Raw genomic sequence first — 288,358 nt, forward strand, 5'->3', positions numbered from 1 at the left:
GTAGATAATGTCACAGTGCCCTCTGTAGATAATGCCACACACTTCCCTCTGTAGATAATGCCACACACTGTCCTCTGTAGATAATGCCACACACTGCTCCCTGTAGATATTGCCACACACTGCTCTCTGTAGATATTACCACACAGTGCTCCCTGTAGATATTACCACACAATGCTCCCTGTAGATATTACCACACACTGTCCTCTGTAGATAATGCCACACACTTCCCTCTGTAGATAATGCCACACACTGCCCTCTGTAGATAATGCCACACACTGTCCTCTGTAGATAATGCCACACACTGCCCTCTGTAGATAATGCCACACACTTCCCTCTGTAGATAATGCCACACACTGCCCTCCGTAGATAATGCCACACACTGTCCTCTGTAGATAATGCCACACACTGCTCCCTGTAGATATTACCACACACTGCTCCATGTAGATATTACCACACACTGCTCCCTGTAGATAATGCCACACACTGCCCTCTGTAGATAATGCCACACACTGCTCCCTGTAGATAATACCACACACACTGCTCCCTGTAGACATTACCACACACACTTCTCCCTGTATATATTACCACAAACACTGCTCCCTGTAGATATTACCACACACACTGCTCCCTGTAGATATTACCACACACACTGCTCCCTGTAGATATTACCACACACTGCTCCCTGTAGATATTGCCACACACTGCTCCCTGTATATATTACCACACACTGCCCTCTGTAGATAATACCACACACTGCTCCCTGTATATATTACCACACACTACCCTCTGTAGATATTACCACACACTGCTCCCTGTAGATATTACCACACACTCCTCCCTGTAGATATTACCACACACACTGCTCCCTGTAGATAATGCCACACACTGCTCCCTGTAGATATTACCACACACACTGCTCCCTGTAGATAATGCCACACACTGCTCCCTGTAGATATTACCACACACACTGCTCCCTGTAGATATTACCACACACTGCTCCCTGTAGCTAATGCCACACACTGCTCCCTGTAGATATTACCACACACACTGCTCCCTGTAGATAATACCACACACTGCTCCCTGTAGATAATACCACATACTGCCCCTAGTAGATATTACCACACACTGCCCCCTGTATATATTACCACACACTGCCCTCTGTAGATATTACCACACACTGCTCCCTGTAGATATTACCACACACTGCTCCCTGTATATATTACTACACACTGCCCTCTGTAGATAATGCCACACACTGCTCCCTGTAGATATTACCACACACACTGCTCCCTGTAGATAATACCACACACTGCTCCCTGTAGATAATACCACACACTGCCCCTAGTAGATATTACCACACACTGCCCCCTGTATATATTACCACACACTGCCCTCTGTAGATAATGCCACACACTGCTCCCTGTAGATATTACCACACACTGCTCCCTGTAGATATTACCACACACTGCTCCCTATAGATAATACCACACGCTGCTCCCTGTAGATAATGCCACACACTGCTCCATGTAGATATCACCACACACACTGCTCCCTGTAGATATTACCACACTGCTCCCTGTAGATATTACCACACACTGCCCCCAGTAGATATTACCACACACTGCTCCCTGTAGATATTACCACACGCTGCTCCCTGTAGATAATGCCACACACTGTTCCCTGTAGATATTACCACACACACTGCTCCCTGTAGATATTACCACACTGCTCCCTGTAGATATTACCACACACTGCCCCCAGTAGATATTACCACACACTGCTCCCTGTAGATAATACCACACACCCTGCTTCCTGTATATATTACCACACACTGCTCCCTGTAGATAATACCACACACTGCTCCCTGTAGATAATACCACACACTGCCCCTAGTAGATATTACCACACACTGCTCCCTGTAGATATTACCACACACTGCTCCCTGTATATATTACTACACACTGCCCTCTGTAGATAATGCCACACACAGCTCCCTGTAGATATTACCACACACTTCTCCCTGTAGATATTACCACACACTGCTCCCTGTAGATAATGCCACACACTGTCCCCTCTATATATTACCACACACTGCTCCCTGTAGATAATGCCACACACTGCTCCCTGTAGATATTACCACACACTGCTCCCTGTAGATAATACCACACAATGCTCCCTGTAGATATTACCACACACTGCTCCCTGTATATATTACCACACACTGCTCCCTGTAGATAATGCCACACACTGCTCCCTGTAGATATTACCACACACTGCTCCCTGTAGATATTACCACACACTGCTCCCTGTAGATATTACCACACACTGCTCCCTGTAGATATTACCACACACTGCTCCCTGTAGATATTACCACACACACTGCTCCCTGTAGATATTACCACACTGCTCCCTGTAGATATTACCACACACTGCCCCCAGTAGATATTACCACACACTGCTCCCTGTAGATATTACCACACGCTGCTCCCTGTAGATATTACCACACACTGCTCCCTGTAGATATTACCACACACTGCTCCCTGTAGATATTACCACACTGCTCCCTGTAGATATTACCACACGCTGCTCCCTGTAGATAATGCCACACACTGTTCCCTGTAGATAATGCCACACACTGCTCCCTGTAGATAATGCCACACACTGCTCCCTGTAGATAATGCCACACACTGCTCCCTGTAGATAATGCCACACACTGTTCCCTGTAGATAATGCCACACACTGCTCCCTGTAGATATTACCACACACTGCTCCCTGTAGATAATACCACACACTGCTCCCTGTAGATAATACCACACACTGCTCCCTGTAGATATTACCACACACACTGCTCCCTGTAGATATTACCACACTGCTCCCTGTAGATATTACCACACACTGCCCTCAGTAGATATTACCACACACTGCTCCCTGTAGATAATACCACACACCCTGCTTCCTGTATATATTCCCACACACTGCTCCCTGTAGGTAATACCACACACTGCTCTCTGTAGATAATACCACACACTGCCCCTAGTAGATATTACCACACACTGCTCCCTGTAGATATTACCACACACTGCTCCCTGTATATATTACTACACACTGCCCTCTGTAGATAATGCCACACACTGCTCCCTGTAGATATTACCACACACTGCCCTCTGTAGATGTTGCCACAGTGCCCTCTGTAGATAATACCACACACTTCCCTCTGTAAATAATACCACACACAGCTCCCTGTAGATAATACCACACACTGCTCCCTGTAGATAATACCACACACTGCTCCCTGTAGATATTACCTCACACTGCTCCCTGTAGATATTACCACACACTGCTCCCTGTAGATATTGCCACACACTGCTCCCTGTAGATAATGCCACACACTGTCCTCTGTAGATGATGCCACACACTTCCCTCTGTAGATAATACCACACACTGCCCTCTGTAGATAATACCACACACACTGCTCCCTGTAGATAATACCACACACTGCTCCCTGTAGATATTACCACACACTGCTCCCTGTAGATAATACCACACACTGCTCCCTGTAGATATTACCACACACTGCACCCTGTAGATAATACCACACACTGCTCCCTGTAGATATTACCACACACTGCTCCCTGTAGATATTACCACACACTGCTCCCTGTAGATATTACCACACACTGCTCCCTGTAGATATTACCACACACTGCTCCCTGTAGATAATACCACACACTGCTCCCTGTAGATATTACCACACACACTGCTCCCTGTATATATTATCACACACTGCTCCCTGTAGATATTACCACACACTGCTCCCTGTAGATAATACCACACACACTGCTCCCTGTAGATAATGCCACACACTGCCCTCTGTAGATAATGCCACACACTGCTCCCTGTAGATAATACCACAAACACTGCTCCCTGTAGATAATACCACACACTGCTCCCTGTAGACATTACCACACACACTGCTCCCTGTATATATTACCACACACACTGCTCCCTGTAGATATTACCACACACACTGCTCCCTGTAGATATTACCACACACACTGCTCCCTGTAGATATTACCACACACTGCTCCCTGTAGATATTACCACACACTGCTCCCTGTAGATATTGCCACACACTGCTCCCTGTAGATATTACCACACACTGCTCCCTGTAGATATTACCACACACTGCTCCCTGTATATATTACCACACACTGCCCTCTGTAGATAATACCACACACTGCTCCCTGTATATATTACCACACTACCCTCTGTAGATATTACCACACACTGCTCCCTGTAGATATTACCACACACTCCTCCCTGTAGATATTACCACACACACTGCTCCCTGTAGATAATGCCACACACTGCTCCCTGTAGATATTACCACACACACTGCTCCCTGTAGATAATGCCACACACTGCTCCCTGTAGATATTACCAGACACACTGCTCCCTGTAGATATTACCACACACTGCTCCCTGTAGATAATGCCCCACACTGCTCCCTGTAGATATTACCACACACTGCTCCCTGTAGATATTACCACACACTGCTCCCTGTAGATAATACCACACGCTGCTCCCTGTAGATAATGCCACACACTGCTCCCTGTAGATATTACCACACACACTGCTCCCTGTAGATATTACCACACTGCTCCCTGTAGATATTACCACACACTGCCCCCAGTAGATATTACCACACGCTGCTCCCTGTAGATATTACCACACGCTGCTCCCTGTAGATATTACCACACACTACTCCCTGTAGATATTACCACACACTGCTCCCTGTAGATATTACCACACTGCTCCCTGTAGATATTACCACACGCTGCTCCCTGTAGATAATGCCACACACTGTTCCCTGTAGATAATGCCAAACACTGCTCCCTGTAGATAATGCCACACACTGCTCCCTGTAGATAATGCCACACACTGCTCCCTGTAGATAATGCCACACACTGTTCCCTGTAGATAATGCCACACACTGCTCCCTGTAGATATTACCACACACTGCTCCCTGTAGATAGTACCACACACTGCTCCCTGTAGATATTACCACACACACAGCTCCCTGTAGATATTACCACACTGCTCCCTGTAGATATTACCACACACTGCCCCCAGTAGATATTACCACACACTGCTCCCTGTAGATAATACCACACACCCTGCTTCCTGTATATATTACCACACACTGCTCCCTGTAGGTAATACCACACACTGCTCCCTGTAGATAATACCACACACTGCCCCTAGTAGATATTACCACACACTGCTCCCTGTAGATATTACCACACACTGCTCCCTGTATATATTACTACACACTGCCCTCTGTAGATAATGCCACACACTGCACCCTGTAGATATTACCACACACTGCCCTCTGTAGATGTTGCCACAGTGCCCTCTGTAGATAATACCACACACTGCCCTCTGTAGATAATACCACACACAGCTCCCTGTAGATAATACCACACACTGCTCCCTGTAGATAATACCACACACTGCTCCCTGTAGATATTACCTCACACTGCTCCCTGTAGATATTACCACACACTGCTCCCTGTAGATATTACCACACACTGCTCCCTGTAGATAATGCCACACACTGTCCTCTGTAGATGATGCCACACACTGCCCTCTGTAGATAATACCACACACTGCCCTCTGTAGATATTACCACACACACTGCTCCCTGTAGATAATACCACACACTGCTCCCTGTAGATATTACCACACACTGCTCCCTGTAGATAATACCACACACTGCTCCCTGTAGATATTACCACACACTGCACCCTGTAGATAATACCACACACTGCTCCCTGTAGATATTACCACACACTGCTCCCTGTAGATATTACCACACACTGCTCCCTGTAGATATTACCACACACTGCTCCCTGTAGATATTACCACACACTGCTCCCTGTAGATAATACCACACACTGCTCCCTGTAGATATTACCACACACACTGCTCCCTGTATATATTACCACACACTGCTCCCTGTAGATATTACCACACACTGCTCCCTGTAGATAATACCACACACACTGCTCCCTGTAGATAATGCCACACGCTGCCCTCTGTAGATAATGCCACACACTGCTCCCTGTAGATAATACCACACACACTGCTCCCTGTAGATAATACCACACACTGCTCCCTGTAGACATTACCACACACACTGCTCCCTGTATATATTACCACACACACTGCTCCCTGTAGATATTACCACACACACTGCTCCAAGTAGATATTACCACACACACTGCTCCCTGTAGATATTACCACACACTGCTCCCTGTAGATATTGCCACACACTGCTCCCTGTAGATATTACCACACACTGCTCCCTGTAGATATTACCACACACTGCTCCCTGTATATATTACCACACACTGCCCTCTGTAGATAATACCACACACTGCTCCCTGTATATATTACCACACTACCCTCTGTAGATATTACCACACACTGCTCCCTGTAGATATTACCACACACTCCTCCCTGTAGATATTACCACACACTGCTCCCTGTAGATATTGCCACACACTGCTCCCTATAGATATTACCACACACTGCTCCCTGTAGATATTACCACACACTGCTCCCTGTAGATATTACCACAGACACTGCTCCCTGTAGATATTACCACACACTGCTCTCTGTAGATATTACCACACACTGCTCCCTGTAGATATTACCACACACTGCTCCCTGTAGATATTACCACAGACACTGCCCCATGTAGATAATACCACACACTGCTCCCTGTAGATATTACCACACACTGCTCCCTGTAGATATTACCACACACTGCTCTCTGTAGATATTACCACACACTGCTCCCTGTAGATATTACCACACACTGCTCCCTGTAGATATTACCACACACTGCTCCCTGTAGATATTACCACACACTGCTCCCTGTAGATATTACCACACACACTGCTCCCTGTAGATATTACCACACACTGCTCCCTGTAGATATTACCCCACACACTGCTCCCTGTAGATAATACCACACACTGCTCCCTGTAGATATTACCACACACACTGCTCCCTGTAGATATTACCACACACACTGCTCCCTGTAGATATTACCACACACTGCTCCCTGTAGATAATACCACACACTGCTCCCTGTAGATATTACCACACACACTGCTCCCTGTAGATATTACCACACACTGCCCCCTGTAGATATTACCACACACTGCTCCCTGTAGATATTACCACACACTGCTCCCTGTAGATATTACCACACTGCTCCCTGTAGATATTACCACACACTGCTCCCTGTATATAATGCCACACACTGCTCCCTGTAGATATCACCACACACACTGCTCCCTGTAGATAGTGCCACATACTGCTCCCTGTAGATATTACCACACACTTCTCCCAGTAGATAGTGCCACACACTGCTCCCTGTAGATATTGCCACACACTGCTCCCTGTAGATATTACCACACACTGCTCCCTGTAGATATTACCACACACTGCTCCCTGTAGATATTACCACACACTGCTCCCTGTAGACATTACCACACACTGCTCTCTGTAGATATTACCACACACTGCTCCCTGTAGATATTACCACACACTGCTCCCTGTAGATATTACCACACACTGCTCTCTGTAGATATTACCACACACACTGCTCCCTGTAGATATTACCACACACTGCTCCCTGTATGTATTACCACACACACTGCTCCCTGTAGATATTACCACACACACTGCTCCCTGTATATATTACCACACACTGCTCCCTGTAGATATTACCACACACACTGCTCCCTGTAGATATTACCACACACTGCTCCCTGTAGATATTACCACACACACTGCTCCCTGTAGATATTACCACACACTGCTCCCTGTAGATATTACCACACACTGCTCCCTGTAGATATTACCACACACTGCTCTCTGTAGATATTACCACTCACTGCTCCCTGTAGATATTACCACACACACACTGCTCTCTGTAGATATTACCACACACTGCTCCCTGTAGATATTACCACACACTGCTCCCTGTAGATATTACCACAGACACTGCCCCATGTAGATAATACCACACACTGCTCCCTGTAGATATTACCACACACTGCTCCCTGTAGATATTACCACACACTGCTCCCTGTAGATATTACCACACACTGCTCCCTGTAGATATTACCACACACTGCTCCCTGTAGATATTACCACACACACTGCTCCCTGTAGATATTACCACACACTGCTCCCTGTAGATATTACCACACACACTGCTCCCTGTAGATATTACCACACACTGCTCCCTGTAGATATTACCACACACTGCCTTCAGTAGATATTACCACACACTGCTCCCTGTAGATATTACCACACACTGCTCCCTGTAGATAATACCACACACCCTGCTTCCTGTATATATTACCACACACTGCTCCCTGTAGATATTACCACACACTGCTCCCTGTAGATATTACCACACACTGCTCCCTGTAGATATTACCACACACTGCTCCCTGTAGATATTACCACACAGTGCTCCCTGTAGATATTACCACACACTGCTTCCTGTAGATATTACCACACACTGCTCCCTGTAGATATTACCACACACTGCTCCCTGTAGATATTACCACACACACTGCTCCCTGTAGATATTACCACACACTGCTCCCTGTAGATATTACCACACACACTGCTCCCTGTAGATATTACCACACACTGCTCCCTGTAGATATTACCACACACTGCTCCCTGTAGATATTACCACACACTGCTCCCTGTAGATATTACCACACACTGCTCCCTGTAGATATTACCACACACACTGCTCCCTGTAGATATTACCACACACTGCTCCCTGTAGATATTACCACACACTGCTCCCTGTAAATATTACCACACACTGCTCCCTGTATATATTACCACACACTGCTCCCTGTAGATATTACCACACTCTGCTCCCTGTAGATAATGCCACACACTGCCCTCTGTAGATATTACCACACACTGCTCCCTGTAGATATTACCACACACTGCTCTCTGTAGATATTACCACACACTGCTCCCTGTAGATATTACCACACACTGCTCCCTGTAGATATTACCACACACTGCTCCCTGTAGATATTACCACACACTGCTCCCTGTAGATATTACCACACACACTGCTCCCTGTAGATATTACCACACACTGCTCCCTGTAGATATTACCCCACACACTGCTCCCTGTAGATAATACCACACACTGCTCCCTGTAGATATTACCACACACACTGCTCCCTGTAGATATTACCACACACACTGCTCCCTGTAGATATTATCACACACTGCTCCCTGTAGATATTACCACACACTGCTCCCTGTAGATATTACCACACACTGCTCCCTGTAGACATTACCACACACTGCTCTCTGTAGATATTACCACACACTGCTCCCTGTAGATATTACCACACACACTGCTCCCTGTAGATATTACCACACACTGCTCCCTGTAGATATTACCACACACTGCTCCCTGTATATATTACCACACACACTGCTCCCTGTAGATATTACCACACACACTGCTCCCTGTAGATATTACCACACACTGCGCCCTGTAGATATTACCACACACTGCTCCCTGTAGATATTACCACACACTGCTCCCTGTAGATATTACCACAGACACTGCCCCATGTAGATAATACCACACACTGCTCCCTGTAGATATTACCACACACTGCTCCCTGTAGATATTACCACACACTGCTCTCTGTAGATATTACCACACACTGCTCCCTGTAGATATTACCACACACTGCTCCCTGTAGATATTACCACACAGTGCTCCCTGTAGATATTACCACACACTGCTCCCTGTAGATATTACCACACACTGCTCCCTGTAGATATTACCACACACTGCTCTCTGTAGATATTACCACACACTGCTCCCTGTAGATATTACCACACACTGCTCCCTGTAGATATTACCACACAGTGCTCCCTGTAGATATTACCACACACTGCTCCCTGTAGATATTACCACACACACTGCTCCCTGTAGATATTACCACACAGTGCTCCCTGTAGATATTACCACACTCTGCTCCCTGTAGATAATGCCACATACTGCCCTCTGTAGATATTACCACACACTGCTCCCTGTAGATATTACCACACACTGCTCCCTGTAGATATTACCACACACTGCTCCCTGTATATATTACCACACACACTGCTCCCTGTAGATATTACCACACACTGCTCTCTGTAGATATTACCACACACTGCTCCCTGTAGATATTACCACACACTGCTCCCTGTAGATATTACCACACACTGCTCCCTGTAGATATTACCACACACTGCTCTCTGTAGATATTACCACACACTGCTCCCTGTAGATATTACCACACACTGCTCTCTGTAGATATTACCACACGCTGCTCCCTGTAGATATTACCACAGACACTGCTCCCTGTAGATATTACCACACACTGCTCTCTGTAGATATTACCACACACTTCTCCCTGTAGATATTACCACACACTGCTCCCTGTAGATATTACCACAGACACTGCCCCATGTAGATAATACCACACACTGCTCCCTGTAGATATTACCACACACTGCTCCCTGTAGATATTACCACACACTGCTCTCTGTAGATATTACCACACACTGCTCCCTGTAGATATTACCACACACTGCTCCCTGTAGATATTACCACACAGTGCTCCCTGTAGATATTACCACACACTGCTCCCTGTAGATATTACCACACACACTGCTCCCTGTAGATATTACCACACACTGCTCCCTGTAGATATTACCACACACACTGCTCCCTGTAGATATTACCACACACTGCTCCCTGTAGATATTACCACACACTGCTCCCTGTAGATATTACCACACTAGGCTCCCTGTAGATAATGCCACATACTGCCCTCTGTAGATATTACCACACACTGCTCCCTGTAGATATTACCACACACTGCTCCCTGTAGATATTACCACACACTGCTCCCTGTATATATTACCACACACACTGCTCTCCGTAGATATTACCACACACACTGCTCCCTGTAGATATTACCACACACTGCTCCCTGTAGATATTACCACACACTGCTCCCTGTATATATTACCACACACACTGCTCTCCGTAGATATTACCACACACACTGCTCCCTGTAGATATTACCACACACACTGCTCCCTGTAGATATTACCACACACTGCTCCCTGTAGATATTACCACACACTGCTCCCTGTAGATATTACCACACACTGCTCCCTGTAGATATTACCACAGACACTGCCCCATGTAGATAATACCACACACTGCTCCCTGTAGATATTACCACACACTGCTCCCTGTAGATATTACCACACACTGCTCTCTGTAGATATTACCACACACTGCTCCCTGTAGATATTACCACACACTGCTCCCTGTAGATATTACCACACAGTGCTCCCTGTAGATATTACCACACACTGCTCCCTGTAGATATTACCACACACACTGCTCCCTGTAGATATTACCACACACTGCTCCCTGTAGGTATTACCACACACACTGCTCCCTGTAGATATTACCACACACTGCTCCCTGTAGATATTACCACACACTGCTCCCTGTAGATATTACCACACTCTGCTCCCTGTAGATAATGCCACATACTGCCCTCTGTAGATATTACCACACACTGCTCCCTGTAGATATTACCACACACTGCTCCCTGTAGATATTACCACACACTGCTCCCTGTATATATTACCACACACACTGCTCTCCGTAGATATTACCACACACACTGCTCCCTGTAGATATTACCACACACTGCTCCCTGTAGATATTACCACACACTGCTCCCTGTATATATTACCACACACACTGCTCTCCGTAGATATTACCACACACACTGCTCCCTGTAGATATTACCACACACACTGCTCCCTGTAGATATTACCACACACTGCTCCCTGTAGATATTACCACACACTGCTCCCTGTAGATATTACCACACACTGCTCTCTGTAGATATTACCACACACTGCTCCCTGTAGATATTACCACACACACACTGCTCCCTGTAGATATTACCACACACTGCTCTCTGTAGATATTACCACACACTGCTCCCTGTAGATATTACCACACACTGCTCCCTGTAGATATTACCACAGACACTGCCCCATGTAGATAATACCACACACTGCTCCCTGTAGATATTACCACACACTGCTCCCTGTAGATATTACCACACACTGCTCCCTGTAGATATTACCACACACTGCTCCCTGTAGATATTACCACACACTGCTCCCTGTAGATATTACCACACACACTGCTCCCTGTAGATATTACCACACACTGCTCCCTGTAGATATTACCACACACTGCTCCCTGTAGATATTACCACACACATTGCTGCCTGTAGATATTACCACACACTGCTCCCTGTAGATATTACCACACACTGCTCCCTGTAGATATTACCACACACTGCTCCCTGTAGATATTACCACACAGTGCTCCCTGTAGATATTACCACACACTGCTCACTGTAGATGTTACCACACACTGCTCCCTGTAGATATTACCACACACTGCTCCCTGTAGATATTACCACACACACTGCTCCCTGTAGATATTACCACACACTGCTCCCTGTAGATATTACCACACACACTGCTCCCTGTAGATATTACCACACACTGCTCCCTGTAGATATTACCACACACTGCTCCCTGTAGATATTACCACACACACTGCTCCCTGTAGATATTACCACACACTGCTCCCTGTAGATATTACCACACTCTGCTCCCTGTAGATAATGCCACACACTGCCCTCTGTAGATATTACCACACACTTCTCCCTGTAGATATTACCACACACTTCTCCCTGTAGATATTACCACACACTGCTCCCTGTAGATATTACCACACACTGCTCCCTGTAGATATTACCACACACTGCTCCCTGTAGATATTACCACACACACTGTTCCCTGTATATATTACCACACACTGCTCCCTGTATATATTACCACACACACTGCTCCCTGTAGATATTACCACACACTGCTCCCTGTATATATTACCACACACTGCTCCCTGTAGATATTACCACACACTGCTCCCTGTATATATTACCACACACTGCTCCCTGTAGATATTACCACACACACTGCTCTCCGTAGATATTACCACACACACTGCTCCCTGTAGATATTACCACACACTGCTCCCTGTAGATATTACCACACACTGCTCTCCGTAGATAGTGGCACATCCTAGAAGATCCCCTCTGGCTCTTTTCTAAATGTATTTCACATGTTTTGTTATTTTCCACATTATGTGCTGTTCACCATGCAAATAGGATGTGACGGTTCTAGTTGGGAGCCACTAGAGGGAGAATTGTGCATCTTTGATGTGTTTGGAAGAAAGTGTAGCCTGCTATAACCATAGAGCTCCCACAGAAAACAGTTGGTGAGTTGGATCCTGCCTGCTCTAAGCAGAGGACGTGTTTCTAGAATGTCTGTTATATCTTCTAGAAGGCGCTAGGCCTCAGCCCTGTTCGCGGAGCCTACCACAGCCTCAATGCAGACAAGAGACTGAGAATTATCCCCCTGCACCCCGGCTCTCACCACAACTCCACAGTAATATTCTTTCATCTCCTCAGAAGCCGCGTGTCCTCCCTCTGAGAAGTGTAACCGTTACCGGGCGCCAGAGCATGGCCGGCGTCGTCTGGGGTTCTACCCCGCGCCGCAAAACAATCTAAGTGTCTATCAAGTCACTCCCTATAACCAAAATCACTGCAAAAGTGAATTCATGTAACTATACGACTGCGGCTGGAAATTGTGGCATCTCTGCCCGGGTATTGCTGGATAAGAGAAACCGTAACCAACTAGTCACCGTCATTTCCCTATTGGCTGCAGTGGACCGCGAGAACTGGGCCTCCATCTTGGATGTATTGTACATATTCAGATTCTTCCGTAAACGTGAGTTGTACCATTCGTGTCCTCTGGTCCCTGCACTACAACATCGCGGGCACCCACAGCACCGGCCAGAGACACTATATAGCATCGGGTGCTGCCCTGGGGGAAAAACCACTACCCCTATCATCATCATCAGTGCAGCCCACCTAACACTGTACCAGCCCAAGGGGAGTGGGGGAGGAGAAGGTAGAGTCCCTAGGAACCACCGGCTACACCGTAGACTACAGCCAGCCGTGTACTACGACTCCCATCCTCTCAACTCACGCTCCCCTGGGTTGCTGCAATAGTGCCACAGTGCCCCTTGTAGATAGTGCTGCAGTGCCCCTTGTAGATAGTGCTGCAGTGCCCTCTGTAGATAGTGCAACACCCCCTCCTTGTAGATAGTGCCACACACCTCCTTGTAGATAGTGCCACAAAACCCAACTATAGCTAGTGCCACAAAACCCCCCCAATCGATAGTGCCACACACCCCCTATAGATAGTGCCACACCCCCTATAGATAGAGCCACCACACACACACCCTATAGATAGCACCACACAGACATCCTACAGATAGCTCTATTGGGGCTCCCTCTAGGAGTGGAATCCCACTCCTAGGTGACACTCTGGCCAGGGATTCCTCTCCTGGAGGAGCCCCTGATGTCACTGTCTATATATGGACCTCTAGGACAGGAATCCCTGGCCAGAGCGTTAGCTGGCTGTGGATTCCACTCCAAGAGGGAGCCCCAATGGAGCTATCTACAGGGAGGGGGTGTATCGTTGTCGTCAGGATGGGGTGACGGGGGCGCTATTTACAGGGGGGGTGGCACTATCTACAAGGGGGTGTGTGCACTTTTTAAAGGGGGTGTGTGGGGTACTTTCTACAGCGGGGTGTATGTGGCACTATGTACAGGGGGTGTTTGGGGCACTACCCACACAAGATTCAGGGTTCAGGAAGAGCCCCTGACCTCACTGTCTATATACGGACTGTGACGTTAGGGGCTACCTCTAGGAACAATCCCCAGTCACAGCGTTGGCAACTCTCTGGATGGGGATTCCGCTCCTGGAGGAGTGAAGGGCAGAGCAGGGAGTGGATAGTTTCCTGGTCTACCATAATATTCAATTGTATCTGTGTCCTGAGGATGCAAATATAATTGAATGTGGCAGCTGTCTGGACACGTCCGGGGCGGTAATTTGCCGGGACTGTCTCTATAAATTCGGGATTGTTGGCAACTATGCTTCCAAAGGTAGCTTCCATGTTGAGTTATATTTACCTCATCCCTACTGTAATTTAACTTTGTATACTCGATGCTGATAGTTCATCTTTCAAAGCATAATGCTTTGCGTTTCATTCTACTTGCAGTTTTGTCAATAAAGTTGAACTGATTAGAACGTTATTTGGTCTGGGATTTTGTTCTTTTAAGAGGAACTACTCCAGCAATCCCCACGTTACAAGTCACTGCTATAACTGTTAACCATAAAATTGATTAGCTCACTTCCGGGGGCGGGGCATCATGGATGGCCGCTTTTAGACGGAGCTCCCTCGCGGCCTGCTAGGATCCAAGGCGCATCGCCGCTATCACGCCCCAAAGATCACTCCCCAGTGCCTCTCCTGGACTCACAGGGACTGACCACCTTGGCAGAGCTCCTCAGTTTAATCTCCCCGGAGTCCTGGGCGGTGTAACGCCGGACCGCCGCCATCTTAGGAGATACTCGTCGGCTGCTGATAACGCCGGGGCCCGCACACCGGAGGAGAAACCCGGCCTGTAGGTGAGAGAAAACTCCCGTCCTGCCCCCTAGGCCAGACATTCATACAGGCCGGTGGTAGTCACTTCCCCTGCACAGACGCCACGCGGGCCAGCAATGGTGCACATCGGCTTCCAGGTGAGCATGACACTCCACTCCATCCCCCGGACTGTATACCGCAATGGGCCTACAGGCAGTAGGCCGTTAGACTCCCGCCGCTACCGCCATCTGGAGTTCCCACTCAGGGACAACACATGCGGTCGGGCTGACTGAGCGCCTCCAGCATCTTCTACCAGAGGATAGACACCAGCCCTGACACATCATGAGTAACAGATCAGGGGGTCCCTGACACACGGACTAAATCTGACTTTGTGGCCTGCCATTTTCCCCTGTACCAGCCTGCATTGCAGGTACTGCATATCTGTATAACCGTCAAGGTCCAAAGTACTTCTCTGAGGATACCAATGCTGAGACACTCTAAGATTTTGCTTTGAAACACCTCATACAGAGGCTGGATAGTCTTTTGACTCCTATATACAGGATTTTCTGGAGGAGTGGGAAGTTGTTGAATGTATATGTTTATTTCTCTTACTACAACTCATTGGTGGATCTGCGCGGCTCTCCTGTATTCACCATGATCTCACATGCTTAGTACTGAAGCATTACGTCGCACTCCCAAAAGATAGTTGACCTGGAAACGAGATTTGTAACATTAGACACTTCGTTGACCGCGTTGGAGGAAGCTGTACGTCAAACACAAGCCTCTAATCAAGATTTGAGAGACAAGCTACACGACCTGGAGTACAGGGATAGACGTAACCACCTACATTTTGTGGTGGCCGGCGAACAACTGCTGGACTATCTTTGCAAAGACCTCCCTAATGCTCTGAATGTCGAGCTTGGCGGTGACCCGCTCATGATAGAAAGGGCGCACAGATTGGGCCCACCAAGAACTGGGCGAAATGCGGGAGATAACAGACCTCGTCCGGTGATTACCAAATAGCTCCACTGGGCGGTAAAGGAGAAAGTCCTCAGAGCTTACAGACAACAGTGGGACCTAATCATCAATGACTCTAAAATCCTAATCTTCCAGGATTACTCGGGGGTGGTTGCTCAAAAACGCAAAGCCTTTGCCCCAATCTGCCGTTTGCTATATGAAAGGAACACTCGGTTCCAACTCCTGTTCCCAGCCAAATTGAAGGTGCAGGATAGGGACCACACGCTCATGTTTGAGGACCCTGTGCAGGCCAGGAGGAGACTACGCCTGGAAGAGAATGGTGCAATGTGAATCACACCTTTGGAAGGGGAATGTTCACCTATTCGGCATATGGACAATGTGCTTACTATTTATATAGTTTAAAATTGGTACTTACAGTTTTTCTACCTCTGTGGTGACGAATACGTTGTTACCCAAGTCTGGGTTCGTCATTAATGCTGTTTACATGTTTATTTTGTATTTACTATGCTCGCTTGTGCTAAATTCCTTTTTCTTGCAGTTGACTAAAGGTGTGGTTCTCGCCATTACACACACCACTGGGACTAGGCTGTGCACGCGGCTTGCTGGGACCGCGGGGTGCAGCTGGGTATTTCGTAATCTGAACTGGATCTCACTTCAAGACACGGGATGAGTGCCCCACATTCACACCTTCTTGAAACATATCACACCTCTCCCCATATTCGATTCCTCTCCTGGAATGTGAATGGCTTAAACACACCCTTGAAGAGGAAAAAGGTGTTCAACCACCTTAAAAGGCTCTCATCCGACATTCTCTTTTTACAGGAGACTTCTTGGAGATCGGGCAACCAGAGCAGATTAATGGGGAGGTGCTTGATCTTAGATGTTCTCATGAGGTGGCAAGAACTACGACTAATTAATATCTATGGTCCCCAGACTGAGTGGGACAGAAAAAGCCTCTTCATGAGAATTAAACCTTTCCTTTTTACGAGCCAACAAGTCATCTTTGGAGGAGATTTTTAATACTGTCATTAGACTCCAAGACAGAGGAGGTTCCAGAGATAGATTGGCTTATGATAGTGTGACATTAAATAGCATAGTTAGCGATGCTCGTCTGGTGGATATCCACATCAGGCATACCCCAGGCCACTCGGGTTCACCTATCATAGAGGTAATTGTAGGTCTAGGATAGACTGTTTTTTTTTTTTAAGGAGGAAGCCATCTCTTCACCAGTGTCCATTGTTGAGGTAGAGTTCTCCGACCACTGTATGATTATTTTCTCTTTGAACATTGCAGAGTCCCTCCAGATGGGAAGAGGTATATGGAGGCTGAATTCTACTCTCTTGGAAGAAACGGAGATAAGACAGGCCTTTGAGGATTTTCTTCAGAGCCAGGTACCTTTGTTGCATCTTAGTGGTATTAAGTCAGAGTGGTGGGAGATGTTCAAAAAACAGGTAGCAGAGTTTTTCCGCCAGCTCTCGTGCCTCAGGTCCCTGAATAGGTACCGCCTATATCAGTAACTGAGGAGGAAACTCGAGCATCTAATCTCCACCGGAGGTAGCCATGAGGAAATCTCCGGGGTGAAAGCTTTTCTTAAGAGGTGTCAGTATGATAGGCACGCAACTTTGGTTCTTGAGAGGGATTACGGGAGGTACCGCTCGCCCGACCCCGACAGGATCTGTAAAATGTCAGTGATCATTACAGGACTGGCTGATAGTACAGGCTCCCTGAAGAGATCCAAGTCAGGGATCCTGGAAGTGGTCAGATCCTTCTACTCGCACCTTTTGAGAAAGCAGGATCTAAGAAGAGATGAGATGTCGGCTTTCCTGGCCGAAACCATTCCTGAATCAGGCGGAGACCCCGCTCTTGGTGTTTTGATAGAATCGATCAAGGAAGAGGGACTGGCGATTGACGGGCTTGCCGTAAAATAATCGCCAGGTCCGGATGGCTTAACATCCGAGTTTTATAAGACCTTTAAAGAGACTCTGTCACCACATTATACTATCAGCCAGTCCTGTACAGTCATTTACAGCGTGATCTCGCGAGATTACACTTGCTCTGCTGTAAGTCACACAGAAACATTAACGAAGTGCCGGGATTATGAATAGACATCCCATCCTGGATGGAAGAAATGTCTAGTCACTGTCTAAACACTTCAGTAACGTTAATATGTCAGTAGAAAACAGCACATAGTGAACAACGCAGTGTCACTATGCGCTGACTAAATGAATGGAGAGAAGTGCATGACGCTGATTGGTCAGCGTCATACACTCCTCTGTACAACGCCCACTTGGTCTAAAGTAAAAACACGCCCACTTGGGCATTAAGAAACTAATTAGCATAAATCTAAAATTGCTCCTAACGTGGTGAAAATAGATAGTTTTTCTAAATAAAAAGCACTGCTGTCACCTACATTACAGCGCCCATCTCCTTATGTAAAAGACAGGGCACTTATAATGTGGTGACAGAGTCTCTTTAAAGGAACCCTTGTTCCCCTCTTGACCGCGGTTTTTAATGAGTGTTTTCCTCAGGTACTTTGCCAAAGTCAATGAGGAGGTCAGCCTTGATCATTTTATCGAAGGGTAAAGACTAGACCCGTATTGAAAATTGGCATCCCATAGCCCTTCTCAATATGGACAGAAAGGTTCTCGCAAAGGTGCTGTTTAATCGGCTGGTGAAATTTGCACCCTGGCTCCTTTCGCCAGTCCTGCACTGCTCTCTTCCAGGCCACAGCAAGTTTAGTGCTGTTCTCAGTGTCAGAGAGGCAGTGGAACAGGGAAATGATGGTCGATGGAAGGGGTACATCCTGTCCTTGGACCAGGCCAAGGCTTTTGACTGGGTGGACCACGAGTACCTCTGGTCGCTCCTTCTGAGGTATGGCCTACCATGGGGGTTTGTCAATTGGCTTCAGACCTTATACACTGGGGCTGAGACTTTTGCGATTGTGAACGGTTGGGTTCGAACCCCTTTGAAGTTGGGTTTGGTGTCCGCCAGAGTTGTCCCTTGAGCCCTTTGCTATATGTGTTTGCGATTGATTCTTTTCTTAAAAGGATTGATCGTGGGCCATTGGCGGGGGTCGGGCCGGCCTGGAGGGGCCGGAAGCCACTCAGAGTGTGGATGCATACGCAGACGACGTCACTATTTTTGACTCCTCGAAAGGGGGGACAGAGTGGGTGATGTCGGAAGTGGAACATTATTCGTTGGCATCTGGGTCCAAGATCAACCGGGTTAAGTGCGAGAGTCTCTGGCTGGGAGGAGGAAATCCTGGTTTTGATCTCCCGGACACCCTTCCAGAGCCTCAGGGGTCTGCTAATACCTTAGGAGTCGAATTTGGTCCAGGTGATTACCCCAAGAAAAACTGGGAGTGTAGGCTGAATCTAATTGCCCAGAAGGTCGGCCAATGGAAGATTTGGTCCTTAACCCTTAGGGAAAGAGTTCACCTGGCCAAGGCCTACCTGTTGCACATTTTGCTTTACCTGGGCAGTGTGTGCATTTTGACAGAACCTCTCTGGACTCGGGTCTGTTGCCTGTTCTTCCAGCTGTTATGGGGGAGCAGGCTTAACCTAATCAAGTGGGAGGTTACTTACCTACCAAGGACACTAGGCGGGTTAGGTATGGTTAACTCGGTGGTGTTTCTAGTAAACACCTTTGTTAAGATCAACCTGGCAAACCTCTGGCAAGAGAGGGCTCCTTGGTGGATATCCTGACCACTTCTCTGCACTTCTCTGTGATTTACAGCACAGCACAGCGAGATCTCGCGAGACTACGCCTGCTATGCTGTAAATCACAGAGAAGTGGTCAGGATTCTGAATACACATCACGTCCTGGCAGGAGGTAATGTATATTCATTGTCAGGACACTGCAGTAACGTTATAGTGTGTTTATGTGGCTGCACATAGTGATATAGCTATATCGCTATCTGCAGTGTAAATGAATGGAGAGAAGTGTATGACGCTGATTGGTCACTGATTGGCCAGCGTCATACACTTCTCTCCACAACGCCCACTTGGTCAAAAAGTAAAACACGCCCAGTTGTCCATTGAGAAACTCATTAGCATAAATCTAAAATAGGTTATAACTCCGTCAAAAATGATCGTTTTTCTAAATAAAAAACACTGCTGTAATCTACATTACAGCGCCGATCACATCATGTACAAGATAGGCCACTTATAATGTGGTGACAGAGCCTCTTTAATAAAGTAATTGTATTTTTTCAATCTTTCCCATGTCAGACTTTGGTTGTCACATGACTATGCATTTACTGCCTAGGGCAAGGAAATTAGCATAAGGGTAGGGGGCCTGACACAAGGGTTATACAGATTACAGCTACAAGCTGCTACAAAGTTGAAACCATACTGTAACAATGGACACAATCTGCAGGTAAGGAACACTGGCTTAGAAATTGCATTATATTCAAAGGCTATAATGTCTCCTTCACCCCCCCCTGCCGCTGCAGCGGACATGGTTCTTCTCAGACACTGCATCCGGTTGGGTGATATCTGAGGGGGGATGCAGCTGCAGGATTAATCATTAGAGAGAACTGTCTGTGTGTTGGGTTAGAAGAGAAATATTATGGCTCTCTTAATGTAGAGACACAAAAATGACGTTTCCATAAGGCGTGACTTTTATTGCTCAAGAGTACTATAAAAATACAAATTTGCTATCCCCATATTCGTACCAATCCATAGAAAACAAAATTAACATGTTATTTTTACTGCACAGTAAGCATCGAGAAAAAGACGCAAAAACTATTGTGAAAATTACCTTTTTGTTTTATTGCATTCCCGTAAATCAATTGTACAATCGAATATAAGAAACTTTATAATATATCTCATTGGAGAAATTGCCTCTTCCTCCACTTATCATCTCCTTCCCCCACCCTGCACTCACCACTCAGGCCATGTTCACACAACTTATTTTCAGGCATATATTATAGTGCAAAATAATCATATTACACACCGAAATACACTTGAAATGCATCTGCAAACAGATTCCCATTGATTAAAATAAAAAATACACTGTGTAGTCCATACGAGGCGTATTTGTATGCTGCTGAATTAAGTGACATCACTTGAAGCGTTTTACACGCTGATATTTTCCATTTCCCATTGGCACTTCCAGAAACGCTTTGAAAATATGCCTCAAAATATGCTTGCACTAGAAAATCCGGTGCAAAAACGCCTGGATTTTAGATTCTGTCTTGTCTTGAAATCAGCTTTGTATATTTTTCAGCCATTACATATGACATGTAAACATGGCTCCCCTCTGAATAAAATCCGTATTCAGTAAGGTAGAGATGAAGACAGATCACTGAAGGATAAGGTCACAGTTGCACATAGAAGTCTATGGAGAGGGGAGAGGAGCAGGAGGAGGAGGTAGTAGAGAAAGAGAGACACAGATGCTGCTGCCCATAGAAGTCTATGGAGGGGGGAGCAGAAGTTGAGCAGGAGCAGAGGGAGACAGACACAGATAGACGCTGCTGCTGTGTCTAGTAGCTGTTTTACTAGTATGCAGCACTGTGGTGAGATATAAGACTTACTAGAAGCTGCAGCAGCATGGAGGACATTACACAGCAGTAAAGAGCAGTGTAGCTGTGAGTCCAGCCCAGGGATGAGATAAAACACTAGAAGCAGCTTCTCGCTGTGTGTTGCTCTCTCCCTCCTCACCCTCCCCTTTTTATAGACTTCTATGGGCAGCTGTAACCTGATCCTTTAGTGACCTGTCATCATCTCTACCTCACTGAATACGGATTTTAGAAGTGAATTGAGAGTAAATGATCAGTGGAAGATGGAGTGGGAGAAATGCCTGATAACTGGAGAAACAGTCATTTTTCTGTAATAAAATATATTGAAAGTTTCTTATATTCGCTTGAGCTATTGATTTATAGGAAAACTTAAAACGGCGGTTACACTTTAACCCCTTCCCGCTCCTTGACGTACTATTACGTCATGGCAGCTGTATCGTTCGCGCTCCATGCCGTAATAGTACGTCTCGGGAGTAACGGCCGTTTCGGCCGTCCTCCCGACACATACAGGAGCTGTGACGCTGCTGTCTTGTTCAGCAGCTGTCACAGCTCCTACAGCGGGGACCGATCGCTGTGTCCCCGCTGATTAACCCCTTAAAAGCCGCGTTCTATAGAGATCGCGGCTTTTTAGGGGTTAAGCTGCCATCGCCGGCCTGCTACGCGATAGCGGCCGGCGATGGTGACTATGGCAACCGGACACCAAACAATGGCGTCCGGCTATGCCATAGACGGAAGCCTAGTGGGTCCTGACAACGTCAGGACCCACTATGCTTGCTGTCAGTGAGTAGCTGACAGTTCTAATACACTGCACTACGCATGTAGTGCAGTGTATTAGAATAGCGATCAGGGCCTCCTGCCCTCATGTCCCCTAGTGGGACAAAGTAATAAAGTAAAAAAAAAGTTAAAAAAAGATGTGTAAAAATAAGAAAATAAAAGTTTTAAAAGTAATAAAAGTAAAAGTCCCACTTTTTCCCTTATCAGGCCTTTATTATTAATAAAAATATATAAATAAACTATACATAATTGGTATCGCCGCGGCCGTAACGGCCTGAACTACAAAATTATTTTGTTATTTATCCCGCACGGTGAACGCCGTAAAAAAAAATATTAATAAACCGTACCACAATCACAATTGTTTGGTCACTTCACCTCCCAAAAAATGGAATAAAAAGAGATCAAAAAGTCGCATGTACCTAAAAATGGTACTGATGGAAAATACAGTTCGTTACGCAAAAAATAAGTCCTCGCACGGCTTTATTGATTGAAAAATAAAAACGTTATGGCTCTTAGAATAAGGTAACACAAAAAGTGAATGATTGTTTACAAAACGTATTTTATTGTGCAAACGCCATAAGACATAAAAAAAAACTATAAACATCTGGTATCGCCGTGATCGTATCGCCCCGCCGAATAAAGTTAATATATCATTTATAGCGCACGGTGAACGCTGTAAAAAAAAAAGTATACAAAAACAATAGTAGAATTGCTGTTTATTAGTCACCACGCCACCTAAAAATGGAATAAAAACTGATCAAAAAGCCGCATGCACCCCATGAAAACTACAATGGATTCCTCAAGGGGTCTAGTTTCCAAATTGGGGTCACTTTTGGGGGGTTTCCAATGTTTTGGCACCACAAGACCTCTTCAAACCGGACATGGTGCCTAATAAAAAGGAGGGCTCAAAATCCGCTAGGTGCTCCTTTGCTTCGGAGGCCGGTGCTTCAGTCCATTACCGCCCGAGGGCCACATGTGGGATATTTCTCTAAACTGCAGAATCTGGGCAATAAGTATTGAGTTGCGTTTCTCTGATAAATCCTTTTGTGTTATAAAAAAAATGGTATAAAAAGAGTAAATGTCACCTCTACTTTGCTCTAAATTTCTGTGAAACACCTAAAGGGTTCATAAACTTTCTAAATGCTGTTGTGAATACTTTGAGGGGTCTAGTTTCTAAAATGGGGTGTTTGATAGGGGTTTCTAATATATGGGCCCCTCAACGCAACTTCAGAAATGAACTGGAACCTAAAAAAATAAATAAATGAGGCAATACTTCGCTTCTTACATTATACTGATAATGAGCCGTGCCCACTCCGAGATGACCCCAGTTTTGACCGTTTGTATAAACGGAGACCCCTATTAGACCGTTCCAGTGCCCGGTTTTCCCAAGCATACACCCCCGAGAAGTGTTTTTCTATTGATGAGTCCCTGGTACATTTTAAAGGGAGGGTTCAATTCCGCCAGTACCTGCCAGGTAAGAGGGCAAGGTATGGCGTGAAGATGTATAAGCTGCGAGAGTGCATCAGGGTATACCTACAGATTTAGGATATATGAAGGAAAGGCCACCCCCAAACCAGACTGCATCCTGGACTACAATAGGTACATGGGAGGGATGGACTTGTCAAATCAAGTCCTGAAGCCCTACAGCGCCATGCGGTGAGGTATAAGAAGCTGGCCGGGCACATCATACAGATGGCTTTGTACAATGCGTATGTGCTACGTCGATGTGCAGGCCAGAGGGGAACTTTCCTGGAATTTCAAGATCTAATCTTTAGGGACCAGGAAGGGGGGGGCGCATCGTACCAGGGCAACACTTTCCAGGAGAAGGTCCCCAAACCGGTGGAAAGGGAAAGAGTCAAAAGAGGTGCAGAGTCTGCTATAAGAGGGGGATAAGGAAGAACACAATATACCAATGTGACACGTGTCCCGAAAAACCAGGGCTCTGTATAAAAGATTGTTTTAAAATGTATCATACATCCCTTGATTTTCAATTTACCCTGATGCACTCCGCACAGCTTACCCCCCTCATCTTTCCCTTCTGAGCCCTGCCGTATGCCCAGGCAGCTGATAACAGCCACATGTAGGGTATTGTCGTACCCAGGAGAACCCACATTACAATTTAAGGGGTGTATATCTCCGGTGGCGCATGCTGGGCACACTATATTGGACACTGAAATGGCATATACATATATAAAATTGCAAATCTCACACTGCACCATCTGCTGCGCATTATCTTTTACACAGTACCTGTGGGGTCAAAATGCTCACTACACCTCTAGATGAATGTCTTAAGGGGTGTAGTTTTTAAAATGGGGTCACTTCTCGGGGGTTTCAACTGTACTGGTACCTCAGGGGCTTCTGCACACATGACTTAGCACCAGAAAAGCTCCAGTAGGCCAAATGGTGGTCCTTTCCTTCTGAGCCCTCCCATGGGCCCAAAGGGCAGTTTATCACCACAAATGGGGTATTGCCGCACTAAGGACAAATTGGGCAACAAAATGGGGTATGTTGTTCCCTGTGAAAATAAGAAATTTTGATCAAAAATGACATCTTATTGGAAAAAATATAATTTTTTTCATTTCACAGCCCAATTCAAATAGGTGCTGTGAAAAACCTGTGCGGTCAAAATGATAACAAAAACCATAAATGAATTCCTTGAGGGGTGTAGTTTCCAAAATGGGGTCACTTCTGGTGGGTTTCCATTGCTTTGATACCTCTGGGGCTCTGCAAATGCGACATGGCACCCGAAAACCAATCCAGCAAAATCTGGACTCCAACAAACACATAGCGCTCCTTTCCTTCTGAGCCCTCCCATGGGCCCAAACGGCAGTTTATCACCACAAATGGGGTATTGCCGCACTAAGGACAAATTGGGCAACAAAATGGGGTATGTTGTTCCCTGTGAAAATAAGAAAATTTGATCAAAAATGACATTTTATTGGAAAAAATATCATTTTTTTCATTTCACAGCCCAATTCAAATAGGTGCTGTGAAAAAACTGTGCGGTCAAAATGATAACAAAAACCATAAATGAATTCCTTGAGGGGTGTAATTTCCAAAATGGGGTCACTTCTGGTGGGTTTCCATTGTTTTGATACCTCAACGCCTCTTCAAACCTGGCATGCTGCCTAAAATATATTCTAATAAAAAAGAGGCCTCAAAATGCACTAGGTGCTTCTTTGCTTCTAGGGCTTGTGTTTTAGTCCACGAGCGCAGTAGGGCCACATGTGGGACATTTCTAAAAACTGCAGAATCTGGACAATACATATTTAGTAGTGTTTCTCTGGTAAAACCTTCTCTGTTACTAAAAAAAAATTGAATAAAATTGAAATTCAGCAGAAAAAATGAAATTTGCAAATTTAATTTCCACTTTGCTTTAATTCCTGTGAAATGCCTGAAGGGTTAAAAAACTTTCTATATGCTGTTTTGAATACTTTGAGGGGTCTAGTTTTTAAAATGGGGTGTTTTATGGGGGTTTCTAACACATAGTCCCCTCAAATCTACTTCAGAACTGAACTGGCACCTTCAAAAAAAGGCTTTTGAAATTTTCTTAAGAATATGAGAAATTGCTGTTTATGTTCTAAGCCTTGTAACGTCCAAGAAAAATAAAAGAATGTTCAAAAAACGATGCCAATCAAAAGTAGACTTATGGGAAATGTGAACTAGTAACTATTTTGGGTGGTATAACCGTCTGTTTTTCAAGCAGATGCATTTAAATTCTGAAAAATGCTATTTTTTGTAAATTTTCTCTAAATTTTGCAATTTTTCACAAATAAAGACTGAATATATCGACCAAATTTTACCACGAACATGAAGCCCAAAGTGTCACAAGAAAACAATCTCAGAATCGCTTGGATAGGTTTAAGCATTCCGACGTTATTACCACATAAAGTGAAATATGTCAGATTTGAAAAATGGGCTCTGAGCCTTAAGGCCCAAACTAGGCTGCGTCCTTAAGGGGTTAAGGGGTTTAAGGGAATCTGTGAGGCCTCAAAACTGCTGACCGAGCAATACAGGAGAGGGAATGGGCATTGTAAACTTACCTTTCGTCTCGGTTATGCAAGTTGCATAATTGAGAAACCGACGTTTCATTCCCGCGGCGCAAGTTCAACTCTGATCTGACTGATGGATCCAGTGGCCAATCAGGAGACTGTTACAGCCGTCACTCAGAGCAGAGGGGTGGGGCTAGCAGCGTGCACGGCAGGAACACTTGCACATCAATTGTCGCCTTACTGACACTAAGGGTAGGTGCACACACACTAATTACGGACGTAATTGACGGACGTATTTCGGCCGCAAGAACCGGACCGAACACAGTGCAGGGAGCCGGGCTCCTAGCATCATACTTATGTACGATGCTAGGAGTCCCTGCCTCGCTGCAGGACAACTGTCCCGTACTGTAATCATGTTTTCAGTACGGGACAGTTGTCCTGCAGCGAGGCAGGGACTCCTAGCGTCGTACATCACTATGATGCTAGGAGCCCGGCTCCCTGCACTGTGTTCGGTCCGGGACTTGCGGCCGAATTACGTCCGTCAATTACGGACGTAATTAGTGTGTGTGCACATACCCTTACTGGAGAATGAAACATCTTTTACTCAGTCATGTAACGTTCATCACCGGGACAAAAGGTTTACACTGCCCCTCCCCCTATATCGCTCTGTCAGTATCTGTGAGGCCCTAAAACTGCAGACAAATTCCCTTTAAACAGTGTAAATGTGGACTACAACCCCCAGCAGTTTATATATATATTGCACCTCCCATCTTACCCCTATATATGATAATGAAGAAAACACCAGCATTGATTTATAGATTATAGGTCATATTATATTATCCTGTCCATCCATTAGATGGCGCTCTCTGTAGTGTCACTAGTCTCTGGCCCCGGATTTCTTAGGTTATGATGGTTTCTCCCAGTTGCTGCCCCCCCCCCCCCTGATATCTTTATAGAGCCTTCTACTACACATAATGCAGCATGAAGGGGCTCGGTGAAGGTGGCGGTGACTTTGTGTAAGTGTCTGATGGGGTCACACAGCTCATAAAAGGACAGCTGCCCGGCCCCATAATCCAGACATATCCTGAATCTATCACTGGAGATCTTGTAAGGTAACCGGATATCTTTACTGTCATGTCTCACTGAATACTTATTATTCCACCTCCTCAATATCCAGGACTTGTTATTATCTCCAATGTATGACTGACCCCCCCTCCTGTCTATAATGGGGTAACACATCCCCACCATCCAATACCCTGATCTACTGATCTCCACATCCCAGTAATGTCGCCCTGAGGAAAATCTCCTGCCGCTTATCACCTGACGATCCTGGAATCTCTCCGCTGTTTCTGGACGATTCTGCTTCTCATGTGTCCAGAATGCAGTTTTCAGGTTGTCTAATATATGGAGATAATTACCAGCTGTGTTTACATCCAGTAATATGTCTGCAGGACCCTCCACATAGATCCCGCTCCTTATACCTGTTATTATGTCACATAATGTGTGTAATGTGTCTGAGATCAGAGCCACATCCAGATCATCTACATCACGGAGCTGTTTATCACGTATCCCCGTGTCCTCATCCCCTCCCCCCTCCTCAGGATCACACAAGACACCTGTGTCTGGTCCCTGTAGGACAGTCAGTGGATCTGTCATGTTACACAGCCCCTCAATGTCCCTCATCTTCCCGGACAGCTTGTCCTTCTTTATTTCCAGCTGCTGGATCAGAGCGGAGAGTGAGAGTGACTCTTCCTCCTCCTGCCTGGAGATCTCGCTCAGGACCCTCTTCTCCAGGTCGTCCAGCCGTCTCGTGAGGTCTGTAAACAGGACAGTGACTCTCTCGGCTTCTCCAGCTGCTTTTTCTGGAGCTTTTCTCCAGCGCTCCTCCAGACTCTGGACTCTTTCCTCAGTCTCCTCTCTCTTTGTGGTCAGTTTCTGCAGAACATTTCTCAGTTTCTTCTTCTTCTTCTCAGAGGCCTCATCCAGTGACTCCATTGTATGTCCTTTATGTTCCCCAATCAGACTGCAGGACACACAGATACAGATATCATGCTTAGTACAATAGTACTTTAAAACTTCCTTATGGACAGAACATTTTCTGTTCTCCAGGGAAGTGCTGGGTTCAGATAAGACGTGTTCTGCTGCCTTGCTGTGAACTCTCAGGTGTTTATCACACAGAGAAGCTTCACACAGCAGACAGGATTTAACAGCAGGTACAGCAGAGTCCACACAGTAAGTGCAGCAGATCCCGGTCTGTTCTTTATCTGGTTGAGTAAACAGGAAATTCTGCACTATATTACATAGAGTTATGTTCCTCAGCAGTGCAGGCCGATCCCGAAACTTTTCTCTGCATTCAGGACAGGAATAAAGTCCAGACTCGTCCTGTGTATCCAGCGCACGATCAATACAGACCCGGCAGAAGTTGTGTCCACATCTCAGCATTACAGGATCAGTAAAAGTGGTCAGACAGATGGAGCAGTCCAGCTCGTCTCTCAGATCAGCAGACGCCATGACCGACAGGAAGAGAGAAACGAAACTGCAATTCTCTGACACTCAGAAACCAGAGGGCGGGTTTAACTCTTCCTACTCCGGGTGCGGCTAAACTAACAACTATTCACTCCTCTCTGCACACGTCTTGTGTAACTGGATGTGATGTCTGTAAGAAGTTTGGTCTCTATGTGTGTTTATATTTATAGGGCTGTGAAAAATATTTGCTCCCTTTCTGATGTTTTCTATTTTTTTCATATTTGTCACAATATATTTTTTTAGATATTCAAAGTGTAATATACGACAAAGTAAACGCAAAATTTTAAACGCTTCTGATTACAAAATCACTAGAACTGAAGAGATCAAAAATCTGATTTTAAAATGCAAATATATAAAAAGTAACACAGCACAGTGTAAGGGCTCATTCAGACGAGCGTATAAGTAGTCCTTGTGATGGCCGTTAAACCAATGGTCGTCAAACCGACGCTTTTATTTCAATGCACCCTTCACACGACCGTTGTTTCACCAGAGCGTGTGACTGGTGTGCGAAAAAATAGTACATGTTCTATTTTACTGCGTGTCACACATCCCTTCATTGACTCTAGTGTGTGGGGGATCCGTGACAAGGGGTCCCGCACGTGTGCGGTATTATCTACAGGGGGTGTGTGGCATCATCTTCAGGGGGTGTGACATCATCTACAGGTTGTCTGTGGCATCATATACAGGGGGTGTGTATGGCATCTTCTACGGGGATGTGTGTGGCATCTCCTACAGGGGGTGTGTGGCATCATCTACAGGGGTCTCTGGCATCATCAACAGGGGATCTGTGTAGCATATACATGGGGACTGTGTGGCACTATCTACCGAGGGAATTGTGCTATTATCTACAGAGGGCACTGTGGCATCATCTACAGGGAGCAGTGTGTGGTAAAATCTACAGGGAGCAGTGTGTGTGGTAATATCTACAGGGAGCAGTGTGTGGTATTATCTACAGGGAGCAGTGTGTGGCAATATCTACAAGGAACAGTGTGTGGTAATATATACAGTGAGCAGTGTGTGGTAATATCTACAGGGAGCAGTGTGTGGCAATATCTACAAGGAGCAGTGTGTGGCAATATCTACAAAGAGCAGGGTGTGGCACTATATACTGTGTGGAGTAGCAGTGTGGAGCACCATCTACAAGGGGCACTGAATGTGGCACTATCTACGCTAGATTTTACGCTATCAGTAGTGGTCAGCACATATCATCTAGCCCTAGATAAAACTTCAGATATTACCTGCCTGTAAACAACAAGATAACCAGAGAGGAATACCGGCCCCCAGAGTAGTTGTCAGCCCCTTGTAGATAGTGGCACAGTGCCCTCTGTAGATAGTGCCACTCCCTCTAGATAGATCCACGCATCCCCCTGAAGATGATGCCACACAGCTCCCTGCAGATGCCGCCACACAGCCCCCTGTAGATGCCGCCACACAGCCCCCCTGTGGATGCCGCCACATGCAATCCCATGTAGATAGTGCAAGAGTGCACTCTGTAGATAGCGCCACCTCCCCACCCCGTAGTTAGAGCCACACAGCCCCCTGTAGATGACGCCACACAGCCCTCTGTAGATGATGCCACACAGCTCCCCTGTAGATAGAGCCACACAGCCCCCGTTAGACAGTACCACACACCCGCCCTGTAGATGGTGCCACACAGGCCCCTGGAGATGCCACCACACACCCCTCCCTGTAGATTGCACTACACCCATCCCTCCCTGTAGAAAGAGCCATTATGGCTCCTTCTAGGAGGGAAATCCACAGCCAGAGCAGTGCCAACGCTCCGGCCAGGGATTCCGCAGCAAGAGGAGCCCCTGACATCACAGTCTTTATATGGACAGTGATGTCAGGGGCTCCCTCTATGAGCGGAAGCGTGAATGGCAGAGCAGGAAGCAGATAGTCTGCCATAGTCCTGAGAACGCAGATACAAATGAATGTGGCAGTTGATGGGACACGTCCCGGGAAAGTAATTAGCTGGAACTGTCTCTGTAAATTCGGGACAGGCCTGGCAAATTCGGAACTGTTGGCAACTATGGTATTCTTGGGTCCTTATGTCATTTTGAAATGAATCAATCCCGTCTATTGCAAACTCTGTTTCCCTCAATACTTTTCATGTTTCTCTCCTCAAGCCGCTGGTCCTGAATCGATTTTCCAGGAAGACTCCTCTTTCTCCTGCAACTACTTGTCCAGGGGGAGGGTATGTGGCACTGTATACTGGAGAAGTATGTGGCACTATCTACAGGGGGATTATGTGGCACTATTTACAAGGGAGCTGTGTGTGGTATCATCTACAGGGGGGTGTGACATCATCTACAGAGAGTCTGTGTCATCATCTACAGGGGGTCTGTGTGTCATCATCTACAGGGGGGCTGTGTGGCATCATATATGTAACGTTCATGGTCGCTGACCACGAACTCCTCCTATCCTGCCGACGCCTTTCTCTCCAGAGATTTCAGCACATATGGCCGTCCTGTTCCGCAGTGACCACTAGGGTGCACTCGCGAGCTCAGTCCAGTTAAGGAGCCAGAGTGCACACATGTGTAAGATTGAGCTGATTGCTTCCAGATCACCCTGGACTATAAGTAGGGCTCTGCCTCTTCCTGCATTGCCTGAGCGTTGTTCGTATCTACCTGTGTCTGTCTTTGCAAATGGTCCCTTGAGTGTATTCCAGTTCCAGTGTTCCCGTTCCTGCTACCTGTATCCTGTTTCCCCTGCTACCGTGTTCCTGTGCTGTAAAGTGTTGGTGTCGTTTTGTGTCGCCTACTACACCCGCTGTGTTTCACCGCACCTGTTGTCTGCCTGCTGCCAGAGTTCCATCCGAGCCGAAACCATCGCTACTGTCTGAATTGTCACAGTTACCGTATCTGAACTATAGACATTGATTTTGTACACTATTTGGCCAGCTGCTATACCACTATGGCAGTACGGCCAAGTGGGTCCACACCCCTGTCGTGACAATATACAGGGGGTGTGTATGGCATCTTCTACAGGGGTCTGTGTGGCATCATCTGCAGTGGGTGTGTGGCATCATCTACAAGGGATCTGGTAGCATCTACAGGGGGACTGAATGACACTATCTACAGAGGGCATTGTGGTATTATCTACAGAGGGCACTGTGGCATCCGCTACAGGGAGCAGTGTGGCAATATCTACAGGGAGCAGTGTGTGGTAATATATACAGGGAGCAGTGTGTGGCAATATCTACAGGGAGCAGTGTGTGGCATTATCTACAGGGAGCAGTGTGTGGTATTATCTACAGGGAGCAGTGTGTGGTATTATCTCCAGGGAGCAGTGTGTGGTAATATCTTCAGGGATCAGTGTGTGGTAATATCTACAGGGAGCATTGTGTGGTAATATATACAGGGAGTAGTGTGTGGTAATATCTACAGGGAGCAGTGTGTGTGGTAATATCTACAGGGATAACCAGAGAGAGATTCCGGCCACCATAGTAGTTGTCAACCCCTTGTAGATAGTGCCACAGTGCACTCTGTAGATAGTGTCACACCCCCCTGTAGTTAGAGCCACACATCCCCCCTGTAGATGATGCCACACAGCCCCCTGTAGATGATGCCACACAGCTCCTCCATAGATAGAGCCACACAACCCCCTTTAGATAGTGCCACACACCCGCCTTGTAGTTGGTGCCACACAGCCCCCTGTAGATAGTCACACAGCCCCCCAGTAGATGATGCCACAGCCACCTGTAGATGATGCCACACAGCCCCCTGTAGATGATGCCAGACAGCCCCCTATAGATGATGCCACACAGCCCCTGTGTAGATGCCACCATACAGCCCCCGTGTAGATGCCGCCACACAGCCCCCTGCAGATGTCGTCACACAGCCCCCCTGTGGATGCCACCACACACCCACCTCCCTGTAGATTGCACTACACCCCTCCACCGCTCCCTGTAGATAGAGCCATTGTGGCTCCTTCTAGGCGGGAAATCCACAGCCAGAGCATTGCCAACGCTCTGTTCAGGGATTCCGCTGCACAGTACTTATATAGACAGTGATGTTAGGGGCCCCCTCTATGAGCGGAATCCCCGACCAGAGCATCAGCAACACCCTGGCCAGGGATTCCACAGCAGGAAGGGCTCCTGAGATCATTGTCCTTATGTCGACAGTGGACAGTGACATCAGGGACTTCCTCTATGAGCGAAATCCCCGCTAATGGAGGAGCCCTTGGCATCACTGTCCACATATGGACAGTCACATCAGGGGCAACTCCAGGAGAGGAATCCCCGATCAGAGTGTCGGCAACGCTCTGACCAGGGATTCCACTCCAAGAAGAGTGAATGGCAGAGCAGGAAGCAGATAGTCTGCCATAGTCCTGAGGTCGCAGATAGAAATTAATGTGGCAGTTGCCGGAACACGTCCCGGGAAAGTAATTAGCTGGGACTGTCTCTATAAATTCGGGACAGTCCCGGCAAATTCGGATCTGTTGGCAACTATGGTATTCTTGGGTCCTTATGTCATTTTGAAACAAATCAATCCTGTCTATTACAAACTCTGTTTCCCTCAGTCTTTAACCCCTTAATGACCGCCGATAAGCCTTTTCACGGCGGTCATTAATGGGCTTTATTCTACAGCGCCGCCATTCTACGGCGCTGCTGTAGAATAAAGTAAACAGAGCAGGGAGCCGTCAAATCTCGCTGCTCTCAGCTGCCAGAGGCAGCTGAGGGCTGGGGGCGTCCCTGCTCTGCCGGGTGAGATCGATATTAGTATCGATCTCACCCGTTTAACCCTTCAGATGCGGTGCACAATAGCGTGCACCGCATCTGAATGGTTTTGGAGAGAGGGAGCGAGCTCCCTCTCTCTCCCACCGACACCCGGCGATAAAATCGCCGAGTGTCTGTGTCTCCAATGGCAGCCGGGGGTCTAATAAAGACCCCCAGGTCTGCCTGGAGCGAATGCCTGCTAGATCATGCCGCAGGCATGACCTAGCAGATGCCTGTCCGTTTTAAACGGACAGGCAGTAATACACTGCAATACAAAAGTATTGTAGTGTATTATAATAGCGATCGGAGGATAGTGAAGTCCCCTAGTGGGACTAGTAAAAAAGTAAAAAAGGTTTAATAAAGTTAATTTAAAAAAAAAGTGAAAAAAAAAAGGAAAAACCCACTTTTTCCCCTTACAAATTGCTTTACTATTAAAAAAAACTACAATAAAGCAAAAAAGTTACACATATTTGGTATCGCCGCGTCCGTAACGACCACGACTATAAAGCTGTTACATTATTTAACCCGCACTGTGAACGCTGTAAAAAATAAAATAAAAAACAAAAATTGCTGTTTTCTGTTAATCCTGACTTAAAAAAAATGTGATAAAAAGTGATCAAAAAGTCGCATCTACTCTCAAATGGTACCAATAAAAACTGCAAGTCGTCCCGCAAAAAACAAGACCTTATACAGCTATGCCGACGCAAAAATAAAAAAGTAACAGCTCTTCGAATGTGACAATGGAAAAATGTAAAAAATGGCTTGGACATTAGGGCCCAGAATGCAAGCAGGGGGAAGGGGTTAAAGAACCTCAATACTTTTCATGTTTCTCTCTTCAAGCCGCTGGTCCTGAATCGATTTTCCAGGAAGACTCCTCTTTCTCCTGCAACTTCTTGTCCAGATACTGAATACAAGAATAGTAACATTTCGGATGCAAAGAGAGTAAGATGGAAGCTCTTGTACCTTTAAGTAGTAATGTATAAATTACAGAAATTCAAGATTTATAGACTGGTAAGGAGAAAAGGATATCTGTGCTGACTCCTTTAGCATGGGGTGAGAGTTCATCTGGTGCACTGAGGAAAAATGAGCTCTCATGTGTGGTGTAGTATAGAGGATCTGTCAGCTCTCCTGTGTAGTGAAGTATAAAGGGTCTGTCAGCTCTCCTGTGTCGTGTAGTATAGAGGATCTGTCAGCTCTCCTGTGTGGTGTAGTATAGAGGATCTGTCAGCTCTCCTGTGTGGTGTAGTATAGAGGATCTGTCAGCTCTCCTGTGTGGTGTAATATATAGGATCTGTCAGCTCTCCTGTGTGGTGTAGTATAGAGGAGCTGTCAGCTCTGCTGTGTGGTGTAGTATAGAGGATCTGTCAGTTCTCCCGTGTGGTGTAGTATAGAGGATCTGTCAGCTCTCCTGTGTAGTGAAGTATAAAGGGTCTGTCAGCTCTCCTGTGTCGTGTAGTATAGAGGATCTGTCAGCTCTCCTGTGTGGTGTAGTATAGAGGATCTGTCAGCTCTCCTGTGTGGTGTAGTATAGAGGATCTGTCAGCTCTCCTGTGTGGTGTAATATATAGGATCTGTCAGCTCTCCTGTGTGGTGTAGTATAGAGGATCTGTCAGCTCTCCTGTGTGGTGTAGTATAGAGGATCTGTTAGCTCTCCAGTGTGGTGTAGTATAGAGGATCTGTCAGCTCTCCTGTGTGGTGTAGTATAGAGGAGCTGTCAGCTCTCCTGTGTGGTGTAGTATAGAGGAGCTGTCACTTCTCCCGTGTGGTGTAGTATAGAGGAGCTGTCAGCTCTCCTGTGTGGTGTAGTATAGAGGAGCTGTCTGCTCTCCTGTGTGGTGTAGTATAGAGGATCTGTCAGCTCTCCTGTGTGGTGTAGTATAGAGGAGCTGTCAGCTCTCCTGTGTGGTGTAGTATAGAGGATCTGTCAGCTCTCCTGTGTGGTGTAGTATAGAGGATCTGTCAGCTCTCCTGTGTGGTGTAGTATAGAGGAGCTGTCAGCTCTCCTGTGTGGTGTAGTATAGAGGAGCTGTCAGCTCTCCTGTGTGGTGTAGTATAGAGGAGCTGTCAGCTCTCCTGTGTGGTGTAGTATAGAGGAGCTGTCAGCTGTCCTGTGTGGTGTAGTATAGAGGAGCTGTCAGCTCTCCTGTGTGGTGTAGTATAGAGGAGCTGTCAGCTCTCCTGTGTGGTGTAGTATAGAGGATCTGTCAGTTCTCCTGTGTGGTGTAGTATAGAGGAGCTGTCAGCTCTCCTGTGTGGTGTAGTATAGAGGAGCTGTCAGCTGTCCTGTGTGATGTAGTATAGAGGATCTGTCAGTTCTCCTGTGTGGTGTAGTATAGAGGATCTGTCAGCTCTCCTGTGTGGTGTAGTATAGAGGAGTGGTCAGTTCTCCTGTGTGGTGTAGTATAGAGGAGCTGTCAGCTCTGCTGTGTGGTGTAGTATAGAGGATCTGTCAGCTCTCCTGTGTGGTGTAGTATAGAGTGGTCAGTTCTCCTGTGTGGTGTAGTATAGAGGAGCTGTCAGCTCTCCTGTGTGGTGTAGTATAGAGGATCTGTCAGCTCTCCTGTGTGGTGTAGTATAGAGGAGCGGTCGGCTCTCCTGTGTGGTGTAGTATAGAGGAGTGGTCAGTTCTCCTGTGTGGTGTAGTATAGAGGAGCTGTCAGCTCTCCTGTGTGGTGTAGTATAGAGGATCTGTCAGCTCTCCTGTGTGGTGTAGTATAGAGGAGCGGTCGGCTCTCCTGTGTGGTGTAGTATAGAGGAGTGGTCAGTTCTCCTGTGTGGTGTAGTATAGAGGATGTGAAGTCCTGCCTAAATAAACGTTTAAAATGTCTTTATTAATTAGTATTTAAAATGGGGCACTCATGCCAATTTATACTGTGAATAGGCGTTTGGCAAAACAGAGACACAGTTCCCTGATCAGGTGTAAAAATAAGATGATGATTGGTACACCTTAGTGTCGATACAACACCCGACAGGAGTAGTGATACACACCACTCGTCCGTTTGCCGCAACGATACAAAGTAGCTCAGTCCAATATGAATGTTCCACAGGCACCGGTGCCGGGTGCACCAATTGAAACATGAACAGAGAACTTAGCAAAAATAAATGTGGTCTGTTTGCCACAAGTTAGCAATTTTGAGCAATCTCCCAACGCGTTTCTGAAACCCTCTGAACCAGAGGGGAACGTCCTCAGGGGTATTTGTAAATTGCGTATATTAGTTTGAGCAGCTACCATACAGCACATATTATGCTGCTGAATTCGTGTATTCTCAGGAGCGCAATGAGACACTAATGCCTGGTCTGACTCGCGCCAGAGACTCTCACAAGATTTATACAACTAGCCCCGCCTAGCAGATGGGCGGAATGGAACAGACATAGCCAATCGGTGTATCACAGCGTATAAGTAACGCCCACCGATCGGGCCTGCCCATGGTAACATAGACGCCAATCAGGTAGATGCATAAAGCATCAGTAGTTACTAGGGGAATACAGGCGGTTTATGCGTACGTTTGATAAATAAACGGGTAGGTGTGAATATGTGCCAAGCATAGAGCAGACTGACTATGTAAATGTGGCGGTAGTCACCTACAATTTGAAGCTGATGACCATTTGTTATATACACAATAAAGGAAGGGTGCACGTGGGATGGGTAAATGGAAAAAAAAAATATTTTGGAAAAAATACAAATTTAAAAAAAAAAAAAATGTAAAAATTTTTTTTTCATATTTTTCTTTTTTTTATATTTTTTATTATTATTATTATTATTATTATTGGGAGTATACATCGCTCGCAAAAGACCAAGCTGTATTTAATACATTGTTGTAGATGAGCGACTAACGATGTTATTGTTGGCATAGACGAGTAAGAGAACTAAAGGAAGGAAAGAAAGGACAGATATTCATTAAGTCCAGATGGGCGAACTGTTTTCATTCTGAATATCCATTGGGCTTCCTTCTGGAGGATTTTTTTATCCCAATCACCTCCTCTGGTTGGTGGCACAATGTGTTCCATCCCCTGGAATTTCAGGACAGTGGAATCACCAGAATGATGCTCCCATACATGTCTAGAGACAGAGGTATCTTCCTTCCTATTTATGTCACAAATGTGATGTCTGACCCTCCGTCTGAATTCTCGTCTAGTCTTTCCAACATACTGGATACCACAGACACAGGTGATAAGATACACTACTCCCTCAGTCAAGCAATTGATAAAGGATCTCGTGTAAAAGTTTTCGCCTGTGGTTGTACTTGCAAATTTACGGGTACTGAGAATGGAGCCGCAGGCTTTGCATCTGCCACATTTAAACGTCCCTTTCGTATTCGATGACAGCCAGGTAGTATTTTTTACTTCAAGATGGCTATGAACTAGCCTATCTTTAATATTCCGACCTCTTTTGAAGGTAATCAGCGGTCTGTCACCTACCAGGTTGCCTACATCAGGGTCCGATTTGAGGATATCCCAGTAGAGGGTAAGTATTCTCCTGACCTCATGATGTGCAGCATCATAGGTACCTATCACTCTAATTGTCTCCTCCTGTATTGGACGTGTTTTGGGGTTTAACAAGCTGTCTCTGTTAGCACCCATAGCGTGTTGATATGCAGTTTTCAGTACATGATTCGGATACCCTCTCCGCACAAATCTGTCTCTCAGACCATTAGCTGAGGATTTGAAATCCGAAATTGTGGTACAGTTACGTCTTGCCCTAATGTATTGCCCCTTAGGTATGCCTTTCTTAAGTGGGAAAGGATGCCAGCTATCCCATCTAAGCAGATTATTAGTTGCGGTGTCTTTTCTCTACATATTCGTTAACAGATAACCCATCTCTGTTTTTTCAATTTTAACATCCAGGAAAGTAATGTGTTGCTCCTGTATTTCTGACGTGAAGAAGAGACCTATGTCATTGATGTTTAACACAGACACAAACTCCTTAAATTCAGCAGCAGTTTCTGACCAAAGAATCAACACATCATCAATGAATCTTAGCCATAGTTCAATATGCGATGTGTATTTCTCCATCCCATCACTGAATACAAATTCCTTTTCCCACCAGCCCAGATATAGGTTAGCATAGGTAGGAGCACATGGGCTTCCCATTGCTACTCCTCTGAGCTGGTGGAAGATCCTATGCTCAAAAAGGAAAAAATTATGCTCCAGGGCATACCACAGTAATTTTATAACAAATTGATTGTGGGCATGGAATTGGGTTCCTCTGTCCTGAAGGAAGTACTCCACTGCTCGGCAGCCCATAGCATGAGGGATGGAGCTGTAAAGAGCCTCCACATCCAGACTTGCCAGGAAAACATTGGGTTCCACTTTAATGCCTTCAAGTTTTTAAAATTTGTATACTGCTTTTTTTTTGGTAGGTTCCGCTGGAGCGTTTGGACTACGTCGTAGATTCATTGGACTACTTTGATGATCTAGTTTTAAAAAATATATAAAATGGTGAAAGAGGGTTGCATGGGGGAGTTTAGATTTCAACAAAAAAGTTTTTCTTATGTCTGTTATTTTTAATACTTTATTATGGCCTTAGTAATGGCAGCTGTCTGATTGAGAGCGTCCATTACTAAGGGGCTTAGTGTTAGCCAGTAAAAAGGCCATCACTAACCCCTATTATTACCCCAGTTCTCACTGCCGCGAGAGGAGTACGATCCAGTACCCGACCATCTGAAGCGACGGTAAGGCAGCAGGGCGGTCACAGGCTGGTTTTACAAGGCTGGAAAGGGATAAAAAAAAACGTGGCCCTTCCCACGCTGGTGATGCTGGGCTGCTGCTGCTGCTTCATTGTATCTGGCTGGTTATGAAAAATAGCGGGAACGTGGGGTCTTTTAAAAAAAAAAAATAATAGAAAAAAAATTACGTGAGATCCCCTCCATTTTTCATAACCAGCCAGATACACTAAAGCAGCAGCCTAGCATTACCAGGGTGGGAAGGGCCATGGTTTTTGGCCATTCCCAGCCTGATATTACCAGCCTGCGGCCACCCCAGTGCCCTGCACTTCAGATGGTCGGGTACTGGATCGTACCCAGCTCTTCCCGGTACTCCTGGTGGCGGTGGGTACCGGGGTAATAATAGGGGTTAGTGCTAGCCTTATTACTGGCTAACACTAAGCCCCTTCTTAGTAATGGACGCTCTCAGACAGCTGCCATTACTAAGGCGGTAATGAAGTATTAAAAAACAGAGACATAAAGACATTTATTTTATTGAAATGACAACTCTTCCACACAATCCACTTTAACCATTTTATTTAAAAAAAAGAAAAAAAGCTTAAATCAGCGAAGTAGTCCAACGAATCTACGACGTAGTCTAAATGGTCCAGCGGAACCTGCAAAACAAAAATGAGCTGTATGAAAAATAAAAATAAAGCTGGCTGCCCCCACAGAAGTACAAACATATGAATAAATAGCTACCTTCGGGAACATATTAAAATAATAAGAAAAATTAGGCCCATAAAATAAAACATATCAAATAAAAAAATAATAATTAGAACACCTTTCTTTTAAAGAGAACCTTTCACCTCCCCATACATGTACAGCTGAGTGCAGCATGTAATGGGGGGGGGGGGGGGGGGGCTGCACAAACTCTGGGGCACTTTACATTTTTTTCCTAGCCTCCTTCATTATTTAGATATCGGTGCTGTAATATTTGGCGCCCGATATTTAAATAACCCCCTGAACTGTCAATGGGGAGGTAATTGGCAAGGGGGCGTGTAACATCGCTGTGACACTGTCCAATCAGCTACGGTCAGCGTTACAGCAAAAGCTGGAGAGAGAGCGCGTGCGCGCAGCTCCGCCACCACTAAGGAACAGAAGAAGAGTATGAATTCTTCTTCTGTTCCATGGCATCGGAGCTGTGCGCGCACGCACGCTCTCACTCTTTAGCTCTCGGCAGACAAGGACGACAAGACTGATCTCTCACCTGAGATCACAGTCTTGTACTTGCCTCCCGAGAGCTGAAGAGTGAGCGCGTGTGCACATGATCTCCTCTCTCCAGCTCTTGCTGTTGACATTGTCCGCAGCGGATTGGGCAGTGTCACAGCGATGTTACACGTCCCCTTGCCAATTACCGCCCCATTGGCAGTTCATGGGGTTATTTAAATATCGGGCGCCAAATATTACAGCACCGATATCTAAGTAAGGAAAGAGGGTAGAAAAAAAAATGTAAAGTGCCCCAGAGTTTGTGCAGCCCTGACCATTACACGCTGCACTCAAATGCAAATCTGTGGGCAGGTGAAAGATTCTCTTTAAAGTGTAACAACTTTTTAAAAAACTTTTGACATGTCAGAAGTTTTGATCAGTGGGGGCCGAGCACTGAGACACCTCCACTAGTCGCTAAAACGAAGCAGCAGAAGTGCTCGGGTGAGCGTGTGCCGCTTCAATTCTGTTTGGCTTTCCTTGGAGCAGTGTACGGGCTCAATAGAAAGTCTAGGAGTCCGTACACCGCTCACTCAGCTAAAAGTCGATCATAAATGAAGCGGCACAGCGCTCACACGAGCACTTCTGCTGCTTCATTTTAGCGATCGGTGGGGGCCTCAGTGCTCAGTCCCCCACCGATGTAAACTTCGGACATGTCACTATGATATATAAAGATATCTATTACTGCGATTGGTGCAAGTTTTAATTACTTTTTATTGAAAATGATTTGCACTTTTTGAGATACAGCTGCTTTGTATCCTGTATACAGAGCAGCTGTATATTGCGCTGAGACCTGAATCCATTAGGTCGCCCATTACCGATCACATCTAAGTTATGAACTTAGATGTGATCGGTAACAGCTCGATCCTGCAGGACTCGCTGATACTGAATCAGTCAGTCCCGCTGACCTGACGAATACGGGATACAGCGCTATATACATTATATAATATATTTATTTTAATTAGCGGGGGCAGGTTTATGGGGAAGGATTAGGGCCTGTTCACATCAGCGTTGGCTTTCCATTCCGGGGTTCCGTGGGAGGTTTCCGTCGGGTGAACCCCCTGCAACGGAAAGTCAAACTGAAACCACAGCTTCCGTTTCAGTCACCATTGAAATCAATGGTGACGGAAACATTGCTAATGGTTTCCGTTCATCACCATTCCGGCAGGTTTCAGTTTTTGTGACGGAATCAAGAGCGCAGTCGACTGCGCTAATGGTGACGGAAACGGAAGCTGTGGTTTCAGTTTGACTTTCCGTTGCGGGGTTACCTCCGACGGAACCCCAGAACGGAAAGCCAACGCTGATGTGAACAGGCCCTAAGGCTTCTTTCACACTAGCATTAATATACGTTTACCTCTTTTCCGTCAGAGGAAGAGAGGATCAATACGTTAAACGGAAAGCAACGGCTCCATTAGAATTACCATCGCTTTCAATGGTAATTCTTTTGTATCAGTTGCTTTCCGTTTGCCTCCGTTTCGCTAAGTTTCCGTTTTTTTAAAGGAAACAAAAGTGAAGTCTGCAGAACTTTTATTTCCGTTCAAAAGAACGGAAACCTAGCGAATGGAGATAAACGGAAAGCAACTGATACAAAAGAATTACCATTGAAAGCAATGGTAATTCTAATGGAGCCGTTGCTTTCCGTTTAACGTATCGATCCTCTCTTCCTCTGACGGAAGAGAGGTAAATGTATATTAATGCTAGTGTGAACAAAGCCCAATACAAGTAAGATATTAATAAATAAATAAATTTAAAAAAGAAACCCAACCGGGATTTGAACCAGCAACCTTCATGTGTAAGGCTGACAAGCTAACCACTACACTATAGAAAGCTTCAGTCAATGCAAGTGAAACTGTAGTACTTGAGGGTTTATTGAATGACAGGCACTATTAGTGTCTCCTGTCTCTGCTGCGTGTGGGTGGTGACTGGTCAGAGACTCACAGTCAGACTGGCTGCCGCAGCTGCTGCATGCAGTGTTCACTGTGAGTGACTGTGAGACTCACCAGTCACTGCCCTGATTGTAGCTTTCCCACGCTAATTAAGCACAGGAAAGCTACAAAGCCAGGAGTATACTGCAGGGGGGGGGGGTTGTTTTACTGACAGCAGAGGGCTCTATAGGGGGAATCATCCCCCCACCATAGAGCCCTGACTAGTTACTATACTGGAAGGTTAGGGGGGTCTGAGAATCTGACTGACTGCTCTAAAGTGGGGGCAGAATCCCCCCTATAGAGCTCTCTGCAGTAAGTCAGACAGACGCTCAGACCCTCCCCCACCCACACTAATCGTTCCATTATAGTGATGTGAGGGCTCTATGGGGTAGATTATTCCAGCCCCATAGAGCCCTCTGCTGTCGGTAAAATGCCCCCCCTTGCAGTATACTCACGTCCCGGTCCCAGCAAGGCAGGCACTTACCTCGTGGTGCTGGTGCTGCTCGTCGCTCCTCCTGCAGACTTGCTCCTCTCTGGCTGCATGTACTGTGTACAGCGTCAGAGAGGAGGAGGAGTATTACAGACGTTCGGCGCGTCTGCATGGCCCCTCCCCCCGGTCCAGTCCAGGGCTGAAAATGCCACCCTCCCCCGTTTGGGTAGGTGGTGCCGCCTGAGGCCGTCGGCTCACATGGCCTCATGGCAGGTTCGGCACTGATCTTATCACCTGTGTCTGTGGTATCCAGTATGTTGGAAAGACTATACGCGAATTTAGACGGAGGATTAGAGATCACATTTGTGACATAAATAGGAAGGAAGATACCTCTGTCTCTAGACATGTATGGGAGCATCATTCTGGTGATTCCACTGTCCTGAAATTCCAGGGGATGGAACACATTGTGCCACCAACCAGAGGAGGTGATTGGGATAAAAAAAATCCTCCAGAAGGAAGCCCAATGGATATTCAGAATGAAAACAGTTAGTCCATCTGGACTTAATGAATATCTGTCCTTTCTTTCCTTCCTTTAGTTCTCTTACTCGTCTATGCCAACAATAACATCGTTAGTCGCTCATCTACAACAATGTATTAAATACAGCTTGGTCTTTTGCGAGCGATGTATACTCCCAATAATAATAATAATAATAATAATAATAAAAAATATAAAAAAAAAGAAAAAGATGAAAAAAAAATTTTTACATTTTTTTTTTTTTAAAATTTGTATTTTTTCCAAAATATATATTTTTTTCCATTTACCCATCCCACGTGCACCCTTCCTTTATTGTGTATATAAGAAATGGTCATCAGCTTCAAATTGTAGGTGACTACCGCCACATTTACATAGTCAGTCTGCTCTATGCTTGGCACATATTCACACCTACCCGTTTATTTATCAAACGTACGCATAAACCGCCTGTATTCCCCTAGTAACTACTGATGCTTTATGCATCTACCTGATTGGCGTCTATGTTACCATGGGCAGGCCCGATCGGTGGGCGTTACTTATACGCTGTGATACACCGATTGGCTATGTCCGTTCCATTCCGCCCATCTGCTAGGCGGGGCTAGTTGTATAAATCTTGTGAGAGTCTCTGGCGCGAGTCAGACCAGGCATTAGTGTCTCATTGCGCTCCTGAGAATACACGAATTCAGCAGCATAATATGTGCTGTATGGTAGCTGCTCAAACTAATATACGCAATTTACAAATACCCCTGAGGACGTTCCCCTCTGGTTCAGAGGGTTTCAGAAACGCGTTGGGAGATTGCTCAAAATTGCTAACTTGTGGCAAACAGACCACATTTATTTTTGCTAAGTTCTCTGTTCATGTTTCAATTGGTGCACCTAGCACCGGTGCCTGTGGAACATTCATATTGGACTGAGCTACTTTGTATCGTTGCGGCAAACGGACGAGTGGTGTGTATCACTACTCCTGTCGGGTGTTGTATCGACACTAAGGTGTACCAATCATCATCTTATTTTTACACCTGATCAGGGAACTGTGTCTCTGTTTTGCCAAACGCCTATTCACAGTATAAATTGGCATTAGTGCCCTATTTAAAATACTAATTAATAAAGACATTTTAAACGTTTATTTAGGCAGGACTTCATATTTTTCAATATTAAACATATACTAATTATCCTGTTACCATTGGAATTTAGTAGTATAGAGGATCTGTCATCACTCCTATGTGATGTAGTATAGAGGATCTGTCAGCTCTCCTGTGTAGTGAAGTATAAAGGGTCTGTCAGCTCTCCTGTGTCGTGTAGTATAGAGGATCTGTCAGCTCTCCTGTGTGGTGTAGTATAGAGGATCTGTCACATCTCCTGTGTGGCATAGTATAGAGGATCTGCCAGCTCTCCTGTGTGGTGTAGTATAGAGGATCTGTCAGTTCTCCTGTGTGGTGTAGTATAGAGGATCTGTCAGTTCTCCTGTGTGGTGTAGTATAGAGGATCTGTCATCACTCCTATGTGATGTAGTATAGAGGATCTGTCAGCTCTCCTGTGTAGTGAAGTATAAAGGGTCTGTCAGCTCTCCTGTGTCGTGTAGTATAGAGGATCTGTCAGCTCTCCTGTGTGGTGTAGTATAGAGGATCTGTCACATCTCCTGTGTGGCATAGTATAGAGGATCTGCCAGCTCTCCTGTGTGGTGTAGTATAGAGGATCTGTCAGTTCTCCTGTGTGGTGTAGTATAGAGGATCTGTCAGTTCTCCTGTGTGGTGTAGTATAGAGGATCTGTCAGCTCTCCTGTGTGGTGTACTATAGAAGATCTGTCAACTCGCCTGTGTGGTGTAGTATAGAGGACATGTCAGCTTTCCTGTGTGGTGTAGTATAGAGGAGCTGTCAGCTCTCCTGTGTGGTGTAGTAAAGAGGATCTGTTAGCTCTCCTGGGTGGTGTAGTATAGAGGAGCTCCTGTGTGGTGTAGTATAGAGGAGCTGTCAGTTCTCTCTGTGGTGGTGTATAGAGGAGCTGTCAGCTCTCCCGTATGGTGTAGTATAGAGGATCTGTCAGCTCTCCAGTATGGTGTAGTATAGAGGATCTGTCAGCTCTCCTGTGTGGTGTAGTATAGAGGATCTGTCAGCTCTCCCCTGTGGTGTAGTATAGAGGAGCTGTCAATTCTCCTGTGTGGTGTAGTATAGAGGTTCGGTGTAGTATAGAGGATCTGTAAGTTCTCCTATGTGGTGTAGTATATGTAAGGGTATGTGCGCACACACTAATTACGTCCGTAATTGACGGACGTATTGCGGCCGCAAGTACCGGACCGAACACAGTGCAGGGAGCCGGGCTCCTAGCATCATACTTATGTACGATGCTAGGAGTCCCTGCCTCTCCGTGGAACTACTGTCTCGTACTGTAATCATGTTTTCAGTACGGGACAGTTGTCCTGAAGCGAGGCAGGGACTCCTAGCATCGGACATAAATATGATGCTAGGAGCCCGGCTCCCTGCACTGTGTTCGGTCCGGTACTTGCGGCCGAAATACATCCGTCAATTACGGACGTAATTAGTGTGTGTGCACATACCCTAAAGGATCTGCCAGACACAGCTTCTGTGTCGACGCCCGTGGTTAATGAGTCTGCATCTGCTCCTAGGTCTGATAGAGTGACTCGATCTGCTACCACTCAGGCTGGTAGGCTTAGGAGTGGGCAGGGGCGTAGCTAAAGGCTCATGGCCCCCGATGCAAAAGTTCTTATTGGGCCCCCCCCCCCCCCCGCAAACTTCTCATGGCCGACGCTCCGCAGCTTTCAGCTGCATCGCTGGGTGCAGCACTAGCAGCCAGGGGCGTCACCAAGGACTTAAAATGTCAGGGGAAATAGCCCCAATACATATGTGTCTGCCGCAAAAAAAATGTATGTGTGTATATGAGACAGCATAGCATATCTATAGCACTACGACCCTACCAACTATAGATAGGATTAGATACAGTGGCTCAGTAGACAGTATCACACATGATAGGATTAGATACAATGGCTCAGCAGACAGTATCACACATGATAGGATTAGATATAGGGCCCAGCAGATAGTATCACACATGATAGGATTAGATACAGTGGCTCAGCAGACAGTATCACACATGATAGGATTAGATACAGTGGCTCAGCAGACAGTATCACACATGATAGGATTAGATACAGTGGCTCAGAAGGCAGTATCACACATGATAGGATTAGATACAGTGGCTCAGCAGACAGTATCACACATGATTGGATTAGATATAGGGCCCAGCAGACAGTATCACACATGATCAGATTAGATACAGGACTCAGCTCGCTGACATTGCGGCTCCAGCGCTGGACCCAGGAAAGGTAAGAATAATAATTTTCTTCTTTATGTGTTACTAATTATTTTTGTGTGTTTTTGTTTTTTTTACAGGTTCGGTTGTTGGACTTCGGATACGAGGACTTCAATGACAGTGTTTTTTTATTTCAATAAAATATTTTTTCTATTTTTTCATCTGTAGTGACGAGCAGGCACCGGGGCGGCCGCAGGCTGGTAGTATTAGGCTGGGGAAGGCAAAAAACAGTGGCACCTACCACCCTGGTAATGCTGCCTGCTGCTGCTGTGTTGTATCGGGCTGGTTATGAAAATTGGGGGGGGACCCCACATCGTTCTTTCCAATTATTTTTATTTTTTTATTTTTTAAATGACGTGGGTTCCCCCCCATTTTTCATAACCAGCCAGATAAAATAAAGCAGCAGCAGCCTAGCATCACCAGGGTGTGAGGCTTAGATACAGGGCCCATGTGTGATACTGTCTGTGGGACCCTGTATCTAAGCCTACCACACGGTAGGCTTAGATACAGGGTCCAGCAGACAGTAATCTTATACAGTATAAGATTACTGTGTGCTGTGGCCCTGTATCTAAACCTACAGTGTGGTAGGCTTATATACAGGGCCCATCAGACAGGATCACACATGGGCCATGTATCTAAGCCTACCATGTGATTGGCTTAGATACAGGGCCCAGCAGACAGGATCACACAATCTGTGATCCTGTCTAATGGGCCCTCTAAGCCTGCTACATCGTAGGCTTAAAAGGGTTGTGCAGTCCCTAAACATTGATGGCCTATCCTCAGGATAGGCCATCAATAGCTGATGTGTCGGGGTCCGTCTCCCGGGACCCGCCAATCAGCTGTTTTGAAGGGGCCGCAGCACTCGTACGAGAGCTGCTTCCTCTTCATTTCACTACTCGCTCACACTGTAAATCGCCGACACCGATTCACAGTGTGACCGGAATGAAGGGGAAGCAGCTCTCGTACGAGTGCTGCGGCCCCTTCAAAACAGCTGATTGGCGGGTCCCAGGAGTTGGACCCCGCCAGTCAGGGCTACTAATCTTATCTTCCTCTTCAGCCGCGGCGGAAGTTCTGTCCTCTCGATGTTATGCGCGGCGCATAGCGCTGTGACGTCATGCGCTGCGCACCACGCTTGACGTCAGGACTTCCGCTGCGATCCGGAACCAGGAAGGTAAGTACAGTCTGTTACTATAGTAACAGGGGCCTGCGGCCCAAGTTACTATAGTAACTTTTTATTGATGTGGTGCGGGGGGCTGTGGGCCCTCCTAGCTTCGGGGACCGGTCGCAATTGCGACCGCTGCGACCCCTATAGCTACGCCAGTGGGAGTGGGAGAACCTATCACAGCCTAGCCAGACGGGTCTAGCTCCCGCCCTCGGTCTATGTATACCTTCATTTGCTTCTGGTCTTTGCCTGTGATTCTGTCTTGTTTCCTGGCTCTGTAGTTCCTGCTTGTACTATTGACCTCTGCTTCAAATTGACCCTGGCTTTACTGACTACGCTCCTGCTCTGCATTTGGTACCTCGTACACTCCTGGTTTGACTCGGCTCGTTCACTACTCTTGTTGCTCACGGTGTTGCCGTGGGCAACTGCCCCTTTTCCCTTAGCTTCTGTGTACCCTTGTCTGTTTTTCTGTCGTACACTTATTGAGCGTAGGGACCATCGCGCAGTTGTACGCCGTCGCCTAGGACAGACCGTGCAAGTAGGCAGGGACTGAGTGGCGGGTAGATTAGGGCTCACCTGTCTGTCTCCCTACCCCGTCATTACATAATCATAGGCCCATATACCTTTTCTACCCTGGTTCCTACTACTATGGATCCCCTTGAGACCCTGGCTCAGCAAATGCAGGGCCTCTCCCTACAGGTCCAAGCCCTGGCTCAGAGGTGCGACCAGCGTGATGCTAACCAGCTAGTGCCCTCCACCTCACCTCTTGAACCCCATCTCAAGTTGCCTGACCGGTTCTCAGGGGAACGGAAGACTTTTTTCTCCTTTCGGGAGAGTTGTAGACTCTAATTCCGTCTAAAGTCCCACTCCTCAGGTTCTGAGAGCCAGCGAGTGGGTATAATTGTCTCCCGACTCCATGACGGCCCCCAAGAATGGGCCTTCTCCTTGGCTCCTGACGCCCCTGAACTCTCCTCTGTTGACCTTTTTTTTCCGGATCTCGGGCTCATCTATGACGAGACTGACAAGACTGCCTTTGCCGAGAGTCAGCTGGTGACCTTACGTCAGGGTAAGAGACCCGTTGAAGAGTACTGTTCTGACTTTAGGAAGTGGTGTGTAGCTTCTCGCTGGAATGACCCAGCCTTGAGGTGCCATTTTAGATTGGGTCTGTCAAACGCCCTGAAAGACTTGTTCGTTAGCTATCCCTCTTCTGACTCTCTAGATCAGGTTATGGCTTTAGCGGTACGTCTTGACCAACGTCTCAGGGAACGACGACTTGAACGTTTTTGTACCTTCTCCTCTGGCTCCCCCATGTTGGCTCCCGAGGTTCCGTTGCTTCGTTCTTCCACGGAAAACTCGGATGAACCAATGCAACTCGGGGCCTCCGTGTCTCCCCAACAAGACAGCTCCGCTGGAAGAATGGTCTCTGCTTCTACTGTGGGGATGACAAGCATCAAGTGAACAACTGTCCTAGGCGTAAGAATAAGCAGCCGGAAAACTTCCGCGCCTAAGTAACCATCAGGGAGGTCGCTTGGGCGTAAAGGTATTTCCCGTAAATATGAAACCTAATAAGATCTTGCTTCCCTTTCAGGTCTCTTTTGAGGGTAGGTCTGCCACCGGCAGTGCCTTCGTGGATTCAGGGTCTTCTGCTAATATTATGTCTGTGGAATTTGCTATGTCTCTAGCTATGCCATTGATTGATTTGCCTAAACCTGTCCCGGTAGTGGGTATCGACTCCACTCCTCTTGCTAATGGTTATTTTACGCAGCATACCCCTGTTTTTGAACTCATTGTTGGCTCCATTTATTTGGAGCAGTGTTCTGTACTGGTGATGCAGGGATTATCGTCCGATTTGGTTTTAGGCCTTCCCTGGTTGCAGATGCATAATCCCACGTTTAACTGGTGTACTGGGGATCTTACTAAATGTGATAATGAATGCATGACGTCCTGTTTTTCTGTGAATTTTATTTCTCTCCTTGAGGAGGTGAACACTCTACCTGAGTTTATTCAGGACTTCGCTGACGTTTTTTTAAAAAAGGCGTCCGAAGTGTTACCTCCTCATAGAAAATACGATTGCGCAATCGATTTGGTACCAGGAGCTAAGCTCCCTAAGGGTAGGGTATTTAATCTCTCTTTTCCCGAACGTGAGGCCATGAGAGACTATATCCAGGAAAGCCTGGCCAAGGGTTACATTCGCCCCTCTACTTCTCCGGTAGGTGCTGGCTTCTTCTTCGTAGGGAAGAAGGATGGTGGTCTTAGGCCGTGCATCGCTTACCGAAACTTGAATAAGGTCACTGTAAGGAACCAGTATCCCCTTCCTTTGAGTCCTGATCTCTTCAATCAGGTTCAGGGGGCCCAATGGTTCTCTAAGTTTGATCTTCGGGGGGCTTATAACCTTATCCGAGTCAGAGAAGGGGATGAGTGGAAGACTGCGTTTAACACGCCCGAAGGTCATTTCGAATACCTCGTCATGCCCTTTGGGTTGCGTAATGCTCCAGCGGTCTTCCAGAATTTCATAAATGAGATTTTAAAAGACTACCTGGGGGTATTTCTTGTAGTGTACCTTGATGACATACTTGTGTTTTCCAAGGACTGGTCCTCCCACATTGAGGATGTCAGGACGGTGCTCCAGGCCCTTCGGGAAAACAAACTCTTTGCTAAATCCGAAAAATGTGTGTTTGGGGTGCAGGAGATACCATTTTTGGGTCAAATCCTCACTCCTAATGAATTCCGCATGGACCCTGCCAAGGTTCAGGCTGTGGCTGAATGGGTCCAACCTGCCTCCCTGAAGGCGTTACAGTGCTTCCTGGGGTTTGCTAATTATTACAGGAGATTTATTGCCAACTTCTCGTTCATCGCTAAGCCTCTTACGGATCTTACTCGCAAAGGTACTGATCCCCTCCACTGGCCTCAGGAGGCGGTCCAGGGTTTTGAGATCCTTCCTGCCCCAGTGCTGATTCAGCCTAACCAAATGGAGTCATTCATCGTGGAGGTTGATGCCTCCGAGGTGGGAGTGGGTGCTGTCTTGTCCCAGGGTACAAGGTCCCTCATCCGTCCCTGTGCCTACTTCTCCAGGAAGTTCTCGCCCACTGAGAGTAACAATGACGTGGGCAACCGCAAACTCTTAGCCATTAAATGGGCATTTGAAGAGTGGAGCCACTTCTTGGAGGGGGCTAGGCACCAGGTAACGGTCCTTACCGACCACAAGAATCTGGTCTTCCTAGAATCTGCCCGGAGGCTAAAGACAAGCTCGATGGGCCTTGTTTTTTACTAGATTCAACTTTGTGGTCACCTATAGGGCTGGGTCTAAAAATATTAAAGCTGATTCACTGTCGCGTAGCTTCATGGCCAGCCCTCCTTCGGAGGAAGATCCTGCTTGTGTTTTGCCCCCAGGCATAATAATATCCTCTGTTGATTCTGACTTAGTCTCCGAAATTGCGGCCGATCAAGGTTCAGCTCCCGGGAACCTTCCTGAGAACAAGCTGTTTGTTCCCCTGCAATTCCGGCTAAGGGTACTCAGGGAAAATCATGACTCTGCACTATCTGGCCATCCAGGCATCCTGGGTAACAAGCACCTCCATTGCTAGAAACTATTGGTGGCCTGAGTTGCCTAAAAATGTTAAGGCCTACGTCTCCGCTTGTGAAATTTGTGCTAGGTCCAAGACTCCCAGGTACCGACCAGCGGGCTTACTATGTTCTTTGCCCATTCCCCAGAGACCTTGGACCCATATCTCCATGGATTTTATCACCGATCGGTGGTGTGGGTTGTAGTAGACCGCTTTAGTAAGATGTGCCACTTTGTGCCCCTCAAGAAACTACCGAATGCCAAGACGTTAGCTACCTTGTTTGTCAAACACATCCTGCGTCTCCATGGGGTTCCTGTCAATATTGTTTCTGAGAGAGGGGTACAATTTGTTTCATTGTTTTGGAGAGCTTTCTGTAAAAAGTTGGAGATTGATCTGTCCTTCTCCTCTGCCTTCCATCCTGAAACTAATGGCCAAACTGAGAGGACTAATGAGTCTCTAGAACAATATTTAAGGTGTTTTATCTCTGACTGTCAACATGATTGGGTCTCCTTCATTCCCCTCGCCGAATTTTCCCTTAATAACCGGGTCAGTAACTCGTCAGGGGTCTCCCCCTTTTTCTGTAATTTTGGGTTTAATCCATGGTTCTCCTCCGTTTTACCTAGTGGTTCCAACAATCCCGAGGTAGATGTCGTTCATCGGGAACTGTGCACAGTCTGGGCCCAGGTTCAGAAGAACCTAGAGGCGTCCCAGAGCATACAAAAGACTCAGGCAGCTAGAAGACGTCCTGCTAACCCCTTGTTTGTGGTCGGGGATCTGGTGTGGCTGTCTTCAAAAAATTTGCGCCTTAAGGTTTCGTCCAAAAAATTTGCTCCCTGCTTTATAGGGCCGTACAAGGTCATTGAGGTCCTTAACCCTGTCTCCTTCCGGCTGGAGTTACCCCCGTCTTTTCAAATACACGACGTGTTTCATGCCTCCCTCCTGAAACGCTGCTCCCCGCCCTTGGCTACCACGAGGAAACCTCCGGTCCCTGTTCTCACCCCTATAGGGGTAGAATTTGAGGTGGCCAAGATTGTGGACAGCAGGATGGTCCAGGGCTCCCTCCAGTACATGGTCAATTGGAGCGGATACGGGCCTGAGGAGAGGACGTGGGTACCCGCCCGGGATGTTCACGCTGAGGTATTGCTTAGGAGGTTCCATCTTCGGTTTCCCAATAAGCCAGGTCCACCTAGGAAGGGTCCAGTGGCCCCTCATAAAAGGAGGGTACTGTAAAGGATCTGCCAGACACAGCTTCTGTGTTGACGCCCGTGGTTAATCAGTCTGCATCTGCTCCTAGGTCTGATAGAGTGACTCGATCTGCTACCACTCAGGCTGGTAGGCTTAGGAGTGGGAGAACCTATCACAGCCTGTCCAGATGGTTCTAGCTCCCGCCCTCGGTCTATGTATACCTTCATTTGCTTCTTGTCTTTGCCTGTGATTCTGTCTTGTTTCCTGGCTCTTCTGTTCCTGCTTGTACTATTGACCTCTGCTTCAAATTGACCCTGGCTTTACTGACTACGCTCCTGCTCTGCGTTTGGCACCTCGTACACTCCTGGTTTAACTCGGCTCGTTCACTACTCTTGTTGCTCACGGTGTTGCCGTGGGCAATTGCCCCTTTTCCCTTAGCTTCTGTGTACCCTTCTCTGTTTGTCTGTCGTACACATATTGAGCGAAGGGACCATCGCCCAGTTGTACGCCGTCGCCTAGGACGGGCCGTGCAAGTAGGCAGGGACTGAGTGGCGGGTAGATTAGGGCTCACCTGTCTGTCTCCCTACCCCGTCATTACAGTATAGATGACATGTCAACTCGCCTGTGTGGTGTAGTGTAGAGGACATGTCAGCTTTCCTGTGTGGTGTAGTATAGAGGTGCTGTCAGCTCTCCTGTGTGGTTATAGTATAGAGGATCTGTCAGCTCTCCTGGGTGGTGTAGTATAGAGGAGCTCCTGTGTGGTGTAGTATAGAGGAGCTGTCCGTTCTCCTTTGTTGTGTAGTATTGAGGATCTGTCAGCTCTCCTGTGTGGTGTAGTATAGAGGAGCTGTCAGTTCTCCTGTGTGGTGTAGTATAGAGGATCTGCCAGCTCTCCTGTGTGGTATACTATAGAGGATCTGTCAGTTCTTTCTGTGGTGGTGTATAGAGCTGTCAGCTCTCCCGAGTGGTGTAGTATAGAGGATCTGTCCGCTCTCATGTGTGGTGTAGTAAAGAGGATCTGTCAGCTCTCCTGTGTGGTGTAGTATAGAGGATCTGTCAGCTCTCCCGTGTGGTGTAGTATAGAGGATCTGTCAGTTCGGTGTAGTATAAAGGATCTGTCATTTCTCCTATGTGGTGTAGTATAGAGGACATGTCAACTCGCCTGTGTGGTGTAGTATAGAGGACATGTCAGCTTTCCTGTGTGGTGTAGTATAGAGGACATGTCAGCTTTCCTGTGTGGTGTAGTATAGAAGAGCTGTCAGCTCTCCTGTGTGGTGTAGTATAGAGGAGTTGTCAGTTCTCCTGTGTGGTGCAGTATAGAGGAGCTGTCAGCTCTCCTGTGTAGTGTAGTGTAGTAGAGGATTTGTCAGCTCTCCTGTGTGGTGTAGTATAGAGGAGCTGTCAGCTCTCCTGAGTGGTGTAGTAAATAGGATATGTCAGCTCTCCTGAGTGGTGTAATATTAGTATAGAGGAGCTCCTTTGTGGTGTAGTATAGAGGAGCTGTCAGTTCTCTAAGTGGTGGTGTATAGAGGAGCTGTCAGCTCTCCCGTTTGGTGTAGTATAGAGGATCTGTCAGCTCTCCTGTGTGATGTAGTATAGAGGATCTGGCAGCTCTCCTGTGTGGTGTAGTATAGAGGATCTGTCAGGTCTCCTATCTGGTGTAGTATAGAGGAGCTGTCAGCTCTCCTGTGTGGTGTAGTGTAGAGGATCTGTCAGCTCTCCTGTGTGGTGTAGTATAGAGGATCTGTCAGCTCTCCTGTGTGGTGTAGTTTAGAGGAGCTGTCAGCTCTCCTGTGTGGTGTAGTATAGAGGATCTGTCAGCTCTCCTGTGTAGTTGTAACGTCCATGGGTTTACTCACCCCCGACGCCCGCAGCCATGGATCCGTGAGCGCTGGTCCCTGTCTCCTTCCTAGGAGACGCCAGCGCTCACTTCCGCTCCGTCCTGTGTCCCGTAGGGTGCGCGCGCACAAATTATCGTCATCATCAACTGCCCTGATTTCCTGGTCTATAAGAAGGCCCCAGGCCTTCTGATCCTTGCCTGAGTGTTGTTAGTCTATCCCAGTCTGTCTCGCAAATGGTCCCTTAGTGTTTCCCGTTCCAGCTGTTACCCGTGCCCTGTTACCCGTTCCTATATTCCGTATTGTTCTAGTTCCTGTGCCTACCAGCGTTGGAGTAGTGTCTTCTGCCACGTCCAGTGTCGTCTGCCACGTCCAGTGTCGTCTGCCACGTCCAGTGTCGTCTGCCACGTCCAGTGTCTTCTGCCACGTCCAGTGTCTTCTGCTTCATCGGATACTGCCCGCCACGTCTGGCGCCACCTGCCGCATCAGCCTCCATCTGTGCTGAAGCCACAGCCACCGTCCGGACTATTTCAGGTACCCAAGCGTTACTGTCTGCCATTGACTTTCACATAGACTGTGACCTGGTCAGCTGCCTCCCCGCTACGGCGGAGCGGCCTAGTGGGACCACATACCCTGTGTCCATGACAGTACGCTCAGGCCATGGAACCCGCTGGCCAGCCCAAGACCGCAGTCCAGAAGATACAGACAGAGATGCATGACCTACGCACACGTCAGGATCAACTCCTTGAGGCGGTGAATTCTATCCTGGTCCGCCTGGATCTACTCGCTGTTCCACCTCCGGTTCTTCCTCCGGAAGCTGTTGCTGTGCCACTGCCTGTTGCTCCCCGTTTGTTCCGGATCCACAGTTCCTCTGCCTATTCCTCCTCACTACGACGGTGACCCCAGAGCATGTAGAGGATTTCTCAATCAATGCACGGTGCATTTTAGGCTGCGGCCTCATCTCTTCCCCTCCGAGGAGGCCAAAGTGGCGTTTATTATCTCCCTCCTCACTGGCAAGGCCCACGCATGGGCGAACCCAATCTTGGAGCAACAAGGACCTGTATCCGCGGACCTAGCCTTGTTCCTGCAGTCCTTTCGTGCCGTGTTCGAGGAGCCGGGTCGAACATCCTCTGCCGCAGCCACTCTGTTGACCCTCAAGCAAGAAGGCTCCACAGTAGGGGAGTATGCTATCTCCTTCCGTACCCTAGCAGCCGAGTTGGCATAGAACAATGAGGCACTGGTGGCGACCTTCTGGCAGGGACTGTCCTCTCACATCAAGGACGAACTGGCAGCCCGCGACCTCCCTTCTACCTTGGATGCCCTCATCCTGTTAGCAACAAAATAGTAGACCCTAGTAGTTGGCAGGGATATAATTATATAAACAAACAGCTAGTGTGCATAAGCACTCAATTCCCAATTTCCCAACTACTGATTAAATGAGTTGATTAGTGCATTTAAAATGTAACTTTTATTATTGAAGTCTAAGATAAAGTGAACAGACGTACAACAAGTAATTAATTAAAAACTAGCACAAGGTCGGTCAGCTTGTCAATTGATATGAGGTATATGCTGAGCACCTCATGTGTTCAGTGTGACTAACACGATCAGCAGCTGCAGACTGCTGTGAAACCCCTATGTCACACGGAGGTTAAGTGTAATTGCTGGAGCCGATTGTGATGGTTAAAATGGCGCTAGCCCCCCCCCAACATGTTTCACTGCTGGACGCAGCGTCCTCAGGGGATAATATAGGGCTAATACACGCGCGTGCGGTTTCCGCTTCCTTTTATGGTGTTAGACAAACCTCCAAAGGAGATCGTCTACCCATATGATAGCCAATCAGGGCTTGCAAAGAGGGTCGAGCCCTCATGCAATACGACTGGCGTGCAGAGTGTCCAATGTAGTAAGTCGGCCGTGTGCCCAATCACATTGCGATCTGGGCGCATGCGCCTTGTAACCGAACCGGGTGATAGAGTGGATGTCACTGCTGTCCCCGTCGAATGGTGAAGACCGAGTGATGCGTGCAATGCGCATGCGCATCACCTGAAGTGCAGATGACGGCCGTACTTATGGGTATCTACAGAACAGTAAGTTGTTTTGATTAAAAAGGCGCTTGGTCCATATGTGGGATGGAGTGATCCTGCTACTTGTTAGATGTCAAAGTTAGTCCGACATCACAGGGCACTACATTAGTCTGGGTAGTTAAATCTATATACGTTCATACTCTTATTATCAGTGTTGGAGTCTGTATGAATATCGTTACTGGATTCTCAAATTTAGGTATATCTATAAGTAGGATGGATAACATAGAGTTAAATAAAAGAAAGAGAAAAAAACTATTATTTAATGCTGTACTTAGCAGAATATATAGGTGTTGTTTTTTTATTTATAGATAAGGTATAAATTGTGATGTATGTACCAAATGATGATGATATTATATATATAAATACAGGTGATGATGATAAAAATAGTTGTCAAAAGACAACAAATATTGATATAGTTCTAATTATAAAATTTATGAAGGAATCTATAGAAAAGCGGCAAAGGTAAAGCCCTCATTAAGTCCGTTGGGACTAAGAGAGCTGAGCCTATGTATCCAACGTGCTTCTTCCTGCAACAACTTTTTATCTAGGTTGCCCGCTCTAGGGCCCAATTTGACTTGGGTGATACCCCAGAACTGAAGGGCATTGGCATTCCCATGGTGATGGGATCTGACGTGTCGAGAAAGAGGTGTATCCTCTTTAGTATTGATAGTGCTAATATGCTTTGAAATCCTTCTCCTAAGTTGTTGAATAGTCTTACCAATATAGAGCTTGGGGCATGGACATTTAGCGGCATATATGATGCCACTACTTTGGCAATTAATAAATTGCCTAATGGTATATTGTTTATCATCTGGGGGATTGCAAAAGATCTTCGTTTTAAGCATATATGAGCAGAATGTGCATCTACCACAAGGGAAGGAACCGCTAGTGGGCGGCGGGAGCCAAGTGTTCCGAGGAATGGAAGGTTTGGAATAGTGACTATGTGTTTAGTATTCACGAAGATTATTACCTCGTCGATAAGTGATAGTCGGATTATCGGAGATAACTTCAGCTAACTTATCTCCCTCCTCGCTGGCAAGGCCCTCGCATGGGCGAACCCAATCTTGGAGCAACAAGGACCTGTATCCGCGGACCTAGCCTTGTTCCTGCAGTCCTTTTGTGCCGTGTTCGAGGAGCCGGGTTGAACATCCTCTGCCGCAGCCACTCTGTTGACCCTCAAGCAAGAAGGCTCCACAGTAGGGGAGTATGCTATCTCCTTCCGTACCCTAGCAGCCGAGCTGGCATGGAACAATTAGGCACTGGTGGCGACCTTCTGGCAGGGACTGTCCTCTCACATCAAGGACGAACTGGCAGCCGGCGACCTTCCTTCTACCTTGGATGCCCTCATCCTGTTAGCCACCCGGGTTGATATGAGAATCCGGGAGCGCTCTCAAGAGGTTCGTCAGGAGAGCCGGGTCCACAGACCAGCACCCTCAGTCCAGAGACCCCTATTGTCCACTCCTAGTGCGCTACCTGAAGAACCCATGCAGGTAGACAGAGTCCGGTTATCTGAACAGGAGAAGCAGCGCAGACGCTCCTCTGGACTTTGTATGTATTGTGGCCTCAAGGGTCATTTTGTGCGCCAATGCCCACAGAAACCGGGAAACTCCAGTACCTAGGGTTGATTGGAGAGGCAACTCTAGGTGGAATGTCTCCAAACGTTAAAACCTCTTCCAGATTATCGATTCCTGTGGTCATCGTCACCGGAGAGACATCACATCCTTCCTCCGCCTATCTTGACTCTGGAGCGGCTGCTAATTTCATCCAGCAGGATCTAGTGGATCATTTTAGTCTACCCACAGTCCGTCTGGAGAGACCCCTGGCTGTTGCCTCTGTGAATGGTCTACCATTGCCTGATCCGATCATGCTCATCACAGAGCTGTTGACACTACGGGTCGGAGCTCTTCACTCAGAACAGATCACCTTCCTGGTACTACCCAAGGCTATCAATCCTATCCTGCTGGGTCTGCCATGGCTCTGTCTACATGCCCCGACACTTGACTGGAATTCTGGAGAGGTTCTTCAATGGGGTTCCAGATGCCATATCCATTGCCTGTCACAAGTCCGTCCTGTTGTGCCCCCTCTGCCTCAGTCACTTTCCAGCCTACCATATCAGTATGCCAGTTTTGCGGATGTCTTTTGCAAACGAGAGGCTGAGACGTTGCCTCCACATCGGAATTATGACTGTCCCATTGAACTGGTTCCCAATGCTTCTCTTCCCCGTGGACGAGTATATCCTCTCTCCTTGCCAGAGACTTTATCGATATCAGCCTATATCAAGGAGAACTTGGAGAGTGGTTTTATTCGAAAATCTTCCTCCCCGGGAGGGGCAGGCTTCTTCTTCGTTAAAAAGAGAGATGGATCTCTTCGACCCTGCATTGACTACCGTGGTCTCAATCAGATCACGGTCAAGAACAAATACCCGTTGCCACTTATTTCCGAGCTCTTCGATCGCATACAAGAAGGCAAAACATTTTCTAAGCTAGATCTGCGGGGGGCTTATAATCTAATCCGGATTCGCCGGGGTGACGAATGGAAGACGGCATTTAACACCCGCGATGGGCACTACGAATAACTAGTGATGCCCTTCGGACTGTGTAACGCTCCCGCAGTATTTCAGGAGTTCGTTAATTATATCTTCCGAGATCTCCTCTATATGTGTGTTGTAGTTTATCTCGATGATATTTTAATTTTCTCCCCAGATCTGATGACCCATCGGAGGCATGTTTGTCAAGTTCTTCTGCGACTAAGAGAGAATCGCTTGTATGCCAAGTTGGAAAAGTGCACCTTTGAAAAAAGGTCTTTGCCCTTCCTGGGCTACGTCATCACGGATCAAGGCCTTAAGATGGACCCTGAGAAACTAAAGTCTGTCCTGGAATGGCCACGTCCTCAAGGCCTAAGGGCCATACAACGGTTCCTGGTATTCGCCAATTTCTACCGGCAGTTTATTCCGAACTTTTCTTCTCTGACGGCTCCCATCTCTACCCTTACCAAGAAGGGTGTGAACGCCAAGGTGTGGACTCCAGAGGCAGAGTCCGCATTCATTAGGCTCAAGAAAGCCTTCACTTCAGCTTAAATCCTCCATCACCCTGACGTATCTCGGCAGTTCTCACTAGAAGTGGACGCTTCCTCTGTTGGTGCAGGTGCACTTTTGTTCCAGAGGAGCTCCAAAGGAAAGGCAGTAGTATGTGGCTACTACTCAAGACTGTTTTCTTCTGCTGAGCGCAATTACTCCATTGGAGATCGGGAGCTACTGGCTATCAAATTGGCCCTGGAGGAGTGGAGACATCTTCTAGAAGGCGCAGCTCACCCCATCCTGATCTTCACCGACCACAAGAACCTCACCTAGCTTCAGTCCGCTCAAAGACTGAATCCTCGTCAAGCCAGGTGGTCGCTGTTCTTCACCCGTTTCCAATTTCTGCTCCACTACCGTCCCGCTGACAAGAATGTGAGGGCCGATGCCCTGTCCAGATCATTTGAGATGGAAGACACGGTGGAGTCCCTTCAGACTATCATAGACCCATCCTGCGTTGTCACCGCCAATCCTCTGCAGCTTAGAAATATCCCTCCGGGGAGAACTTTTGTTCGGTTGGCAGACAGAAAAAGAATTCTCCGCTGGGGACACAGTTCTAAACTAGCTGGGCACGCTGGTGTCTGTAAAACCCAAGACCTGATTGCTCGTCACTTTTGGTGGCCCACGCTACCTAAAGATGTTCTGCAAATTAGCGGAGAAAAAGGACCACACGGCGCTGCTCAGAAAGGATGTCAGATAGGATGAATAAGGTAAATAAATAAATTTAATGAGAATAAATTTATTTATTTACCTTATTCATCCTATCGGACATCCTTTCTGAGCAGCGCCGTGTGGTCCTTTTTCTCGGCTAATTTGCAGTACCTCTTGACAACAAACTTGCTTTGTTTGTGCACGGATCTGGCAGCAGCTCTCATACGCTTGTGACATCTTAACCGGTGTCCGTAACCCTAGGTGAGCAAATTTCATTCTATTTGCCCCTTGATTTTATCGTCCTTATTTTGCACTATTTTGGCGCCGTGTCTGTTTTATCTGCTTCTAGTTTAAAGATGTTCTGGACTTTGTCTCTGCTTGCACGGTGTGTGCCTCTAACAAAGTGACTCACTCCAAGCCTGCCGGCCTGCTTCAACCTCTGCCTGTACTCAGTGCCCCCTGGCAGCACATTGCAATGGACTTCGTCACAGACCTTCCTCTCTCAGCAGGATGCAACACCATCTGGGTGGTGGTGGACCGGTTCTCTAAGATGGCACATTTTATCCCGCTGACCGGCCTACCCGCCTGGCGAGTCTCTTCATTCAGCACATCTTTCGCTTGCATGGCTTGCCTCTTCACATTGTGTCCGACCGGGGGGTTCAGTTTACCTCTAAGTTCTGGAGAGCCCTCTGTAAACTCCTGGATGTGAGTTTGGACTTTTCCTCTGCCTATCACCCCCAATCCAATGGGCAAGTTAAGAGGATCAACCAGATCATGGAAAATTATCTCCGCCACTTCATCTCTTCACAGTACGATAACTGGGTACAGCTTCTTCCATGGGCCGAGTTTTCATGCAACAACCACACAAGTGGGTCCACCACTTCCACTCCGTTTCACATCATGTACAGTCAACATCCCAGAGTCCCTCTTCCTGTGTCGACTTCATCTCAGGTTCCCGCTGCTGACTCTGCATATGGGGACTTCCTGCAAATCTGGCAACAGACCCGGTCCTCTATTTTGCTGGCAGTAGATCGCATGAAGCGAAAGGCAGATACTAAGAGAAGAGAGCCGCCTCAGTTTCTTCCGGGGACTAAAGTCTGGCTGTCCTCTCGGAACGTTCGCTTGAAGGTACCCTCATACAAGTTCGCTCCCAGGTTCCTTGGTCCTTTCGAGATTCTGCTACAGATCAACCCTGTCTCCTATAAACTGCGGCTGCCTCCTACCCTCAGAATCCCTAACTCCTTCCATGTGTCCCTCCTGAAACCAGTGGTCCTGAACCGCTACAGCAAGACTTCTAGTTCCACAGTTGCTCCCAGCGGCCCTTCTGATGTATTCGAGGTAAAGGAGATCCTGGACTGCAAGAGGGTAGGAGGAAGGACTTTCTATTTTTTGGACTGGAACGGGTTTGGTCCTGAGGAGAGGTCCTGGGAGCCAGAAACGAACCTCAGTGCTCCTGCTCTCATTAAAAAGTTTCTCTCCTGCTCTGGTCCCAAGAAGAGGGGGCGTAAGAGGAGGGATACTGTAACGTCCATGGCCGCGGGCCGTCGGGTTTACTCACCCCCCGAAGCCCGCACCCATGGATCCGTGAGCGCTGGTCCCGGTCTCCTTTCTAGGAGATGCCAGCGCTCACTTCCGCTCCGTTCTGCTGTGTCCCGTAGGGAGCGCTCGCGCACGGCCTTAAAGGGCCAGCGCGCGCACAAATTATCGTCATCATCATCAACTGCCCTGATTTCCTGGTCTATAAGAAGGCCCCAGGCCTTCTGATCCTTGCCTGAGCGTTGTTAGTCTATCCCAGTCTGTCTCGCAAATGGTCCCTTAGTGTTTCCCGTTCCAGCTGTTACTCGTGCCGTTACCCATTCCTGTATTCCGTATTGTTCTAGTTCCTGTGCCTACCAGCGTTGTAGTGTCGTTTGCCACGTCCAGTGTCGTCTGCCACGTCCAGTGTCGACTGCCACGTCCAGTGTCGACTGCCACGTCCAGTGTCGACTGCCACGTCCAGTGTCGACTGCCACGTCCAGTGTCGACTGCCACGTCCAGTGTCTTCTGCTTCATCGGATACTGCCCGCCACGTCTGGCGCCACCAGCCGCACCAGCCTCCATCCGTGCTGAAGCCACTGCCACCGTCCGGACTATTTCAGGTACCCAAGCGTTACTGTCTGCCATTGACTTTCGCATAGACTGTGACCTGGCCAGCTGCCTCCCCGCTACGGCGGAGCGGCCTAGTGGGTCCACATACCCTGTGTCCGTGACCGTAGTGTAGTATATTGGAGCTGTCAGTTCTCTGTGTGGTGGTGTATAGAGCATATGTCAGTTCTCCTGTGTTGTGTAGTATAGAGGATCTGTCAGCTCCCCTGTGTGGTGTAGTATAGTGGAGCTGTCAGCTCTCCTGTGTAGTGTAGTGTAGTATAGAGGAGCTGTCAGCTCTCCTGTGTGGTGTAGTATAGAGGAGCTGTCAGCTCTCCTGTGTGGTGTAGTACAGAGGAGCTGTCAGCTCTCCTGTGTGGTGTAGTATAGAGGATCTGTCAGCTCTCCTGTGTGGTGTAGTATGGAGGATCTGTCAGCTCTCCTGTGTGGTGTAGTATAGAGGATCTGTCAGCTCTCATGTGTGGTGTAGTATAGAGGATCTATCAGCTCTCCTGTGTGGTGTAGTATGGAGGATCTGTCAGTTCTCCTGTGTGGTGTAGTATAGAGGATCTGTCAGCTCTCCTGTGTGGTGTAGTATAGAAGATCTGTCAGCTCTCCTGTTTGGTGTAGCATAGAGGATCTGTCAGCTCTCTTGTGTGGTGTAGTATAGAGGAGCTGTCAGTTCTCTGTGTGGTGGTGTATAGAGGAGCTGTCAGCTCTCCTGTGTGGTGTAGTGTAGAGGAGCTGTCAGTTCTCCTGTGTGGTGTAGTATAGGGGGATCTTTCAGCTCTCCTGTGTGGTGTAGAATAGAGGATGTAACGTCTATGGCCGGGGTTCATTGTTCAGACTTACCCCTTGACGGCCCCGGCCATGGACATCTCTCTTCACGGCGTTAGCTCCCTCCAGGGAGATGTCGGCACTGGCTTCCGGGTCCTCGGACTGATTCCCGCAGGGCGCTTCATACAAAAGTCTTCTTTCCCGGCCGGAGCCGGGTTTTTCTTTGTCAAAAAGAAGGATGGATCCCTTCGACCCTGCATTGCCTACCGAGGCCTCAAACAGATCACGCTGAAGAACAGCTACCCTTTGCCGTTGATTTAGAAACTCTTTGATCGTGTACGGGGGGCGAAAACATTTTCCAAGCTTGACCTGCGGGGGGCTTAAAATCGAATCCGGATCCGTCAGGGTGACGAGTGGAAGACTGCATTTAACACACGTGATGGACACTGCGAATATTTGGTCATGCCCTTCGGCCTGTGTAACGCACCCGCAGTATTTCAAGAATTTGTGAATGACATTTTTCGTGATCTCCTCTATGTCTGAGTTGTGGTGTATCTCGATGATATCTTGATTTTTCCCCAGATCTTGTGACTCATCAGGGCCATGTCCGCCAGGTGTTGCTTTGATTAAGGGAGAATCATCTTTACGCCAAGTTGTGGAAGTGCGTGTTCCAAGAGAAGTCTCTACCCTTGCTGGGCTATATCATCTCTGACCAAGGTCTCAAGATGGACCCTGAAAAGGTCAAGGCTGTCCTGGGGTGGCTACGTCCCCAAGGCTTAAGGGCCATACAACGCTTCCAGGGATTCGCTAACTTCTACAGACTGTTCATTCCCAACTTCTCTTCTTTGACAGCCCTGATCTCCACCCTCATTAAAAAGGGTATGAATGCCAAGGTATGGACTCCAGAGGCGGAAGTCTCATTTAAAACCTTAAAAAAGGCCTTCACGTTAGCCTCTATTCTTCATCACCCTGATGTGTCTTTACAGTTTTCATTAGAGGTGGACACCTCCTCTGTTGGTGCTGGTGCACTATTGTTCCAGAGAGGTTTGAGAGGCAAGACGGTGGTATGCGGTTACTACTCCAAGCTGTTTTCTTCCGCAGAGCGCAACTACTCGATTGGAGATCTGCAGGGCCAGCTTGATGGCCAGTAACTCCCGGAGTGGAGACTCTTACTGGAAGGCGCAGCTCATCCAATCCTGGTCTTCACAGACCACAAGAACTTGACCTATCTACAGACGGCTCGACGGCTGAATCCTCGTCAAGCCAGGTGGTCATTGTTTTTTTGCACGGTTCCTGTTCGAACTCCACTACCAACCTGCCGACAAGAATGTGAGGGCCGATGCCTTGTCTAGGTAATTTGAGACAGAGGACACTGTGGAGTTCCCACAGAATATTATCGATCCTTCCTGCATCTACTCTGTTAACCCTCTGCAGGTTAGAGACATTCCTCCGGGAAAAACTTTTGTACGTCTGGCAGACAGAGGAAGAATCCTTCGCTGGGGTCATAGTTCCAAGCTGGGTGGTCACGCGGGTGCCCGTAAGAGCCGAGACCTAATTGCCCGTCAGTTCTGGTGGCCCACATTGCCCAAAGACGTCATGGATTTTGTCTCCTCCTGTACGGTGTGTGCAGCAAACAAAGTTGCCCACTCCAGACCAGCCGGTCTGCTCCAACCACTGCCTGTGCCCGATTCCCCCTATCGGCATATTGCTATGGACTTTGTCACAGATCTGCCTCTCTCTGCAGGATGCAGTGTGATCTGTGTGGTGGTGGTGGATCGTTTTTCTAAAATGGCTCATTTTGTTTCTCTTACTGGCCTGCATTCTGCTGCTCGGCTGGCTGATCTCTTCATGCAACACATCTTCCGTCTGCACGGATTACCCCTGCATATTGTCTCGGATCAAGGGGTCCAGTTCACCTCAAAGTTCTGGAGAGCACTCTGCGGCCTACTCGGTGTAAAGTTGGACTTCTCAGCTTACCATCCTCAGTCCAATGGACAAGTTGAAAGGGTTAACCAAATTATGGAGAACTATCTGCGGCACTTTGTCTCCAGACGACATGATGACTGGGTGCAGCTGCTCCCGTGGGCGGAGTTCTCTTATAATAACCATACTAGTGAGTCCACCACCTCCAGTTCGTTCTTCATAGTCTACGGCCAACATCCTCGAATACTCCTGCCTGGCTCTACTATGTCCCAGGTGCCTGCAGCCGACTCTACCTTCAGGAACTTTCTGCAGATATGGCAGCAGACAGGATCTTCTATTCTGCTGGTGGTGGACCGCATGAAGAGAAAGGCAGACACTAGAAGATGAGAACCTCCCCAGTTTCTTCCAGGTACAAAGGTCTGGCTGTCTTCCAGGAATATCCGGCTGAGGGTGCCGTCCTGCAAGTTTGCTCCCATGTTCCTTGGACCCTTCGAGATTCTACTACAGATCAATCCTGTGTCGTAAAAGCTTTGACTGCCTCCTACCCTCAAGATCCCCAACTCCTTCCACGTCTCCTTGCTGAAACCCGTGGTGCCTGAACCGCTACTCCAGGACTCCTAGTTCCGCAGTGGCTCCTGGCGGTTCATCCGGAACTTTCGAAGTGAGGGGATCCTGGCCACCAAGAAAGTAGGAGAGAAGGACGTTTTATTTGGTGGATTGGAGGGATTTGGTCCAGAGGAGAGGTCTTAGGAGCCAGAGGAGAACATTGATGCCCCTGTCCTCGTGAAGAAATTTATTTCCCGCTCTGGCCCCAAGAGGAGGGAGCGTTAAGTGGGTGGATACTGTAACATCTATGGCCGGGGGTCGTCGTTCAGACTTACCCCTTGACGGTCCCGGCCATGACATCTCTCTTCACGGCGTCAGCTCCCTCCAGAGAGACGCCGGCACTCACTTTCGGGTTCTCGGACTGATTCCCGCAGGGCGCGCAAGGCCGCGTGTGCACGGCCTTAAAGGGCCAGTACGCGTCCAGCTGTCACCCATCAATTATTAGCCCAAATGGCTGATGGACTATAAAAAGGGGCTCTGCCCACTGGTTCCTTGCCTGAGCATTGTTGTAAACCTAAGTTTGTCTTGCAAATGGTCTCCCAGTGTTTTCCCAGTTCCCAGTGTTACCCGTTCCTGCTGCCTGTACCCTGTATCCCGTGCTATCGTATCTACTGTGAAAGTCAAGTCGTGTCTTCCGCTGCATCCATGGTGCCACCTGCTGTGGAAGTTAAGTCGTGGTTCCGCTACTGTCTACATTGCCTCAGGTACCCGTTCTGAACTATAGACATTGTTTTGTACCTTGTTGGCCAGCTGCTACCCCGCTACGCGGTACGGCCCAGTGGGTCCACACCCCGCGCCGTGACAGAGGATATGTCAGTTCTCCTGTGTGGTCTAGTATAGAGGAGCTGTCAGCTCTCCTGTGTGTAGTATAGAGGACCTGTCAGCTCTCCTGTGTGGTGTAGTATAGAGATGTCAGATCTCCTGTGTGCTGTAGTATAGATTATCTGTCAGCTCTCCTGTGTGGGGTAGTATAGAGGATCTGTCAGCTCTCCCGTGTGGTGTAGTATAGAGGATCTGTCAGTTCTCCCGTGTGGTGTAGTATAGAGGAGCTGTCAGCTCTCTCGTGTGGTGTAGTATAGAGAAGCTGTCAGCTCTCCTGTGTGGTGTAGTATAGAGGAGCTGTCAGCTCTCCTGTGTGGTGTAGTATAGAGGAGCTGTCAGCTCTCCTGTGTGGTGTAGTATAGAGGATCTGTCAGCTCTACTGTGTGATGTAGTATAGAGGATCTGTCAGTTCTCCTGTGTGGTGTAGTATAGAGGTTCTGTCAGCTCTCCTGTGTGGTGTAGTATAGAGGATCTGTCAGTTCTCCTGTGTGGTGTTGTATAGAGGAGCGGTCAGCTCTCCTGTGTGGTGTAGTATAGAGGAGCTGTCAGCTCTCCTGTGTGGTGTAGTATAGAGGATCTGTGAGCTCTCCTGTGTGGTGTAGTATAGAGGATCTGTCAGCTCTCCTGTGTAGTGTAGTATAGAGGATCTGTCAGCTCTCCTTTGTGGTGTAGTATAAAGTAGCTGTCAGCTCTCCTGTGTGGTGCAGTATAGAGGAGCTGTCAGCTCTCCTGTGTGGTGTAGTATAGAGGATCTGTCACCTCTCCTGTGTGGTGTAGTATAGAGTAGCTGTCAGCTCTCCTGTGTGGTGTAGTATAGAGGAGCTGTCAGTTCTCCTGTGTGGTGTAGTATAGAGGATCTGTCAGCTCTCCTGTGTGGTGTAGTATAGAGGAGCTGTCAGCTCTCCTGTGTGGTGTAGTATAGAGGATCGGTCAGCTCTCCTGTGTGTGGTGCAGTATAGAGGATCTGTCACCTCTCCTGTGTGGTGTAGTATAGAGTAGCTGTCAGCTCTCCTGTGTGGTGTAGTATAGAGGAGCTGTCAGTTCTCCTGTGTGGTGTAGTATAGAGGATCTGTCAGCTCTCCTGTGTGGTGTAGTATAGAGGATCTGTCAGCTCTCCTGTGTGGTGTAGTATAGAGGACCTGTCAGCTCTCCTGTGTGGTGCAGTATAGAGATGTCAGCTCTCCTGTGTGCTGTAGTATAGATTATCTGTCAGCTCTCCTGTGTGGGGTAGTATAGAGGATCTGTCAGCTCTCCTGTGTGGTGTAATAGAGGAGCTGTCAGCTCTCCTGTGTGGAGTAGTATAGAGGATCTGTCAGCTCTCCCGTGTGGTGTAGTATAGAGGATCTGTCAGCTCTCCTGTGTGGTGTAGTATAGATGAGCTGTCAGCTCTCCTGTGTGGTGTAGTATAGAGGAGCTGTCAGCTCTCCTGTGTGGTGTAGTATAGAGGAGCTGTCAGCTCTCCTGTGTGGTGTAGTATAGAGGAGCTGTCAGCTCTCCTGTGTGGTGTAGTATAGAGGAGCTGTCAGCTCTCCTGTGTGGTGTAGTATAGAGGAGCTGTCAGCTCTCCTGTGTGGTGTAGTATAGAGGATCTGTCAGCTCTACTGTGTGATGTAGTATAGAGGATCTGTCAGTTCTCCTGTGTGGTGTAGTATAGAGGTTCTGTCAGCTCCCCTGTGTGGTGTAGTATAGAGGATCTGTCAGTTCTCCTGTGTGGTGTAGTATAGAGGAGCTGTCAGCTCTCCTGTGTGGTGTAGTATAGAGGAGCTGTCAGCTCTCCTGTGTGGTGTAGTATAGAGGATCTGTCAGCTCTCCTGTGTGTTGTAATATAGAGGAGCTGTGAAATCTCCTGACAGGTCTGTTTTAGTGGATACTTTTATTTCCCATAATATAACAATTCTGGAGCATCTTTGCATTGTGCCATTCCTCTATTATTCCTCCTAGAAATGCATTAATAAATTTACAACTGGTTGTTACTACTTGGGGGCGTGTGCCTACACTGGGTGATACTGTCCAATCAGTGCTTACAGTTTCAGACTGTGTAGGGACACGCCCCTTTATAACTAAATTTTTACTATTATTATATACTACTATTGTACTCTTACAAATATTTTTACAGTTCAAATTAAAAAATATTGAAAAGATTTAAATATTAAAAAATTATCTATTGTAAAGAAGTACAAATAAGAAGGTTAACTGTAAAATACATGTACATAGAATCATGAAGAGATAATCGTTTTCATTTGTCTCTACTCTCATGACATACTTTTTGTATCATGAGCCTTTGTATTTTGTCCTGATTTACAATAATTGCAAGAATATATGACCATAGACCATAACATTCCCGATCCTTCAGTTACGGTGAAGATGAGGGGCCCGAAATCAAAGATATACAGGCGCTTGCCCCTCAGGGGTCTCGTCTGAGCCCCCTACCTCCAGGCATCATGAATCATGATGTCACCGGTGAAACATAATGACTTGGGAGTAGAGATCATATCTAAGGCACTGTGTATACAAAAGAGGCAGGAAGGGGTCATGTTTGGTGGCCAAGGGTGGACGACAGATCTTAGGAATGATACAGGAGGCTGCACCTTGCTCGTCTATGTAGAAATGAGTGACATGACTGGTCAGCAGGTGCCTGGAGCAAGTCTGTCCCATATAATTGCTAATGATGTCTAGCCTTTCTAGTCCTCATCTGAGCCGTGTTCTGATGTGGGGACCTGCCAGGGCTGACTCTCAAATAGGGACATAGCTGAAAAATAAGAAACAGAGGGAAACAGGGATTAGTCGTTATTAATATGTTCATCAATTACTATGCTGGCCACCAAAAGTACATTCTAGACCAGCGTTCCTTTACAGGGGCTACCTGCACCATGAGGGGTGCTCACCATGAATCCGGTGTGTAGCAGTACTACGGGGAATAATCTGTTAGGCTCTATTATTTGGGTATTATGTAGCTGGTACTATTACATGGGGACTAGTATGGCTGGCACTATCACATGGGGACTAGTATGGCTGGCACTATTACATGTTTGTCATTTCTTGACAATTTTTTCACATAATTTCAGCCCACATAATATCGCCATATAGTGCCAAGATAATACTGCCATATACAGACCACATAATAAGGCCATATAATGCCCAAATAAAATGTAGTTTCCAAATAATATTCCCTTAAAGAATATTCCCTCAAATAATACTGCCATTTAGTTCCTACATAATACTACCATATAGTTCAAACATAATACTGCCATATCTTTCCAGCATAATAATCCTGCATAGTTCCCACACACTACTGCTATATAATTCACACAATACTGTCATATAGTTCCCACATAATACTGCCATATAGTCTACACATAATACTGCCATATAGCTCCCACATAATACTGCCATATAGTCTACACATAATACTGCCATATAGCTCCCACAAAATACTGCCATATAGTCTCCACATAATACTGCCATATAGCTCCCACATAATACTGCCATATAGTTCCCACATAATACTGCCATATAGCTCCCACATAATACTGCCATATAGTCTCCACATAATACTGCCATATAGCTCCCACATAATACTGCCATATAGCTCCCACATAATACTGCCATATAGTCTCCACATAATACTGCCATATAGCTCCCACATAATACTGCCATATAGCTCCCACATAATACTGCCATATAGCTCCCACATAATACTGCCATATAGTCTCCACATAATACTGCCATATAGCTCCCACATAATACTGCCATATAGCTCCCACATAATACTGCCATATAGCTCCCACATAATACTGCCATATAGTCTCCACATAATACTGCCATATAGTTCCCACATAGTACTGCCATGTAGCTCCCACATAATACTACCATATAGTTCCCACATAATACTGCTATATAGCTCCCACATAATACTACCATATAGTTCCCACATAATACTGCCATATTGCTCCCACATAATACTGCCATATAGTATCCACATAATACTGCCATATAGCTCCCACATAATACTGCCATATAGCTCCCAAATAATACTGCCATATAGGTCCCACATAATCATGCCATATTGCTCCCACATAATACTGTCATATTGCTCCCACATAATACTGCCATATAGTATCCACATAATACTGCCATATAGTCTCCACATATTGCTGCAATATAGTTCCCACATATTACTGCCATATAGCTCCCACATAATACTGCCATATAGCTGACACATAATACTGCCATATAGTTCCCACATAATACTGCTATATAGTTCCCACATAATACTGCTATTCTATTCCCACCATAATACCACCATACTTTGCTCAATAATACTATGTGGTTTAAGTTTGCTCCTGGAGTTCCCACTTTTGGGGGACCCTAGTAATTATGGTACATGGGTAATTGCCCAGTTTGCCATCCCCTAAAGCCATCCCTGGAATTCAGGGGTTTAGGCTAGCTGGGTGACAAGCCCTGATCAAGCTTTACTGGTGCCATATGAAGGACTTGACATGTGACTATGAGACAGTCCGTACTTGGGGAGCTCCTGGATGTCCGGGTACAGGCTTTCCTTCCCTTCTCAGACAGTTTGGGGATGTCGGCTCGTACGGGCGCCGGTCGTATTCCAGCGTTCCACTCCGTACTCAGCGCCAGGTTCTTTGCCGTTGTCTTGTTCACTGGATATTCTCCGGACTGGTGAGCGGCCCAGCTCGGTCTCGATGGGGGCTTCACAAGGTTTCCAAATTCGGCCGAAAGCGACATCTATGGAAACACGGCACAATGGTTCAACCTACACATCTGTTTTTGGCAACTTTTCACCACGCTAAGGGTAAGGCCACACGGAGCGGCCCTGACACGGTGGCAACGCGGCCAACAACTACGCTGGCACTATGTAGGCGCGGCTGTCAAATACCTTGTTAAGGGGTATTCTGGTTACATACTCACGCGCACTGCCGCTCCATTCATTCTCTATGGGAGCGCCAGAGATAGCCGAGTGCAGTGTTCGGTTTTTTTCCGGCGCTGCCATTGAGAATGAATAGGGGGTAACTTGTTGTAACCTGCAAAATCGTGCGGACATAAAGGGTGTATTAATTCATGGCCGCACGATTTTGCAGATAAAGGGACGGTTTACCCGCATTAACGTGCGGCCACTAGCAGGCTATTTGACAGCCGCACAGAACATGGTGCCGGCGCGGTTGTTAGCCGCTTTGCAACCGTGTCAGGGCTGCTCCGTGTGGCCTTACCCTTAGGCTACCTGTACATGTTGCGTAGTTTGATGGGGGGAGGGGCTTGTTTAAACAAAAAAGCAATTCTGCAAATATTTTCTTTAGGGGTTTTCGTTTACGTCGTTTTCCATGCGGTGTAAATAACGTGTTCATTTTACTCTATTTTTTGTTGCATTTTGGATAAATATTTAATATTTTTAATATATATTTTTTTTTCAGTATAAAACAATTTCAAAGAGAAAAAAAGGGGATTTAGAATTTTTGGAATGATTTTTTTGTTTCAATAAACTTTATTTAAATTGTATTTTTTTAATCCCAAATTAACGCAGTTTATCGCAATTTTTATGCATACACCTCGTAAGACACTTTTTAAAAGGGTTCTGAAAAGGGGGTGTGGCTTAGCGGTAAAAGGGGTGTGGTTTGCCTAAAAAGCTTAGCTTAAAATGCACCAATGTGCGCCTAAAATGCACTAAAATCTGGCGGCTAAGAGGTCATGCTAGATGCACCACTGAGATAAATTTGGCGCACTTTGTGACTGTTTGGTCTAAGTTTTGCTGTCTAACTATTAATCAGCATTAGTAAATCTGGGCCTTTGTGTTTCAATTTCTAAGTATTTTCCAATCTCTTCTTGCTGTCAGTGAATGGATTTCTTTGTACATTTGAAGGCTGATAACTCATCCTGATCCTGTGCTGCTCACATGGCTGCACGGCTCATTACACTGTGCGGCCTTGTTTTCCAATGCCATTATTAGCCGTGTGGTTTTTACAGGGGAAACACTTGTTTTTAACGTGTGACACCTCTAGAAAATGCTCGGCCCCAAAGCCACACGCGATATACTGCGAATTGCTGCTGTTTTTGCCATGTGGTTTTTACTCCTGTGTCAGATGGACATGAACAGGACAGGATTTCAGGTTCTGTATGAAAATAAGAATTCTCCCATTCACTGACAGCAAGCAGAAATCCTGAAAATGATGACAAATTGAAACACAAGGTATATTAGAAAGTTGCACAACCGTTCATTATACAGTGCTTACGCACTATTTACATAAATGCGGATGACCCCTAAACGCTATAGGCCGGGTCAGGATAAATTGTCAAACAGCTCGTACATGCGTGCAAGTTGTCATGTAGCCCAGATTCAAGATTCACTAATCCTGAGGGTAAAGCTAAGCTGCTCTTGTCTACTTTACCCTTGTTGCCGCCCCGCCCCCAGCTTCCAGCCCCCGGGGCATTTACCCCAGCAGTGTCTGTAAGTGTTGTAATTAGCTGGAAGCTGTGTTCATACAAATGTAACATGAATCCCCACACACAGTAGATGCCCCTCACATGAGTTATATCTGTAGGTAAAGAATAAGAACGGCTTCTCCTATAGAGGCTTTGATGTGAAGGTGCTCACTGAATCCCGGTAATAGAGGTGCCTAACTGTGACCGCCCCAATATCCCTCACACATGACAGACCATGAATGAAGAGGCCCAGGTGTGAGATCTCCCCCACAATGACAGCCCATCCCGAGAGGAGAAGGAGATTGTGTGACAGAGGTGAGGAATGTGAACGGGGATGTAAACTCTGCAACACCTGCACATGACCGTATATGCTACACGGCACAGGATTACATTACAGGGAAACAGGAAAAACATAAATATGTCTACTGCAGGCTGACACCCACCATATCAACCTATAGTCTTATACATAGGGGCAGCATTATAGTAGTTATATTCTTGTATATAGGAGCAGTATTATAGTAGTTATATTCTTGTATATAGAGGCAGTATTATAGTAGTTATATTCTTGTATATAGAGGCAGTATTATAGTAGTTATATTCTTGTATATAGGGGCAGTATTATAGTATTTATATTCTTGCATATAGGAGCAGTATTATAGTAGTTATATTCTTGTATATAGAGGCAGTATTATAGTAGTTATATTCTTGTATATAGGAGCAGTATTATAGTAGTTATATTATTGTATATAGAGGCAGTATTATAGTAGTTATATTCTTGTATATAGGGGCAGTATTATAGTAGCTATATTCTTGTATATAGGGGCAGTATTATAGTAGTTATATTCCTGTATATAGGAGCAGTATTATAGTAGTTATATTCTTGTATATGGGGCAGTATTATAGTAGTTATATTCTTGTATATAGGAGCAGTATTATAGTAGTTATATTCTTGTATATAGGAGGCAGTATTATAGTATATTCTTGTATATAGGGGGCAGTATTATAGTAGTTATATTCTTGTATATAGGAGCAGTATTATAGTAGTTATATTCTTGTATATAGGGGCAGTATTATAGTAGTTATATTCCTGTATATAGGAGCAGTATTATAGTAGTTATATTCTTGTATATGGGGCAGTATTATAGTAGTTATATTCTTGTATATAGGAGCAGTATTATAGTAGTTATATTCCTGTATATAGGGGCAGTATTATAGTAGTTATATTCTTGTATATAGGGGGCAGTATTATAGCAGTTATATTCTTGTATATAGGGGGCAGTATTATAGTAGTTATATTCTTGTACATAGGGGGCAGTATTATAGTAGTTATATTCTTGTATATAGGGGGCAGTATTATAGTAGTTATATTCTTGTACATAGGGGGCAGCATTATAGTAGTTATATTCTTGTATATAGGAGCAGTATTATAGTAGTTATATTCTTGTATATAGGGGGCAGTATTATAGTAGTTATATTCTTGTATATAGGGGGCAGTATTATAGTAGTTATATTCTTGTACATAGGGGGCAGTATTATAGTAGTTATATTCTTGTATATAGGGGGCAGTATTATAGTAGATGTATTCTTGTATATAGGGGGCAATATTATAGTAGTTGTATTCTTGAATATACGGGGCAGTATTATAGTAGTTATATTCTTGTATATAGGGGGCAGTATTATAGTAGTTATATTCTTGTATATAGGGGGCAGTATTATAGTAGTTATATTCTTGTATATAGGGGGCAGTATTATAGATGTATTCTTGTATATAGGGGGCAGTATTATAGTAGTTATATTCTTGTATATAGGGGCAGTATTATAGTAGCTATATTCTTGTATATAGGGGGCAGTATTATAGTAGTTATATTCTTGTACATAGGGGGCAGTATTAGAGTAGTTATATTCTTGTATATAGGGGGCAGTATTAGAGTAGATGTATTCTTGCATATAGGGGGCAGTATTATAGTAGTTATATTCTTGTACATAGGTGGCAGCATTATAGTAGTTATATTCTTGTATATAGGAGCAGTATTATAGTAGTTATATTCTTGTATATAGGAGCAGTATTATAGTAGTTATATTCTTGTATATAGGGGGCAGTATTATAGTAGTTATATTCTTGTATATAGGGGGCAGTATTATAGTAGTTATATTCTTGTACATAGGGGGCAGTATTATAGTAGTTATATTCTTGTATATAGGGGGCAGTATTATAGTAGTTATATTCTTGTACATAGGGGGCAGCATTATAGTAGTTATATTCTTGTATATAGGAGCAGTATTATAGTAGTTATATTCTTGTATATAGAGGCAGTATTATAGTAGTTATATTCTTGTATATAGGGGCAGTATTATAGTATTTATATTCTTGCATATAGGAGCAGTATTATAGTAGTTATATTCTTGTATATAGGAGCAGTATTATAGTAGTTATATTCTTGTATATAGAGGCAGTATTATAGTAGTTATATTCTTGTATATAGGGGCAGTATTATAGTAGTTATATTCTTGTATATAGGGGGCAGTATTATAGTAGTTATATTCTTGTATATAGGGGGCAGTATTATAGTAGTTATATTCTTGTACATAGGGGGCAGTATTATAGTAGTTATATTCTTGTACATAGGGGCAGTATTATAGTAGTTATATTCTTGTATATAGGGGGCAGTATTATAGTAGATGTATTCTTGTATATAGGGGGCAATATTATAGTAGTTATATTCTTGAATATAGGGGGCAGTATTATAGTAGTTATATTCTTGTATATAGGGGGCAGTATTATAGTAGTTATATTCTTGTACATAGGGGGCAGTATTATAGTAGTTATATTCTTGTATATAGGGGGCAGTATTATAGTAGTTATATTCTTGTATATAGGGGGCAGTATTATAGTAGATGTATTCTTGTATATAGGGGGCAGTATTATAGTAGTTGTATTCTTGTATATAGGGGGCAGTATTATAGTAGTTGTATTCTTGTATATAGGGGCAGTATTATAGTAGCTATATTCTTGTATATAGGAGGCAGTATTATAGTAGTTATATTCTTGTACATAGGGGGCAGTATTATAGTAGTTATATTCTTGTATATAGGGGGCAGTATTATAGTAGATGTATTCTTGTATATAGGGGGCAGTATTATAGTAGTTATATTCTTGTACATAGGGGGCAGTATTATAGTAGTTATATTCTTGTACATAGGGGGCAGCATTATAGTAGTTATATTCTTGTATATAGGAGCAGTATTATAGTAGTTATATTCTTGTATATAGGGGGCAGTATTATAGTAGTTATATTCTTGTATATAGGGGGCAGTATTATAGTAGTTATATTCTTGTACATAGGGGGCAGTATTATAGTAGTTATATTCTTGTATATAGGGGGCAGTATTATAGTAGTTATATTCTTGTACATAGGGGGCAGCATTATAGTAGTTATATTCTTGTATATAGGAGCAGTATTATAGTAGTTATATTCTTGTATATACTGGGCAGTATTATAGTAGTTATATTCTTGTATATAGGGGGCAGTATTAGGGTATGTTCACACGGCCTATTTACGGACGTAAATCGGGCGTTTTTGCCCCGAATTACGCCCGAAAATAGCGCCTCAATAGCGCTGACAAACATCTGCCCATTGAAAGCAATGGGCAGACGTTTGTCTGTTCACACGAGGCGTATATTTACGCGCCGCTGTCAAATGACGGCGCGTAAATAGACGCCCGCGTAGAAGAAGTGACCTGTCACTTCTTTGGCCGTAATTGGAGCCGCTATTCATTGACTCCAATGAATAGCAGCGCTAATTACGGCCGTAATTGACGCGGCGTTCAAGCGCCTGCACATGCCGGTACGGCTGAAATTACGGGGATGTTTTCAGGCTGAAACATCCCCGTAATTTCAGCCGTTACGGACCCCCGCCGTGTGAACATACCCTTATAGTATTTATATTCTTGCATATAGGAGCAGTATTATAGTGGTTATATTCATGTATATAAAGGCAGCATTATAGTAGTTATATTCTTGTATATAGGGGCAGTATTATAGTAGTTATATTCTTGTATATAGGGGGCAGTATTATAGTAGTTATATTCTTGTACATAGGGGGCAGTATTATAGTAGTTATATTCTTGTATATAGGGGGGCAGTATTATAGTAGTTATATTCTTGTACATAGGGGGAAGCATTATAGTAGTTATATTCTTGTATATAGGAGCAGTATTATAGTAGTTATATTCTTGTATATAGGGGCAGTATTATAGTATTTATATTCTTGCATATAGGAGCAGTATTATAGTAGTTATATTCTTGTATATAGAGGCAGTATTATAGTAGTTATATTCTTGTATATAGGGGCAGTATTATAGTCGTTATATTCTTGTATATAGGGGGCAGTATTATAGTAGTTATATTCTTGTATATAGGGGGCAGTATTATAGTAGTTATATTCTTGTACATAGGGGGCAGTATTATAGTAGTTATATTCTTGTATATAGGGGCAGTATTATAGTAGTTATATTCTTGTACATAGGGGGCAGCATTATAGTAGTTATATTCTTGTATATAGGGGGCAGTATTATAGTAGTTATATTCTTGTATATAGGGGGCAGTATTATAGTAGTTATATTCTTGTACATAGGGGGTAGTATTATAGTAGTTATATTCTTGTATATAGGGGGCAATATTATAGTAGATGTATTCTTGTATATAGGGGGCAGTATTATAGTAGTTATATTCTTGTATATAGGGGGCAGTATTATAGTAGTTATATTCTTGTATATAGGGGGCAGTATTATAGTAGTTATATTCTTGTATATAGGGGGCAGTATTATAGTAGTTATATTCTTGTATATAGGGGGCAGTATTATAGTAGATGTATTCTTGTATATAGGGGGCAGTATTATAGTAGTTATATTCTTGTATATAGGAGCAGTATTATAGTAGTTATATTCTTGTATATAGAGGCAGTATTATAGTAGTTATATTCTTGTATATAGGGGGCAGTATTATAGTAGTTATATTCTTGTATATAGGGGGCAGTATTATAGTAGCTATATTCTTGTATATAGGGGCAGTATTAGGCCTCATTTACACGAGCGTATTATACGCGCGTGCTTTTCACGCGTGTCGTACGCACCTATAATAGTCTATGGGGCTGTTTAGACGATGCGTGAATTTTGCGCAGCGTGAGTGCGTTGCGTAAAACTCACGACATGTTCTATATTCTTGCGTTTTTCACGCAACACGCACCCATTGACTTCAATGGGTGCGTGAAAACAACGCATGCCACACTGACGGTCCTGCGTTGCATGCGCGAAAATCACGCAAGAGCTGTCAAACTCCTGAATGTAAACAGAAAAGCACCACGTGCTTTTCTGGTTACAAACATCCAAACGGAGTGTCTAATTAGAGATGAGCGCACCGAACTTCACCGGGTTCGGCCGAACTCGTTTTAACCGAACCCGGCAAAAAATGTTCGGGTACGCGACGTCAGGAGACAGTCACTGCCCACGGTGCTGAAAGACTTAAACTGTTTCAGCACCATGGACAGTGACTTTCGATCACAATATACATATACGTGTAAAAAAAAAACAGAAGTTCTGACTTACCGATAACTCCCGGCTTCTTCCTCCAGTCCGACCTCCCGGGATGACAATTCAGGCCAAGTGACAGCTGCAGCCAATCACAGGCCAAGCACAGGCTGCAGCCAATCACAGGCTGCAGCGGTCTCATGGCCTGCCGCGTCATCCTGGGAGGTGGGGCCGGATGACAAGAGAGGGACGCGTCACCAAGGCAACGGCCGGGAGACCGGACTGGAGGAAGCAGGCAGTTCATGGTAAGTGTGAACGTCTTTTTTTATTCACAGGTTGGTGTAGATTGTGATCGGCATTCACTGTCGAGGGTGCTGAAAGAGTTACTGCCGATCAGTTAGCTCTTTCAGCACCTTGGACAGTGACGGGCGTCGACTACCTCATCTCTATGATGGCGGCTGCGCGAAAATCACGCAGCCGCGCATCATACACGGATGACACACGGAGCTGTCAATTGCCTTTTGCGCACGCAAAACGCAGCGTTTTTTTGCGTGCGCAAAACGCACACGCTCGTGTAAATGAGGCCTTATAGTAGTTATATTCTTGTATATAGGAGCAGTATTATAGTAGTTATATTCCTGTATATAGGGGCAGTATTATAGTAGTTATATTCTTGTATATAGGGGGCAGTATTATAGCAGTTAAATTCTTGTATATAGGGAGCAGTATTATAGTAGATATATTCTTGTATATAGGAGGCAGTATTATAGTAGTTATATTCTTGTATATAGGGGCAGTATTATAGTAGTTATATTCTTGTATATAGGGGGCAGTATTATAGTAGTTATATTCTTGTATATAGGGGGCAGTATTATAGTAGTTATATTCTTGTACATAGGGGGCAGTATTATAGTAGTTATATTCTTGTATATAGGGGCAGTATTATAGTAGCTATATTCTTGTATATAGGGGGCAGTATTATAGTAGTTATAATCTTGTACATAGGGGGCAGTATTATAGTAGTTATATTCTTGTATATAGGGGGCAGTATTATAGTAGATGTATTCTTGTATATAGGGGGCAGTATTATAGTAGTTATATTCTTGTATATAGGGGGCAGTATTATAGTAGTTATATTCTTGTACATAGGGGGCAGCATTATAGTAGTTATATTCTTGTATATAGGAGCAGTATTATAGTAGTTATATTCTTGTATATAGGGGGCAGTATTATAGTAGTTATATTCTTGTATATAGGGGCAGTATTATAGTAGTTATATTCTTGTACATAGGGGGCAGTATTATAGTAGTTATATTCTTGTATATAGGGGGCAGTATTATAGTAGTTATATTCTTGTACATAGGGGGCAGCATTATAGTAGTTATATTCTTGTATATAGGAGCAGTATTATAGTAGTTATATTCTTGTATATAGAGGCAGTATTATAGTAGTTATATTCTTGTATATAGGGGCAGTATTATAGTAGTTATATTCTTGTACATAGGGGGCAGCATTATAGTATTTATATTCTTGCATATAGGAGCAGTATTATAGTAGTTATATTCTTGTATATAGAGGCAGTATTATAGTAGTTATATTCTTGTATATAGGGGCAGTATTATAGTAGTTATATTCTTGTATATAGGGGGCAGTATTATAGTAGTTATATTCTTGTATATAGGGGGCAGTATTATAGTAGTTATATTCTTGTACATAGGGGGCAGTATTATAGTAGTTATATTCTTGTACATAGGGGGCAGTATTATAGTAGTTATATTCTTGTATATAGGGGGCAGTATTATAGTAGATGTATTCTTGTATATAGGGGGCAATATTATAGTAGTTATATTCTTGAATATAGGGGGCAGTATTATAGTAGTTATATTCTTGTATATAGGGGGCAGTATTATAGTAGTTATATTCTTGTATATAGGGGGCAGTATTATAGTAGTTATATTCTTGTATATAGGGGGCAGTATTATAGTAGTTATATTCTTGTATATAGGGGGCAGTATTATAGTAGTTATATTCTTGTATATAGGGGGCAGTATTATAGTAGTTATATTCTTGTATATAGGGACAGTATTATAGTAGTTATATTCTTGTACATAGGGGGCAGTATTATAGTAGTTATATTCTTGTATATAGAGGCAGTATTATAGTAGTTATATTCTTGTATATAGGGGCAGTATTATAGTATTTATATTCTTGCATATAGGAGCAGTATTATAGTAGTTATATTCTTGTATATAGAGGCAGTATTATAGTAGTTATATTCTTGTATATAGGGGCAGTATTATAGTAGTTATATTCTTGTATATAGGGGGCAGTATTATAGTAGTTATATTCTTGTATATAGGGGGCAGTATTATAGTAGTTATATTCTTGTACATAGGGGGCAGTATTATAGTAGTTATATTCTTGCATATAGGGGGCAGTATTATAGTAGTTATATTCTTGTACATAGGGGGCAGCATTATAGTAGTTATATTCTTGTATATAGGAGCAGTATTATAGTAGTTATATTCTTGTATATAGGGGGCAGTATTATAGTAGTTATATTCTTGTATATAGGGGGCAGTATTATAGTAGTTATATTCTTGTACATAGGGGGCAGTATTATAGTAGTTATATTCTTGTATATAGGGGGCAGTATTATAGTAGTTATATTCTTGTATATAGGGGGCAGTATTATAGTAGATGTATTCTTGTATATAGGGGGCAATATTATAGTAGTTATATTCTTGAATATAGGGGGCAGTATTATAGTAGTTATATTCTTGTATATAGGGGGCAGTATTATAGTAGTTATATTCTTGTATATAGGGGGCAGTATTATAGTAGTTATATTCTTCTATATAGGGGGCAGTATTATAGTAGATGTATTCTTGTATATAGGGGGCAGTATTATAGTAGTTATATTCTTGTATATAGGGGCAGTATTATAGTAGCTATATTCTTGTATATAGGGGGCAGTATTATAGTAGTTATATTCTTGTACATAGGGGGCAGTATTATAGTAGTTATATTCTTGTATATAGGGGGCAGTATTATAGTATTTATATTCTTGTATATAGGGGGCAGCATTATAGTAGTTATATTCTTGTATATAGGAGCAGTATTATAGTAGTTATATTCTTGTATATAGGGGGCAGTATTATAGTAGTTATATTCTTGTATATAGGGGGCAGTATTATAGTAGTTATATTCTTGTACATAGGGGGCAGTATTATAGTAGTTATATTCTTGTATATAGGGGCAGTATTATAGTAGTTATATTCTTGTATATAGGGGGCAGTATTATAGTAGTTATATTCTTGTACATAGGGGGCAGTATTATAGTAGTTATATTCTTGTATATAGGGGGGCAGTATTATAGTAGTTATATTCTTGTACATAGGGGGCAGCATTATAGTAGTTATATTCTTGTATATAGGAGCAGTATTATAGTAGTTATATTCTTGTATATAGGGGCAGTATTATAGTATTTATATTCTTGCATATAGGAGCAGTATTATAGTAGTTATATTCTTGTATATAGAGGCAGTATTATAGTAGTTATATTCTTGTATATAGGGGCAGTATTATAGTCGTTATATTCTTGTATATAGGGGGCAGTATTATAGTAGTTATATTCTTGTATATAGGGGGCAGTATTATAGTAGTTATATTCTTGTACATAGGGGGCAGCATTATAGTAGTTATATTCTTGTATATAGGAGCAGTATTATAGTAGTTATATTCTTGTATATAGAGGCAGTATTATAGTAGTTATATTCTTGTATATAGGGGGCAGTATTATAGTAGTTATATTCTTGTATATAGGGGGCAGTATTATAGTAGATGTATTCTTGTATATAGGGGGCAATATTATAGTAGTTATATTCTTGAATATAGGGGGCAGTATTATAGTAGTTATATTCTTGTATATAGGGGGCAGTATTATAGTAGTTATATTCTTGTATATAGGGGGCAGTATTATAGTAGTTATATTCTTCTATATAGGGGGCAGTATTATAGTAGATGTATTCTTGTATATAGGGGGCAGTATTATAGTAGTTATATTCTTGTATATAGGGGCAGTATTATAGTAGCTATATTCTTGTACATAGGGGGCAGTATTATAGTATTTATATTCTTGTATATAGGGGGCAGCATTATAGTAGTTATATTCTTGTATATAGGAGCAGTATTATAGTAGTTATATTCTTGTATATAGGGGGCAGTATTATAGTAGTTATATTCTTGTACATAGGGGGCAGTATTATAGTAGTTATATTCTTGTATATAGGGGCAGTATTATAGTAGTTATATTCTTGTATATAGGGGGCAGTATTATAGTAGTTATATTCTTGTACATAGGGGGCAGTATTATAGTAGTTATATTCTTGTATATAGGGGGGCAGTATTATAGTAGTTATATTCTTGTACATAGGGGGCAGCATTATAGTAGTTATATTCTTGTATATAGGAGCAGTATTATAGTAGTTATATTCTTCTATATAGGGGCAGTATTATAGTATTTATATTCTTGTATATAGGGGCAGTATTATAGTAGTTATATTCTTGTATATAGGGGGCAGTAGTATAGTAGTTATATTCTTGTATATAGGGGGCAGTATTATAGTAGTTATATTCTTGTATATAGGGGGCAGTATTATAGTAGTTATATTCTTGTATATAGGGGGCAGTATTATAGTAGATGTATTCTTGTATATAGGGGGCAGTATTATAGTAGTTATATTCTTGTATATAGGAGCAGTATTATAGTAGTTATATTCTTGTACATAGGGGGCAGCATTATAGTAGTTATATTCTTGTATATAGGAGCAGTATTATAGTAGTTATATTCTTGTATATAGGGGGCAGTATTATAGTAGTTATATTCTTGTATATAGGGGGCAGTATTATAGTATTTATATTCTTGCATATAGGAGCAGTATTATAGTAGTTATATTCTTGTATATAGAGGCAGTATTATAGTAGTTATATTCTTGTATATAGGGGCAGTATTATAGTCGTTATATTCTTGTATATAGGGGGCAGTATTATAGTAGTTATATTCTTGTATATAGGGGGCAGTATTATAGTAGTTATATTCTTGTACATAGGGGGCAGTATTATAGTAGTTATATTCTTGTATATAGGGGCAGTATTATAGTAGTTATATTCTTGTACATAGGGGGCAGCATTATAGTAGTTATATTCTTGTATATAGGGGGCAGTATTATAGTAGTTATATTCTTGTATATAGGGGGCAGTATTATAGTAGTTATATTCTTGTACTTAGGGGGTAGTAGTATAGTAGTTATATTCTTGTATATAGGGGGCAGTATTATAGTAGATGTATTATTGTATATAGGGGGCAGTATTATAGTAGTTATATTCTTGTATATAGGGGGCAGTATTATAGTAGTTATATTCTTGTATATAGGGGGCAGTATTATAGTAGTTATATTCTTGTATATAGGGGGCAGTATTATAGTAGTTATATTCTTGTATATAGGGGCAGTATTATAGTAGATGTATTCTTGTATATAGGGGGCAGTATTATAGTAGTTATATTCTTGTATATAGGGGGCAGTATTATAGTAGCTATAGTCTTGTACATAGGGGGCAGTATTATAGTAGTTATATTCTTGTATATAGGGGGCAGTATTATAGTAGATGTATTCTTGTATATAGGGGGCAGTATTATAGTAGTTATATTCTTGTATATAGGGGGCAGTATTATAGTAGTTATATTCTTGTACATAGGGGGCAGCATTATAGTAGTTATATTCTTGTATATAGGAGCAGTATTATAGTAGTTATATTCTTGTATATAGGGGGCAGTATTATAGTAGCTATATTCTTGTATATAGGGGGCAGTATTATAGTAGTTATATTCTTGTACATAGGGGGCAGTATTATAGTAGTTATATTCTTGTATATAGGGGGCAGTATTATAGTAGTTATATTCTTGTACATAGGGGGTAGCATTATAGTAGTTATATTCTTGTATATAGGAGCAGCATTATAGTAGTTATATTCTTGTATATAGGGGGCAGTATTATAGTAGTTATATTCTTGTACATAGGGGGCAGCATTATAGTAGTTATATTCTTGTATATAGGAGCAGTATTATAGTAGTTATATTCTTGTACATAGGGGGCAGTATTATAGTAGTTATATTCTTGTACATAGGGGGCAGTATTAAAGTAGTTATATTCTTGTATATAGGGGGCAGTATTATAGTAGATGTATTCTTGTATATAGGGGGCAGTATTATAGTAGTTATAATCTTGTATATAGGGGGCAGTATTATAGTAGTTATATTCTTGTATATAGGGGGCAGTATTATAGTAGTTATATTCTTGTATATAGGGGGCAGTATTATAGTAGTTATATTCTTGTATATAGGGGCAGTATTATAGTAGTTATATTCTTCTATATAGGGGGCAGTATTATAGTAGTTATATTCTTGTATATAGGGGAAAGTATTATAGTAGATGTATTCTTGTATATAGGGGGCAGTATTATAGTAGTTATATTCTTGTATATAGGGGCAGTATTATAGTAGCTATATTCTTGTATATAGGGGGCAGTATTATAGTAGTTATATTCTTCTATATAGTGACAGTATTATAGTAGTTATATTCTTGTATATAGGGGGCAGTATTATAGTAGTTATATTCTTGTATATAGGGGGCAGTATTATAGTAGTTATATTCTTCTATATAGGGGGCAGTATTATAGTAGATGTATTCTTGTATATAGGGGGCAGTATTATAGTAGTTATATTCTTGTATATAGGGGCAGTATTATAGTAGCTATATTCTTGTACATAGGGGGCAGTATTATAGTAGTTATATTCTTGTACATAGGGGGCAGCATTATAGTAGTTATATTCTTGTATATAGGAGCAGCATTATAGTAGTTATATTCTTGTATATAGGGGGCAGTATTATAGTAGTTATATTCTTGTACATAGGGGGCAGCATTATAGTAGTTATATTCTTGTATATAGGAGCAGTATTATAGTAGTTATATTCTTGTACATAGGGGGCAGTATTATAGTAGTTATATTCTTGTACATAGGGGGCAGTATTAAAGTAGTTATATTCTTGTATATAGGGGGCAGTATTATAGTAGATGTATTCTTGTATATAGGGGGCAGTATTATAGTAGTTATAATCTTGTATATAGGGGGCAGTATTATAGTAGTTATATTCTTGTATATAGGGGGCAGTATTATAGTAGTTATATTCTTGTATATAGGGGGCAGTATTATAGTAGTTATATTCTTGTATATAGGGGGCAGTATTATAGTAGTTATATTCTTGTATATAGGGGAAAGTATTATAGTAGATGTATTCTTGTATATAGGGGGCAGTATTATAGTAGTTATATTCTTGTATATAGGGGCAGTATTATAGTAGCTATATTCTTGTATATAGGGGGCAGTATTATAGTAGTTATATTCTTCTATATAGTGACAGTATTATAGTAGTTATATTCTTGTATATAGGGGGCAGTATTATAGTAGTTATATTCTTGTATATAGGGGGCAGTATTATAGTAGTTATATTCTTCTATATAGGGGGCAGTATTATAGTAGATGTATTCTTGTATATAGGGGGCAGTATTATAGTAGTTATATTCTTGTATATAGGGGCAGTATTATAGTAGCTATATTCTTGTACATAGGGGGCAGTATTATAGTAGTTATATTCTTGTACATAGGGGGCAGTATTATAGTAGTTATACTCTTGTATATAGGGGGCAGTATTATAGTATTTATATTCTTGTATATAGGGGGCAGCATTATAGTAGTTATATTCTTGTATATAGGAGCAGTATTATAGTAGTTATATTCTTGTATATAGGGGGCAGTATTATAGTAGTTATATTCTTGTACATAGGGGGCAGTATTATAGTAGTTATATTCTTGTATATAGGGGCAGTATTATAGTAGTTATATTCTTGTACATAGGGGGCAGTATTATAGTAGTTATATTCTTGTATATAGGGGCAGTATTATAGTAGTTATATTCTTGTATATAGGGGGCAGTATTATAGTAGTTATATTCTTGTACATAGGGGGCAGTATTATAGTAGTTATATTCTTGTATATAGGGGGGCAGTATTATAGTAGTTATATTCTTGTACATAGGGGGCAGCATTATAGTAGTTATATTCTTGTATATAGGAGCAGTATTATAGTAGTTATATTCTTGTACATAGGGGGCAGTATTATAGTAGTTATATTCTTGTACATAGGGGGCAGTATTAAAGTAGTTATATTCTTGTATATAGGGGGCAGTATTATAGTAGATGTATTCTTGTATATAGGGGGCAGTATTATAGTAGTTATAATCTTGTATATAGGGGGCAGTATTATAGTAGTTATATTCTTGTATATAGGGGGCAGTATTATAGTAGTTATATTCTTGTATATAGGGGGCAGTATTATAGTAGTTATATTCTTGTATATAGGGGGCAGTATTATAGTAGTTATATTCTTGTATATAGGGGAAAGTATTATAGTAGATGTATTCTTGTATATAGGGGGCAGTATTATAGTAGTTATATTCTTGTATATAGGGGCAGTATTATAGTAGCTATATTCTTGTATATAGGGGGCAGTATTATAGTAGTTATATTCTTCTATATAGTGACAGTATTATAGTAGTTATATTCTTGTATATAGGGGGCAGTATTATAGTAGTTATATTCTTGTATATAGGGGGCAGTATTATAGTAGTTATATTCTTCTATATAGGGGGCAGTATTATAGTAGATGTATTCTTGTATATAGGGGGCAGTATTATAGTAGTTATATTCTTGTATATAGGGGCAGTATTATAGTAGCTATATTCTTGTACATAGGGGGCAGTATTATAGTAGTTATATTCTTGTACATAGGGGGCAGTATTATAGTAGTTATACTCTTGTATATAGGGGGCAGTATTATAGTATTTATATTCTTGCATATAGGAGCAGTATTATAGTAGTTATATTCTTGTATATAGAGGCAGTATTATAGTAGTTATATTCTTGTATATAGGGGCAGTATTATAGTCGTTATATTCTTGTATATAGGGGGCAGTATTATAGTAGTTATATTCTTGTATATAGGGGGCAGTATTATAGTAGTTATATTCTTGTACATAGGGGGCAGTATTATAGTAGTTATATTCTTGTATATAGAGGCAGTATTATAGTAGTTATATTCTTGTACATAGGGGGCAGCATTATAGTAGTTATATTCTTGTATATAGGGGGCAGTATTATAGTAGTTATATTCTTGTATATAGGGGGCAGTATTATAGTAGTTATATTCTTGTATATAGGGGCAGTATTATAGTAGATGTATTCTTGTATATAGGGGGCAGTATTATAGTAGTTATATTCTTGTATATAGGGGGCAGTATTATAGTAGCTATAGTCTTGTACATAGGGGGCAGTATTATAGTAGTTATATTCTTGTATATAGGGGGCAGTATTATAGTAGATGTATTCTTGTATATAGGGGGCAGTATTATAGTAGTTATATTCTTGTACATAGGGGGCAGCATTATAGTAGTTATATTCTTGTATATAGGAGCAGTATTATAGTAGTTATATTCTTGTATATAGGGGGCAGTATTATAGTAGCTATATTCTTGTATATAGGGGGCAGTATTATAGTAGTTATATTCTTGTACATAGGGGGCAGTATTATAGTAGTTATATTCTTGTATATAGGGGGCAGTATTATAGTAGTTATATTCTTGTACATAGGGGGCAGCATTATAGTAGTTATATTCTTGTATATAGGAGCAGCATTATAGTAGTTATATTCTTGTATATAGGGGGCAGTATTATAGTAGTTATATTCTTGTACATAGGGGGCAGCATTATAGTAGTTATATTCTTGTATATAGGAGCAGTATTATAGTAGTTATATTCTTGTACATAGGGGGCAGTATTATAGTAGTTATATTCTTGTACATAGGGGGCAGTATTAAAGTAGTTATATTCTTGTATATAGGGGGCAGTATTATAGTAGATGTATTCTTGTATATAGGGGGCAGTATTATAGTAGTTATAATCTTGTATATAGGGGGCAGTATTATAGTAGTTATATTCTTGTATATAGGGGGCAGTATTATAGTAGTTATATTCTTGTATATAGGGGGCAGTATTATAGTAGTTATATTCTTGTATATAGGGGGCAGTATTATAGTAGTTATATTCTTGTATATAGGGGAAAGTATTATAGTAGATGTATTCTTGTATATAGGGGGCAGTATTATAGTAGTTATATTCTTGTATATAGGGGCAGTATTATAGTAGCTATATTCTTGTATATAGGGGGCAGTATTATAGTAGTTATATTCTTCTATATAGTGACAGTATTATAGTAGTTATATTCTTGTATATAGGGGGCAGTATTATAGTAGTTATATTCTTGTATATAGGGGGCAGTATTATAGTAGTTATATTCTTCTATATAGGGGGCAGTATTATAGTAGATGTATTCTTGTATATAGGGGGCAGTATTATAGTAGTTATATTCTTGTATATAGGGGCAGTATTATAGTAGCTATATTCTTGTACATAGGGGGCAGTATTATAGTAGTTATATTCTTGTACATAGGGGGCAGCATTATAGTAGTTATATTCTTGTATATAGGAGCAGCATTATAGTAGTTATATTCTTGTATATAGGGGGCAGTATTATAGTAGTTATATTCTTGTACATAGGGGGCAGCATTATAGTAGTTATATTCTTGTATATAGGAGCAGTATTATAGTAGTTATATTCTTGTACATAGGGGGCAGTATTATAGTAGTTATATTCTTGTACATAGGGGGCAGTATTAAAGTAGTTATATTCTTGTATATAGGGGGCAGTATTATAGTAGATGTATTCTTGTATATAGGGGGCAGTATTATAGTAGTTATAATCTTGTATATAGGGGGCAGTATTATAGTAGTTATATTCTTGTATATAGGGGGCAGTATTATAGTAGTTATATTCTTGTATATAGGGGGCAGTATTATAGTAGTTATATTCTTGTATATAGGGGGCAGTATTATAGTAGTTATATTCTTGTATATAGGGGAAAGTATTATAGTAGATGTATTCTTGTATATAGGGGGCAGTATTATAGTAGTTATATTCTTGTATATAGGGGCAGTATTATAGTAGCTATATTCTTGTATATAGGGGGCAGTATTATAGTAGTTATATTCTTGTATATAGGGGGCAGTATTATAGTAGTTATATTCTTCTATATAGGGGGCAGTATTATAGTAGATGTATTCTTGTATATAGGGGGCAGTATTATAGTAGTTATATTCTTGTATATAGGGGCAGTATTATAGTAGCTATATTCTTGTACATAGGGGGCAGTATTATAGTAGTTATATTCTTGTACATAGGGGGCAGTATTATAGTAGTTATACTCTTGTATATAGGGGGCAGTATTATAGTATTTATATTCTTGTATATAGGGGGCAGCATTATAGTAGTTATATTCTTGTATATAGGAGCAGTATTATAGTAGTTATATTCTTGTATATAGGGGGCAGTATTATAGTAGTTATATTCTTGTACATAGGGGGCAGTATTATAGTAGTTATATTCTTGTATATAGGGGCAGTATTATAGTAGTTATATTCTTGTATATAGGGGGCAGTATTATAGTAGTTATATTCTTGTACATAGGGGGCAGTATTATAGTAGTTATATTCTTGTATATAGGGGGGCAGTATTATAGTAGTTATATTCTTGTACATAGGGGGCAGCATTATAGTAGTTATATTCTTGTATATAGGAGCAGTATTATAGTAGTTATATTCTTGTACATAGGGGGCAGTATTATAGTAGTTATATTCTTGTACATAGGGGGCAGTATTAAAGTAGTTATATTCTTGTATATAGGGGGCAGTATTATAGTAGATGTATTCTTGTATATAGGGGGCAGTATTATAGTAGTTATAATCTTGTATATAGGGGGCAGTATTATAGTAGTTATATTCTTGTATATAGGGGGCAGTATTATAGTAGTTATATTCTTGTATATAGGGGGCAGTATTATAGTAGTTATATTCTTGTATATAGGGGGCAGTATTATAGTAGTTATATTCTTGTATATAGGGGAAAGTATTATAGTAGATGTATTCTTGTATATAGGGGGCAGTATTATAGTAGTTATATTCTTGTATATAGGGGCAGTATTATAGTAGCTATATTCTTGTATATAGGGGGCAGTATTATAGTAGTTATATTCTTCTATATAGTGACAGTATTATAGTAGTTATATTCTTGTATATAGGGGGCAGTATTATAGTAGTTATATTCTTGTATATAGGGGGCAGTATTATAGTAGTTATATTCTTCTATATAGGGGGCAGTATTATAGTAGATGTATTCTTGTATATAGGGGGCAGTATTATAGTAGTTATATTCTTGTATATAGGGGCAGTATTATAGTAGCTATATTCTTGTACATAGGGGGCAGTATTATAGTAGTTATATTCTTGTACATAGGGGGCAGTATTATAGTAGTTATACTCTTGTATATAGGGGGCAGTATTATAGTATTTATATTCTTGCATATAGGAGCAGTATTATAGTAGTTATATTCTTGTATATAGAGGCAGTATTATAGTAGTTATATTCTTGTATATAGGGGCAGTATTATAGTCGTTATATTCTTGTATATAGGGGGCAGTATTATAGTAGTTATATTCTTGTATATAGGGGGCAGTATTATAGTAGTTATATTCTTGTACATAGGGGGCAGTATTATAGTAGTTATATTCTTGTATATAGAGGCAGTATTATAGTAGTTATATTCTTGTACATAGGGGGCAGCATTATAGTAGTTATATTCTTGTATATAGGGGGCAGTATTATAGTAGTTATATTCTTGTATATAGGGGGCAGTATTATAGTAGTTATATTCTTGTACATAGGGGGTAGTATTATAGTAGTTATATTCTTGTATATAGGGGGCAGTATTATAGTAGTTATATTCTTGTATATAGGGGGCAGTATTATAGTAGTTATATTCTTGTATATAGGGGGCAGTAGTATAGTAGTTATATTCTTGTATATAGGGGGCAGTATTATAGTAGTTATATTCTTGTATATAGGGGGCAGTATTATAGTAGTTATATTCTTGTATATAGGGGGCAGTATTATAGTAGTTATATTCTTGTATATAGGAGCAGTATTATAGTAGTTATATTCTTGTATATAGGAGCAGTATTATAGTAGTTATATTCTTGTATATAGGGGGCAATATTATAGTAGTTATATTCTTGTATATAGGAGCAGTAATAGGGTATGCCCACACGTGGCGGATTTCCTCCGCAACTGTCCGCATCAATGCCGCAAAGAATCTGCGTTGCAGATTCTGCGGCGGATCTGCCCGAAATGTGCAGTAAATTGATGCGGACTAGCTGCTGCGGACTGCGGTAAAAGTGCTTCCCTTCTCTCTATCAGTGCAGGATAGAGAGAAGGGACAGCACTTTCCCTCGTGAAAGTAAACGAATTTCATACTTATCGGCCGTTGTCTTGGTGACGCGTCCCTCTTTCGGCATCCAGCCCGACCTCCCTGGATGAAGTGACAGTCCATGTGACCGCTGCAGCCTGTGATTGGCCTGTGATTGGCTGCAGCCGTCACTTAGACTGAAACGTCATCCTGGGAAGCCGGACTGGAGACAGAAGCAGGGAGTTCTCGGTAAGTATGAACTTCTATTTTTTTTACAGGTTGCTGTATATTGGGATCGGTAGTCACTGTCCAGGGTGCAGAAACAGTTACTGCCGATCGCTTAACTCTTTCAGCACCCTGGACAGTGACTATTTACTGACGTCGCCTAGCAACGCTCCCGTAATTCCGGGAGCCCCATTGACTTCCTCAGTCTGGCTGTAGACCTAGAAATACATAGGTCCAGCCAGAATGAAGAAATGTCATGTCAAAAAAGCAAGACGCATCCGCAGCACACATAACATGTGCATGCCAGCTGCGGACTTCATTGCGGAATTTAGAATCTCCATTGAAGTCAATGGAGAAATTCCGCCATGAGTCCGCAACCAGTCCGCCACAACTCTGCAACAGCCATTGCATGCTGCGGACACCAAATTCCGCACCGCAGCCTATGCTCCGCAGCGGAATTTTCTGCCTCGTCTAAACGAAGCCTACTAAAAAGAAGTGGAAGGCAATGGAGAAACGGCTCCGCTGCGGATTAACGCTGCGGAGTGTCCGCAGCGGAATTCAAGAGCAATTCCGCCACGTGTGGCTTTGCCCTTATAGTAGTTATATTCTTGTATATAGGAGCAGTATTATAGTAGTTATATTCTTGTATATAGGAGGCAGTATTATAGTACTTATATTCTTGTATATAGGAGCAGTATTATAGTAGTTATATTCTTGTATATAGGGGCAGTATTATAGTAGTTATATTCTTGTATATAGGGGGCAGTATTATAGTAGTTATATTCTTGCATATAGGAGCAGTATTATAGTAGTTATATTCTTGTATATAGGAGGCAGTATTATAGTAGTTATATTCTTGTATATAGGGGTCAGTATTATAGTAGTTATATTCTTATATATAGGGGCAGTATTATAGTAGTTATATTCCTGTATATAGGGGCAGTATTATAGTAGTTATATTCTTGTATATAGGGGGCAGTATTATAGTAGTTATATCCTTGCATATAGGAGCAGTATTATAGTAGTTATATTCTTATATATAGGGGCAGTATTATAGTAGTTATATTCCTGTATATAGGGGCAGTATTATAGTAGTTATATTCTTGTATATAGGGGGCAGTATTATAGTAGTTATATTCTTGTATATAGGAGCAGTATTATAGTAGTTATATTCTTGTATATAGGAGGCAGTATTATAGTAGTTATATTCTTGTATATAGGGGTCAGTATTATAGTAGTTATATTCTTATATATAGGGGCAGTATTATAGTAGTTATATTCCTGTATATAGGGGCAGTATTATAGTAGTTATATTCTTGTATATAGGGGCAGTATTATAGTAGTTATATTCTTGTATATAGGGGCAGTATTATAGTAGTTATATTCTTGTATATAGGGGGCAGTATTATAGTAGTTATATTCTTGTATATAGGGGGCAGTATTATAGTAGTTATATTCTTGTATATAGGAGGCAGTATTATAGTAGTTATATTCTTGTATATAAGGGGCAGTATTATAGTAGTTATATTCTTATACAAAGGGAGCAGTATTATAGTAGTTATATTCTTGTATATAGGGGCAGTATTATAGTAGTTATATTCTTGTATATAGGGGGCAGTATTATAGTAGTTATATTCCTGTCCTGTATATAGGGAGCAGTATTATAGTAGTTATATTCTTGTATATAGGAGGCAGTATTATAGTAGTTATATTCTTATACAAAGGGAGCAGTATTATAGTAGTTATATTCTTGTATATAGGGGCAGTATTATAGTAGTTATATTCCTGTATATAGGACAGTATTATAGTAGTTATATTCTTGTATATGGGAACAGTATTATAGTAGTTATATTCTTGTATATAAGGGGCAGTATTATAGTAGTTATATTCTTGTATATAGGGGCAGTATTATAGTAGTTATATTCTTGTATATAAGAGCAGTATTATAGTAGTTATATTCTTGTATATAGGGGTAGTATTATAGTAGTTATATTCTTGTATATAGGACAGTATTATAGTAGTTATATTCTTGTATATAAGGGGCAGTATTATAGTAGTTATATTCTTGTATATAGGAGGCAGTATTATAGTAGTTATATTCTTGTATATAAGAGCAGTATTATAGTAGTTATATTCTTGTATATAGGGGTAGTATTATAGTAGTTATATTCTTGTATATAGAGGCAGTATTATAGTAGTTATATTCTTGTATATAGGGGGCAGTATTATAGTAGTTATATTCTTGTATATAGGGGCAGTATTATAGTAGTTATATTCTTGTATATAGGAGGCAGTATTATAGTAGTTATATTCTTATACAAAGGGAGCAGTATTATAGTAGTTATATTCTTATACAAAGGGAGCAGTATTATAGTAGTTATATTCTTGTATATAGGGGCAGTATTATAGTAGTTATATTCCTGTATATAGGACAGTATTATAGTAGTTATATTCTTGTATATAGGGGTAGTATTATAGTAGTTATATTCTTGTATATAGAGGGCAGTATTATAGTAGTTATATTCTTGTATATAGGAGGCAGTATTATAGTAGTTATATTCTTGTATATAGGGGGCAGTATTATAGTAGGTATATTATTGTATATAGGAGCAGTATTATAGTAGTTATATTCTTGTATATAGGGGGCATTATTATAGTAGTTATATTCTTGAACATAGAGGCAGTATTATAGTAGTTATATTCTTGTATATAGGGGCAGTATTATAGTAGTTATATTCTTGTATATAGGAGCAGTATTATAGTAGTTATATTCTTGTATATAGAGGCAGTATTATAGTAGATATATTCTTGTATATAGGGGGCAGTATTATAGTAGTTATATTCTTGTATATAGGGGGCAGTATTATAGTAGTTATATTCTTGTATATAGGAGGCAGTATTATAGTAGTTATATTCTTATACAAAGGGAGCAGTATTATAGTAGTTATATTCTTATACAAAGGGAGCAGTATTATAGTAGTTATATTCTTGTATATAGGAGGCAGCATTATAGTAGTTATATTCTTATACAAAGGGAGCAGTATTATAGTAGTTATATTCTTGTATATAGGGGCAGTATTATAGTAGTTATATTCTTGTATATAGGAGCAGTATTATAGTAGGTATATTCTTGTATATAGGAGCCGTATTATAGTAGTTATATTCTTGTATATAGGGGCAGTATTATAGTAGTTATATTCTTGTATATAGGGGCAGTATTATAGTAGTTATATTCTTGTATATAGGAGGCAGTATTATAGTAGTTATATTCTTGTATATAGAGGCAGTATTATAGTAGTTATATTCTTGTATATAGGAGGCAGTATTATAGTAGTTATATTCTTGTACATAGGGGACAGTATTATAGTAGTTATACACTTGTACATAGGCGGGGTATTATCTACCCTATCTTTGTATATCTAGACCACACATGTCAAACATAAAGCTTATGTGGCCCTCGGTGAAAATGCGTTTGACACCCCTGAATTCTAGACTATTAGGGTTACTAAGAAGTTGATGGGTCCATAGTGCTGTACAACCAGACAACGTACCAGTGATTTCGCCTTGCGTAGCCTGTAAGATGCAGATGATGGTCTCTTCTTTTTCTCAGAGTTCTGTTTGTTAAGGATTGAGGTCCCAGCACCGGCCTTTCGCCTGTGAAATATACAAGAATGAATATCACAGTGAGGAAACGTAAACATATTATGGGTATGAGACCAATCCAGAGCTGCATTAAAGGTAGATTTCCCTACTTGCTTGATTGTATTGCCTAGAACTATCTTTTTTTTTTTTATATATAATTTGCCGAAAAATGGAATGTAATGCATCTATTCATAGATCTGATTCATTGCTATGAGACTCATATGACGGTAAAATATAACAGTTCCATCAGGATTTCTGTTTTCACAAGACGCTAAACATATGGCCTCCTGCACCTGTAATAAAAACTGATCCGTCATGAGTCTTTTTATCATTATATGGATTGTCCAGTGAGGAAACCACCATTCCAAATGCAGCCCTCAGCGATCAGCTGATCTATGGGGGTCTGGCTGCAGTAACCCCTGGTGATTAGCCGTTAGTGCCAGAGGAAGTGGGCAACTATGCAATAAATTGTTGTTCTAAGTCTTCCAGAGCGAGATCCTTTAGTAGTCTCTTACTGCCCCGGCTTTTAGGGGTTCTAAACAGAGGACCCCCTCTAAGATCTATATCACAATAGGGGCTATCTGATCCTTTAAGGGGGTTCCCTGCTTTGAACAATTCTCATTGTATACTGATTGACAGTGATGAGCTTTTCACATGTAAGCCGCATCAGTATAAATACTCAGCATTATCTGTATATAGATACCCTGTACATTAAACAAAGCAGCATGTTCACTATATACATTGTACAGATGATTTTTATTAGAAGAGTCACCTGATCATAAAATCATCACGGGATGTCCCGCTGCTGAGACCTCCAGTGATCAGCTGTAATCTGGGGAGGAATCTGGCAGTAAGTGTTCAGTTTCCCCACAGTGCCACCACAGGGGATAAGAAGTATTACAATCCTTATTGAAATCAATGAGCTTTGTAATAAACAGATGTGTTGGGGCCATCCGAACGAGGGACACTCTTTAGCCGCTCTCAGCTTTGGTTAATAGATGACGGTCCTGAGCGGCGGACATTCCCCAACTCCACCTTTATCTATTCAGAATCACCTAATAGAGTCTTTGAAAATGAGTTTTTTTTTTTTTTTACACTAAACAACCCTTTTAAATGGGTTGTCCAGATAAACATGGCTGCTTTCCCACAAAAACAGCACCACACCTGTCCACAGGTTGTGCGTGGTATTATAGCTAAACCTTATCCACTTCAATGGAGCAGAACCGCAATACCAGACACAGTACTGGGGGCGCTTTTTCTGGAAGAAAGCAGTTATGTTTTTCTAATCCTGTCCAGCTCTTTTAGGAGCAATGGGGGATGAATTAGTCAAAGACATCAGGATTTAAAGTTCTTCTCAGTCACCTAATAGTGACTTTAAACGGAAGGGGGATTGAAAATACATTGTTTTGCTTGATTTTTATTTTCTACAATTCGCAAATCAGTTTTCTATTCTGCGGCCGAAAAAACAAGAATTGGATAAATCGATTTGATAAGTTTGAGATTTGCATTTTGGGGAAATGCAAATGAAAAAAAATAGGCAAATTGATTCTCCTATTGTATTGTATAGACTGGTGAATCTGCGGGCCAGGATTCACGTATATAAGTATTTTTGAGGGGAGGGGTGGAGGGTTTTGAAGAACTGATGCGAAAGGTGCGCTTAAATAAAAAATGGCTAGTGCAGTAATACAGGAGCGTATGCAAAACTAGGCTGGGCAAGCTGGGTGACAACCGCTGTGACAACTGCAATGGCGGCCATATTGGTTGTCAGCCAGCTTTCCTTAACAGAAGAGGGCGACTCTTTAAATGTGCTGAAAAAACACAACCCTTAGATCGCCCATATGGCGTTTCTTTCATCGAGTAGTCGCAGGCGTTCACAGTGTCTTTGAGGAGGACGAGCGGTTTCCTCGTAGAATATTTATGTTGCAGGATTTGTCAAAGCAAACAACTAAAATAAGACATTCCTGACCACAATCTGATCCTGTCACAACTGATCTGCAGAACTGGATTGTTAACCCGTGAGCAGCTCAACCGGTCGTCTCAGATGGAGCGCAGGACAGATCTCTATAAATAAGCGAATCTAGTGCTGCACCCACTAAATACCCACCCACTGTGCCCCTCCAATCTAGTGTACTGGGGGCAAATGTGACATAGACCCTCGTTGCTGCTCATCGCATAATTATACACATTGAATTCAAAATACATTTTAAGTCTCTGCACAGACACCCCTTTTAATGTAAATGAGCCCCTTTTGTGGTACGGTTTTCAAGAAAGCCCCATGAAAATTGGGAATATTGGCACATCTGTCACTGGTGTCTCCACCTATGCCCATCTGTATGTTTTACCGGAATCTGCTATATTATGTATTTATTAAATACAGAAAATCTCCGACCACCTAAGATTCAACAGGACAGTCATGGCTGATGCTAATAATGCACACTGCTATGGGCACACACTATGGGCACTAATGAAGTTGGTACTAATAATGGGCACTTGGTAATATTAGTAGGTACTACCAAAGGTGACCCTATTATTGCCCAGAACTAATCAGTGTGAACAGAGCCTAAATGGGCCGTTAGACTGTAAGCTCTTAAAGAGGTTGTCCAGGACTTTAAAGGGGTTGTCTATTTTTAAAAAAAAAACATTTTCCTATATCCTATTAGGGAATTGTGAGTTAATAGCTGGGGGTCCTCTGTTCAGGATCCTCATCTCTTGACCGGAGTGGAGAGCGGTTACATAGAGCGTCTCTGGAGGACCTGTCCTGTCCTGTATTACACAGACCACACATTGATATGAATGGATACTGTGTAATACCCAATATCTCCTGTGGTGGCACTGCAGGGAAATTGAACACTTACTGCCACAGATTACAGCTGATTGCTAAGCGTCCCAGCAGGGGGATAGTTTGTGATCAGCTTTCTGTTATGCAACCCTTCTATAAAGTAGGGATAGTTCATAGCGGAGAACCCCTTTAAATTGGTGACTTATCTATTAGGAAAACACTCAACGCATGATCGGTAAAGTTCCCACATCCAGGACACCCTCAGATCAGCAGGCACGGCGCCGTACATATAGGTGGCTGTACCTGATCGGACTCTGGAAATCGACACGGGTTGGGAGGAAAAATAATCTGTAACTTAACTGCCGTGACTCTTTGTGCCAGGTAGGTGGACTAAGGGCTCATTCAGACAAGCGTGATTCTCATCCACGTTGAAACCGCACAGCACACGGACCCGTTGATGTCAATACGGCTATTCACACATGCGTGAGTTTTCACACAGCGAGTGTCCGTTGCGTGAAACTCACTGCAAGTCCTATATTGTTGCATTTTCACACACCTAGTCGCCCATTGATGTCAATGAGTGTGTGAAAACTACGGACAGCACCTGGATGCACATACGTGTGCTGTCCGTGTTTTACACATCAATTACATTGAACAAAAAAAAAAAAGAAGTGCTTGCGAGTGCGTGAAAAACACACGCCACACGCAAACACACCGACGCAAAACGCAACGTACGCGGACATATTTTATGCGTGTTTTTTTTACACTAGTAAATCTGTCACGCTCGTGTGAATGTAGCCTAAAGGTGCACTGTACATCTGAAACTGAGAGATAAACAGAGCAGTTCAGGTCCAAAGACAATGAAAAATACATTGTATTCGTCACACATGACTGCTGAACTCTCCAGTCAGGGACTAGCGCCTCCAATCCATCAGTCTTATCTCACAACATAGTGAGACGTGTTCCACGCAGGTTATCACAGCACAGTGATCCATCACACACCGCTCCTCACCTGTCCTGCCAAGTACCTGGCTGTTACACATAAACCCATGTCAGTGGTGGGATCAGCAACACCAGAGGGGCTGTCCACTTCAGTGGGAGCTGCCACATTCATTATAACGAGGCCGAGCAATCCTACAAGAACCAATCAACATTTTTGGCATTCGATCCAGAGAACCAGGACAAGGAAGTTACGTGACTGTGTGGGTATGACAGGCTTCATTTCTTTCTCACACTATTCTTTCTATGGGGGGCACCTGTATCTGTAAATTATTATACAACCCTCCATGGCAGCTGCTTTGTGGCTGTATTGAGACATATTTATTATACAAGCCATAATGCTGGTACCAGATAAGTAACGTAATGTATATACACAGTGACTCCACCAGCAGAATAGTGAGTGCAGCTCTGGAGTATAATACAGGATGTAACTCAGGATCAGTACAGGATAAGGAATGTAATGTATGTACACAGTGACTCCACCAGCAGAATAGTGAGTGCAGCTCTGGAGTATAATACAGGATGTAACTCAGGATCAGTACAGGATAAGTAATGTAATGTATGTACACAGTGACTCCACCGACAGAATAGTGAGTGCCGCTCTGGAGTATAATACAGGATGTAACTCAGGATCAGTACAGGATAAGTAATGTAATGTATGTACACAGTTACTCCACCAGCAGAATAGTGAGTGCAGCTCTGGGGTATAATACAGGATATAACTCAGGACCAGTACAGGATAAGTAATGTAATGTATGTACACAGTGACTCTACCAGCAGAATAGTGAGTGCAGCTCTGGAGTATAATACAGGATATAACTCAGGATCAGTACAGGATAAGTAATGTAATGTATGTACACAGTGACTCCACCAGCAGAATAGTGAGTGCAGCTCTGGAGTATAATACAGGATATAACTCAGGATCAGTACAGGATAAGTAATGTAATGTATGTACACAGTGACTCTACCAGCAGAATAGTGAGTGCAGCTCTGGAGTATAATACAGGATATAACTCAGGATAAGTAATGTATGTATACAGTGACTCCACCAGGAGAATAGTGAGTGTAGCTCTGGAGTATAATACAGGATGTAACTGTAATGAAGGGGTAGGGAGACAGACAGATGAGCCCTAATCTACCCGCCACTCAGTCCCTGCCTACTTGCAACGACCCGTTCTAGGCGACGGCGTACAACTGGGCGACGGTCCCTACTCTCACTATGTGCACGACAGACAAGGGTACAAAGAAGCAAAGGTAAAAGGGGCAGATGCCCACGGCAACACCGTGAGCTACAAGAGTAGTGAATGAGCCGAGTCAAACCAAGAGTGTACGAGGTACCAAACGCAGAGCAAGAGAGTAGTCAGTAAAGCCAGGGTCAATATGAAGCAGAGGACAAATAGTACAAGCAGCAGCAGCAGCAGAGCCAGGAAACAAGTGGAATCACAGGCAAAGGAGAAGCAGGAAATTAAGGTATAAATAGACAGAGGGCGGGAGCTAGCTCCGTCTGGCCAGGCTGTGATGGGCTCTCCCACTCCTCAGCCTCCCAGCCTGAGTGGTAGAAGAAGGAGTCACTCTATCAGACTTAGAAGCAGGTGCAGACTGAGTAACCAGGGGCATCGACACAGAAGCTGTGTCTGGCAGATCCTTTACAGTAACTCAGAATCCGTACGGGATAAGTAATGTAATGTATGTACACAGTGACTCCACCAGCAGAATAGTGAGTGCAGCTCTGGAGTATAATACAGGACGTAACTCAGGATCAGTACAGGATAAGTAATGTAATGTATGTACACAGTGACTCCACCAGCAGAATAGTGACTGCAGCTCTGGAGTATAATACAGGATGTAACTCAGGATCAGTACAGGATAAGTAATGTAATGTATGTACACAGTGACTCCACTAGCAGAATAGTGAGTGCAGCTCTGGAGTATAATACAGGATGTAACTCAGGATCAGTGCAGGATAAGTAATGTAATGTATGCACACAGTGACTCCACCAGCAGAATAGTGAGTGCAGCTCTGGAGTATAATGCAGGATGTAACTCAGGATCAGTACAGGATAAGTAATGTAATGTATGTACACAGTGACTCCACCAGCAGAATAGTGAGTGCAGCTCTGGAGTATAATACAGGATGTAACTCAGAATCAGTACAGGATAAGTAATGTAATGTATGTACAACTGTTTATGTAGACTAATTCTATATGTAAACTATAAAATGGAGTTGCACATTCACTTTAATTGTAAGAATCGACTACAGAAGTCACTTGACTTACGCCTGCCGCGCTTGCTCGATGGGATCAAAGTTATCTAGATAGTTGAATCTTATGGTATCGGTGGGGTGTTTGTCAGATGACCGCCATGGTGGGAATTCCTTTTTTCCTTTGTCATGTGACTTGATAGACACAGATTGGTTATAGAATGAAGTCCATTTTGAATCCAAAACTTCTTTAGTAATTGGCTGAACATCGATAACCACGAAATCGTCCCTTGGAGGAGTCTGCAATGGAAGAAAATCTGATATGTTATATGATCTACACAGACTGCAGTCCTGCTGCTTCCACCATCCGTCTGTGACCTCCCACTGGTCTTCATTCTCCTCCTGACATTATGACACTGCCCCATCACATGCCGCCCTGTCCTCACTAACATTATCACGAGTGGACAGGTCCCTGCCTCCAAGATCAGCACACTCCTCTCCTGAAATACTCTGTGCACTCCTCTCTTGCTGCTGTCATCATTGCCTTGATTTCATGGGCTACTGGTCGTCTATCACCAATCATACTCACCGACAACCCAAAGAGGAAGGGTAGTTATAAAATCCTGCCCAGAAACAACAAGTCAGCTGTACGCACCTTGGGCCTCGTCACATGAAGCACTTCCACCATCTCTATGTATTGTCTCTTCCAAACACCCTGCTCGAAAGGGGTTGGGGAAAAATTGATGCACCAACCAAAGCGTAGACACTTTGGCATCCAGAGTTGGTCCAGTTCGGTTAGGGTCTTCCAGTGCCAGCTCACCTACACGTTATCCCCAAAAAATAGGTTAATCAGTTTGATATTGAGATTTTTTTTCAAATCAATGGCAAATCTGCAAAGAAATCCGCATGAAATCTGCATGAAATCCGCATGAAATGTAAAGGGTGCAACCCGTGTAGAAAATCCACTATGATTCTGCAACATAATGGGCATGCCCTGAAATCCCGGTAGATTATTTCCGCTACGTGTGGACAGGGTTTTGAAAACCACAAGCAGAAGAATTGTACTGTAAATTAGTGTGGAATCCACATAGAAAATCTGCAACGTCGGCACATTCCCTAATAGAGGGGGTTCATATAAGGGGCACCTCCAATATTGCCCCCATATGTTAAATTAAAGCAGACTACGCTCTATACGCTGCGGGTGTCAGCGGTGTACCACACCTCGCTGTAACGTCCTAGATCGGAGAGAAGTCCAATCCCGGCTGATTTAACCACTTTGATGCCAAGATCAATAACGACCTCGGCATTTAAGCCGTTAGAACGAGGAGGAGGGCCCCCTCTGTCACTCCATCCGCACCCTGTGAAGCGATCGAGGGGTGCCAATGGTTGTCATCGCAGCCTGGCGTCCTGATGAAGGCCTCCAGGTCTGCCATCTTTCTGCCTATAACCGGTAAAAATCACATACTATTGTTTTGTACCAGTTCAAGCCTCCTAGAGGGACTAAAAAATATGTTAAAGATAGTTTTTAGTAATGTACAAAAAACTATCGCGTCTTTAAAAAACGCGTAGTATAAAAAAAGAAGCGTCAGGTCAATTCTTAGCGCTTAAAAGGCGCCTAATCCCCATAGTCAATGGGATTCCTAATTATGCGCCCAAAAAACACAACAAAAACGCCTGTACTTTAAAAAGCACCTTGCAAAAATGCTACCGTTTTTTACGCGTTTACACATTGTTTTTTCATCTGAATAAGCCCTGACTCATGTGAATGGGGATTTCAAAACCCCATGCACATGCAGCAGAAAAAAATCTGCATGGAATTTAGGACGTGGTGCTGACTATTAAATCAGCTGCATGCCTATTATGTTGCAGAATTGTAACGTATTTCACCCTTTACAGTGCACAAGGTTAATTTGCTGCAAATCCCTAGCAAAATCTGTAAGGCTACACGCACACGTTGAGGCAGGGGCGGACATACCGCATGTGCAGCCGGTGCAGCTGCACAAGGGCCCCGCGTGGGAAGGGGGCCCGTTCCTCTGCTGGCCGACTCAGTTCTCAGCTGCGCGATGCTGAGGACTGAGACAGAGGCCCGTGGACCACTGGCGTAGCTATAGGGGTCGCAGCGGTCGCAATTGCGACCGGGCCCCGAAGCCAGGGGGGCCCACGGCCCCCCGCACCACATCAATAAAAAGTTACTATAGTAACTCGGGCCGCGGGCCCCTGTTACTATAGTAACATACTTTACTTACCTTCCTGGTTCCGGATCGCAGCGGAGGTCCTGACGTCAGGCGCTGTGCGCAGCGCATGACGTCACAGCGCTATGCCGCCGCGCACAGCATCGAGACTACAGAACTCCCGCCGCGGCCGAAGAGGAAGGTAAGATAGCCCTGACTGGCGGGGTCCGACTCCTGGGACCCGCCAATCAGCTGTTTTGAAGGGGCCGCAGCACTCGTACGAGAGCTGCTCCCCTTCATTCCTGTCACTTCATTCCGGTCACACTGTGAATCGGTGTCGGCGATTCACAGTGTGGGCGAGTAGTGAAATGAAGGGGAAGCAGCTCTCGTACGAGTGCTGCGGCCCCTTCAAAACAGCTGATTTGCGGGTCCCGGGCGACACATCAGCTATTGATGGCCTATCCTGAGGATAGGCCATCAATGTTTAGGGACTGCACAACCCCTAAGCCTACGATGTAGCAGGCTTAGGGGGCCCATGAGACAGGATCACAGATTGTGTGATGCTGTCTGCTGGGCCCTGTATCTAAGCCAATCACATGGTAGGCTTAGATACATGGCCCATGCGTGATCCTGTCTGCTGGGCCCTGTATCTAAGCCTACCACACTGTAGGTTTAGATACAGGGCCCCAGCACACAGTAATCTTATACTGTATAAGATTACTGTCTGCTGGACCCTGTATCTAAGCCTACCTTGTGGTAGGCTTAGATACAGGGTCCCACAGACAGTATCACACATGGGCCCTGTATCTAAGCCTTAGGGTATGTGCACAGACACTAATTACGTCCGTAAGTGACGGATGTATTTCGGCCGCAAGTACCGGACCGAACACACTGCAGGGAGCCGGGCTCCTAGCGTCGTACTTATGTACGACGCTAGGAGTCCCTGCCTCGCTGTGGGACAACTGTCCTGTACTGTAATCATGTTTTCAGTACCGGACAGTTGTCCGGCAGCGAGGCAGGGACTCCTAGCGTCGTACATAACTATGATGCTAGGAGCCCGGCTCCCTGCAGTGTGTTCGGTCCGGTACTTGCGGCCGAAATACGTCCGTCAATTCCGGACGTAATTAGTGTGTGTGCACATACCCTAACACATGTGTTACTAATCATTTTTTGTGTGTTTTCTTACAGGTTCGGTCGTTGGACTACGGCGGATTCCAGGACTACTTCGATGACAGCTTTTTTTTTTATTAATAAAATGGTTAATGAGGGTTGTGTTTTTTTTTTTTATTTCAATAAAATATTTTTTCTATGTCTTTGTGGTTTTTTTTAAACTATATTACTACCGCCTTAGTAATGGCCGCCGGCTGATTGACAGCATCCATTGCTAAGGCAGGGCTTAGTGTTAGCCGGTGCAGAGGCTAACACTAACCCCCTTTATTACCCCGGTACCCACCGCCACCAGGGGTGCTGGGAAGAGCCGGGTACGATCCAGTACCTGACCATCTGTAGTGATGGTCGGCCACTGGGGTGGCCGCAGGCTGGTATTATCAGGAGGGGAAAGGCCAGATACAGTGGCCCTTCCTACCCTGGTGATGCTAGGCTGCTGCTGCTTTATTGTATCTGGCTGGTTATGAAAATGGGGGGGACGCCACGTCATTTAAAAAATAATTGGAAAGAACGATGTCGGGTCCCCCCCAATTTTCATAACCAGCCAGATACAACACAGCAGCAGCAGGCAGCATTACAAGGGTGGGAAGGGCCACTGTTTTTGGCCTTCCCCAGCCTAATACTACCAGCCTGCGGCCACCCCGGTGCCTGCCCGTCACTACAGCTGGTCGGGTACTGGTTTGTACCCGGCTCTTCCCAGTACCCCTGGTGGCGGTGGGTACCGGGGTAATAATGGGGGTTAGTGTAGACTCTGCACCGGCTAACATTAAGCCTCGCCTTAGTAATGGAGGTTGTCAATCAGCCAGCGGCCATTACTAAGGCGGTGATAATAAAGTTTAAAAAGATACAAGCACATAGAAATTTTTTTTATTGAAATAAAAACACAACCCTCATTAACCATTTTATTGAGAATAAAAAAAACGCCGTCATTGAAGTCCTCGTATCCGAAGTCCAACAACCGAACCTGTAAAAAAAACACAAACACACAAAAATAATCAGTAACACATAAAGAAGCAAAATTATTATTCTTACCTTTCCTGGGTCCAGCGCTGGAGCCGCAATGTCAGCGAGCTGGGCCCTGTATCTAATCCTATCATGTGTGATACAGTCTGCTGAGCTGTGTATCTAATCCAATCATGTATGATACTGTGCTGGGCCCTATATCTAATCCGATCATGTGTGATACTGTCTGCTGAGCCACTGTATCTAATCCTATCATGTGTGATACTGTCTGCTGAGCCACTGTATCTAATCCTATAATGTGTGGTACTGTCTGCTGAGCCACTGTATCTAATCCTATCATGTGTGATACTGTCTGCTGAGCCACTGTATCTAATCCTATCATGTGTGGTACTGTCTGCTGAGCCACTGTATCTAATCCTATCATGTGTGGTACTGTCTGCTGAGCCACTGTATCTAATCCTATCATGTGTGATACTGTCTGCTGGGCCACTGTATCTAATCCTATCATGTGTGATACTGTCTGCTGAGCTGTGTATCTAATCCTATCATGTGTGATACTGCCTTCTGAGCCACTGTATCTAATCCTATCATGTGTGATACTGTCTGCTCAGCCACTGTATCTAATCCTATCCATAGTTTATAGGGTCGTAGTGCTATAGATATGCTATGCTGTCTCCTATACACACACTTTTTTTTGGGGCGGACACATATGTATTGGGGCTATTTCCCGGACATTTTAAGCCCTGAGGGTATGTTCACACGGCAGCGTCTGTTACGGCTGAAATTACTGTGCTGTTTTCAGGAGAAAACAGCACCGTAATTTCAGCCGTAATGGCATGTGCAGGCGTCTTTTGCTGCGTCCACTACGGAAGTAATTGAAGCTGGTTTTCCATGGAGTCCATGGAAAACGGCTCCATTTACATCTGAAGAAGTGACAGGCAGTTTTTTACGCGCCGCCTTTCGACAGCGGCGCGTAAAAAAAAATGACCATCGGCACAGAACATCGTAAGACCCATTCAAATGAATGGGCAGATGTTTTCCGACGCTTTTGAGCCGCATTTTCGGATGTAATTCAATGCTAAAACGCCCAAATTACGTCCGTAAATAGTGTGTGTGTGAACCCAGCCTTAGTGACGCCCCGGCTGCTAGTGCTGCATTGTTGGGTCACTTAGGAGACCCAGCGATGCAGCTGAAAGCGGACCGTCGGCCATGAGAAGTTTGCGGGGTGGGTGGGGGGGGGCCCTGGCACATTATCTGCACAGGGGCCTTTTGCAGTCTGTGTCCGCCACTGCGTTGAGGAATTTGGTGCAGAAAATCTGCATCAAAACCGCAGGTAAAGCAGCAGGTCAAATCCGCACCTAAGGACATGTCCATAGAGAACAGAATTGCTGCAGAAAATTTGTGCAGCAATTCCGTTGAAAGTAGCAGACGTTCCGCTGCAGAAAAAACACACCATTTCCTGCATTTTTGACTACAGAAAATGCTGCGTATTTTGCAGCGTTCTCAATGCTGGGATATGGCGACATCTCCCCTGAAAAACGCAGCAATTCAGTCCACTTTCCGCAGCAAGAATTGACATGCGGAGGTTCGAAAAATACGCACCGCAGGTCAGTTTCTGGTCGGAATTTTTACGCAGCGCGTGGATGAGATTTGTTAAATCCCACCCACTTTGCTGCTACTGTGTTCTGCTGCGTTTTTTCTGTCCGCAATTCAGGACGGAAAAAACACAGCAATTCCGCAACATGTGGACGCGCCCTAATAGTGCATTTTTAGGTGCGGTTTTTACATTTTGATGTGAAAATACAGTGCAGGTTTTATGCTGCGGATTTGTTATTTTTGTAAAACTTGGCAGATACAATTTGCAAGCGGAAACGCTAAATAAATTGACATGCTGCAGATTATAAAACACGCACCGCATGTCAATTTATATGCAGAAAAAATCTGCGGCGTGCAGATCTCATTTACTTTGCTGGTCCTGTATTACGCTGCGGATTTGCCGCACTAAAACACATGCGGCAAATCCACATATAATACGCATCGTGTGCATGTGGCATAAGAGGTTTTTTTTAATTCACCCTAAGGCCCCGTTCACACATGTTGAATTTGATACGGATTTCGATGACAATCTGCATCCCATGCATGTGAGGTTTCCGCAACCCAGTTCAAATGCTATGAAAAATTTTGTACTTATATTACACGGAAAAGCCGAGGACAAGCAACTTGGAATGACCATGACCAAAAAGGTTGGGGACCGCTGCTTTAATTAACATCGGGTGAATTGATTTGCCGGGTCTGTGGTTCGCTTTTGGCAAGATAAAGCAAAAATGTTGCAAATTAATATTCCCATCGTATTCAACGTGAACCGGGGAGGATGACGGATGACTGAGAATCTGTTCTGGTATATCACAATGTGCGGCAATACATAAATATCCATTCTGTGCCCCATTGTTCCTGCACAGGTCCCACCAGCACCCACCTGGGCACAGCGGCAGAGGCTGCGAGGGTCCAGGAAGGAGAAAATGTAGAGGCTGATCACCCTGGGGAGCAGAGTGCTGAAATCCACGCAGTCTCTGGGGGCTTTTCCTTGCATATGGCCGCTGCAGAATCTGAGCTGGGACACGTTGCATCTCTCAAACAGGTCACACAGGATGCGGCGCCGCTGAGCGTCCGACCACTTGTCAAACTGAGAGCAAGAAAACAAATACCGGATTATTACATGTGCAGCGCGGCCGGGTACAGAGCTGCAAATCTCTATAGGAAGATTACAGTCCGGAACAGAGTTATTTGGACAGTGACACAATCTTCATGGTTTGGGATCTGCTGCCACCACATTGAATATAAAATGAAACAACTGAGATACAATTGAAGTTTAGAATTTCAGGTTTAATTCAAGGGGTTGAACCAAAATATCCTGTGAAACGTTTATGAATTGTAACTAGTTTTCTGCACGGCCGCCTCATTTCAGGAGCTCAAAAGTAATTGGACAAATTAACATTACTATAAATAAAAAACTTTTTTTTAATACTTTGTAGAGAATCCTTTGCAGGCAATGACGGCCTGAAGTCTGGAACGCATGGACATCACCACACGCTGGGTTTCCTCCTTTGTGAGGCTTTGCCCGGCCTTTACTGCAGCGTCTTCAGTTGTTGCTTGTGTGTGGCTCTTTCTGCCTTAAGTTTTGTCTTAAGCAAGTGAAATGCTCGATCGGGTTGAGATCTGGTGATTGAATTGGCCATTGGAATATTCCACTTTGCCTTATAAAACTCCTGGGTTGCTTTCACAGTATGTTTTGTGTCATTGTCCATCTGTCCTGTGAAGCGACGTCCATTCAATCTGCTGCATTTGGTTGAATCTGAGCAGAAAGTAAATCCCTGAACACTTCGGAATTCATCCGGCTGCTTCTGTCTTCAGTCACATCATCAATAAACACCAGTGACCCAGTGCCAGGCAGCCATGCATGCCCATGCTATCACACTGCCTCCCCCATGCCATCACACTGCCTCCCCCATGCCATCACACTGCCACCACCACGCCATCACACTGCCTCCACCACGCCATCACACTGCCCCCAACACGCCATCACACAGCCCCCACCATGCCAGCACACTGCCCCCACCACGCCATCACAATGCCTCCACCACGCCATCATACTGCCCCCACCACGCCATCACACTGCCCCCACCACGCCATCACACTGCCCCCACCACGCCATCACACAGCCCCCACCACGCCATCACACAGCCCCCACCACGCCATCACACTGCTCCCACCATGCCATCACACTGCCCCCACCATGCCATCACACAGCCCCTACCACGCCATCACTGCCCCCCCCCACGCCATCACACTGCTCCCACCACGCCATCACACTGCCCCCACCATGCCATCACTGCCCCCACCATGCCATCACTGCCCCCACCATGCCATCACACTGCTCCCACCATGCCATCACACTGCCCCCACCATGCCATCACACTGCCCCCACCATGCCATCACACTGCTCCCACCATGCCATCACACTGCCCCCACCATGCCATCACACAGCCCCCACCATGCCATCACACTGCCCCCACCATGCCATCACACAGAATCTACCATGCCATCACACTGCCCCCACCATGCCATCACGCTGCCTATACCATGCAATCACGCTGCCTCCACCATGCCATCACGCTGCCCCCACCATGCCATCACGCTGCCCCCACCATGCCATCACGCTGCCTCCACCATGCCATCACGCTACCTCCACCATGCCATCACACTGCCTCCACCACGCCATCACACTGCCCCTACCACGCCATCACACTGCCCCCACCACGCCATCACACTGCCCCCACCACGCCATCACTGCCCCCACCACGCCATCACACTGCCCCCACCACGCCATCACACTGCCCCCACCATGCCATCACACTGCCCCCACCATGCCATCACACTGCCCCCACCATGCCATCACACTGCCCCCACCATGTTTTACAGAGGATGTGGTGTGCTTTGGATCATGAGCCGTTCCAAGCCTTCTCCATACTTTCTTCTTCCCGTCATTCTGGTACAGGTTGATCTTAGTTTCATGCGGTTTCAGAACTGGGCGGCTTCTTTACATGTTGTTTGGCAAAGTCTAATCTGGCATTTCTATTTTTGAGGCCGATTCTATTTTCAGCCTAACGATGGTCTGTTTCACTTGCATTGGGAGCTCCTTTGACCTCATGTTGTGGGTTCACAGCAACAGCTTCCAAATACAAATGCCGCACCTGGAATCAACTCCAGACCTTTTACCTGCTTAATTGATAATGGATTAACGAGGGAATAGCCCAAGCAGCCCATTAAATAGCTTTTGAGATAATTGTCCAATTACCTTTGGTCCCTTGAAAAAAGAGGCACCTACATATTAAAGAGCCGTAATTCCTAAAACCTACCTCAAATTAGGATGTGAATACCCTCAAATGAAAGCGGATAGTCTGCACTTTATGCTCATATTGATTATATAACTGTATATTCAATATGTTTTGGTAAACATCTAAAATGTCAAAACTTGTGTCACTGTCCAAATAATTCTGGACCTAACTGCATATACTCAACCATTGGCTATAAAGGGACGATCATGCCGCCTTTGGAGAAAGCTGAGTATACACGAAGTGGCACGGTGCTCTCCTAGCGCCATTTTATTCTAGTGATCGGCGGGGGTCACAGTGGCTGGAACTCTGCCGATGGACATTGGTAACATATACTAGCAATATGTCAATCCCTTTAATCGTTGTGTAGTGAAACATTCTACCATTGTCTTATGTGCTTTCGATTTCAAATCCTCACCATTTTTAAGATCTCTGCTTCCTGTCAGTGAATGGGAACATTCTTGTTAACATCCAGAGGTTGAAAACCTGTCCTGATCACAACCAACTTACACATATGCAGGGCTTGTTACAGTGTATCAGATGAGCCCAGTACCTGTGTCAGCTGGATATGATCAGTTTGAGTATTAGGGACCTCTGGCACTCCATGTGCTGCCTTATGGTGCACCTCATTCTGCTCTAGAAGTAATGCGTTAAGGGGAGAAAACGTATAATATGGCATATAAAATCAGAGGTATCCTATGGGCCAGATGTGTAGAAATACGGCTGTATGCATGAAAACTGAAGCTGGTCATACACTTTCAATAATTTTCCGCCGAACACTCATTCATCTGACAGCTGTTCCTCTCGACCTCCCTATACACAGGTATACTTGGTTCGGCCGAGCGTGCATGAGCCCTCAATGGGGAGACACTGCCAGACTACTCTTCCTTGAGAGCCAAAGATCAGGTATGTTAATTTTCAACATGTCCGATCCTTTTTTTTCACGATATCTGCCGAACTAATGTCAATCTAACATCTAATACACGATAGATGGTCCGCCGATCCAACTGAAATTGGTGGATTCGGCCAAAATTAGTCTAATGCAGGGCTCTCAAGCACGCGGCCCCTGGGGCTGTCATCTGCGGCCCGCGGGACACAGAGTCGCTTGTATAGGTTTTACTCCGTGACTCTGTGGAATCCCCTGACATCGGTGTCCATGTTTGGACACACGATGTCTGGGGATGCCCCAGAGCCGGAGTCCCGGGCAGAGCGCTAGTATAGGCTCTGCTCTGGGACTCTGGGGAAGCCTCTGACACCGCTGTCCATACATCGACAATGATGTTAGCGGCTTCCCCAGAGCAGGAGTCCCAGTGATGTCAGGAGCACAGCTGGAGTCCCAGGAAGAGCCTATTAGCGCTCTGCCCGGGACTCCAGCTCTGGGGTTGCCCCTGACATCTCTGTCCATATATGGACAGTGATGTCAGGAGCAGAGCTGGAATCCCAGGCAGAGTGCTAGAAGTGGCTCTGCTCCGGGACCCCAGCTCTGGGCAAGCCCCTGACATCACTGTGGCAGCATCTGCGGAGGGCACTGTGGCAGCATCTGCGGAGGGCACTGTGGCAGCATCATCTACAGAGGGCACTGTGGCAGCATCATCTACAGAGGGCACTGTGGCAGCATCATCTACAGAGGGCACTGTGGCAGCATCATCTACAGAGGGCACTGTGGCAGCATCATCTACAGAGGGCACTGTGGCAGCATCATCTACAGAGGGCACTGTGGCAGCATCATCTACAGAGGGCACTGTGGCAGCATCATCTACAGAGGGCACTGTGGCGGCATCATCTACAGAGGGCACTGTGGCGGCATCATCTACAGAGGGCACTGTGGCGGCATCATCTACAGAGGGCACTGTGGCAGCATCTAGGGGTGTTTTGCATTATCTACAGAGGGCACTGCGGCAGCATCCACCGAGGGCACTGCGGCAGCATCCACCGAGGGCACTGCGGCACTATCTAAAAAGGGGCTGCCCAATCTTGACATGTGTGTCTGCCAAACGCTGCTTTGAATCCGACCAAGGAAAATATGTGCATGGCGTGTGTACATGCTCTACAAAACTAATAGGTCAATTGAAATTGTCCTGACCCCCATTGGGGACAGTGACTGATAACAATCGTTGTACAGCGCTGCAGAGTATGTTGGCGCTATGTAAGCAACTGCAAATAAATAAATGCATTTACAACCATCTGATTGGCCGATCGTACCAGAAACTTCTAAAAGGTGCCAATTATCTGCCACGATAGATAAAAATTATGACATGATGGATATCAGAAGGAACGTGGTGAATGAATGGCCGACGATGTGGAGAAACCGTCAAAATAAAGTGTGTCAGCCAATATTATGTCATGTCTCTGATTTACCAATATGGGGGGGGGGGGGGGGGGTCCTCAGCCCAGAAACTAAGAGTGCGAGCTTTGGATAATAATCTACAATCATGTGCCCCATAAAGCAATAAACACGACACGTAATGGTCTTATTACAGGTTAGGACGGTTCTTTAAAAGCCCCTAATTACGGTTTCTTGAGAATAGAGGTCAATTAAGGTCGTGGCTTGTCTGACTGGACGGGGGTCTCGGTTACTACATCAAAGCCTCTGTGTGTACCACCTAATAGGAGACCATTGTGCAGGTGTCCCGGGTATAGCCTGGAAACACCAATCATGAGATCTACGTTCACTTCCTCGGCAGTTGTGTAATGAGGCATCAATCAACCACGCGCCTCCTGACTGATCTGCTCTCAGAGCCCTGCAGAACCTCTTTTTTTTGCTCTATTCTGGATTATTTTAGGAATTACATTAGGATCCGAGTTCTTCAAAGCTTAGCCCGGGTCTTGCATTGTTATTCTCTCCTATGGGCTACGTACATTATAATATGTAGTGAGAAACGGCTGTGCGGATCTCTGATGTTTTGAACCCCCCTACAATTTAGCCCGGGGTGTTCAGTTACAGTTGCCCACATCATCAGTACTGGTGACATGGCGTTATAGGTCCTAACAAGCCTCCCCCTGCCCAGCATTCCGGGCACCCTATTAAAGAGACCCTCCGGTCTTAGGACAAAATGATAAATGTGATGGGGTACATGGAGTATTATTACCTGGTGACCTCTAGCTGTGCCCCTCTACCGTGGATCCGCTGTTTTAGGGTCCCCTTTGTGTTGTCTCAAAATGGCCGAAGCGCTTCTCAGACCGAGTCTAAGACACTCCCTCTGCTCACGGATTGGACAGAGCTACTCATGTGAGCAACTCTGGCCAATCCGAGAACAGAGGGAGTGTCTCAGACTCTGAGTCCTAGAAGCGCTGCCGCCATTGTGGGACAGCTCAAAGGGTACCCTAAAACGGCGGATCCACGGCAGAAGGGCACAGCTAGAGGGCATCAGATATTATGACTCTATATACACCGATCATATATAAAATGTTGTCCCGGGACTGGAAGGTCGCTTTAAATAGCTCCTTCTAAATGATGGACCACGAAAGAAAGTGCACTGTCTGGTAACTGGCTCAATGGCACTTTTACAAAAAAAAAAAAAAGTGTGAGGGAACCGGCCATATGATCGGCCAATCAGCAGAGAGATATGCCCAGATTTACATTCTGCACTCCTCTATGGCTTTCTGATCAGGATGGATGGAGGGGGGTAAAATATGTTTAAGAAAATGATGTAAAAATCTGATTAATAGAGCAGGCTGAACTTCACTTCTTCACTTGGATTGTATTTCCATGCCTTTTATTGATACTACGTATATAAAGTATTGGATTGTGGAGGGCCCTCCCCTGCTCTGCTGTCAGTACAGGGACAATCCAGCTCTCAGGTTATGTCCATCCTTAAAAACCATTCATTTTTTTTATCTATATAGATTCAAAATTCTGGGCTTATTCATTTTTTAATATTTGTTTTTTTAATACAGAGCTTCAAATCCCATGCAATAGGTATCAAATTAAAGCATATAACTCTGCCTGCAGCCACCACTAGGGGGAGCTCAGGAGCTTACTGCATACTATTCATACATTGAACTCCATAATAACACTGTATTCAGTAGGCACTGTTCACACATTGCAGATTTCCTCTTGGATTCTGTGCCAAAATCCGCCTCCCAATGAATTAAATGGGAAATCTGTGTCCGTACAGATGTTGCGGAAATTCTAGACGTGGATTCCCTGCGGAGAAGCCTAGGAGTGTCCAGATCCATCCCGCATCGGATTTTTTTCATTCAAACCACGACCCATGTGAACATACTCCCTCTAGTGGTGGCTGCGGGTAGCTAGAATGGAATATTATAAATCTAGATCTATTACAAACAAAGCTCTGACTGCTATAAGGACATATTAAAAAAATTATCAGCACAGAATTTGTGACGTAAAACATGACGATTAAAGCCGGACTAAAGAGCGGAGTCATGTGAGGCAGACTGGTTGCTATGGATACAATGTAACAGCTACAACCTTCTATATAGGGTTGTCAGCCAGTGTGTCCCTAGCAACCAGTCTGTCTCAGATTGATCAGGTCTTGAGCACAAGGTTAAAATGTCACTGGACTGGGGGCAGAGAAGGGGTAATGAGGTTTGGTACAATGTGTTGTCCTATCTCTCAATGCCAAACAACGGGTCCTGACACCCTGGAAACAGCACCTCCATTCTGAGCAGGGTTCCCCGCCTATACTATCATAAAGGGGTTCTCTAGTCTTATGTTAATAAAGCCTAATCATTGTATGATAGAAAGTTCTGCAACATTCTCATATACTTTGTCTATCAATATCTCACAATTTTCCAGATCTCTGCTTGCTGTCAGTGGATGGAAGCATTCCCATTCATATTCAGGAGGCTGAAAACTCATCCTCAGCTAGTTCAGCACACACAATTAAAAGTAGCAGAGTGGACAATCAACTGTCAGCTACTACATTGTAACAAATCCACAGCTCTGCTCATGCACACGACCGTTGTTTTCTTCAGTGTCCTATCCATTTATTTTTATTTGCGGATAACACACTGGACCATTCATTTCTATGGGGCCATGCACAAATCCGTTATCCGTTTTTTACGATCAGTGTGTCCGTTCTGTAAATTATAGAACATGTCCTATTCATGCCCATATTAGTGGTCCGTCTCCCCCATTCTAGTGTATGGGTTCGATAAAACGGAAACGGTCGTGTGCATGATGCCTCAGGTGAGTACATGTTTTCAGCCTCTGGATTTAAACAAGAATGTTTCTGTTCTGTGACAGCAAGCAGTGATCTAGAAATTGAAAAGGGATTAAAATGCAATGTATATTAGAAAATTGCAGACTTTTTATAAGACTGGGAAGTCCCTTTAATAACTTGTCACAAGCAGTGGAGTAGCTATGAGGGTCGCAATTGCAACCAGGCCCCGAAACCAGGCAGGTCTGTTACTGTAGTAACTGGGGTCTATGTAATAAACTACACGGGCCCTTGTAACTACAGTAACGGTAAACTTACCCTCCTCGCGCCTGAGTCGGGACACAACGTCATGATGCTGAATGGCGTCAGGACCCACGCGGAGCACGGAGCCGAAGAGAACCAGGATCAGGAGCGAGGAGGGTATATCAATACTGTCTGAGGGCCCTGTATCTAAGCCGACCATGTGTGATACTGTGTGCTGTGCCCTGTATCTAAGCCGACCATGTGCGATACTGTCTGAGGGCCCTGTATCTAAGCCTACCATGTGTGATACTGTGTGCTGTGCCCTGTATCTAAGCCGACCATGTGTGATACTGTCTGCTGGGCTCTGTATCTAAGCCTATGATGTGTGAAACGGTCTGCTGAGCTGCTGTGTCTAAGCTTACCATGTGTGATACTGTTCGTTGGGCTCTATATCTAAGTCTATGATGTGTGATACTGCCTGCTGAGGCGCTGTATCTAAGCCCACCATGTAGATACTGCCTACTGGGCCCTGTATCTAAGCCGATCATGTGCAATAATGTTCGTTGGGCTCTGTATCTAAGCCTATGATGTGTGAAACTGTCTGCTGAGCTGCTGTATCTAAGCCTATGATGTGTGATACTGTCTGCTGAGCTTCTGTATGTAATCCTAAGTTATAGGGGTCATAGTTCTATAGATATGCTGTCTTTGATAGATATATATAGACTCATTTGGGGGGGAGGGGACATATGTATTGGGGCTATTGCCGCTCACGTTTTAAGACCTTATCTACGCCCCTGGCTGTTGGGGCTGCATTGATGGGTCACTTAGGAGACCCAGCGATGCAGTTGAATGCTGCGGGCCGTCGGCCATGAAGAGGTTGGGGGGCCCAAGAAGAACTTTTGTACCGGGGCCCATGAGCCTTTAGCTACGCCCCAGGTCACAAGGTAGTTGCAGGTGAACATCCCCTTTAAGTCTTTATCCTGCTGCATGGCTGTCGTCCCCGTATACAACCGCCTTCCGAGCTCATCCGAGGTCCCACCTGTGTCTATGTGAGATCTCCCCCATCATCCTCTTATCTCCCTAATCTGTGTATTTAACGTCAAGCCGTTCTGCACGTGTAAGCGAAGGAGACGCACTCGGGGGTTAATTAACAAATATTGAAGCTCGGGTAATGACAGCGACTCCCATCATTTACAGGCTCATTTACTAAGCACACAGCCCTCCTATACAATGACACCTGTGTCCCTCCACATAATACAAATGTTTGCCCGGCTCTAGAACAAGTAGGCGGAAAGAAATGAATGAGAAGTTTCATTATGAAAAGGAATGTTCTCAGGACGATGGGTAACCGAGCGTAGGACGGGCGCTACGTGGAGCGTGCAGCAAAACTCGGGCAGTCCGGCACTGGATCTCCAGATTATTGAGCGTCCAAGAACAGGGGTCTATAAATTTGCATATAATAATTTAAAAAATATTTTTCTTTACTGATATCGTACTGACCTTGATTTACATGTTTTATACTCCAGTCACATCCAGAGCTGCATTTACTATTATGCTTGTCTTTAGTTAGCTCTAAGGCTGCTGGACTTTGCATGTTATTGCTTCCTTCTGCTAATTCTATGTCTGTAAAGTGCATGCTCTACTGCAATGAATTGTGGGAGATGTAGTGTTTTCAGCAGGCACTGTATAGTTGCCTGGTATAAGGAAGAAGCGACATTGCCCACAATGGCATGAAGCAGAATGCAGTCCATGTTGGGATCTCAGCTAGACTGTCAGCAAGTATCTGTCAGAACGTGCGGACTTAGGCTGGGTTCATACGAGCATGTTACATCCGTAATGTACGGAACGTATTTCGGCCGCAAGTCCCGGACCGAACACACTGCAGCGAGCATAGTTATGTACGACGCTAGGAGTCCCTGCCTCGCTGCAGGACAACTGTCCCATACTAGTACGGGACAGTAGTTCCACAGAGAGGCAGGGACACCTAGCGTCGTACATAACTATGATGCTAGGAGCCCGGCTCCCTGCAGAGTGTTCGGTCCGGGACCGAACATGCGCGTGTGAATCCAGCCTAATAAGAAGTGCAAGCCAGTTATGGATGCAGCTTTCAATGTGACTAAGTATCTGACATCAGATTACTGTACAGTGCCTGGTGCAAAGACTACACAGCCAATAAGACAAATAACCAGAGCAAGCAAAGACACTGAAGTGCTAGGAGATTTCAGCTCTGAAGCTTGCACAAATGTGAATGCAGCTCTGGAGTATATTACCGGCTGTAACTCAGGATTGGTACAGGATAAGTAATGTAATGTACACAGTGACTCCACCAGCAGAATAGTCAGTGCAGCTCTGGAGTATAATACAGGATGTAACTCAGGATCAGTACAGGATAAGTAATGTAATGTATGTACACAGTGACTCCACCAGCAGAATAGTGAGTGCAGCTCTGGAGTATAATACAGGATATAACTCAGGATCAGTACAGGATAAGTAATGTAATGTATGTACACAGTGACTCCACCAGCAGAATAGTGAGTGCAGCTCTGGAGTATAATACAGGATGTAACTCAGGATCAGTACAGGATAAATAATGTAATGTATGTACACAGTGACTCTACCAGCAGAATAGTGAGTGCAGCTCTGGAGTATAATATAGGATGTAACTCAGGATCAGTACAGGATAAGTAATGTAATGTATGTACACAGTGACTCCACCAGCAGAATAGTGAGTGCAGCTCTGGAGTATAATACAGGATGCAACTCAGGATTAGTACAGGATAAGTAATGTAATGTGTGTACACAGTGACTCCTCCAGCAGAATAGTGAGTACAGCTCTGGAGTATAATACAGGATGTAACTCAGGATCAGTACAGGATAAGTAATGTAATGTATGTACACAGTGACTCCACCAGCAGAATAGTGAGTGCAGCTCTGGGGTATAATACAGGATGTAACTCAGGATCAGTACAGGATAAGTAATGTAATGTATGTACACAGTGACTCCACCAGCAGAATAGTGAGTGCAGTTCTGGAGTATAATACAGGATATAACTCGGGATCAGTACAGGATAAGTAATGTAATGTATGTACACAGTGACTCCACCAGCAGAATAGTGAGGACAGCTCTGGAGTATAATACAGGATGTAACTCAGGATCAGTAGAGGATAAGTAATGTAATGCATATACACAGTGACTCCACCAGCAGAATAGTGAGTGCAGCTCTGGAGTATAATACAGGATGTAACTCAGGATCAGTACAGGATAAGTAATATAATGTATGTACACAGTGACTCCCCCAGCAGAATAATGAGTGCAGCTCTGAAGTATAATACAGGATATAACTCCGGATCAGCACAGGATAAGTAATGTAATGTATGTACACAGTGACTCCACCAGCAGAATAGTGAGTGCAGCTCTGGAGTATAATACATGATGTAACTCAGGATCAGTACAGGATAAGTAATGTAATGTATGTACACAGTGACTCCACCAGCAGAATAGTGAGTGCAGCTCTGGGGTATAATACAGGATGTAACTCAGGATCAGTACAGGATAAGTGATGTAATGTATGTACACAGTGACTTCACAAGCAGAATAGTGAGTGCAGCTCTGGAGTATAATACAGGCTGTAACTCAGGATCAGTACAGGATAAGTAATGTAATGTATGTACACAGTGACTTCACAAGCAGAATAGGGAGTGCAGCTCTGGAGTATAATACAGGATGTAACTCAGGATCAGTACAGGATAAGTAATGTAATGTATGTACACAGTGACTCCACCAGCAGAATAGTGAGTGCAGCTCTGGGGTATAATACAGGATGTAACTCAGGATCAGTACAGGATAAGTGATGTAATGTATGTACACAGTGACTTCACAAGCAGAATAGTGAGTGCAGCTCTGGAGTATAATACAGGCTGTAACTCAGGATCAGTACAGGATAAGTAATGTAATGTATGTACACAGTGACTTCACAAGCAGAATAGGGAGTGCAGCTCTGGAGTATAATACAGGATGTAACTCAGGATCAGTACAGGATAAGTAATGTAATGTATGTACACAGTGACCACCAGCAGAATAGTGAGTGCAGCTCTGGAGTATAATACAGGATGTAACTCAGGATCAGTACAGGATAAGTAATATATGTACACAGTGACTCCACCAGCAGAATAGTGAGTGCAGCTCTGGAGTATAATACAGGATGTAACTCAGGATCAGTACAGGATAAGTAATGTATGTACACAGTGACTCCACCAGCAGAATAGTGAGTGCAGCTCTGGAGTATAATACAGGATGTAACTCAGGATCAGTACAGGATAAGTAATGTAATGTATGTACACAGTGACTCTGCTGTTTATGTAGATGAATTCTATATGTGAATTACTAGTAGATCAGTATGGGTGTGAAGGCCATGAAGCTCCATCTATAGAGCTGTATAGAATATTATTCTTTTTCTAGCAAACATTAGAGGAATAACATAAAAATGACGATGTCACAGAATATTTATGGACACAATAAAACCCTATTGATCATGGGGGACAGGAGTAGAACAGTCATCATGACTTATACATCACGTGAATGAATGGACGGAGGATCGCCTCGTACCCACTTTCCGAGTAAAGCTCCTCTTTCTTCAAACACCTATATAAACACAGAGGTCCACAGCAGTAAGTCACATGTATACAGTGCACATAGGATACAATGTGATAGAGCGGGACAGAACTCAATATCTGAACAGTTTAAAGGGGCATTCCCACCTTACACAGGAATGGATATGCCATAAATGCGTGATAGCTGCAACTTCTACCTGCGACCGATTCTCCTGATAGGTGGCAGTCCACAGGTTGGACCCGCACGTATAACATATTTATAGTATATCCAGTGGACGTGCCATAAATGTGTAACATGGGAATACTGCTTTAAGACTGGGGCTCCATGACCCCTTTTTGTCGTACTTTTCCCGCTTTAGTGAGAAACACGATAGTTGCAGTAACCCACAATTTTACGGCGACTGTTGCACAATCAAAAGTCGCCATTGAACCGTAGACTAAATCTAAAGTGAAGTAACTGTACTGATATATAAGATGATTTCTCTGCTTGCTGTCAGTGAATGTGGAATTTATTTATACATTCTGAAATTGAAAACCTGTCCTGATCATGTTCAATTGCCCCATCTGAGCCGCTCATTACGGTAAGTTCACACAGGGCGGATACTCTGCGTAAAGGTACTTACTACATTGCCCCCTTGTAGGTAGTGCCACACAGCACCTTATAGGTAGTGCCACACAGCCCCATTGTAGATAGCGCCCCCCCACCTCTGTAGATGGCACCCCCCCCCCCCTTCCTATACATAGCGCACTGTAACTCCCGGAAGGAGAGGAATCCCCATGTTGCCGGGGATTCCGCTCCTGAAGGGAGCGCATGATGTCTCTGTCCATATATGGACAGAGACATCAGGGGCAAACCCTGAAGCGGAATGCCCATCCACAGCATTGCCGGTGACCGGGGATTCCACTCCATATATGGACAGAGACATCAAGCGCTTCATTCAGGAGCGGAATTCCCGGCCACAGGGTGCCATCTACAGATGTGGGGGGTGCTAAATACAAGTTGGCTGCAAAAAATCTCCTCCTCCTGACAAGCACTTTGCGCCGTGAGGAGAAAAAGCACGGCCACAGTGGTTCAGAGGAGTGCCACGGCACCCCTGTTGGGAACCACTGGTCTAGAGTAATCAACCCTCTATGAGCTGAAGGCAGCATCTCTTATCCTAGACTCCAGGCTGATACGCTTTACCCCCACTGATACATTGTAACAAGCCTTCAGGACAGATTTGTGCTGCTGCTGCTGTACTGGACAGATACTTCTAAAAACATTCAGCTGTGTGAGCAGGACTAGATCAAGACTAGGTTTTCAGCCTCTGAATTGATGTTTACATTCCCTAAGGCCCCCTGCACACGGCCGTGCTTGTAATCACAAGCCGCAATTACGGGCACGGTGGGCTGCATTTTCGGCCTGTGCAAGGTACATGTGTGGCAGTACAATACAAAGTATGGGAGCACGGCTTGTAAAAAGCAAAAGAACGGACATGTTCCATAATTTTCTGAACATTTCTACGGCCCGGACACCTTCCCGCAAATATACGGGAAGTTGTCCGTGGTCAATAGAAGTGAATGGGTCCGTAATTGCGGACCATAGTTACGGTCCGCAATTACGGATGATTTTTAGGGTCGTGTGCATGGGGCCTGCCAGTAAGCAGAGATTTTTACCGTCTATTCACACAGTGCGGTCAAATTGCGTTTTTTTGCCGAGACTACCGCAAAATTGCCCCAAAATGCTGTTGTCTTGCAGCGATTTCGCAAAAACCATGGCGTGTTTGCGGTAATAAGCAGATGCACCATGTGAACAGAAACGATCTGTCACTAGTTTAATAACGCCCAATCTCCTGGCTAATCTAATAGGCGCGGTCACACTGATAATAATAGTGGAAATTGGGTCCCAAAATGTTTATTATTTTAGAAGTTATGAGTTTTTTTCTAAATATGTAAATAAGGCTGTACTAGACAAGTGGGAGGTAACAGCAGCGATTCTCCGGAGGTGGAGCCTCCTCCCAGCCTCTGACACTGTCCAATCAGAATGAAGCTGCTTCACACAGCGCAAGAGACTGAGGCTGGAGGGAAGGGGGATCACTTCAAATAGCCATATTTCTGGCTGCGGACCACCTAGAACAGCGGTTCTGGTGTCATATAAAAGAGGAGATTCCAATCTTTCATAAGACACCAGGATCGCAGTTCTGAAACAACCGGAGATATCACCTGTTGAATACATAGTCTGGAATGGAAGCTGTATACTCTGTGTTGCAGGGCAGGGAAGTGGGAGGAGCTGTATGCTGATTGGACAGCGTCATACAGAAAACATTACACCGCCCAGAGTGAAAAGAAAGAGTCCCCTCCCATTTGGCTATTAGAGCCATATTAATATATTTAGAAAAATGCACAAAACTGCAAATAATAACCGTTATTGAAAAACAAAATACATTGTAATTATCAGCATCATAGCCCATTAGATTAGTTAGGAGATAGAGAATGAATAAACTGGTGACAGATCCTCTTTAAGAAGTTTCTAAGTGTATAAGAAAGTTACAGAACATTTCACAAAACTTTATTTCAATAAAACCACTTCAGAGCAGCGCTCCATGGCGACACAGAGTTGGACGTGATGTGACATGCAATTGCGGCATTACCGTGAGTCGCTGGCAACTTCAAGTTTCCCTATGAGAAAGAAAGTTGTGACCATAGGATCTAAATCTGACCTGGTCATGTGATGATCACACAGGTGCATGACTCGTTACAGTTATCCGAGCTGAGTCTTCTAACGTGTCCTGCACCGGTGTGTCCATCACATGACCAAGACAGACTTTCATCTGCTAGGGTATGTTCACACGCACGGTTTTCAGACGTAATTCAGGCGTTTTACGCCTCGAATTACGCCTGAGAAAACGCCCCTAATACACCTACAAACATCTGCCCATTGTGTCAATGGGTTTTACGATATTCTGTTCCCACGAGGCTTAATTTTACGCGTCGCTGTCAAAATACGGCGCGTAAAGAGACGCCCGCGAAAAATAAGTACATGTCACTTCTTGGGACATTTTTGGAGGCGTTTTTCATTGACTCCATTGAAAAACAGCTCCGATAACGGCCGTAAAATACGCGAGTGGTTACAAAAAACGTCTGAAAATCAGGAGCTGTTGTCGCTTGAAAACAGCTCCGTATTTTCAGACGTTTTTAGTCACTGCGTGTGAACATAGCCTTAGACAGAAACAAGTTCCAATTCAATGACCGCAAGAAGAGATCTTGAAAACCGTGTGGAATTAATACAAACGTACATTAGACTATGGCGCAACATTTTCCCCTACAGGTAAACATTGAGGTTGCGTGCGTTGCTGTACCGGTACATTTACATGAGACTTTTTTGGTTTGCGTAATAACAAAAGCATCAAAAATAGCGGCAAAACCGTACGCCATCAGCGGCCTGCCGCCCCACCTTGTCGTTCATCAGCGGGTGGTTCAGGGGCGTCCATGTGCTCATTTTCGTTTGCAGCTTCGCTCCCTCCATGTTCTTAGGTGGAGCAAACGCCATTTCTTCTACATTCCAGGAAAGAGAAAAGAGATGAGAGGTGATGGCGGATCAGCGCCCCCTCCCCCACTGCGTGCTTCTCCGTATTTACCCAGTCTACTCACCCGCGCAGCCGCCACATTTACACAAAGCTGCGCTGATTTTACGATCGCTCGTACAAAAATGTCATTCTGCCGGTCACTGGGGATTAGCGCTCAGGCCTGTTTGACTTGTGGAGCGGTTGCGGTCATTTGTCACAGCTGACATGTTTGGACAGATGATGACACGCAGGGTTTACGGAGTTAATTCCTTTTACATTTAGTGAAATTTAAAACTAGAGCTGCGCGATCCGAATACACGCGAGGCTCCGAGCGCGGCCATACCTGCCGGAAAATATCAGAGTCGTCCATTCAACGCTTTCTTAGGCAAATCCCATTCTGGGAAAGCTGGGTGGCAATTATTATGGCCGCCATTACAGCGCCCATAGTCCCATTTAGATTGACAAATCCACCGAGTGATGCGGTATTACATTTCCTGCATCCAACCAGGCTGTATGGCCCACATACAAATAAAACAGGCGCAATTTCCGGAGCAGGCGACCACAAATACGGTGTTCTAGCTGTCCTGGGAGGCAAATCTTCTGCCGCAGCATATCCCCCACTCCCAAATTACTCTATACTAAAGCAGACTGGTCATTCAGGAGCATGGGAAAGCTGGGTGACAACACTGAAGGGAGTGTTATTAGCCACCACTGTGGCTGTCACCCAGCTTTCCCAGAGACGGATATAAGTTTACGTGTATGTTCACACAGGGCGTATACGCTGCACAGAACACGACCCAGAACATGCAGTATTAGCAGCACATGGTGGGCGTATATGTGGCAGAATTTTCCGCTGCGAAAAACGGCCGCTGCAAAAATCAAATAAAATGTGATTGGCTGCAAGTTACATGTGATGAAATGTCATCATAGGGGGCAGCGTGGACACAGAGCGGCCGGAAGAGCAGGGACGTGGTAAGTATAGGCTTTTTTTTTATCCTGCATATTCGCAGCAAATTCCGCAAAAGATGTCATTTGCTGTAGAATTTGACTTCCCCACTAAACCTAATCGGGAAATTTAGCAACAATTGCGCAGCAAATTCGCTGCATAAATGTATAATCTGCACCGGGAACATTTCCTGTGCGTCATTTTCCGCCTGCAGATCCGGACGGAAAATTTGCAGCAATTACACCACGTGATAATATGCCCTAAAACAGCTGTATGCTGCACTGTGTCTATCCTGCTTAAAGGGGGTTTCCAGTCCCAAAAAATGAATGGCCCTTTAAGCTGATTGGCTGACAGAAATCACTTGACTAGCTCCAAAACTTCTTAGAGGGGTTGTCCAGCCCCAGTCCATATTTCCTATTATATCCAGGGCCGGCGTTAGGGGGGGGCAAACTGGGCAATTTCCTGGGGCCCCCATCATCTTAGGGCCCCCTGCCCGCGCTGCTATGGGGCCCGCACCACCTGGCCCATAACATTTATGGGCCAGGCGGCACGGGCCCCCTCATGCCCGACGGAATCGCTAGTACCGGAGGGGGCCTGGTGCTAGCGACAGCCACATTCACTTGTATCTGCATCCTCAGGACGCAGATAAAATTGAATACTATAGGCTGCAGGTCACGTTAGGCCTGCAGCCTATAAGGCCCTGGGTAGACTCTCTGCGCAGGCCAGCGTGATGACGTCACTGCATCACGCTGGTCTACGCATGCGTTCCCCAAAGAGGTAGTGCATCCCTCGGTCCGTCGCGGGAACGGGGCAAGGTAAGTACAAAAATATTATTTTGGGGTGAGGGCTATGTGGCAATATACAGGGGGGGCGCTGTGTAGCACTATATACAAGGGAGGCTGTGTAACACTATATACAAGGGAGGAGGGTGGCACTATATACAAGAGAGGGGTGTGGCACTATATACAAGGGGGGGTTCTGTGTGGCACTATATACAAGGGAGGGGGCTATGTAGCACTATATACAAGGGAGGGGGCTGTGTAGCACTATATATAACGGGGGTGGCAGTATATATATATATATACACATACAAGGGGGCGCTGTGTCACACTATATACAAGGCGGGGGGCGCTGTGTGGCACTATATTCAAGGGGGGCTGTGTAACACTATATACAAGGGAGGAGGGTGGCACTATATACAAGAGAGGGGTGTGGCACTATATACACAAGGGGGGTTCTGTGTGGCACTATATGCAAGGGGGGCTGTGTACCACTATATACAAGGGAGGTGGGTGTTACTATAGGCAATGGGGGGTTCTGTGTGGCACTATATACAAGAGGGGTTCTGTTTGGCACTATATACAAGGGGGCGCTGTGTAGCACTATATACAAGGGAGGGGGGCTGTGTACCACTATATACCGTGGCACTATATACAAGGCTAGGTTCTGTGTGGCACTATATACAAGGGGGGCACTGTGTATCACTATATACAAGTGGGTGCTGTGTAGCACTATATACGAGGGAGAGGGGGCTGTGTAGCACTATATACAGGGGGTTGTTGCACTATATACAAGGCTAGGTTCTGTGTGCCACTATATACAAGGGGGGGTTCTGTGTAGCACTATATACAAGGGGGTCACTGTGTGACACTATATACAAGAGAGGGGGTGCTGTGTGGCACTATATACAAGGGTGGTTCTATATTGCACTATATACAAGGGAGGGGGGATGTGTATCACTATACACAAGGGAGAGGAGGGCTGTGTAGCACTATAAATAAGGGGGTTTATGTGTGGCACTGTATACAAGGGAGGGGGGCTGTGTGGCAATATACAGGGGGGGGATTGCTGTGCAGCACTATATACAAGGAGGGAGGGTGTGTGGCACTATATACAAGGGGAGGGCATTGTGGCACTATATACAAGGGGAGGGCATTGTGGCTCAATATACAAGGTACGGGGGCTGTGTGGCACTATATATACAAGGGAGGGGTGCTGTGTGTCACTATATACAAGAGGGGCTGTATGGCACTTTCTACTAAGTGGGGCTGTGTGGCATGATCTACTAAGGGGGGGCTGTGTGGCACGATCTACTAAGGGGGGGCTGTGTGGCACAATCTACTAAGGGGGGTTGTGTGGCACTATATAAGGGGGGAGGACTGTGGCGCTATCTACAGGGGGGCTATGTGTGTCGCTATCTACAGGGGCACAAAGGGGGCATTACTGCTGTGGGGGCACAGTTACTGAAGGGGCACTTTTATTGTGTCAAGCACTGAGGGATCATTATTACCATCTGGGGCACTGTAGATTACGAGTTTGTTTAGAGGATGGGGTATAGGTGTGGTGGGTGCTTGAAAAGCGAGAAACCAAAATGTGTCAAATTCTGCAGAGACGAGTCGTGGCTGGAATAAGTCGTCACAGTGGTCTGGGCCGGATAGAGAAAAAAAAGGGAAAGTGAACGATTCGAATCAGAGAAAACATCACCTGTGAGTCACTAGATATAAATGTGCTGTAATCACTTATATGGTCTGCAGAGCTCCTGTGTATAACTGTTATCTACCACTATATGGTCGCTATATGGTGGTAATATTGGTCTTTGTATAGTGTTTTTTATTCAGTCACTAAGTGGTTATGGAGTGGCGGTATTATTCAGTAACACTATGGGGGTATTATTCAGTCACTGTGTGTTTATGGTGTGGTGGTATTATTCAGTAGAATTATGGGGGTATTATTCAGTCACTATGTGGTTATGATGTGGCAGTATTATTCAGTAACAGTATGGGGGTATTATTCAGTCACTATGTGGTTATGGTGTGTTGGTATTATTCAGTAACAGTATGGGGGGTATTATTCAGTCACTATGTGGTTATAGTGTGGTGGTATTATTCAGTAACAGTATGGTGGTATTATTCCGTCACTATGTGGTTATGGTGTGGCGGTATTATTCAGTAACAGTATGGGGGTATTATTCAGTCTCTATGTGGTTATGGTGTGGCGGTATTATTCAGTAACAGTATGGTGGTATTATTCAGTCACTATGTGGTTATGGTGTGGCGGTATTATTCAGTAACAGTATGGGGTATTATTCAGTCACTATGTGGCTAAAGTGTGGAGGTATTATTCAGTAACAGTATGGGGGTATTATTCAGTCACTATGTGGTTATGGTGTGGAGGTATTATTCAGTAACAGTATGGGGGTATTATTCAGTCACTATGTGGTTATGGTGTGGTGGTATTATTCAGTAGCAGTATGGGGGTATTATTCAGTCACTATGTGGTGGTATTATTCAGTAACAGTATGGTGGTATTATTCAGTCACTATGTGGTTATGGTTGGGTATTATTCAGTAACAGTATGGGGGTGTTATTCAGTCACTATGTGGCTAAAGTGTGGAGGTATTATTCAGTAACAGTATGGGGGTATTATTCAGTCACTATGTGGTTATGGTGTGGAGGTATTATTCAGTAACAGTATGGGGGTATTATTCAGTCACTATGTGGTTATGGTGTGGTGGTATTATTCAGTAGCAGTATGGGGGTATTATTCAGTCACTATGTGGTTATGGTGTGGTGGTATTATTCAGTAACAGTATGGGGGTATTATTCAGTCACTGTGTGGTTATGGTGTGTTGGTATTATTCAGTAACTGTATGGGGGTATTATTCAGTCACTATGTGGCTATGGTGTGGTGGTATTATTCAGCAACAGTATGGTGTTATTATTCAGTCACTATGTGGTTATGGTGTGGCAGTATTATTCAGTAACAGTATGGGGGTATTATTCAGTTACTATGTGGTTATGGTGTGGAGGTATTATACAGTAACAGTATGGGGGTATTATTCAGTCACTATGTGGTTAGGGTATGGAGGTATTATTCAGTAACAGTATGGGGATATTATTCAGTAACTGTATGGGGATATTATTCAGTCACTATGTGGTTATGGTGTGGCGGTATTATTCAGTAACAGTATGGGGGTATTATTCAGTCACTATGTGGTTATGATGTGGCAGTATTATTCAGTAACAGTATGGGGGTATTATTCAGTCACTATGTGGTTATGGTGTGGTGGTTTTATTCAGTAACAGTATGGGGGTATTATTCAGTCACTGTGTGGTTATGGTGTGTTGGTATTATTCAGTAACTGTATGGGGATATTATTTAGTAACAGTATGGGGGGTATTATTCAGTCACTATGTGGTTATGGTGTGGTGGTATAATTCAGTAACAGTATGGTGGTATTATTCCGTCACTATGTGGTTATGGTGTGGCGGTATTATTCAGTAACAGTATGGTGGTATTATTCAGTCACTATGTGGTTATGGTGTGGCGGTATTATTCAGTAACAGTATGGGGTATTATTCAGTCTCTATGTGGTTATGGTGTGGTGGTATTATTCAGTATCAGTATGGGGATATTGTTCAGTCACTATGTGGTTATGGTGTGGAGGTATTATTCAGTAACAGTATGGGGTTATTATTCAGTCACTATGTGGTTATGGTGTGGCAGTATTATTCAGTAACAGTATGGGGGTATTATTCAGTCACTATGTGGTTATGGTGTGGCAGTATTATTCAGTAACAGTATGGGGGTATTATTCAGTCACTATGTGGTTATGGTGTGGAGGTATTATTCAGTAACAGTACGGGGGTATTATGCAGTCACTATGTGGTTATGGTGTGGCGGTATTATTCAGTAACAGTATGGGGGTATTATTCAGTCACTATGTGGTTATGGTGTGGAGGTATTATTCAGTAACAGTATGGCGGTATTATTCAGTCACTATGTAGTTATGGTGTGGAGGTATTAGTCAGTAACAGTATGGGGGTATTAGTCAGTCACTATGTGGTTATGGTGTGGTGGTATTATTCAGTAACTGTATGATGGTATTATTCAGTCACTATGTGGTTATGGTGTGGCGGTATTATTCAGTAACAGTATGGGGGTATTATTCAGTCACTATGTGGTTATGGTGTGGCGGTATTATTCAGTAACAGTATGGGGGTATTATTCAGTCACTATGTGGTTATGGTGTGGCAGTATTATTCAGTAACAGTATGGGGGTATTATTCAGTCACTATGTGGTTATGGTGTGGAGGTATTATTCAGTAACAGTATGGGGTTATTATTCAGTCACTATGTGGTTATGGTGTGGCGGTATTATTCAGTAACAGTATGGAGGTATTATTCAGTCACTATGTGGTTATGGTGTGGCAGTATTATTCAGTAACAGTATGGGGGTATTATTCAGTCACTATGTGGTTATGGTGTGGTGGTATTATTCAGTAACAGTATGGAGGTATTATTCAGTCACTAAGTGGTTATGGTGTGGTGGTATTATTCAGTAACAGTATGGGGGTATTATTCAGTCACTATGTGGTTATGCTGTGGTGCTATTATTCAGTAACAGTATGGGGGTATTATTCAGTCACTATGTGGTTATGGTGTGGAGGTATTATTCAGTCACAGTATGGGGGTATTATTCAGTCACTATGTGATTATAGTGTGGCGGTATTATTCAGTAACAGTATGGGGGTATTATTCAGTCACTATGTGGTTATGCTGTGGTGCTATTATTCAGTAACAGTATGGTGGTATTATTCAGTCACTATGTGGTTATGGTGTGGCAGTATTATTCAGTAACAGTATGGTGGTATTATTCAGTCACTATGTGGTTATGATGTGGCAGTATTATTCAGTAACAGTATGGGGGTATTATTCAGTCACTATGTGGCTATAGTGTGGAGGTATTATTCAGTAACAGCATGGGGGTATTATTCAGTCACTATGTGGTTATGGTGTGGTGGTATTATTCAGTAACAGTATGGGGGTATTATTCAGTCACTATGTGGTTATGGTGTGGAGGTATTATTCAGTAACAGTATGGGGGTATTATTCAGTAACAGTATGGGGGTATTATTCAGTCACTATGTGGTTATGGTGTGGTGGTATTATTCAGTAACAGTATGGGGGTATTATTCAGTCACTATGTGGTTATGGTGTGGTGGTATTATTCAGTAACAGTATGGGGGTATTATTCAGTCACTGTGTGGTTATGGTGTGTTGGTATTATTCAGTAACAGTATGGGGGTATTATTCAGTCACTGTGTGGTTATGGTGTGCTGGTATTATTCAGTAACTGTATGGGGATATTATTCAGTCACTATGTGGTTATGGTGTGGAGGTATTATTCAGTAACAGTAACAGTACGGGGGTATTATTCAGTCACTGTGTGGTTATGGTGTGGAGGTATTATTCTGTAACAGTATGGGGGTATTATTCAGTCACTGTGTGGTTATGGTGTGTTGGTATTATTCAGTAACTGTATGGGGATATTATTCAGTCACTATGTGGTTATGGTGTGGTGGTATTATTCAGTAACAGTACGGGGGTATTATTCAGTCACTGTGTGGTTATGGTGTGTTGGTATTATTCAGTAACAGTACGGGGGTATTATTCAGTCACTATGTGGTTATGGTGTGGTGCTAATATTCAGTAACAGTATGGGGGTATTATTCAGTCACTATATGGTTATGGTGTGGCGGTATTATTCAGTAACAGTATGGGGGTATTATTCGGTCACTATTTGGTTATGGTGTGGAGGTATTATTCAGTAACAGTACGGGGGTATTATTCAGTCACTATGTGGTTATGGTGTGGAGGTATTATTCAGTAACTGTATGGGGATATTATTCAGTTACTATGTGGTTATGGTGTGGTGGTATTATTCAGTAACAGTATGGGGATATTATTCAGTTACTATGTGGTTATGGTGTGGAGGTATTATTCAGTAGCAGTATGGGGGTATTATTCAGTCACTATGTGGTTATGGTGTGGTGGTATTATTCAGTAACTGTATGGGGATATTATTCAGTTACTATGTGGTTATGGTGTGGAGGTATTATTCAGTAGCAGTATGGGGGTATTATTCAGTCACTATGTGGTTATGATGTGGCAGTATTATTCAGTAACAGTATGGGGGTATTATTCAGTCACTATGTGGCTATAGTGTGGAGGTATTATTCAGTAACAGTATGGGGGTATTATTCAGTCACTATGTGGTTATGGTGTGGTGGTATTATTCAGTAACAGTATGGGGGTATTATTCAGTCAATATGTGGTTAGGGTATGGAGGTATTATTCAGTAACAGTATGGGGGTATTATTCAGTCACTATGTGGTTAGGGTATGGAGGCATTATTCAGTAACAGTACGGGGGTATTATTCAGTAACAGTATGGGGGTATTATTCAGTCACTATGTGGTTATGGTGTGGCGGTATTATTCAGTAACAGTATGGGGGTATTATTCAGTCACTATGTGGTCATGGTGTGGAGGTATTATTCAGTAACAGTATGGGGGTATTATTCAGTCACTGTGTGGTTATGGTGTGGTGGTATTATTCAGTAACAGTATGGGGGTATTATTCAGTCACTGTGTGGTTATGGTGTGGAGGTATTATTCAGTAACAGTATGGGGATATTATTCAGTCACTATGTGGTTATGGTGTGGAGGTATTATTCAGTAACAGTATGGGGGTATTATTCAGTCACTGTGTAGTTATGGTGTGGAGGTATTATTCAGTAACAGTATGGGGGTATTATTCAGTCACTATGTGGTTATGGTGTGGTGGTATTATTCAGTAACTGAAATGATGGTATTATTCAGTCACTATGTGGTTATGGTGTGGCGGTATTATTCAGTAACAGTATGGGGGTATTATTCAGTTAATGTGTGGTTATGGTGTGGAGGTATTATTCAGTAACAGTATGGAGGTATTATTCAGTCACTATGTGGTTATGGTGTGGAGGTATTATACAGTAACTGTATGGTGGTATTATTCAGTCACTATGTGGTTATAGTGGAGGTATTATTCAGTAACAGTATGGTGGTATTATTCAGTCACTATGTGGTTATGGTGTGGTGGTATTATTCAGTAACAGTATGGGGGTATTATTCAGTCACTATGTGGTTATGGTGTGGAGGTATTATTCAGTAACAGTATGGTGGTATTATTCAGTAACAGTATGGGGTATTATTCAGTCACTATGTGATTATAGTGTGGCGGTATTATTCAATAACAGTATGGGGGTATTATTCAGTCACTATGTGGTTATGGCGTGGTGGTATTATTCAGTAACAGTATGGTGGTATTATTCAGTTAATGTGTGGTTATGGTGTGGAGGTATTATTCAGTAACAGTATGGAGGTATTATTCAGTCACTATGTGGTTATGGTGTGGAGGTATTATTCAGTAACAGTATGGAGGTATTATTCAGTCACTATGTGGTTATGGTGTGGTGGTATTATTCAGTAACAGTATGGGGGTATTATTCAGTCACTATGTGATTATGGTGTAGGGGTATTATTCAGTAACAGTATGGTGGTATTATTCAGTCACTATGTGGTTATGGTGTGGAGGTATTATTCAGTAACAGTATGGTGGTATTATTCAGTCACTGTGTGGTTATGGTGTGGTGGTATTATTCAGTAACAGTATGGGGGTATTATTCAGTCACTATGTGGTTATGCTGTGGTGCTATTATTCAGTAACAGTGTGGGGGTATTATTCAGTCACTATGTGGTTATGCTGTGGTGCTATTATTCAGTAACAGTGTGGGGGTATTATTCAGTCACTATGTGGTTATGCTGTGGTGCTATTATTCAGTAACAGTATGGTGGTATTATTCAGTCACTATGTGATTATGGTGTGGCGGTATTATTCAGTAACAGTATGGAGGTATTATTCAGTCACTATGTGATTATGGTGTGGAGGTATTATTCAGTAACAGTATGGGGTTATTATTCAGTCACTATGTGATTATGGTGTGGAGGTATTATTCAGTAACAGTATGGGGTTATTATTCAGTCACTATGTGGTTATGGTGTGGAGGTATTATTCAGTAACAGTATGGGGGTATTATTCAGTCACTATGTGGTTATGGTGTGGAGGTATTATTCAGTAACAGTATGGGGTTATTATTCAGTCACTATGTGGTTATGGTGTGGCAGTATTATTCAGTAACAGTATGGGGGTATTATTCAGTCACTATGTGGTTATGGTGTGGCAGTATTATTCAGTAACAGTATGGGGGTATTATTCAGTCACTATGTGGTTATGGTGTGGAGGTATTATTCAGTAACAGTATGGAGGTATTATTCAGTCACTATGTGGTTATGGTGTGGCGGTATTATTCAGTAACAGTATGGGGGTATTATTCAGTCACTATGTGGTTATGGTGTGGTGGTATTATTCAGTAACAGTATGGAGGTATTATTCAGTCACTATGTGGTTATGGTGTGGTGGTATTATTCAGTAACAGTATGGGGGTATTATTCAGTCACTATGTGATTATAGTGTGGCGGTATTATTCAATAACAGTATGGGGGTATTATTCAGTCACTATGTGGTTATGGCGTGGTGGTATTATTCAGTAACAGTATGGTGGTATTATTCAGTCACTATGTGGTTATGGTGTGGAGGTATTATTCAGTAACAGTATGGGGGTATTATTCAGTCACTATGTGGTTATGGTGTGGTGGTATTATTCAGTAACAGTATGGGGGTATTATTCAGTCACTATGTGGTTATGGTGTGGCAGTATTATTGAGTAACAGTATGGTGGTATTATTCAGTCACTATGTGGTTATGATGTGGCAGTATTATTCAGTAACAGTATGGGGGTATTATTCAGTCACTATGTGGCTATAGTGTGGAGGTATTATTCAGTAACAGCATGGGGGTATTATTCAGTCACTGTGTGGTTATGGTGTGGTGGTATTATTCAGTAACAGTATGGGGGTATTATTCAGTCACTGTGTGGTTATGGTGTGTTGGTATTATTCAGTAACAGTATGGGGGTATTATTCAGTCACTGTGTGGTTATGGTGTGTTGGTATTATTCAGTAACTGTATGGGGGTATTATTCAGTCACTATGTGGTTATGGTGTGGAGGTATTATTCAGTAACTGTATGGGGATATTATTCAGTTACTATGTGGTTATGGTGTGGTGGTATTATTCAGTAACAGTATGGGGGTGTTATTCAGTCACTATGTGGTTATGGTGTGGTGGTATTATTCAGTAACTGTATGGGGATATTATTCAGTTACTATGTGGTTATGGTGTGGAGGTATTATTCAGTAGCAGTATGGGTGTATTATTCAGTCACTATGTGGTTATGATGTGGCAGTATTATTCAGTAACAGTATGGGGGTATTATTCAGTCACTATGTGGCTATAGTGTGGAGGTATTATTCAGTAACAGTATGGGGGTATTATTCAGTCACTATGTGGTTAGGGTGTGGAGGTATTATTCAGTAAAAGTATGGTGGTATTATTCAGTCACTATGTGGTTATGGTGTGGTGGTATTATTCAGTAACAGTATGGGGGTATTATTCAGTCACTATGTGGTTATGGTGTGGTGGTATTATTCAGTAACAGTATGGGGGTATTATTCAGTCACTGTGTGGTTATGGTGTGTTGGTATTATTCAGTAACTGTATGGGGATATTATTCAGTAACAGTATGGGGTATTATTCAGTCACTATGTGGTTATGGTGTGGTGGTATTATTCAGTCACTATGTGGTTATGGTGTGGAGGTATTATTCAGTAACAGTATGGGGGTATTATTCAGTCACTATGTAGTTATGGTGTGGTGGTATTATTCAGTAACAGTATAGGGTATTATTCAGTAACAGTATGGGGGTGTTATTCAGTCACTATGTGGTTATGGTGTGGCGGTATTATTCAGTAACAGTATGGGGGTATTATTCAGTTACTATGTGGTTATGTTGTGGAGGTATTATTCAGTAACAGTATGGGGATATTGTTCAGTCACTATGTGGTTATGGTGTGGAGGTATTATTCAGTAACAGTATGGGGGTATTATTCAGTCACTATGTGGTTATGGTGTGGCAGTATTATTCAGTAACAGTATGGTGGTATTATTCAGTCATTATGTGGTTATGATGTGGCAGTATTATTCAGTAACAGTATGGGGGGTATTATTCAGTCACTATGTAATTATAGTGTGGTGGTATTATTCAGTAACAGTATGGGGTTATTATTCAGTCACTATGTGGTTATGGTGTGGTGGTATTATTCAGTAACAGTATGGGGTTATTATTCAGTCACTATGTGGTTATGGTGTGGCGGTATTATTCAGTAACAGTATGGGGTTATGGTGTGGAGGTATTATTAAGTAACAGTATGGGGGTATTATTCAGTCACTATGTGGTTATGGTGTGGAGGTATTATTCAGTAACAGTATGGGGGTATTATTCAGTCACTGTGGTTATGGTGTGGTGGTATTATTCAGTAACAGTATGCGGGTATTATTCAGTCACTATGTGGTTATGGTGTGGAGGTATTATTCAGTAACAGTATGGGGGTATTATTCAGTCACTGTGTGGTTATGGTGTGGCGGTATTATTCAGTAACAGTATGGGGGTATTATTCAGTCACTATGTGGTTATGCTGTGGTGCTATTATTCAGTAACAGTGTGGGGGTATTATTCAGTCACTATGTGGTTATGCTGTGGTGCTATTATTCAGTAACAGTGTGGGGGTATTATTCAGTCACTATGTGGTTATGCTGTGGTGCTATTATTCAGTAACAGTATGGTGGTATTATTCAGTCACTATGTGATTATGGTGTGGCGGTATTATTCAGTAACAGTATGGAGGTATTATTCAGTCACTATGTGATTATGGTGTGGAGGTATTATTCAGTAACAGTATGGGGTTATTATTCAGTCACTATGTGGTTATGGTGTGGAGGTATTATTCAGTAACAGTATGGGGGTATTATTCAGTCACTATGTGGTTATGGTGTGGAGGTATTATTCAGTAACAGTATGGGGGTATTATTCAGTCACTATGTGGTTATGGTGTGGAGGTATTATTCAGTAACAGTATGGGGTTATTATTCAGTCACTATGTGGTTATGGTGTGGCAGTATTATTCAGTAACAGTATGGGGGTATTATTCAGTCACTATGTGGTTATGGTGTGGAGGTATTATTCAGTAACAGTATGGAGGTATTATTCAGTCACTATGTGGTTATGGTGTGGCAGTATTATTCAGTAACAGTATGGGGGTATTATTCAGTCACTATGTGGTTATGGTGTGGTGGTATTATTCAGTAACAGTATGGGGGTATTAGTCAGTCACTATGTGGTTATGGTGTGGTGGTATTATTCAGTAACAGTATGGAGGTATTATTCAGTCACTATGTGGTTATGGTGTGGTGGTATTATTCAGTAACAGTATGGGGGTATTATTCAGTCACTATGTGGTTATGCTGTGGTGCTATTATTCAGTAACAGTATGGGGGTATTATTCAGTCACTATGTGGTTATGGTGTGGAGGTATTATTCAGTAACAGTATGGGGGTATTATTCAGTCACTATGTGATTATAGTGTGGCGGTATTATTCAGTAACAGTATGGGGGTATTATTCAGTCACTATGTGGTTATGCTGTGGTGCTATTATTCAGTAACAGTATGGTGGTATTATTCAGTCACTATGTGGTTATGGTGTGGCGGTATTATTCAGTAACAGTATGGGGGCATTATTCAGTCACTATGTGGTTATGGTGTGGCGGTATTATTCAGTAACAGTACGGGGGTATTATTCCGTCACTATGTGGTTATGGTGTGGAGGTATTATTCAGTAACAGTATGGGGGTATTATTCAGTCACTATGTGTTTATGATGTGGCAGTATTATTCAGTAACAGTATGGGGGTATTATTCAGTCACTATGTGGTTATGGTGTGGAGGTATTATTCAGTAACAGTATGGGGGTATTATTCAGTCACTATGTGGTTATGGTGTGGCGGTATTATTCAGTAACAGTATGGGGGTATTATTCAGTCACTATGTGGTTATGGTGTGGTGGTATTATTCAGTAACAGTATGGGGGTATTATTCAGTCACTATGTGGTTATGGTGTGGCGGTATTATTCCGTCACTATGTGGTTATGGTGTGGAGGTATTATTCAGTAACAGTATGGGGGTATTATTCAGTCACTATGTGTTTATGATGTGGCGGTATTATTCAGTAACAGTATGGGGGTATTATTCAGTTACTATGTGGTTATGGTGTGGAGGTATTATTCAGTAACAGTATGGGGGTATTATTCCGTCACTATGTGGTTATGGTGTGGAGGTATTATTCAGTAACAGTATGGGGGTATTATTCAGTCACTATGTGTTTATGATGTGGCAGTATTATTCAGTAACAGTATGGGGGTATTATTCAGTCACTATGTGGTTATGGTGTGGAGGTATTATTCAGTAACAGTATGGGGGTATTATTCAGTCACTATGTGGTTATGGTGTGGCGGTATTATTCAGTAACAGTATGGGGGTATTATTCAGTCACTATGTGGTTATGGTGTGGTGGTATTATTCAGTAACAGTATGGGGGTATTATTCAGTCACTATGTGGTTATGGTGTGGCGGTATTATTCAGTAACAGTACGAGGGTATTATTCTGTCACTATGTGGTTATGGTGTGGAGGTATTATTCAGTAACAGTATGGGGGTATTATTCAGTTACTATGTGGTTATGGTGTGGTGGTATTATTCAGTAACAGTATGGGGGTATTATTCAGTCACTATGTGTTTATGATGTGGCGGTATTATTCAGTAACTGTATGGGAGTATTATTCAGTCACTATGTGGTTATGGTGTGGAGGTATTATTCAGTAACAGTATGGGGGTATTATTCAGTCACTATGTGATTATGGTGTGGCGGTATTATTCAGTAACAGTATGGGGGTATTATTCAGTCACTATGTGGTTATGGTGTGGTGGTATTATTCAGTAACAGTATGGGGGTATTATTCAGTCACTATGTGGTTATGATGTGGCAGTATTATTCAGTAACAGTATGGGGGTATTATTCAGTCACTATGTGATTATGGTGTGGCGGTATTATTCAGTAACAGTATGGGGGTATTATTCAGTAACAGTATGGGGGTATTATTCTGTCACTATGTGGTTATGGTGTGGAGGTATTATTCAGTAACAGTATGGGGGTATTATTCAGTCACTATGTGTTTATGATGTGGCGGTATTATTCAGTAACAGTATGGGGGTATTATTCAGTAACAGTATGGGGGTATTATTCAGTCACTATGTGGTTATGGTGTGGCGGTATTATTCAGTAACAGTATGGGGGTATTATTCAGTAACAGTATGGGGGTATTATTCAGTCACTATGTGGTTATGGTGTGGTGGTATTATTCAGTAACAGTATGGGGGTATTATTCAGTAACAGTATGGGGGTATTATTCAGTCACTATGTGGTTATGGTGTGGCGGTATTCTTCAGTAACAGTATGGGGGTATTATTCAGTCACTATGTGGTTATGATGTGGCAGTATTATTCAGTAACAGTATGGGGGTATTATTCAGTAACAGTATGGTGGTATTATTCAGTCACTATGTGGTTATGGTGTGGCGGTATTATTCAGTAACAGTATGGGGGTATTATTCAGTAACAGTATGGTGGTATTATTCAGTCACTATGTGGTTATGGTGTGGTGGTATTATTCAGTAACAGTATGGGGGTATTATTCAGTCACTATGTGGTTATGGTGTGGAGGTATTATTTAGTAACAGTATGGGGGTATTATTCAGTCACTATGTGGTTATGGTGTGGCGGTATTATTCAGTAACAGTATGGGGGTATTATTCAGTCACTATGTGGTTATGGTGTGGAGGTATTATTCAGTAACAGTATGGGGGTATTATTCAGTCACTATGTGGTTATGGTGTGGCGGTATTATTCAGTAACAGTATGGGGGTTATTATTCAGTTAATGTGTGGTTATGGTGTGGTGGTATTATTCAGTAACAGTATGGGGGTATTATTCAGTCACTATGTGGTTATGCTGTGGTGCTATTATTCAGTAACAGTATGGGGGTATTATTCAGTCACTATGTGGTTATGGTGTGGAGGTATTATTCAGTAACAGTATGGAGGTATTAGTCTGTCACTATGTGGTTAGGGTATGGAGGTATTATTCAGTAACTGTATGGGGGTATTATTCAGTTACTATGTGGTTATGGTGTGGCGGTATTATTCAGTAACAGTATGGGGGTATTATTCAGTCACTATGTGGTTATGGTGGGGAGGTATTATTCAGTAACAGTATGTGGGTATTATTCAGTCACTATGTGGTTATGTTGTGTAGGTATTATTCAGTAACTGTATGGGGGTATTAGTCATTCACTATGTCGTTATGGTGTGGAGGTATTATTCAGTAACAGTATGGGGGTATTATTCAGTCACTATGTGGTTATGGTGTGGTGGTATTATTCAGTAACAGTATGGGAGTATTATTCAGTCACTATGTGGTTATGGTGTGGTGGTATTATTCAGTAGCAGTATGGGGGTATTATTCAGTCACTATGTGGTTATGGTGTGGTGGTATTATTCAGTAACAGTATGGGGGTATTATTCAGTCACTATGTGTTTATGATGTGGTGCTATTATTCACTAACAGTATGGGGTTATTATTCAGTCAGTATGTGGTTAGGGTATGGAGGTATTATTCAGTAACAGTATATTGGTATTATTCAGTCACTTTGTGGTTATGGTGTGGTGGTATTATTCAGTAACAGTATGGCGGTATTATTCAGTCACTATGTGTTTATGATGTGGTGCTATTATTCAGTAACAGTATGGGGTTATTATTCAGTCAGTATGTGGTTAGGGTATGGAGGTATTATTCAGTAACAGTATATTGGTATTATTCAGTCACTATGTGGTTATGGTGTGGGGGTATTATTCAGTAACAGTATGGGGGTATTATTCAGTTAATGTGTGGTTATGGTGTGCAGTCGACTGCGCTATTGTTTCCGCCAAAAAAACAGAAACCTTATGGAACGGAAACAATTTGCAACGGAAACATTACCATTCAAATCAATGGTAATGCAAATGGAAGCTATGGTTTTCGTTTGGTTTACATTCATGAGTTTCCATGACAGAAAGGTCTGATGGAAGACGTGAACGGGCCCCACTTTTAACCTAGGCCCCCTACTTTGTCTAAAACCATATGTCATAGAGCAACTCCTGCCCGCTATTATGACTCGTATGATCTCCCCTGCAGTAGCCTCCCATTAAATACTGATAGTTTGTTACAATGTATCAGTGAAGGTAAAATGTAGCAGTCAGGAATCCACAGATGATTGTCTAGACTGGATACAACTGTAACAAACACTCAGCTGTGAGCTGTATCAGGTCAGGACAGGTTTTCAGCTTGTAGATGTTCCTATTCACTGACCGCACTCTGATAATTTTAAAATTACAACACAAAAAATATTAACAACTTTTCAGAATTATTTCCATTTTCTGGGATTACATTGATGTCCTATACTTAGGATAAGTGAGGGTGCGAGTCCTGGCACCACCATCAATTTCTGTCAGGAATTTCCGTGTAGAAATTTGCAGAAAACACATGCAGAAGTTGACCTACAGTGCGGATTCTAACTCTGCAGCATGTAAATTTATCTTGCAGAATTTCTGCACCAAAATTCCGGATGAAAATTCTGCAGTGTCTCCGCTATGTGTGGACTTAGACTTATTGCTTACCAGGAACAGCGCCATACGTTTGATGGTGGCTGTGCCTGGTACTGCAGCTCATTCCCACTGAAGTGAAGTCAGACCCCCACGATCTGATCTCATTGGTCTATCCTGAGTCTTCCGAGCTGTAGGGGGCCTCGTCCTTTAGGCCACATTCATTCGTGGAGTATTTGTTGCAGATTTTCAGAGAGTGCAATGAATATTAACAGGGATTTACAAAACCACAAGCAGCAGAAAAAAAAAGTGTGGATTTGAGTGCATGCTGTGGATTCTCAGATCAATGCAGCGTGGGAACATGAGGCACCTCAGAAGGTCTGTTCCCTCATCTTCCATTTGTAATACGTTATTTATGCCCCCTTGTGGTCAGTAAAGAAACTCTTTGCATTTCCAAAATAATACTGCAGCGTTCCACTAGGTGGCGCTGTTCTGTGCATTGCTCTACATCAGAGAGCCAATATTACAACATATACAATTTAGTGGGTGCTAGCAGTGGCTCGCAGTACGCAAATTAGTAAGTTCACACCCCCCAATGACCAATGAGATGCAATGAGAGGGTCCCTCGTCTTGTGTGCATTCATGTAGGTGGAGTAAGGGAGCTCCCTCATGTGATTGGGCGAGAGGAAGCTTAGCGGCCGTGACTCCTCTCTTGTGTTAGTAAATACTGCAAAAAAAAATAATTCAGGATTAACTTCCCAGAACTGTGCCGTTCCTCTGCTATTCCTCCTGGAAATGTATGAATAAATTGACAATACGGTGTTACCGTTCCCCTTGTTAATAGGTTGTGTCCTGCCCTTCTGACCAGGGAAACGGTAACACTGAACCTAACAGGAATTTACTAAAGGCAGACCTGGGGGCCGCTGTCAGCCCCCCGGCTGCCATAAAAACTATCGGCACCCCGCGATCGCAACGCAGAGTGCTGATGGTGTGAGAGAGGGAGCCCCCTCCCTCTAAAATCACGGAGATGCGGCAGTCGCTATTGACCACTGCATCTGAGGGGTTAAACATTACCAGGAGACCACTGCTATTGGTGTCCGACCGTCGCCCGGAAGCCCGAGGCTGCGGGGGTTCAGGAGCAGAGCGCCCGATTCGGGAAAATATATTCTGAACTGCCGCCGTGATGACAAGGCGGTGCTTCAGAAAAACTACCCTGAGCGGGCGCCGTAAAAACACTGTACGCCGGTCGTTAAGGGGTTATTAAAATTTACAATAAATGAAGAAAAATCCCAAGTAAAAAAAACTGTGAAAAACCCACTTTTTCCCCTTACAATGTTTTATTGTGGAAAAAAAGTCACACGTATTTGGCATCGCCGCGTCCGTAGCAACCCCGACTATAGAACGATTACATTATTTAACCCGCGCGGTGAACGCAGTAAAAAATAAAATAAAAAACAAACGCCAGAATTGCGGTTTTCTGTGAATCCTGCCTTAAAAATTTTTGGGAGAAAAAGCGAGAAAAAGTCGTCTGTACTCCAATAAAAACTACAAGTCGTCCCGCAAAACAAAAAAAGCCCAAATACAGCTCCGTTACCGGAAAAAAGTCATGGCTCTTAAAATAATGCGACACAAAAACAAATAGTTTCGAAAAAAACCAGTGTGTAAAAGCAGTAAAACATAAAAAACGATATACATGGAGTATCACCGCGGACGCAACGACCCGCTGAATAAAGTTATCGTGTTATTTATACCACGCGGTAAACGGTGTCAATCTAAGACGCAAAAAAGTGTAGCAAAATTGAAGGGTTTTTTTCCAGTTCCCCACCAAAAAAGTTAGTCAATCAATTCGATGTACCCCAAAACGGGGCTATTAAAATAATACAACTTTTTCCGTCAAAAAACAAGACCTTATACAGCGATGTCAAAAAAAAAACACGTAAACATGTACTTGGTCATTGAGGTTTAAAACAATCTCATACTTACCCAGAAGTCTGTGTTCCTCCCTCCGGCGCGGCATCCTGGGATGATGTTTCAACCCATGTGACCGCTGCAGCCAATCACAGGCTGCAGCCAATCACAGGCTGCAGCCAATCACAGGCCAATCACAGGCTGCAGCCAATCACAGGCTAATCACAGGCTGCAGCCAATCACAGGCCAATCACAGGCTGCAGCCAATCACAGGCCAATCACAGGCTGCAGCAAATCACAGGCCAATCACAGGCTGCAGCCAATCACAGGCCAATCACAGGCTATCACAGGCCAATCACAGGCTGCAGCCAATCACAGGCCAATCAAAGGCTGCAGCCAATCACAGGCCAATCAAAGGCTGTAGCCAATCACAGGCCAATCACAGGCTGCAGCCAATCACAGGCCAATCACAGGCTGCAGCCAATCACAGGCCAATCACAGGCTGCAGCCAATCACAGGCCAATCACAGGTTGCAGCCAATCACAGGCCAATCAAAGGCTGCAGCCAATCACAGGCTGCAGCCAATCACAGGCCAATCAAAGGCTGCAGCCAATCACAGGCCAATCAAAGGCTGTAGCTAATCACAGGCCAATCACAGGCTGCAGCCAATCACAGGCCAATCACAGGTTGCAGCCAATCACAGGCCAATCAAAGGCTGCAGCCAATCACAGGCCAATCACAGGCTGCAGCCAATCACAGGCCAATCACAGGCTGCAGCCAATCACAGGCCAATCACAGGCTGCAGCCAATCACAGGCCAATCAAAGGCTGCAGCCAATCACAGGCCAATCAAAGGCTGCAGCCAATCACAGGCCAATCACAGGCTGCAGCCAATCACAGGCCAATCACAGGCTGCAGCCAATCACAGGCCAATCACAGGCTATCACAGGCCAATCACAGGCTGCAGCCAATCACAGGCCAATCAAAGGCTGCAGCCAATCACAGGCCAATCAAAGGCTGTAGCCAATCACAGGCCAATCACAGGCTGCAGCCAATCACAGGCCAATCACAGGCTGCAGCCAATCACAGGCCAATCACAGGCTGCAGCCAATCACAGGCCAATCACAGGTTGCAGCCAATCACAGGCCAATCAAAGGCTGCAGCCAATCACAGGCCAATCACAGGCTGCAGCCAATCACAGGCCAATCAAAGGCTGCAGCCAATCACAGGCCAATCAAAGGCTGTAGCTAATCACAGGCCAATCACAGGTTGCAGCCAATCACAGGCCAATCAAAGGCTGCAGCCAATCACAGGCCAATCACAGGCTGCAGCCAATCACAGGCCAATCACAGGCTGCAGCCAATCACAGGCCAATCACAGGCTGCAGCCAATCACAGGCCAATCAAAGGCTGCAGCCAATCACAGGCCAATCAAAGGCTGCAGCCACTCACAGGCCAATCAAAGGCTGCAGCCAATCACAGGCCGCAGCGGTCACATGGGATGAAACATCATACTAGGAGGCCGCCTGGCTAGCAGTGGACATTCCGGGCGAAAAACTGCGCCACAATTTGGTGCCGTTTTTCGCCCATAATTTCCTGCGGTGCCCGGTGTGGAAGCCATGTTTGCTATTACGCAGCGTATCCGCCACGGCTTACGGGGTTAAGGCGCTGTTCATACGTAGCAGAATTGCTGCAGTTTTTCCATCCAGATCTGTTTCCACTTTAAAATAGGAAAAAAAGACCAAAAGACCATAATCCCCCGGGGCCCGTGTAGCGACGCGACTGCAACGTCATCCCAGGAGCCCGGCTGCACAGAGGGGGAGGGGGAGGGGAGGCAGAGACGCAACGCTGCGGTACCACCAAGGGAGCTATTTATGGTTCCCCCGCTTTTGTTCTCCACAGCGGTAAATCCGTCCGAAAAAATCTGCACCAAATGAAACACAATTTGTTGTGGATTTTCTACCAGAATTTGCCGCGGATTTGTGGCAGAATTTTACGTTTTGGCGATTTTTGCGGTAAAAAAACGTTGCGAACAGTTGTTAGCTGGAGGTCAAAAGGGGAACGTTAAACGCGCTATAAACAATGCGTTTTTTGGTGCCGTTTTTTTCCCCCTTTTTTAGTGCTTTCCCATAGGCCTCTCTGTAAGGCTTGAAAAAACGCAAGTCAAAAACATTTGAATAACCGAAATCCGGCAAAAAAACACAATAAAATGAATGGCGTTTTGTACAAGACCAAAAAACGCTGCAAATAATAAACCAGCGACCGCTACGGCGAATAACGTTATTTTTCTAGACGTTTTTCGCAAAAACTGTATACAAAGCACATAAAAGATTTGGCGCTCGGCACGTACGGTAGTTTTGTAGCGCAATTCGTGTCACAATTTTTGCGCGTTTTGCTTCGTGAATCTCCCCTGTTGTATCTTTGCGTTGTCCCACATGTATTATTACCGGGACGCGACGTAAATGCCACGGTGGTAAAATCGTTTACAGCGTTCCGGAAAGCGGTTACGTCTACGGCTCCGCGGTCGTAACGCACAGAAGACGATGAAAACCGATTTAGGTCTGCGCAATTTCTTCGACTCATCAATGTGACAACTACATAGTAATAACGAGGAGCAGGAAGTCGTCATACACGTCACTACATCTATATTATAACACTACACCTTATAACACCAGCTCCGTGACGTCACACACGGACTAATATTAATTACCGGCTCGGTTACCTGGTCTGCGCAGGGCCCCGGAGGACGGAGAACCGGACACGGCTGCTTGCGTCGTTGCTATGGAAACTAAAGCGAGCATCTCCCTCACGTCAATCAATCAGTGGGCGGTCCTGCCACGCCTCTTACTCCTCCTCTTCCCTAACTGGGTGGTTGCTATAACGACCAGCTGAGAAACCTGATCGCGCAGCAGAGGCTTCAACCCGCAGTCGTGATGGGCGGGGCTTGCGCTTCCCCAGCGTAACCAATACCAAAAGAGAGGGCGTGTCGTGCCGCAGCCGTGTACTTGGGGGTGTGTTTTTCTAAGTTAGGGGCGTGGTCTCGCGATCGGCATGAATGGGTTAGTTGATCGTAACCACGGGAGGCGGTGCCTGTGTAGACGCTGTAGGCGTGGTCTTCACCTCGATGATCGATGGGAGGGCGCGGTGTGCTAGGGGCGTGTAACTAGTATTGAGGGGTGTGGCTATTTTGCCAGGGGGCGTGGTTTGTGTGTGCCCCCCAGCAGTGAGTGCAGAGCTGGTCATTACACACCTCACCCTGATCGTGGAGCTGCTGCTGGTGAGTGCGGGGCTTCTAATCTATAATATGTAATAATGTACTGTAATACATATATAATGTAGCATAATATAATCAGCTGTAGTGTAATATAATATGGTGTCATGTAATATACTGTATATATAATGTACTGTAATATATATAATGTAGTGTAATATAATCAGCTGTACTGTAATATGGTGTCATATATATAATATGCTGTAATGTAATATACTGTATATATATTGTGCTGTAATATGATATCCCCTATGTAATACAATATAATAGGGTGTAATGTAATATATGATGTCAGACAGCACAGTGCATCCATATTGTATGATATTATATATTTATCATGTAGTAGTATTATAATTCTAGACTGGTCGTTATACATTCTCCATACATTATATACACGGGCTCTGCTGCACTCGCTGTTATCAGCCCTGGCCTGTGCATTGTTCTAGCTGTAATAATAGCATCCAGCATCCATTGTATCATTCTCCGTGATTATATAGATTAGTCTGTAGCGGCAGCGAGTCCTGCTTGTGACTGATGTATCTGCACCCAGCACGTTATATTATACCAGGATGGCTCCATTGTTATGTATGAGCCTCAGCTCCTCCATACGTAACTGTCCACACATTGCCGTATACAGCACTGGACCATATATAACATTATATGACCGGCTCTCTCTATATATATATATATATATATATATATATATATATATATTACATTGCTTGGCTGGCGCTATATATATATATATATATATATATATATATTACATTGTATGCCATATCATCCTCCTCCGCCTGTCATCGTGTATTTGTTGTAGGGATGGCTCCATATTGGTACATGATGATGGGCCCTGGACTGTGCATTTTTATTACTGATAATGTGTCTGCATAGGATAAATGTGAGGATTGTATATTCATGCTACATGTAGATGTGGCCCTATATTGTGTATACACAAAGTAGATCATGTATATAGAGAGTAGACTGTGTATCTAGAGAGTGCATCATGTATATAGAGAGTAGACTGTGTATATAGAGAGTGCATCATGTATATAGAGAGTAGACTGTGTATATAGAGAGTGCATCATGTATATAGAGAGTAGATTGTGTGTATACAGAGAGTGCATCATGTATATAGAGAGTAGATTGTGTGTATACAGAGAGTGCATCATGTATATAGAGAGCAGATTGTGTATATAGAGAGTAGATTGTGTATATAGAGTAGATTGTGTATATAGAGAGTGCATCATGTATATAGAGAGCAGATTGTGTATATAGAGAGCAGATTGTGTATATAGAGAGCAGATTGCGTGTATAGAGAGTAGATTGTGTATATAGAGAGTGCATCATGTATATAGAGAGTAGATTGTGTATATAGAGAGTGCATCATGTATATAGAGAGTAGATTGTGTATATAGAGAGCAGATCATGTATATAGAGTAGATTGTGTATATAGAGAGTAGACTGTGTATATAGAGAGTGCATCATGTATATAGAGAGTAGATTGTGTGTATACAGAGAGTGCATCATGTATATAGAGAGTAGATTGTGTGTATACAGAGAGTGCATCATGTATATAGAGAGGAGATTGTGTATATAGAGAGCAGATTGTGTATATAGAGAGTAGATTGTGTATATAGAGAGTGCATCATGTATATAGACAGTAGATTGTGTATATAGAGAGTGCATCATGTATATATAGAGTAGATTGTGTATATAGAGAGTGCATCATGTATATAGAGAGTAGACTGTATATAGAGAGTGCATCATGTATATATAGAGTAGATTGTGTATATAGAGAGTGCATCATGTATATAGAGAGTAGATTGTGTATATAGAGAGTGCATCATGTATATAGAGAGTAGATTGTGTATCTAGAGAGTGCATCATGTATATAGAGAGTAGATTGTGTATATAGAGAGTGCATTATGTATATAGAGAGTAGATTGTGTATATAGAGAGTGCATCATGTATATAGAGAGTAGATTGTGTATATAGAGAGTGCATCATGTATATAGAGAGTAGATTGTGTATCTAGAGAGTGCATCATGTATATAGAGAGTAGATTGTGTATATAGAGAGTGCATCATGTATATAGAGAGCAGATTGTGTATATAGAGAGCAGATTGTGTATATAGAGAGTAGATTGTGTATATAGAGAGTGCATCATGTATATATAGAGTAGATTGTGTATATAGAGAGTGCATCATGTATATAGAGAGTAGATTGTGTATCTAGAGAGTGCATCATGTATATAGAGTAGATTGTGTATATAGAGAGTGCATTATGTATATAGAGTAGATTGTGTATATAGAGAGTGCATCATGTATATAGAGAGTAGATTGTGTATATAGAGAGTGCATCATGTATATAGAGAGTAGATTGTGTATATAGAGAGTGCATCATGTATATAGAGAGTAGATTGTGTATATAGAGAGTGCATCATGTATATAGAGAGTAGATTGTGTATATAGAGAGTGCATCATGTATATATAGAGTAGATTGTGTATATAGAGTGCATCATGTATATAGAGAGTAGATTGTGTATATAGAGAGTGCATCATGTATATAGAGAGTAGATTGTGTATATAGAGAGTGCATCATGTATATAGAGAGTAGATTGTGTATCTAGAGAGTGCATCATGTATATAGAGAGTAGATTGTGTATCTAGAGAGTGCATCATGTATATAGAGAGTAGATTGTGTATATAGAGAGTGCATCATGTATATATAGAGTAGATTGTGTATCTAGAGAGTGCATCATGTATATAGAGAGTAGATTGTGTATATAGAGAGTGCATCATGTATATAGAGAGTAGATTGTGTATATAGAGAGTGCATCATGTATATAGACAGTAGATTGTGTATATAGAGAGTAGATTGTGTATATAGAGAGTGCATCATGTATATAGAGAGCACATTGTGTATATAGAGAGTAGATTGTGTATATAGAGAGTGCATCATGTATATAGAGAGTAGATTGTGTGTATATAGGGAGTGCATCATGCATATAGAGAGTAGATTGTGTATATAGAGAGTGCATCATGTATATAGAGAGTAGAATGTGTATATAGAGAGTGCATCATGTATATAGAGTAGATTGTGTATATAGAGAGTGCATCATGTATATAGAGAGCAGATTGTGTATATAGAGAGCAGATTGTGTATATAGAGAGCAGATTGTGTATATAGAGAGTAGATTGTGTATATAGAGAGTGCATCATGTATATAGAGAGTAGATTGTGTATATAGAGAGTGCATCATGTATATATAGAGTAGATTGTGTATATAGAGAGTGCATCATGTATATAGAGAGTAGATTGTGTATATAGAGAGTGCATCATGTATATAGAGAGTAGATTGTGTATATAGAGAGTGTATCATGTATATATAGAGCAGATTGTGTATATAGAGAGCAGATTGTGTATATAGGGAGTGCATCATGCATATAGAGAGTAGATTGTGTATATAGAGAGTGCATCATGCATATAGAGAGTAGATTGTGTATATAGAGAGTGTATCATGTATATATAGAGTAGAATGTGTATATAGAGAGTGCATCATGTATATAGAGAGTAGACTGTGTATATAGAGAGTGTATCATGTATATATAGAGCAGATTGTGTATATAGAGAGCAGATTGTGTGTATATAGAGAGTGCATCATGTATATAGAGAGGACTCTGCAGACGTGTATAGGTGTCCCTCGGCCTGTACATTTCGCTCGTGTTCTCGGTGTTATCAGACGTGACTTTCACAGGAGAATTGTGATAAATGAGGTTGGGACATGGAGGTGATGGTGATGATCTCTTTATGACAGAGGCAAAATATTTATTTTCAGCGTAAACAAGTGGGTGTAGTTTTGTGGTTTCACAAGGAGTGTAACTTTATACGTTTAGTTTCAATGACTTTATGGCAGAGGCCATACACAGTAGATGAATGTAGTCTGAAACCACACACACACACACACACACACACACACACACACACACACACACACACACACACACACACACACACACTGTGCCCCCCCTGAATACAATCATGTCATACACTGTGCCTCATAAAAATAGAGCCACACGCTGTGCCCACCGAAAATAGTGCCATCGAATCAAATAATATTGCCACACACAGTGCCTCCTGTAGATATTGCCATACACAGTGCTACCTGTTGATAGTGCCACATACAGCGCCCCCTTTAGATAATGCTACACACCCCCTGTAGAAGTGCCACACGCAGTGGCCCCTGTAAATAGTGCCACACACAATGCCTCCGGTAGATAATGCTATACACAATGCCCCCTGTGACTTCAGACCCCTGATCAGACTAAAAAAGAAAACATTTTATAAAATAAAAAATAAGACTACTCACTTTTTAGATTTCCTAACACTCCAATTATTATTGCCGGTGAAAATCTTTTACTGACACAGCCCTCCTGATGTGGATACCGGTCGGGCCGTGGTTTACCAGCCGGGTGGCAACCCCCAAACAGGTGCCGGATTATCAGACATCATGGAAGAGCTTATCTGCTCTGTTTTATGCCTCTGGTCTGGTGAGTCCAGATTATAGAGTTGCTGTACTATTGGATGAATTCAAGTCCTCGCAGTTATATCTGATTCTGGGAAAGTTGGGTTGCAACAAATACCATCTCTCACTGGGGTCGTCGTTCTCTTATTGTCTTTTTGTTGAAGTTCTCTTCAGCCATTTCTTATAGTCACATCCAAACGAGCGGCCATTACAGCTCCACCCTAGGTTGCCACCAAGCTTTCCCAGACTCCAGAATGGCTAATGTGTTTAGCAATGCAATGATATGGGAGCAGTTGATGGGCTCTATAACTGGGCAGTTTTGCCTCTCAGGATTCTTAGAAAGCTGGGAGACGAGCCCCAGTGGGAGCTGTAATGGGGGACATTTTGGTTATCAAGTGGCGGGTGGCTAATATATTGTGACATTGCTTTTGATTGTTTGATTTCCACATCTGGGACAGTTCAATTTTGTAATGCAAATAAAATCCAGTGATATTTCTAATCACGTTAAACCGGATCAAAAAAGATCATCTTAGCGGATAATTCCCAGTAAATCCCATGATTCGTGGTAGTATTTTTGCTGCGCTCCATTAAAGGGAACCTGTCACATTTTCCTCTCCTGTGGTATAGGTAAAGCAGAGAGGACGTGTCCTCTTTAAGAGAGGGGCACGCGTTTTTTTTTTTCATTTGAAGACATGGGTCGAATGTTGCCCCGAAATCGCTTCTGCCACCTCCTATTCCCCAACTGCTCCAATTTGAGAGGTATAGTATTACTAGTCTGTACGGCCCAGTACCACCAATATTGGTGAAGTGAAGCCCAAACCATTACAGCTGTGTGAGCTTTGTGCGTCCAGACATTGCCCCTGACGCGTAAATGCGTGGAGGCAGTGTGGCTGGCACTCGTGGAGGCAGTGTGGCTGGCACTCGTGGAGGCAGTGTGGCTGGCACTCGTGGAGGCAGTGTGTTTGGCACTCGTGGAGGCAGTGTGTTTGGCACTCGTGGAGGCAGTGTGTTTGGCACTCGTGGAGGCAGTGTGTTTGTCACTCGTGGAGGCAGTGTGACTGGCACTCGTGGAGGCAGTGTATTTGGCACTCGTGGAGGCAGTGTGGCTGGCACTCGTGGAGGCAGTGTGGCTGGCACTCGTGGAGGCAGTGTGTTTGGCACTCGTGGAGGCAGTGTGTTTGGCACTCGTGGAGGCAGTGTGTTTGTCACTCGTGGAGGCAGTGTGACTGGCACTCGTGGAGGCAGTGTATTTGGCACTCGTGGAGGCAGTGTGACTGGCACTCGCGGAGGCAGTGTGACTGGCACTCGCGGAGGCAGTGTGGCTGGCACTCGTGGAGGCAGTGTGGCTGGCACTCGTGGAGGCAGTGTGGCTGGCACTCGTGGAGGCAGTGTGGCTGGCACTCGTGGAGGCAGTGTGTTTGGCACTTGTGGAGGCAGTGTGACTGGCACTCGTGGAGGCAGTGTGGCTGGCACTCGTGGAGGCAGTGTGGCTGGCACTCGTGGAGGCAGTGTGTTTGGCACTCGTGGAGGCAGTGTGTTTGGCACTCGTGGAGGCAGTGTGGCTGGCACTCGTGGAGGCAGTGTGGCTGGCACTCGTGGAGGCAGTGTGTTTGGCACTCGTGGAGGCAGTGTGACTGGCACTCGTGGAGGCAGTGTGTTTGGCACTCGTGGAGGCAGTGTGTTTGGCACTCGTGGAGGCAGTGTGTTTGGCACTCGTGGAGGCAGTGTGACTGGCACTCGTGGAGGCAGTGTATTTGGCACTCGTGGAGGCAGTGTGACTCGCACTCGCGGAGGCAGTGTGACTCGCACTCGCGGAGGCAGTGTGACTGGCACTCGCGGAGGCAGTGTGTTTGCCACTCGTGGAGGCAGTGTGGCTGGCACTCGTGGAGGCAGTGTGGCTGGCACTCGTGGAGGCAGTGTGGCTGGCACTCGTGGAGGCAGTGTGGCTGGCACTCGTGGAGGCAGTGTGGCTGGCACTCGTGGAGGCAGTGTGGCTGGCACTCGTGGAGGCAGTGTGGCTGGCACTCGTGGAGGCAGTGTGGCTGGCACTCGTGGAGGCAGTGTGGCTGGCACTCGTGGAGGCAGTGTGGCTGGCACTCGTGGAGGCAGTGTGGCTGGCACTCGTGGAGGCAGTGTGGCTGGCACTCGCGGAGGCAGTGTGGCTGGCACTCGCGGAGGCAGTGTGGCTGGCACTCGTGGAGGCAGTGTGTTTGTGTTTGGCTCTTGTGAGGGCAATATGGCAGGACAAATATAAGCACTGTACCTATTTTTGAGAACATTAGAGGGAATGGCACCTATAAAAATAAAGGCCTTCGGATTCCCCTTCACAATTTTCCATGCACTAAGTTTTATCCAATCACTCTGGAAACTCCTGACAATGTTTCTGTCGGCCGCTTATATGATCTGGCATGTCATTGGCAGCGTCAGATGAACCACCACTTATTTGTGAGTCGTGGACTTTCCTGTAACGTCTTCGATCTGCTTTACCGATACCATTAATACTGCAGATCTCCTCAAGATGATGAGTTACCGGCCATGTAGTCGTAGTCACTGCCTGGTTGGAATAAATATTAGTATTGAATGATCATTTTTTCATTTGCCATTCAGGGTTCTGGAAAAGCTGTGCTTGCTGAGATCTGTATTACGGGCCATATTGATTGTCACCCAGCTTTACCAGAAACGGATATTATAAAGAAACAGCTGAGAAGGCCGTGTTCACACTTGAATATGATGGAGACAGATTCAAAATATTTGATGGCAAGAATAGCGCAGCATGCAGTACTATCCCGGCTATCGAAACTACGGACACCACAACGTAACCCCAACGGGCACCATTATCATTGGGGTCCATTGGGCGCGGTTGATAGCCACGACGCAGATGTGAACAGAGCCTAACGCATAGATTTATATTTATTAGCATTTTTTTTTTTTATTTAAAGGGGAAATGCTCTTTTCCTGTACATTATAATAATATTATAATAACATCAGCAGGATAAACCATCCTAAAACTAAATTCCATTTTTGTTGTAAATACTCATTTGTCATCGCCTGGTCCCAGATCTAAGGAGCTGTCTAATCCCTTCATACAATCACGCTCCTCCCGCAGCTGTAGATGTAGCACTGGAAGCCCCCGGGGGCCCCGGCTGTGGTAAGGGATGAGTCAGTCCTATCAGACCAGCATTCTGAAGACCCCACGTCACCCATGATCTTACATGAAATACTTGAATCGCTGTTTTCATATTTGTAGGGAGAATAATCAGACAGTCGACGCCAGGCGTATCCTGTGCGTATTATTACCCCGGCCTCCTATATGGACTGCCAGCCGCACACCTTTATTATTAGACACATTTGCATAATGTACAGGAGCTCCAACCTGTTTCCACTGGATTATCTGCCTAATCTGGCATTAAACCTGATTGCACATCCTGGTTAACTCCTTCTCTGCCACCAGAGGAGCTTTCTCCAGTTCTTCAATGTTCTTGCACTTGCTTTCAAAAGGAGTGGGGGGAGGGAAATGATAAGTAAGCCCATTTCTGTTTTACAAATGGTTGTCAATTCTAAAGCCTATTCTGTCAGTTCCCTAACAAACTAAGATTCATATTTTTTCCAATACTGCCCCCTATGTACAAGAATATAACTACTATAATACTGCCCCTATATACAAGAATATAACTACTATAATACTGCCCCTATATACAAGAATATAACTACTATAATACTGCCCCTATATACAAGAATATAACTACTATAATACTGCCCCTATATACAAGATTATAACTACTATAATATTGCCCCTATATACAAGAATATAACTACTATAATACTGCCCCTATATACAAGAATATAACTACTATAATACTGCCCCCTATATACAAGAATATAACTACTATAATACTGCTCCTATATACAAGAATATAACTACTATAATACTGCTCCCTATATACAAGAATATAACTACTATAATACTGCCCCTATATACAAGAATATAACTACTATAATACTGCCTCCTATATACAAGAATATAACTACTATAATACTGCCCTATATACAAGAATATAACTACTATAATACTGCCCCTATATACAAGAATATAACTACTATAATACTGCCCCCTATATACAAGAATATAACTACTATAATACTGCTCCTATATACAAGAATATAACTACTATAATACTGCTCCCTATATACAAGAATATAACTACTATAATACTGCTCCTATATACAAGAATATAACTACTATAATACTGCCTCCTATATACAAGAATATAACTACTATAATACTGCTCCCTATATACAAGAATATAACTACTATAATACTGCCCCTATATACAAGAATATAACTACTATAATACTGCCCCTATATACAAGAATATAACTACTATAATACTGCCCCCTATATACAAGAATATAACTACTATAATACTGCCCCTATATACAAGAATATAACTACTATAATACTGCCCCTATATACAAGAATATAACTACTATAATACTGCCCCTATATACAAGAATATAACTACTATAATACTGCCCCCTATATACAAGAATATAACTACTATAATACTGCTCCTATTTACAAGAATATAACTACTATAATACTGCCCCCTATATACAAGAATATAACTGCTATAATACTGCCCCTATATACAAGAATATAAATATTATAATACTGCCCCCTATGTACAAGAATATAACTATTATAATACTTCCCCCTATATACAAGAATATAACTACTATAATACTGCTCCTATTTACAAGAATATAACTACTATAATACTGCCCCCTATATACAAGAATATAACTACTATAATACTGCTCCTATTTACAAGAATATAACTACTATAATACTGCCCCCTATATACAAGAATATAACTGCTATAATACTGCCCCTATATACAAGAATATAAATATTATAATACTGCCCCCTATGTACAAGAATATAACTATTATAATACTTCCCCCTATATACAAGAATATAACTACTATAATACTGCTCCTATTTACAAGAATATAACTACTATAATACTGCTCCTATATACAAGAATATAACTACTATAATACTGCCTCCTATATACAAGAATATAACTACTATAATATTGCCCCCTATGTACAAGAATATAACTATTATAATACTGCCCCCTATGTACAAGAATATAACTATTATAATACTGCCCCCTATATACAAGAATATAACTACTATAATACTGCCCCCTATATACAAGAATATATCTACTATAATACTGCCCCCTATGTACAAGAATATAACTATTATAATACTGCCCCCTATATACAAGAATATAACTACTATAATACTGCCCCCTATATACAAGAATATATCTACCGTACTATAATACTGCCCCCTATGTACAAGAATATAACTACTATAATACTGCCTCCTATATACAAGAATATAACTACTATAATACTGCCCCTATATACAAGAATATACCTACTATAATACTGCCTCCTATATACAAGAATATAACTACTATAATACTGCCTCCTATATACAAGAATATAACTACTATAATACTGCCCCCCATATATAAGTATATAACTACTATAATACTGCCCCCTATATACAAGAATATAACTACTATAATACTGCTCCTATATACAAGAATATAACTACTATAATACTGCCTCCTATATACAAGAATATAACTACTATAATACTGCCACTATATACAAGAATATAACTACTATAATACTGCCCCTATATACAAGAATATACCTACTATAATACTGCCTCCTATATACAAGAATATAACTACTATAATACTGCCTCCTATATACAAGAATATAACTACTATAATACTGCCTCCTATATACAAGAATATAACTACTATAATACTGCCACTATATACAAGAATATAACTACTATAATACTGCCCCTATATACAAGAATATAACTACTATAATACTGCCTCCTATATACAAGAATATAACTACTATAATACTGCCCCTATATACAAGAATATAACTACTATAATACTGCCCCCTATATGCAAGAATATAACTACTATAATACTGCTCCTATATACAAGAATATAACTACTATAATACTGCTCCTATATACAAGAATATAACTACTATAATACTGCCCCCTATATACAGGAATATAACTACTATAATACTGCCCCCTATATACAGGAATATAACTACTATAATACTGCCCCCTATATACAAGAATATAACTACTATAATACTGCCTTCTATATACAGGAATATAACTACTATAATACTGCCCCCTATATATAAGAATATAACTACTATAATACTGCTCCCTATATACAAGAATATAACTACTATAATACTGCCCATATATACAAGAATATAACTACTATAATACTGCCCATATATACAGGAATATAACTACTATAATACTGCTCCTATATACAAGAATATAACTACTATAATACTGTCCCTATATACAAGAATATAACTACTATAATACTGCCCCTATATACAAGAATATAACTACTATAATACTGCCCCCTATATACAAGAATATAACTACTATAATACTGCCCTATATACAAGAATATAACTACTATAATACTGCCCCCTATATACAAGAATATTTCTACTATAATACTGTCCCTATATACAAGAATATAATTACTATAATACTGCCCCTATATACAAGAATAACTGCTATAAAACTGCCCCCTATATACAAGAATATAACTACTATAATACTGCCCCTATATACAAGAATATAACTACTATAATACTGCCTCCTATATACAAGAATATAACTACTATAATACTGCCCCCTATATACAAGAATATAACTACTATAATACTGCCCCTATATACAAGAATATAACTACTATAATACTGCCCCTATATACAAGAATATAACTACTATAATACTGCTCCTATATACAAGAATATAACTACTATAATACTGCCCCTATATACAAGAATATAACTACTATAATACTTCCCCCCTATTTACAAGAATATAACTACTATAATACTGCCCCCTATATACAAGAATATAACTACTATAATAATGCCCTCTATATGTAAGAATATAACTACTATAATACTGCCCCCTATATACAAGAATATAACTACTATAATACTGCCTCCTATATACAAGAATATAACTACTATAATACTGCACCCTATATACAAGAATATAACTACTATAATACTGCCCCCTGTATACAAGAATATAACTACTATAATGCTGCCACCTATATACAGGAATATAACTACTATAATACTGCTCCGTATATACAAGAATATAACTACTATAATACTGCTCCCATATACAAGAATATAACTACTATAATACTGCCCCCTATATACAAGAATATAACTACTATAATACTGCTCCTATATACAAGAATATAACTACTATAATACTGCTCCTATATACAAGAATATAACTACTATAATACTGCTCCTATATACAAGAATATAACTACTATAATACTGCTCCTATATACAAGAATATAACTACTATAATAATGCCCCTATATACAAGAATATAACTACTATAATACTGCCACCTATATACAAGAATATAACTACTATAATACTGCCACTATATACAAGAATATAACTACTATAATACTGCCCCTATATACAAGAATATAACTACTATAATACTGCCCCTATGTACAAGAATATAACTACTATAATACTGCCCCTATATACAAGAATATAACTACTATAATACTGCTCCTATATGCAAGAATATAACTACTATAATACTGCTCCTATATACAAGAATATAACTACTATAATACTGCCCCCTATATACAAGAATATAACTACTATAATACTGCCACCTATATACAAGAATATAACTACTATAATACTGCCACTATATACAAGAATATAACTACTATAATACTGCCCCTATATAAGAATATAACTACTATAATACTTCCCCTATATACAAGAATATAACTACTATAATACTGCCTCCTATATACAAGAATATAACTACTATAATACTGCCCCTATGTACAAGAATATAACTACTATAATACTGCCCCTATATACAAGAATATAACTACTATAATACTGCCCCTATATACAAGAATATAACTACTATAATACTGCTCCTATATACAAGAATATAACTACTATAATACTGTCCCTATATACAAGAATATAACTACTATAATACTGCTCCTATATACAAGAATATAACTACTATAATACTGCCCCTATATACAAGAATATAACTACTATAATACTGCCCCTATATACAAGAATATAACTACTATAATACTGCTCCCTATATACAAGAATATAACTACTATAATACTGCCCCTATATACAAGAATATAACTACTATAATACTGCCCCTATATACAAGAATATAACTACTATAATACTGCTCCTATATACAAGAATATAACTACTATAATACTGCCCCTATATACAAGAATATAACTACTATAATACTGTCCCTATATACAAGAATATAATACTGCCCCCTATATTCAAGAATAACTACTATAATAATGTCCCCTATATACAAGAATATAACTACTATAATACTGCCCCTATATACAAGAATATAACTACTATAATACTGTTCCTATGTACAAGAATATAACTACTATAATACTGCTCCTATGTACAAGAATATAACTACTATAATACTGCTCCTATATACAGGAATATAACTACTATAATACTGCCCCCTATATACAAGAATATAACTACTATAATACTGCTCCTATATACAAGAATATAACTACTATAATACTGCCCCTATATACAAGAATATAACTACTATAATACTGCCCACTATATACAAGAATATAACTACTATAATACTGCTCCTATATACAAGAATATAACTACTATAATACTGCCCCTATATACAAGAATATAACTACTATAATACTGCCCCTATATACAAGAATATAACTACTATAATACTGCCCCCTATATACAAGAATATAACTACTATAATACTGCTCCTATATACAAGAATATAACTACTATAATACTGCCCTTATATGCAAGAATATAACTATTATAATACTCCTTCTATATACAAGAATATAACTACTATAATACTGCCCCCTATATACAAGAATATAACTACTATAATACTGCCCCCTATATACAAGAATATAACTACTATAATACTGTCCCCTATATACAAGAATATAACTACTATAACACTGCTCCTATATACAAGAATATAACTACTATAATACTGCTCCAATATATACAAGAATATAACTACTATAATACTGCCCCTATATACAAGAATATAACTACTATAATACTGCTCCCTATATACAAGACTATAACTACTATAATACTACTCCTATATACAAGAATATAACTACTATAATACTGCCCCTATATACAAGAATATAACTACTATAATACTGCCCCCTATATACAAGAATATAACTACTATAACACTGCTCCTATATACAAGAATATAATTACTATAATACTGCTCCTATATACAAGAATATAACTACTATAATACTGCCCCCTATATACAAGAATATAACTACTATAATACTGCCCCTATATACAAGAATATCACTACTATAAAACTGCTCCTATATACAAGAATATAATTACTATAATACTGCCCCCTATATACAAGAATATAACTACTATAATACTGCCCCCTATGTATAAGAAGATGGATATGAATGTTACAATTTTGTTTTTCACTGACTTAGGTGATTATTAATGAATGTATTTCGCCGTGTGTGGCCGTTAACAGGTTTTATACATTATTGGGAGATTAAATAATCAGTTACCGCCTTACAAGATTAGGACTGTTTTCTTCTTCCCCAGCAGTAATTTCCCGCTTACAAGATGCTGATAATTGACGTGCTATAATTATTATTCAGTCATTTAAAATTTCTGACATGTTTTAAAATACAGGAACCGGCTTTGACTTGTCCTGGTTTTTTTGATGTTTTCAGCTTTTACTTCTACCTCTTACAATGAAGACGATCGTCTGGGAGTGCGGTTAGCGGCTGGACGCTGGGAGTGCGGCTGGAAAATACAGGGGAAATAACCAGGAATTAAAAATGTATCGGAAATCCCTCCATGATCAACGGGAACTGGAGTCATCCTCACGCCAAGAGCCGTCCCTGCGCTGGACTCTGGGGGACAGCTAATATATAAAGGCCGCCATGGCTCCTTGTGGCCTTATCATGGCTACTTACAGGATTTCCCTCCTTATGTGGCTTTTTATGGCGCTCGCTGACCATGCCATGGGGCACAGCCTCTTCGCCTGTGAACCCATTATACTGAGAATGTGTCAAGACCTTCCCTATAATTCTACTTTCATGCCCAATCTGCTGAACCACTATGACCAGCAGACTGCGGCCCTGGCGATGGAGGTGAGACCTTGTGTTGGTAATTTCCATGATTAATGTTGATAACCATAATATTCAGACTTGACCATTATTGTGTATCGTGCGTTTCGGTCTTTGTGTCAATGTCATAGGAAACCCACATAAATATGGGGAGGACATGCCAACTCCATGCAGATATTGCCTTGGTCGGATTTGAACCCAGGTCCCTACATCTGCATGATGATCGGCTTGTAAGGACTGAAGACATCTCACCGTGCATTAAATGTTGCGTTGATAGCCGGCATGGTGGCTCAGTGGTTGGCACTGTTGTGTTGAAGGACTGGGAACCGAGGTTCCATTCTGACCAGGCTAAAAATCGGCATGGATTTTGTGTTACCCATGGGCACTTAAATTTTCCCCCAAAAAAGAAGAATCCTTTGTTCCCGTCGAAGAGGTGTCTGGCAGTGGCTTGCTCCACTCTCCCCATTTGAGGGGCCATGCTGAGCGTGCATGTTTATGGTGGAGTCGGGAGGAATAGCATTTGGCCAAGAGCTATCTAATGAATATGGCCACCTTTATGGTTGATTATAATCCGCATCGCAACTGATAATAATATATCTCCTCTAATGGCAGGTGGTTGGAGGACCTATTTTATGCCCTCTCCATTGTATGCAAGGGAATCCTGGCCTGTCAGTCCACCTCGCCTGGTCATACATAAAGAACCCGTCTGGTTGCATTCTCTGCTTTGAAGGTTGTTGATTATCAAACAGTTAAAGACCCTGGATGAGGGCGCTGCTTCTCTTTTCGAAGTTTGAGCATTCATTGGAATATTTTTGGTCTTTGTAGGAAACTGCATTTTTTCCCAGGCTCAACTTTTTGGGTGTATTTGTTCGAAAGCATCGTTACTGTTGATCTGGTTGTCGAGGCCACCATGGGACAGTAGCTATAGGGGTGCAAGTTTTGCAGTTGCACACGAGCCCTGGTACCTAATAGGGCCCAAAGTCCCCTCTGCCACATAAGAAGACGCCATATTGTAAATGGCACATAGTAGATTGGGGGCCCGTTACAGATTTTGCATTGGGGCCCAAGAGCTTAAAAAAGACCTGTCACTAGGTCGTAGAAAGTGAACCAGCAGCCTCACCTTACTACCGAGGTCCCCTGGACTCCCGCAGTGCTTTCATTTTATTTATTTGCCTCCCTGTTCCCGAGATATGGCCCCCAGTGGTTTTGGCGCCATATATGCTGACCATACTGATAGGACAGCATCAGGGGCTGTGAGGTAGCTCCACCTCAGGAGAATCGCTGGCGTTGACGCCATCATGTCTATTGGGTTGACTGTTTATTAAACAAAAATGTCGTTCTTGTTTTTGGAGACACTATGAAATTGTAGATGGAAGGTTTTTACCGCATGTTATAGGGGGAGAACTATTAGTCGGAGTACACACTGGTCATGGAAATCTTTTCGCCTTCTGGTGCTGAGACCATGGAGTATTTTCTGGCCACGGTCAAAGGAGTAACTTGAAGCTCCAAGGCCACATGCCATTTATAGTTCTGTAACAGTATCGGTTACCATGGTCCAGGTGTTGATGCAACTCTCGGCACCCTGTATAGCTAGGCCACCATCTGTTTTTCTGTGCATAGATCTCATCTTGGAGACCTGCAAAAAATTTTGGGTAGTTCCACCAAAAATTGCAGTTCACACCGGAGCAATTTCTGCACATTTGCCAAGAGGTCGGAGACTGATCTGAAAACAAAATGGACATCTGCTCCGTCTTCTCACCATGTGGAAAAGGGGTCGAGATGACGTGTAGCTATTATGGTACCAGTCATATACATGCTTCATGTTTTACTGTATGTCAATTTTTAGGACCAGTCAGATAGACATTTTGTGCATGCATCTGTACGCGTGTGTGCCGTTGGGTTGTATTGGTGGAAATGCAGCGATGGCTCGGAAGGAGAAGTGGGGGAGGGAAGGTCCTAGGTTTTCCCATAAATGAAATGCTATAGGGGCAGGTGAGAGGTAATTGGAGAATCTTGCACCTGTGTCCCAGTCAATAGCTGGGGATGGTCGGACATAACAAATCCGGGCAGTCAATGGGAGATGGATCCAACACAATGGATGGATTCTGATGCGTGGGCTTAAACCCAACACAGGACGTTATTAACCAGGTGTAATATTGACTGGTAGGTTCAGCGGATGGATCACGTCAAACACTGGATTATGGGATGTTCTGGGTCAATGGGTCCATTCACCACCTGGGACCTGACATGATGATTTGCGCACAGGTGATGATGTCTCCGGCTTGTGTTTACTAATCCCATGATTCGCTGTCATTGTGATCTTAATCTGACAATGGCGACTTATGTTTCTCTATGGAAATGTTGTATTTGTGATATTTATGGGCGTGCACTGGGGGGGTTCCCACAGAAAATTCCTATATTTTGTAAATTATATTCACTATAAGCCACCATGATTGTGTTGTAAGGGCGAAATGTGGCCACCATTTTAGTGGCTAAAGCAATACTCCCCAGAATGGAGCTTTTCAAGGCCCCATGATGCCCACGACCGTATTTTTATCCATCCGTAAATATGGATCCGTAGTCATCTGTAACTTATCCACATATACGGAACGGTATCCGCAAATACGGTCCGTAGTGCATCCGTAATGCATCCGTATATACGGATCCGCAAAAAGAAGAAAACCACAAATGATGTGCAACATCTGCAAACCCGGCGTCGCCTAGCCACGCTTCCGTAATTACGGACGGCTACGGGTTCACATCCGTAGCCGTCCGTAATTACAGAAGCGTCCATAGACTTCTATGGGGAGTCCGTCCTGTAATTCCGGGCAAGAATAGGACATGTTCTATATTTTACAGGTCATTTCTACGGAACGGACACCCATCCGTAAAAATAAGGTGTCCGTAGCCCATAGAAATGAATGGGTCCGTAATTACGGATGAAAAATACGGCCGTGTGCATGGGGCCTTGATTTATCAAGTTTTGTCCATAGTAAAAGTGGAGCTGTTGCCCATAGCAACCATTAGATTCTACTTTTCAAAGTGCCCTTTGGATAATGAAAGCAGCAACCTGATTGGTTGCCTGGTTGCCATGGCTAACTACTCCACTTTTGCCTTGCGCCAGTTTTAATAAATCTCCCTTATTGGTCCTCATTTATCAAATCTGTCTAACAGTAAAACTGGCTTTGTTGTCCATAGCAACCAATCAGAACTCTGCTTTCATTTTTCCAGAGCAGTTAAAGAAATGAAAGCTGATCTCTGATTGGTTGCTATAGGCAACTGGGACAGTTTTACTGGGTTCCGGTGTACTTTTAGTGAGGTGTGAGGCTCTTTGAACCTCAGTACCTGTTTGTAAAATGTCTGTATCCGCTCCCATGGAGACAGCAGACATGGTCCTGTACTAGTCTTCATCCACGGTCTATGGCCTTTGTAGGATGGATGCTTTTTAGAGCCAGTTCACACGTGGTATTTTTGCTGCGTTTTTTGCTATAAAATGTTTTTTTGTTTTTTTTTATTCATTTATACTGCACATTTCATAATATTTGCCACGTCCACCTTCATGCATACTTGCCTACATTTGAACAGTGACAACAGGGAGATTCCAGGAGAGAATGTGATAAGCGGCGCCACAGAAATTTGTAACATATTTCTGCCCATTATATAGATCACACTTTCAAAACGCTCCAAATGAATGCGTTTAAATCACAAGTAGTGCATATGACCACTTCGTCACACCCCAAAATGAATACAGAACCCAGACTCCGACCCCTGAACAAATATAAACCCTAGACCCCTAAAGAAATTCAGACGCCAGACCAGACCCCTAAACAAATTCTGGCTAAAGAGTAGACTACTAAGCAAATTCAGACCCCAGGCCAAACTCCGTAACGAATACGGACCCTAGAACAGACCCCTAAATAATACAGACCCCAGACCAGACCCCCTAAACTAATGCAGACTCCAGACCAGACCCCCTAAACAAATACAGACCCCAGACCAGACCCCCTAAACGAATACAGACCCGAGACCAGACCCTCTAAACTAATACAGACCCTAGACCAGACCCCAAAACGAATACAGACCCCAGACCAGACCCCAAAACGAATACAGACCCCAGACCAGTCCCCCGAACTAAAACAAACCCTAGACCAGACCTCAAAACGAATAGAAACCCTAGACCAGACCCCCTAAACAAATACAGATCCCAGACTATGCCCCTAAACAAATACAGACTCCTGTCCCTGTAATTACTCATCTCTTCTAGATCCTGCAGTTGCAGCCTTCTTCACTCCTGGCCCCGGCGTCGTGGTGTTGAGTGTGGCGGCACCGAGGAGTGAAGGGGACTGCAGGAACGGGGAGGCGTAAATAATTGCAGTCTTGGGGACCTACCTGCCCTTTCGGGGGTCCAGAAAGTCTCCCCTTTTTTTGCTAGAGATTGCCTTTATGCGGTAAAACCCCCATCGCCATGCCGGACAGTTACTAATGACTTCCTGCTGAGATGACCTCAAGCCCTGAGAAACCCATGAACCCGTTCTGCCGCGTGTCACCCTGTGGCGATTGATTTATGGCCCAATTGGTCGCGTCCTTAGGCTGTTATTCTCTTTCGTTTTTGATTAAAGAGGGTGCGACGCATACGCCAAACTTACTTAAAGGTCCCCATGCACCCGACATAGGCCAAAAAAAGTGTCCTTTATTTTGAAATTATGAAATTCCATGCAATTTTTTGGGACCTTGTGCATCTTACTTTCCTATGTGGTTTTTGACACATGGTTTTGACCTTACAACGCTTGTTTAATAAGTGACTAAAGACCCAGTGATCTCTCATCCATGGAGTTTCACGCTCTAACTAACGACAAAGTAAATGATCTAACAGGTTATTTTATGTTTTTAAGTTCTCCGACATCACCTAAAAAGGGGGGGGGGGGGGACGACAGATTTAAAGCTCCATCTCACATTTAAAGATAACCCATCCGCGACATATATGTGGCTGATTACACAGAACAATAGTTTACTTGTGACACAGAAAACAAAAACACTAGTGTGAACAGTCATAGGTATACTAAAGGAGTCATCTGGTTTGGACAACCAGTTGCTCATCGTAGGACCATCAAAGTAGATGCTCATTTTCTATACAGCGCCCCTGCAGGGAAGATAGGGCATTACTCAATATCCATTGATTTTAAAGTTTATTTTTTTTTTTACAAAGGGTTGCCCGAATCAGACAGTCGCATCATGTACTCTATATTTAGTAATAAAGACTTCCTATTCGAGAAGATAACTAAGTGTTAGTGGTTTGTTCCCAGGAGGCACCAGCTGTGTGGACGCTCCATACAACGCTGTGTAACCAGCTGGCGACTGGTCCTTAATAAGCTCCACAGTCCCGTTTAATTTGTATGTCTTCACAGGACCAGATGAGCCTCCAGACACAATGATCCTCTGGTGGGCTTGGACTATATTACCTCGTCCCGCTTCACAAGCTCATCTCGTATATATTTCCATATGTTAGGGGTAAGTCAACTGGGAGTTGTTTATGTCGGGACTGAAATCCAAACACCACTCATAATCTAAAAAATCAGCCTTGACTGCAGCTAAACCCAATATCCTACTACCCCCTTGTCATGCTCATACGGGTCAAGGAAGCTGAGATACAAGGAGCTTCTTGTTGAGGTCCTAACACAGTCTTATTGTCCATTGTCCTAATTGAAGCAGGTTGGGATGCTCTCCTTTGACACTGGTTGAGTAGACCCATGAGACAAAGTCCAACGCAATGTCTACTATGGCCAGAGTGTGGCTTTCATGCCGGTAACCAGTGCCAAAGGGGTCAGGGGACTTCAGAAAGCGCAGGGACCCTGTTTAATTAAGACACCTATGAGAGTCCCAAGAAAGGGACTCTGCCCAATCAACATTTGTTGTTGTACGGTGGTATTAAGTATTTATTTGTATAAAGTTCCCCTTTGATGGATTCTGTAACCAAATTGCTAAAAAATTTACCAAAATATTCACAATTTTTATGAGATATAAAAAAGGTGGCACAGGGAAGATGCTGAGATCTGAGGTGTCTCGAGGAGATGGTTGTACCATCTTGTTGGAAGTCCATTGTTGTCTGCCTTTCTCCCTCAGGATGGATAGACCTCGGCCGCCCCGCTGTGCGCACACAGAGCTCTCTTTGTCATTGTTCATCTCTTTTCAATAAACTGGGAAAATGGGATTGTGCGCCCTCCCCCCCCCCTCCCCTCCTACAAGCTTTCACTAGTTCAATACGTCGTTCTATTGTTTCACGTCTAATCAATACTCTCCCCCGCGATGGAACCCCTACAGACGAGCTGTATCCAGCAGAGATGGGGCAGATGGACCGGACATACCGAGCCCTAATATAAAGAACATCACTGCACTAACCGTCATTGTGTCGATACAGCGTTACCGCAATTATTTATTTATATAACTTCTATTCCCAAAATGTATGACCCCAGTGGTTTATGGCAAGGGGCCGCACTGGAATATCTAGTCTTGTCGTGTCTTATTTTTGGGCTACAAGAGTCCCTACATGTCATTATGGGGGGAGAGGGATGTGTCAACTTTTTTGGGCATGACAAAATGGTTCTCAGAATGGTTGTCCCCTTTTTTAATTCATGGTACAGGTGGTGTAGGTTCGGTGGGTTGGGACTCTTAACTCCTTGACGCATTATCACGTACATGTACGTGACAAGCGTCATAGGGAAGTATGGAGGGCGCTAACGACCGGGAACAACGATCGCACTGTTCCTGGCCGTTTAACCCCTCAAATGCTGTGGTCCATCGCGTCCAGAATCTGAAGCGTTGAAAAGAGGGGGGCGGCCCCATCTAACATCTCTGGCGGCCCCACACCGTGATCGCGGGGTGCCAGGGGTTGTCATGGCAGCCCAGGAGCCTAATTAAGGCCCCCAGGTCTGCCTTTTGCCTAGCTCCGTTAAGCCATGTCTCTAGTACGGCTTAAAGTGTAGCTAAACGTTTGACAATCTTCTGACATGTCATAGTGACATGACAGAAGTTTGGATTGGAGGGGGTCTGAGCACGGAGACCCCCACCAATCGCTAGAACGAAGCAGCTGAAGCGCTCGTGTGAGCGCTCAGCCGCTTCGTGTCTGTTCGGCTTTTTCCGGAAAGCCGATGTATCGGAGTACGGGCTCATAGACTTTCTATTGAGTCCGTACCTATACATTTATTTCCGGAAAAAGCCGAACAGACACGAAGCAGCTGAGCGCTCAACTGAACGCTTCAGCTGCTTCGTTCTAGCGTGTGGTGGGGGTCTCAGTGCTCGGACTGACTAACATAGGTCCGTGTGACACGCGTGATTTTCGCGCGCGTATCACGGACGTTAAACACGTTTGTGTGAATAAGGCCTAATACATGGATGTGCCGGGTCCTCCGAGCTTGCTGGAGCCGCTCTCCCCTAATGCTGAATTCCTTTGCAGGGTATGTAAAAATGGTTTTTCTAAGCAAAATAGCCCCTTTAAGAGAAAACTTGTACTTTCTCCCACCTGGATGGAACCAGTCCAAGGTCAACTTCCCCTTTTAAGGGATTATTCACACGTACCATATAATGTAATTGCAGAAATGTACTTTGAATATACCCAAATTGTGAACCGCAGCTAATATTCAGCATTGGAACACTCAATGAAAAACTAATGTTGGTTTTATAGTTATTGCAGGACCTGAGGGGCGGAGCATGACACAAGGATTCTCTATTTGTTGTCCTTTGAATCCCTGTGTCATGCTGTGCCACTCTCCACAGGATGCAGATACAATTAAATACCATGGCAGAGCAGGTAGCTGTCAGCTCCCTGCTACAATATTCACTAGGCTACAGGCCACGTTAGGCCTGAAGCCTGTAAGACGCTGGGACAGGATCCCTGTGCAGGCCGGCACGATGACGTCACTGCATCGCCCTGGCCTACGCAAGGGTCCCGTCTTAGCGTCTCATAGGCTGCAGGCCTAACAGGGGGTAGGAGCCTGTGAGACTGTGTAAGCGTTGTGCGTTGTGGGAACAGGGCTAGTTGAGTATAAATTGTATTATTTGTTGGAATGATACGGTCTGCTGGGCCCTGTATCTAAACCTATCACGTGTGATACTATCTGCTGGGGCCCTGTATCTAAACCTATCACGTGTGATACTATCTGCTGGGGCCCTGTATCTAATCCTATCACGTGTGATACTGTCTGCTGGGGCCCTGTATTTAATCCTATCATGTGTGATACTGTCTGCTGAGCCGCTGTATCTAATCCTATCATGTGTGATACTGTCTGCTGGGGTCCCGTATCTAAACCTATCACGTGTGATACTATCTGCTGGGGCCCTGTATCTAATCCTATCATGTGTGATACTGTCTGCTGAGCTGCTGTATCTAATCTTATGTGTGATACTATCAGCTGAGCCGTGCTTCTAAGCCTATCATGTGATACTGTCTGCTGAGCCGCTGTATCTAATCCTATCATGTGTGATACTGTCTGCTGAGCTGCTGTATCTAATCTTGTGTGATACTATCTGCTGAGCCGTGCTTCTAAGCCTATCGTGTGATACTAGCTGCTGTATCTAATCCTATCATGTCTGATACTGTCTGCTGAGACAATGTATCTAATTATATCCAGTGATGTATCTATAAATGTCTTAGTCTAATAGATATGTCGTCTCCAATATATATATATTACAGTTATTTGGTTGGGGCAAACCTATTTCTTTGGGCTTGTGCCCCTGATCTTTTAGGACCCTATCAACTCCCCTGCGCTCCACCCCCTAAGGCCACAATACCATAATTTTTATGGGCCACGGACACCTTCTCGTATATTTACGTGTACGTTTCTGGGCCGTTGAAATGACCCGCAAAAAATAGGACATGTCCTATTTTTTTCATTTACGGACGGTGCTCCTATACTTTATAATGTGAGCACGGCCCGCAAATGAGGGTGACCGTTTGCGGCCCGTCCGTGGAGTATTTACTGATCGCAAATACTCCACGGATGTATGCACGAGGACTGAGACCACACAGAACACAGTGTTCACTTTTGCCTAAAATATTCCTTTAAAACGTAGCAAATTATCTGAATAACGTACATAAAGTTTTCTGTGGCCCTAATACGCGTGTGTTCGAGCCCCCGTCTGGCGTAGATTTACATAATCCAGGTGGAGAATACACTTTGGAATTTGTTGGAAACTTTTCCTAATCCTTCTATTGATCTGTTGATGTCCATGGATGAACAAGTTCCCCGGCTCCTGCTGGGTCCTGGATTTCACTGCCGACGTTCAGCGGTCCTGTCTTCGTTGGGGTAGGTCGTCCCCTGACAGCTGTATTAACTGTTTCCAAAAAAATCACCCTCCCCCAGTTTAAAGAATATTTTCCCTTACTAGTAATTGATGGATGCACCTTAAAGGGATTGTCTAATGAAGCCCTAAAACAACCCCCTCTTCCTCTACCCCCCGGCGATCAGCGGTCATCGCCGGGGGAAGCCTTGGCCAGCCACGCATTTCCCCCGCAGCTCAAATGAATGGACGTCAATGTAACGGAAGGACTCGCTGGGTCCGCCAGAGTAGGAGCTTTCTGTTCTGCACATAGGGGGGTCCCATGTAGGTGACCCCCTTCTATGGCATCCATATTTAATAATTGGGTATATAAACAGAAGTTGTATTAAACCGCCACACAACCGCAACGTGTAAACACAGCCCATGGCCTAGACTATATCACAACCTCAAAGTCAAGTCAAGGACTTTTAGGAGCATGGGAGTGCGTTGGGTCATATTGGGAAGGATTTACTAAGCAAATTGTGCCAAATTGGGTCCACGACGTGCAGCAAGTTTATTATGTTTTACACCTGCCTGAACAGTTTTACTAAGTGTTGACAGAAAGGGGCTTGTCTAAAAGGAGCTATAGGCGTTTATTGAAGACGTACGCCATTTTTATGGGGTATGTTGGTGTATATGTACAGCAACCGTGTATGCGTAGGAAGAGAAGTTTATCCGACGTGCCCTGGGAGTTGCACTAAATATATTATAGTGTTGAGAAAAAAGTTGCCCAAGTTGCATTATGGGACTGATGATACGCTGCTCCTGTGCACTGGGCGCCGTGCGTCATAAAGGGCTGTGTAGTTCTTGATAAAACGTCCGGGACAATTTTCTCTAAAACAGTGGACACTCCACTGAGATTGGCTCTCTGGCTCGGGAGGCCCTCACATACAACTTGACTCAATTGTATCCACGTCCTTAGGATGCGGATACAATTGACAGCGCGAGCGAGGTAAGGGAACCATCAGTTGCCTTCCCCACCATTCGGCACTGTTTTCACGATGCTGGCGGTGCGATAATATCATTGTGCCGTCTGCATCGTTTTGCTGAAGTAGTCCTGGTTAGAAAAGACCAGGCCTGCATCGCTGGAGGATGGCGTGGGAACAGGTGAGTGTGCTTATTGTGGCGTGGGGGGCGGTGACACTATGGCACTATCTGCATGGGCATGGTGGCACTATCTACAGGCAGCACTGTGGCGCTATATACAGGCGGCGCTGTGGCTTTATCTACAGGGAGCATTGTGGCACTATCTACAGGGACAGTGTGTGGCACTATATACAGAACGACTGTGTGGCACTATCTACATGGGCACAGTGGCTGTATCTACAGGGGCAGTATGTGGCACTATCTTCAGGGGGCACTATGTACAGGGGGACTGTGGCACTATCTACATGGGCACTGTGTCACCATCTAAAAGGGGGCAGTGTGTGGCACTACCTACATGGGCACTCTGGCACTATCCACATGGGCATGGTGGCACAATCTACAGGGGGCACTGTGGCACTATTTACAGGGAGCACTCTGGCACTATCTACAGTTGACGCTGTGACTCTAGCTACCGGGAGCACTGTGGCACTATTTACAGGGAGCACTGTGGCACTATCTGCAGGGGCAGTGTGTGGCACTATCTACAGGGGGACTGTGTGGCCCTACCTACATGGGCACACTGGTACTATCTACAGGGGCAGTGTGTTGCACTATCTTCAGGCTGTACTGTGGCACTATACAGGGGGCACTGTGGCACTATCTACAGGGGGCACTATAGCTTTATCTACAATGGCACTGTGGCATTATCTACAGGGGCAATGAGGCACTATCTACAGACTACTGTCTAAAGGGGGCAGTGTGTGGCACTATTTACAGGGGCACTGTGGCACTAACTACTGGGGCGATGAGGCACTATCTACAGACTACTGTCTAAAGGGGGCAGTGTGTGGCACTATTTACAGGGACACTGTGGCACTAATATAGGGCCACTGTGTGTGGCACTAGCTATGCTGGTTTTAACACTACGAGTACTGGTCAACACATGTCCACTAGCCTAGCCCTTTATATTAGAGCTGTTGGATACGTGCAGACCACGTACCACAAGGAGCGTCTCATTACAAAGGTCACCAGGATTATTTCCCTGCCATCTTCCCTCACATGGTGCCATTAATTCACCTGCAGAACACTGCTGGGGGTTTTTTTAGGTTTTGTTTTTAAATTGCGTCGAAAAGAGCAACAAAAACGTTTGTCTTTCCAGTGAACTTATGTAAAAACTAGGGCTGGACAATTAATGGAGAAAAAAATCAGAATCGAAATTCAGCGCAATTACTTCTACTACGTCATCTTGCGAATTTCGGTTTTAGCAATTTATTTTCTCCCGGTTTAAACTGTATCTGCATCTTCAGGACGCAGAAACAGTTAAATCCAATGGTAGAGCAGAGGACCGTAAAGGTCCCTGCTCTACCATTCACTATGTATCGCTGGACACGAGGCAGTGACGTCATCGCGCCCGTCTGCGCCGAGCTGGACAGACCAGAGGTGCAGAGGGATCTCCTCCACTTGTCGTTGGAACGGGATTAGGTGAGTATGTATATTATTATTTTGTATCGGGCACTATTGGGGGCAGCTATGAGGGCATTATACAGTGTGGAAGACCGTTATGGGGGCATTATACTATGTAGAGGCAGCTATGGGGAATTATACTGTGGGGAGGGCAGTTATGGGGGCATTATATGGTGTAGGGGACAATTATAGGGACATTATACTGTGTGGGGGCAACTATGGGTGCATTATACTGTGTGGGGGCAACTATGGGTGTATTATACTGTGTGGGGGCAGCTATGGGGGTATTATACTGTGTGGGGCACACTATGGAGGCATTATACTGTGTGAGGAGCGCTATGGGGGCATTATACTGTGTGGGGGCAGCGTGTCGGGGGGTATATTATATACAGTAGTATACAGCAGGCTCAGGGGATAAATATTAATTCAATGGCGTAGCCTGCGAATAGGGGGTGTGGCATTCAAGGGAAAACAGCTCCTGATTTTCAGACGTTTTTTAAACCACTCGCGATTTTCGCCGCGTTTTTTACGTCCGTTTTTGGAGCTGTTTTCAATAGTCGATGAAAAACGGCTCCAAAAACGTCCCAAGAAGTGTCCTGCACTTCTTTTTCATGGCCGTTTTTAAACGGCCGCGTAAAAAAAACGGGCCATCGGAACAGAACACCGTTTTTCCCATTGCAATCAATAGGCAGAGGTTTGGAGGCGTTCTGCTTCTGAATTTTCAGCCGTTTATGGCCCGAAAAACGTCCGAAAATTGCCTGTGTGAACATACCCTTATAATGATAAAAATCAAAATTGTAATTATATATATATATATATATATATATATATATATATATATGTCTATTTTAAAAAAAATTCAACATTTATTACCCATGGTACATAACATTTTTCATCATTTCTAGGACTGTAGCAATAATGGTAAATCCGATTTGTGGATATTTTGAGTGCTGTTGGATATAATAATTATTCCGCTTGTGGAAAAGCGTATTATTTAGAAATATTCAGGTTTGGTTTTTCTGTTTTTTATTAGTTCCCACCATTTTTTCATTTGTGTATTTTATGTTTTGGCACCACATAGCCCTTTATATTACAAGCTGTAATATAAAGGGCTAGGCTAGTGGGTACGTGCGGAAACCTCCATGGGCATGGAAATGAGGCCTGGAGCAAAGGGACGACATCAAAGCTGTGCGGTTGTTGTGACAATAAATAGGCGTTGTCCTTGCCAGGCGCAGGGGGGCAGCCATGTTTACTACATATCATAGGGACTACATAACCGCCTCTGCTGGCTCTTCTACAAATCCAGAAAATGATGTGAGTTGTAGTTTCGTAGCAGCTTAACAAGCCCCAGGTCACCTGGCACCAGTATGGCATGCTGGGACTTGTAATATCACAATGACTGGCACCTGGCAGGTGGTCTGTCTTTGTGACGACTTATCATACCCTGCTGCCTTCTCATTCAGAAAGAGAAGAGGATTGTGGGTAACAGGCGGACGTAGGACCTGGGATTAGAAGCAGCGATAGACTTTACCTCTTCACTCCATGGGTTAATCTAAACGTCTTTGGCCATCGAAAGGATTTCCAGTTCTTGGACAAGGAGGGCAGCGAGAGAAAGTGTCAATTGCACCGACATTTTTCAAAATGTTGGAAAAGCTTCTTGGGTTTTATGATTGAAGGATTCCCTTGATTAAAAAAAAAAACACTTGCGTTCTAGTGACTACAACACCCAGCATGCTCGTCGTACTGCGCCATATAATGAAAGCCCATAACCATCTACGAGAACTGGGTGACAACAAATGTAACCACCATTACAGTTCCCACAGAGGTTGTCACTCAGTAGCCCGCCCTTTTATTAGAGGGGATTTCCAAACCCTGAAAATCATGAAAAACAAATATTGTAATATACATAGCTTTAAAATTCAGGGACATTCCCATCCTGGTTACCGGTGTCTCCCACTGCCCATGATGTTATTGCTGCTTCATGTCATGTGGTCAGGGAAACCACTCACTGGCCATAGTGAAGACGTCACTATGGATGACGCGTCACTGCCGCAGCCAATGTTTGGTTCCTGTGGTCATGTGACAGCAGCAATGACAACGGGAAGTGCCGAGGACGTCAGTGCTGTCTACAAGTGCAATGTGGCACTATCTACAGGGGCAGTGTGTGGCATAACTACAGGGGGCAGTGTGGCATTATCTGCAGTGTGCATAATGGCACTTTCTACAGAGGGCAGTGTGGCACTTTCTACCGGGGGCAGTGTGGCATTATCTGCAGTGTGCATAATGACACTTTCTACAGGGGGCAGTGTGGCACTTTCTACTGGGGGCACTGTGGCAGCATCTACAGGGGGCAGTGTGGCAGCATCTACAGGGGACAGTGTGGCAGTATCTGCAGTGTGCATAATGGCACTTTCTACAGAGGGCACTGTGGTAGTATCTACAAGGGGACACTGTGCAGTATCTACAGGGGGCACTGTGGCACTTTCTACCGGGCGCACTGTGGCAGTATCTACAGGGGGCACTGTGGCACCTTCTACAGGGGTTACTGTGACACTATCTACAGCAGGCACTGTGGCACTACCTACATGGGCAGTGTGTGGAACTTTCTACAGGGGGCATGGCGGTAGTGTCTACAGGGAGCACTGTGGCAGTATCCATAGGGGCACTGTGGCATTATATACAGGGTGCATTATGGCACTATCTACAGGCGGCACTGTGACACTATCTAGAGGGAGCAGTGTGTGGCATAACTACAGGGGGCAGTGTGTGGCACTATTTACAGGGGGCTTTGTATGGCACTATCTACAGGGGACAGTGTGTGGCAATAACTACAGGGGGCACTGTGGCAGTATCTACAAGGGGGCTGTGTGCCACTATCTATATGCGCAGTGTGTGGCAGTATCTATAGGGGGCACTGTGGCATTATCAACAGGGTGTATTATGGTACTATATACAGGGGGCACTGTGGCAGTATCTACATGGGCAGTGTGTTGAATTTTCTACAAGGGGCACTCTGAAATCCTGAGGACCTCTGTGCGCCAAATATGGAAGGTAAATATATTATTTTGTTTACAATTTTGTGCCCTTATAAACCTATTACGGGTCAGACAACGCCTTTGAGTGATCCATGAGCAGGAAATACAGAATTGCTGATCAGGTCTCTAGGAAAGCTGTATAACAACCACTGTAGAAGTTGTAATGGTGGCCATGAATAATCACAGGCTCTTGTATCTTCTGAGGATATCTGATTTTTGGGGTCAATGCTCGTGTTTTATCTCTTGTCCACAATTACTATAATTACTAAGCACCTTATGTCGGTGACGCCTGTAAATTACGGCTCTCGGTGTAGCCGCTTTTAACTGGACATGTTACAAAGTCGACCTTGTACCTTGTATTGTGAGGGTATCTTGTGATACGTGGGCCCGGGGCAGTGGTTTCTTGGAGATAAGATCTTGATGTGGAGACACCACACAAATGTTTTGGAGTCCGGGCTGCAGGTTACCGTCTCTGGAGACCTGGCCGAGAACCACCCAAACCTGTCCTGGTCTAGGAATCCAGTCTGGCCATTCAGAGGACAACACAGACCATGGGCCGTGGTCTGGTCCGGGCCACATTACCCTTAGAATAGATTTACGGCTCCATTGTGAGCGATCGCATATAACACAGACCAATTAGTTGCATGGCCTCATATTATCATAAGACGGGTTTAGGGCCGATGGACAGTTACAAAATGCCACTAAAAAAGACCGGTCTGGAATTTCATTGTTAATGTCTGTTTCCGATCCTGTAGACGCTGAAGCCGCCCGTTGATATTCGTGTTTAGTTGGCTGCTTCATGGACAACCTGTATTCCAGCCAACATACCACATTATAGGGTCTACCCAAGTTGGGTGATGGCTCGGAAAAACTGTAGGCCGAGGATGACGTCCCCTCCATTAAAAAATTGGGCCATAAAAATTGACATATCACAAGTGATCAGTCATGAGCCGATACCACTAAAAATATGCTGGATTATGAAGTCCGATGAAGGCGCTGAACATGTCCATAGGGGTTTTATAAGGTCCCTTGCACACAACCGTTGTGCCACTCTGGCCGTTTTTGACGGCATCCGAGTGGCACTCGATAGTCTTCACGGACCCATTCACTTTAGCGGGTGAATCGGGTCCGTGAAAAATGGTCCGAGTCTCGGACGACACACACCGGAAATCCCAGTGACGCGAGTCTCCTTTGATCATGCCGCGGTCATGGACCACAGCGATCACATGGTTAAATGGCCGGGATCGGAGGTTCCTCTGACCCCAGCCGTATTCAGGTGGCTGCTCTAAGTACGGGAGCGGTGAGTAGCCTGTATATGCATTGAATGCGTATGGTTAACACCATACACACGATGATGATGGTCGTCCAAATCTCCAGATCATGACCTCTAGCCAGGAGCTCCGGTCTCATGACATTGGGCGCTTTCCCTTTTATATGAAATCCCTTTTATGACCAGCAATCATCAAGGGGCACTACATGTTTTTCAACCATAAATCGCTTCACCCCTGAGGCGATACTCGGCAAAATATTGTTACGTGGATTCTTCAGTTTGATCGATGTCTCTGCAAACTTGGTGGACAGGTTGATTGTTTTTCACACTTCACCTTTAAGAAACTTTTTTTTTTAAGGGGGGGGGGGGTATATACACAGCCCCATGTTATGCCTTAAGTAAATATTAACCTTTTCAGTTCAGTTGGAGGCGGGTTTCATGCAGGACTATTGAATCGTCGTTCTTTGTGGTGTTTTTACCTCTGCGTGACGCGAGGACGTTTTTTATCCTGTGGTTGTAGATTAGTCACATTTTGGCATTCTGGTTATTACGCAAATATTTGCAGATGTTAATAGAAGCATAGATAATGACAATGTCGTTTTGGACTAAAAAGCAAAGAAATAGGGTATCAACAATAATATGACCTGCTTAGGGGCTTAGCTGGAAGCATTTGGGCCCAAATGCAAAATTTGTACCAGACCCCTCCACCCTGAAATGTTAGGAGGTCCCCTACGAACTGTTGCCACCCCATAGCTAAAAAAAATAAGGGGCACAGGGATAACTCCTGGAGTCCAATGCCCAATACTGGGGTCTTCCTATGTAGCAGATGGGCCCTCCCAGACACCGGAGCCCGGGTGACTGCTATCGCGGAACCCTCTATAGCTCCGCCCCTGTGGAGGGGACCAAACAGGACTGGGCCTTCTGTCTTCAAGGGCCCAATAGCAGCCACATGACCTACCCCTATAGCACGTATGCTCTTGCTTAATCCTCAATTGCATAAGTAGAGAAGGAAATTTTTTTCAAAAAATTTGATAAAAATTACATTTATGAATTGTTTTAATCCAGCATCTAATAATCCAGAAATTATTATATATGAAAATCCATGATATCTGATCATTCGGCACAAATCAGCTCCGTTATATAGTTGTCCTTGTATCATATTTGACTTTTCGGTTTTCGGGGTGTTTTTTGTTTTTTCAAAATTGTTTTTAACTTTTTTAAATCTAAAACTTTTCTTTTTATAAAAAAAAAAAACCAAAATGTATAGTGACTGGCAAATTCTTCCTTTTCTTCCCACATCTTAGAAACGAAATCTCAGGGCTACTTGTAAACGGCAATCCTTTTGTGCACAAAATCTCTTCGCAGAAAATGGTTTCCATGGTGACAGAGTCTTTTGTGACCTGACAAAAGTTGGTATTCAAATATTTTTTTTTTTTCCAAGAAGTAAATCTGGCCTTTGACTTGGTACCCTTTTCACACCCCCTTGCTAAGCTTGGCCTGTTGCAACGCTTGAAGGGACGGCAGCAGGAGATTCCCATGACTACGGGGACGAAAATTCAAGAGGAGGAGGAGGGTACAGAACGAGGACAAAGGCCCCGTTAATTTCAATTTGAACACTCTGGGCAGGGTCTACGTCTCTTATCTTTGTCCTAGTTTGCAGCTAAAAATTTTGACTAGGAAGACATCCTTCCATTTGTTTAGACATGACAACTTTGACTCCTCCTGAAACAAAAGTGGACAAGTTTGAGGCGTTGAGGAACACAGAATGTGGCCGGTCGCGTTTTTTATGCCTAATATGCAAAATTAATCTAATAATTATTTGGGATTGCAGTTTGGGAAGAGCGAGTCCTGGAATGAGTAGGACAACAGAAGGACCATTCGACTAGCATGGCTGTTTCTGTCTCCCGTCCTTTATTTGTAGTGCACCGGTGGCATTGCTACTCAAGGATTGGTTCACTCGGCATATATAAAATCCCCTGAGCTATCGACCATGATTGCTCTACAGTTGGCAAATAAAAAATCCTCTTAGCTCTCGAACATGATTGATCCAGAGTAAAACTTCTCCTAGATATGAAGAGTCTAGGAGAACGTGACTACTGTGTGACAACCACTCCGAACACCATCTTGAGTGGTGGTCACATTTTTAGACCTTCAAGCCATTGAGAACCCTACTAAATGTCTTCATCTTGTACTATTTTGGAGGACGTTCTTGAGTGTGGAGAACGTTGGTTTGGGGCTGGTTGTTACTATGTTACACGGATGTTTGCTTTTGTTCTTGGCATTTAAGGTACCTGAAGTGATACTTCCTTTGGGGGGAATAAATGATACCTCTGTATACATATTTTACGATGGTTTCCATGGTAATGGTTACAGTCGGAGACATTTCGCAAAACTATGCACTGTTTGACTTTAGGTGCCAGGTCTTGCGTATACAATTTGTCTCACCACAAAGCCTCTCCTAGTTTTCATATCCATAATTAAACAAATAAAACCCGTCCTTCTGTTACATCCTTTAGGCTAAGAGTTTTATGGCCGACTGGTTCCTGGAAGAGTATGGAGTTTCATCTATTTGACACAGGTCTTTGAGATCTTTCTCACGTTCTCTTAAGGCCCAGTGTAGTAAAGTACAAGAATCGCCATTTAGATGTTGTGTAATGGGATAGATTTTGTGAACTGTGCTGAAGGCCTTGTCTCTCTCTCACGTCTTCTGTAGGCCAAGGTCTACAACATCTTCTCGTCTTCTGAAGCCTAAGAGCAATACTATAAAATGTTACAAGCCTAAAGATGGCTATACATACAGGGTTTCAGACGGCCATTTTCTAAACAATTTGTCATTGAAGGTCGGTCTGTGAAGGTTGTTGTTGTTTTGGGCAAAAGGGACAAAGAACCCTCTGCCTTGATCTGTGGCCTGGTGTGGGCCTACACAGCAAATTAACTTTTCCACAGATATCCGTCTTCGGTCGGCATCTGTCATGCTCCTTCGTGTCACAAAAAGGCACTGACGGTCGGCAGGTAATGGTCTAAATCTGTCATTTTGGCTATCCAAAATCTCTAGTGTATGGCCACTCAAAAATAAGTCTCTTTATGGCAAAGGGGCCTTTGGGCTCCTCAGCTACCAGGACCTGGAAAGCTGCGTTCAACCTGCGGTCCATGCACCAACAATGTGTTCGAAGAGTTTTTATATTGCACTGTCAACATCCATTTTCAATAAAAACAAAGGATTTAACCTTTTCTTTTGAGTGCCAAGAGTTCCTCAAAAAACTGCAGACCGTTCTGGGGCCAACAAAATTAGACCCGTCTAAGCTCTTCACCATGATTCAGTGGTTCTCCCACGCTCTGTGGTCAATGTCTGCTCACGTACCTGAACGATGCTTCCTCATTATCTAAATTATGCTCCGGGATCATCAATCAATGACCCCATGGGAAAGGCCTTCAGACAAGACACATGGGTTAAAGTGCTCGGCATAAGCGTCTGATCAGGATAGCCTGGTTGGTTAGACTTGTAATACACCATTGGTGGTTTTTTTCGTGCCCTGTTACGGGGATTTAATCTTCTACGTAATCTTAGTTCGTGTGGATCAGGCCGGACCTTGTTTGCTTGGTGCCATGAATAAGGGTGGCCATAAACAGACAGATGGAGCGCCGACAGCTGGTGAGCCATCCTTATCTGTCGTTGGATCTCCTGTGTGGTGGAAGCTACCTAACTGTTTAATTTTTTTAGAAATGGGAAAAAATTTTGATGTGTGTTAAGAGATTTTTCAATTTTTGATTTTTCACGTTCTTTTTGATAACAAGAAATGGTATAGCTATGGCGGTTGCAGAGGTATCCGTCACAACCGAGCCCCTATACCTTGAGGGCCTCTAATCCACATAGCCACTAACTGTACTAAAGTGAATATATTTCATATTGCATGACGTCATTAGATACAAGGGCATTAGTGGTTAGGTTGAACGCCCAGGCATGGCTTTTGCGTTACATGCAAGCTTCAGCATAAGATGGGCAGCCGAGTGCCCTATGAATACGCCAAATGGGCAAGTTGGGCATTGTTTACATTAAGCGGTCCTGTCAGGACCCCGTCTGGGTTTTTGTCACATTTGACAGTAAGACTAGAAGTTATGATGGATCCAGCACATCACTATGGCTTATGTTATGGACCGAAGCCATAGTGCAGATGGGAACAGGGCCTTATTTCTATGAATGAAGGGGATAAGATTAACCCCTCTGGCTCTATGTATCTCAGGAGAGACAAAAAAAATCGGAGATGTAAGTGCTGGCATCAGTACCAGGTGAACCAACCTGTAAATAGACCCGGCCCATGTGGTCTAAGTAAACACGCTCTATGCTTGTCAAGCCAATGGCGGGATAGACTGGGGCCCACTGTGAATCTCTCATCCAGGGGCCCACGTATAACCAGTCCTGGGACAGGTAAAAATCCAACCTTTCCAATCCCTGTTTCCTGTGATGGGGGATTTTGGGGGTCTGTAGGTTGTCCCATAAACATGGGATTGCGTTGAGTAAATCTCATCGGGGTATCGTATCCTATAATTTAACCTTAATCCATTTTAATTATAATTTGGCCCCGGAGCCAAGGAGCGGATCAGTGTCGATTCGAGATTATGAAAACTGATCTCACCTCGTAATACCTGCTCAGATCCTGATCACCCGCGCAGGTTACCAACCCCCGAGACTGCCCATCCTCCTTACCTCCCAGTGTGAAACATTCCCTCCTATGTTACAGGTGTGTTATCTAAATACCCCACACACACCGACCGCCCTCAATATACTTATATCTGTCTCTGGGAAAGCTGGGTGGCAGTTAACACGTGTGCAATTATAGGGAGCGTCAATCCAGCTTTTCCTGAAATCTGCCTACATCCGGCATCCTGGCTCATGTCTTCAGGAAAGCTGGGTAACGCCCCCCCCCCCCCCCGCCGAAGCTGGAATGACGGCCATATTGTTTGACACCCAGCTTTCCCTGGAACATACACATGTATGGTATCCTCATAATCATAATGCCCTGTACAATAAAGTTTTGTCATCTATTAAAGTAAAAACGTAAACGCCGTGGGCAGGACAAGTCGGGGTAAAACAGTGCTCTGTTATATCATCTGATTAGCTATAGACGACCCATAAATGTCGCATCTCAACCTTAATGTTATCAAAAATGGTGCAAAGCAAAGTGGATCAGTTGCCCATAGCAACCAATCAGATTCCACCTCTCATTTTGCAGAGGCCCTTTTGAAAATGAAAGAAGAAACCTCATTGGTTGCTATGGGCAACAGATCTTCTCTTCCTTTGCACCTGTTTTTATCAATGACTATATATATATGATGATTATTGATTAACCTCTAATTCTGTCTGTGGTCACATGCTCATACGTAGAATATTATTTCTTTATAATCGTTATGTTTTATTGTATATTTTCATTATTTTTCCCATTATTAATATTTTTTTCATTATTATTATATATTCCAGCCTTTTCACCCCATGGTAAACCTTGAATGCTCCAAAGACTTCACGCCATTCCTGTGTGCGCTGTATGCGCCCGTCTGCACTGAATACGGTCGGGTCACCCTCCCGTGCCGCAGGTTATGCCAGCGGGCATACAATGAATGCCATAAACTCATGGATATGTTTGGCGTCTCGTGGCCGGAGGAGATGGAATGCAGCCGGTAATCTATTTATTTTTATTTTATTTTTGATTCCGTCGGAAAACCGGAAACCAGCCGGAATGGTGACGAACGGAAACCATTAGCGATGTTTCCATCACCATTGAGATGAATGGTGACTGAAACGGAAGCTGTGCTTTCACTTTCCGTTGCGGGGTTCACATGACGGAAACCTCCGACGGAACCCCGGAACGGAAAGCGAACAGTGATGTGAACAGGCCCTTAGATCTAAAGGTTCCCGTATACGTTAGATGAAAAATGTCCGAACCATTCCGTCCATGGAAAATCTCCGCTAATTTTGTCCGACTATCTAAGGGCCTGTTCACATCACCGTCCGCTTTCCGTTTCGGGGTTCCGTAGAAGGTTTCCGTCGGGTGAACCCCGCAACGGAAAGTGAAACTGAAACCACAGCTTCCGTTTCAGTCACCATTGATATCAATGGTGACGGAAAAATCACTAATGGTTTCCATTCGTCACCATTCTGGCAGGTTTCCATTTTAACGACGGAATCAATAGCGGAGTCGACTGCGCTATTGATTCCGTCGTAAAAACGGAAATCTGCCGGAATGGTGACGAACGGAAACCATCAGTGATTTTTCCGTCACCATTGATATCAATGGTGACTGAAACGGAAGCTGTGCTGTCACTTTCCGTTGCGGGGGTTCACATGACGGAAACCTCAGACGGAACCCCGGAACGGAAAGCGAATGGTGATGTGAACAGGCCCTAACGTGTTTGGGCACCTAAACCTACAGTTTGTGCATTTGCCCTTCATAATTGCACCAAATTTATCAAGATGACACACTCCACATAATATATTTTGAGCAAGTCACAACATACTAGACAGGGCTGACGTAGATACAAAATGGCGCAAATCAATAATACATTTGGCACAGCCATCGCAAGTTGTTTAGTCGCGCCCCTTTGATGCACCTTTTTTTCAAAATCTGCCATACTGTTAGCAGAACAAGATTAAAAATGGTGCACGTCTTACATATGGCGCTACATTTTATTTAATGCACGTTACGCCACTATTCTCACGCCGTTCTTTTGATACGCGTGTCCCCACTGTAGCCATCTCTCTCTAGCCTTACCCAGCCTGACGGAAAGCAGGAGTCTGAGAGTGCAGAATCTCGCACCATTGTGACAGCCACCTCTAATAGACAGCTCTGTGTGAAGAAGACTCTTTTTATGGCCAGACCTGGAGGTCGGGGCTGAGACAGCTGACACACAGTCCCGTACTATAAATTACTACGAAGGGGAAAGGTTACAACAACAACAATCTTCAGTCAATCTCCGAGAAACTGAGAACTTTTTTGTTTTCCCCAAAATTTTATTTTTGGGGTTTAGACAGAATTCTCCAATTATGGATAAATAATATATAAAATGGCGTGAAATGCGTTAGCCGACCTCTCACTCCACGTAATGGCCTAATGAAAGTACTATTCATCTTCATGACATATATTGGAATTTCAGCTATTTATGGTCTTTACGCTTCCAGCCAAATGGCCGAAATACGCAGTGCAAAACCCCGATACTGCTTGACATGGAGCCAATGTATCTGTGATTTAAAATGGAGAAAATATGTATATAACTTAGAACCTGAGCCATGTTTACGGATGAGTTTTATAGTTAAAGTTGCAACGAGGCGCCTTATGAAACTTTTTGAAAAAAACATATGCCACATTTTTGGTGGAATTGCTGTAAAGGTTTCTTAGAAAAGATACTATTGATACATAGCACAAGAGTGTCTTTCGAACTGGTAGGATTTGGATGGTCCGAAACTGGATACCACCTGTTATTACGGCCCCCACTGTCTTCAAAAAATAACTGCTTGTGGTAAGGAAGGGGGTGGGGGACAGGTGTTAATAAATGATCCTGACTGCATGTCATTGTACGGTCAGGTCACAGAATGGAGCAACAGTAAAGCAAAACGGGGGCTTTCGGGAAAAAACATAAATTGCAAGGGTCATGGGGGGTGTTATCTCTATGTGTGGGGCCACCCTTACTGCTGTGTCTGTTATTACACCTTGACTTCCACTTATGACAATCACTTCTGGTTAGACTAGACTGAAGCTGCCCATAGATGCCAAAATTTGCCCCCAATTTGACCAATTCTCCAGTTTTTTCGGAGCACTTAAAGGGTCATACACTGCAAGATATTCGCTACAGTGGACATGATTATGGAAGACTGTGCCAAACAGAATTTAAGTTGCTGACTAATGAGTCCATCCACCTTGTATGCAAATTAATGGGATCCATAATTAACCCCCCCATTCCCTTAAAGGCAACAAATACTGGAGGGATAGCGCCCTCTAATGTTCTTCAGAGGTTCTTCAGAACATGTCTTATTAACCATATGTCTTATTTTTTTGTATTGTAGGTTCCCAGATTGTGATGAGCCCTATCCCCGTCTGGTAGACATCAGCATCTCCAGCGAGCCTACGGACAACACCCTTCTAGCAGTGCAAAAAGACTATGGCTTCTGGTGTCCACGGGAGCTAAAAATTGACCCAGATTTGGGTTACTCGTTTCTAGGAGTTCGCGACTGCTCTCCACCCTGCCCACACATGTACTTCCGAAGAGAAGAACTCGCATTTGCTCGATACTTTATCGGAGTAATATCCATAGTTTGCCTCTCTGCCACCCTCTTTACCTTTCTAACGTTTCTTATTGATGTCACCAGATTTCGCTACCCAGAGAGACCCATCATATTTTACGCCGTCTGCTACATGATGGTGTCATTGATCTTCTTCATTGGGTTCTTATTGGAGGATCGTGTAGCATGCAACTCAGCCAGTCCCAGCAAATTCAAGGCTTCTACTGTGACCCAAGGATCTCACAACAAGTCCTGCACCATGCTCTTCATGGTCCTCTACTTCTTTACCATGGCCGGCAGTGTTTGGTGGGTCATCCTTACCATCACGTGGTTCTTGGCTGCTGTTCCAAAATGGGGGAGTGAAGCCATTGAGAAGAAAGCTCTATTCTTTCACGCCAGCGCTTGGGGCATTCCAGGAACCTTAACCATCATCTTACTAGCCATGAACAAAATCGAAGGAGACAACATCAGTGGAGTGTGTTTTGTAGGCCTCTATGATGTTCACGCATTGAGATACTTTGTCCTGGCCCCGCTCTGCCTGAACGTTGTGGTCGGCGTATCTCTCCTTTTGGCTGGGATTATTTCTTTGAACCGAGTACGGATAGAAATTCCATTAGAAAAGGAAAATCAGGACAAACTGGTGAAATTTATGATCCGCATTGGCGTGTTCAGTGTCCTTTACCTTGTGCCCCTTTTGATCGTGATAGGCTGCTATTTTTATGAGCAGGCATATCGAGGGGTTTGGGAGACCACGTGGATCCAGGAACGTTGCAAGGAATATCACATACCATGCCCCTACCAGGTAAGGGTCCAAAGAATGTTACATTGGGATTAATGATATCTACTCGTTGAATGGTTCAGTTATCAAGATATGTAGAGGAGGAATTCTTGGTAAAAATACATGGTTTGGCACCTGATCATCCAGTAATGGTGGACTTGGGCTTCTATAATATGTAAAAAGCATGGGAAATTCGACGTTGTCAAAAATTTGGACTTTACTCTTTTATGCCTCCAATACTCCTAGTTCTTCACCCTACAACAGTGGCACTGTTAATACTACTAAACAGTACCACCCTATGTATATTCTTAAAGGGGTTGTCTATTTTGGATAATCCAATTAAGTGAGATGGGTCCCCTGATGACAATCTTTTCTGCTGATGTGACCCCCAGCGATCAGTTGTGGGTGAACAGGGAAGCAAGTGTTCAATTTCCCTGCAGTGCCTCCACAGGGGAAATGAAGTATTACACATTTCTCATTAAAAAAAATCCAAGGGTTGTCCATGTAATGCACGGATGTGCCAGGTCATGCTCTACTAATTGCGAAAGGCTGAATTTAGTGTCATTGGGATGATTGACAGGAAGTAAAGAGAACTCCCAGCCTCCTATGATCACTATTATATGTCACATATTTCCACTGCTGCACCATTTTATACCTTCGCCTTTAGGCGTAGGGTTATTTTACAGATTTGTGCTATGAAAGACACATTAAGACTCCTTTAGATTTTATTAAATTTTTCCTATATACTGAGATCACACGGGTACAGTAGACACCATGACATTTTAAGAGCTTTGGCTCGTTCCCCGGTTTGGGTTTGGTAAGAATGGGAGGATTGTTTCCTGTTACTGGTCTCGGCTGCACGTTCTGCTTTTAAGGCACTCAAGACCGGGCTCAGCAAATAAACCTGGTAGGGGCACACACTTCATACAGAACATAAAAGAAGGGTATTGTGTTTCAGCACACAATGCCAGTAACATTAATGCCCCGGCAGTATTTACTCAGTAGACTCATCCGACAGGTATTTCTTATTTCCATTCCTTTGTGCATTTTTTGCAAAAAAAAATCGTAGAAGAGGCCTCTAGGTGAACGGGTACGTGTAGCCATGGCCAGATTATAGCGTGGGCAAAGGGGGCAATTGCCCTAGGGCCTCCACTGGCATTATTATTTGGACACTAGATAGCACCGTATGTGCTCTTGAATGTAGTCCCTACATGGCAGTAAGGCTGGATTCACACGAGCATGTTCGGTCCGTAAAGGACGGAACGTATTTCGGCTGCAAGTCCCGGACCGAACACACTGCAGGGAGCCGGGCTCCTAGCATCATAGTCATGTACGACGCTAGGAGTCCCTGCCTTGCTGCGGGACAACTGTCCCGTACTGTAATCATGTTTTCAGTACGGGACAGTAGTTCCACGGAGAGGCAGGGACTTCTAGCGTCGTACATAACTATGATTCTAGGAGCCCGGCTCCCTGCAGTGTGTCCGGTCCGGGACTTGCGGACCGTACTTTACGGACCGAACATGCTCGTGTGAATCCAGCTGAATATGTGAGCACAGTACAGTATTTGGCACTGTATGGTGGTATTATTTAGGCACTAGACGGTTTTAGGCAGTATTACTCTCAATCTACTACCTTCAGAATAAAAAAAATGTCAGGAAGCCCCCAGATGTTTGTACAAGGGCCTCCAAGACCCTTGATCCAGCCCAAATGTACTGAATCAGTTACAGGAATTTCTATCGGCTGTACAGCAGACTGCCTCTTTATTCTGCACAGACTTGTTTTCAGCCCAAAGTGCTTAAATTTTTTAACGTTATCCATGTATTGAGAGGGAAGCTTTGGTGAGACTTCATAGTGGCTGAGACTTATAATCCCACAATTTCTGGAGAGCCATAGTTTGCATGTAGACCTTAAGAGAAACCTGTAAAAATGACAATATGTTGCAAGGTATTAGTAACGATCGCTGGTTCAAATCCCCTAGGGGGACTAATGAAAAGTGTAAAAAAATAAATATATAAAATATTAAAAGTTCCAAAAGAACACCTTTTTCCAATTTTTTTTTTTGTTGTCTGAAGTAATGTAAATAATAAACAAAATTGGATGTCGTCTCGTCCGTAAAAGTACGAAATATTTAAATATAACATTATTTAACTCGCACGGTGAACGCCGTAAAATGAAAAAAAATCGCTGTTTTTTGGTCACCTTAACTTTAATTTTTTTTTTAATAAAAAGTGATCGAAAAGTTGTATGTTCCAGATAATGATACCAATAAAAACTACAGCTCGTCCCGCAAAAAACAAGCCCTCACACCGCTCAACCGATGAAAAAATAAAAAAGTTCTAGCTCTCAGAATGCGGTGAAACAAAAGATTTTTTTTTTTTTTTAATAAATAATTTTTTTCTTTGTAAAAGTAGTAAAATATAATAAAACCTATAAAAATTTGGTAATGGTATTGAGCCGCAGAATAAAGATAAGTGGTCGTTTTAACCACACACTGAAAGTCGTTAAAACAAAACCCAAAAAACGATGGAAAAAATCTGCGTTTTTTCCCGATTCCACCCCACAAAGAATTTTTTCTTTCGGTTTCCCACTATATTTTATGGTATTTTAAATGGTGCCAATAGAAACTACAACTCCTCCGGCAAAAAAATAAGCCCTCACTCCGCTCTATTGATGAAAAAAATAAAAATATGATGGCTCTTGGAAGGCGGGTAGTGAAAAATGAAAAAGCAAAAACTGGCTTCGTCCCGAAATGGTTAATTGGTTAATATTTCTTATGTGATTGTAATTATCCTCTTGGCCCCTAGATGTCAGCACCTCAGGATACAATCCAGTAAAGCTTCTCATTTTACAACGTGCTGTAAAACGTAATATTATCACTTCATTATTAGTAATAGTCATGGTAGAAATAGAAGTCGCCATTGGTTGCAGAATCTCATTACTTATTCCGAGGTTGCTCCAGGCGTTCGATCCCTGGCCGTGGCGCATGATACAAGATGGCGGTTAGATGATCGGACTGTCAAGACCTTTCTATAAACCTGATCCATGTTTTTTGTCAGTCTGGTCGGGTAGGCCAAAAATTCCCATGAGCGGGAAGATCTGAAGACGAGGATCAGCGAAGGGTTAATAACGATCGATTCCGGCCTGCGGGCACCTGACAGAGGGGCAGTGAGGATGATGAGGATGATGAAGGCTTCTTTGATGTCTATAAGTAAATATCATTGAGCTGCCAGATGAAACAATTCGCATTGTCAGAGATTACAGATTAACTTGTGCTGCGGGCCGAGAGGGTCAATATCAAGGCGAGAGGAGCGGTGCGGGGCGATCGAGCGGCTTTGAAGAACATATATATGTGCGTCATACAAGAGATATATCACATATACAAAGAGCGTGTCTGGCTTATCGTGATACCCCCCGTCTCTTGTCCTGAGCCGTCCTCCTATTTCAACTATATTACGTTCGTGTGAATAAGGCCTTAGGGAAAGCTGGGTGACAACCACAGCCCTTATTCCAGCCCCGAAATGGGTGGTCACCCAGCTTTCCCAGACTCCTGAATGGCAGCTATTACTAAATATGCAATGCGGTAATACAGACAGATGACTTCAATTGATTGTTCCCTGTTATCAGCCATTTCAAGCTGGACAGATGCTGACTGTGGGGCGGGGGAATATGGCTGATTGTTCCCTGTAGGGTTCTGTAATGCCCCCCCATGATCGCTGCCGTCACGTATCTCCAGATACATTGACATCTATGTGTGCGTGACATCAGCCGCCCCTCTTGTAACGCTGCCGCGGAGGTGACGGACATTTATAGGGTCTGCGTTCCTCACTCTAATGGATTTCTTATGATTTTTGGTTGTAGACTATTAATGAGCGGACAAGTTCTGACGTCTCCCCTGTAAAATATCTCCGGCCGATGTAAACCGCGATCTTCTTCTTCTTTCCTGACACGTGATGTGTCCCGGATTTTCTGCACATTGTAAAAATCACTAGTGTCAGCAGATTATAGCGGATTATATTACAGGATGAGGGGGCTGTCACTGGTATGGGGCACTGTGGCTGTCACTGGTATGGGGGCACTGTGGCTGTTACTGCTATGGGGGCACTGTGGCTGTTACTGCTATGGGGGTACTCTGGCTGTCACTGGTATGGGGGCACTGTGGCTGTCACTGGTATGGGGGCACTGGCTGTCACTGGTATGGGGGCACTGTGGCTGTCACTGGTATGGGGGCACTGTGGCTGTCACTGGTATGGGGGCACTGTGGCTGTCACTGGTATGGGGGCACTGTGGCTGTCACTGGTATGGGGGCACTGTGGCTGTCACTGGTATGGGGGCACTGTGGCTGTCACTGGTATGGGGGCACTCTGGCTGTCACTGGTATGGGGGCACTCTGGCTGTCACTGGTATGGGGCACTGTGGCTGTCCCTGGTATGGGGGCACTGGGGCTGTCACTGGTATGGGGGCACTGGGGCTGTCACTGGTATGGGGGCACTGTGGCTGTCACTGATATGGGGGCACTGTGGCTGTCACTGATATGGGGCACTGTGGCTGTCCCTGGTATGGGGGCACTGGGGCTGTCACTGGTATGGGGCACTGTGGCTGTCCCTGGTATGGGGGCACTGTGGCTGTCACTGGTATGGGGCACTGTGGCTGTCACTGGTATGGGGCACTGTGGCTGTCACTGGTATGGGGGTACTCTGGCTGTCACTGGTATGGGGGCACTCTGGCTGTCACTGGTATGGGGGCACTCTGGCTGTCACTGGTATGGGGGCACTCTGGCTGTCACTGGTATGGGGGCACTCTGGCTGTCACTGGTATGGGGGCACTCTGGCTGTCACTGGTATGGGGGCACTCTGGCTGTCACTGGTATGGGGGCACTGTGGCTGTCCCTGGTATGGGGGCACTGGGGCTGTCACTGGTATGGGGCACTGTGGCTGACCCTGGTATGGGGGCACTGTGGCTGTCACTGATATGGGGCACTGTGGCTGTCACTGGTATGGCGCACCGGCTGTCACTGGTATGGGGGCACTGTGGCTGTCACTGGTATGGGGACACTCTGGCTGTCACTGGTATGGGGCACTTTGGCTGGCACTGGCTGTCAATGGTATTGGGGCACTATGGCTGTCACTGGTATGGGGCACCGTGGCTGTCACTGGTATGGGGCACCGTGGCTGTCACTGGTATGGGGCACTGTGGCTGTCACTGGTATGGGGCACTGTGGCTGTCACTGGTATGGGGGCACTGTGGCTGTCACTGGTATGGGGGCACCGTGGCTGTCACTGGTATGGGGGCACTCTGGCTGTCACTGGTATGGGGGCACTCTGGCTGTCACTGGTATGGGGGCACTCTGGCTGTCACTGGTATGGGGGCACTCTGGCTGTCACTGGTATGGGGGCACTCTGGCTGTCACTGGTATGGGGCACTGTGGCTGTCACTGCTATGGGGGCACTGTGGCTGTCACTGGTATGGGGGCACTCTGGCTGTCACTGGTATGGGGGCACTCTGGCTGTCACTGGTATGGGGGCACTCTGGCTGTCACTGGTATGGGGGCACTCTGGCTGTCACTGGTATGGGGGCACTCTGGCTGTCACTGGTATGGGGCACTGTGGCTGTCCCTGGTATGGGGGCACTGGGGCTGTCAATGGTATGGGGCACTGGGGCTGTCCCTGGTATGGGGGCACTGGGGCTGTCACTGGTATGGGGCACTGTGGCTGTCCCTGGTATGGGGGCACTGTGGCTGTCACTGATATGGGGCACTGTGGCTGTCACTGGTATGGCGCACCGGCTGTCACTGGTATGGGGGCACTGTGGCTGTCACTGGTATGGGGACACTCTGGCTGTCACTGGTATGGGGCACTTTGGCTGGCACTGGCTGTCACTGGTATTGGGGCACTATGGCTGTCACTGGTATGGGGCACTGTGACTCACCGTTATTGGGGCACTGGGACTATTGTCATTATTTGGGTACTGTGACTGTTACCGATATCGGGGCATTGTGACTGTCACTGTTATAGGGATATAGCGCCTGGCAGAGTTAATGTGGTTACTGTTTATAGAGACATTGTGACTGTCACGGTTATGGGGGCACTGGGGCTGTCACTACTATTGAGGATTTGTGTCTGTCAATAGTAATGGGCACTGGGGATGCCCACCGTTATGCAGACACTGTGCCTGTCAGCGTTACCATTGTGGTTACGGTTTTTGGGACACTGGGGCTGTCATTGGGACATTGGGCTTGTGTTATTGGGACACTTTGGCTATGATGAGTCTTGTCAAGTCCTGTCTTGTATTTGGTCCTTTAATCCCAATGTCCTATCCCTATTTTTGACTTTTTTCATCTACATTGTCCACTTTTTTCATCACTCCTTCGAGCTGCGAGGAAGCCGAAACTTTTCCTAATATGTCCACAAGAATATAAAGCTTCAATCCGATCACCAATGAAGTATTTTGTTAAATAAAAATTAAAAGATACCCAAATTAAAATCATTTTTATTTTTTATCTTTTTACATTTTTTTATTTTTTTTATTTTTTTTTTATTTTTTTTTTCATTTAACTTTTTCTAGATTTTCTTAAAAAAAATATATATCTTGCAGCACAGGAAGCCAGAGCGCATATAGGGCTGTGATTAGATTATGTTGGAAAAGTGCGCTGGAAACAGGATGTCATTAAACTGACAACGCTCCATTATAGTGACCAGTCTTCCCCATCATCACTCGGTGTAAACATGGCGTCCGGGACATCACACCAACTCAGACAAAAATACACGGCACAACAGATACAGGACAACGCCAGTCACGGAAACCAGTCTTTCAACAGTTAATTCCTTGCTGCTTTCTACTGAAGAAGCAGAATGTGTTGCAGCCTCAATGCCCCAATGTGTAATGGCTCAGTGGAACAGTTGAGTGTCATGTATATACTACTCCCTGGATACAGGGAACCAGCTGCTGCGTAACTAGATCTACTCTGCGGATTTCCCATAATCCATTGTCCTGTGCTACACTTTCTTCATCTGCTCAGACATCAGGATGGTAGCAACATTCAGATGCACCATCAGGTCAGCTCCGTTCTTCTGATACACAGCACCAAATCCTCTGCATAGACATAGAGATAAATGATAAAGTTCTATCTGTCTGCAGTCACCACTAGGGGGAGCACAGGAGGTTACCGTATACTTTATTATTGCGTTTAATCTGCCTGCAGTCACCACTAGGGAGAGCTCAGGAGGTTACCGTATACTTTATCATTGAGTTTAATCTGCCTGCAGTCACCACTAGAGGGAGCTCAGGAGGTTACCATATACTTTTATTATTGAGTTTAATCTGCCTGCAGTCACCACTAGGGGGAGCTCAGGAGGTTACTATATACTTTATTATTGAGTTTAATCTGCCTGCAGTCACCACTAGAGGGAGCTCAGGAGGTTACCATATACTTTTATTATTGAGTTTAATCTGCGTGCAGTCACCACTAGGGGGAGCTGAGGAGGTTACCGTATACTTTAAACTCAATAGTAATCTGCCTGCAGTCACCACTAGGGGGAGCTCAGGAGGATCCTTTATTATTGAGTTTATGTACAGTTACATTCCATTATTCCGACATTAATGGGATATCAAATACTCTGAATTACTATATTAATACCAGGACCATCATGCATTGCGGCACAGCAGCAAAGACAAAGCTCCTCTACCCTGTGTACATCTCCCCCTGGGACGGTGGTCCCCTTTATATCTGTGGGGGGGGGGGTCATAACCTCCCTGATGACCAGAGATGATGTCACTTTTTACGCCGTCCTGTGATTACATCATCTCATTGATCAGTTGGTGTCGTGTTATACGCGTGGCATAGTTGAGGCTCTGGAGTAGTGTGCAGCACTGCGCTCATGTAAACTGTATACATTCCCATACAAACGCTTCTGTCCCACTAATCACCGGCGATCATAAACCACTTCCCTCTTATCTAAATACATTCCCCATATAATCAAACACGGCGGGACGCGATTCTGGTCCAGCTTCTGAAGTGTTAAATAACCTCACGACCAAAGCAGCAAATCAATGTTCTCTAAACGACCCCCTCCAAAAATACCAAAAGTCACCTGGAAATAGACGTCCAGGGGTCGCCCTTATACCATACATGCAAAATCAGGGAGACTCATAGAAATGTATACAGGACATGCCCCAACCTATGGATCAAATAATACATATGACCCCCTTCAGCAGACCCCAAAATTAATACAGACCCCCAGACCAGACCCCTTAGATAAAGATCTAGACCCTGAGCCAGACCCATATACCGATCCCAGACCAGACCCTCTGTATACAGACTCCAGACCAGACCCCATGTATACAGACCCCAGACCAGACACCCCTTCATACAGACCCCAGGCCAAGACCCCCTGTATGCAGATCCCAGACCAAACCCCCTGTATACAGACCCCAGACCAGATCCCCCTCTTTACAGACCCCAGACAAGACCCGTGTATTCAGTCCCCAGACCAGGCACCCCTTCATACAGAACCCAGGCCAAGACCCCCTGTATGCAGACTCCTGACACGACCCCATGTATACAGACTCCTGACAAGACCCCATGTATACAGACTCCTGACAAGACCCCATGTATACAGACCCCAGACCAGATCCCCCTCTTTACAGACCCCAGACAAGACCCGTGTATTCAGTCCCCAGACCAGACACCCCTTCATACAGAACCCAGGCCAAGACCCCCTGTATGCAGACTCCTGACACGACCCCATGTATACAGACTCCTGACAAGACCCCATGTATACAGACTCCTGACACGACCCCGTGTATACAGATCTCAGACCAGATCCCCTTTATACAGACCCCAGACCAGACACCCCTTCATACAGACCCCAGGCCAAGACCCCCTATATACAGATCCCAGACCAGACCCCCTGTATACAGGCCCCAGACCATATTCTGGATCAGACACCAGGTATGGGATTGTGGGTTCAAGCTCTGGGTGCCATCAGGGACAGCCGGTCCCGTCTGGAAGGGGGACCCAGGGACTTATATTGAGTTATTTTGGTCTAATACTTTGACAACCACTAGGGCAGGCTCCAGGTATATGTGGGCCCTTGGGTGACAGTCACAATGGACCCCTGTCCACCCCACCCTCAGCTTAGAAGTGTAAAGCAAGTTCACCACTAGTACCTCACATCTGCCCGGGTATGTCTGGTGCTGACGCCGACCAGGCCACGGATGGCCCATAGGGTTTGTCACCCAACAGATCCTATAAATGTGTTATTATCCAGAATTAAAATTACACTGCCAATACCTTTCTTCTACAGTGCTTGTGTCAGTAGTCACTGAATTTCCTGCATTTTATTCATGAATCACTTAGAGGCGCAGCACAGATTCTTAAATCATGTCTATATGTTACAGGACAAGTATCAGCTGGAGTTATTCATGTAAGTGGCCATTAGTCCGCTGAGCATCTGGTGACCGTAGTAAATAATTATTCGCCCCTATTATGTGGATTTACTGCGGCGTTGTCTATAATTCTCCATTCAGCAGCTGTTTTCTGCTCTGCGGTGATTTCAGGGACGTGTCTATCTGCCAGGAGGGGGCGAGGGGCATTTATGCCATATGTTACCATGACAACATTATGACGACTCCACCTCAATCAGATTATGATATCATCTGTTTGTGGTGAGGGATGGGTGTCCTTACCCTGTGGATAGTAAAGAGTTAACTTGGAAATGAGGAGAACCTCATCGACATGGAGTTTGGGCGTTGTCCACATGTTTTTGTGGGTTCCTCAAGGTTCTCCGGTTTCTTCTCGCATTATATTCTGTCCTCCATAGACCGGCACGACGCCGGTCCCGTAGGAATCTGGAATATTGGACTGTGGCCCTGTGTGTATATATAATTCCACCTACACAGGATAAATCACCGTGCTCCAGACCGAAAATTAAAATATTGGACTTATCCCATATCAGGAAGCTGAGATAGGAGGGGCTGTTTGATGGGGTTCTCGCCCTGTAGAAGCGCTCACGCTGAACTATATGTGCCACACGTTCTTTACCGCAAATTGCTGCCATTTTGCCATGCGGTTTTTACAGGTGAAACACATTTTTTTACATGTTTCACCAAAAACAGCTCAGCCAATAACCGCATTTCAAACCCGCATTAAAACGCGTGAGGTTTTGCCCTGGGTTTTTGCGACTGCGCGGCACCCTACTGCACTGTGTGAACCCAGCCTTGAGCATATATATGTTCGGCCCCATGCACATGACAGTGTTTTTCATCCGTAATTACGGACCCATTCATTTCTATGGGCTACAGACACCTTTTCGTATTTTTATGGATGGGTGTCAGTGCCGTAGAAATGATTGAACATGTCCTTTTTTTGGCCATAATTATGGCACAAACTCCCCATAAAAGTCTATGGGCGCTTCTGTACTTACTGACAGCTACAGATGTGCACCGGTAGCCGTCCGTAATTACGGAAGCGTTGCTAGGCGACGCCAGGTTTGCAGATGTTGCACATCATTTGTGGTTTTCTTCTTTTTGCGGATCTGTAAATACGGATGCACCGCAGAACGTATTTACGAACGCCGTACATGCGGATGATTTACGGATGACATAAATGACTACGGATCCGTATTTACGGATGGGCCTTTAATCAGCGACCACCGTTTTTCATCCATGTCACAGCAGCTCATGAGAACCCAACCAAACAGATCCTTATATCTCAGCTTCCTGGGCATTTATTTTATCAGTGTGAAATGCAGGGGGGGGGGGGGGGAATACTCAGAATTTCCACCTGAATTGTCAGGTTTTGAGTGGAGTTAGAGTACACACTGACGCAGCAGAAAACCACGCAATTCCTGCACCGAAAAAAAACATTACTTTAGGACTGCACCATCATGCGACTTTTACGTAAAATTTTTAACTATGGATAAGTGAATCAAGTCCCCTGATTCATAGTTTTACCCAAGTTGCAGATTCTACAGTCCATAAAGGATGGGGGTATCAATTTGTCTATTATTTTCCAAAATTTAATCTCAAACCTAGCCAGTCGATTCGCCCGGTGAATCCTAATGATCGGCAAACCACCAACCAATTGAAAATTCAGCTAATCTTGAATCTCTAGTTGCCACCATAGGAATGTATCTGGTGCTATTCAATGCGACTTTGCAATAACCGCATTGCAAACCCGCAGCAATTCGTGTCAAAACGCATGCGGTCTTGCCATCCGTTTTTGTGGCGGCGTGTCACCCTACCGCAACGTGTGAAGCCAACCTTGAGCATGCAGGGCAAATATATGTAAATCAGTGAGCGCAGTTTTGCTTCCATGTCACAGGCAGCTCATGGGAACCTTACCAAACAGCTCCTTATATCTCAGCTTCCTGGGCTCCTATCAGTGTGACATGCGGGTGGGGGGTACTCAGAATTTCCACCTGAATTGTCAGGTTTTGAGGGGACGCAAACAGTAGTAATAGTGCAGTAGAAAGCCACGCAATTCCTACACCACGAAAAACATGACTTTAGCAGTGCACCATCATGCGACTTTTACAGAATAGTTTCAAATAGGGATTAGTAAATCGTTTCCCCTGATTCACAGTTTCGCCCGAATTGAAGCTTCGCCAGTCCATATCGTTTCGTCTATTATTTTCTTAACATTTCCTAAAGCAAATCTCAGACCTCACCAGTTGATTGGCCCAACCAATCCTAATGATCGGCGAACCACAAACCAATAAAAAATCAGCTAACATTTCCAGTTGTAACCATAGCCTCTTGTGCAATTCAATGCGACTTCGACATAGGGTCGCACCAAATTTGTAGTTACCCATATCCCAAGAGCCGCAAACACTTGTGCACATTATTGGGGACCACCACCGTCATGCGACTTTTACTATTGACATCTATTAAAGGGCGTAAATATTCATGCAACTTGAATTGCACCAATATTTGTTTCATATTCTGCTGGTATCTCAGTCTAGGTCTTCTTCTACCCCCGACCTTACTCTCTGGCTACGGCTCTGCCGGCGGTGCGGTGTATATCCCCAGATCTAGAGCTTTCGTGGGTAGATTGGAGGTCATGGAGAAACCTGAATTTCCAGTTTAGAAAAGCAGTTCTGACTGTCGATGTCTCTTCACAGCAACATGATCCGGAGGTCTCGCTTTCAGGCTCAGGTTTTATCTGCACAACTTGAGACTATCGCTCCGCTCTCTCCTGAGGTGGCTGCATAAAGTTTCGGAGAGCCGCTCGCATAATGGACCTGGCAAAACTTTAAATTAAAGACTTTCTTCAAGTGTTTGGTTACAGCCTGATAAGATTCAGCACTTCTTCTCCTCCTTATAAAACATTTCATTCATCATTCGACAAAGATGAAACTGACTTCTCAACAATGGGGCTTTTTTATTGCCGGTCTTCTGCTAAAAGCCTAGTTCACAGCCAGGTCATTCTGATTGATTGGGATTTGGTGGAACCGTACAGGAATCCCGGATTAATTACTGCCGTGATGAGGTTTATTAAGTTACATGGGTGGAATATGCTCGTTTTTTTTATATGAAATTCATTCTTTGTTGTAGTACCCATTGTGGCCTGAATGAAGGGTGGCGCTATTTCCTTCATTCAATTACAATTTTGTAAAATCTCGCTTGTCTATCAAATGAGAAATTCCAGGTTTTTCCAGACTTCTCCTTTAAGGCCGAGGCTACTCGTGGAATGCAATTATTATAGAAAGATGTGACTTCCTGCAGTTTGAGTAGCACAACGTTTAGTCCACTCCATAGAAGTTAGGGTTTCACTAGTCCAGTGCAAAGACGCAGACACCGTTCTGCAACTTGAAATCCATTTAGACACAACAGATCAGATGAGATCCAATGATATGCAAATCTCTGGTGCGTTTGCATTCTGGTGGATGCAGCCTTTTTCTGTGTTAGGCCTTGTTCACAAAGTGCAGATTTTGCATGCATTTTTGAAAGGGTAACTAAACGTTCAACTAACTTCTAACATGTAAGGGTATGTTCACACGCCCTATTTACGGACGTAATTCAGGCGTTTTACGCCTCGAATTACGGCCGAAAAAACGGCTCCAAACCGTCGGCAAACATCTGGCCATTGAATTCAATGGGTCTTACGATATTCTGTGCAGACAGGCTTTTTTTTACGCGCCGCTGTCAAAAGACGGCACGTAAAAAGACGGCTGCCTCAAAGAAGTGCCTGTCACTTCTTGGGACGTAATTGGAGCCATTTTTCATTGACTCCATTGAAAAACAGATCTAATTACGTCCGTAATGGACGGCGCGAAAAACGCCTGCACTTGCAAAAACGTCTGAAAATCAACGTAATTTCAGACGTAATTGGCGTTGCCGTGTGAACATACCCTAAGAGTATGTTCACACGCAGTGAGCAAAAACGTCTGAAAATCAGGAGCTGTTTTCAGGCGAAAACAGCTCCTGATTTTCAGACGTTTTTTAACAACTCGCGTTTTTCGCGCCGTTTTTAGAGCTTTCTTTCAATGGATTCAATGACAAACGCCTCCAAAAACGTCCCAAGAAGCGTCCTGCACTTCTTTTGACGAGCCGTCATTTTACGCGCCGTATTTTGACAGCGATGCGTAAAATAAAGGCTCGTGGGAATAGAACATCGTAATTCCCATTGAAAGTAATGGGCAGATGTTTGTAGGCGTATTAGGGGCGTTTTTTCAGGCGTAATTCGAGGCGTAAAATGCCCGAATTACGTCTGAAGCCACTGCGTGTGAACATACCCTTATAGTGACAGGGCAGAAGTTTTGATCACTGGGGTTTTGAGCGCTGAGACCCCCACCGATAGCTAAAACGAAGCGGCAGAAGTGATCGTGTGATCGCAGAGCCGCTTGCTTTCTGTTCGGCTTTTCTCGGAAAGCCGAGCAGTTGGTGTACGGACTCAATAGAAAGTCTATGAGTCCGTTCACCGCTACATCGGCTTTCCGAGAAAAGCCAAACCGAATCGAAGCGGCTCAGCGATCACACGATCACTTCTGCCGCTTCGTTTTAGCGATTGGTGGGGGTCTCAGTGCTCAGACCCCACCGATCAAAACTTTAGACATGTCACTATGACATGTCAGAAGTTTGTTGAACGTTTTGTTACCCTTTAAGCAAAAAACAGAATTTGATCCAGGAGAGAAGATCTCTAAGGCCCCATGCACACGACCGTGTTCGGTCCGTGATATACGGTCCGCATGTCGGCTGCATGTCCCGGACCGAACACAGTGCAGGGAGTCGGGCTCCTAGCATCACACTTATCTATGACGATAGGGGTCACTGCCTGTCCGCGGAACTACTGTCCCGTACTGTAATCATGTTTTAGTGTGTGACAGTAGTTACGTGGATAGGCAGTGACACCTAGCGTCATAGATAAGTATGATGCTAGGAGCCCGGCTCCCTGTACTTTGTACGGTCCGGGACAAGCGGCCGACATGCGGACCGTATATCACGGACCGAACACGGTCGTGTGCATGAGGCCTAAGGCCGTCCTATATATTTTTTGTTTAGGTTCCGTTCCTGTATTTAGCTTAAAGAATACATGCAAAATCTACAGCAAATCTGCACTGTGTGAACAAGGACTTATGTAAGCACTACATGTCCCCCAATCTCTTGTAACAGAGCATGTTGTAATAGGTAATCAACCCAATAGGTAGTCTGATGCCAGATCTCTCAGCGGGAGAGGAAAACTTGCAGAATTATAAATGCAGCTCTGGATGGGACTAGAGAAGAAAGCATCAAGATATGTAAAGCAACATTATTACAAAGTTGTTATATGTAGATTTAAAGGGGTTGTCCACTCTTCCTATAACTTGTTAGGACATATAAACATGATAGGGGGAGGGGGCTCCCCGGTTGGGACCTCCTTCCATTAGCCAGAGCAGGGAGATGGCTTATAATTCTAGTCAGCCATGATGGGACTTGTAGTTCTTTTTAATAAACAGATCAGTCAGTGTGATTGGTGCAACTTTATAGTTTTTATTAAAAAATATTTTAACTTTTTGAGATACAGCTGCTTTGTATTCTCTATACAGAGCAGCTGTATCTAGCGCTAAACCCTGTTCCCGTCAGGTCCTCAGGACTGACGGTTTCAGTGAAAGCGGATCCTGTGGGTCTCTGACATGCAGGATCCACCTGTAATCTATCACACCTGAAGATACAGACACAAGGACTGGGGGACCCTATATGCAAGTGGGTAAAGAATTGGTTAAGGGACAGAAAACAAAGAGTCATTGGAACTTATTCAAATGAGTTGAAGCCAGCAGCGGGCACCACAAGGATCGGTGTTAGGCCCAATTCTTTTTAATGTCTTTACTAATGACCTTGAGGATGGGATCGATAGTAAGGTGTCAGTTTTTGCTGACGATACAAATCTTTGTAGGATACTAAAAACTCAGCTTGACTATAAAATATTACAGGAAGACCTAGATAAGCTGCAGCATGGGCAAAAACATGGCAGATGAAATTTAATTTCGATAAATGTAAAGTAGTGCACCTAGGACGAAATAATAACATGAATTCATATACATTAAATGGAATAAAACTGGGGATAACGGAACAAGAGAGGGACCTGGGTTCTCTGGTAACAAATAAGCTAAGCAGCACTCAATGTCAGGTAGCAGCTGCAAAAGCAAATAGGATTTTAGGGTTTATAAAAAGAGAAATAAAAACCAGTGATTCAAATGTAATATTACCCCTCTATAAATCACTTGTAAGGCCACATCTTGAATTTGGAATTTAGTTTTTGGCTCCACATAGGAGAACTGGAGGGTGTTCAAAGGCGGGCGACTAGATTATTAAATGTGATGGGAGGTGTCACTTACAATGAAAGGCTAGAATAATTTGTATAATATGTATAAATATATGTGTGGTCAGTACATGGAACCAGCACATGATTTATTCTTTCCAATGACTCTACAAAGGACAAGGGGACATTCATGGCATGTAGTAGAAAGACGTTTCAGACATCTGTATAGGAAAGGATTCTTTACAGTTAGAGCAATCACACTATGTAATGTCCTACCCCAAGAGGTAGTAATGGCAGGTATTATGTCAGCATTTACAAAAAGGCGAGATGATTATTTACTGACGAATGGCGTAACGTCACGGGCCCCCATGCCTGGCGGTGCGGCTAGCAGCCTCTATGGCTGCTACAGTGGTAGCGACGACACATTCAATAGTATCTGCATCCTTAGGACACAGATACTATTTAACACTATGGCAGAGCAGGGAGGTATCCCCCCTACTCTGCCATTCACTAGGCTACAGGCCACGTGAAGCCTATCAGGAGCAGGGACAGGATCCCTGCACAGGCCAACGTGATGACGTCACTGGATCACGCCAGCCTACGCAAGGATCCTGTCGGCGTTGATTCGCTCCATTCATTGCGGGAACAATATTTGTTTGGGGGTCGCTAAATGGTGCTATCTACAGGAGGGGGGTCGCTATATGGCGCTATCGACTGGAGGGGGGCTGTATGGCACTATCTACAGGGGGGTTGTATGGCGCTACCTACAGGGGGGCTGGTTGTATCTACAGGGCGGCTGTATGGCACGATCTACAGGGGGGCTGTATGGCACGATCTACAGGGGGGCTGTATGGCACGATCTACAGGGGGGCTGTATGGCACTATTAACAGGGGGGTTGTATGGCACTATCTACAGGGGGGCTGTATGGCACTATCTACAGGGGGCTGTATGGCACTATCTACAGGGGGCTGTATGGCGCTATCTACAGGGGGGCTGTATGGCGCTATCTACAGGGGGGCTGTATGGCGCTATCTACAGGGGGCTGTATGGCACTATACAGGGGGCTGTATGGCACTATACAGGGGGCTGTATGGCACTATCTACAGGGGGCTGTATGGCGCTATCTACATTGGGGCTGTATGGCGCTATCTACAGGGGGGGCTGTATGGCTCTATCTACAGGGGGCTGTATGGCGCTATCTACAGGGGGGTTGTATGGCTCTATCTACAGGGGGAGCTGTATGGCACTATCTACCGGGGGGAGTGTATGGCGCTATCTACATGGGGGCTGTATGGCGCTATCTACAGGGGGGTTGTATGGCTCTATCTACAGTGGGGCTGTATGTCGCTATCTACATGGGGGCTGTATGGCGCTATCTACAGGGGGGTTGTATGGCGCTATCTACAGGGGGGTTGTATGGCTCAATCTACAGTGGGGCTGTATGGCTCTATCTACAGTGGGGCTGTATGGCTCTATCTACAGTGGGGCTGTATGGCTCTATCTACAGTGGGGCTGTATGGCTCTATCTACAGTGGGGCTGTATGGCTCTATCTACAGTGGGGCTGTATGGCTCTATTTACAGGGGGCTGTATGGCGCTATCTACAGGGGGGCTGTATGGCGCTATCTACAGGGGGCTGTATGGCGCTATCTACAGTGGGGTTGTATGGCGCTATCTACATGGGGGCTGTATGGCGCTATCTACATGGGGGCTGTATGGCGCTATCTACAGTGGGGTTGTATGGCGCTATCTACATGGTGGCTGTATGGCGCTATCTACATGGTGGCTGTATGGCGCTATCTACATGGGGGCTGTATGGCGCTATCTACAGGGGGGCTGTATGGCGCTATCTACAGGGGGCTGTATGGCGATATCTACAGGGGGGTTGTATGGCTCTATCTACAGGGGGAGCTGTATGGCACTATCTACTGGGGGGACTGTATGGCGCTATCTACATGGGGGCTGTATGGCGCTATCTACATGGGGGCTGTATGGCGCTATCTACAGGGGGTTGTATGGCTCTATCTACAGTGGGGCTGTATGGCGCTATCTACATGGGGGCTGTATGGCTCAATCTACAGTGGGGCTGTATGGCTCAATCTACAGTGGGGCTGTATGGCTCTATCTACAGGGGGCTGTATGGCGCTATCTACAGGGGGCTGTATGGCGCTATCTACAGGGGGGCTGTATGGCGCTATCTACAGGGGGGCTGTATGGCGCTATCTACAGGGGGCTGTATGGCGCTATCTACAGGGGGGCTGTATGGCGCTATCTACAGGGGGGCTGTATGGCGCTATCTACAGGAGGGGGCTGTATGGCGCTATCTACAGGGGGCTGTATGGCGCTATCTACAGGAGGGGGCTGTATGGCGCTATCTACAGGAGGGGGCTGTATGGCGCTATCTACAGGGGGCTGTATGGCGCTATCTACAGGGGCGTTGTATGGCTCTATCTACAGGGGGAGCTGTATGGCACTATCTACCGGGGGACTGTATGGCGCTATCTACATGGGGGCTGTATGGCGCTATCTACAGTGGGGTTGTATGGCTCTATCTACAGTGGGGTTGTATGGCTCTATCTACAGTGGGGTTGTATGGCGCTATCTACATGGTGGCTGTATGGCGCTATCTACATGGGGGCTGTATGGCGCTATCTACAGGGGGGTTGTATGGCGCTATCTACAGGGGGGCTGTATGGCTCTATCTACAGGGGGCTGTATGGCGCTATCTACATGGGGGCTGTATGGCGCTATCTACAGGGGGGGTTATATGGCGCTATTTACAGGTGGGGCTATATGGTTCTATCTACATGGGGGGCTGGATGGCACGATCTACAGAGATTACTAAATTTATGGGGGCACAAAGTGACGTTTTCTGCCATTTTACTACCGCCGTGAGTTCCCCCGCAAAGGGGCCCACTAATACTGTGTCGCCCAAGGGCCCACATAAACTTAGAGCTGGCCCTGGTAAGGGACTGCAGACTTAGGCCCCATGCACAGGACCATAAAAATAGTGCGTATATTCACGGGAAGGTGTCCGGCCTGTAAAATTGTACCGCAAAAGATAGACGTCCTATCTTTTGCCTTTCACGGACCGTGCTCCCATACTTTATACGGGAGCACGACCCGCAAACGCGGGTGGTTGTCCACGGCTGTTGGCGGCCGGCCGTGCCTGCAATCGCAGGCCCTGATTGCGTCCGTGTGCATGGGGCCTGAAACATTTGACCTGCACTGATACATTGTAGCAAACTATTATGACAGGAGAGGTATTTGTTTAGTTTACAGATTGCCTAGAATGTATATAAATGTAGCAAACCCTCAGTTGTGAGCAGTATTAGGTCAGTACTGGTTTTCAACGTCTGGTATGTAAACAAGGAGGTACCGATTCACTGACAGCAAACAGAAAGTTTGAAAATGGCAAGCACAAAATATAGAAGCATGTGATGAAACTTTTCGTTATACAATGATCACGGTTTATTTACATAAAATGGAAAACCTCGTTCATAATGTAGCATTTCTACCCTGTGCATCGGGGTCCTGGGTTCGAATCTCTATCTACATGAAGTTTGTATTTTCTCCCTCCGCTCCCGAGGGTTCCCTGGCCAGAACACTTCAAAAACATACTGATAGATTAGATAGCTTTCTATGTGTATGTGACAAAGGTGGCCCAACCATAGAGGCAGATATAGGGCCACTGGGGGAGGCTGCCCATGCCTGGGTGATAAGGAGTGTGGTGGTGTCAGGCAGCTGCTGAAAAGGGCCTAACTTTTAGTTTGGACACCATTGATGTGCAGGATAACAGATAATAATTATGGAGTAACTATGATGTACTCTGTGCTGTACAGTGGTTCCCGTCTACATAGCAGACGCACCGTCAGGTAACTGATATACAGGGTGGAGGTGCATTATCCTGAATATGTGCGAGTCCCAGATCCTGGCAGCGAGCGTGGAGAGCCGGCTCGTATTGCACATTGTTATTGTAAGGCGATGCTGGCATCGGTTGTACGAGCGCTATTCTTACTGCTGTACAAAGGCGTAGCGTGCAAAGATTTCTGGAGCTCGACTAATTAGTAAATGTCTGTTTACAGTCTTATTCTCCTCTGCCAGGAAGTGCACAATACATTGTCTTGGTTAAGAGGGTGGCGGTGCCCATAATCCGCGAGATACAGAGTATCAGACGTGACGCCTTGTTTGTGTAGGAAATTACAATTGAAAGGGGCAGTGACTGTGAAAAAGACTTGACGAAGGCATTTTTGTTTCCTCCCCTTAAATTAAAGCACAGATTTTATATTTTCGTCAACGTGGGAACAGACATGTGTTCGATGTCGCCACCTGCTGAAGAATAGACTTGTGGGAGCAGCCAAAATTTGTGGGGGAAGGGAAATAACAACTGCACTGAGCACGTTTCTGGCTTTGAAAGTGGTTGTCACTTTCAGGACGTACAAACGGAATATCTTTACCAGAACTAAATATTGAAATACTACCCCCTGTAAATAAGAAGAATATAACTACTATAATACTACCCCTATATACAAGAATATAACTACTATAATACTGCCCCCTATGTACAAGAATATAACTACTATAATACTGCTCCTATATACAAGAATATAACTACTATAATACTGCCCCCTATGTACAAGAATATAACTACTATAATACTGCTCCTATATACAAGAATATAACTACTATAATACTGCCCTATATACAAGAATATAACTACTATAATACTACCCCTATATACAAGAATATAACTACTATAATACTGCCTCCTATGTACAAGAATATAACTACTATAATACTGCTCCTATATACAAGAATATAACTACTATAATACTGCCTCCTATATACAAGAATATAACTACTATAATACTGCTCCTATATACAAGAATATAACTACTATAATACTGCTCCCTATATACAAGAATATAACTACTATAATACTGCCCCTATATACAAGAATATAATTACTATAATACTGCCCCTATATACAAGAATATAACCACTATAATACTGCTCCTATATACAGGGATATAACTACTATAATACTGCTCCTATATACAAGAATATAACTACTATAATGCTGCCCCCTATATACAAGAATATAACTACTATATTACTGCTCCCTATACACAGGAATATAACTACTATAATACTGCCTCCTATATACAAGAACATAACTACTATAATACTGCCTCCTATATACAAGAACATAACTACTATAATACTACCCCTATATACAGGAATATAACTACTATAATACTGCCCCCTATATACAAGAATATAACTACTATAATACTGCCCCCATATACAAGAATATAACTACTATAATACTGCCCCTATGTACAAGAATATAACTACTATAATACTGCCCCTATGTACAAGAATATAACTACTATAATACTGCTCCCTATATACAAGAATAGAATTACTATAATACTGCTTCCTATATACAAGAATATAACTACTATAATACTGCTCCTATATACAAGAATATAACAACTATAATACTGCCCCTATATACAAGAATATAACTAGTATAATACTGCCCCCTATATACAAGAATATAACTAGTATAATACTGCTCCTATATACAAGAATATAACTAGTATAATACTGCTCCTATATACAAGAATATAACTACTATAATACTGCCCCTATATACAAGAATATAACTACTATAATACTGCCCCCTATATACAAGTATATAACTACTATAATACTGCCTCCTTATATACAAGAATATAACTACTATAATACTGCCCCCTGTATACAAGAATATAACTACTATAATACTGCCTCCTATATACAAGAATATTACTACTATAATACTGCCCCGATATACAAGAATATAACTACTATATTACTGCTCCCTATATACAAGAATATAACTACTATAATACTGCTCCTATATACAAGAATATAACTACTATAATACTGCCCCCTTATACAGGAATATAACTACTATAATACTGCCCCTATATACAAGAATATAACTACTATAATACTGCTCCGATATACAAGAATATAACTACTATAATACTGCCCCTATATACAAGAATATAACTACTATAATACTGCCCCTATATACAAGAATGTAACTACTATAATACTGCCTCCTATATACAAGAATATAACTACTATAATACTGCTCCCTATATACAAGAATATAACTACTATAATACTGTCCCTATATACAAGAATATAACTACTATAATACTGCTCCGATATACAAGAATATAACTACTATAATACTGCCCCTATATACAAGAATATAACTACTATAATACTGCCCCTATATACAAGAATATAACTACTATAATACTGATCCTATATACAAGAATATAACTACTATAATACTGCCTCCTATATACAAGAATGTAACTACTATATTACTGCCTCTATACACAAGAATATAACTACTATAATACTGCCCCTATATACAAGAATATATCTACTATAATACTGCCTCCTATATACAAGAATATAACTACTATAATACTGCCCCTATATACAAGAGTATAACTACTATAATACTGCCCCTTTCCTGCTTCTCGTGTGAATCCTATCAGTGAGTTTCTGGGTTTCTTCTTGTGTACAGTGTTGTTTTATAGGCCACGCTGTGTGTTTCTTGTCTCTGGGGTATAATATTTAGACACCACAACATTTGTTATGTGTGAGCCCTCGACAGCTGCATAAACTAAAACAGTAGTAGATACTGAGAGGGTGTAAGTGGACACCCACATTGTTTTGGATATGGTAGGAACAAGTGCACACATTACATAATATAATATATCACTATACACTTGACATGTGAACGTAATAACCTTTTTTGTATTTGCATTTAGATTTGAAGGAATATTTTGAAAAAGCTTTTAGCCATGTATATTTTATCATGCTTATCCATATCAAAACAAATTCTGAAACATTGCAGTTTCGTTATTGACCACTAGATGTCAGCATGCAAGACTACATCTGAGACTGTTGGATAAAAGCATCTCATTTTACGGCTTGCTGTAAAGATCACTATCATTATCAGTAGCAGGTCATAGTTTGATTACAGAATTGCAGCTTTGTTGTGTAGTGGAGCCAAGATAAGCCGGCGACCTTGGACACAATACTCCGAAAAGAGGACCTGCTCTCAGTGGGAATTTTTTGATGGGTGACATTCTTAAATTTTAGCTTCTAGCCATATACTGTTCTGAAATGTTTAGACTTTGCCCTGCCAGTTATATGATTACCGTTTAGTCGTTTGTAGACAGAGCGCTAATTATAATCTCCATTGGCATTTTGCAGGTGACCAAGACAAGCCGCCCCGACCTGATTCTGTTCCTCATGAAGTATCTGATGGCACTTGTAGTGGGTATACCATCCGTCTTTTGGGTGGGAAGCAAAAAAACCTGCTTTGAATGGGCAAGCTTCTTTCATGGTCGGAGGAAGAAAGAGTGAGTATCTCGTAGTTTTTTTGGCATATTACGTATCTTGATATGGTCTTCAAGATTAATGGGTGATGGAATAGGGGCTTGACCAACGAAGAGGCTTTTTGCCAAAAAAGTGCTCCCTTGGGTATCGGACTGCGACCCATACACCATAGATGGTTAATAGAGTCCACCAAAGGTGTTATCCACTGAAAGAATCTAAAATGTATAGGTGGCTCCTATGTATTTTGCTCAGTAGCACTGCACATATACATATATCATATACATTGTTCTAAAATTTTTGCTTCATATATTCTTTCAGCAGAGGTGTGCATGAAAGTCGACAAGTTCTCCAGGAGCCGGATTTTGCTCAATCACTTTTACGGGACCCGAATACTCCCATCGTCCGGAAATCAAGAGGAACATCCACTCAGGGTACATCCACCCATGCCTCATCCACTCAGCTGGCTATGATTGACGACCAACGAAGTAAAGCTGGCAGCGTACATAGCAAAATGAGCAGTTACCACGGAAGCCTCCATCGCTCCAGAGATGGAAGGTGAGGGGGATGAAACAGCCAAAATATTCCAAATAAAAAAAGTCTGGTGTAAAAACCCGCAACACTTCCAAATGTGTAGTTATCCTGTGGGCAGCCATGGTAAGGTGTGTGGCCATACCAGCCGCTACAGGGACATATAGCGCTGGGTGCCCACCTAATTCAAGTGCCTCAAACGGCACGCAACTTTAGTTTTTGACCAGCGGTTTATGGAGAACATGAGTGATGCATATGGAGTGGGCTTACATACTCAAGAAAATATTTTGTTCCATTCCCGCAAAGCGCGATAAATGGATGGCGTGGGATCAAGAGCTGTGCACATAACATCAGAAGCTGGTGTCAACTGTAACATAAAGCTAACACCCTTCTGCAATGGCTGGGATCGGAGATAACTCTGATCCCAGTCGTTTAACTACTAAGATGCTATTAAATGTGGCACCTAAGTGGTTTTACATAGGGAGGGGGCTAACTCTGTAAGCCCATCGGCGCCCCCACAACACGATCAGAGGGGGCTGATGGGTTGCCGTGGCCGCCGGGGTCCTAACATAGGTCCCCCATTAATGCAATGTACCTAAGCCTATTAGACCTAAAGTATAAGACTGCATATGTAGTGCAGTGCACTATGTAAGCGATCATACGATCCCATGTTCAAGTCTAATAGTGGGACTAAAAAATGTTTACTAAAGTTTACCCAAAAAACGACGATGTTAAATAAAACAGTGTTTTTATTTAGCAAAAATGGTAAAACATAAAAAAAACTATATAAAATTCATAGTACAGTAATCGTGACGAGGATCAAAACATTTGTAACGCACGGTGAACGACATAAAAACAAATGCCAACCAATATATCATCCACTATAGAGTCAGGTGGCACCAGAGTTCCTGCCTCTTTGGACCTTGAGAAAGAATTTGACTCAGTAGATTGGTCCTATCTGTGGTCAGTTCTAGACAATTTTGGATTTGGCCCCAGATTTATCCACTGGGTACTGTTGCTATACTCCCAACCTACAGCAAGTATTAAGACCAATTGTCACATTTCCCCTTAATATACGCTAGCCCGGGGGACTAGGCATGGTTGCCCACTGTCTCCCTTCCTTTTTGCACTGGCCATTGAGCCACTAGCAGGAGCTCTAGGAGCCTCCCATGATATAAAGGGCTTCAGGATGGGGGAGAGGGAGGAGCGGGTCTCTCTATACGCAGATGATACACTTCTATTCCTCAATGGTCCGGGTCCGTCTCTGCGGGCACTATTGTCCGTGTTTGATTTATTTGCATCCTTCTCTGGGCTCCGTATGAACTGGTGAAATTTTTTGGTAATGGACAGACGCTGCGGCTAGGAGTGTCGTACTTCCTTCCCCGATGCAGTGGGCAGATAAAATTACGTATCTGGGTATAGTGATTAGTTCCCATATTGGTTGTTTTATACCTGACAATGTCACTCCTCTGGTACAACGTCTTAGGATGGACTTTGAAAGATGAACACCCCCCCCCCCCCAGTGTGGTTTCCATTATCCCCGTACTCCAATATTGACGTAGATCTTCGATCTTTTATCTGAGCAGGGGGTACTCCTAGAATTGCTCTGGGCACATTACAACTACCCACTGACCAGGGTGGGCTTACCCTCCCGAACCTATATCTGTACTTCCTTGCTAGCCAACTGGTTTACGTGTGGTGGTGGTTTACCCATAGACATTTCAATCCCTGTGCTGAGCTGGAAGCTTCACTTCTCGACTCCTGTAAAGCCCTAGTAAACTCTCTTTATAGACAGGCCCTTTCGCTGGGGCACACACTTACGGGCCCAATGCAGACTGCTCTGAAGGTCTGGCAGAGATTAATTCTGCTCTTTGACTTAGTAGAGGAGCAGTCCTGGTCGCCTAGGACACCGCTCTGGTATAACCCGCTTCTGCCACAGTTATGAAGACTTCCTAACCCTAGTGAGTGGGCAGCCCTGGGTATATTGACCATGAAGCATGTGGTGGTGGAAGATAAAGTAGATACTTTTGCACAACTTCGGTCCAAACACCAGATCCCGACCCACCTCATGTTCTGTTATTTACAGCTTAGACGTGCCCTCTGGTCGCAATTTGCAGGTTATAATGTTAGACTTTGCACATCCCCGGTGGAGGACTGGGTGACACCGGAGACGTTGACTAAACCATTATCCATACTTTATAGACCGCTATTAACCGTATCTTCCAATAAACTTGATAGAACCCCAGACCGATGTCTCAGACTCTTTCCTCTGTATCTACAAACGGTCATAAAGAAATTCTATCCAATCTGACAGCTCCCTTAATATCTACAAGAGACCGGCTTATTCAATTACAAATTTTCCACCAATTCCATTACACACCTTCCGAATTATATAGGATAGGTCGTATACCTACGCCTGTCTGTCCACGTGCCATGTGTCTTCCTACATATGTTCTGGAAGTGTCCGATTATTAATACTGTCTGGACTGAAGTACTGGAATTTCTTGAGCTTAAAGTCGGACTCCCTCGTATACTTGAACCCAGGACTTGTCTTTTATTACTGGTGGAAGAACTTATACCTACTGTGGCGGTTTGACCTCTCATGATGGTCCTATTATTTTATGCAAAAAAAAATTATACTCCTGCATTGGAAACATGCTAAGGTGCGTACGCTGTCAGCATGGATCACGTTAGTAAACTCCACCCTGCCACATTTAAGCTTATGAAGCACGTGGATGTCCTGATAACTTTACGAGGGTGTGGAGTTCTTGGATAGCCAACCCTCATTCCAGGTCTTAGGCGTGACGTAGCCCAGGTTGACTGGACCCGGAGTTGCTGAAGTCTCTGTTTGATCCCCCATTCCTCCACCGAACTTCTCCCTTTGATTGGTCCTCACCAGAATTTATTTTATATATACTGCTGAGAAGGAAAGGCTGTTTGTTTGTTAGAGTTTTTGTATATCAACTTATATGCATATCATTATGTAAAAAATCTATCCGTGTATTTTTGTGTTAATAACTTACCTTGTATACTTGGTAAGATTGTACTACCTACCACGTGTAGCGCTCCGGATTTTACACTTTTTTTATTTGCGCCATTGTTTTGCTATGAGGTCTATTTAAAATTACCTTTTAAAAAAATAAATAAAAACATATACCAAAAAACACAACTACATTAAAAACTGTCAATGGAAAACGAAAAAAGTGATATCTTTTGAAATGTGGTGATAAAAAAAAAACGAAGCAAAACGCTGCGTTATTAAGACCTCAACTAGGCCTCGCCCCTAAGCTCTTCCCGGTCAGTCTTTCCTTGGGAGTGGATTAGGAGTAAATGGACACCGTTTTTTGTTTTTTTTTGGGCAGATGTCTACAAGACTGTTGACGGAGCTTCCAGGAAAGTCTCTGAGAAAATCTCTTCTGGGATAACGAGACCTCTCCTTAACGCACATAAAGATGTATCCATTAATTATCCTTCCATACCAAATAGTCATCAATAGGGCCATCACATCTGCCATGAGCATTTGAGAATTTAAAGGGAATATCCATTTTTGAACAGCAAATCCCCTGCATGGAGTTAAATAATTAGTCGAATAGAGGGAGCTTTTTATCTAGTAGTCGATCCGTTCCCCACTTTGATATGTTGTTGCTTATAATACTCATTATGAGTCATTCACCCAAAATGTTGAGTATCTACTGCCGGACCACAAGATTAAATGACCAGCGTATTTTTCTTCTCCTAGGTACACACCGTGCAGCTATCGAGGAATCGAGGAACGGATCCCTCACGGCAGCATGTCCCGTCTCACGGACCATCACTCTCTACACAGTAGCACCCACAGACTCAATGAACAGTCTCGACAGGGTAGTATTAGAGACTTAAACAACCCTCTGGCTCACATCACACATGGTACCAGCATGAACCGGGTCATCGAGGAGGACGGAGCAAGTGCTTGAAGGACACGCTACACAGTACATCTTGGTTACTTATTGACTCTATTGCACACTGAAACTGACCATTTACACCCTCGTTACCTTACATACTTGTTTCATTGCCCGATGACGAGTAGACAACACGTCATACTCGAAACCTTCCCCTCCAGAGATGAATGGGACGAGTCTCCGCATGAACAAAAAAACAATTCTGTGTTCCCAGATAAGCATTTTAACCCAATGGACCATCAACGAGTGTCATCTAGACACATTTGAGCAAAATCTACTGTAAATTTCACTCACGGTTCCATATCTGTGATGAACGACAATCTAATCATCTCCTGGTGATCTCTGCTTCAGAGATGTAGTCATAAATAAAGTGGTCCCACAAGAGCAGTCCCCACTCTCTCGGAGGGACTGGTGGATCACTCATTGTTTCCTCTGCTTTGATACCTGGACTCTTAGATTATTTATTTGATCTAAACTAAGATCAACTTGGTACCAGCATGAACCGGGTCAAAGAGGAGGACGGAGCAAGAGCTTGAAGGACACTCTACGTTCAGAGACACTAGAATATACATCAGCACGCAAAACATCTTGGTCACTTATTGACTATATTGCACACTGAAACTGGCCATTTAAACCCTTGTTTCCTTACATACTTCTGTTGTCTACTCATCATCGGGCAATGAGACCTCATACGGGAACTCTTCCCCTCCAGAGATGAATGGGACGAGTCTCCCGATTAACAAAACCAATTCTGTGTTCACGGATAAGCATTTTAGCCCAATGGACCATAAACTGGTGCCATCTAGACACGATTGAGCAAAATCTACTCTAATGTCCACTCACGGTTCCATATTTATGATGAACGACAATCTAATCATCTCCCGGTGCTTTCTTCTTCAGAGATGTAGTCATAAATAGTGTTGTCCAACAAGAGGATAGTACCCACTCTCTCGGAGGTACTTGTGGATCACTCATCGTTTCCTCTGTCTTGATACCTGGACTCTTAGATTATTTATTTGACCTAAACGATGATCAATTTGGTATTTTCATGTTGCGTTTGCTATTGTTTTCAAAGAAAATGAAATCTCAGAGATGAGGAATTGTAGGAATTTTCAAAAGGTTTCGAGTCCCTACAGATGAAGATGTGAAAGGCCAACATTTGGTGGTGACCATGGCCATGAAATCTCAGCTTCAGGTGGCAATAGAATTGCTTGTTGCAACTGTTGCACAGAGCCATGCAACTTTTTCTGTATTGAGTCACATTCCAAAATAGGATCTGTCGAGCAACTTCTGTGGTCCCCGTTCTTTCGGAGGGTTGGTGGTACGTGTCCCAACTTGTGTCAACTGCAACTTTGACATGACCTGAAGCTGTGAAACATTGATTCAACAGTCACTCAACACTAAGTTGTCCTTCCTGATCTGTCACCTATCGCATACCTTAGTGTCCGAAAGAATATTACAACATTGAAGAAACACCATCATGAACTAGACTTGTGGACTATTTAAAAAATTTGCCGGTCTCGAAAACTTAAAGAGGTTGTCCAGGATTAGAAAAACATGGCTGCTTTCTTCCAAAACCAACACCATTCCTGTTCATGGGTTGTTTTTGCATAGCTCAGCTCCATTGAAGATAATGGACAACCCCTCTAACTCTTATCGCCAGAGCCAATCGAATATTTTGGACTTAACTCTAACACTGGATTTAAAAAGAAATTTGGTGAATGTGAATATGTATAGGATAGTCCGGCATAGGCGTCTGTACAATATGAATTTATCTTGTAGATACATGAATTTTTTTTTACCTTTACATTTTTTCTACAAACAAAAATAGGCGGATTTGCTGTATTTACACCAGTTTTTTTTAACTACTGATAAATGTGGGTACATTGCAGTATTTAACCTCTTCCAGGCCATAGGAAGAAATATATTTTTCTGTTTTAAAGAAACATCACGGAAGCCAGTACGGTCCTTTACAACGCTGAACTCTGGTAAGTTTGCAGTAGCAGGGAAATCATCTAGCGCCCTTTGTCGGCACATAGCGGTGGTAGCCGTTTTGAGGGCATGGCTTAAAGAGGATAACCACCTAAAGTTATTTGTCCTATAGAATTGTCAGTACCTAGGCCGTGGTCCCTGAGTTGGGAACCCCAACTCATTTCCAAAACAAAGGGGCCACAGAGCTCCATATAGCACCTGAACCTATCCTACCGATTTGAGGGCTTTGCCAGTTACTGTAGAGCACGAGTGACTTCTCCAACATAAAGCCCATGATAGAGTGCAAGTGAGTGCTCTGTCTCAAGCATTGGGTCGGAGATTTCCATTAAAGCTGATTCAAGGACGTTCGGGAGCTCTCGAGAACGCCGCAGTTTCTTTGTTTGGGGAATAAATGGGGATCACAGTTCATAGTTCTCTTATGTCATCTCCTGACATGTATATGACATGACACGTCATGCCTTGAAGGAATTCCCCTTGAATCTATTCTGAGGAGCTCATAACGGTGGTCACTTCTCTTACCCTGCATAACAGTGGGTAGGTACAGAGCATTTGATCTTTTCACAAAATTTTGCTAACTTTCAGTAGAGCTCCCGTGACCTCCAAAACAAAGCCCTCGATAGACTCGCACTCAATTTTAGGCTTTGGGTTGGAGTTTTCCATTGGAGCAGCTCCAAGGAGATTTGGGGACGCTACAGACACCACAGCTGTTTGGGGAATTCGAGATCTCAGCTTTGGTATTTCACCAATGTGATGATGTCATCTGATGTGTATATGACATAAGAGGCCATTCGTTTAGATGGAGTTCTCCTCGAAGTTGATCTGGGGAGCTCATAACGGTGGTAACCCCTTCCCTTACATGACAGTGAGCGTGACCTCCAGCGCGCCTGAGTCTTTTACCAGACATTGGACCATCAGGTCTAAACCATGAAAAAGAAATCGGGCTGATTAAATATCTGTCTCCTCTATGTGTATGAAACCTCATTCAGACGGTCTTAATCTGCTCGCATTTTAGAGTTTGTATTATGTTCATAAGTCCCGGCCCGACTGCGCGTCTAGTGACCAGAACTAAAAGCATCGTAGATGCGGACACTTTACGGCCGTGTGAATGAGGCCTAAGACTGGTTCACTACACTATAGGGTCAGATCTTCCTGCTGAGCATCATGGGAGTGACACTTGTATTACACACCTATTGTAAGATTGTCATGTAGAACGCTGTACTTATTTGCACTCGGTTGTGTAGATTTAGACCTCATGCACGCAGCCGTGCCCGTAATCGGGCTGCGATTGCGGGCACGGCCTGCCGCGGACAGTGGCCCACATTTTCGGCCCGTGCTCCCATATTTTTTAAAAAGGTCCGTAAAAAGCAAAAGATAGGACATGTCCTATCTTTTGCGGTACACTTCTACGGCCTGGACACCTTCCCTGTAAGGAAACGGGAAGGTGTCCATGGACAATAGAAGTGAATGGGTCCGTAATTGCGATCCGCAATTACGGATGATTTTTACAGTCGTGTGCATGGGGCCTAATACTGGACCGTCCTGTTTACAAGGCATCAACCTCTGATTTGTAACAGACCTTTTTTTGTGTTAGCACTTTAACCTATGAGTGTAAAAAGTTGATTCCTCTTGTCTGTAGATGTACATTTCAGTTTAGAGAGAGGTTGAATTTTTCTAATAAAATTTCTGTGAAATATATGTAAATGTTTGATGTTTTTGTTATTTTTTTTTAGTACATAAAATGATAAGATAAATGATATGATCTAACCATAAAACATGGCCCTAAATCATGTGACCCTACCATCTCCATTGTGTGCAGAATGTCGGGTTATATGATGCGTGGGGTTTGTGGGGTCTCATGACCTGACGACCTTTGTCATTCATGGTTAGCCCCTCTCTGCAAAACAGGATGCAGATATGGGGGTTTGCTTTTGACGTAAAAGCAGGTTTATGTTGTGAGCTTTTATTTATTTAAAGGGGTTTTCCAGGATTAGAAAAACATAGCTTCTTTCAAAAACAGCACCACACCTGGCCATGGGTTATCTCTGGTATTGCAGCTTAGATCCATTGAAGTGAATAAGGCCGAGCTGCAATACCACACACAACCTGTGCTCAGGTGTGGTGCTGTGTTTGGAAGAAAGCAGCCATATTTTTGTAATCCTGGACAATTCTTTTAAATTTTATAACTAAAGCAAAACAAACAAAACCCCATTAAGCAGAGTTTAAAGGGAATCTGTCAGTAGTTTTAAGCCCTCAAAACTGCAGGCAGTACTATATTTAGGCTGGGGAGCTTAACCTAACTATATCGGTGCTGTCAGTCATGCAAGTGGCATGACCGAGAAATTGACACTTGCCCCCAGCATAGTGATTGCAAGTGCTGCAGAGGCGGCCGCTTGTTCAAGCTTTCCTCACTAAATGCTGCCAGCCCCTCCTCTCTGCTCTGAGTGACAGCTCTAGTGGTCTACTGATTGGATTAAGTGTGGGAAGCAGTCCAAATACAGCACCTGTGGTCACTACCCTGTTGTCTTAAGTATTTACCGTGCTGTGGAGCTGCGTGGGTGGGACTGCCATGTGACAGCTCTATTCTTCTATTGTGCTATAAGGGTATGTGCATACACACTAATTACGTCCGTAATTGACGGACGTATTTCGGCCGCAAGTCCCGGATCGAACACAGTGCAGGGAGCCGGGCTCCTAGCATCATAGTTATGTACGATGCTAGGAGTCCCTGCCTCGCTGCAGGACAACTGTCCCGTACTGTAATCATGATTATACTACGGGACAGTTGTCCTGCAGCAGGGCAGCGACTCCTAGCATCGTACATAAGTATGATGCTAGGAGCCCGGCTCCCTGCACTGTGTTCGGTCCGGGACTTGCGGCCGAAATACGTCCGTCAATTACGGACGTAATTAGTGTGTGTGCACCTACCCTAATTGGGAGCTCACTGCAAACATAAGTATTGCAAAAATAATTTTTACAGACATGTATGTGTGTCTTTGTGTTGACCTTTATTTTGTATGTAGTAGCCAGGCCAAAATCAAGGTCAACACAAACACACACATCCATGGACATCACCCTTGGATACCAAACAACATATTGTTTGTTTACATCCCCCCGAGCGAAGGAACGCAGCAGATCCGCAACACAATGTACGTACGGTTAAACCTTATCTGGTAGAATTCAGGCAGGCCGCCGCTTGACGCTAGTTGTAGCCTCTGCCCAGTCCAGTAATCCAGGTATAATGGGGACATTGTATGACAGACCAGGTTTGTGTATCCGAAGCCGCGTGTAGTTAATACCCATTTAACCGCTCATTTGCATCAAGACATAAATTAACCTCTTTAAGCTTTGCCGGTTTCTTTTAACAGTGCTTATAGTGTAATCTTATCAGGACCCCCTCGGATCATGGGGTAAGCTGATAATGAGTATTTTCCAGCTGCTGCTCTCAATCCCTTTGACATTGGAGCTTTAAGAAGTGCTGCTAGTGAGGACTTGTCACATCGGGGGAGGTTTACTAAGCAAAATGCGCCAAAAAATGGAGTACATGGCGGCACCAAATTTGTTATATGTTTTATACACTTTTTATACCTACATTGACGGTATAGAAAGTATCTAGATAAAGTGCGTGGCTAAAAAGAGTCATAAAATGCGCCACATTTTTGGTGGGGGAATCTGGCATCAAGTGTTCAGTTTTCCTGCAGCACCACCACAGGGGAAATTAAGTATTACACAGTTCTTATTGAAATCCATGGGCTATCTGTGTAAGGCATGGATGTACCGGGTCCACCAGAGTGAGAGACATTTGTAGCTGCTCTCCGTTTTGGTTAATAGATGAGGATCCTGAACTATAAGGCTGGGCTCACACGAGCACATTAACGTCCGTAAAGGATGGAACGTATTTTGGCTGCAAGTCACGGACCGAACACACTGCAGGGAGCCGGGCTCCTGGCATCATAGTTATGTACGGCACTAGGAGTCCCTGCCTCTCCGTGGAACTACTGCCCCGTACTGAAAACATGATTACAGTACGGGACAGTTGTCCTGCAGCGAGGCAGGGACTCCTAGCATCGTACATAACTATGATTCTAGGAGCCCGGCTCCCTGCAGTGTTACGGATGTAACATGCTCGTGTGAACCCAGCCTAACAGCTCAGAATTCCCTAAAAAGGGGTTTGAAAATGGGTTTCCTAAACCAGACACCCCTTTAACCCCTTAGTCGGTAGTGACCGGCAGGGCCGGCGTCCGCACCCGGCAAACCCGGGCAAGTGCCAGGGCCCACTCCACTTGGGGGGGCCCACTCGGCCAACCGGTGCTGACGCTGCCGTCGTTAAGGCATCACTGTCCATATATGGACGGATGTAAGAAGGAGAGGAGTCCCAGGCAGAGCACTAGCGGCTCTGCTCCAGGACTCTGTCTCTGGGAAAGCCCCTGACATCGCTGTCCATATATGGACAGTGATGCCAGGACCAGAGCAGTGTCCCAGCCTGACCGCGCTGGTCCCGCCTCCAACTGAGCCTGCGTCCGCAGGACACAGATTCAGTTGGGTTGAATGCTGGAGCCTCTCTCCAGCATTCACTGTGCCATGAGCAGCTCGGCACAGGCAGGCGCGATGTAGTGACGACCCTACATCGCGCCTGTCTGCGACGAGTCACTCACAGCACAGTGCAGAGGAGAAGAAGGATCCTCCACATGTTGTGGGAACAGGGGTATGTAAGTAATTATGTTATTATTTTTCTATTAGGTACATATGGGGGCATTATACTAGGTATTGGAGGGGGCCCTATTGTAGCTGCGGAGGGGGCATTATACTTTATGGGGGGCATTATACTGTATGGGACAGCTATGTGGGCCATTATACTGTATGGGGCAGCCATGGGGGGCGTTATACAGTATGGGGCAGCTGTGGGGGGCATTATACTGTATGTAGCAGCTACGGAGGGCTTTATACTGTATGGGGGCATTATACTGTATGGGACAGCTATGTTGGCCATTATACTGTATGGGGCAGCCATGGGGGGCGTTATACTGTATGGGGCAGCTATGGGGGGCATTATACTGTGGTGGTTAGCTATGGGGGGCATTATACTGTATGGTGCAGCTATGGGGGGCATTATACTGTATGTTGCAGCTATGGGGGGCATTATACTGTATGGTGCAGCTATGGGGGCATTCTACTATATGGTGCAGCTATGGGGGCATTATACTATATGGTGCAGCTATGCGGGCATTATACGGTATGGGGCAGCTGTGTGGGGCAGCTACGGGGAGCATTATACTGTGGTGGTCAGCTGTGGGGGGCATTATACTATGTGGGGGGTAGCTATGGGGGCATTATACTGTGGTGGATTTATACTGTGGGAGCAGCTATGGGGGGCATTATACTGTGTGGGGGCAGTTATGGGGAGCATTATACTGTGTGGGGGCAGTTATGGGGAGCATTATACTGTGTGGGGGCAGCTATAGGGGCATTATACTGTGTGGGGAGCAGCTATGGGGTGCATTATACTGTGGTGGTCAGCTATGGAGGGCATTACACTGTGTGGGGGCAGTTATGGAGGGCATTATACTGTGTGGGGGCAGCTATGGGGGCATTATACTCTGTGGGGGCAGTTATGGGGGGCATTATACTGTGGTGGTTAGCTATGGGGGGCATTATACTGTGGTGCAGCTATGGGGGGCATTATACTGTATGGTGCAGCTATGGAAGGCATTATACTGTATGGTGCAGCTATGGGGGGCATTATACTGTATGGTGCAGCTATGGGGGCATTCTACTATATGGTGCAGCTATGGGGGCATTCTACTATATGGTGCAGCTATGCGGGCATTATACGGTATGGGGCAGCTATGGGGGGCATTATACTGTGTGGGGCAGCAACGGGGAGCATTATACTGTGGTGGTCAGCTATGAGGGGCATTATACTATGTGGGGGGCAGCTATGGGGGCATTATACTATGTGGGGGGCAGCTATGGGGAGCATTATACTGTGGTGGTCAGCTGTGGGGGGCATTATACTATGTGGGGGGTAGCTATGGGGGCATTATACTGTGTGGTGGATTTATACTGTGGGAGCAGCTATGGGGGGCATTATACTGTGTGGGGGCAGTTATGGGGAGCATTATACTGTGTGGGGGCAGCTATGGGGGCATTATACTGTGTGGGGAGCAGCTATGGGGGGCATTATACTGTGGTGGTCAGCTATGGAGGGCATTATACTGTGTGGGGGCAGTTATGGAGGGCATTATACTGTGTGGGGGCAGCTATGGGGGCATTATACTGTGTGGGGGCAGTTATGGAGGGCATTATACTGTGGGGGCAGCTATGGGGGCATTATACTGTGTGGGGGGCAGCTATTGGGAGCATTATACTGTGGTGGTTAGCTATGGGGTCATTATACTGTGGGGGGCATACATGGGGTCTGTCGGGCAAGGCAGCTGGGCATAGGCGTGCGAAGGGGTCTGGTGGTGTTGGGAAGGTATAGGGGGGCCTAAGCTGAATTCTTGCACCAGGGTTCACGAGTCTTTAGCTACGCCACTCCCAGGCAGTGTGCTAGTAGTGCTCTGCCTGGGACTATGGCTCTGGGGTTGCCCCTGACAACACTGTCCATATATAGACAGTGACGTCAGGGGCTGTGTGGCACTACCTGGGAGGGGGGGCTGTGTGGCACTATCTACATAGGGCACTAAATTTATGGGGGTACAAACTGGGGCCTAATGTCTATATGGGGGCACAAAGTGAAGATTTTTGGCATTTTACTGCCGCCGTGAGTTCCCCCGCAAAGGGGCCCACTAAGTCTGTGTCGCCCAAGGGCCCACTTAAACCTGGAGCCGGCCCTGGTGACCGCAGCACCTAAAGTTGTAGATAAAGGGAGACGGCTTTCTTTATTAGCACATTGGCAGCCCCCGTGCCGTTATCATGGTGTACAGAAGTTTATATGGCAGCCAGGAGCCTAATATCATAGTCCCTATGAGGCCATCAGGGAGATTGTAAAAAGACGGCTGGAGCAATTTTTTTCCGTATATAGGACCCGAAACGACAACATTTGAATCACAAATACTGCACACCCCAAATTGAATAAAGACCAGAGACCCCTTAACCTAATACAGACCCCTTAAACAAATAAATACCCTGTAAATAACTACAGACCCCAGACCACACTCCCTAAATAAATACAGACCCCCAGACGAGACCCTCTAAATCAATACAGACTCTAGACCAGGGGTCTCAAACTCGGCCGGGTAAGTGGGCCACATATAGATAAAATGGGAAGTTGACGGGCCGCATTACTTTCAAATTTTATACGATACAAAATTATTGTTAATCAATTAGTGATTTGAACTACTATAACACTATATTACTATAACAATACTACATTACTATAATAATAACACTACATTACTATGATAATACTACATTACTATAACAATACTACATTACTATAATAATACTACATTACTATAATAATACTACATTACTATAATAATACTACATTACTATAATAATACTACATTACTATAATACTACCACATTACTATAACACTACATTACTATAATAATACGACATTACTATGACAATACTACATTACTATAATAATACTACATTACTATAATACTACATTACTATAATATTACTACATTACTATAATACTACATTACTATAATAATACTACATTACTATAACAATACTATAACAATACTACACTACTATAATACTACATAATTATAACAATACTACAATATTACATTACTATAATACTACATTACTATAATACTACATTACTATAATAATACTACATTACTATAATATTACATTACTATAATACTACATTACTATAATAATACTACATTACTATTACAATACAACATTACTATAATAATACTACATTACTATAATACAACTACATTACTAAAATAATACTACATTACTATAATAATACTACATTACTACAACAATACTGCATTACTATAACAATACTACATTACTACAACAATACTACATTACTATAATACTACATTACTATAATACTACATTACTATAATACTACATTACTATAATACCACTGTAATGATAGGGGTAGGGAAACGGACAAGTGAGCCCTAATCTACCCGCCACTCTGTCCCTGCCTACCTGCAACGACCCGCCCCAGGCGACAGGGTACAACTGGGCGGCGGTCCCTACGCTCAGCAAGTGCACGAGACAAACATACAAGGGAATATAAAGCAAAGGGAAAGGGGCAGTTGCCCACGGCAACACCGTGAGCAACAGAGTGGTGAACGAGCCAAGTCTAACCAGGAGAGCACGAGGTACCAAACGCAGAGCAGAAGAGTAGTCAGAAAGCCAGGGTCAGTATGGAGCAGGATCAAATAGTAGGAGCTGTAGCTGGGCCAGGAAACCACACGGAAAGAATCACAAGCAAGGAGGAACAGGAAAGGCAGGTATAAATAGACAGAGGGCGGGAGCTAGCCGAGTCTGGCCAGGCTGCGATAGGCTCTCCCACTCCTAAGCCTGCCAGCCTGAGTGGTGGAAGCCGGAGTCAGTCTCAGAGAGATAGACTCAGGTGAAGACTGATTACCTCTGGAAGTTAACCCCGAAGCTGTGCCTGGCAGATCCTTTACAACCACATTACTATAATACTACATTACATTACTATAATACTACATTACTATAAAAATACTACATTACTATAACAATACTACATTGCTATAATACTACATTACTATAATAATACTACATTACTATAACAATTCTACATTACTATAATAATACTACATTACTATAATACTACCACATTACTATAATAATACTACATTACTATAATAATACTACATTACTATAACAATGCTACATTACTATAATAATACTACATCACTATAACAGTACTACATTACTATAATAATACTACATTACTATAATATTACTACATTACTATAATAATACTACATTACTATAACAATACTACACTACTATAATACTACATTATTATAACAATACTACATTACTATAATAATACTACATTACTATAATATTACATTACTATAATAATACTACATTACTATAACAATACTACAATACTACATTACTATAATAATACTACATTACTATAATACTACATTACTATAATAATACTACATTACTATTACAATACAACATTACTATAATAATACTACATTACTATAATAATACTACATTACTATAATACTACATTACTATAATAATACCACATTACTATAATATTACATTACTATAATACTACATTACTATAATAATACCACATTACTATAATACTACATTACTATAACAATACTACATTACTATAATAATAATACTACATTACTATAATAATATGACATTACTATAATAATACTACATTACATTACTATAATAATACTACATTACTATAATACTACATTACTACAACAATACTGCATTACTATAACAATACTACATTACTACAACAATACTACATTACTATAATACTACATTATTATAATAATACTACATTACTATAATACTACATTACTATAATACTACATTACTATAATATTACTACATTACTATAATACTACATTACTATAATAATACTACATTACTATAATAATACTACATTACTATAACAATACTATATTAATATAACAACAATACTACATTACTATAATAATACTACATTACTATATTAACAATACTACATTACTATAACAATACAACATTAGGGGGATTCACACGAACGTGATTTGCGTCCGTGCAGCCCGCATGGTTTTCACGCGGGTCGCACGGACCTATGCAAGTCTATGGGGCAGTGCAGACTGTCCGTGAGTTTTGCGCAGCGTTAGTCCGCTGCGTAAAACTTGCGACATGTTCTCTATTTCCGCGTTTTCCGGGCATCACGCCCCCTTTGAAGTCAATGGGTGCGTGAAAATCACGCATGCCCCACGGAAGCACTTCCGTGGGACAAGCGTTATTCGCGCAACAGCAGTAAAATAATGAATGTAAACAGAAAAGCACCACGTGCTTTTCTGTTTACAAACATCCTAACGGAGTGTCATATTGATGGCGGCTGCGCGAAAAGCACGCAGCAGCGCATCCATATGAACAGGGCACACGGAGCTGTCAAGTGCCATTTGCGCACGCAAAACGCCGCGGTTTTTGCGCACACAAAAACGACACGTTCGTCTGAATCAGCCCTTACTTTAATACTACTACATTACTATAATACTACAATACTATAATATTACATTACTATAATACTACATTACTATAATACTAATACTACAATACTATAATATTACTAAATTTCTATAATACTACATTACTATAATAATACTACTACATTACTATGCCAATACTACATTACTATAATACTACATTACTATAAAAATACTACATTACTATAATACTACATTACTATAATACTACTACATTACTATAATAATACTACATTACTATAAAAATACTACATTACTATAATACTACATTACTATAATACTACATTACTATAACAATACTACATTACTATAATAATACTACATTACTTTAATAATACTACATTACTATAATAATACTACATTACTATAATACTACATTACTATAATAACATTACATTACTATAATACTACTACATTGCTATAACAACACTACATTACTATAATACTACATTACTATAATAATACTACATTACTACAATACTACATTACTATAATAATACTATCAAGGCGTCACAAATAGGCTTCTACCTGGCTATACACGTTGTGCCTCATGACGTACACACTATCCCTCCATGTTCCACTCACTTGCACCCCATTATCCTTTTATTTCTATTGAGGCACTTCACTCATTACTGCCCCCTATATTTCACTTATAGTATTACACTTGCACACACACCATTTATTATTTCTTACTACACATCCCATGCACCACACACCACTCCCCTCAAGACTAGTGGGAGTGGCTATTATTATTTAAAGCACCTGCTCACCCTTTCATCAGCGTTTCTGACCTGGCTGTGTCCATTTGTAAGTATGGCCTTTTTCGGTGTTTTTTTTTTTTTTTTTTTTATAATAATACTACATTACTATAATACTACATTACTATAACAATACATTACTATAACAATGCAACATTACTATAAAAATACTACATTACTATAAAAATACTACATTACTATAATAATACTACATTACTATAATAATACTACATTACTATAACAATACATTACTATAATACTACATTACTATAACAATACTACATTACTATAATAATACTACATTACTATAATATTACTCCATTAATATAATAATACTACATTACTATAATACTACATTACTATAACAATACTACATTACTATAATACTACATTACTATAATACTACATTTCTATAATAATACTACATTACTATAACAATACTACGTTACTATAACAATACTACATTACTATAACAATACTACATTACTATAACAATACTACATTACTATAATATTACTACATTACTATAATAATACTACATTACTATAACAATACTACATTACTATAATAATACTACATTACTATAACAATACTATATTAATATAACAACAATACTACATTACTATAATAATACTACATTACTATATTAACAATACTACATTACTATAACAATACAACATTAGGGGGATTCACACGAACGTGATTTGCGTCCGTGCAGCCCGCATGGTTTTCACGCGGGTCGCACGGACCTATGCAAGTCTATGGGGCAGTGCAGACTGTCCGTGAGTTTTGCGCAGCGTTAGTCCGCTGCGTAAAACTTGCGACATGTTCTCTATTTCCGCGTTTTCCGGGCATCACGCCCCCTTTGAAGTCAATGGGTGCGTGAAAATCACGCATGCCCCACGGAAGCACTTCCGTGGGACAAGCGTTATTCGCGCAACAGCAGTAAAATAATGAATGTAAACAGAAAAGCACCACGTGCTTTTCTGTTTACAAACATCCTAACGGAGTGTCATATTGATGGCGGCTGCGCGAAAAGCACGCAGCAGCGCATCCATATGAACAGGGCACACGGAGCTGTCAAGTGCCATTTGCGCACGCAAAACGCCGCGGTTTTTGCGCACACAGAAACGACACGTTCGTCTGAATCAGCCCTTACTTTAATACTACTACATTACTATAATACTACAATACTATAATATTACATTACTATAATACTACATTACTATAATACTACATTACTATAATACTAATACTACAATACTATAATATTACTAAATTTCTATAATACTACATTACTATAATAATACTACTACATTACTATGCCAATACTACATTACTATAATACTACATTACTATAAAAATACTACATTACTATAATACTACATTACTATAATACTACTACATTACTATAATAATACTACATTACTATAAAAATACTACATTACTATAATACTACATTACTATAATACTACATTACTATAACAATACTACATTACTATAATAATACTACATTACTTTAATAATACTACATTACTATAATAATACTACATTACTATAATACTACATTACTATAATAACATTACATTACTATAATACTACTACATTGCTATAACAACACTACATTACTATAATACTACATTACTATAATAATACTACATTACTACAATACTACATTACTATAATAATACTATCAAGGCGTCACAAATAGGCTTCTACCTGGCTATACACGTTGTGCCTCATGACGTACACACTATCCCTCCATGTTCCACTCACTTGCACCCCATTATCCTTTTATTTCTATTGAGGCACTTCACTCATTACTGCCCCCTATATTTCACTTATAGTATTACACTTGCACACACACCATTTATTATTTCTTACTACACATCCCATGCACCACACACCACTCCCCTCAAGACTAGTGGGAGTGGCTATTATTATTTAAAGCACCTGCTCACCCTTTCATCAGCGTTTCTGACCTGGCTGTGTCCATTTGTAAGTATGGCCTTTTTCGGTGTTTTTTTTTTTTTTTTTTTATAATAATACTACATTACTATAATACTACATTACTATAACAATACATTACTATAACAATGCAACATTACTATAAAAATACTACATTACTATAATAATACTACATTACTATAACAAAACATTACTATAATAATACTACATTACTATAACAATACATTACTATAATACTACATTACTATAACAATACTACATTACTATAACAATACTACATTACTATAATAATACTACATTACTATAATATTACTCCATTAATATAATAATACTACATTACTATAACAATACTACATTACTATAATACTACATTACTATAATACTACATTTCTATAATAATACTACATTACTATAACAATACTACGTTACTATAATAATAATACTACATTACTATAACAATACTACATTACTATAACAATACTACATTACTATAACAATACTACATTACTATAATATTACTACATTACTATAATAATACTACATTACTATAACAATACTACATTACTATAATAATACTACATTACTATAACAATACTACATTACTATAATAATACTACATTACTATAATACTACTACATTACTATAACAATACTACATTACTATAATACTACATTACTATAATATTACTACATTACTATAACAATACTACATTACTATAATAATACTACATTACTATAATAATACTACATTACTATATTACTACATTACTATAATACTACATTACTATAATATTACGACATTACTATAACAATACTACATTACTATATTACTACATTACTATAATACTACATTACTATAATACTACATTACTATAATAATACTACATTACTATAATACTACATTACTATAATACTACATTACTATAATACTACATTACTATAATAATACTACATTACTATAATACTACATTACTATAACAATAATACATTACTATAATACTACATTACTATAATATTACTACATTACTATAACAATACATTACTATAATACTACATTACTATAATATTACTACATTACTATAATAATACTACATTACTATAACAATAATACATTACTATAATACTACATTACTATAATACTACATTACTATAATATTACTACATTACTATACATACTACATTACTATAATACTACATTACTATACATACTACATTACTATAATAAAACTACATTACTATAACAATACAACATTACCATAATAATATTACATTACTATAACAATACTACATTACTATAACAATACCACATTACTATAATACTACATTACTATAACAATACATTACTATAATAATACTACATTACTATAATAATAATAATACTACATTACTATAATAATACTACATTACTATAATACTACATTACTATTACAATACAACATTACTATAATACTACATTACTATAATACTACATAACTATAATACTACATTACTATAATAAAACTACATTACTATAACAATACTACATTACTATAATACTACATCACTATAATAATACTACATTACTATAACAACACTACATTACTATAATAATACTACATTACTATAATACTACATTACTATAATATTACTACATTACTATAATAATACTACATTACTATAATACTACATTACTATAACAATACTACATTACTATAATACTACATTACTATAATAATACTACATTACTATTACAATACAACATTACTATAACAATACTACATTACTATAACAATACTACATTACTATAATACTACATTACTATAATATTACTACATTACTATAATACTACATTACTATAATAATACTACATTACTATAATACTACATTACTATAATAATACTACATTACTATAATAATACTACATTACTATAATACTACATTACTATAACAATACTACATTACTATAATATTACTACATTACTATAATACTACATTACTAAAATAAAACTACATTACTATAACAATACAACATTACTATAACAATACAACATTACCATAATAATACTACATTACTATAATATTACTACATTACTATAATACTACATTACTATAATAATACTACATTACTATAACACTACATTACTATAATACTACATTACTATAATACTACATTACTATAATATTACTACATTACTAGAATAATACTACAATACTATAATAATACTACATTACTATAATACTACATTACTATAATAATACTACATTACTATAATACTACATTACTATAATAATACTACATTACTATAATACTACATTACTATAACAATACTACATTACTATAATACTACATTACTATAATAATACTACAATACTATAATAATACTACATTACTATAATACTACATTACTATAACAATACTACATTACTATAATACTACATTACAATAATAATACTACATTACTATTACAATACAACATTACTATAATAATACTACATTACTATAATATTATTACATTACTATAATACTACATTATTAAAATAAAACTACATTACTATAACAATACAACATTACCATAATAATACTACAATACTATAATAATACACGGCCTTCGGCAGCCAGCCGTGCCTGCAACCGCGGCCCGTGATTATGGGCATGGTCGTGTGCATGGGGCTTAAAGCCTCATTTAGATGGCCATTATGCGGTTGCATTTTAGTTTTCACAAACCCATGTTCTGGCTGGGGTGCGCGGCCATCATAGAGATTCTAAAAAGCAGCTGCATTACAAACGTCTTAGCGTATGTTCACACGCCCGAAAAACGTAGAATGCCTCCAAACATCTGCCCATTGATTGCAATGGGAAAAACTGCGTTCTGTTCTGACGGGCCGTTTTTTCAAGCGGCCGTTTTGAAAAACGGCCACGTAAAATAACGGCCACGAGGAAGAAGTGCAGGTCACTTCATGGGACGTTTTTGGAGCCGTTTTTCATAGACTCTATTGAAAACAGCTAAAAAACGGCCGTAAAAAACGCAGCGAAAAACGCGAGTTGCTCAAAAAACGTCTGAAAATCAGGAGCTGTTTTCCCTTGAAAACAGCTCCGTATTTTGAGACGTTTTTGAGTTTGTTTGTGAACATACCCTAAGGCTTCATTCACATCTGCGCCAGGCAAAGCCGGCTCCAGGTTTATGTGGGCCCTTGGGCGACACAGACTTAGTAGGCCCCTTTGCGGGGAAACTCACGGCGGCAGAAAACATCACTTTGTGCCCCCATATAAATGTTAGGCCCTGTTTATGCCCCCATATAGAAGTTAGGCCCACAGTTTGTACCCCCAGAAATTTAGTGCCCTGTAGAAAGTGCCACACAGACCCCACCTCCCAGGTAGTGCCACCCAGACCCCCACTCAGGTAGTGCCACACAGCCCCCCCTCCCAGGTAGTGCCACACAGCTCCCCTCCCAGGTAGTGCCACACAGCCCCCTACTTCCAGGTAGTCACACAGGCCCCTCCTCCCAGGTAGTGCCACACAGCCCTCCTCCCTGGTAGTGCCACACAGCAACCCTCCCTTGTAGTGCCACACATCCCCCTCCCTGGACGTAGCGCATCCCCAGCCGGAGCGTAGTGGAATCCCCAGCCAGAGCATTGCCGATGCTCTGGTTAGGTATTCTGCTTCAGGAGAAGCCTCTGACGTCACTGTCCATATATGGACAGTGCTGTCAGGGGCAACCCCAGAGCCATAGTCCCGGGCAGAGCACTACTAGCACTCTGCCTGGGACTTCAGCTCTGCTCCGGACATCACTATCCATATATGGACAGTGATGTGAGGAGGAGAGAAGGAGTCCCAGGCAGAACGCCATCGACTCTGCTCTGGGACTACGTCTCTGGGGAAGCCTCTGACATCACGGTCCATATATGGATAGTGATGTCCGGAGCAGAGCTGTAGTCCCGGGCAGAGCGCTAGTAATATATATGGACAGTGATGCCGCGACGACAGCAAAGTCAGCACCTGGCGGCCGAGTGAGCCCTCCCAGGGGTAGTGGGCCCCGGGACTTGCACGGATTCGCTGGGTGCTGACGTCGGGCCTGGCATCAAGGTCCCCTTGTTACGTTCTGTCGGAGCTTCCCATCAGAACAGGACCCTGACTGAAACAAACGGGAACCATAGTTTTCCATTTGCATCACCATTGATTTCAATACCGATGGAATCAATAGCGATTACGCTATTCATTCCGTCACAAAAACAGTACCATTACACAACTGAGACAGACGGAAACCATTGGCACCGGATCCGTCACCATTGAAATTAATGGTGATGCAAAACGGAAACCGTTCTGATGGTAAGGTGTCCGTAGCCCATAGAAATGAATGTGACCGTAATTAAGGTCCATAATTACGGATGAAAAATACGGTCGTGTGCATGGGGCCTTAATGAGGCGTGTGTATTCACATATCAAGGTCGTATTGCAGTTTTCTGATACCATTTTCTGAAAATCGCAGCAAAGTGACATGTTAATACACCCGGAAATATACGAGTATTTTTACGAGTTGTTTTTGACTGTGCGGTGAAAAACCGCATCAAAATCAGCACGCGGTTTTACTACAAATTGCTGATTTTGGATGCAGAATTTAATCCAATGCTATGTGAAATTCTGCACCGAAATCCAAACACAAACACAACGCAAATACGGCACAAACTCCACAAGTCATTCCACTGCACAATTTGCTGTATAGTTACTGATGTAGATTGTGTAGCATATTTTAACACCACGTGTGACTGCGCCCTTAAGGGAAACCTATGGAGTAGACTAAAACAAGAACTCCACCCCGTATATGTAATCACCTTGTGTATGTAATCGCCCCGTCTGCCTGTTATCCTGGCTTCACCTGAGCAGCTGCACACAGTCATGAGATCCACCAGGCTCCGATATAAACCGGATGACGACTGCAAAAAGTATTCAGCAATGATTTATTAGGTCGGGGCTCCACAGTGATTATACGCGCGCCCTAAGGCCTCATTTACACGAGCGTGTGCGTTTTGCGCAGGCAAAAAAACGCAGCGTTTTGCGTGCGCAAGAGGCACTTGACAGCTCCGTGTGTCATCAGTGTATGATGCGCGGCTGCGTGATTTTCGCGCAGCCCCCATCATAGAGATGAGGCTAGTCGACGTCAGTCACTGTCCAGGGTGCTGAAAGAGTTAACTGATCGGCAGTAACTCTTTCAGCACCCTCGACAGTGACTACCGATCACAATATACACCAACCTGTGAATAAAAAAAAGACGTTCATACTTACCAAGAACTTCCTGCTTCCTCCAGTCCGGTCTCCCGGCCGTTGCCTTTGTGACGCGTCCCTCTCTTGTCATCCGGCCCCACCTCCCTGGATGACGCGGCAGTCCATGTGACCGCTGCAGCCTGTGATTGGCTGCAGCCTGTGCTTGGCCTGTGATTGGCTGCAGCTGTCACTTGTACTGAATTGTCATCGCGGGAGGTCAGACTGGAGGAAGAAGCCGGGAGTTATCGGTAAGTCAGAACTTCTTTTTTTTTTTACACGTTCATGTATATTGGGATCGGAAGTCACTGTCCAGGGTACTGAACCAGTTTAACTCTTTCAGCACCGTGGACAGTGACTGTCTCCTGACGTCGCGTACCGGAAATTTTTTTGCCGGGTTCGGTCAAAACGAGTTCGGCCGAACCCGGTGAAGTTCGGTGCACTCATCTCTAATTTGACACTCCGTTTGGATGTTTGTAAACAGAAAAGCACGTGGTGCTTTTCTGTTTACATTCATTCTTTTGACAGCACTTGCGCGAATCACGCAGTTCGCATGGAAGTGCTTCCGTGCGGCATGCGTGGTTTTCACGCACCCATTGACTTCAATGGGTGCGTGATGCGCGAAAAACGCACGATTATAGAACATGTCGTGAGTTTTACGCAACGCACTCGCGCTGCGCAAAATTCACGCATTGTCTGCACTGCCCCATAGAGTAATATAGGTGCGTACGACACGCGTGAAAAGCACGCGCATCGCACGCGCGTATATTACGCTCGTGTAAATGAGGCCTAAGGCTGGGTTCACACGACCATGTTACGGTCGTAATGTACGGAACGTATTTCGGCCGGAAGACCCGGACCGAACACAGTGCAGGGAGCCGGGCTCCTAGCATCATAGTTATGTACGATGCTAGGAGTCCCTGCCTCTGCGTGGAACTACTGTCCCGTACTGTAATCATGATTACAGTACGGGACAGTAGTTCCACGCAGAGGCAGGGACTCCTAGCGTCGTACATCACTATGATGCTAGGAGCCCGGCTCCCTGCACTGTGTTCGGTCCGGGTCTTCCGGCCGAAATACGTTCCGTACATTACGGACGTAACATGGTCGTGTGAACCCAGCCTAAATCATACGGACCTGGTAATGTGTTCTTATGGGATCGCTTGACATCATGTGTACAAGCAAATTGTATGTCACTTGCGCTGTGATTTCGCATGAGATGTCGCTGTGGAACCTCAGCCCGAGGACCAAACTAATCATAACCACAAGATTGCGTAACGTAATTGTGGCTTAAACGCAACAAAAACACCTCCTGTAAATACACGTTCTAATGTCCAAAGCAAAATGGCATTTTTCGGGTAACCGCCTTGTAAGACCAGGTCTCCACAGCGATAATACTACATTACTATAACAATTCTACATTACTATAATAAAACTTCATTACTATAATACTATAATACTACATTACTATAACAATACTACATTACCATAATAATACTACATTACTATAACAATACTACGTTACTATAATAATACTACATTACTATAACAATACTACGTTACTATAATAATACTACATTACTATAATAATACTACGTTACTATAACAATACTACATTACTATAATAATACTACATTACTATAACTATACTATATTACTATAATAATACTACATTATTATAACAATACTACACTACTATAATAATACTACATTACTATAATACTACATTACTATAATACTACATTACTATAATAATAATAATAAATTACTATAATACTACATTACTATAATAATACTACATTACTATAATAATACTACATTACTATAACAATACATTACCATAATAATACTACATTACTATAATACTACACTACTATAATACTACGTTACTATAATAATACTACATTACTATAACAATACTACATTACTATAACAATATTACATTACTATAATAATACTACATTACTATAACAATACTACATTACTATAATAATACTACATTATTATAACAATACTACATTACTATAACAATACATTACCATAATAATACTACATTACTATAATACTACACTACTATAATACTACGTTACTATAATACTACATTACTATAATACTACATTACTATAATAACACTACATTACTATAATACTACATTACAATAATACTACATTACTATAATACTACACTACTATAATACTACGTTACTATAATAATACTACATTACTATAACAATACTACATTACTATAATAATACTACGTTACTATAACAATACTACATTACTATAATAATACTACATTATTATAACAATACTACATTACTATAACAATTCTACATTACTATAATAAAACTTCTTTACTATAATACTATAATACTACATTACTATAACAATACTACATTACCATAATAATACTACATTACTATAACAATACTACGTTACTATAATAATACTACATTACTATAACAATACTACATTACTATAACAATATTACATTACTATAATAATACTACGTTACTATAATAATACTACATTACTATAACAATATTACATTACTATAATAATACTACATTACTATAATAATACTACATTACTATAATAATACTACGTTACTATAACAATACTACATTACTATAATAATACTACATTACTATAACTATACTATATTACTATAATAATACTACATTATTATAACAATACTACACTACTATAATAATACTACATTACTATAATACTACATTACTATAATAGTAATAATAAATTACTATAATACTACATTACTATAATACTGCATTACTATAATACTACATTACTATAATAATACTACATTACTATAACAATACATTACCATAATAATACTACATTACTATAATACTACACTACTATAATACTACGTTACTATAACAATACTACATTACTATAATAATATTACATTACTATAATAATACTACGTTACTATAACAATACTACATTACTATAATAATACTACATTATTATAACAATACTACATTACTATAACAATACATTACCATAATAATACTACATTACTATAATACTACACTACTATAATACTACGTTACTATAATACTACATTACTATAATACTACATTACAATAATACTACATTACTATAATACTACACTACTATAATACTACATTACTATAATAATACTACATTACTATAACAATACTACATTACTATAATAATACTACGTTACTATAACAATACTACATTACTATAATAATACTACATTATTATAACAATACTACATTACTATAACAATACATTACCATAATAATACTACATTACTATAATACTACACTACTATAAGGGCATGACCACACGTGGCGGATTTCCTCCGCAACTGTCCGCATCAATGCCGCACAGAATCTGCGTTGCAGATTCTGCTGCGGATCTGCACAAAATGTGCAGTAAATTGATGCGGACTAGCTGCTGCGGACTGCGGGAAAAGTGCTTCCCTTCTCCCTATCAGTGCAGGATAGAGAGAAGGGACAGCACTTTCCCTAGTGAAAGTAAAACAATTTCATACTTACCGGCCGTTGTCTTGGTGACGCGTCCCTCTTTCGGCATCCAGCCCGACCTCCCTGGATGACGCGCCAGTCCATGTGACCGCTGCAGCCTGTGCTTGGCCTGTGATTGGCTGCAGCCGTCACTTAGACTGAAACGTCATCCTGGGAGGCCGGACTGGAGACAGAAGCAGGGAGTTCTCGGTAAGTATGAACTTATATTTTTTTACAGGTTGCTGTATATTGTGATCGGTAGTCACTGTCCAGGGTGCAGAAACAGTTACTGCCGATCGCTTAACTCTTTCAGCACCCTGGACAGTGACTATTTACAGACGTCTCCTAGCAACGCTCCCGTCATTACGGGAGCCCCATTGACTTCCTCAGTCTGGCTGTAGACCTAGAAATACATGGGTCCAGCCAGAATGAAGAAATGTCTTGTTAGTAAAACCAATACGCTCCGCAGCACACATAACATCTATATAACATCTGCGGATTTAATTGCAGAATTTTGAATCTCCATTGAAGTCAATAGAGAAATTCCGCAATGAGTCCGCAACAAGTCCGCTACACGTCCGCAACAGCCAGTGTATGCTGCGAACACCAAATTCCGCACCGCAGCCTATGCTCCGCAGCGGAGTTTTCCGCAACATGTGCACGAACCCAACTAAAAAGCTGTGGAAAGCAATGGAGAAAATGTCATGGCAAAAAAGCAAGACGCATCCGCAGCACACATAACATGTGCATGACAGCTGCGGACTTCATTGCGGAACTTAGAATCTCCATTGAAGTCAATGGAGAAATTCCGCCATGAGTCCGCCACTGCTCCGCAACAGACAGAGCATGCTGCGGACACCAAATTCCGCTCCGCAGCCTATGCTCCGCAGCGGAATGTTACGCATCGTCTAAACGAACACTTCTAAATAGAAGTGGAAGTCAATGCAGAAACGGCTCCGCTGCGGATTAACGCTGCGGAGTGTCCGCAGCGGAATTTAAGTGAAATTCCGCCACGTGTGAACCCAGCCTAATACTACGTTACTATAATACTACATTACTATAATACTACATTACTATAATAACACTACATTACTATAATACTACATTACAATAATACTACATTACTATAATACTACACTACTATAATACTACGTTACTATAATAATACTACATTACTATAACAATACTACATTACTATAACAATATTACATTACTATAATAATACTACATAACTATAATAATACTACATTACTATAATAATTCTACATTACTATAACAATACTACATTACTATAATACAACTACATTACTATAACAATACTACATTACTATAATAATACTACATTACTATAATAATACTACATTACTATAACAATAATACATTACCATAATAATACTACATTACTATAACAATACTATGTTACTATAATAATTCTACATTACTATAACAATACTACATTACTATAACAATACTACATTACTATAACACTACATTACTATAACAATATTACATTACTATAATAATACTACGTTACTATAATAATACTACATTACTATAACAATATTACATTACTATAATAATACTACATAACTATAATAATACTACATTACTATAATAATACTACGTTACTATAACAATACTACATTACTATAATAATACTACATTACTATAACTATACTATATTACTATAATAATACTACATTATTATAACAATACTACACTACTATAATAATACTACATTACTATAATACTACATTACTATAATAATAATAATAATAATAATAATAAATTACTATAATACTACATTACTATAATAATACTACATTACTATAACAATACATTACCATAATAATACTACATTACTATAATACTACACTACTATAATACTACGTTACTATAATACTACATTTCTATAATACTACATTACTATAATAACACTACATTACTATAATACTACTTTACAATAATACTACATTACTATAATACTACACTACTATAATACTACACTACTATAATACTACGTTACTATAATAATACTACGTTACTATAATAATACTACATTACTATAACAATACTACATTACTATAACAATATTACATTACTATAATAATACTACGTTACTATAATAATACTACATTACTATAACAATATTACATTACTATAATAATACTACATAACTATAATAATACTACATTACTATAATAATACTACATTACTATAACTATACTATATTACTATAATAATACTACATTATTATAACAATACTACACTACTATAATAATACTACATTACATTACTATAATACTACATTACTATAATAATAATAATAATAATAATAAATTACTATAATACTACATTACTATAATAATACTACATTACTATAACAATACATTACCATAATAATACTACATTACTATAATACTACACTACTATAATACTACGTTACTATAATACTACATTTCTATAATACTACATTACTATAATAACACTACATTACTATAATACTACTTTACAATAATACTACATTACTATAATACTACACTACTATAATACTACGTTACTATAATAATACTACATTACTATAACAATACTACATTACTATAACAATATTACATTACTATAATAATACTACATTACTATAATAATACTACATTATTATAACAATACTACATTATTATAACAATACTACATTACTATAACAATACATTACTATAATAATACTACATTACTATAATACTACACTACTATAATACTACGTTACTATAATACTACATTACTATAATAACACTACATTACTATAGTACTACATTACAAATAATACTACATTACTATAATACTACACTACTATAATACTACGTTACTATAATAATATTACATTACTATAACAATACTACATTACTATAATAATACTACGTTACTATAACAATACTACATTACTATAATAATACTACATTACTATAATACTACATTACTATAACAATACTCCATTACTATAATAATACTACATTATTATAACAATACTACATTACTATAACAATTCTACATTACTATAATACTACATTACTATAACAATACTACATTACCATAATAATACTACATTACTATAACAATACTACGTTACTATAATAATACTACATTACTATAACAATACTACATTACAATAACAATACTACATTACTATAACAATATTACATTACTATAATAATACTACATTACTATAATAATACTACATTACTATAATAATACTACGTTACTATAACAATACTACATTACTATAATAATACTACATTACTATAACTATACTATATTACTATAATAATACTACATTATTATAACAATACTACACTACTATAATAATACTACACTACTATAATACTACATTACTATAATACTACATTACTATAATAATAATAATAATAAATTACTATAATACTACATTACTATAATATTACTACATTACTATAACAATACATTACTATAATAATACTACATTACTATAATACTACACTACTATAATACTACGTTACTATAATACTACATTACTATAACAATACTACATTACTATAACAATATTACATTACTATAATAATACTACGTTACTATAACAATACTACATTACTATAATAATACTACATTATTATAACAATACTACATTACTATAACAATACATTACCATAATAATACTACATTACTATAATACTACACTACTATAATACTACGTTACTATAATACTACATTACTATAATACTACTTTACTATAATAACACTACATTACTATAATACTACATTACAATAATACTACATTACTATAATACTACACTACTATAATACTACGTTACTATAATAATACTACATTACTATAACAATACTACATTACTATAATAATACTACGTTACTATAACAATACTACATTACTATAATAATACTACATTATTATAACAATACTACATTACTATAACAATACATTACCATAATAATACTACATTACTATAATACTACACTACTATAATACTACGTTACTATAATACTACATTACTATAATACTACTTTACTATAATAACACTACATTACTATAATACTACATTACAATAATACTACATTACTATAATACTACACTACTATAATACTACGTTACTATAATAATACTACATTACTATAACAATACTACATTACTATAATAATACTACGTTACTATAACAATACTACATTACTATAATAATACTACATTATTATAACAATACTACATTACTATAACAATACATTACCATAATAATACTACATTACTATAATACTACACTACTATAATACTACGTTACTATAATACTACATTATTATAATACTACATTACTATAACAATACATTACTATAACAATACTACGTTACTATAATACTACATTACTATAACAATACTACATTACTATAACAATATTACATTACTATAATAATACTACGTTACTATAATAATACTACATTACTATAACAATACTACATTACTATAACAATATTACATTACTATAATAATACTACATTACTATAATAATACTACGTTACTATAACAATACTACATTACTATAATAATACTATATTACTATAACTATACTATATTACTATAATAATACTACATTATTATAACAGTACTACACTACTATAATAATACTACATTACTATAATACTACAATACTATAATACTACATTACTATAATAATAATAATAATAATAATAATAATAATAATAATAAATTACTATAATACTACATTACTATAATACTACATTACTATAATAATACTACATTACTATAACACTACATTACTATAACACTACATTACTATAACACTACATTACTATAATACTACATACAACATTACTATAATACTACATTACCATAATAATACTACATTACTATAACAATACTACATTACTATAATACTACGTTACTATAATAATACTACATTACTATAACAATACTAAATTACTATAACAATACAACATTACTATAACAATATTACATTACTATAATAATACTACGTTACTATAACTATACTATATTACTATAATAACACTACATTATTATAACAATACTACACTACTATAATACTACATTACTATAATAATACTACATTACATTACTATAACTATACTATATTACTATAATAACACTACATTATTATAACAATACTACACTACTATAATACTACATTACTATAATAATACTACGTTACTATAACAATACTATATTACTATAACAATACTACATTACTATAATAATACTACATTACTATAACAATATTACATTACTATAATAATACTACATTACTATAACAATATTACATTACTATAATAATATTACATTACTATAATACTAAATTACTTTAACAATACTACATTACTATAACAACACATTTCATTACTATAACAATACTACATTACTATAACTATACTATATTACTATAATAATACTACATTATTATAACAATACTACACTACTATAATAATACTACATTACTATAATACTACATTACTATAATAATAATAAATTACTATAATACTACATTACTATAATACTACATTACTATAATAATACTACATTACTATAACAATACATTACCATAATAATACTACATTACTATAATACTACATTACTATAATACTACATTACTATAACAATACTACATTACTATAATAATAATACAACATTACTATAATACTATATTACCATAATAATACTACATTACTATAACAATACTACATTACTATAATACTACGTTACTATAATAATACTACATTACTATAATACTACAATACTATAACTATACTACATTACTATAATACTACATTACTATAACAATAATACATTACTATAACACTACTACATTACTATAATACTACATTACTATAATACTACATTACTATAATAATACTACGTTACTATAACAATACTACATTACTATAATAATACTACATTACTATAATAATACTACATTACTATAATACTACATTACTATAACACTACATTACTATAATACTACATTACTATAATAATACTACATTACTATAATACTACATTACTATAACTATACTATATTACTATAATAACACTACATTATTATAACAATACTACATTACTGTGATGGCAGGAAGGAGGTGAAGGGAAAGTGAGCCCTAATCTACCCACCGCCCTGTCCCTGCCTACTTGCAACGACCCGCCCTAGGCGACGAGGTACAACTGGGCGGCGGTCCCTACGCTGTCTAAGTGCACAGGAAAACAAACAGGGAACACGCAAGGGAAGGGGCAGTAGCCACGGAACGCCACGAGGAAACGGAGCGGCGAACGAACAGTCAGGACCAGGACGAAGTGAGTAACCCGAGCGGGCACGGAGACAGAAGCAAGCCAGGGGCAAAGCAAAGCAAGACAAGGGGAACTGCAGCAAGGCAGAAGCACGGCAGAAGCAGGCTGGAGCAAGCAGCAGTGGGGCCAGGAATCCAAAAGAATAACAAGCAATGAGGAAGAGAAAACTGCAGGTATAAATGGACAGGGGGCGGAGCTAACTCTGACTGACCAGGCCGCGATAGGCTCTCCCACTCCTGAGCCTGCCACCCTGATTGGTGGGAGCCGGTGTCAGTCTAAGAGGTCTGGCCTCAGGTGTCGACTGATTAACCCTGGGAGTCTCCACAGACGTAGTGCCTGGCAGATCCATTACAGTACTCCCCCTTTTATGAGGGGCCACCGGACCCTTACTAAGAGGACCCGGTTTAGTGGGGAAGAGAAGGTGGAACCTCCTGACCAATACCCCAGCGTGAACATCTCGAGCAGGTACCCAAGTCCTCTCCTCCGGCCCGTATCCTCTCCAATGGACCAGGTACTGGAGGGAGCCCTGGATCATCCTACTGTCCACAATCTTGGCCACCTCGAATTCCACCCCCTCAGGGGTGAGAACGGGAACAGGAGGTTTCCTAGAGGGGGACCAGGACGGGGAGCAGCGTTTAAGGAGGGAGGCATGAAAGACGTCGTGTATGCGGAAGGATGGGGGCAGCTCCAGACGGAAGGATACAGGGTTGAGGACTTCAATGACCTTATAAGGCCCAATAAATCGGGGAGCAAACTTCCTGGACGAGACCTTAAGGCGCAAGTTCCTGGACGACAACCAGACCAAATCCCCGACGACAAACCGGGGGTTAGCAGAACGTCTACTATCTGCCTGAATCTTTTGTGCGCTCTGGGACGCCTCTAGGTTCTTCTGAACCTGGGCCCAGACAGTGCACAGTTCCCGATGAACATCCTCTACCTCAGGATTATTGGAACAACCAGGGGAGACGGAGGAGAACCTTGGGTTAAACCCGAAATTACAGAAAAACGGGGAGACCCCTGACGAGTTACTGACCCGGTTATTCAGGGAAAATTCAGCAAGGGGAAGGAATGAGACCCAATCGAATTGACAGTCAGAGATGAAACACCTTAAATATTGTTCCAGGGATTGGTTGGTCCTTTCCGTTTGGCCGTTAGTTTCGGGATGGAAGGCGGAGGAGAAGGACAGATCAATCTCCAACTTTTTACAAAAGGCTCTCCAAAATAAGGAAACAAATTGTACCCCTCTGTCCGAAACGATATTGACTGGGGCCCCATGGAGACGCAGGATGTGCTTCACAAACAAAGAAGCTAACGTCTTGGCGTTAGGTAGCTTCTTAAGGGGCACAAAGTGGCACATCTTGCTGAAGCGGTCGACTACCACCCACACCACCGACTTGCCCTGAGATGGAGGCAAATCGGTGATAAAATCCATGGAGATATGGGTCCAAGGTCTCTGGGGAATGGGCAAGGGACGTAGTAGGCCCGCAGGTCGGGACCTAGGGGTTTTGGACCTAGCGCAAACCTCACAAGCGGCGACGTAAGCCCTAACATCTTTAGGCAACCCAGGCCACCAATAGTTTCTGGTAATGAGGTGTTTGGTGCCCAAGATGCCAGGATGACCAGATAGAGCGGAGTCATGGTTTTCCCTGAGTACCCTCAGCCGGTATTGCAGGGGAACAAACAGTTTGTCCCCAGGGGCGTTCCCGGGAGCTGCACCCTGATCAGCCGCGATATCAGAAGCTAAATCAGAATCCGTGGCAGAGACGATTATACCAGGGGGTAAAATACAAGCGGGATCCTTCTCGGAAGGAGGATTGGCCATGAAACTACGTGACAGAGCATCAGCCTTAATATTCTTGGACCCAGCCCTATAGGTAACCAAGAAATTAAATCTGGTAAAGAATAGTGCCCACCGAGCTTGTCTAGGATTAAGCCTCCGGGCCGATTCTAGGAAAACCAGATTCTTGTGATCCGTAAGGACCGTTACCTGGTGTCTGGCCCCCTCCAGGAAGTGCCGCCACTCCTCAAAAGCCCATTTAATGGCTAGAAGTTCGCGGTTGCCAATATCATAGTTACTCTCCGTGGGCGAAAACTTCCTAGAGAAGTAAGCACAGGGGCGGAGATGGGTGAGGGAGCTGGTACCCTGGGACAAGACGGCCCCCACTCCCACCTCGGAAGCGTCAACCTCCACAATAAATGGCTCCTCTTGGTTGGGCTGAATCAGCACGGGGGCCGAGATAAAGCACTTCTTGAGAGTCTCAAAGGCCTGGACGGCCTCAGGGGGCCAATGGAGGACATCAGCACCCTTGCGGGTAAGGTCCGTAAGAGGCTTAGCGACGACCGAGAAGTTGGCAATAAATCTCCTGTAATAGTTGGCGAACCCTAAAAAACACTGTAACGCCTTAAGGGAGGCAGGTTGGACCCATTCCGCCACAGCTTGAACCTTGGCAGGGTCCATGCGGAATTCATGAGGAGTGAGGATTTGCCCTAAAAATGGTATCTCCTGTACCCCAAAGACACATTTTTCAGTCTTAGCAAACAGATTATTCTCCCGAAGGACCTGGAGCACCTTCCTGACATGCTCCACGTGAGAGGACCAGTCCTTGGAAAACACCAGTATGTCATCAAGGTACACAACAAGAAAATTACCCAGGTACTCTCTCAGGATTTCATTAATAAAATTCTGGAAGACAGCAGGGGCGTTACACAACCCAAAGGGCATGACCAGGTATTCGAAATGACCCTCGGGTGTGTTGAACGCAGTTTTCCACTCATCCCCCTCTTTGATGCGGATAAGGTTATATGCCCCCCGTAGATCGAACTTAGAAAACCATTGGGCTCCCTGAACCTGATTAAAAAGATCCGGAATCAAAGGAAGTGGGTACTGGTTCCTTACAGTGACCTTATTCAGGTTACGATAATCAATGCACGGCCTAAGACCACCACCCTTCTTCCCCACGAAGAAGAAGCCAGCACCTACAGGAGAAGTCGAGGGGCGAATGAAACCCTTGGCCAGGCATTCCTGGATATACACCCTCATGGCTTCACGTTCAGGACATGAAAGATTAAATATCCTACCCTTAGGAAGCTTGGCACCAGGCACCAAATCGATAGCGCAATCGTAATCTCTATGGGGGGGCAACACCTCGGAGGCCTCCTTAGAAAACACATCGGCGAAGTCCTGAACAAACTCAGGAAGCGTGTTTACCTCCTCCCGGGGAGAAATAGAGTTAACAGAGAGACATGACGTAAGACATTCATTACCCCATTTGGTGAGATCCCCAGTATTCCAATCAAACGTGGGATTATGCAACTGCAACCAGGGAAGACCTAATACCAGATCAGACGATAATCCCTGCATCACCAGTACAGAGCACTGCTCCAAATGCATGGAGCCAACAAGGAGTTCAAAAACAGGAGTATGCTGAGTAAAATAACCATTAGCAAGGGGAGTCGAGTCGATACCTACTACAGGGATAGGATAAGGTAAATCAATACAAGGCATCTTTAGAGACATAGCAAATTCCACAGACATGATATTAGCAGATGAACCAGAATCCACGAAAGCACTGCCCGTGGCAGACCGGCCAGCAAACGAGACCTGAAAGGGAAGCAAAATTTTATTGCGTTTCACATTAACGGGAAATACCTGTGCGCCCAAGTGACCTCCCCGATGATCACTTAGGCGCGGAAGGTTTTCCGGCTTCTTATTCTTGCGCCTGGGACAGGTGTTCAGTAGATGCTTGTCGTCCCCACAGTAGAAGCAGAGACCGTTCATTCTGCGAAACTCCCTACGTTGTCGAGGGGACATGGAGGCCCCGAGTTGCATGGGTACCTCCGAGTCCTCCGTGGAGGGGCGAGGAGGCGGGACCTCGGGGGGGATCGCAGAAAAGTCAGAGGGGAGCACACTGAAGCGTTCTAGCTGACGTTCCCTGAGACGTCGGTCAAGTCGTACTGCTAGGGCCATAACCTGGTCAAGGGAGTCAGACGAGGGGTAACTAACCAGCAGATCCTTCAGGGCGTCAGATAATCCTAACCTAAACTGGCACCTTAGGGCCGGATCGTTCCACTGAGAAGCTACGCACCACTTCCTAAAATCAGAACAGTATTCCTCAACCGGTCTCCTACCCTGACGTAAGGTCACCAGCTGACTCTCGGCTAAAGCAGTCCTGTCAGTCTCGTCGTAAATGAGTCCGAGGGCAGAGAAAAAACGATCAACAGAGGAAAGTTCAGGGGCGTCAGGAGCCAAGGAGAAGGCCCACTCTTGGGGCCCTTCCTGGAGTCGGGATATGATGATACCCACCCGCTGGTTCTCGGAACCTGAGGAGTGGGGCTTAAGTCGGAAATATAGTCTGCAACTCTCCCGGAAGGAGAGAAACGTCTTACGGTCCCCTGAAAACCGGTCAGGTAACTTGAGGTCGGGTTCTAGAGGTGAGGTGGTGCGCCCAACCCCTTGGGCCAGGGCCTGGACCTGTAGGGAGAGGCCCTGCATCTGCTGGGTCAGGGTCTCAAGGGGGTCCATGATAGCGACAGCGTAGGAGAAATGGTAGACTAGGTAAGGGCTTGTTATTCTGTGATGGCAGGAAGGAGGTGAAGGGAAAGTGAGCCCTAATCTACCCACCGCCCTGTCCCTGCCTACTTGCAACGACCCGCCCTAGGCGACGAGGTACAACTGGGCGGCGGTCCCTACGCTGTCTAAGTGCACAGGAAAACAAACAGGGAACACGCAAGGGAAGGGGCAGTAGCCACGGAACGCCACGAGGAAACGGAGCGGCGAACGAACAGTCAGGACCAGGACGAAGTGAGTAACCCGAGCGGGCACGGAGACAGAAGCAAGCCAGGGGCAAAGCAAAGCAAGACAAGGGGAACTGCAGCAAGGCAGAAGCACGGCAGAAGCAGGCTGGAGCAAGCAGCAGTGGGGCCAGGAATCCAAAAGAATAACAAGCAATGAGGAAGAGAAAACTGCAGGTATAAATGGACAGGGGGCGGAGCTAACTCTGACTGACCAGGCCGCGATAGGCTCTCCCACTCCTGAGCCTGCCACCCTGATTGGTGGGAGCCGGTGTCAGTCTAAGAGGTCTGGCCTCAGGTGTCGACTGATTAACCCTGGGAGTCTCCACAGACGTAGTGCCTGGCAGATCCATTACAATTACTATAACAATATTACATTACTATAATACTACAATACTATAATACTACATTACTATAATACTACACTACTATAATAATACTACATTACTATAATACTACATTACTATAACTATACTATATTACTATAATAACACTACATTATTATAAGAATACTACACTACTATAATAATACTACATTACTATAATAATAATACTACATTACTATAATACTACATTACTATAATACTACATTACTATAATACTACATTACTATAATAATACTACATTACTAAAATACTACATTACTATAATACTACATTATTATAATAATACTACATTACTATAACAATACTACATTACTATAATAATACTACATTACTATAACAATACTACATTACTATAATACTACATTACTATAATACTACATTACTATAACAATACTACATTACTATAATACTACATTACTATAATACTAAATTACTTTAACAATACTACATTACTATAATACTACTACATTACTATAACACTACATTACTATAACAATACTACATTACTATAATACTACATTACTATAATACTACATTACTATAATACTACATTACTATAATAATACTACATTACTATAATACTACATTATTATAATAATACTACATTACTATAACAATACTACATTACTATAATAATACTACATTACTATAACAATACTACATTACTATAATACTACATTACTATAACAATACTACATTACTATAATACTATATTACTATAATACTAAATTACTTTAACAATACTACATTACTATAATAATACTACATTACTATAATACTACTACATTACTATAGCAACACATTTCATAAATATAATAATAGCGCTAGGTTTAAACTAACCGGAAATTTGCAAGTTTACTCCACGTGCTTATTTTAACAATCCAGTTTTCCAGTTTGAGGTTATGTTCACACAACTTATTTTCTGCCGTTTTTCGGGCCGAAAAACGTCTGAAAATACAGAAGATGAACGCCATTTATTTCAATGGGAAAAACGTCGTTATGTCCCGACGGGCATTTTTTACGCGACCGTTTAAAAAAACACCCAGTAAAAAGAAGTACAAGTCACTTCTTGAGGCTTTTCTGACGCAGTTTTTCATTGTGTCAATAGAAAAACAGCTCCAAAAACGGCCACAAAAAACGCATCAAAAAACGTTTGATGCTTAAAAAACAGCTGAAAATCAGAGGCTGCTTTTCCTTGAAAACAGCTCCATATTTTAAAGCCGTTTTTCGTTTAGTGTGTGAACATAGCCTAAGTGTTGCTAAATGCAGTCTGGCTGCTCAGTTGGCAGCGCTTGGCAGACACAACAATATGAAGATTGGGCAGCCCCTTTATAGCTAGTGCCACAGTGCCCTCTGTAGATAATGCCACAGTGCCCTCAGTAGATAATGCCACAGTGCCCTCAGTAGATAATGCCATAGTGCCCTCTGTAGATAATGCCACAGTGCCCTCTGTAGATACTGCCACAGTGACCTCTGTAGATAATGCCACAGTGCCCTCTGTAGATAATGCCACAGTGCCCTCTCTAGATAGGTCCACAGTGCCCTCTGTAGATAATGCCACAGTGCCCTCACTAGATACTGCCACAATGCCCTAAGTAGATAATTCCCCATTGCGCTCTGTATATAATTCCACAGTGCCCTCTGTAGATAATGCTACACACACCTTTGTAGATAGTGCCAAACACACCCTTTTGTAGATAGTGCCACACATATCCCCCTATAGATAGCTCCATTGGGGCTCCCTCTAGGAGCGGAATCCACAGCCAAAGCTTTGCTGACACTTTGGTCGGGGAATCCTCTCCTGGAGGAGCCCCTGACGTCACTGTCCATATATAGACAGTTATGTGAGAGGCCTCATCTATCAGTGGAATCCCTGACCAGTGCGTCAAGAACGCGCTGGCCGGGCATTCCGGTCCAGGAGGAGCCACTGACGTCACTGTCTGTAGCAATATGTTACACTGTCCATATATGGACAGTTACGTCAGAGGCCTCGTCTATTAGCGGAATCCCGACCAGAGCGCTCTGGCTGGGGATTCCACTCCTAGGGGGAGCCCCAATGAAGCTGTCTATGGACGGAGGTGTAGCACTGTCAACAGGTTGGAGTGTGTGGCGTGGCACTATCTACAGTGGGAGGTGTGTGTTCGCTGCTTCTTCGACCTGCTCTATGTTCTCCCGCTGTCAGTGGGCCGCAGACGACAACTTCAGGGGCCGCATGCAGCCCGCGGGCCGTGTGTTTGAGACCTCTGCTCTAGGCTATGCCATCACTTTATGGCAGCGGGATTACGACCTCTGGGACCCCAACTGATCCTGAGAATGCAGGGTCCGCAGCGGCTGACCCCATAGAAAAATTGCTTGCACTGATCCACATAGCAAATATTCTACACCCCCACATCCTACGTGCTACACACTTAGACACCCTATTTTTTTTGTTTTATGTAACTATAGCTTAATCATTGCATAAAGACCAGTTCTGAGACTTTCGAATATTTTCTTTCTAGTTAGGGTATGTGCACACGACCTCTTTTCAGACGTAATGGAGGCGTTTTACGTCTCGAATTACGCCTGAAAAGACGGCTCCAATATGTCGGCAAACAACTGCCCATTACTTGCAATGGGTCTTACGATGTTCTGTGCAGACGAGCTGTCATTTTACACGTCGCTGTCAAAATACGGCGCGTAAAATGACGGCTCGTCAAAAGAAGTGCAGGACACATCTTGGGACGTTTTTGGAGCCGTTTTCTCATAGACTCTATTGAAAATAGCTCCAAATACGGCCGTAAAAAATGCTGCGAAAACACCGCAAAAAACGCGAGTTGCTCAAAAAACGTCTGAAAACCAGGAGCTGTTTTCTCTTGAAAACAGTTCCGTATTTTCAGACATATTTTTTTCATCGTGTGAACATACCCTAATTCTTCACCATTTTCAAGATCTTTGCATTCAGTGAATGGAAATATTCTTGTCTATATTAAGGCTGTGTACACACGGTGCGTTTTTGTTGTATTTTTAGCATGCAGTTTTTTGTTTTGATTGATGAACTTTTTGTGAGAGACATCAACGAAAACAAAAGAACGTATGCTGATTACATCTGACACAGGTGTAGGATTCGTTACAGTATCAGAGTTATGTTTTCTAACCAGCTGTGCACCTGTGTCAACAACCTCTGGATGTAAACAAGAATGTTTCCATTTTACTGAAAGCAAGCAGAGATCTTAAAAGTGGTGAGGAAGTGACTGGTGTATATTTAGAAAGTTGCAGTACTCTCCATTATACATCCATTAAAATCCATCATAGAAAGACACAATTATGTTATTTGGGTCACTTGAGTGGTCCCCACCACAGACCCTTCCCTTACAAAACTCAGTTCTCGCCGCGACTGTGAAGCTTCTAACATTTCATCACCTGTCCGTGAAAAATTCCTTCCCACAGGAACCGTCCCACGAGGCAGTGACCTGTACATGTTCTCTCACCTTCACGCCTGGAATTCCTGTCCTGGCCCCCGCTAGTGCAGCCTCCAGGGTCCAATATTACATCCTCACCCCAGACCATGAGACATATTTTATTTCTTTTTTGTAACATTTTAGTTCTTTGTTAGATGTGTTGTGTGACCTTTTACCATTTTACTTACAGGAAAACCCCAGTCAAAAATGAAAAATTGTCCTCTAAAAAGTATATGTGATTCTTTCATAGACATTCTCAAGGCTTTGCACTTACTGTTATGGTATGGTTTCTACATTGTAGCAGTTAGTGGCTATTATCTCTATGGCACATGTTGTAATCACCTCAGAAAATGTGTCAGACTTTACGAGTTTTTCTAGCGAGAGCACCCCATTAATAGTGTCTACCACAGATAGTGCCAGACTGCTCCCATACACAGTGCATGCCAGAGAGTCCCCCTATACACAGTGCCAGACAGAGAGTCCCCCTATACACAGTGTCACAAAGAGAGTCCCCTATACACAATGTCAGACAGAGTCCCCTACACACACAGTGTTTGCCAGAGAGTCCCCCTATACACAGTGCCAGACAGAGAGCCCCCCTACACACAGTGTGAGGCTGAGTCACCTATACACAGTGTACGGCTGGATTCACACGAACGTGTTAAACGTCCGTGGGACGGCCGTTAAAACAGCGGCCGTCCCACGAACCTATGTAATTCAATGTGGCCGTTCACACAGACGTTGTTTCAACGGACCGTGTGAAGGGTCCGTGGGAAAATAGGACATGTCCTATCTTTTCACCCATCACGCATCCCTCCATAGACTCTCAACTATGGGGGATGCGTGACATCACGTTCCGCAGCGTTGAGCACAGATGCACCTCGGACGTGAAATCAGCGCTCGTGTGAATCAGGCCTTAGACATAGAGTCCCCTATACACAGTGCATGCCAGAGAGTCCCCATATACACAGTGTCACACAGAGAGTCCCCTATACACAATGTCAGACAGAGTACCCCTATACGCAGTGTATGCCAGAGAGTCCCCCTATACACAGTGTCAAGCAGAGAGTCCCCCTATACACAGTGCCAGACACTGAGTACTGTCAGAGAATGTCCCCATGATCAGTGCCTGCCAAAGTGTTCCCCCGTACACAGCATAGCAAAAGAAATTCCCAACTTCCTCTCAGAAAGCCAGAGTGACAACAAATTGTCCCTTATATAGTATATGTCCTCCTTCCTTGTAGATTTTAGAAGCCTTGAACTTCATTTATTCACTGTTACAGTATGGTTTCTACATTGTAGCAGTTAGTGGCTGTTTTCTCATGGCACGTGTTTTCTTAACGCCAGAAAAAGTGCCAAACAGAACAGAATTTTTGGGAGAGTACAGGGGGCACGTGCCCCAGGGCCTCCCCCTCTTAGGGGTCTTCCACCACCCTCCTTTCCTAGGCCAATTCTCTCTATCCTATCTATCTTTCATCTTCTAGTCATGCCTCCTGGCAATCACTGTTTAAATAGGTGGAGATCCTATCCAACCAAAAGAGGTGGAGAAGCATGCGTGTGGCTCTTTCGTATGAAGAAGTTGCTGGCTCGGCTATCTCTATAACACCTATAGCATTCATTGGAGAGGGCGAGACGGATGCATGGCCAGCTCTCCTCTATGTGGCTGCTATAACGGGTCAGGTGGTATGGGGCCCAAACCAAATTTTTGGCCCAGTTTCCTCCACCAACCTTAATCTCAGACACAGACATGGCTCGCGACTTGGTTCAGGAGCATGGCGCTGGGTTGAGGTGAATAACAAGTATATTCTGCACTATGCTATACCTGAACTGAGGACAATTCCACCCAACGAGCTGCCGGGATACTGGACTCCATACATCAGCCAAATATAATATTGGGTGTAAGTATTTACTTTAGATTTCATGCCTGCCATGAGTTTATGGGTGGAATGAGTCTTTCATCTTTATGGCTAGAAATTGGTAGGAGAAAACGATACACACAGAAGTAGAAATCTCTTTCTTCTAATGGACCATGACAATCGTGTAACGACCCGTCAAACATCAGCCTTCTCCATGCCTCATCCACAAACCCAACGAGATGTCAGCCATGAAGACGTCCAACCTTCAATCCTCAGGAACATCCAACCATCTCAGGTACAAATCATCCTTGTCTATGAAAACACATAATCCTATAAAGAATCATCTCCCACACTAGATAATATGGGGGTTGATGACCTGGGAGGGGAACTATTTGGAATGTCAGATTCCCTGATGTCTTATCATGTTGATGATCGTTGCTTGCTGCGGTTTTGCTGGTAACTTTGCTGGTTTTCCCAAGAATGTTCTCTCTAGACATCTCCCTTTCCTCAAATGAAGAGCAACCGAACCAATGCTGAGTTGTTTCGTTTTGATATCCCCCATTTTTGAATGCTCTTATAGTGAAGCCCCCCTGCTCAGAACCCCTATTAACGAGAAGTTGTGTCCACCACAGTTGACCTTTGTGGACAATGGACAGAATGGACATCCATTGTTGGTCTTATGACTCGGCTGGAAGAATGGAATAAGTGAAGGTGCTCATACGTATTAGACAGAACTTGGCTAAATCCACCAATTTCGGCAGGATTTGATGACAATCTAATGTGTATGGGGGTTTTCTGACTCTCTCCTGGCGGCAATGTTAGGTCAAAGGATTGGCATGTTGTTTTTCAACATGCCCAATCCTTTGTTTCTGCGGGATATATGCTGCTGGACTATAAGGCTGGGTTCACACAGAGTATTTTTCAGGAGGAAAATCTGCATCAAAATTCCGTTTGGAATTTTGAGGCAGATTTTCCTCTGCCTGCACGCTGATTTTCGCAGCGCTTTTTGCCCACGCCCATTGAGCCATAAAACGCCGCGAAATACGCTTTCTCTGCCTCCCTTTGATGTCAATGAGAGGTCAGAGGCATAAACGCCCAAAGATAGGGCATGTCCCTTCTTTTTCCTGTGACCCGTTTTTTCTGCTGAAATCAATAGGAGTCATATTCGGCCGTTAAAAAAACATGTAAAAAAAAACTCTGTGTGAACTGGCCCTAATGCAGGCTATTATTCAGGATCAGTACTGGATAAGTAATATAATATATACAGTGACTTCACCAACAGAATAGTGAGTGCAGCTCTGGAGTATAATACAGGATGTAACTTAGGATCAGTACAGGATAAGTAATGTAATGTACGTACACAGTGACTCCACCAGCAGAATAGTGAGTGCAGCTCTGGAGTATTATACAGGATGTAACTTAGGATCAGTACAGGATAAGTAATGTAATGTACGTACACAGTGACTCCACCAGCAGAATAGTGAGTGCAGCTCTGGAGTATAATAGAGGATGTAACTCAGGATCAGTACAGGATAAGTAATGTGATGTATGTACATAGTGACTCCACCAGCAGAATAGTGAGTGCAGCTCTGGAGTATTATACAGCATGTAACTCAGGATCAGTACAGGATAAGTAATGTAATGTATGTACACAGTAACTCCACCAGCAGAATAGCGAGTGCAGCTCTGGAGTATAATACAGGATATAACTCAGGATCAGTACAGGATATGTAATGTATGTACACAGTGACTCCACCAGCAGAATAGTGAGTGCAGCTCTGGAGTATAATACAGGATGTAACTCAGGATCAGTACAGGATAAGTAATGTAATGTATGCACACAGTGACTCCACCAGCAGAATAGTGAGTGCAGCTCTGGAGTATAATACAGGATATAACTCAGGATCAGTACAGGATAAGTAATGTAATGTATGTACACAGTGACTCCACCAGCAGAATAGTGAGTGCAGCTCTGGAGTATAATACAGGATGTAACTCAGGATCAGTACAGGATAAGTAATGTAATGTATGTACACAGTGACTCCACCAGCAGAATAGTGAGTGCAGCTCTGGAGTATAATACAGGATGTAACTCAGGATCAATACAGGGTAAGTAATGTAATGTATGTACACAGTGACTCCACCAGCAGAATAGTGAGTGCAGCTCTGGAGTATAATACACTATATAACTCAGGATCAGTACAGGATAAGTAATGTAATGTATGTACACAGTGACTCCACCAGCAGAATAGTGAATGCAGCTCTGGAGTATAATACAGGCTGTGACCCCAGATCAGTACAGGATAAGTAATGTAATGTATGTACACAGTGACTACACCAGCAGAATAGTACAGGATAAGTAATGTAATGTATGTACACAGTGACTCCACCAGCAGAATAATAAGTACAGCTCTGGAGTATAATACAGGATGTAACTCAGGATCAGTACAGGATAAGTAATGTATGTACACAGTGACTCCACCAGCAGAATAGTGAGTGCAGCTCTGGAGTATAATACAGGATGTAACGCAGGATCAGTACAGGATAAGTAATGTATGTACACAGTGACTCCACCAGCAGAATAGTGAGTGCAGCTCTGGAGTATAATACAGGATGTAACTCAGGATCAGTACAGGATAAGTAATGTAATGTATGTACACAGTGACTCCACCAGCAGAATAGTGAGTGCAGCTCTGGAGTATAATACAGGTTATAACTCAGGATCAGTACAGGATAAGTAATGTAATGTATGTACACAGTGACTACACCAGCAGAATAGTGAGTGCAGCTCTGGAGTATAATACAGGATGTAACTCAGGATCAGTGCAGGATAAGTAATGTAATGTATGTACACAGTGACTCCACCAGCAGAATAATGAGTGCAGCTCTGGAGTATAATACAGGTTATAACTCAGGATCAGTACAGGATAAGTAATGTAATGTATGTACACAGTGACTCCACCAGCAGAATAGTGAGTGCAGCTCTGGAGTATAATACAGGATGTAACTCAGGATCAGTACAGGATAAGTAATGTAATGTATGTACACAGTGACTCCACCAGCAGAATAGTGAGTACAGCTCTGGAGTATAATACAGGATATAACTCAGGATCAGTACAACATGAGTAAAGTATTTATATCTAAATATAAACCGTAAAATTGTGTTTAAAGGTGAACAAATCCTTTAACCTGTATTTGCGCCTACTCATAGATGTCATTACGAGGAGTCAATAGATAGTTGACTTCTCCAGGCGCTGCCCTAAAACAATGCAAACTGTGATTCCACCTGGATATTGTCAGGTTTAATAACGTCTTCAGATTTCCTCAAGAAATATTACCATCCTCTGGGTCAGCATGAAGGACAGCACGGGTCACCTCACCGGGGCAGCTGTTCTGCAGGATGCCCGAAAGGCAAGTGAGTGAAATGAAAGGTTAAAAATACCCCAGGAGTCTTTTGTTCCAGTTGTATGGCCGAGGTAAATGTTATTTTAACTCAGGAGACACATTCCACACACGTTACATATGTCAGACCCACAGGTGAAATTAGAAGATAATGACCTTACAATGAGCGTAAATTCTACCTAAAATTGTCTTCTAATATGTCATAGTAAGACGTTTATATCGGTGGGGGAAGCTGCGGCCAACCACAACTTTCAATCACCGCTCTATAAGCGGTCGCGGCGCTTTAATGGGAGTTGGTACCCCACTTATCAAACATTGATGGCATATCCTAAGGACAGGCGGTCAATATTTTTGTACTGGAATTCGACTTTAACATAGGTTAGGCCATAGAAATGCAGAGATGGATTAGAACCATTAGTCTTTTCGCCTGGTGTTTGAGATTGTGTGGAATGATTTTGGTGGCATTAGGCCTCATGCACATGGCAGAGCTTTGTGCGCGGAGACTGTACGGAGGCACATGAAGCCCCTGTGGTTCCACACTTTGGAGCTGTGGGGACCCTGTCTGACACCGTAATACTGGTTGAATATTAAGATCAGACGAAGCTCATATGGCAGAGACGCCAAAGTTACCATGTATGAAAATTCGAATGAAGGTCATTGAGGTCTTCTTCTCACATTAGGTACTGGCGTATAGGAGGGGTAGGATGTCTTAGGTGATTTTCACAGCTCGTAGAACATAAACCATTACTAAAGAGATCATAATAATAAAACCGGGGTGAGTCATTGGAGGTATATATATATATATATCTTGTTTTTTCCATAGTGTTTGATATTGTGCCGCAAAAAAGGTTAATACCTAAAATGGGAATGGAGGAAAACGTGTGTAAAGTGGTAAGTAACTGGCTCAGTGATAGAAAAAAAGAGGGTGATTATTACGGTACAGATTGGGTCACTGTTACTAGAGGGGTACTACAGGGGGCAGTATTGGGCACTATGCTGTTTAACCCCTTGGCGACATACGACGTACTATTACTGAAATGTCGCCATGGGGAAGTATGGAGCGCACAGCCGACACCTCACTCCAGCGGGTGGAATCAAAGTTCACTTAGATTCCGCCCATTTAACACTTTAAATGCCGCGGTCAATCGTGACCACGACATTTAAATTGTTAGAATCAGGGGGGCGCCCCTCAAACATGCCATCGCACGCCCCCACCCTTGGCGTGATCGGCCATTTACAATGGTTGTTATGGCAGCCTGGGGGCCTATTAAAGGCCCCCAGGGCTGCCATCTTTGTACTCCTTTGAGGGTATGTGCACACACACTAATTACGTCCGTAATTGACGGACGTATTTCGGCCGCAAGTCCCGGACCGAACACAGTGCAGGGAGCCGGACTCCTAGCATCATACTTATGTACGATGCTAGGAGTCCCTGCCTCGCTGCAGGACAACTGTCCCGTACTGAAAACATGATTACAGTACGGGACAGTTGTTCTGCAGCAAGGCAGGGACTCCTAGCATCGTATATAAGTATGATGCTAGGAGCCCGGCTCCCTGCAGTGTGTTCGGTCCGGTATTTGCGGCCGAAATACGTCCGTCAATTACGGACGTAATTAGTGTGTGTGCACATACCCTGAAGCTCTGCATCTGGCAGGAGACTGTCCGTATCACGATATACTGCAATACATTAGTATTGCAGTATATCATGCAAGTGATCCAACGATCGCTGGTTCAAGTCTCCTAGGGGGACTAATAAAAAAAAGTAAAAAACAGTTAAATAAAGGTTTTTTTTATGTTTAAAAAAAAATGCAATATTAAAAGTTAAAAAAAAACAACAACAGTTAGCATAACTGGTATCGCTGCGTCCGTAAAAGTCCAAACTATCACAATATAGCGTTGTTTAACCCGCTCGGTGATCGCCGTAAAAATAAAAAATGATAAAACACGCAAATTGCTGGTTTTTTGTCACCTTAGTGCTCCAAAATATGAAATAAAAAGTGATCAAAAAAGTCGTATATACCCCAAAATGGTATCGGTGAAAACTACAGCTCGCCTCACAAAAATTAAGCCCTCACATCGATAAATTGACAAAAAACTCATGGTCCTCAGAATATGGCGACACAATTTCTTGTTTTTGTTTTAGAAAATTAGTTGTTTTTTAAAAAAAGTGGTAAAACATAAAACAAAACATAATAATTTGGTATCGCCGTAATCGTATCAACCTGTAGAATAAGGTGCACATGTAGTTTTTACCGCTTGATGGACGCCGTAAAAAACAAAACCCCCCCAAAAACTTGCGTAATCGCTGTTTTTTCCCCATTTTCCCATTTTTTCCCATTTCACCCAACAAATATTTTTATTTTCAGCTTCCCAGTACATTATCCGGTACAATAAATGGTGCCATGACAAACTAAAACTTGTCCCGCAAAAAACAAGCCCTTATATGGCTACGTTGACAAAAAAACAAAGACGTTATGGCTTTTGGAAGGCGGGGAGGAAAAAACGAAAGTGAAAAAACTGAAATTGGCCGTGTCTCCAAGGGGTTAATATATTTATTTATAACCTTGTAGAGGGATTACATGGTAAAATGTAAAACTTTGCAGATGATTCTAAACTTTGTAAAGTAATAACACAAAGGAGGAGAGTAATCTATCACCAATGGATTACAAATGGATCCAGAGAATTTGGAGGATCGGGCAGAGAAGTGGCAAATGAGGTTCTGCACTTACGAAGGGATAATACATGTTTCATTACATCCTAAATTGGCAAACACTGGGGAACACTGACATGGAAAAGGGCTTAGGAATGGTAAACTTAACTTTAGCAACCAGCGTCAGGCGGCTGCTGCCAAGGCAAATAAGATCAAAAAGATGCATAGATGTATATGACGAGAACATAGCTCTACCGCTTTATTAATCTCTTGTAAGACCGCACTGGGAATATTGTGTAAAGTTATTTTCACCAATACACAAGAGAGAAATAGCAGAGGTGGAGTGCGTTAAAATGAAGGCAACTAATGTAATAAATTAAATGGGTGGATGACAGTACACAGAAAGATGTTCAAAACGAGGGTTATTTAGTGCAGAAAAAGGACGGCTGAGGGGTGACCTAATAATTATGTATAAATATATCGAAGGTCAATACAGAGAACTGTCATAACATGGGGGCAGCCACTACATCTAGCGGGAAGAAGGTTTCTACACAAACATAGAGGAGGGATCTTTACTGTAAGAGCAGTGAAACTATGGAACTTTCTGCCAAGGAAGTTGTTATCGGGAATCCACTGAAAAGGTTCGAAAGAGTCCTGGATGTCTGGAAGTGTAAAATTATTACAAGTTCTATGTATTAGATTACTGGAGATTGGTCGTTGATCCAGGGACCATATTGGAGCCGGAAAGGAATTTTACACTTAAATTAGGAAAATTGTCTTTTTCCTAATTGGGTTTTGCCTTCCTCTGGATCAACATTGCAGAATAATAGGCTGAACTGGATGGACTTCTATTTGGCCTCACAAACTGTTACTAAAAAGTGGCGTCCATAGGGATGAGGCCATGGGCCCAAAATTAAAAATTCATAGGAGGCCCATCTTCTGGTGTTAGCTGACACCATCACACCCCCGATCCTTTTACAGAAGGACCCAGGACTTGCTCCCGCACCCCATCCTTTTAGGCCCTCATGGTGGGTCACCTCCCCCTTGTTAGTCCTGTTCAGGTCGGACACTTGGATAAGTGCATCTGTCATCCAACAAACAGACGTGATAGGAATTTTTGCTCTTCCGTCTGTGATCTGCCTCTACCCCGATGACAGAGAAGAGACCTATGAATAGTAGAGCCGGTCGAGAGATTAAAACTGGAGCCACTGCCTTAAAATAACAGCCCTCTCCACACAAGATGCGCTCACAATGGATGAGAAAACACACTCGGCCCTCCATTGTGCCGTGTCTATAGACCTGGGTGTACTTACATGAACAAGTTACAATTCCGTACCACGGCTACAATCGAGTGATGACGGACGGGTGAGCGACACAACTGCGGAGACCTCACGTAACGTCTCTGAGCCAGATCTCTATTCTCCCTGCCGCCTGGGAGGTTGTAATGTAAACAGATGGCGGCTGCCATGTCTAACCCTGCCTTGTGCTCCCAGTGTTTATGTTGGACGCTACTAAAAGTTATACATTGGCTGTGCCCGTGAATATCTACGTGCCAGTCCTCCTCCCCGTGAAGAATCCCATACAATAAGTAAATATGCTCCAGGCGAATCAACACGAGGTACCTAAGAGCCTGATTCCGGTTTCAGCAAATAAAGCTTACTCAATGTATCATAAAAAGTTCTGCAAATTTCTAATATACTTTGTGTATCAATTCCTCACATATGTCTGCTTGCTGTCAGTGAATGGGAACCTTCGTTATTGGTTTCCAGAGGATGAAAATCTGCCCTGGTCATGTGATGATCACACGGGTGCATAGCTCGTACAGTTCACAATATGCACCCGTGTAATCATCACTTCACAGCACATGGAAATAATGAATAAAGGATCTCATGTGTATTGTATGCTAATGATAGAGGTAGTAGTCTCACCTGGGTGCCAAATGCTCCACATAAGGAGACACCAATATTATAAATGGGCAGGTGGAAAGGTGGGGGACCTGTTGCAAATTTTACATTGGGGCACAGGAGCTTTAAGTTACGCCTCTGGAGCTGTGTACAGATGTAGCCAAGTTTATCTTGACCGATAACTTGCTGCAGCGCGATATCACACAACAAAAGCCATTGAAAAGCCAAGTTAAAGTTTCTTGACACTGTGTATCTAACGCGTTCAAAGTCAAGATAAAGATGGCTACATCTGTACATTGTGATCATGTCCAGATAAGCCGCTACATGAGGCCTGTACTACTGAAACCAGAGTAGAAATTCGATCCATGAGAAGATTTAGGAGAATATCATGATTCCAAAATACCCCCATAGAAATCTTAATCTGCAGTACCAGTTTTGACCAACAGGTGGCAATATAGAAGTTCAAACACTATATTGTCATTTGTGCACTATTCTAGGCAGCAATGGCATATACTATTATGATGATAAAAAAAAAAAATTATTGAAACAAACAGGAGGAGGAGAAAATGTTGCAGTAAATTATATCCCATGGTATCATATTTTGCACACCCTTAAAAACTCTGAACCCCTGAATCCATGGACTGGACTTGCACGTGTAGACACTCATCAAACCAAAATTCCACCTCCGATCTCAGCTCGACAAATTCTTTATCCTCCATTCAGAACACAGCCTCCGGGAAAATATTTCACTTTTTTTCTTTCTCGAGAAAGGTGGTGCGCTATAGAATTTATATTTAGAGCAATGTAACTGGCATGGGTACAGGCAGTGATGCCCTTTAGGTGGGTGACCTATACCAGGTTGTCGGGTTTGCCAACTAATTGGGCTGTACCTAGCATTGAGGCAGAGCATGTGGCTGCTATGGGGCATATGGAAAGAACGGGCTCACACCCAGTTGGTCTTATACCCTCTGCTACTTGGGTGCAAGAACCTATGTAGGAACAGAATTGGTAGCAAATAAAGGGTGGGAAATTGGCCAAAGCCAAGGGTCATGTAAAGGGGTTTGAGGGTGAAACAAACAGCAGGCCCTTCTGTCCTGGGTGACAAAACCTGGCACCATAACCGGTGGCTCGTTTTGATCCTTGTTATCGGCCCCTCTTCTATGAACGCCACTGGCCGGGACTATTATCCAATGTACTGTATTTGGTGGAGTAGGCTTTGTATGGGGGCTCTGTGCTAACACTATAAATATAGGGTCCATGTAGCAGATGCCTAATATGTCTAGCGGCAGACCTGGAATGGGGGGTCCTAGGACGTTTGCTGTATTTGGGGGTTCTGGAGTAGTTGCTGTCACAACGTGCGTTTTTTTCAATGTATGTATTGGGCTATTTTGGGTCTTTATGTTATTTTTCAGATTGCTTTCGACTGGTTTTTCAACTCTGCCACCAATAATGCTGGTGACCATAAAGCTAATCTTGGTGCCAATTGGCATCCGTGCCATACACTGACTGCTGTCAGTGGTAGCATCGCGCCAGAGATAAAGTTCTCATTAAGGTGTCTGATAATAATTATATACCGCTGCAAGTGATACAGTACTAACCCTGCTGTCAACTGGCAGTACTAAGAGCTACGCCTGGTGCCAACTACTAGTGATGCTTTATGATACCTGGTACCAACTATTTCTTAAAGGGGAGCTCCTGCTTGGAGCCTCTGTAAAGATGAAGTAATTGCATAAATAGCCATCACATAGTATAATGTTATCATCTGAGATGCCTCTTTTACACGCAGAGGCAATACTATAATAATGTGCAGGAACGTTCACGATTCTTGTTTTTTCCCTGCAGAAATGGTCAGCAGAATACAGGTGCTCTTTCCAGCATTGAACACTGGAAAACAACAACCTGTATTCTGCTGATCGCTCCACCGGGGCAATGGCAGTCAGGGACACTGAAACAAGAGGGCAAATGGTACAGATAATAAATAATTCAGTCCCCTAGAGGACCCGCTGTGACGTAATAGTCTCGAAAATTGATTTTAAAGCCCCGCCCATCAAAAGTCTAAATTTCCTTCTTTTTACAACGGTATTTGCCAACTGTAATCTGCAGAAATAATAATAATAATATAATCCTTAAAGGGTGAGCACGCCATTTCCTATTCTCGAGGCGTGTCAGAAGATCCAGCAGTCCAAGCGCTAAGATCCCAACTAATTACTAGAGCCCCTTTGTCTTGTATCTCAGAGATTTCTAGATCTTCATGCTATAGGGTCTCCTACCTGCATGCAGAAAAATGTGCAAAGATGCTTTAGAGGATATGTCCACTTTTGAGCATCATTTTACAGTTCATACACTGATATAATCTACATAAAAAGGTTGTGTCACTTTGTAAATACATTAAATTACTTATCTTGTACTGATCCAGTTATACTTCAGAGCTGCATTCACAGCATGGCTGGTTGTCATTCAAAACAGACAATAAGTTTGTCAACAGACATATGCCTAACAACTTAGCAGAGCTCCTATAGTATGGTGTGACACTTGTAAATCACAAGAACAAGTTCTGTACAGGCAGGGAATGCTGGGACATTTCAGCTGTGAAGCCTGCACAATTGTGAGAGCAGCTCTGACGTATAATACGGGATGTAACTCAGGATCAGTGCAGGATAAGTAATGTAATGTATGTACTCAGTGACTGCACCAGAAGAATAGTGAGTGCAGCTCTGGAGTATAATACAGGATGTATCTCAGGATCAGTACAGGATAAGTAATGTAATGTATGTACACAGTGACTCCACCAGCAGAATAGTGAGTGCAGCTCTGGAGTATAATACAGGATATAACTCAGGATCAGTACAGGATAAGTAATGTAATGTATGTACAACGTGACTCCACCATCAGAATAGTGAGTGCAGCTCTGGAGTATAATACAGGATGTAACTCAGGATCAGTACAGGATAAGTAATGTAATGTATGTACACAGTGACTCCACCAGCAGAATAGTGAGTGCAGCTCTGGAGTATAATACAGGCTGTAACTCAGGATCAGTACAGGATAAGTAATGTAATGTATGTACACAGTGACTCCACCAGCAGAATAGTGAGTGCAGCTCTGGAGTATAATACAGGATGTAACTCAGGACCAGTATAGGATAAGTAATGTAATGTATGTACACAGTGACTCCACCAGAAGAATAGTGAGTGCAGCTCTGGAGTATAATACAGGATGTGACTCAGGATCAGTGCAGGATAAGAAATGTAATGTATGTACACAGTGACTCCACCAGCAGAATAGTGAGTGCAGCTCTGGAGTATAATACAGGATGTAACTCAGGATCAATACAGGATAAGTAATGTATGTACACAGTGACTCCACCAGCAGAATAGTGAGTGCAGCTCTGGAGTATAATACAGGATGTAACCGATGAGGAGTAGAGGATAAGTAATGTAATGTATGTACACAGTGACTCCACCAGAAGAATAGTGAGTGCAGCTCTGGAGTACAATACAGGCGGTAACTCAGGATCAGTACAGAATAAGTAATGTAATGTATATACACAGTGACTCCATAAACAGAATAAGGAGTACATCTCTGGAGTATAACAAAGGATGTTACTTATGATCAGTGCAAGATAAGTAATGTATGTATACAGTGACTCCACCAGAAGAATAGTGAGTGCTGCTCTGGAGTATAATACAGGATATAACTCAGGATCAGTACAGGATAAGTAATGTAATGTATGTACACAGTGACTCCACCAGAAGAATTGTGAGAGCAGCTCTGACGTATAATACGGGATGTAACTCAGGATCAGTGCAGGATAAGTAATGTAATGTATGTACACAGTGACTGCACCACAAGAATAGTGAGTGCAGCTCTGGAGTATAATACAGGATGTATCTCAGGATCAGTACAGGATAAGTAATGTAATGTATGTACACAGTGACTCCACCAGCAGAATAGTGAGTGCAGCTCTGGAGTATAATACAGGATATAACTCAGGATCAGTACAGGATAAGTAATGTAATGTATGTACAACGTGACTCCACCATCAGAATAGTGAGTGCAGCTCTGGAGTATAATACAGGATGTAACTCAGGATCAGTACAGGATAAGTAATGTAATGTATGTACACAGTGACTCCACCAGCAGAATAGTGAGTGCAGCTCTGGAGTATAATACAGGCTGTAACTCAGGATCAGTACAGGATAAGTAATGTAATGTATGTACACAGTGACTCCACCAGCAGAATAGTGAGTGCAGCTCTGGAGTATAATACAGGATGTAACTCAGGACCAGTATAGGATAAGTAATGTAATGTATGTACACAGTGACTCCACCAGAAGAATAGTGAGTGCAGCTCTGGAGTATAATACAGGATGTGACTCAGGATCAATACAGGATAAGTAATGTATGTACACAGTGACTCCACCAGCAGAATAGTGAGTGCAGCTCTGGAGTATAATACAGGATGTAACCGATGATGAGTACAGGATAAGTAATGTAATGTATGTACACAGTGACTCCACCAGAAGAATAGTGAGTGCAGCTCTGGAGTACAATACAGGCGGTAACTCAGGATCAGTACAGAATAAGTAATGTAATGTATATACACAGTGACTCCATAAACAGAATAAGGAGTACATCTCTGGAGTATAACAAAGGATGTTACTTATGATCAGTGCAAGATAAGTAATGTATGTATACAGTGACTCCACCAGAAGAATAGTGAGTGCTGCTCTGGAGTATAATACAGGATATAACTCAGGATCAGTACAGGATAAGTAATGTAATGTATGTACACAGTGACTCCACCAGAAGAATAGTGAGTGCAGCTCTGGAGTATAATACAGGATATAACTCAGGATCAGTACAGGATAAGTAATGTAATGTATGTACACAGTGACTCCACCAGCAGAAGAGTGAGTACAGCTCTGGAGTATAATACAGGATGTAACTCAGGATCAGTACAGGGTAAGTAATGTAATGTATATTCGCAGTGACTCCACCAGCAGAATAGTGACTGCAGCTCTGGAGTATAATACAGGATTTAACTCAGGATCAGTACAGGATAACTAATGTAATGGATGGAGAAAAGAAGTACTATGCACACCAATATGGAGTTATTTATCCAAACAAATAATTAATTTATTTGTAGCCAGTGACAGTGCGACGTTTCGGTCAACACCTTGACCTTCCTCAGGCACTATAGAATTAACAAAATTTATATAAGTATTGATTCCGTAATAAGTGGTACAGAATGTCATCAGTAACTGTAAAGGATCTGCCAGACACAGCTTCTGTGTCGACGCCCGTAGTTAATCAGTTTGCACCTGCTCCTAAGTCTGATAGAGTGACTCTATCTGCTACCACTCAGGCTGGTAGGCTCAGGAGTGGGAGACCCTATCACAGCCTGGCCAGACGGTTCTAGCTCCCGCCCTCGGTCTATTTATACCTTCATTTCCTGCTTGTCTCTGCCTGTGATCCTTTCCTGTTTTCTGGCTCTGCTGCTCCTGCTATTATTATTGACCTTGCTTCATTTTGACCCTGGCTTTACTGACTACGCTCCTGCTCTGCGATTGGTACCTCGTACACTCATGGTTTGACTCGGCTCGTTCACTACGCCTGTTGCTCACGGTGTTGCCGTGGGCAACTGCCCCATTTCCCTTAGCTTCTGTGTACCCTTGTGTGTTTGTCTGTCGTTCACATATTGAGCGTAGGGACCGTCGCCCAGTTGTACGCCGTCGCCTAGGACGGGCCGTGCAAGTAGGCAGGGACTGAGTGGCGGGTAGATTAGGGCTCACCTGTCTGTCTCCTTACCCCGTCATTACATAATCACAGGCCCATATACATTTCTACCCTGGTCCCTGACACAACTATGGACCCCCTTGAGACCCTGGCTCAGCAAATGCAGGGCCTCTCCCTACAGGTCCAAGCCCTGGCTCAGAGGGGCAACCAGCGTGATGCTACCCTGGTAGTGCCCCCCACCTCACCTCTTGAACCCCACCTCAAGTTGCCTGATCGGTTCTGAGGGGACCGGAAGACTTTTTTCTTCTTTCGGGAGAGTTGTAGGCTCTATTTCCGTCTAAGGCCCCACTCCTCAGGTTCTGAGAGCCAGCGAGTGGGTATAATTATTTCCCGGCTCCAGGACGGGCCCCAAGAATGGGCCTTCTCCTTGGCTCCTGACGCCCCTGAACTTTCCTCTGTTGATCTTTTCTTTTCTGCTCTCAGGCTTATATATGACGAGACTGACAAGACTGCCTTTGCCGAGAGTCAGCTGGTGACCTTACGTTAGGGTAAGAGACCCGTTGAGGAGTACTGTTCTGACTTTAGGAAGTGGTATGTAGCTTCTCGGTGGAATGACCCTGCCTTGAGGTGCCAGTTTAGATTGGGTCTGTCGAACGCCCTTAAAGACCTGTTAGTTAGCTATCCCTCTTCAGACTCTCTAGATCAGGTTATGGCTTTAGTGGTATGTCTTGACTGACGTCTCAGGGAACGACGACTTGAACGTTTTTGTGCCTTCTCCTCTGGCTCCCCCATGATGGCTCCCGAGGTTCCGTTGCTTCGTTCTTCCACGGAAAACTCGGATGAACCAATGCAACTTGGGGCCTCCGTGTCTCCCCAACAACGTAGAGCGCTCCGCAGGAAGAATGGTCTCTGCTTCTACTGTGGGGATGACAAGCATCAAGTGAACAACTATCCTAGGCGTAAGAATAAGCAGCCGGAAGAACTTCCGCGCCTAAGTGACCATTGGGGAGGTCACTTGGGCGCACAGATATTTCCCGTAAATATGAAACCTAATAAGATCTTCCTTCCCTTTCAGGTCTCTTTTGAGGGTAGGTTTGCTACCGGCAATGCCTTCGTGGATTCAGGGTCTTCTGCTAATATTATGTCTGTGGAATTTGCTATGTATCTAGCTATGCCATTGATTGATTTGCCTAAACCTGTCCCGGTAGTGGGTATCAACTCCACTCCACTTGCTAATGGTTATTTTACGCAGCATACCCCTGTTTTTGAACTCCTTGTTGGCTCCATGCATTTGGAACAGTGCTCAGTACTGGTGATGAAGGGATTATCGTCCGATTGGTTTTAGGCCTTCCCTGGTTGCAGATGCATAATCCCACGTTTGACTGGAATACTGGGGATCTTACCAAATGAGGTAATGAATGCATGACGTCATGTTTTTCTGTTAATTTTATTTTTCTCCCTGAAGAGGTGAACACTCTACCTGAGTTTATTCAGGACTTCGCTGATGTTTTTTCTAAAAAGGCCTCTGAAGTGTTACCTCCTCATAGAGAATACGATTGCGCAATCAATTTGGTACCAGGAGCTAAGCTCCCTAAGGGTAGGTTATTTAATCTCTCTTGTCCCGAACGTGAAGCCATGAGAGAGTATATCCAGGAATGCCTGGCCAAGGGTTACATTCGCCCCTCTACTTCTCCGGTAGGTGCTGGCTTCTTCTTCGTAGTCAAGAAGGATGGTGGTTTTAGGCCGTGCATCGATTACCGAAACTTGAATAAGGTCACTGTAAGGAACCAGTATCCCCTTCCTTTGATTCCTGATCTCTTCAATCAGGTTCAGGGGGCCCAATGGTTCTCTAAGTTTGATCTACGGGGGGCTTATAACCTTATCCGCATCAGAGAGGGGGATGAGTGGAAGACTGCGTTTAACACGCCCGAAGGCCATTTAGAATACCTCGTCATGCCCTTTGGGTTGTGTAATGCTCCCGCGGTCTTCCAGAATTTCATAAATGAGATTTTAAGAGACTACCTGGGAGTATTTCTTGTAGTGTACCTTGATGACATACTTGTGTTTTCCAAGGACTGGTCCTCCCACATTGAGCATGTCAGGAAGGTGCTCCATGCCCTTCGGGAATACAAACTCTTTGCTAAAACCGAAAAATGTGTGTTTGGGGTGCAGGAGATACCATTTTTGGGTCAAATCCTCACTCCTCATGAATTCCGCATGGACCCTGCCAAGGTTTAGGCTGTGGCTGAATGGGTCCAACCTGCCTCTGTGAAGGCGTTACAGTGCTTCCTGGGGTTTGCTAATTATTACAGGAGATTTATTGCTAACTTCTCGGTCATCGCTAAGCCTCTTACGGATCTTACTCGCAAAGGTCTCCTCCATGGCCTCCAGAGGCGGTCCAGGCTTTTGAGGTCCTTAAGAAGTGCTTTATCTCGGCACCAGTGCTGATTCAGCCTAACCAAATGGAGCCATTCATCGTGGAGGTTGACGCCTCCGAGGTGGGAGTGGGTGCTGTCTTGTCCCAGGGTACCAGGTCCCTCACCTATCACCATCCCTGTGCCTACTTCTCCAGGAAGTGCTCGCTAACTGAGAGTAACTATGACATTGGCAACCGCGAACTCTTAGCCATTAAATGGGCATTTGAAGAGTGGCGCCACTTCCTGGAGGGGGCTAGGCACCAGGTAACGGTCCTTACCGACCACAAGAATCTGGTTTTCCTAGAATCTGCCCGGAGGCTAAACCCGAGACAAGCTCGATGGGTGTTGTTTTTTACTAGATTCAACTTTGTGGTCACCTATAGGGCTGGGTCTAAAAATATTAAAGCTGATGCACTGTCGCGTAGCTTCATGGCCAGCTCTCCTTCGGAGGAAGATCCTGCTTGTGTTTTGCCCCCAGGTATAATCATTTCCTCTGTTGATTCTGACTTAGTCTCCGAAATTGCAGCTGATCAAGGTTCAGCTCCCGGGAACCTTCCTGAGAACAAGCTGTTTGTTCCCCTGCAATTCCGGCTAAGGGTACTCAGGGAAAATCATGACTCTGTACTATCTGGCCATCCAGGCATCCTGGGTACCAGGCACCTCATTGCCAGAAACTATTGGTGGCCTGGGTTGCCTAAAGACTTTAAGGCCTACGTCGCCGCTTGTAAAATTTGTGCTAGGTCCAAGACTCCCAGGTCCCGACCAGCGGGCTTACTATGTTCTTTTTTCCATTCCCCAGAGACCTTGGACCCATATCTCCATGGATTTTATCACCAATCTGCCTCCATCTCAAGGCAAGTCGGTGGTGTGGGTTGTAATAGACCGCTTCAGTAAGATGTGCCACTTTGTGCCCCTCAAGAAACTACCCAATGCTAAGACGTTAGCTACCTTGTTTGTCAAACACATCCTGCGTCTCCATGGAGTTCCTGTCAATATTATTTCTGACAGAGGGGTACAATTTGTTTCATTGTTTTGGAGAGCTTTCTGTAAAAAGTTGGAGATTGATCTGTCCTCCTCGGCCTTCCATCCTGAAACTAATGGCCAAACCGAGAGGACTAATCAGTCTCTAGAACAATATTTAAGGTGTTTTATCTCTGACTGTCAATATGATTGGGTCTCCTTCATTTCCCTCGCTGAATTTTCCCTTAATAACCGGGTCAGTAACTCGTCAGGGGTCTCCCCCTTTTTCTGTAATTTTGGGTTTAATCCACGGTTCTCCTCCGTTTCACCTGGTGGTTCCAACAATCCCGAGGTAGATGTCGTTCATCGGGAACTGTGCACAGTCTGGGCCCAGGTTCAGAAGAACCTAGAGGCGTCCCAGAGCATACAAAAGACCCAGGCAGATAGAAGACGTTCTGCTAACCCCTTGATTGTGGTCGGGGATCTGTTGTGGCTGTCTTCAAAAAATTTGTGACTTAAAGTCCCGTCCCAAAAATTTGCTCCCGGGTATATAGGGCCGTACAAGGTCATTGAAGTCCTTAACCCTGTCTCCTTCCGACTGGAGTTACCCCCGTCTTTTCGAATACACGACGTGTTTCATGCCTCCCTCCTGAAACGCTGCTCCCTGTCCTTGGCTACCTCGAGGAAACCTCCGGTCCCTGTTCTCACCCCTGAAGGGGTAGAATTTGAGGTGGCCACGATTGTGGACAGCAGGATGGTCCAAGGCTCCCTCGAGTACCTGGTCCATTGGAGAGGATACGGGCCTGAGGAGAGGACTTGGGTACCCGCCTGGGATGTTCACGCTGGGGTATTGCTCAGGAGGTTCGATCTTCGGTTCCCCAATAAGCCAGGTCCACCTAGAAAGGGTCCAGTGGCCCCTCATAAAAGGGGGGGGGGTACTGTAAAGGATCTGCCAGATACAGCTTCTGTGTCGACGCCCGTGGTTAATCAGTCTGCACCTGCTCCTAAGTCTGATAGAGTGACTCGATCTGCTACCACTCAGGCTGGTAGGCTCAGGAGTGGGAGACCCTATCACAGCCTGGCCAGACGGTTCTAGCTCCCGCCCTCGGTCTATTTATACCTTCATTTCCTGCTTGTCTCTGCCTGTGATTCTTTCCTGTTTCCTGGCTCTGCTGCTCCTGCTATTATTATTGACCTTGCTTCATTTTGACCCTGGCTTTACTGACTACGCTCCTGTTCTGCATTTGGTACCTCGTACACTCCTGGTTTGACTCGGCTCGTTCACCACTCTTGTTGCTCACGGTGTTGCCGTGGGCAACTGCCCCATTTCCCTTAGCTTCTGTGTGCCCTTGTCTGTCTGTCGTGCACATATTGAGCGTAGGGACCGTTGCCCAGTTGTACGCCGTCGCCTAGGACGGGCCGTGCAAGTAGGCAGGGACTGAGTGGCGGGTAGATTAGGGCTCACCTGTCTGTCTCCCTACCCCGTCATTACAGTAACATTAAAATCAATTATGTACAGATCACAGATGTATATAAATCTACATATGAAGCAATGTCAGTAGTAAGTGGGTACTGTAAGATCTATGTGACACAGGTTACTGCAGGTCAGAAAAAATCCTAAATTGCACGGAGAGCTTGCAGGTCATCAGATAAGACATAAATGTTCAATAGCAGAATGCTGGCGGACAATGTGGAATAATTAGCAATGTATAGTAATCTGAAACGGCGGTAAAGGAAAATACAAGTAAACCGAGAGATATATAATAGACACAATTTTTTTCTGTACAATACACACTGTTATATGCATAGCCGAATATCTACTATATATGTGTGTTTCACTCAGTGAAAACTTTCTTTTTTTCATTATTTGTTTGACCTGCAGTAACCTGTGTCACATATATCTTACAGTACCCACTTACTACTGACATTGCTTCATATGAAGATTTATATACATCTGTGATCTGTACATAATTGATTTTATTGTTACTGATGACATTCTGTACCACTTACTACGGAATCAATACTTATATAAATTTTGTTAATTCTATAGTGCCTGAGGAAGGTCAAGGTGTTGACCGAAACGTCGCACTGTCACTGGCTACAAATAAATTAATTATTTGTTTGGATAAATAACTCCATATTGGTGTGCATAGTACTTCTTTTCTCTATTGGATCGGTTGGGCCCCCTACTCATGCACCCAAACCATTACCTAGTGCTATCCGAACCTTGTAACTAATGTTTTGGATGTACACAGTGACTCCGTAAACAGAATAAGGAGTACATCTCTGGAGTATAACAAAGGATGTTACTTAGGATCAATACACGATAAGTAATGTATTGTATGTACATCGGTACTAAACTTTTTCTGTAGATTAAATATATATGTAAACTGTAAAATGTGGATCAAATCAGGATGTATGTTTTTAAGCTTATTCAATACAGGAGGCACTGACCCCTGCTTTACCTTTTATTTGTAATGTCGCAATATATTGTATTTATATGATGTTCGTCGTTCATCTGCAGGTTTTTCTAAGTTAGGTTGCCCCATCACAATGTTTTTTTCCCAGGGTGTCCTCCACTGACCTTAATTGGGCCTTTGGCTGGATGAAATTCAGTAGTTGTTTGGTGCTGGGACTTCTACTTGGGGGAGAGGGAGAGGGAGCTGCGGTATTAACTATCAGAACACAGAGTAATTAAGACCGTTTTGACAATAGTTGTAAAATTTGATAAAAATCTCCCCTTAGCTATAGGAAGACGCACTGAAGGTTTCATGGCGGTCCAGTGCCTCCTAACAGCTCGTGGTTCCGCTAAAGGATTAATTATTGGAGCTTAACCACTATTAAAGACATTACAAATTGTGGTTTCTGTCTCTACAAGAAGCAAAGGCTATCACCGACAGAACTGCATAGTGAATTACCCCTGCAACAATACAGACTTATTCATTTCGCCCTACAGCACCAGTGCCAACTATAATACAATAATACCAAGCAGTTACATTTTTCCAAAGCTATTCACACCACCTTCAAGATCACTAAAAATGGATTATAACACTTGGCAGAACTGATATTGAGTTAAAAATTCCGCAAAGACATCAATAAACATCCATATTCCTGCTGCTGGGACCCACAGCAATCAGCTGTATTATGTGAGAGAACTTAACAGCAAGTGCTTAATTCCTCTGCAGCGCCTCTACAGGGGTAATGAAGCATTACATAGTTCCTATTTAAATCAATCAGCAGATCAGTGGGGGTGCTGGGAGTCGGACCCCCACCGATCTGATATTGATGGCCTATCCTAAGAATAGGCCATTAGAAAAAAATGCCCGGTCAACCCCTTTAAGTGCTCCTTTCAGTTGTTTGTTTTCTTAAAGGAGTTGTCTCATTAAGACAACCCATTTCTATATGTCCTATTACAAATCCTCGGGACCTCCCTCTATGAGCCAGAGCTTTGGAAGACCAGGCCTGACCACTTCAGTTTGAGTATGTGACTGGCTCATCTGTTATTCCGGGGGGGGGGGGGGGTCACAGTAGACTGACCCTTGTCAATAACCTAATCGCTGGACCAGCTACATTTATAAAAAAAGGTTATCTTCATCAGACAACCCAATGAATATTTCACCCCTCCCCGTTTAACAACCTGTATTTATATAATAAGTACAAACATTATTTTCAGTCATTGAGGTGACCACGGCTGTTACCCTTTCACCCATGGACCTCAGTAGTAGTCACCAAGCTCTAATTGGAGTAATTCATTCATGAAATAGGGGACCGTATCTTAAGTTTAAAATTCTGCTTAGGTACCTCACAGTTAAATGGTATAGTCCATGAATATATCCCGCATCTGTGGACTAACTGAGTAAGACGAAACATGTCATGTGACCCCAATATTACGTTATTACAGAGTTATATGACATAGTATGTGTCCCTTGCCACATGAACTATGGAGGTCACGTGACTGGCGCCATGCATCCCGTGTATATGTCCTATGGCATGTGACCTTGATGGGAGGTCATGTGATGTATGTGGGTCATGTGACTCACGCTATGTTTAGTCGTAGCCATTTTATCCATTTTTGAATGAATTATAAAGTTGTTCTCATGAGATGTGGGTGCGGAATGTCCTCCCCACCTCAGAGTTTCTTCGAGAATAGTATTATGGTAGAGTGCCAGGTGCGATATTACAGGGGTGACAGTATATATGGGGGCATTGAGCAGGATTACTTGCATTTCCTCCACCCGCATAGACATGCGAGGACTATTTTTGGGTGGTGCGTCCTCCTTTTTCCATGCAAAGATGGAGAACACCCGCAGGTGAACTCAGGTTATGACAGTCAATAAGATTAATAGTTCTGAATTTGTAATGATGTGAAACGCAATCCCCGGTCTAACATTCTCAGGTGAGCGTATTCAATACTCACACGTCAGGAATGTCTCTCGATCCCCGATAACAATGAGAGGCTTATACCTCTTAGAACTAATGGAGGCCCAAGCCAGCGAAGTGCCAGACCTGTGCTGTGGAATCTGCCGAACATGGCACACCCCAATATTCACAGGCATCTGGGTTAACTCCTGAGGAACCATGGACATGGTCTACTACAGGTGTGGACTGACTGTTCTGGGAATAAAGAACTATCCCTGGGCCAAGAGCATTAGGAAGACTGAAAGACAAACAGAAACATTTATCTTTATAGGGGTCGGAGCTCCAATTTTCCTGTTTTTGATAGATCTCCTAATTTGCATCATGGAATTAAATGGTAATAATTTGACCACTAGGGGGAGTTCGCTACATGTAGATTCATTAATGACCAGTAGAGGTCAGTGAGAGCTGTATAAATCTGTATGCAGTGAACTCCCCCTAGTGGTGGCTGCAGACAAAAGAAAAACAGAGCTCCAACCATTCTAAAGATATATGGTGCCGTCTCAACATGCACATTTTTTTTATTTCTTTTTAAAAGTCTGAAATACTTACTGTTAAACTTCCACTTTGCACCCTGTCCAAACCCACCCCCTGTGCTTTGTCACATGGCTTTGTCACCCGATGGCTTAGGCTGTGGCGTATGTTGTGACGTAAATATGGATGCAATGTCATTGAGGACTAGGCGACTGGAATACAGAGAAGTAGGGTCAGGATACCAGTGAGGACATTTAGTGATAGGTTAATGATAATAATATTTCATCACTTATTATAAGAAAATTTGGAGCAATGGTAAAAGTGTTCAAGTTCAGACCCAGAAAAAAAAGCATGAAAAAAAAGAAATTAATTTAAAAAGATTAAAAAAAATAGAAAGAAAATATAAAAACTACAAAACTGTATTGTGGGTGTTAAGGCGCCTGTGACCCTTATTGTCCAGTGGCCCAGAAGTCGTCCCCTGGTCTACTGTCATGCCCTCTATTAACAAAGTCTTTTATAGGGTTATCCTGTACTGATTCTGAGATACATCCTGTATTATACTCCAGAGCTGCATTCACTATTCTGCTGGTGGTGTCACTGTGTACATACATTACATTACTTATCCTGTACTGATCCTGAGTTATATCCTGTATTATAGTCCAGAGCTGCACTCACTATTCTGCTGGTGGAGTCACTGTGTACATACATTACATTACTTATCCTGTACTGATCCTGAGCTACATCCTGTATTATACTCCAGAGCTGCACTCACTATTCTGCTGGTGGAGTCACTGTGTACATATATTACATTACTTATCCTGTACTGATCCTGAGTTACATCCTGTATTATACTCCAGAGCTGTACTCACTATTCTGCTGGAGGAATAACTGTGTGCATACATTACATTACTTATCCTGTACTGATCCTGTGTTACATCCTGTATTATACTCCAGAGCTGCACTCACTATTCTGCTGGTGGAGTCACTGTGTACATACATTACATTACTTATCCTGTACTGATCCTGTGTTACATCCTGTATTATACTCCAGAGCTGCACTCACTATTCTGCTGGTGGAGTCACTGTGTACATACATTACATTACTTATCTTGTACTGATCCTGAGTAACATCCTATATTATATTTCAGAGCTGCATTCAAAAAAATGTCAGAAAACTTGTTGTCAGATTCACTCCTAATAGTTTAGCTGAGCTTCTATAATGCAGGGAGGTGGAAATAGTTTTCCTACATTTGATTAGTGAATACAACACTTCCAAGTATGCAAATCACCAAAGGAATCTTTCTGCAGACACAGAAAAGGAAGGGAATGTTGGGAGATTTCAGCCTTGAAGTCTGCAGAATTATGAATGCAGCTCTGGAATATAATACAGGATATAACACGGGATAAGCACAGGAAAAGTAATGAAAAGTATGTACACAATGACTCCACCAGCAGAATAGTGAGTGCAGCTCTGGAGTATAATACAAGATGTAACTCAGGATCAGTACAGGATAAGTAATGTAATGTATGTACACAGTGACTCCACCAGCAGAATAGGGAGTACAGCTCTGGAGTATAATACAGGACATAACTCAGGATCAGTACAGGATAAGTAATGTAATGTATGTACATAGTGACTCCACCAGCAGAATAGTGAGTGCAGCTCTGGAGTATAATACAGGATATAACTCAGGATCAGTACAGGATAAGTAATGTAATGTATGTACACAGTGACTCCACGAGCAGAATAGTGAGTACAGCTCTGGAGTATAACACAGGATGTAACTCAGGATCAGTACAGGATAAGTAATGTATGTACACAGTGACTCCACCAGCAGAATAGGGAGTGCAGCTCTGGAGTATAATACAGGATGTAACTCAGGATCAGTACAGGATAAGTAATGTAATGTATGTACACAGTGACTCCACCAGCAGAATAGTGAGTACAGCTCCGGAGTATAATACAGGATATAACTCAGGATCAGTACAGGATACGTAATGTAATGTATGTACACAGTGACTCCACGAGCAGAATAGTGAGTGCAGCTCTGGAGTATAACACAGGATGTAACTCAGGATCAGTACAGGATAAGTAATGTATGTACACAGTGACTCCACCAGCAGAATAGGGAGTGCAGCTCTGGAGTATAATACAGGATGTAACTCAGGATCAGTACAGGATAAGTAATGTAATGTATGTACACAGTGACTCCACCAGCAGAATAGTGAGTACAGCTCCGGAGTATAATACAGGATATAACTCAGGATCAGTACAGGATAAGTAATGTAATGTATGTACACAGTGACTCCACCAGCAGAATAGTGAGTGCAGCTCTAGAGTATAATACAGGATGTAACTCAAGATCAGTACAGGATAAGTAATGTAATGTATGTACACAGTGACTCCACCAGCAGAATAGTGAGTGCAGCTCTGGAGTATAATACAGGATGTAACTCAGGATCAGTACAGGATAAGTAATGTAATGTATGTACACAGTGACTCCACCAGCAGAATAGTGAGTGCAGCTCTGGAGTATAATACAGGATGTAACTCAAGATCAGTACAGGATAAGTAATGTAATGTGTGTACACAGTGACTCCACCAGCAGAATAGTGAGTGCAGCTCTGGAGTATAATACAGGATGTAACTCAAGATCAGTACAGGATAAATAATGTCATGTATCTAAAGGGACTTAACTTTTTAGGTAGATGATATCTTTATACAAACTGTAAAATCGCCTCAAAATTTTTATTATTATGTAGAAATTGAAATGTCCTTGAAGCGTTTCAGAGTAATAATTTCCTAATGACAGAGTGGTACATGACACGCCATTGCCATCTGCTGGGCATAAATTGTAGTTTAATTTCCACAGGCAAATAGGGCACAAATTGTCAGGCAAACATCAGCTGTATGTTTTTGCAAGATAACTAGTTTTTTCGTTTGGACCTATTTTTGGATATATGTAAATTACTGTTTAATTTATGTAAATATTTTTGTTTTCAACGTTTTTTCGTTTCAATTTTTAATTCTGTTCACTGCACCATAAAGAGGAAAAGTTTATTGTGGTTTCATTTCTAAGAGATATTGCCTGTGCATGCCACGCCCATTTATATAGGACACGCCCCCAGCCTACACAATTGGAATCACAAATAGTACATATGACCACATTCATCGCACCCAAAATGAATACAGAGCCCAGATCCCCTAAACTAATACGGACCCCAGGCCTCCTAAAGTAACACAGACCCCCTCAAACCAGACCCTCTAAACAGAGAGCCTTGACCAGACCCCCTAAAGTAATACAAACTCCAGACCAGACCCTATAAATAAGTACAGACCCCAGACTTAACCCGCTAAATGCAGACCCCTGACAATCCCCTTCTAATAAATACAGATACCAGACCGCCTAAACTAATCCAGACTCCACACCAGGCCCCCTAAATACAGACAGCAGACCAGACCGACCCACCTAAACTCACACAGACCCCCCAGACCAGACCTCTCAGCAACCAACCGTCCTGTTTAGCGTGTGATTGTCCTGCGAAACGGACCTAAAATGAGGCGGACGTATGCAAATCAGATATAAAATGTACATTGCTGCCAAATTTTGTGGGCATTCCTGGGCAGATCAGGGATGTGGCTTGAAATGCAAAAATAATAAAGACCCCAGACCAAATAATAAAGTCCCCCTTTACGAATGCAGACCACAGAGCAGACCCCGTAAATAAATACAGACCCGAGACCAGGTGTGCAGATACCTCTTCTGATTCCTTCAGTACTTTATCCGGGTGATTTGCTTCTAGAAGACCCCCCCTATTTCCAGGGGTCTCCCAGATATTTCTTTGTAATTCCCCGGAGTGTCACTGTCATGGGGCTGCAGCGGTCACATGGGATGAAACGTCATCCAAGGAAGGAACACAGACTTCTGGGTAAGTATGAGATATTTTTTCAGCGTTGCGTGTTTTGCGGCGGAATCGCTGTCAACCCGACGCAATTTGTTGCGGGTTTTACCTCCACATCGAATTCAATGGGGAAAGCCCGCGACGAAAAAGCAGCGATTACGCAAATACAATTGACATGCTATATTTGCTGCGGATTTTCCGCAACTAATTAGTTGCGTAAAAAACGCAGTATTTACGCAACGTGTGAACTGACCCTAAAACTGTCAAACCCAGTGATCACAATGCCAGGGCTTACAGAGGACTAAGACTGCATGTACTAATGTTATCCCCATATTAAGTGTCGCTGATGCATCATTACCCCATTTAATAAACCAATAAAGCAACGAAACCTGTTTCTTGGAGAATGTGGGAATGGCCACAGCTTTATTTAACACAACCAAACATTTTTGTATCACATGGCCCTGAAGTAACCACTTAATTTATTCACATCTCCTGTGATGCCGCCCACTGTGAAGCGGCGCGCATGTAGGTTCTTCTCCGGATTTTACTCTTCAGAGCCTATCTCCGCCAAGGAGGATACCGCGAACACCTATGCGGTACTCCGACCACCCCCACCACACAATGCCAAACCAGCCTCCACTCCATCTTGCAGACCCGACAGCATGATGTCGATCCCAATGTCATTTAAATGAACGCCGTCAGATAACAATAAGTCCCCATTGTCACCTTCCAACATCAAATGACGAATTGCTACCCCCCCCAATGGAACGAACAAACCTGGAAATACGAACATTCAACACCCGTCTTGACCGCTCGATGGCCACAGCACTTCTAGCTCCTCGCCAATGAGTTCGTGCAATCACCTCAGACCAGACAATCACACAATCAGAAAAAAGCTGTTTGAAATGACCTAAATCAGCCTTGATAAGGGACAACTCCGACAATTTCACCTTTCCCAAATCATTTCCCCCAACATGTATAACGAGCACAATTGGACCACGGCATTCCCGACTAACTTCAACTATTAACGGCAACAGCTGAACCCACCTCAGCCCTCTGATACCTTTCCAGTGCACCTCGGCCGATGACACCCCAAGACTGAGGCCTAAAGGCCGATATTCAGCCCGCCGAGCTGCCCAGAAAATAAAAGAATGGCCAACTATCCATACTTCCGGCCGATGTTCTGAAATGACAAAGAAAATCAAAACACCAGATCCGGACGCACATAGGACCTATAACAAGTTGAACTCCACCTACCCAGACGTTTAATATCTTCCTCCCCCATACCTAAAGCATTAGCCTACGTGGCTGCCCCTATTCTAAACGAATGAGTCCCAAACTCTGCAGGATCAACGCCCAAATGCTCCAAACAAGACTTAAGAACGGCTCCAAATTGAAATCGAGTAAGCGGCAAAGAATTAGAATGTACCAAGAAAGGAACCCCATCAGCTCGAAAAGACAAAAACTCACGCACCAAACGAACTGGACAGAATTCACCACCCAATGAATTCACACACAACCAAACACCAACGCCCATCTGATCAGTCTTGGACCGTCTCACACATACCCGGACCACTTTTTCCTCCAATAAAACATCCGCAAACAGAAGACCCCCAAACCGCTTTGCGCTCGGTGACACCAATTCGCTCACCCGCAATGCTGCGAAAAAGGCCAAAGAAAAAGCAGTACGCAGCAAAACAGACTCATAAGGATCAAAGCAAACAGCCGGAACAACCGTCAGAATCCTTAGTAATAAAGCATACGTGATGGGCCTCCTAGCATCCTTCACAATATGCTCCTTCTTCCACCCCTTCAATGCCTGTCTAATAACAAACATTTTCGTCACATCAGTACAACCCCACAACTTCAACATAAACGCAATACCAGTCAAACCTTTTGACACCGTGTACACCGAAGAACCATTAGTACGCATCCGAGACAAATACTCCAACATAACCTCATAATGCTGCTCATCATTTGTAGGAAAATCCCCGCCAGATAATTCCAACCACTCCGCCCAAAACTTATTATGGCTCCGCCATGTACCTGGTACCACAGAACCTTGAACTAGCCGGGCAAGTTCCCCTCGACCAGGGCCCATAAGTGATTCGGGCAACGCTCCCCTTCCAGCCGTGCTCCCGGGTGAAGCTCCCGAAAGACCCCCATCTGCAAACGAGATAAGGCATCTGCGATTTTATTCTCAACACCCGGCACATGTGTAGCCCGAAACCAAATGTTACATTGCATGCAACGTAGAACTAGATGCCTAAGTAACGCCAAAACCGGCAATGATCCAGAAGACAAATTGTTAACAGCCTGCACCACTGCCATATTGTCCATCCAAAAACGTATGCGACTATTCAACATCTTTGAACCCCACAACTCCACTGCAACCACAATGGGAAAGAGTTCTAAAAGTGTCAAATTCAATGTCAGACCCATACTACTCCAGCCCACAGGCCAACGTGCAAAACACCACTCCGCTCCAAAAACCGCACCGCAACCGACACTGCCAGCAGCATCTGTAAACAGCTGTAACTCAAAACTGGAAACCTCCTCCGACTGACCAATCGCCCTACCATTAAAAGATCGCAAAAAAGTCTGCCACACGCGCAAATCATCTTTCATTTGCCTAGTGACACGAATGAAATGATTTGAGCGCGAAATACCCCTAGTCGCCAATGATAGGCGTCTAGAGAAAACGCGACCCATGGGAACGATCCTGCAAGCAAAAACCAGCAACCCTAACAGTGACTGAAGATGCTTCAGGATAACCTTTTTTGATAAAACAAATTCGTCAATGGTACAAAGCAGACGCGCAAGCTTGTCGTCAGGTAATTTGAAAACCATCTCTTGCGTATCAATTTCAATACCCAAAAACGACAAAATCGTAGCCGGACCAACCGTCTTCTCTTCTGCTACCGGGACACCAAATTCGGACATTAAAACTCGAAAGGTTTTCAGCAAATAACCACATATTCCTGAATCACTTGGACCTACAAATAAAAAGTCGTCTAGATAATGAATGGCTGAAGAAATACCTGTCTTGAAACGAACCGTCCATTCCAAAAAGGAACCAAAAACTTCAAAATAGTAACATGAGATGGCACAACCCATAGGCAAACACATGTCTACAAAAAACTGCTCATCTAACCGACATCCCAACAAATGGAAACAGGCAGGATCCACAGGCAACAAACGAAAAGCTGACTCTATGTCCGATTTAGCAAGCAAGGCACCTACGCCTGCCTCCCGTACCAACCGCACAGCCACATCAAAAGACGTGTAAGACACTGCAGCCTCATCTCTGGAAATCCCATCGTTGACCGAATCCCCACGAGGGAAGGAAAGGTGATGAATCAACCTAAACTTCCCCGGTTCCTTTTTGGGGACCAAGCCAAGAGGAGAAACCCGTAAATTCGTATAAGGTGGCTCCCCAAAGGGGCCCGCCATCCTGCCTAAAGACACCTCATTCAGCACTTTTTCCCGTGCCAAACACATGTTTTCTTTCACCGATTTTTAAATTATCTGACAACATCAAAACCGAAGAAAAAACATGCGGAATGAAAAAACCTTCACTGAAGCCCCGACCTAACAAGTCTGCTTCCTGTCTCTTGGGATACCTGGCGAGCCACGGTTCCATCGCGAGAGCGCTCACCGGAGTTCTCCGCTGCACCGGCAGGACCCACCTTGGAAGGTTGTTTTGCCCGTCGGAAACAGCGAAGCGCGGAATGGGCACCCCCGCAGATGGAGCACTCATGACGAAACTTGCAGGAAGAATAGAACCTGCAATGTCCCTCATTGTAGAGCCAACATGCTCCTGTTGGGCGCTGCGCCGCAATCCCGGGTGCTGAACCCGAAACTGCGACTCCTGCCTGAAAGGGCCGAGCCTGCTTTTGAGCCAAAATTAGCTGTAACCACACATCCGTCGCCTTCGACGCCCAACCAATGTCAGGCGTCATCGCCAACCGACGGCGAAATTCCTCGTCATATCTCCACCAAGCTGCACCTCCGTGCAATTTGTGGGCCTTGAATATAGTGTCTACATACACAAACAGCTCGGCCCCTTTTTCCGGAAAACGTTGACAGAGGACATGAGCCAAAGTAGAAAAACCCTGGAGCCAATTGCCAAAAGTTTTCGCGACTTTCACCTTTTTCTCCGAACCTCTTTCGAAAACACGCTCCTTATCTATCGTCACATGATCGACCGACACCAAGGACCAAACATCCACAAAGTCATGTGCCCATATCTTGTCCTTGATCTCCGCAGACAGGTGAGTACCTAAAGGAGCAACACCACAAAACAGCGAATCACGGAATGCCAAGCCAGACATACTGGCCGCCCGCTCAGGCGGAGGCTGAGCCCCCCCTGGCAAAACCAACGGAACCGAAGCTCCGCCTTTTGTACCCAAACCATCCAACAAGCTTTTTAATGCCGAAACTAAATCAATAGCAGATAAATCACCCTTAGGTAGCCATGCGTTCCCACATGGAGACTCACCGGAGAAGGGCGTCCTCGTCACTTCCGAGGGTGCATCAACTCTCCCAGATACCGGAACCACAGACAGATCCCCACCAGGTGGACAGGCTGAGGCGACTTCTGGAACTGGAACCAGCGAAGACGAATGACGATCCCTGTGCTCCCGCCGATGACTCCTCGTGTATCTCCTTCCCGTGCGGCTGGGTGTACTAGCTCCCGACGACGACTGGGACGGCGAAGAAGATGCTGTACTGGAAGACACACTCCTACTCCGGGAACGGCGACGTCTCTCAACCTGATGGCGTGGACGCCCGTGACCACCACGACGATGTCCTCTTCCATGCCGTCTCCTTCGCCGTCTGCGTCTCGCCGACACCGCACCTGGAAGAGAAAACTCCGAAAGAGAAACTGGCAAATCACGTTGCTCCGCAGACTGCCTGCACGGCAACAGATCACTGCTACCGCACGACAATCCACCCAGCGCACTCCTCTCATTCACAGTGCCTGTGCCTGGTAAAAACAGGCCACTCACCAGCTCTCTCCCCAGCTCTGTGTCATTTTCAGAACCACCAGCAGGTGGCAGCAACTGCACACCTAACCTGCTGGTGCCTGAGGCCTGCGTCTCTGGTCTCCTGAGACCGCCCCCTCCAGCTCCCCTCTCAACCACGGCCTGCTGTGAGAGGGAAAAAGCTGTCGGGCCGGGAAGAAGAACCAGCGGTGCACTAATCACGGCCCCGGCTTCTGCGGCTGCTTGCGGCCTTGCACTGCCTGCAGCCCGGATGGGGAGAACTGCAGAAGCTCCCCCAGCCATGGGAGTGGGTGGCACGACGTCGGGACCGGGTGAAGGGGAGAGCAGGCGACGGCGCCTCCGTCCCGCTCCTGACGAGCGAACGGTGCCGGCCCGCCTCTGGGTGGCTGAAGGTGGACTGGGGCTCAAACGGGGAGGAGGCCGAGAAACCCGGCGCGGCCTACCTCTAACTGCCGACGCCGACGGGACTCCACCGCTGCTGACACCGACGACCGCCGCAGGTAACACCTCTTGCCTGCGATCCCCTGCCAGGAAAACCTCCAGCCAGCTTGTACCCTCCGTGGCAACCCGCTGTGCCACCTGCCTCATCAGCTCATCCGCCATCTGTACTCCGGAAAACGCCCTGGACCGCAGAGGAAGATCTCTCACAGGACCAGACGTCTGACGTTTGCAGCTCCAGCAGGTAAGATAGTGAACTGCCCTTGACCTCAACTATTTATCTGCTCCTAACCCCTCCTCTATCCCCTTGTCCAACCAATCCCTGCTCCTGATTTTTTCCCGCACTTTTTTCCCCCCTTCCATCCCCCTATCACATACAGTCCCAGGCACTTTCTCTATTTGATTTAGTGCCTCAAGGCTCTGCTCACACGCTGAGGATTTGAAGAGCATTTCCGCTTGAAATCCACATGAAATCCACAAACAATCCGTCTCCCATTCAAGTCAATGGGAAATCTGCGAGACCGTACACAGGTCACCAAAATTTTCCATGCGGATTACACAAAAAAAAACCAACACAATTTGTCAATCACTTATTTGAGCGGATCCCACACAATATCCCTCCATTCAGCTTTATTGAATAGGGTTAATCCAAGCGCGGATCACGCTGAAATCTGTGGCAGAAATCCGAGTGCAAGCCTCAAATTTCTGCCGCAGACCTTCTAATATATTTCACAAATTTTGAATAGAACCTAAGGGTGAATTCACACACGGCGGAATAGTTGCCTAAATTTCTGTGCCTTAAAATCAGTTCCATGAACCTGAATGGGGTTGTTACTACTATGTGCATGATTTTCTGCAAACCCAATTATATGTATGGGACAGCTGCAGAAATTTCTGCAATAAATCTGCCTTGTGTGAACAGACCCTAAGAAAGAGAACCTGATAAGTGTGCCACCATCATTAATTATTTTGGCTTCTAAGGGGTTAAACAGCAGAGATCAGAGTAATGGATTTAAATTGCTCATCAGCCGTGATGCACACAGTGGAGTCACATTA

The 288,358-nt window shown here is 43.2% G+C and overlaps 2 protein-coding genes and 1 pseudogene across 6 annotated transcripts; 1 reads left to right on the forward strand and 2 right to left on the reverse strand.

Annotated features, from left to right (window-relative positions):
- Nucleotides 1–27,896: 27,896 nt before the first annotated feature.
- Nucleotides 27,897–29,524, reverse strand: LOC142760615 (E3 ubiquitin/ISG15 ligase TRIM25-like; annotated as a pseudogene).
- A 39,466-nt stretch (nt 29,525–68,990) lies between these two features.
- Nucleotides 68,991–147,690, reverse strand: FBXO16 (F-box protein 16). 4 transcript variants are annotated; one of them, XM_075860855.1, is made up of 9 exons: nt 147,247–147,690; nt 125,021–125,145; nt 121,607–121,642; nt 109,219–109,425; nt 103,097–103,261; nt 102,518–102,741; nt 96,373–96,475; nt 71,684–71,909; nt 68,991–69,909 (listed from the first exon to the last, which is right to left on the reverse strand). In XM_075860855.1, exons 1-9 carry the CDS (start codon nt 147,335–147,337, stop codon nt 69,842–69,844), a joined length of 1,245 nt encoding a protein of 414 aa, XP_075716970.1. In that variant the 5' UTR covers nt 147,338–147,690; the 3' UTR covers nt 68,991–69,841. The 4 variants fall into 4 exon arrangements, with proteins under 4 accessions (XP_075716970.1, XP_075716971.1, XP_075716972.1 ...); XM_075860856.1 differs by having other exon boundaries at nt 68,992–69,909; nt 147,259–147,688; XM_075860857.1 differs by having other exon boundaries at nt 68,992–69,909; nt 125,045–125,145; nt 147,247–147,688.
- On the forward strand, nt 147,578–217,106 carry FZD3 (frizzled class receptor 3). 2 transcript variants are annotated; one of them, XM_075860852.1, is made up of 7 exons: nt 147,578–147,813; nt 162,270–162,692; nt 184,312–184,508; nt 186,889–187,906; nt 210,912–211,060; nt 211,356–211,592; nt 215,305–217,106. In XM_075860852.1, exons 2-7 carry the CDS (start codon nt 162,483–162,485, stop codon nt 215,516–215,518), a joined length of 2,025 nt encoding a protein of 674 aa, XP_075716967.1. In that variant the 5' UTR covers nt 147,578–147,813; nt 162,270–162,482; the 3' UTR covers nt 215,519–217,106. The 2 variants fall into 2 exon arrangements, with proteins under 2 accessions (XP_075716967.1, XP_075716969.1); XM_075860854.1 differs by having other exon boundaries at nt 211,359–211,592.
- Nucleotides 217,107–288,358: the final 71,252 nt, after the last annotated feature.

The sequence above is a fragment of the Rhinoderma darwinii genome, chromosome 4, assembly GCF_050947455.1.
Source record: "Rhinoderma darwinii isolate aRhiDar2 chromosome 4, aRhiDar2.hap1, whole genome shotgun sequence".
NCBI classification, from domain to species: domain Eukaryota; kingdom Metazoa; phylum Chordata; class Amphibia; order Anura; family Rhinodermatidae; genus Rhinoderma; species Rhinoderma darwinii.

Bases quoted from the DNA above. Each gene is read 5' to 3' on its own strand.
- FBXO16 (XM_075860855.1), bottom strand. From the start codon at position 147,337: ATGCTCGCTTTAGTTTCCATAGCAACGACGCAAGCAGCCGTGTCCGGT. The intron at 125,146-147,246 runs GTAATTAATATT...CCTGGAATGTAG, and splicing joins CAGACCAGGTAACCGAGCCG to AAGAAATGGCGTTTGCTCCA. The intron at 69,910-71,683 runs GTACGGACTGTC...CTTATTTTTCAG, and splicing joins GACATCCAGGAGCTCCCCAA to CTATGTCCCTATTTGAGAGT.
- FZD3 (XM_075860852.1), top strand. From the start codon at position 162,483: ATGGCTCCTTGTGGCCTTATCATGGCTACTTACAGGATTTCCCTCCTT. The intron at 162,693-184,311 runs GTGAGACCTTGT...TATATATTCCAG, and splicing joins CTGCGGCCCTGGCGATGGAG to CCTTTTCACCCCATGGTAAA. The intron at 211,593-215,304 runs GTGAGGGGGATG...TTCTTCTCCTAG, and splicing joins CATCGCTCCAGAGATGGAAG to GTACACACCGTGCAGCTATC.